At 34.8% G+C, this 288,358-nt stretch overlaps 1 protein-coding gene and 1 pseudogene across 2 annotated transcripts; one reads left to right on the forward strand and one right to left on the reverse strand.

Annotated features, from left to right (window-relative positions):
- Window positions 1-36,179: 36,179 nt before the first annotated feature.
- Window positions 36,180-149,744, forward strand: LOC149529612 (histone acetyltransferase subunit NuA4-domain protein). Of its 2 annotated transcripts, XM_089809097.1 has the most exons (6): window positions 36,180-36,386; window positions 36,469-36,563; window positions 49,828-49,928; window positions 80,718-80,787; window positions 131,397-131,424; window positions 149,426-149,744. In XM_089809097.1, the coding sequence occupies exons 1-6, from the start codon at window positions 36,377-36,379 to the stop codon at window positions 149,473-149,475; spliced, it is 354 nt and encodes a 117-aa protein (XP_089665223.1). In that variant the 5' UTR covers window positions 36,180-36,376; the 3' UTR covers window positions 149,476-149,744. The 2 variants fall into 2 exon arrangements, with proteins under 2 accessions (XP_089665223.1, XP_089665224.1); XM_089809098.1 differs by lacking the exon at window positions 131,397-131,424.
- A 2,083-nt stretch (window positions 149,745-151,827) lies between these two features.
- On the reverse strand, window positions 151,828-208,234 carry LOC149529613 (protein TOPLESS-RELATED PROTEIN 2-like; annotated as a pseudogene).
- Between the last annotated feature and the right edge of the window lie 80,124 nt (window positions 208,235-288,358).

Here is a 288,358-nt window from a genome sequence, read left to right on the forward strand (position 1 = left end):
ATATAGCGGATGAACATGATAAATCTTGGAAAGTGTATCAATCAGTGCCTCAAGCAAAATTGTGTCTATACATCATAGACATCTTATTACATGATCCTCATACTATGCCAATAACATATAAGTGGTTTCTATATATAGAAGACATATTATTACTTTCTTCTCAAAACATACCAAAGATGTATTAGCCTTGGCTTTGACTCTCCCATCACTTCTAACTGTAACTATTTGGCTCCTACACCTTAAGAAGTGGTTTTATTGTTTACATGTTCATAAGCCATTTGATTTATATTATGTATGGTTACATTTAAATAAATTCTACAATTGATCATCTTCAAATTTATGCAGAGTTTGAGATCATTATAGAATAGTTGAATATAACATTATTCTCTTTTGAAATAAAATTCTTATGATTTCTATGTAAGTTTGAATTATGTTTCTCATTATCTATTTGAATTATATGTTAAAGAACTCTTTTATTAGAGTCATCTCTTCCTCAGCCCAAAATGCCCACCAAAAAAGAAGATGAGCAAACTCAATTAAACATCCTAATGGATGAAGCAAAAAATGAAGAGGAGAGCTAAGAAGAAGTTAAGGCTCAATTGAATAGATTGTAGATGATAATGGTGCAAATGCTTCTAGATGGAAACTATTTTTTCAGAGCCCTAGCAGGTCAACTTGAAGGTGACCAAGATCAACACTCAAAGTATTGTGGTCTGGTAGTGGAGTACATTATGGAGCATAGTTTAGACTTTGAGTCTTTTTATTTTCAAAAAGATGAAATAAATTTTGAAGATTACTATGAAAAAATGGTAGAAGATGAAACTTGGGCAAACCATTGTGAGATTTATGCACACTCCATGGTGACTTAGACAAACATTCATGTGCACCACTTGAAGGGACAAGTACCCCAGATCTACAATTTTGATAGCTTAGATACTCCAACACACCATGTCTCATATCATGATGGAGATCACTACAATAGTTTACCAAGTATTTCATTAAGAATAATGCCAATATTCTTGTTGCATCCATTCTATTGGAGGATGATAATAAAATCACAATCCATTATGACCAAGAGCCTATAAAGTTCACAATGGATGAAAAAGGGTGTAAAGATACTAACTAGCTTGTGAAGAAGATAAATTCTCGAAAAGACAAGATGAACCTTGGTGAAGGAGTAGTCTAACAAGGTGTATTCTATGGGTGTGAAGGAAGAGAAAATAATAAAGACAAAAATTATATTACCAATATTTTACTGTGTACACAAAATGTTATGAGTAAACATTCCACATCAGCACTATAGTGACATTATTTGATGTATAGAAAACTATCGGCATAACCCTTGCACCCTTCAAAGGTACAAATGCTAGTGTACAAAAAAAACAAGTAGCATTCAAATGATTGATCTTACAAAATGAAGTAGATTTTTACGTACTTCTAATTACAAAGAAAAATGAAGAATACCAGAAAATAAATAATGACATTCAATATGCATTTAAGTTATTTACAAGAAATTTGAACCTATATTTTAAACTAGCCTCATGACATTATGCTCATATATTTTAACTGTACATAATGCAGTTACAAATTTATCAAATGATTTTCCTTATTTCAGACTTAAAGATTGTTGTGTGTGATTTGGAGAAAAACTGTGTTGGTTGTCGAGGGAAAAAAATTATATCTATGAGTAAATTTGTTTCTGTGTTGAGTACCTTACATATGAGTAAATAATAATTGTCAATAATGCAAGCAGGAGTTCACAAACACATAAGAACAAGTGTCACGTAGTGACTTGTATTTGTCATAAGTATCATTAGTTGTATTAGAGCATACATAAAACTTAGCAATTATAAGAAAACTAATTTATTTGATAGTAATAAAAGTAATTAATATAATTTTATTAATATTTTTCATATGAGTTTTGGGCTCTTTGTAATCACAATATTCTCGATTTGGGAATCACAAGGACAAGATTCATTAGTGTTGTTAGATACTCTCTCTTGATGCAGTCTTTCTTCTTCTGCATCCTTTTTTTTAGGCAATGATCGGAGTTCTTCTTTTCTGGTTCTTTTCTCCAGGAGCTATTTTTGAACCAGCTATTATTGATATAAATATTATGTTTCACCAAAAAAAAATATTATTTTAGATGAAACTTTCACATAGAAAACTATATTATTCAATTTTAGAAAGAGTTAAAAAAATTATCATTCTATTTAAGTAAGATTACAAAAATTATCATTTTATTTTTAAAAATTATTTCATATTTAAAAATTTTTAAAATAAAATATTTTTTATATAAAAATATTTATCAAATATAAATTTTTTTATAGGTAATGGGCCAAAGCCTTGATTTTAGAGGCTCGCAACTTACCATTGTGTTATAGGTTCTTGCCTAATATAAATGTAATGTTAGTATCTTAGCATATTAATATTTTATTTAAATTCAAAAGTTATTAAAATATCTTTTTATCTAATTCATATTTTCATATATACATGCTTCCTAAACTATCGCCTCACAATATGGTATGTTTCCTCAAAATTTGTTCCTGCAAGACCAATCAAATTGAAGCATATATATAACTAATTAGATCTAATTGGTTGAAATCAAAAAGATTAACCATTATTGAAGTGATTGCAATAGTATTAGCCACAATAAATTTAAGTATAGATAACAAATAGAATAGTTTGAAACTTAGAAATTTAGTTAATAAATAAATAAAAATTGATTCAATTTATTTATCAATTTTACAAATAAAAAAATCCTCAAAATAAGATAAAAGATTTGTTCGTTTTTATCAATGCTTGATTGTCCTCTTTACAAAGCATTAGAAGTCAATTAAATAATTAAATCTTAAATTGTGAAAGTATATCAAATCAAATCACAACTTGGAATTGTTAAAAATGACTTTAATGGAGCCTAGTTAAAAATTAATAGTCATTTCAAGTTAAAGAAGGGAAATTAAGAGAAAGAAAATGATTGTGAAGAGATACACAAGGAAAATGAAGAGCCACAGGGTTGTGTTATAAAAGAATATTGGGAAACTCATTTGGATATGCTTGATTTAATTTTTTGTTCTTTCTCTTGGAGAATTCTCAAAGCTTTGGCTTTGAGTAGGTTTGAGAATGAAAAATCTCAAGTTTAGAGATAGTAGATTTATCATCCATATTTGTTGTTAAATATTTGATAAAAATTTAGTATACATATCTCTAGTGGAATATTACACAACTATTGTAGGTTTTAGAACTAGAGTCACCTTTTGTTAAAAAAATTCTATCTGATATTTTTTTTTCTTTTATTAATTTGATAATTTAGATACTTAGCATTTTAATTTTATATATTAGATTATTATTATTATTAGTAAAAGGCCGAAGCCCTATAAATTATATTACTTATTGAAAAGATTACAATGTCTCCATTTAAACGGCCATTGGTAGGAAAGAACAAAGAAGAAAACCTTCGAACTTGCATGGGACCAAAGTCCTATATTATTACAAAAAATAAATGGGGCATACCCTAGTGTGGAAATTTAATTGATATTTAAAATAAATCATTTTTTAAATTTATGACCAAATACCGATGCCCCTATTATACTTTGGGTTCTTAGAAAGACATCCCTTTCTTTACATTTATTTGATTATTGTGAGTCCATCCTCTTATCAAGGCCTCTTGAAGTCTTGGGGAATTTTTCTCTAGAATCCTTTCTTTGCATTGCTTGACACACTTTATGTAAGTTTCTCTTGATAGCTTTCATCACTTTTTGCACCTTACTCAGGCTAATAATTTACTTGAAAGGTTAGTTCAAATCCAAAAAAAATTGCTAATAGACTTATTTACTTTTAATGTTTTCATTCTTGTTAGTATATCTTTCAGTAAGAAAATTCCTTATTTACTTTTTATTTTTTCATTTCTTTAAGTATTTCTTCTAGTTTCAATTTATATATATTGGTTTCTTTAGGAAAAAGTTTGGTTTCAGTTATGATTATTTAATTTCTTACGAGGGATACAGATAACCTCTGAGATTGTTTTATGTGTATTTAATAATTAGATTATAATTTTAGTTCATGCCAATGTTCCTTAGTCTCCATTATTGAATGTGTGATTTCTACCTTCATTGGTTATTAACCAAATATCGACGTGAGTAAGTTCAGAATGGAAGATTTGTAGATCTTGATTAGCAAACAACAGCTAGGAGTATCTTTACTTGAATGCATCAGATTATTCAATGGGGTCTAATATTATGATCTCATATCTAAATCAATTTAGAGCATTATTGAAAGCAAGCCCTTTACATGTAGATATGTCATACTTAAGATTTAGGACTTATTGTGACAAAAATTGAGTTTTTTGTTTATGCAAATTTATGATAAATCTTTGATTATTCACTAAAATCTTCAAACATCATTCTATAACCAAATAAGAACCAATGAACCTTATAAATAGACTTTTATTAATAATAGCTTGTATTTACAAACATTATCGATCTTAGATTATATAGGAATATGATGCCAATCCCCAAGATTCCTAGATACAATAGAGGAACTATAGTAAGCTTATAGAGTTGGCCAAAAGAGAGATATTTTATGTCCATTTGCAAACAAAATTAAGGGTCCTTAGGGCAATCCCTTGAAATAGCCAATTTTTAAAATGGCTATGCATTAACTAACAAAGGTAAAACCAAAAATGCTCTAAACACTATATGCTTTCCAATTTACATTCTGAAGATATAGTAGATTACAATATTACAAAAGGAGTATTGGAAATGTAGAGTAGGTTGGGTGATTGAGAGGGGGGGGGGGGGGGGGGGGGGGGGGGTGAATCAAGAATCGATAAAATGTTTACTTAAATTCACCATATAATCCTTTATAAACTAATCTGATCTAATTGCATGCATGAAAAACTGAAAGCAATAAAACATTCATAACACTTGACACAATATTTGGTAACCCATAAACCTTTGAAATAGAAAGTAAAACTGGGGTGGGGATGATACCCACAAGCTTTAATACTATAATATAAAATTGGCTTGTTAAGGCTTATAATTGATCGCTTATGGTGATCTTCCCTATTAGGAGCAATAAGGACTGTGAGGTCCACCTTGTAAAATGATTTATACAATACAATGAAGTATGTACTCGGTTAGGAGATTCTGCATAAGACTGTTAAGTCCACATTGTTAGAGGATTTGAGTGATGCACCTGTTAGGATGAACAGTAGTTGACCTCTGCTCTACAACTCGATTTGTTGAATGAGATTCCTTTGATGTAAAATGATCACCTTAATGTGATGGATGAGACTCTAATTTTCCTCTTATACTGCTTGTAGCCTTTATTGAATATTCCTCTTCATACTCTCTCTCTCTCTCTCTCTCTCTCTCTCTCTCTCTCTCTCTCTCTCTCTCTCTCTCTCTCTCTCTCTCTCTCACACACACACACACACACTTCTTTTTCATACACTCATTTGGATTAGACAAGATATCTCACATTTATATCAATCCAAATAATTACCTTATGAAGTTGGCTACAATACCACATTAAATAATCTTTACCAAGTCGACTCAGTGCTGACACTCAGGTTTAGAAGACCACTTGAGTGATGTATTGAGACTCGGCAACATAGTGAACTCGGAAATCTCTAGCACTTGGTTGACACTAGTGTTCAATCCACATTGATCACTCAGGAGTTGGCATGGAACTTGGTTAACACTGATGACTCGGTAAGCATTGTCCAAAATGAAGAGTTGGGTTAACACTACAAAACCTTAGTTACTATTGTAGCTTGATCAACACTACTTTCATCTCTACTCAGTTTACATCCCGTGATTGGCTCAGTTTACATTGTCTACAAGGTTTAATCTGTAGTGCTTGGCAATAATGTAACCAACCAAATGGCTAAGTGTTTTGGCACTATTTGACAACTAGTCTAGCCACAGGGTCAACAAGAAGTTAATATTTAATTTTTAAAAATAGAATCAAAGAATACATGATCAATCATGTCAATTATTAAATTTTGATTCTTTACTTTAAATTTTAATATTATTTAAAACAAGTGTCACATAGACTACTCACCTTTATAATTAATTATAGCTCTAATTTATGTAATTAATTGTTTTTTTTATTGATAAATGACAAGAGCCTTATCAATTTTATTAAATTAAAAATAAAATAACAAATTCTTTGTTCAAACGGGCACCGGTAGGAAAGAATGGAGAAGAGAACCTCTAGTCTTTCCCCGGACTATTGTCCTATATATTACAATTCTAAAAGGGGCATACCCCAATAATAGTTTAATACATCTGACTTTCATGTCTTCCTGGAGTATTCATCTTCTCCTTTACTTTAGTACACCAATTTGATTTCCCCTTTAGGTTTCTTCTTTATGTCTTTTCTTATAATAATGTTTGATTATAGTGCTAATATTGTTCCATTCTATCTGTTGTTCTTAATTTAGATCTCCTCTCTCTATTCATGCATCTTAATCCACTTCCAGCTCAAATACCAAATTAGTCTTTTCAAAAAAATAAACACGTTCATAAATGTTAGTCTTCTTCAACCTTTGTTATATGTTTTTCAACTTCATGTTTTAGCATACCTCAATATCATTGTTAATTCCTTTCATCCCAAGTTTAAAATAGTCCGTTACCTCACCTAACTAAGTATACATTGTTCTATTTTTTCTCTAATTTTAAATTCAAATATCATTTTCCTAGAGATATTATAGATTAACTTATAAATTCTAAATACAAAACTACTTATTATGTTTTGCCTCAAGATAATTTTTCTATTTAATATTTACCAAGTACTTAAAAAATGTGGAGTTTTAATCTCCCAAAATTTACACCATCTGTATTATATTAGAAAATAACAAAATTATAAGATATTCATAGTAAAGCAAACACTTCCATAGCGATTAATATATTTCTTAAGATCTTACAGAACTCTTAGCATTGTATTGCAATTTAAATCACCTATCATGCATGATCTAGGGAGAAGTTGAGACCTTATCCTCAATATCTTCATCTTGTTTAGAAATAGGTAGTTCAAGCATACTTGGATCTAATATAGATTTACCATCCCATGCCTCTATTTCTTCTTCTACCATATAGAGTTCCATCCAATTATTACAAGAAGTTGGTCGAATATGAAAAAAATGAAGAATAAGAAAGCTAGATTTCTTCTAACAACTAGGAACTAGCTAAACAATCTATCAGAATTGAGAGATGAAATAAGAGGATATAAAGGGATGAGTTGTCTCTGATCAATAGGAATATCCTAATGACATAGTGTACATATATAAATGCCATTTCTAATGTAATATATCACCTTCTCAATGTTTCAAATATATTCATGTTTGAAAATGTATTTACATAAGGTCAAAATACTTTCTTTATCTTTCTCTAGAAGGCATGTCATAGCCAGAAACATAGCAGGGATATCACTGAGAACTTGTACCAATCTGTGATGTTGACAAATTATTTGCCTAATATTATGTATACAACTCTTCTAATCAAGAAATGTGAGTTATGCAATACTGCCATGAGAAAATTATCCAATATGGGTTCATCGAAGGCAACTTGAGCAGAAGGTCCCTTAAGCTTAATGATCAAATTCATTATGGGAGCCTTGACAAGGAAGGGAAAGAGTGCAAAAATAAGTAAGCACCTCTCAAAGGGTTGGGAAGATTAAAGGAAAAATTCACCAAGAAATATGTAATACCAAAGGCTAATAAGGAGGTCAATCACCTACATCAAGAAGAAAAAAATAAAATGAAAGATTGGGAACCAATGAGATAGGTATATAGAAAAAATGCTTCCAACCAAGATCTACTTAACCCTTATAAACCTCCTTTCAGCCTGCAAATAAAGAATACTATCTGATGATGGAATTAAGATGATAGAGTATCATACATCCATCTTTACTCATATTGTCTTCAATTGAGAAGCAAATAGCATAATCAAAGAAGGGAAAAATCAAGAAAAATAAGTGAATGTAGAAAACAACATATATTCTATTAGATATCCTTAAGATGATTTAAATAAAGATGGGTTGTCTCATAACAAAAGAGCCTTATTACTACAAAAAAGGAAATGAAGTAGGGGGACAACCAAATACAACCATACATCGATCAAACCCCATTTAAAGGGTACCAACAACATAAAGTAGATCTATAAAATATACTACACATATTAATAAGTTGGTCAAAATAAATGTTGGGTGGTTGTTCTGCACGAGGCCAATGGCAGGAATCCTTCGCGCAATTCCTCTCTTGAAAAGCTAATCTTTTGGGATCAACTACAAGGTTTTGTATTTGTCTTGCAACATACCAAAATTCGCTCAGTTGAAGATAAAAGTGATTGTTCACAAGGAGGCTTTCGCTGATTTTTTTTTGATCTTGGAATGAAGTAAAATCAGTTCGCTATCTCAAAATAACACACAAAAGAACAATGTTTTTGTATTTTCTGTTTTTCAATGAATGCAATCTAGCAATGCAACTAAAATGAGTTCCTATTCTAACAATGGGTTAGCAAAGCAAATAACATGAAATTCAAAGCAAATAACATGAAATTGAAATCCTAATAGACATAAGCTACAGAAAACAACACACTGCGAATTAAGCTTTCGAATAAATTGGTAGGAAACCAATGAAAACAAGAGCAGCAATTCCTAGAATCCACTGATGCAATCATCAGTGAGAAACTTTAATAATCGTATGATATTTCACCTTTCATCAAATCGCAAGGCCACAAAAAGTGCACTCATGCAAGATGAAAAGTTATGCAGGCACAATTTGGTGATTTCTTCTCAAGCTAGATACGTCAACAGAATTCATAAATCTATAGCAAACACAGAAACTAAAAGATCGCACAACCAGAAACAATGCAATAAACCTTTGGCTCAATCACAATATGCAAGCCACGAAAAGTGCACTCATGCAAGACAAAAAATTATGCAGGCACAATTTGGTGATTTCTTCTCAAGCTAGATACGTCAACGGAATTCATAAATCTATAGCAAACACCAGAACTAAAAGATCGCACAACCAGAAACAATGCAATAAACCTTTGGCTCAATCACAATTCCATGAATAAAATTCATAAAATGATGACACATTCAAGCAAGAATCACTACACTCCAAATGCGAGCACCAAAAGCATAATTTTATTGCATAATAATGGCGGCCTTTGTTACATATTACAATGGGGTATTTATAAGAAATCATCTCCTCAATTTGTGTTGAGAGTGAGAGATATCTTCATGCAATAAAATGCTTTTAAAATATTAAAACAAACTAAATATATACAATCTAATAGTTAATTTGGTGCTTAGAGGGACTCCATCCATATTTTACTCATTAATTGGATGCATGAGCCCTTTACATGTCAAAAAAAAAAAGAAAATATGAGAGAAGAAATAGGAGGAAGCCTTTAGTCAAAGTAGGAGCATCTAGAGGTGCCAAAAAAACAAGTTGGTCCTTTATTAGGCATGTGTTGAAGTTAAACTGCCGTCAGAATGCATTTTTGATGCATGAAAAGTGTTGTTTTTGGAATAAGCAGTTAACTGTCAGTGCACCTCTGAATTGTGGAGTTGTGGACCTCGAAAAGGTCAAAATCTCAAAATTTTACTGAGTGTCAAAATTGAAATACTGGCATCTGAGTTTTGTTCTTCTTCATCCCAAAGCTACGTTTGGATATTTGCCCTTGAATTTCTCTATCATCTCAATAATCTTAGCCGCATCTGATAGATCTAAAGCCTCATATTTATCTTTTACCTTCTATCTATAATTGTCTACCTCAATTCGGGTGTCAGCAAAATCCTTGATTTTGGTATCCAATTCTAACAATGCTTCTTCAGTCCCAAAGGCTTGTTGGATGTCCTCATCATTAGAAAACTCCACAAAAATCTTCTTGAAATTCTCCACTACTGTCTCTATAGGTAACAACTTTTCTTGTTCCTCATCTTCAAAAATATCCAAGCATGCATCACTGTAGTGTCTCTCTGCTTCCAAAATTCACTCTCAGGCTTGGTCCTTGAGCCGATGAATCTCCTCATGTAATGTTCCCATTACCTTATTGCTATCTGCTATCTTTTCTATCCAGTCATCAATCATGTCTAATTCTTCTCTGGTAGATACATCAATCAAAACCTAGTATCTTTGGCCCTTTATGGCTTGTAGAGTTTGTAAATCCTTACTCTAGGCCCGTACTTCATCCATAATACTAAAGTCCTACTTCAAAATTGTTATGATTTTATTCACATTCTCCTGCGTAGCATGCAATAACTTCAAATTCCCTATGATGATCGTAACACCTTTCTCCTCAAAAATTTCCCGCAACTGCTGACAAGACTTCAAAAATGGATCAAGTTGTACACCTCCCCCTTCTCTAAGTACAGTTTTCAAGGTCTGCTCGGGGTGTTCAGGATCTAGGGGACCAAATACTTTGGCTAGATATCCCTTTAGGATATCAACCTACCTTCGAAGTGCTTGGAGTTTGGTCTCATCCTGTTCCATATGATTAAGGACCTCTTTGACTCCCAAAGTCATCATTAATCAGGCTGAATCTTGTGTAGGTCTTCCCAACATGACATCCTTCAATTCATAATCCTCAAGACCAAGACCCTCTGCATCTGTGCCTTCAAGAGAGAGAGCTACTTGTGCAAACAATTCTTGGTTCTGTGTGCTAGTGACAAATGCCAATGGTGTTGCCTCACGTAATGGAGACTTGAGTTTATTCAAAATCTTTGCAATGTCACAAATGTCTTCTTCTGAAGCACAAATTTGAGGCTTAGTACTCCTCATTATTTCCTTTTGGATCCATCTAGGGATGCGTCTTACTGAGGACCTAGCTCTTGATGACGAAGGAGTATGTTTTGCAACTTCCTTCCCTTTGTCACTCCTGCTAAGAGTTATATCTAATTAGGAGGGCTCTTCTTCAGTAGCCTCAATCTTAATAGACCCAGTAGCCTGAACCTCAGTGTCTTGGGAAGGCGATTGAGAATATTGCACTATTTGTCCCTCCTTTGACACTTCATCGGTCGTCATTTATTTTGGTTCCTCTTCTTGTGATGGTTCCTTCTAAACCTACTCTTCTTTCAAACTCAGAGGTAGAGGAGTCACCGAGCCCTGTTCTACTACTATAACTCATGGTGGAAATGGAGGAGTAAGATCAGGACCCTGTGTATCTACTGGCATTTGCGTCCAGTCTTCTTGTTGAGGTTCACCTGTAGGGGTGTCCTTGATCTTATCCCCAATCAACTCTGTACGTACAGGCATGAAATCAAAATCTGACATTGAGAAAACATCATTTCCCTCTTCACTTTGCTCATCCACCCACTATTGTACTTCATCTTCCAAAGAAGAGAGTTCTAAGGGTTCTACTTGAGTGGATGGCGGGGTACCTGTGGCGCTCTTTCTCCTTTGCAACTCTATGGCTCTAGCTAGCTGAGTTCTTCCCTATAGGGGCACTTTTTCCTCTTCCTCTTATGATTCTTCTTCTTCCTCCTCTACATCTCCCTTTGGAATACTTTTAGGAACAGATGGGGAAGGCACCAATCTTCTGTTGATCCTTTGCCTCTTTTTCATCTGAATCTTAATTCTCTTCTTTTGTTTCTTGGAAGTAGAAGGAGAAGCTGGCTCTTCTTGCATAGGAGGAATGGATGACTATGAAATCTCACCCTCTTTTGGTTGGTTGGACACAACGGGAGGCAACTGAGGTTCATCCTAGACTTGAGTAGCTCCAGTATCCTTGGAACCTTGTGCACTCTGTTCTTGCTGCTGGGGAGGTGCTTATTCTTCAGCTTGTTCTACTTGAATCCTCTGAGGAGAAGTCCTCTTTCTTTTATTCTTTCTCTTCCTTTTAAGAGGGTAATAATATCCAACCAGGCAATAAAGCTAGTACATTGTCTTTGGCCTGATAGGAGACTAGGTTACAAAGGTAGGAATTGTTACTTTCTTCCCTCTACCTCTTTCTGGGCAAGCATGTGCATGAAAGATCATTTTATCAGGAATTGGATCAAGTGGAAAAGGTTTCTTGATCCAATCCTTTGTCATTCTGATGGCATGCCTCGCTCGATGATTAATATCATCGGCCTCCTCCCTGTTAACCTCAACATTCATAATGGGTCTTTCACCAATTTTGTCTACATTGAACAAGGGGTTTAGTAACTCCTTAGAATCTTGTTGCCTTATTTCCTCTGGGATGTTCAACTGGAGAGCCTTTTCTACTAGATACAAAGTCATCCTACAATAGTCCCTAATGCAGACATCATAGTCATTTGTGGCATTCATCTAGTGATTTTCAACAACATCCTCATGATGGAAGTCCTTTCCTACCAGACTCTCCACTCTCCCAACATTGTCGAAATAGGGTTGGGGAGAGTTGTATTCTTCAAGGGGATAGTTCTCCCACTCCCACTCGAAGAACAAAATATCCTGCTTCCTCTTCACCTGATATGGTCCAATGACCAATGGCCATGCCCAGCAAGGTCTCTATTGCCTCTTTATTTTCTCATATGCCGACTCAATCTGTCGAGAAATCTCCAATAGTACCAGTTTGTCACTTGGGTATCTTGGGAGCTTCTCAGGATTGATGGAGGCACCAACTACTAGAAGATATGTGAACGTTTTGAACTGGATAAAGTAGGCTCCGAGAACTGTAATATGTGCTTTGGCTTAATCTGATAACCTCTTCCCATAGTCTCCCTCAATGAATCGAATGATTGCAAAGATGAACGTGTCATTCACAATTCTATATTCCTTACTTTGTGTTGAGAGCTTCTTCTTCACCAGCTAAGGGTAGACTATATATGGTCAGGCATTGGGATCCTGCATACTGCCTCTCCTATACAAACTAGGATAGTTTGTCGCTCTTGCTGCAAGCAGGTATACCATGTAAGAAGTCATGTAAAACTTCTTCTTGTCCTTCATCATCCTCAATTTCTCACACAAGTTTTCACTTAGTGTGGTGGCCCAGTCTAATTGATGCAGGAGCATCTTGCATGGGAAAATTATTGGGAAAAAAAATTGAAAAAAAAAAAAAAAAATTTGTGGAGGAGAGAGAAAGTGACAAAAATTAGAGGAGAAATAATAAAAAAATAAAAAGGGGAAAAAGGAGAAAAGAAAGAAAAAGAGGATTTCTATTTTCGAGGTGCATAGGTGGCATAATAGAAAAAATAAAAAATAAATGATTGTCATTCCATTTATCGAGGTGTGTGGGTAGAATTCTAGAAAGTTATGAATATTGTAGAAAGTTGTGGATATTGTAGAAGGTTGTGGAAGTTGTAGAAGGTTGTGGAGGAATTCTAGAAGCTTGTGGATAAGTCATGCATGGGGTGGTAAGTGCCTATTTAAGCAAGGCATATGAGCATTTCTAATCAAGCTCAAGGAGTAGCTTGAGAAGTGGAAGCTCAAGGAGAAGCTTGAGGAGTGGAAGCTCAAGGAGAAGCTTGAGAAGTGGAAGCTAGAGAAGGAGAAGCTCGGGAAGTAGAAGCTTTGGAAGAAAAGCTTGGAAAGGTGAAAGTTGTGGAAGGTGAAGCTTGGAAAGCTTGGAAAGTTTCAAGGTGTGAAAGAGAAGGAGGAAGTGAAGAGTGAGTTTTCCTGAGTCTATGGACAGAACGCCAAATGTGAGGCAGTTTACAACAGGATTGTGATAGAGTTGTGAGTGTGTAGACAGAGCGTCGAATGTGAGGCAGTTTGCACTTGGATCTTGGATGAAGTTGGAGAAGAGCTAGTGACTGTGATTTAGAAACAAGGAGGTTTCTTGGTGGCTTGCGAGCACAAGTTGAGATCTTAGAGGTTTCTACCAGAGTGTGGATCTAGACTAGCTTGGGTTTGGATTGGATCTTGAGAGATCTTGTAGAAATGTTATTGTAATTGCTAAGGATTTTCAAGTTTAATAAAATTTCTTGGGAAGCATTTATCTCTCTCTGTCTTCATATTGTTGCATTCTTGGTTGTGAGTTGGTAAGGGTGGTGTGGCCCTTCATTAGTAGTATCAGAGCGTACCTTCGTTAGTGGTATCAGAGCCATACCTTCATCACTAATGGTATCTTGGCCTATTTGATGGTCTCAATGAAGTTGACCATAAAAGTGTTGAGGTGGCCTGTTGTAGGTAGACCCATGACTCTACTTAAAAGAATGATAGAGTATCCAATGTCCTCCTTCATGTATCCATGAGTCATGTCTACTTTGCTAGTTATCCTTCCTCGAGGAGGCTTCTCAATGAGGTAAGAAGACTGAATGATGTCAATCGCTTCCTGTTGGTGTTCCCCGTACCATCTCTCAGTTTCTTCATATGAGAGTCTAATGAACTGGTTTGTTCTTGGGAGATGGAAGACCCTCTCAATGTTATCAGGTTAATGATCCAACACAACTTCTCCTATGATGCTTTTGACGACCCTTTCTTCAGGAACAAAATGTTGTGCCAGGGCCATGATTAGTTCTGTTGATTGTACTGACATGGGATGCGATGCTACATTCACCAACCTAGAACAGATCAATGAGGATAATAGTGTAGATCTCTTTGTTGGTTTGTTACAAATTCTAAGGAATTCCCCTAAATCTGTGTGCCCTAAATCAGTATCCCAAATTTTTGGGTGGTTATCATGAAATCTTGATTTTGAAGGAATGCCTTGGAATTTGAAAACAACAGGTTTGGGTGCCATTCTAGATGTGGACACCATTTGGTCACCTGCACGTTGTGAGAAAAATGTTCATTAGTTCAATGATAAAACTTTATATATAAAATGTAAAAACTTTGAATTGAAATAAACAAAATTGAAATGCTCAATTTGGGCATTTTTATTTATTTATCATTTTTTTAAATTATTATTTTTATTATTATTACTTATTTATTTATTTTTAAATGTGGGTGTAGGCACACTGTAGGCACGATGGGTTTGTTGCAGGCGCAAGAGGCGCGTTGTAGGTAGTTAGGGTTTCATGCAACACTGAGGCTAGGCACGCGGCACCCATGTGAGACATGTGCATGACACCCATGTGAAATTTGCGCACGGTGCCAAGGCCAGGCACGCGGTGGCATCACTTTATGGCGTGTGGTGTCGAAGTGGATGAGGGCACATAATGCCGCAGTGGGGTGTGAGCATGCGATGCCAAAGTGAGGCATGCAGTGCCATTAGTAGAGTGACTGAGGGTGCTTTTGTGAAAAAAGTGGGGGTGCACGGCACCATTAGCAGGGGGTCGAGGGTGTGTGGCGCCATGTGAGTAGTGTGCGGCACCATGGAAGTAAGGGGTGCACAACTCCATGTAGATAGTGTGTGGTGCCATGAGTGGTGTAGAAGAAGGCATTGATGCTTATGGTGGTGTGTGCAGTGCCAAAGTGTTGCGGCATCAAAGGGCCCACACGCAAAATAGTAGAGGAGGCAAGGTTTTGATGTGTTACCTTAAGTGTGCAAAGGAAACAAAACTCGGCGAAGGAAATGTGTGAGTAAAAAGAAATGAAGGGAGTGGGGTTTTATAACCCTCTTTGCCGGGCGAGGTGCATAGTGCAGTCGCGCCAGTGCACGATGCACTCTTTGCCCACGTGCATGCACGTTATGTGTGATACAATTTTGTGATTTTTTTTGTCCTTTTCAAATTTTTGATTTTTTTGGTTTTTTCAATTTTCTAATTTTTTTGTGTTTTTCCAATTTTTTTATTTTTTTGTATTTTTTGATTTTGATGCTCTTGACTTCTAATATTTTTCTCTTGACTCTCGAACTATGAGTTCAGGAGTCAGAAAAAAAAAGGTAGGGGGTCCCCATTCCTAGGGAGGAATGGGGCACGTGTTATGAGACCACAACAATAAACATGTAAATTAGTGACCAAAACGCAAAAAGGAACTGAGATCAACCTTGCACAATTAGGGATAGTTTGGAGTCTTCCAGTAGACCATGATTATGTCTTCCGCTTCTTCTAAGTTGAATTTATCTTTCTCTTTCCTAGACTTGTTAAAATTCGGTAAAGAGAAATCCAATTTTCTTAGATCCAAGGATTCTACTCCCAGTTTAATGAAAGATTTGAATGCTCTAAGATAATTGAGAAGCTAGTCCTTAGTTTGGTCTTCCATAATACTTCTCCATCTCAGAAGAAACATTATACATGCTTTCATCTTTGATCATTCTTTGTTGAACATATTGATATCCCTAATATGCAGAATAGGGCACCTAGGCACTATTGCATGGGAAAAACTACCTAAGGGATGAGATAATTATTCCTCAACATATGGTATTTTCAAATTTATGTCAATACTCAAAACTGCATGCTCCAGCCTCTCCAACTAGGTAGGATCAAATAGATTGTAACATAATTGCAGAATGTCCCATTGATCAATTTGGGCTTTGGCCAAACATGCTATACATGACCCCAAGATCGAACTATTGGTGTGCCAGGTGCATTCGTAATTAAAAACCTTTTTCCCCTAAAGCTCTATTGACAACTACTCTAGTCATATCGTCAATGGTATTAAGGAGTCTATTCCAATGCTATGGCTTAACCAGACCCATAAATGCCATGGTTCTAGCCTTACTTGCATGGAACAAATTTATAGTAGCCTCCATACTAAGCTAACAAAGAGTAGAAAATAGAAAATATCTTAAGAAACAACTAAACACCCAACTAAGAAGGTAAATGTTGAATACAGTTAATACAACTCTACTTTGTTAGAGTAATAAGATATTGCCTTATTTATTAAATCATGTTTATTTAATTATTAAGTCACTTATTATCTCTAGTTTACTTAAGCTAAACTTTAGTCATATAATAATTAATTATTATCATGCAACATAGGTTTTACCTATTAGAGTTTTGATCTCCTTTTATTTAAGGATTAATCTCTTTGTAAATTTATTCATTCACTTTTGATAATAGAAAAAAGAGAGATTTCTATTATCAAAAGTGAATGAATAAAATTATGAAGAGATCAATCCTTATAAAAGAATATCAAAACCCTAACAGGTAAAACCTAGGTTACATGATAATAATTAATAAAATAATTAATTATTATATTCTTAAAGTTTAGCTTAAGTAAACTAGAGATAATAAGTGACTTAATAATTAAATCGAAATGAGTTAATTAATAAGGCAATATCTTATTACTCCAACACCTCCCCTTAAGATAAACTTAGGGAGTAGCTAAAAACCTAGAAACTACTACTGAAAGGAAATTGGGTCCCAACAACAAGGTCTGATGAGGTACCCAAGCACAACCAAATCTCTAAAAAGAGGAGAAATAGGAAAAACCACATGGGAAAAACCCTACTCCAAAAAGAGATGGAAAGAATGTTCTAGAAGATTAGAACAAAAGGATGATCATGAAGAACACCACTAAAGCATGAAGCTGCAAACACTACCAAATTGCTGATCTAAAGAACCTCCACTGTATAGAACATGACTAGGTAGAGAAGACTAAGTTTGAAGAGCTGATCAATCAAAGATGGAAGGTATCTTCATGGCCTTTTAAAGGCAGCTAACTAAAAAGCCCTAGAACAATCTAAAAAGGATCAAGAACAAACACAAGGAAGAATCCATAACAACTAATAATGATAACTCAATAGAGATACAGAAAGGAAGGCCTAATGACCCAAACTAATGAAACGTGCTATGAAATAATGATATAGTCCCAAAAGATCCACGCCTCTTTAAGGCATCTCGCAAAATTATAGACATTCCTCCCATTCACAAAGACAATTAGATAGACAAAAATATTTATTCATTTATTTTACTCTATGACTCCCCTTCCTCATTATTTACTTTATGACTCCCCTTCCTCTTTTAGTTTTTTACTAATCAAAATTGTGGTCCTTTACTTATATGCAAGGTTTCTAGTTGATGTATTCATGATTACTCTTGATATAAATTTAGTTCTCGATATCCAAGGGTTGTATTAATGTAATTAATTATAATTTTAATTGTATTATATATCATTTTAAAAAAAAAATTAATTTTTAAATATTTAATATAATTAATAATTAATTTATAGGTAATTAGAAATTCATCTAATATATACTTATAATTAAGTTTATAGTTATTATGTTAAAGTTAGAAATATGTTCAGAATTAGTTTTTTTAAATATTTTTATTTAACATTAATTTTTAATTTAAAGTTGTTGTATGAGATCAAAAAAATTAATACATTTTTATTCACATTCTTAATTAAAATTATTTTTTTGATAGGTAATAGACCGAAGCCTAGATTATTTGTTATTTATTTGTTATTATTGTTAAGATTAATTATTATTTGTTTATCTCAAGTAGATTCAAACGCAAGACCTCCTCAATGATAGTCTCACAATTTACCAATGCAATGTAGGCTCTTGCCTCAAACTCTTAATTAAACTACTTGAATTCAACTTCAACATAATTTTAACAACAAAATTGAATGATAAGAAGACAAAATAAATAGTGCCAAAATAATTATTCTTATTTAAGCGTTGATGTTTGGTTGCTTTAGTTGAATAAACTATGAGACTAAAATGCAGAAATGTGTGTGTGTGTGTGTGTGTGTGTGTGTGTGTGTGTGTGTGTGTGTGTGTGTGTGTGTGTGTGAGAGAGAGAGAGAGAGAGAGAGAGAGAGAGAGAGAGAGAGAGAGAGAGAGAGAGAGAGAGAGAGAGAGAGAGAGAGATCTATATAAATTAAATATATGAGATATTATATAATTACATAATTAGTTGTTATCATATTAATTAGATTATATTGTACAGACATGTCTCATGAGAAGTCATGTCTCTTCCTTAATATAAATAAGAGTGATATCATTGCCATTGGAAAACATATACCATAAGAGGCAATGCAAATACATTTGTAGCGAACATTGAAAACCAACATGGTATGAGAGCCAGATTGCAAATGTAAGACACAAAAGATTTAATTCCCATAGATTACCTTGGATTTAGAAAGAAAATTGAGCGATCAATCTGCAGATGGAAAATATGCATGACTTTCTCTGCCCCACTGGAGTTTGACGATACATGAGAGACTTGGTTTTGGAGTAGTAATTCAGTTTAATGAATCTTAAAGAGAGATGAATAGTTTGAGGTCCAGGAGACAATCGACAACGATCGATGTAAAGACAAACACAACAAGAGTTCTAGTCGAGCACAAGTCCCTACCTTATGCAAGAGCTGGAAAATAAGTGACGAAGGTGCAAGGTTTTGTTGAGAGTATATATTTTGACATTTAAATAATTCAGTTTCCAAAATTTTGTCTTCCTTGTGCTATATTTTGTAGTAATTATAGTGTATATGGGGCTTATTTTACTTTGATTTTTTTTCATGTAGTGGAAATCCTCCTCCTTATTTTAATTGGAGGTAGAGTTGCACTCATTTTATTTGAGTTAAAATCAACCTCCTCCTCTCCCTACATGTTTGCACTTTTCAGTATCATATTTTTCATCTGTAAAATGTATATGTCATGTTGACTATTTAGAATTTGTCACTTTAATGTAGAAATATAATGGTAAACCCAAATTCTCCAAGGTCCATCACCAGTCACAACACTAATTAGCCCTTTTGCACAATGACGCCAAGGTGATACAATTTTAATTAGCTCATTATAATGAATTTTAGATGATATTGAACAATAGAAACAATAAATATGTGAAGCCAAAAATATTTTATTCATTACTTGAACTTTACCATCAAGTGGTAAATACTTGTACATATGGAGATGACACCTAATTAAATTGAAAAATAAAACATTTAATTGGGGAATAAAATGTGTTTAACTCTTTTTCAAGTAAATTATTTTTTATAAATTATATTTTAAACAATCTATTTGATTGATTTAAAGTTATTATTTAATTTATCTTAATTGATTAAGGTTACTTTTCCAATTAATTCATTTGAATTGAATTCGTGAACTTGTAAATTCAAGTAAATAAAATATAAAGAGTTTATTCTCCTCATTAAATTAAATTTGACTAATATATTTCATAATAATTTTGATTTTTTATTTATTAGTCTTCCCTATCTATAGGCAAGGAACTAATGTTCCTAATGGTGGTCATCATTAACTTTTTCAATAGGTCTTAGCTAGTTTCTAAAGTTTAAAAATGAGTTTATTTTAAAATTATTTTTCAAATAGAAATTTCTAATTTTTGATTGGTCAGTTGGAATTTCACTAGGTGTAGAATTCAATTTTTGAAACAAAAATTAGGAAAAAATTCTCTAGAATGTTCTAAAATTGTCAAAAGCAAAAATATAAAAAATCAAACATTTCTCACATCTAAAACCATCCACAACCTTCTAGAGGTTGTCTGGAAGCATCTTGAAACACAAGAATCATGATCCTTATTCCTTAATCTCCCACAATCATACCATGCTTATATAGGCTTGAAAGGAAAACTGTGCAGAAATAGTATGCATACCCCTTGCAACAACATCAATTATGCCCTTAAGAACACTATAACCCTTGTAGCATTTGAGCAACACAATTTCTGACAGCAATCTTGATGGGATGACTTCCTCACAACACTAAGTTGCATTATAACCATAACCCCCTAGCCCATCTATACAACATGTCCATCAAAAACATATAGCATGCCCTAGCCTATTGCCTTGTGCCCTTTCTCTTTAGTGAGATTTTGTTGTCTTTCTCCAAAATTTTCATGGAGAATTTATATTGGAAGGGTTGAACATTATATAGGGGAGACGACCCAGTACTTGAATGCATTCCAATAGTTGTGATAGGAGTTGTTCACTTGATACCTACACTTATTGACTTAATGTCCAATTTTTTTGACAACATTGTACCAATACTTGTGACTTTAATATTGTTATTACAATGCTAACTACCCAAAGTTGAATAAAATGTACCCTTAGTTATAAAAATTAACCAATGATGTGATGCCACATCAGTTGTTCAATTATGGGTACCCTTTGTGCACGACCATTGGTCTCACTTTTTTTTTTGGGTTATTTGGACAACTTGGCAAAAAGCATGTTGATGTGGTATCATAACGGGTGACGTGGACTTGAAACCTTAGTTATAAGTAGATGACTCACCAAGTAAGTTGCTATAAAAAACTAGGAGTGATTTGAAATTTTTACGTAGGGTTTTGATAAGTGCGAAGTTAGGGTGTTCAAGTATTGGGTCCTCTCCCCTACTGATTGAAGACTAATGAAGAAGCTCAGGGTCAGCTCATCCCTTTGCCCATTCTAAGGCTTCCCCTTCTTTCATCGATGCACTCACACAAACATAATGGAGTCATTCTCCTTTCTAGAATACATTTGAAAATCAATCTCCTTGATCATTATAAAAAATAACCAATTCAAAATTCTTAAAATGAAGAGATATAGGACTTTGACTAATAGTTAAATTCTAAAGACCAACGACCTAGTGTAAGCAACAATAATCTTGAGGCAATGATGAAGCAACAGACACAACATGCATTTTTGAGCCCTAAATTTCAATTATTAAGAAGATAGAACCTCTCAACAAGTGTGGGAAGACAAGACTACTGTTAAGCCATAACATAACCAAATTTATGTTGTATTTCAGTTGAACTTGATTCCTGAGGCTAACAAATCCTTGGAAATGTCATGAGATCCATCAAACACTTTGCCTTCTTTAGGGGAACCCTTGAAATTGTTGAGATCTAGCTCAAAAACGTGATCTCTAAGGCTTCTATTCACTAGTCTATGGTTATTCTAATGACCTATATTATAATAGAGGATTTTGAAAAGAGGGTTTGAGCAAAAATAAGCAGCGCGTCACAATTTAGGGGAACCCTTGAAATTGTTAAAATCTAGCTCAAAACCATGATCTCTAGGGCTTGTATTCGCTGGTCTATGGTTATTCTAATGACCAATATTATAGCAGAGGATTTTGAAAAGAGGGTTTGAGCAAAAATAAGCAACGTGTCATAATTTATTGTGCATTTGCCGAAGACAATTGCAATTATAAAATATAAAATTTTAGATACAATTATAGATAGAAAAAGTTATAAACACTGGAAGTTGTATGTATAGTAATTATAATTTTTTATTATTATATTTTTAAAAATATATTAAAAATAATAATAAACAGTATGAAAAAAATTAAAACAACTTTAATAATATGAATATAAGATTATATAAATTCATTTTCTCTTTTAAAGCATATATTTAACTTTTTGAGCTTGATTTTACTCATAGTTTTTTATAAAAGAAAATTAAGATTTAAAATTTATCAATTTTCATAGATTTTATTTCAATTTGAAATTTAAAAAATATGATTGTTTAAAATAAACTTTTTATCATAGAATAGAGGGAAATAATTACTTTGTGAAGATTAGAAAGAGAGGTTCTACAATTTGTTTATTATGAAATACAAATAAGAATGTGTTTCACTATAAAGTGTTTGAGATATTATTAATGATATTAACATCAAAGTGGTAGGTCACTTTAAAAATAGAAAAGATGGAAGAATTTAATATTATAATCGACATGTAGAAAATCACCTTGTAAAAGAAAGTTTAGATGTCTTTAGTTTCTTACTAGTCATACTAATATTTCTATGTTATACAAGTGTAAAGTGTTAGAAATAACAATGCAAAAATAAACTCTGAGGGGGAGGGGGGTGAATTAGTACTTCAAAACTTTAACCATAAAACATTCACCACACATCCATCTCACAATTTGCATGTAAACTGAAATAGCTAACTACACATGTTCATCCATAGCATGAAACAAATATAACATGTGACACAAGATATTTGGTTACCCAGAAACCCTCCAATGAGGAGGTAAAACTCGGGTGGGGATGACACCCATAAATCTTCACTACTACAGTTGTAAAGTGTACCCAATTAAGGTTACAATTGTTTGATCATAAACTATGATCTACCTTGTGAAAGGTCTACCCTATTAAAGGTTTACAAAGCTATTAAATCTTACCCTATTAAAGGATTTCAACATCCTACTAAAAGTGTACTTTGTTAGAGGACTTTAACTCACAATAAAGTAAGTGCCCTGTTAAAGGATTTACAAAAGCCTATTAAGACTACTCTATTAGGAGATTTTCATTGATTCGGGTCTGTTAGAATGTTTCAGCATTGATCCTTTAGTTAGCACTCTGTTGTTAGATGTCAGATCTTCTCTTTCCTGATGTGTACTTGATCCTTTTGATCAAATATGTCTCCTCTGTCCTCTCTCTACTTTCTTATGTTCTCTCTAACTGATCCTATAATTCATAACATAATCACAACCTCCATAGCCACTACGAATGCTCTCTATACTTAACATTCACCTCTCTTGTGTCTCCTTCTCTTTCTTCATGCATTACAAATTTTTAGGGTTTGTCTCCTTAAGTAAACACAAGTTGGCTAGGCTTAGGTTAGAATCAACGAATGAGGTTGATCCATTTTTCCACTTAGAACATCCCTCAATTTGATTGGTTTCATGTACTACATAGGGATTCATAATATACACCTATATACATCTTCTAGAATCATAAAACAATCCCTAAGTCGACCCAAAAATGGTTTACATAGGAGGTTATGTCATTACAAATAACTATGCCAAAAATTGTTCACTCAACAATTGAAGCCTCTGATGCTTGACATCCACTATATTCTTAATGTTATAACTTGGCTCTTGAATGACTTGACATACTCTATTTACTCAACTCATGAGTGAATCGACACTAACTATTTTCTTGACACATACTAGTGCTCGACATTGACTATGTATATTACTCAGCATGTATTGTCTAGCAACTTTATGCTTGGCATGCTTTGATCACTCAGCTCACACTGATTGCTTGGCTTGCACTGTAATACTGATAGAATAATGACTAAATGTTTTTTCACTGCCTTGTCAAAACCAACATGAGATTAACAATCTCCCCCTTTGACATGAGTGGAGAAAACACTTTATCATGCATATACACCTTAACTATGAGCATAACTCAGACAATTTGTATACATTACTCGGTTCCCATACAAAATTTCAAAATTTCAAAAATGTGTTATGCATGTGTATTCCCTTTACTATCCCCTTTTTTATTTGACACTTATATTATGGGTAGTACACTAATAGTGTGTTTGTCCAAAAATGTTTTATGGACCTCCATGATGATCTTCAATGTTGCATGCTACCTCTAGAGAGTGATACTGGATGTCTAGCTCGGCAACAAGGTTAACTAAACCATCATGAATGAAAAGATGAGAATCTTTCTTCATAAATGTTTCAACATAGGCTAGTTCCTTATGCAACACCTCCATGTGTAGGGTAAACATGGATTGGATCCTAATCAAGGTAGCCATTATGTTTGCATCTTGTGTTTGTAACATGGCTAACTGACCTTGAGTAGACAACAATATTTGGAAATGAGATTGGCTTTGAATAGGAGACAACTTAAGAGTATTATCTGTTGTTTGTAGATCTCCTTGCAGTTGGTCAACACGCCTCTGAACTTCTTGTGTGAATAATTTCACATCACAAAGCTTTGTGTAAAGAGAAAATATATTCTCCAACGCCTTCTTCACATCCTCTATCTTGGTTGCTAGCTCAACTTGTCGTAGAGCAATAACACTAGATATCTTTTCAAGAACTTTTGTGTGAAACTTCTTCTTGAACCATTCTAATAGTTTAACGTTTGAGTCTAGGTCTTCATCATTTATCTTATCAACAATATTTACCAGTTGCTCAAGAATAGGTTTATCTTCATTTGGGGCTAGGAGACTAAAAGCACCAGGTAATATGTCTTTTATATCATGAAGCACTTGCTTCTTCTTGTGCTCCCTTCTTAGCAACTCTTGGTGTTTCTTCCTATGTAGAGCTTCTTGTAGAATGCTCATCTACTCGATGGTGATTGTGTTTAGATCAAACTTGGGTAGTTCAATCACCTCATCTAAACTTACGTCTCCATAAGATATTTCTTCTAAGCTCCTTGATGTTTCTACACTTGGCCTGGATATCTACAATTGTGTGGCTTGAGTGCTTGGTCTCTGAAGAACTTGACTACTAGTAGGAGTCATAGAAACTGGTAAGGTAACCAAAATCTGGATGGCAATTTGTTCCACTAGAGAAGTAGTCACCTTCAATTCTTTAGACTTGTCATGTTGTCTTACTTCTATCTATACTTCACCTGCAGTTTGTGGAGTAGGTACAGGACTGGATTCCTGACCTAGTTTTACTTTTGTTCCATCTTTCTCAATCATAACTAAAGCTTGTTTAGTTGAAATGAGTGGTACTAGAGAAAATTCTACTGGTGTTACAATAATAACACTTAATTGTTTAGTGCTTGCACTTTGGTCTTTTGTCATTGTAGTTGTAGGGGGTACACTAGATGTGTCAATTTGTTTCTCCCTTGCTGCTGCCACTTCTACCTTTTCAATCTCATCTATTCTCACCAATATAGGATCTGTGCATAATTGTGCTACCATGGTGGAATTCTTCAATATCTTCTTTAAATCATCCTCATTCAAAGGATTGATGTTCTGAGTAGAATTGTTAGGAACACCCTTGATTTGTATTGAGTCTAGTTGACTCACTTGGTCTACATGTGGAGGACTATTTCTAGGCACTTGTACATTCTATTCATCTTGCTACTCTTCTTCAGCTATAACTTCTTCTATTTTTGCTTCCTTAGTGCCTCCCATACTACCATCCTTTACTGATACCTCTCATGCTTGCTTAGTTGTCTCTTGCTCAACTTTCTTAGGTTCTTGCAATTCTTTCTCACCTTTCTCTTTTATTGCAGGAGTGGGTAACCCATAAACAGATCTCCAAATAGCTGTGCTTTTGGTTACCATGTCCTCAATTTGCTTATTCAGAATGTGGAAAGCTCTATATTTGGGGGCAAATTTTGTTTTGTGCTTTTCCATAGCCTTGACAATCTATCTTTTATCCAATTCAGACATTACTTGGGCTAAAGTTGATTCCCTGATTTGTCTTTCTATTTGTAAACTATATTACCATTTCTGCTCAACTCGATCATTTAGACTCTTAGATAGTGAGTTGGAAATCTAAATAGGAGTTTATTTAAATGTAGCCATCATCATACATATGGCTTCCTCTATAGTATTTTGTTCAACTTTTCCTAGCTTATCAAAATCTATGTGCATAAAACTAGACAAATATGCATTTGATTTTATATTTTCACACAAATTATCTAAGTCAGAGGAGGGACTGTGGCTTACCACCTTGAATTGACTCATTTCATTAGATTTAGTTTTCTCCTCATCTGACTCGGCCACTACAGTGTATTTTCTCCTTTCATATGTCTTCTTTGTTGGTTGGCTTGGTTCTAATGAAGCAATAGTCCTCTTTCCTTTTGGTTTCTCAGCAACCTTGACTTGCTTAGTGATTGCCCTTGAGCTAGATTTGGTAGCAGGTACTACTGGCTTCTGTTGTGAAAGTTTCACAAGCTTCTTCTTGGGTTTCTCTACTTCAGGCTCCTTAGCCTTTCTTTTCTTTTTAGTAGGCTTGGGTGCTTCCTTGACTTCTTCCTCAAAACCTTCTTCATGAACTTCCTCATCTTCCCCTTGTCCTTGAGTGATTACCAAAGGGGTTTGGACTTGTTCTTCCTCTTCATCATCATCATCATCATCATCATCATCTTCTTCTTCTTCTTCTCCCCCTTCGCCAAATCTCCCCTTTAGCTTCTTCATGAGTTTATTCTTTTTCGTTACCACATAAGTTATCTTCAAGTCAATTGTAATTCTAGACTTGGCTTCCTCATAGTTGCCAAATGAGGTGGCACTTTTATCTATTTCTTCTGCCAGTAGAGCTATAATAGCTATATATGCCTCATCATCATTGATCTCATATGGCAAGGGCCTAAGCCACCTGACCCTAGGAATAGTTTCCTGCACATATGTATAATCAACATCAACTAAGAAAAAAACATCATTATAATGCTTCTCAACTAGTGACACTAGAATCCTTAGTCTCTGTTTCATGGATTTCTTAAAATCCTCAAAATAACAAGTCATAATTGACTCAAAGTTATCTCCAAGTTGCTCTATGAATTTTGCAATCTGAACTGTAATAGACCTATTGGTCTTCCAAGAAACTTTTCCAAATGAAGGAAATGTGTTCTGCACATAAAAGAATATACAAACTAGTAAAGAGCAAAATTTGCAAGATGCAGTTTTAGTTTTCCTTATGGCCTCCAAGGTTTTAGATAGTTGTTGAAGTTGCAACTTGGCAAGGTCATAGGTGTGGTCTCTCTTCATGATTTTGTATCCCAAATCCATAGCCATGCAGGACACACTATTCAATCTGCTAGATTGAAATAATTTGTGAGCTATCACTCTCACATCAAAAGCAATTAGGGGGTTTGAGATAGAATTTATAGACATTCCCCTCTTGTTCCATACTGCACTTGTGTTCTTCTCAATTATCTATTTTGAATCACTTTGCATGCTCTTAGGTCTTTCTAGGGTAGGATACCCTATCACTTGGTTGATGATCCTTTTTGTGATCTTAATTGGTCCATTTTCTAACCATATGAAGTTATCATGTATTCTACTAAGCACAATCCTGATCCATTTAGTCTTGAATACATTAGGGAAATCTAGGGCATGTGTCAACCCTTTCCTCTCTATGATTTTGTTCTCTTCCCTTAATACTCCATCATCACAAAGTTGACTGTACAACTCCCTCATTTCCATGCCTCCTAAACTTCTGACTTTGCATGTATAAAAACACCTAACATCCTGAATCATTAAGACTTTTGGTGGTATCATTGATAGTGCACCGGATGGGTCTCCTTTATATGTAATTTTAGGTATTTCTCAGAAAGGTGGTTGTCTTACATCATTACTAATTAATTGCACATTTAAAACTTCCTTTCCCTCTTTCCTAACACTTATAGAAGAGCTAGATGCAATATTTGATACTTAGGGTTTACAAAAATTCAAACAACAAAACTCAACACTAGTAAAATACCTTTCCAATCTTATGAATATGTCAAATTGCAATTGAATTTAGTTCGCAAATGTAGGAATCTCCTATTGCAATTTGCCTTCAAGCTCTTTGTGCTCTCTTTGATTGCTAGTGAATGCAAATGAGTCGAGAAACAACTATATAACCCTTAAAATTTGACAATAAATCCTTAATGCTTATACATCTGTAAGCTTAGTCAATATAGGGTTTCCAACTCACTCGACTTACTCATGATTTCCACTACACTCAATTCACATAGCAAATTGGGCCAATACTACCATACCTTCATTACTCAACAACAACTGAAATATCATTCATACTCGGTAGTAACTGTGAAACCTTTCATGCTCTGCAACAACATGAAAACTAACAAAACTATAGATTTCTTCCAAGTTCTAAGCAATACATTGCATCTTAATTCATGCATATATAATCTTTTTAGAACTTAGATTCTTGGAATTGATGTAAAATATGTCATTGAAATATCAGTCCCACACATACCTTTTGATTGCCTAGTTGGGGGTGATGTGATCATTTGATCCATTAGATGAAGTGACCTCATCTGAACTTGATGTGCTGCAATCTTCCTTCTTCCATGTCTTATTGATCTGCATTTTGACTTTTTTAACATCAACCTTCTCTTTACCTTTATTGAATTCATTGCTTGGTTCTTGTGAACTTGTCAGATAATTTCCATAGATATGACTAGTCTTCAAACAACTAAAGCATGTAGTCTTACTCAACCATCTACTATAATCACTTTTGTAATGTGTTCTAATGCAATTCTTAGGAACATGTCCATACTCTTGACAATAGTGACAACTATACCTTGTGTTGTAATCCCAAATGTAGGAGTTTCCATTTTGTTGTACCTTTGTTTGCTTGTTTGATGTCCAATTGGCATTAGATCTACATTCATATGTTTTATGTCCATACTTCTGACAATTGTGGCAGTATCCTTCAAATCTTTGTGTGCTTGAAGTCTTGGTCCTACATTCATGCGCTTGATGTCCTTGCTTGTCGCACTTATGAAAGTAACCCTTGAATTTTTGCTTAGGGTTTTGATTTGCATTGTTGCTCCTGCAAACATGTGTTGTATGACCTAATTTTCCACAATTATGACAAGTGGGTTTGTAGTTCTTACCTTTGTTGTTTCTTTGTTTACCACTTTTAGATGATTCTCCTTCCTCTGCATTGGTGTACCCCAATCCAAAAGTATCATTGTTGGATCTAGGAGATCTCATCAATTTCTCAAAGTATTTGATGGCTTCACTAGGTTTGTTTTTTATTAGATAAATAGGTTTTACAGGGACCCTGAAACCCAAGAGTTAAAGCAATAACAAGGTTGATAATAAGCGTGAAAAGCCCAGCCAAAAAAGTTCCAGTTCAAAGGCTAAAAATAAGCACAAGGCCCAGCCGACAGACAAAAACCAAAAAAAAGGCTAGGAACAAAAACAACATGAAACGACCAGGGCAAAAGCCCTTACAAAAAGCAAAAAAAAGGCACAGAAAGAAACAAAAGAACAGGCAGAGGCTTCACTAGGTTTGTTGAAACTTTTAGCAAATTCCTTTTATTTTCTCAATTCATTCCTTAGTTGTTCATTTTGTAAGTCTAGGGTTGTGATCTCAACGTCCTTTCCATTTAATTCATGATTGGAAATCATCAATTGATTCATTGTATCTAGTTGCATGTAAGCAATCCTTTGTACCTTTGATGTCTTCTCTTCTAGTCTGTTGGTCAGTGTTCTTTTGTCATCTTCAATCATGACTTTGTCTTCCTCAACATTCTTTTTTCTACTCGGTCGCCTCACATAACAACACTAATTGGGCTTCTTGTTATATCTTAAGATTTTTGAGCTCTTCAATTAGGGCACCATTCTTTTCCATTAGAGCTACAACTACTATCAAACCCACTTGAGTTTCCATTCTCAAAGAATCCAATAGTGTCAACCTCTTTGTATTGTGTGTCATCTTGTTAAATAACCATCTCTTTCCTTCTCTTCAATGAGTGCTTCAACTCATCTCTTACTTCATTCAACTAATGTAGGATAAGTTGTATTTCAATCTTCTAGTTCTCAATAGTCTTTCCTAACTTGTAGACTTCCATCTTCAAGATCTTTCCTCAAAGCTATAAAGATTTCCTTTCCAAAGGACAAGGCTCTGATACCAATTGTTGGAAATAACAATGGGAAAGTAAACTCTAGGAGGGTTGGGGGGGGTGAATGAATACTTCAAAACTAACCATAAAACATTCAGCATACATCCATCTCACAATTTGCATGTAAACTGAAATAGCTAACTACACATGTTCATCCATAGCATGAAACTTATATAACACATGTGACACAAAATATTTGGTTACCTAGAAATCCTCCAATGAGAAGGTAAAACTGAGGTGGGGATGACACACACAAATCTTCACTACTGCAGTTGTAAAGTGTACCCAATTAAGGCTATAATTGTTTGATCATAAACTATGATCTACCCTGTGAAAGGTTTGCCCTATTAAAGGCTTACAAAGACTGTTAAGTTTTACCCTATTAAAGGATTTCAACACCCTACTAAAAGTGTGCCTTGTTAGAGGACTTTAACTCACAATAAAGTAAGTGCCCTATTAAAGGATTTACAAAAGCCTGTTAAGACTTCTTTGTTAGGAGATTTTCACTTATTCACCTGTTATAATGTTTCAACATTGATCCTTCGATTAGCACTCTATTGCTAGATGTCAGATCTTCTCTTTCCTAGTGTGTAATTGATCCTTCTAATCATATATGTCTCCTCTATCCTCTCTCTGCTTTCTCTTTTCTTTCTAATTGATTCTAGAATTCATAACATTATCACAACCTCCATAGCCACTATGAATGCTCTCTACACTTAGCATTCACCTCTCTTGTGTTTCCTTCTCTTTCTTTATACATTACAAATTGTTTAGAGTTTGTCACCTTAAGTACACACAAGTTGGCTAGGGTTAGGTTAGAATCAACGATTGAGGTTGATCCATCTTCTGCTTAGAAAATCCCTCATTTTGATTGGTTGCATGTACTACATAGGGATTCATAATATACACTTGTATACATCTTCTAGAATCATAAAACAATCCTTAAGTCTGCCAAAAAATGGTTTACATAGGAGTTTGTGCCATTACAAATAACTATGCCAAAAAAATTTCACTCAGCAATTGAAGCCTCTGATGCTCAACATCCACTATATTCTTAATGTTGTAACTCGGCTCCTAAATGACTCGGCATACTCCGTTTACTCAACTCACGAGTGACTCTACACTAACTATCTGTTTGACACATATTGGTGCTCAACACTGACTATGTATATTACTCGACATGTATTGTCTGGTAGCTTTATGCTCGACATGCTTTGATCACTTGGCTCACACTGATTGCTTGACTTACACTATAATACTGATAGAATAATGACTAAGTGTTTTATCACTGCCTTGTCAAAACTAATCTAAGATTAACATAAAGATATCTAAATAATGATGCCTCCAATCATATTTATGTTTTGTTTTATAACTAAAAACTAGTCATTAATATTGAATTTACTTTTTAAAATTACACAAATTCATAGTTTCTTTAAGAACATTTTTAACCTTTTGAGTTTGATTTTAGTCATCTTTCCAAAACATTGCAAGTTTAAGACCTTTTTGCTTGCCATAAGTATTTTGTGATCACAATTTCCTATGATGGATATGATTGTATGATTCTTCACTATTTGTTTATTATACTAGACTTTAGACAATACAAATTTTATTGACAACAACTATGACTAAACTAGTACATACAACCTACAAACATGCATATTGTTACATATACCATAGATATGTAAACATCTAACTGCTAGTACATATAATAACCCTTCTTCAAATTCCCCATAGAATGAGGGACTCAAGCTCGAACAAAGTTCTTGTTTATTAATTAGATTTCATAACAAAATACATAACCTGATGTACATCTTTGATTATCTTGAATGTGAATTAAGCTTTTGTTTTTGTTACCATTCACTATTATGGGTTCCTACCTTTGGATGCTAAAATAAAAAAAGATAATGTAACATAATGTCATTCATGCTCAGCCCATTGCATTGTACTAGTTCAATGACATATTAGGCTTGATTCTCCATCAGGTAAAAATGAAGATATGATATGCATTATAGGTAGTCTTAATTACACAAAGCATACTCGTGCCTATTTGTGTTAAACATCATCATTTACATAGTTATAAATATTGACCTAGATGTTTGTTGTTACATGTAGTTGTATTGTTCATTTTATGATTGTTGTTAATGGATCACCTAAACATGGTTTGCACAAGCTATCATAAAATGAGTTTAAGGAAATGCAACACATGCCTTCATTAGAGTGCCTATCAATTTTTTTCAATCAAACAACACTCTAACATGGCTAAAAATACCACATTCCCATTGTAAATCCCTAATTGAACTTTATTAGGGTTCACATAGGGGAAACAACCCAGTCGTTACCCAGGCTAACTTTGCATATGTATAGTTATTAATTCGTATATCAAAATTTACATTTTTTTTAGTGAACCTTCATGGGTGAGTGAAGAGCTTGAAGCTGACCTTTCAACTTTCTTGCATTTACAAAGCTCTTTGTAGAACTCCTAGAGTGTGAGGTGGTCTAAAAGTGTCATTTTAAAAAGTTTGCTTGATGCCCGCCACTATGACCCCCAATAGCCACTATAGTACTTTTTGCACAAATGGACCAATCAACAACCAAGAAAACTAAAAAATGATCAACTATTAGTACAGGTGTGAATGACTATTAGTATTAGTACATATGCAATCATTTTTAAAGCTTTTTATGGTGGTAATTGGGGGGGAAAAGCGACAATTAGAGATGTGGACATGGTAGCAATACGTACATGAGCAGTAACTGGTTTGCTTCCCCTAGTTATCATCCAAATTGTTACAGGGATGTGACTACTTCACGATTAAGAGAAATGGAGTAAATAATTAGCTTTTATGTCTTATTCATAACCATGAGATTTGTTTAATGGAAAATTATTGTTTTCTAGCTCTAGTATAGATGATTGACTTTGCACTTGGGTATCTTGCAATTGTTCCTCTTAAAGAACTTGCTCAAATTCAATGGATTTATTCGGAGCCCATCTTTAAAAACTATCATCAATGTCTACATCTCCTCAAGAAAAACTTCTTCACTTGGCAATAGAATTAGATCATGGAAAGTTTGGGGAGCTCTGCAATGATTCTAGACTTACGAAAAACTCATTTCTAGAACATTTTTGTAGATCGAGAGTCTAGGTGAGAATGTGCCTTTCATTCAACCATACTCTAAATGTACAGTCTGTAGAACCAGTGAAGGGTAACCCACCGAGTCTGACAAGTAGACAATTCATGGTGTTGTGATGAACCTGAATCAACTCAACACATTTCCAATCAAATATCCTCCACAGTTTGACAGTTTTATCCCATGAACTAGAATGCAATACACCCTATTCTTCATTCACAACCAAGGAAGAAATTGCATCAACATTTTTGATCCACAAAGCCTTATGATGCCAACAAATGAGAACAAAATTTTAGGGATTAATAGAATTATGAAGCTGATCCTTTACCTTGGGTAGTGTCCCAATTTTTTTTCCCATTCTCCATATGTTGATCTTGTGGTCATTGTGAGCACTAAAACTTTCATCACCAATGCTCACAATAGCCTTCATGGACCCACTTCCCTATCTCAATCGATCGTGCTCACACAAAATTGGTTGCTTTAACACTATGCTATAAGTGGGGTCGGCTATAGTTGAGCACAAATGTCCTCTCCCACATTCAAAACTACAAGACATCACTCTTATCACTTCTTCTCTTGCCTCAATGACTGATTGGAAATGTGTTAGAGCTTGAAATGTGAGGTCCCTAGTTTTGATGACTATGAGACAGTTATGTTGGATTCCAATTTGAGCAACTGTCTAGATGATGGTTTAGAAAGACCGGTGAGTGTCAAAAGATGGTTGTTCCTCAACAATGAACATCACTTATGTCACCTCTTCCAAAGCAACTTCAAAGATTTCGACTTTGAGGGGAACTTTCCTAAAGTGTTCGAGATAGTTTGAGACATTTTATTTCTAATATTTTTTCATTGAAAATTTATTTAAACCCCTAGAAAAATCAAGATCAACCAATCAACAATAAGAAATTGAAGATTAAAAATTAATTTAAAAATAAAACAAATTTTAACTTTAGAAGTTTCAAAAGTTTTGTTATACAAATTAATTGATAAAGGGACTAAAAATAGCTACTAATCAAAGCAATAATCGAATATAGTAATATATTACAAATGGTGACAACAAAGTAAATACTTTGGGATTTACGACTTGCAACCAGATCTTAGGCACAAGTTTCATAAATACGACTGGGTCTTAATATTATCATTGATAATCATAAAAGGGAGCAATCATGCAGGAGGTGGTCCTGAACCCCTAATCTCAAGTTTGGGATGTAACAAGGTGATGTGGAGTATGAATGATAAATACCATGGAAGGTATAGGGAAGAATAATAGACAATGACATTCATATATGACATTAATGGATAGTTGGACTGAAAGGAATTTAAAAGTAAGATTCATATTAAACGTGGTCACCACTTAACCCCTGTCTCAAATGTGAAAAGAGAATAAGAAAATACATATTAAATGACAACACTTCCTATTGGCACAACCCATGTCCTAACCACCAAATGTTTGAGAGGAAATACCAAATAGATAAGTCATTACGTTATAAAGAGCAATGACAAGTTAATAAATCAAAAATTGGTAAAAGTATAGTTTCCAATGTCAAAATCTTTAGTGGAAAAGGAGAGATTGGTGGTGTTATAGAAAGTGTAGAGATTATTGAAAGATAACCACCCCTAAACAAAGGAACAAATTAGAATGAGATATAACATAATCATAATAAAGGAGATGAGAGAAACTTTACCCAATGGGTAATAAAATCTAAGAAATTTTGATCACTTTGTCATAGAAAACTATAAAGGGAGAATGAATAAGGACATAAGAATATTTAAAAAAAATAAAAAATTTGCAAAGAGAAAGTGAGCTTAGTTGAAGAAGTTGTCAGAATGATGCAATATTTAACAATCCAAGATAGGTATTATTTTAGTACAATTTCTAAGTATTGTATTCCTAAGATAGTAAAACTCTCTTATTTGTATTTCTATACGTACTATAAGAGCTATTTACCTTGATTTTTCCTAAGAATGTTATTGCAGGAAAAGGGAGATTGATTTCAAACTTTGAGGGAGTTTGACACATCTTTATGAAGATTGATATTTAGAGGGAGTAAAAAAGTTCATGTGTGTGACTACATGATTTTAATGGGCCTGCGCTTTGTGTACATCATGAGGAAGTGATGAGTTCCAAATGATTATCACTTGTATTTGCAGAAGTCATTGAAATGTGATGAGATGATGGATATTTTATGATGTCTATGCAAATCATGATAGGTTATATTTTGCATGATGGATGTTCATATGGTAAGTATTATGAGAATGTGCGTGCACATACCTTATGAACATTTTGAGTACATGGTGGATGTTATGCAAATTGATGTTCATGAGGCCATTACACATAGTACTTGTTGAATATCAAATGAGTTGACATTCAAGAGGCCATTACTCACAGTACTTAGTGAATATCTTCCAACTCAACATTCAGAAGGCCATTGCTCAAAGAGTACGTGGTGAATGTCAAATGAGTTGACATTTATGAGGCCATTACTCCCAATATCTTTATATTACTTTGAGATAATATATGGTCATGTATTTATCCTCCCTAGCTAAGAGGGAGTGTTGATGTTTGGTAGCTTTAGTTGAATAAACTATGAGACTAAAATGAAATATATATTGAGAGAGAGAGAGAGAGAGAGAGAGAGAGAGAGAGAGAGAGAGAGAGAGATTGATTTTGTTTTGTTATTATATTAATTATATAATATTGGATATACATGTCTCATTAGGAGACATGTCTCTCTATGTCTTTTCCTTAATATAAATAAGAGTGATATCGCTGCTATTGGAAAACACATACCATAAGAGGTAATGCAAATACATTTGCATATCACCGAAAATCAATGATAAGACTTAAATAGCCATATAATAAGTGAATTATAATGATCCATATTACTTGTTTTAATCCCAAGTTAAAAAAATAAATTAAAAAACATATAACTTTAAATTAAAATTATAATGTCTTTTGATTTCTTTCTTTTGACATCTCATTTTCTACATAAATTTCATTTATAAGATATAGTTATGATAGTATATATATACCTTTTAGGAGAATTAACTTTAAATTTTCTCCATATATGCGGTTAAGGAATTTCGAAAAAATATTGTCAGTCGATCGTGACTGTTAGCCTTCGGAACTAATCATCACTGGTTAACTCTTCAGAGCTGATTATAGCCCGTGTTTGCAACTGAAATTTGCGGGAATTGAATTGTAATTGTGGCAGTGAAGAAGGTGAAATGGAAGACGGTAAGTAGAATTGGAAATAATAAAAATTAAGCTCGCAGATGAGCTCAGTTTCTTTTACTGACGAGAGCGTGAAAAATGACAGGGCAAAGAGTGACGACAAATCCCCAGGCGGTTCTCACTGCGCTCTACAACAAGCGAGAAAAGTTGCACGAAGAGCTCCGAATGGTTGAGAAACAGGTGAACATAATTACAACTCCTTGCACTGCTTGAGTTAGGGTTTTCTATAGACGTGAAAATGGTAGATGTTGTTGTTTGTTATTTACGGCATTTAAAGCTCCAAATGAAAGTTTCTTAGTCGTTATCTATTCTGTTCCACAAAATATGTTTCATTAGGCCACCTTAAACTTGCTATTGACGCCCTTAAACCCAGTGAAGAAACCCAATTTCAGAGAAATGAAGAATATATAAATTGAATTTTAGAAACATTTAAGGACGGGACTTGTAAGTGAAGGAATTGAAGCGCTCTCTTGAACTTTGGTTTGTGGGAGAGTTTCATCGATGTAGATGAAAAATTACAGGTTGCGTGTCTATAGATACGTTGCTGTTCAATTGCATGAATTGCATTGAGAGATTTTGGTATATTTTGATAGACCATCCATCACGACCTTTCATCTTTTCTTTTTCAAGGTCAGTTTCTCTTATTTTTTTCGCTTTAATACAGGTGGGGTTACCTCATTAGGTACATGCCTACGCACATTTTATTAATCACCCCTAAAAGTATAAAACTTTTCCATTTTACTCTACGTAGGGTCATATGCCCCAACATACCCCTTGTGATATGAAGTGTCGTTTTTATCACGTTCTTGGAAGAGCCCCAAACTCCGCGAACTTAATCTTGTCAAAGTGATAAGTGAAAACATTTGCTATGCGTTCTTTTCTATGTTAATGATAGTTTAAACTTTTTTGTCTTAAAAGGAAGTAAACTGTTCTAAATACAATTCCTATATTAATGTTTGACAGGACGTGTGTGTAAACAATTAATTTTACAACTTCAAGATATAATACACAAGAAAATTATATTGCAACACACATGTTTACTTTGGGAAAATCTTTTTGGATGAACTGACTCTCCAAAACATTAACCAAATGTATTCATAGTGACAAAAGTTACAATCATAGTTCCATGTAGTTTCTTGATAGGGGGACGGGCTTGAGTAAGGGGGGATGAGGGGCCTAAGTTTTTGGACAGAGGGAGAAGGTTGGGACGTTTTGCGAGCCAACCTCTATAGAATCTTTGAGCATCTAGAACTGAAATTTGGCATCTTTGTGTGACGCCCTAAACAATCTACAAACCTAAGGAAATAAGTGTCCTCGGTACATGTAATTATGATATTGATGAGTGGATGATGCCTAATGTCAGTCCACTTATCTATGATTATGCTGCATCTACTTGTGACCTAGGTACTCTTCATTTTCTGACAAAATATTAATCTTGGAACAGTTCTTATATGAGATTGTTGCCCTCAATTTAGTCTCCCCTGGTGGCACATATGATGGTCTCACCCCTATTATCTTTTCCATAGGTTCCTTATAATAAGAAGAGCTAGCCACGTGGTTGGCAAAGAAGAATTTGCAAGCACGCTCATCTACCTCATCCTTGGCTTGCATGCTGAATAAACAAGACTTGTCATCTTATGTTTCCCCTTAGGCTCTGCTTCCCTTGAATTTAGTGGACTACCCCCTGCTGCCCTGGGCTTTGCTGGTAAGATTACTTTATATCAAAGGGGCTCTTGGCTCATTTTTTTAGGATTTCAGATGGGCAACAATAATATCTCCCAATATAACTTTTATGAGTTTCAGTGTCACCCCTACCTGCTTCTATACTAGAATTATCAAATGATTCATTTTCACTTTCAATTTCTATGTCAACCCCTTGCCTCTGGTTTGCATCCTCACTTATGCTCTGAGAACCCATAATGGTAATGATGCTACACGTAACGATGATTAAAAAATAAATTAGAAAACCTATATGCTGCTCTCATAATTTGTCAATTACAAAGTATGCAAGTCTAAATGCTTAAGGTGTCTAATGTATTGCTAGTTAATCATGATTAATTAATTTTTCTACTGAATTGTACTGATTAAGCAATATGCAATTACTTAAAGAAAAGCGTAAAGCTGCTGCTAAAGTGGTACTGCTTGGGCAATGAAGGGGACAGTCAAACAAGAGCCAAGCAAAGTTGCAATAAATAAGCTATGAACCCGCCTGCATTTAAGTTCCTTACATAGCTCTAGTCCAAAAAGTGCCACACGAAATTCAGCCTCAATGCTTGTGGCAGTTCCAATATGCTTGGATCTTCTTGTAGTCATCTTTCCTTACTGATCTCACGTGATACAACCATTGCCACTAGGGCCTGATTGAGGCGCCATAAAAAATTATTTTGATGCACTGTATCTCAGTTGGGATCCACTTTACTTCCGCATGATTAACTTTGGAGAGAATAGTCTTAACAGTGAAGGTCAGTCCTGGGAATGCTTTCATCATTTCATTGTCCCAGCTAGTAAAGACTTCGTTTTTCCGACTTCTTGTCTTGATAGAAGTGTTTGTCAGTTTTGTGATGTGTTGCCAAGTTTTCCTCACAAGGATTTTATTTCTCCCAACTGGAGTGCATTTAATGTCTCCAGTGAACGAATTTTCTCATTGGTCTATCAAAGCAATGTAATTTTTTCATTGGCCCACAAATTGATGCCTTATTGAAATTGGATAGCGTTTATGTTTGTAGCTGCAAGTTGTATTGGGGTTATGTTGGAATGATTTTCTCCATTTATCTCAAATATCCTTGGTGGTTCATTTATAAGAGAAGAGACTTGGAGAAATTGTTGCTATAATATTGCAAAAATAATTCCTAATACATTTTTGTTATCATGGTGAATACTTGTGAAGTTTTGTAGTTTTGCATTGTGAGAGTTACCTTAGCTTTCTAAACCCTTATCTTTTTGCATTTTTTTTTGATAGAAGTGGTTGAAGAGCCATATCATTTATTATTTGCATAGATGATATTCCATTGAATGAATAACACAAGTCCTTGTGTGGTTACCAACAAACCACATCATAAAATTGAGTTGTGTCCAACAAGAATAGGAACTTTGGAGTTGCCTTTGTGATCTTCTCACAATCTTAGCATATGCCGAGTCTTTGTTCTCGATAGGACTTGATATTTGGTGTTTCATGTTGGAATACTATGTGATTTATCCTATATGTTGGAGTGGTCACAAAACTCGCATCAACAATACCCATTTGAGGTGGAGAAACAATGTGTTGCAGTTTGTAGGGTTTGTATTATTGTGACCATTGGTGATGAGTTGTGTTCGGCATTGCACCTGTATTTAAAGAACCATAGACTCACTTTAGGCATTTCTTTTGCTGCAACTTCTTGGGTTACTTCTCTTCTTGAAAATACATACCTTCAATCCTTTACAAACATGTATGCTTCTTCTTCAAACAAGTGTATGTGAGGCGATGCTGTTCATAAGGGATCAATAGATGGTCCATACCTTATATGGTGTCTTTGAGGCCTACCTTTATCACCAAATGGATTAGTACTATCACCAGTCTCAAGATTTTGATACTTGGCTAGGTCATTATCGGTAACGCCCCGCCAGGGAACCCAAAAGAAATTAACCTAAAGTTTCACTAAGTTTGCCAAACATATTTTTAAAGATAATAACTTAACAACAACAAATATAAAATAGTGGAAGCAATAACATACACATAAACACATACCATAAAACAGACTACAATTCTTAAGGTTCCCATGACGTTGAATCACATTTAAGTTTAATTAATACTAAAATCAATATATAACACATCCACATTAAAGAATAACTACAAGTACAAATCCATTTAAATAATATACAATTATCTCGAATGCCACTTGGCAATAATCAGAATGCACAATCATCCACTGTACAGGTCACAGGGTATGAAGGCTGAAAGAATATACATCATAAAATAGATTACATCATCTCTTTAAGATCCATGAAATAAAAAACAATACAATAGGTATAACCATCCATCATAGTACACAAGAATAGAATAAAAGGAAAAGTAGAGCATAGAACTCCAGCCACAATATCAAATTGATGGATCTCAATGGTAAAAGTAAAAAGCACTACCACCCAACCTCGTGGTAACCCAAAAAGGTCCACTCCCACTGTGTTGAGGAGATAATCTCCAGTCCCAAACAGGATAACAACCCCAAAAGTCAAATTCAACATCTAAGTCAAGGAAAATCTAAAAGCAATGTAATTCAAATGTACCAAGATACAAAAGACATCTAAACCCAGAGGCAATAATGACATGTAGGGAATCTACTATACAAGTGGGCAAGTGTCATTGCATGAGTCAACTCTAAGGTTACCTGGCTAGTCTTTTAATACTCCGGCCCCCTAGTGACTCTATGCGGAACTAGTATCATTTCGTACTGACAAGACATGCTAACGAAACAAGGTCGCAACTAAGCGTCCTCTCTACTCCCATCCTGGTCTGTATTAGCACTTGAGGCATGGGTGAGGAAAGACGAGACTCTTATTAATTCATTTTACTCTCATTTAATGTAATTTTATCACTTATTAAACAACTTACAATGGGTTACCCGCACAACCACTTTAGGGCTCCGGCCTCCATTGCAAGCCACTTCTCGACATCACATACAGATTACCTACCCTAGGCTCATAAAAATACAATCAAAGAATCACAGTTTTCACCTTAGCCCTAAACAAGTGATTGGAAAGCATCAAAAGACAATTTACAATAACACCTCAGTCCTTTACAAGTAACTGGAAAGCATCCAAAAATAACTAATCGAAGACTCAAAGGTGATATTAGAAGAGATACATCGTTCACCTCAGTTCCACATAAGAACACTAGAAAACAATAACCACCAATAGATCAAACTCCTCATAGAAACACACGACACATTACCAAGGTTGGGTATAAAAGATCAGATTCAAAAACATCATCATGACATCACAGAACAAACCCCCAAGCCTTTGGTAACATCCTGATTTGGTCAAAGCTAAGTCAACCCGAAACCCAACATAGAAGTAAACATACAACATATAGTGTAGTTTCGTAGTTCTATTTGGTTTTGAAAACACGCAGTTTGAATTTACAGTAAGGTTCAAGTTTTCGTTTCAATGTAAGTTTTCGATTCGATACAGTTTATAAAATCCCCATATAATTGAACCCATTTTCACTTTTTAATAACTAATTACACAATTACCATTAACTCACAAAATAACATCTTAATTAAATATCATAAAGTAATTTAAATAATTATTACTAGATTATTAAATAATAATAATTGATTAATTTAAATAAAATAATCATAAGATTATTTATAATCAAAATCATTAAATACTAACATTTTAATTTAAACGCATAAAATCATTTTTACTTATTAATAAAACTTAATTAAACTAAATTAACTAAATTAATTAATAAATACTAAACTAAAATAAACAAAATATTAATTATTAATAAATTTAATAATTAATAAAACTATTGTAAAAAAATTAATATAATTTAAATTTAATAAAATTTTAATAAAATATATTAAAATAAAGTCTGGTGTGTTTAAAGGCCCGCTGACTTGCAGTTGTACGTTATCGCAACTCTCTTTCGATCACAGCAGGTCCTACGTCAGCAGTACTTGTTGTTGCAACAGAACTGTTGTGATCTCGTACGCCATGGGGGTAGGGAGAAGGGAGTGGGTGGAGGGTTGGTGGCCCCATCCACCAAAATTTATTCTTTTTTTTTTTTAATAAAAAAACAAAACAAAACGCGCCCCCCCTCCCCCCCCCCCCCAATTTTTATTTTTATTTATTTATAAAAACGTGATCAAATACTTTGATAGGGAAACCTAGAAAAAGCATTCGAATTTACATTATAGAATTCGATTTTTAATCAAAAACCCATTTGTTTAAAATTTAAACGAACGAGGGTTTCAAAAACTCCATTCCTCAAACACAGATAACTTCGATACGAATATAAATTAAGATTCACAATAGGGTTTCATCAATGATATGTAAATTAATCACAAGATTCTACTTGAATATGATGCTAACATGCAAACATGTAATCCTTGCAAAATGAGTTCCAGAGCTTTGATAAAGAGTTCTCCCCTAATTTTGGGGCTTTGATTGTGCAATCACGCTAGGGAACTCGCTGATCAATTTCTTTTAATATTTTATTATCTTTTACATTTTCATGCACACTTTTTGCAATTTAAAATATCTTTATTAAATTAATTTTCTTTCTTTCTTTAATTTAATTTTCGAGGCGTTTTTGATAGAAATATTTATTAACTTAAGTAATAATAATATTTAGCATTTATTTAAAAATGATCCCCTAAATATATTATTATTAAATTAAGTAAATATTATTATGCTCCAAAATTAGAGCTATAACTTTATCTTTAAATTTAATTCTTTTATTTAATTAATTTTTCTCAATTAATTAAATATTGAATTTTCTTTATAAAATTCCCATTAAATTAAATCATTTATAATTCTTTTAATTTGATTAAATTATAACAGAAAATAATCACAAAGCTACAAGACTGAAAATTAAGATTCATAATAAAGTACAGACAACTAGACCACACTCAAGGGTTAAAATCAAGAATTTACATCACTTGACGAATTCGGAAGGGTAAACAACTCGGGTACTTGTCCTACTTTTTTGGGACAAATGGTTTAGGGATATGATTCGGACTCAAGAGTTATCTCCCCTCTTACCATTGAGATATTGCGATAGGGTACGCTCATCCTGGCAATTAGAATCCATGCATGTACAAACACATATTCTAATCTAAATAGGCAATGGCAAAAAGTGGTACATCGTGTAAATCCCGACTAGCAGGTGACTAAGACTCTCTTCCTCAACCACATCAGGAATGTCAATTATAAAGTAAAACAGACATATACACCATATACATGCAAGTATGGGGTAAGTATTCATAGAAACTGCATATAAATCATTCATCTAACTAATCATCATGAGATAACTGAAATCACTAATTGAACATACATATATCATCATCGAAATAATCATAAACATATTAAATAACTAGTAACTCATCACATATAATCAACTGAGTATGAAATGACATTTAATCTAATCCGGTAACCAAGATCATAAAACACAATAAGAAAACTGGCCTAAAAGAATCCGACAATACAATAGAAAAGTCAAGTAGGGGTATGCATTACATAATCTTCTCTTCTTCCACTACCGTCCAACAAGGCTCTTCTTGGCTTGCATTGCCCCTTTGAGATTGTTTGCTAACTTCTTGATTGTTTGGGGTTCCAATTTCTCTCATTGCTAATCTACATGACTTGATAAATCTCTTCAACCTCTATTTTCTCTATTGACTCTCCTTTAGTTGATGTCCTACCTTCCATACAAATTTGGCGATTCCACCTCATTTGCTCTTTGTATGACACCAGAAAACCCCAAACAGAAAGAACCATCCTGGGAAATATTATCTCGGTGCAAGAATCTGCATTGAACGAGTCCATTGTATCGGTTGATACTTCCATAACAACACCTGATTGATTCAATTTTCTTTACTTTATTTCACATGTTGCTAGCATGTGTGACCTCTTGTATTTACGCTACTATCTGACTACTCGGCATAGGAAACTCTATGAATATTTCTCAATATAGATTATAAAACTATGCTCTCCCAATCATTTCATAACATCCGTAATAGAATATTTTTCAACAAATTAAACCCACATACTATTATAGTATTTGTGGAAAATGAAAATAAGAGAGAGAGAGAGACTACAATAATACTCAAGGATAATAAATAGTTTTACATAATTGTATAAGATCATTTCAAAGCAATATAGATAAAGATCTAATTTAAATATTTACCTTAAACACACACACACACACATATATTCAATCTTCTAACTATATATCTTTAATCTATGTTTTCACATATTATTACTTTATATACATATATAATCACCATACATGTACATTTATATCTATCAATATAAATGAATTAATAATTAATTGTAAACATTTTATAGTGAGGATCACACTCCTAGTACAATATTAATATGTTATTGAAATAACATATTATACCTTCTTGACCTTTTAAACCCCTATAAAGGATCTCTTTATATTTAACAAACATTGTATCAAGTAATTAAATAGCATTATGAATGAAATATATAGTTACATGTATACAAATATACATCTATATATAAATATCATATTCTTATTATTGTCATATAATAATGTTAAGGAATAGAACTTAATATATACCTCCTATACTTACCTTAATGAGATCAGTGGGATTGATGCATTCATCACCTTAGGACTGCCTTGAGTCTCACATCAGCCAAGAGGTAGGTAAAGAGTATGTGCCTCTTCTTTAATCTTACTTGACAATGAAGTTATTGCATCACTTATTTCTTTGATTGGTTGTGGCAATTCTGATTTATCGATATTTATTAATAACCATAGACAGTTCGGTCATTAGCAACCTCTAGTTCGCTAATTCTTAACTTTCTTCAATTTCCTTCACATTACGTCTAGAGTCGCCGACAATTGATCTTCACTAATTGACTAAATAACTGACCGAATTGCTCATTGTCCGCAGCCATAATCCCAGGCTATCAAATTTCACAGAGGCCGACAGAATGCGATGGGAAGAAGAAGAGCTCAAATCATATGAAACTGTGTGAGACTCATTATTCGTTGGTCAAAGTCAATGCCTTTTCACAATCATTAGATATTTTTGAATCACATGATCCCACAAAGTCCGTTGATTGTGCACACCCTGATAGTTAATCCCAGAGAAACTCCCATAGATATTGATCAAAATAGTTCTAAGATGCCTAATGTAATCATGCCAACGTGTTTGTTCTTAATGGCTATGGTGATGCAAACAAGACTAGTTTTATTCCTATGGAGCCTCTATGCAATATAGTACTGCATGTCACCTTTTGTATATACATATGTGTTGATGCGAGTTCTGTATCACTTACATAACATATTAGCAATTGAACATTTGATATGGAGTATCAAACATACAATTCCTCTCTTGAAAAGTTATTGCTCATGGGATATGAGAATAACTCCAATGTTCCTTACTCTTGTGGATACTGGCTTAGTTTTATCGATGTGATTTGCTGATAATCATGTAGGCGGCCTTACGCTATTCTTTCGAGGATGACTTGGACTTTGGTGGGATGAAGGTGATGGTGGCTTGGTTTGTGAAATGTGCGGGTGGCAGATAATGTTGATGGTAGTGATGATGGAAGGTGTGTCTACCAGTGATGATGTTGATGGGAAAGCGATGGTTATGGAAGGTGAATGGATGTGCTCTGATACTTAACTTACTTCTTTAAGCTTTGACTACCCAGCTACTCACTATTCTACTCCTACTCCTATGGATGAAAGGTTAGCAAATGGACGGGGATCGAACCTAATGAGAGCTGACCAACGGCCTCACTTCCACAAGTGCAATGATTCAAAGGAATAATAGACTAGTTTACCACACAAAGCTTCCCAACCAGCCGCTAGGATGCTAGTGGTCTAGTATTGATCCCTATCAAAAATTTACCAATGCTACCATACAACTATCCATCTACTTCACTCCTACTTAGCAACTTGAAATGAAACCAACTTTAACAACTTGAAAGGAAATCTAACTAAGTGGAAGTAGAAGACATGCAATAACACCCAATGTTCTTAATCAACATGCCAATCGCAACAATGAAAAAAAGAGCAATTTTGGTATTATCTTCGCAACAATTTCTCCAACACTTTACAAATGAGAGCAAATGGCCTTTTATAGGGGCCAGAAATACAACGGACGGTGGAGATCAAAACAAGATCAACGATCCAGATTGGATCTTCAAAACCCTAATTAGGGTTGCCACCCCATCGGCCAATGAGAAGCTGCCACCTCATCAATGGACCAATGAAAAAAGTGCAAAAAGTGGCAACCAATGAGAAAGCACCAAAATGGCGGCTAATCAGAAATAGACACTTGTCCTATTCTAGAAGAAAGGGGAAATTTGCCACTTGGGCTTACATCAGAGGATCTTCTAATATAACTCTTCCCTTTTCTTTCATTTTCTTAGCTAAGGCAATGAACTTAGCTAGTCTTTCGTTAACTTCTTCCATAGGAGGACAAGGTGTGTGCTTCGCCCTGAGTTCCGTTGACTTCGCCATGCTACTCGCTTCTTGTAGTATCCTTTCGTGATCCTTCTCATATTCCTTCGCAAATCCAATAAAAGCACTGAGAGAGGAAAGGGTGCCCAAATGTTTTTTCTTGATAGCAACCTTTCCTAACTCATCCAACTTCGATCCAAAATTTGTCTCGTTGACATCCTCTTTGCCAAGGGGGATTGTCCTTCCTTTAGTCTGTCCTTCATCCGTATCATGTCCACTGTACCGATATTGGTGTCGGTTATTCTCTTCATTTTCGAGAAGAAGGGCGTTTTGGGCATCATATCCTCTTTGTCTTTCTTAGTCTTGTCCGCTTGGGATTCTTACTTGCACTAACATCCTCCATACTCGTCGCCCTATTACGGGATGGTAGAGTGGTGGACCAGAAGGCAAGTAGAACCAAGGAAAGCAATCCTAAGACTAGAATGAAAGAAGGATGTTAGCTTAAGGACCCCTTGCAACTCTAGATGATGAAAATTCGCCTTAACCAATAATCTTACAGCGACTTTTCGGAATTAGGACTTGACCTTAAGAACTTCAAATCCTTTGCATATCAGAAATTTATCATGCAATTCACCTCCAAATAAAATTACCCAACCTAGGGCAAAAATTGCAGCCTCTTGCAAAAATCAGAATTTTATCTCTCACAAATTTCGGCTCCCACAAATTTCGCCAAGCAAGAAGAGTGCAGATCTGCTCTTGCAAAATCACCAAAGCCTTGAGAAGGAGAAGTGAGAAGTGAGGAAGAAATGGGAGAGAGGCCTCCTCTTATACCCAACTTTCTTACTCCCCCCAAGCTAGCTGACTTGGACCTTGGGAGCAAGAAAAAACAATAATTAATTCAAAAATTATGGCCCACAATTAAATACTTAGCTAAAATTAATTTTTCCATGATGAAAATTAACTTTTTAAATTGCCATTTGGACCAAAATTGCAAAAGGAAAATAAATAATGCCTTAGAGGTGTTAAATATTTCCATTTAATGAAGATTTAGTAATTAATACGTCATTAAAATTGGATTTTGGCTAACCAAAGGTCATTTTTCAATATTAAATTACCAATTTCATTAAAGGCAAAAAGGTTTTCAAGGCAATTTAATCCATTTAAAGCCAAATTTTGCAATTTAAATCCCAATCGATTTAGCTAAGCAATTTTAGCATTTTAACACAAATAGAATTATTTCTCTAGAGCCTAAAAATCGATTTTGCAATTTGATTTCACCATCACAAAAATTAATTTTCTTCACCAAAAAATAATTAAGATTTTCCAAAAGACCAAATTTAACAAAAATTTCATTTTTTGAAAATTATCCAAATTTATACAATTATGTCCAAATTTTCAAAAGAAAATGTCTAAGTACAAAATTCACAATTTTATCCTGCCAAGTTGGAATTAACTTTGAAATTTGTTCGGCCTAAGGATAGAATTGGTGGCTCTAGAAAATCAAGTTAAAAAAAAATCGGGTGAAAATAAGCTAAGTCTCTCCCATTGGCTTGAAAGTGTCCAAGGCTCAAAATTCTCAAAAAATCAAAATTGTTGGACAATCCAAAAATTTGCCGAGGCGATAAAAAAAAAAGGGGGTTCCCCAAAATTTTGGGGCGATGGTGTGAAAACCTCACAACAATATGGAATTCAATGCATATAATATATATTACCCTTTATTCCTTTGTCGGTTGTTTCTTTATCTTTCGTGTTGTTCACGGGAGTCAGGGTCATTGATGTTTCATTCGCCCAATATTTCAACTTAAAGCTAAGAAATCATAGAACAGGCGATAGACAACCCCTGCGTGTTAAGACCAGATGGTAATTTCTTTGGCACAATGGACATCAAGATGACAAGCAATGGCTGTGGAAGGGGTTTCTCTGTCACAAAGAATACCTTGAGGTGATGTAATATTGATTAGCAAGGCTTTGTTCGTTTCTCCTGAGCCTACCACGAATCACAATCTCGTGCTTCACAGTGAAAGATGCTTTAAGTTTTTGTAGAGAAAAGACTTGCCAGATTTTTCTTTCTAACTGCTCTTTCCTTCTCAGTTAGAGTCTTGCTCAAAATTTGGTTTCACCCGTCTTGGCATACGATGCGATTTGTTGTTCCTCCTCTTTGTTCAATTTTGTGCACAATGATTGTTTTGTACAATATGTATTGCCACATGGAAGTCACAATATTATAATATCATAATTATGAATCCGTCATTGCTTAAGACTTTCACGATAGTCACTGTTTCTTTTCAAATAAAATCTCCATTTCTCATTTCTTATTCTTTTAGATTTGCACCTTGCTCGTTATTTTCTATCTTCCTACTTACGTTTGCAGTTTGGCTCTGATATCATGTTTTTTTTCTGAGGATTGCTGCAAATATACTAAGCATTGCCATATTGGTGTGTGTGTTTCAAGTGCAGCAATCTCTCTTTATATTGTGGATGAGATATGGATAGACATGTCCCTTCATGTGGCATGTCTATTCATTAATATTTAATCAATATAATAGTTTATTATTTAACTACGCATACACATACATATTATTATATACATCACATAATGTATATAATGTATGTAACTTTGTTTAATCTCACAAGTTTATCCAACTGAAGCTACCAAACATTAACATGCATTAATATATCTTATCTTGCCTATGCCTTTAGGCTTACATATTAGTGCCAATTGGTAGCGTATCCCATGTTTAGCCTATTAATGCTTAGATTCCATCAACAAGAAGTCAATTTTGGAAGAGTTTTTGGGCAAATATTTGCTTGACACTTGACAATCATTCCCCATGTGTCACCTGTGTATCCATCATATGCATCTGGCTCAACTTCTGGCTCAACTTCTATGATCTTTGGCAAATAGGTCTAAAGTGGTTTGCAATTGTTATTTACTTTTGTATTGGAACTTGCAATACCCACAATTTAGGCCTTGTTCTGCTTATGTGGTGACCTTCTTCCCCAGATGTAGCTGCTGATTTGCAACGGGCTACTGCTGGTGGAGAAATGCACATTCACACCTTAGTGTATTTTTGGTCCCAACAGTTTAACCTTTACAAAATTGTATTTCCATAGGAGGATGATGTAGATTTCTGCCTGATTTTGTTGGAATTTTTGTGATCTAATCAATATATACCCTGTTTAATATGACATTGTGACATATCTTGTGAGTATTAGCTGTTTAACTCATTTGGTGGTAGCTTATGGATGACTTTCTTCAAGTCCTTAATTCTTCTAATAGTCATATGTATTTTTAACCAGGTTTATGATTTGGAGACTACTTATTTGCAAGATTCAAGTCAATGTGGAAATGTTTTAAAGGGCTTTGAAGGGTTTCTTTCATCTACTAAAAATACTGCAAAGTAAGTATCTGTTCTATACCAGTTTTTTCTTATAAAAGGTTCCATATTCTTTTAATGTTTCAGTAATGGCATGCTGTATATTGGATCCACAAGATATTCTTATTTATTATGTATTTAACAACAATGGACTGCTTTTGTTTGGGGACTTTTGATTGAGATACGTTTTGAGTCTTTGACAGACTGTGAAAGTTGTTGCTGAACGAACCATGCATGTGCCTCCTGCCAGCTTGATGGATCCTCTCATCCTATCTTTTAACAGCTTTCAGTTCAATTTTTGTGAATTGATTTCAAAAAGTTGTGGAAATTTTTGAAGCTTTGTAACATAGGAATAGTATGAGAAAATATACACTAAAGGTGTTTTAATGTCTAATGTTCATGGTATTGATAATTTAACACCTTACACTATACTATGATTTCTAAAAAGTGGCACTCACACTCAACTATGCACACTCTGGCTGCAAATTTTAGGACACTTGAATCTTATTTTTGAAAATAAAAATACCTTGCTAGATTATATGATTCGTAATTAGAAAACTGTCACATCTTCCTCCCAAGCTTAGTTAAAAAATTGGCCTTAGCCTATTCTCGCATTCCGATATACTAGTGGCAGTCCAACTACGAATGCTGTGGGGCCCATTTGCCATGTAACGTCCACCTTTCCCACTTGCAGAGTTCTTTCAACACCGACAAGGCTCTATTTGTTTTACTCAGCCTAATGCACATTGACGTGGCACTGGCGTGGTTTCTAGTTAGTTTGTGGCCTATGTGACATTCAAATTCTGTGGGTGGAACATTGGCAATCTATTCATTATGCCAACCTTCCTGGAGCAGTAATGCCTTGCCTATGCTGTGCATGATGAAGTGCTTTGTAATGCCTGGGAATCTCACAGCAAGGGGGGAAGCCTTTATGTTCGTATGAGAAGGAAGGAATGGATACACAGAGAAAGAGGAAAACCTATATCACTGCAGTTTATCGTTCTTGTATTTGCATTTTCTCGAGGACGAGATCCCAACATGAAAGAGGAAGACTGGATGTAGCCCCAGTCTTATGAAAGTATTCAAACCAGATTCAATTTTGCTATAATGCGGGACTGAGATATTGAAGAACCAATCGTGGTAGTCTTGTGCGGGTTGGTAAGTGCTGTAATGATTGGTGTCAAGAGGAGAGATTCACAGGTTGAGGAGGTTTCTTGAGTACAGTTGCAACCCTGTAGGCGGGTGTTGAAGTTGAGGGAGATGATGCCTATTCACTTGCCACAGGGAGCGGAACGATCAGACCTGGGAACCAACTACAAGAAGATAAGTTGCTTGGCATCAGCATTTATTGTTATGATTATATGAATGGTGGGGAGTAACGTTGTCCAAGACAAGGATAGCAGGAGTTCTGAGATCTTCATTGTCTGCTCGCATCTACTATAGTCAAAGTGGAAAAGGCTACACAATCACAGGTTCTTATATCTAGACAGGGCCATTCTTCTTTAATAATATTTCAGGTATACAGTTGTGAGTTTGAAGCTTAAGATTAGACGAGAATGAGCCTTTCTAACGAATGTAATGTCACAAAGGATTATTGTTTGCAGAATTTTCGCTTCTTGCTAATTACTGTTGAATAATTGGTTGTCTTATTCTTTAAAAGTTAGCAATAGTTCTGGTTATTCGATATATTGAGTGACACAAAGCATTACAGCATACACCTGAATACTCAACCCTCAGATTCCTTTTGTAGCAGTCAGATATAAGATTAAATATTTGCAGTGAACACTTCATTAGAAATCTTATAGTGGTATCAGAGCAACGAACTTGCTGCTTAGAGGACGACTGTTTTGAATGCATCAGTATAATAGAGAACCACAAAGAGTTTTGAGGCCCCTACAATTTCTTGAGGGTAGGTCAATATCTGAGATTGTAGAAGTTCATTCGATGGCTGAGAGAGTTGCAAACTGGGCTGAGGAAGCAGATAGAGAAGCAAGGGAAACATTGAGAGCTTTCAGAGAAGGACAAAATTATGTTGCTGATGTCTTGCAGTAGCTTAAAAAAGAAATACAACAAATGAATACCAGGCCAAGAAGACCCCAAAGCCATCATGTGGGGGTGGTAGTGCAGATAGACACCACATCACTCATACCACAGATAGGCCCTTCATGCCCATGTTTGTGGAGCATAATGAGGAAGTTGAGATTGCTAATTCAAGAGCAACAATAGCTATTCCGGAAGATGTCATGACAATGCATGTCTAATGGGATTTGTTTCTGGATAATGTTAAGGCAGATTTAAGCTTTGTCCAGTATATGTGACAGTGAAGGGAGATGGTAAGAGCAAAGGCATGATAGAAGGCCAAGGTGTCTGAACAGGGATTTGAAGCATGCTATGAACAAGCTTACCTTACCAGTATTTGATGGTAGTGGGAAAACTACAGCTATGGAAATGATACATAAGGTGGATACATTTTTTACACTAAAACCCATGACTAAGACTGAGGCAATCAAGTTTGCTACTATGCATTTGGACGAACCAGCTTATGATTGGTGGCATAACAACCTTGTTACTCAAGATTATGGCATGATTAACTCATATGGGGAGTTTAGCAGCAAGCTGATAACTATATTTGACAAGAAGGATATAGAAATTTTCTACAGTTTGTTAGCCCAATTGAAGTACAGTGGTGCTGTGAGGCCTTACCCCGACCCATCATAGCTCAGCTAATGCATTGTGATTTGATATTTCAAGACATTATTTGATTGACTAGACATTGATCTGTATTATTTACGCCATGTGATGATTACTCTAGTATGCTTTGCTTATGATGATTGATGATGTTTTATATAGATGCATGCATTGTGATGGTTTATTTTGGTAATTTAATTTGAATTGATGAATACGTTATGGTATTTCAATTATGCAAATCAGATATATTTAATCAATGTGCAGAAAAAGGAAAAGGTTACTGAAATGAAAATTTGAATGTTTTGGTTAAATTTGATTATGCAAGTTAAGTATATATGTGTGTGTGCGTGTGATTTTTCTCAAACTATTGATATTCGAATGGAGTGTGTAGGAAAATTAACCATGGAATTAATCGGAGAACCAAGAACCAAATCTATGTGCAAACTGTGAGGCCAAGGTTGAATTTAATGAAAAGATTTGAACTTAGTTGTAATGTAATTTGATTCGTAATCGTAATTTGAATTATGTATTAGGTTATTTCATACGGTTATTAGTGACATGTAAATTGTATTATGTAATGTGACTTTATGGCGTCACTTGACACTTGTCATGTATATGTGTAAAATGACATGTCAATTAGGGTTTGGCAATGTGACCCTTAACCTAAAACTGAATTTTATTAGGATCCTAAGTTAATTCCCTTTGTTTAGAGATATCTTGTGAAGCCCCACCAAATAGGAATTCAAATTCAAAATTTTAAGTCACTTATAGAGGCCAAAAAGTGGTTCTAGGAACCAAATTTAGTGGAATTTAAGTACCCAAGTTGTAGGGGTATGAGTTGGGGACCTAATTAGCACCACTAGAAGGCCCAGGTAACTTCAGGGACCCTCCAAATTTCCCAATTTCCAAAAGTTATGAAAATGGAGAAGTCTTGTGTCCCTGCCCTTACCCACACTCTTGCCCAAACATGCATAAATGGTAGGAGACAAGTATGATAGCCTAATGACTTAGGGTCAATTGAAGAAGTCATTGCTTGTAGGTGGGTGGGATTTGGAGACCTTATTAGAGGCCCTTGCAGAACTTAGTGGGTGTTCACCCACTCTCTATCTTAAGAGACACTAAGGTTTGGAATTGGAGTAACAAATGATAGGGCTCTTCTCAACTTTCTATTCCATAACACATTTGAGTAAGGTTGGTGACTTCTTTGCCATAAATGTTCTTCATTTTTTGCAATAAAGTAGTTTGTTTTGAAGTTCTTGTTCTTGCACTCTTGTATTTGTATGTATCGTGGTATTGTGTTTGTGAGGGTTGCAAAAATGGTGATTTCAATCTGTCTTGTTTTTTTCTTGTATTTTCTTGAAGGATTGTTCATGGGTGTGAAGGCATTACTCACCCTTGGGTAAGGAAGAAGTGGTCTTGTGGGGTGAAGGGGTTTGTTGTGACTCTATGGAAGTGTAGAGTCTCTTTTCATGGAAAAGAGGGAAAAAGGAAAGGTCTATGGACCCTTGTTTGTCAATGTATGTTGATGTTATTTGGGGGAGATAAGGAGAGTATGTTTATTGAAGATGTGTGTGATTTTGAGCCTAGTGAAGACATGATATTGTAAGTTGTCATTGCATCTCCTTCATGGACGTTCCACCTTCACCCTTTGTCATGGGTTCATAGGTGTAACCCATTGTGAAAGACTTGGTTGGGTGTTTCTTATGATGTTAATGTTTTGTAGTTTGAGTTTGAATGTGACTTGGTTGGTATTGGTTTTCCTAGCTCATTGGGTGGCCTCCCTGAGGCCTAGGTTGGGAGGTGAGCTCTCCATGGTATTGTTCATCCTTATTTGCAAGTTTTTGTGGATTCAAATATGGGAGCAAACTTGGAATTTTGATCTCTTGATGGTGTCATTGTGAAGGAGGAGAGTTGATGTCTTGTTATGTTACATTTTGTTTGGAGAACTCTCCACTTATATCTCCCTTTTTTGGTTGCATGGTAGCATATATTGTAATGAAAAGAATGATTAAAAGTTCATTTGCAATGTATTTGGTATGGAAATAAGATGCACATGCATATCAATTGATAGGAAATGTTAGTTCCATCATGTGACAAAAGTAGTGATGAATTGATTTAATACTTCTATAATTACCTTCATTGTAATCCTTGATCTCAAGTTGAAATAAAAGATATATTTTTTTGAATCTTTGATTTAAATCACTGTGAGATTTTATTCCTTTGCATTTTGTAATAATGGTGAAAGAATGAAAGTTTGCTTTATTAAGTAGCTTCATAATTTTGTATTGTACATTTAAGCTTCAAATTTAAATGAAATATAAAGTTCATCGAATGAACAACACTTTAATTAGATATGTTGCATACTTTCAATAATATTGGATCCAATAGATTAAATGGATTGAATATTAGTTTAATAAAGTCCATATAAAACATTATGATTGTAGCACTTAGGTGACAAAACCTAGCTAAACTAGTAATTCATTGCATTAACAGAATTGAAATGAATAGAGGCATAAACCGTTTTGAAAGCAAAAGAAACTAGGATATTTTTCCTCCTAATTGAGACCTACAGGTCTTTGGAATTTGTATGGGACGAAAAAAAAAATTCCTCCCTTTCAAATTTCACACACAGTCAATTAATAATTGTATTTTAAAGCCCACTTGTGCATTTAAATATCACTTAACTAAGTATTCATTATGAAAAGAAAATCAATTCAAAAAATTAAGGAGGCAATTTCATTTAAATCATAAACATATAAAGCCATTTAAAAAATGAGCAAGTGGATGGAGTGGGATGTGACCCATGTGGGGTCCACACCCCACCCACCACATTTGCTTCCAAATCCACACTGACTTGTATGAATTAATGTTTTGGCAATCATTTAAACCTTGGCAACATTGTTTAGAAGGTCCTTGAGTTGGTGGGGCCCACAACTCCCCCCAACTCCTTTCCTTACTCTTCCCAAGCATGCCCTCACTTGGTACGCCCACTTGGGCTGACATGGGCCTGCACTCTTTGGGAAGTGCATAGAGCCTCATGGGGGAGCGCTCTCCTAGGATTAGGAGCCACTTGGCAAGTGACATGTGTAGGTGATTGGTAGGTTGGGTGGCGGGGGGGGTAAGTTAGTTGAAGTCCTTTTTAAATTGTAATTAGTTCTATTATGGTATGTGTAGTTGGTAACAGATTAATATGTTAATTGTTCTATATGTTAGATAGTATGAAAATTTAGTAAGTAATCTGGTTTAGTATTTGGTAATAGGTTTTATGAGTTGAGTAGTAAAATTATGTTGGTAAGTTAGAGTTTGTTAGTGGTTATTTTATATTAGTTAGTGATTATTATTTAATTTAGTAATGTTAGATGTTAAGAAACATGTTTTTAGATAGTTAATAAGGGAGGTTTAGTTAGTAGAAGTGGGTTTTATACTTGTAAATAGGTAGTATTTAATTAGTATGTGTGGATATATAGGATTGTGAGTATTTAGTGAAAGATATTTGGAGATAGATTTTATTGTAATATTTAAGTTTAGTTCCTTTATGGGTTTTATTGGAATATTAGTAAACTATTTTTATTCATGATCTTATACTATTTGGTTTAGTTACTTAGTAGCTAGTAGATAGAATTAAAGTAAATCGTTTATTTTTTTGAATAATTGAGGTTAGTGAATAAGGCATATTAATGTAGTGAAATCATGTATTGTTTATAGCACTTAAATGTAATGTATATAGGCATATGGATAGCCTAATTGGATTTAAGTAAACTTATTAGGACTTCATTTCATAATAGTTTTATATGTTGATTTTGTAGTAAGGTTGTTTTAGTGTTAGGAAAATGAATTCATAAGTTGTTGCAATGCACGCATGTACTTAATCTTTTAAAATGTTAACCTAGTAGATCAAACTTTGTATAATGAAATTGAAACCTAATTATTTCCTTGTCTTAAATGGTTTACCTATAATTCATGATTCAATAGTTTAACAACTTGAACCTTATCAACCCGTTATCAAGTGTTTTTGTAGCAACACATTATGACTCATCAATCTTAATCATGAATGTCTTCATTATCAACATAGAAATCATTGTGAATGTGTATTTGAATTAAATAGTATGTTAAACCTTGAAATGAGAATGAGACTCTTTAAACGTACCTTAATTTCACCTTACAACTATCACCTTGATCGATGATGTAAATTTGCATCTTAAACCCTAAACACTTTGTGACCTAAACGTACAACCTTGAAACTTGAAAACTTATATGCTTTAACATACTGTTAACCTATCTGCAACACTTTCCATGCTAGTGTGCGATCAACTTAGTTATAACCGTCTTTTAAAAAAAAGAAAAGATTTGGTGTGTTTTTGCCCTAATCTTTGGGCATGCGAGGTGCCTTGGGCACTTACATTGATGAGTTTCAATGGATATCTATTATGGTCCCTAACATGTCTGAAAGCAAGAAAGTGATGTTTGTGGAGGGTTTGTGTAATGTTCCCTTTAGGGACATTAGAAATATTGAAGTCTTATTCTATATAATATTAAAATTGACTTTGAGAAATAGACGCAAAATATTAAAAGGGTCAATTTAATGTTATACAAAGGACAAAGGGTCAAGGTGGAACAAGACGAAATACCTTACGGAAGTTGAAGAGCCACAAGGGAATAGGACGAAAACCAAAGAGGAGCTGAAGAGTCTTGGTTTGTGTATTAAAAGGGGAAAGAGGGTCATTGCTGGTTATGCTTGATTTTATTATTCAGTTCAATTTTCTCTCTTGCGAGAGTTTTCAGAAAGCTTCAACTTTCAACTAGTTTGAGGATGTAGCCCCTCGTGTTGGCAAACAGTGGACGCAAACCCATTGTCCTAGGAAACATCATTTCAGGTGTTTCATTCGCACTTACAGGTTCTTATTCTAGCATTCCAATCTGACTGTTAAATTTATATTTAGGATTGGGTTTTTGTACTGGTTATTGTATTGCTGTTGTAAAATGCAATAATGTATTTTAAGGAGTTCTAAGAGTTTGCTGGTTTAATCTTTTTGGTTTTTAACACATGGTTATATGTTCGAATCTTGAGTGTTATTTTGAAATTTATGGAATATTATCTGTGGAAAAGCTTTTGGTTTAATTGAATGTCTTGTATTACATTTGTTTATATTTGAGTCTAATATTATATTCAAGAAGGGGCTGGATAAGTGCCGGTGGTATTTCTACTGTTTACAATTGTGCTGGAAATTACTTGCAAAGTTTTATTGCTGATTATATCGGGAAAAGAAAAGAATCAGTAAATATCCGGTTCAGGATATTACAGTTTGAGTGAGATATGCTAAGGGTTTGTTAAAGTGTTGAAACCCAATACTCTCCAAGATGCAATTAAGTTGGCACTTGATTTAAATAGTTCATCATCAGTGGTTCAGCCTCTTAAAAAGTCTTTCAAGGGGTCAAAGACCAATCTGAAATCTTAAAAATTGAGATAGCTTCAGATGATGAAAACGAAGACAACAAATCTGATGACAGCGATGAATATGGCAATCTCAAGCAGTCCCATGTGGAGAAGGTTGAGGGACAGGTTTCAGGTCAAGCACCTAGGATTGCCACCCTCCTAGAGTACCTACAAGCAGTCTTATCCACTTGAAGGGAGTAGTAAAAGGGAAGCAAATAGTTTGCTTAATGGATATGAGAGCTACACAACTTCATCAGTGCCTCCATGGTAGTGAAAAGGAAGTTACATTTGAATGCGGTTCTACATTTTGATGTTAAGATTGCTGGAGGAACGTACTTAATTGCTCTGAGATGATCTTGCAGCTTGAGATTCAGCTGAGTAGTTGCACACTGCCTACAGATTTCTATGTGATTTAGTTAGGAGGGACGGATGGCATTTTGGGTCTACAGTAGCTCCAAACTCTTGGCAGGTACACCATCAATCGTGATCAGAAGCAGATTGAGTTTATGAGGGGAGATCAACAGATCGTACTTAGAGCTATGATTGATAGAGGCCCTAGGGTTCAATATTATTGTTTAGAGAATGCCATGTATTAATGGTTAAACATGTGCAGACTCAAAGGAGTATTCATTTTATTGTTTAGTTTGTGGGCATTCTAAATTTTTCTTATTATTATTCAATGAAGTGATCTTTTGGTGTGGTTGTGTTTTTCCCCTTGAGTAGGAGGGTTTTCTCAGGATAAACTTTGTGTTCTTTATCTTATATGTTGCTTTATTTGATCGCTTACATTTCTGATCGTAAAATTTGACATGGTATCAGAGTGGATTTTGAAAAGATCTGATCAGTTTTGGTTAAGCAGTGAAAGCCTTGAAGTTGTGAAGATTTATTATAGTCTTTGCCTTGTATATTTTTCTCCATGCTCTTTGTATTGACTGCATCGAAATCACTTGTTGAAGGTGCAAAATTCTGTATACTTGTCTCCGCCACTTTCTTGGTCACAATTTAGGCTATCAAGACATTTTTTAACATGTGAGTTGACCTAAAGGTGTTCAATACAATTTGGAGAATTCATGGGAATGCCTCATGTTCAGCATATTTGTATCTCTTGGTACCAAATGACCTAGTTTACCGGAGATTATTCCAATATTCAAAGCAGCTATAGTTTATACAATATGAAGGAGATGAGTCATAAAATCAGATTCGAAGTTTCTTCGAGCATCATTCATGAGTTGTTTCATGTGAGATTTACCATTAAGTGAATATATGAGCATAAAGTATTCAGAGTTAAGGATATTAATATATCGTTGCCTTGATGGATCTAATTCAAAGAGAATACAAGCATAGCATGGGGTGTCATATTGAAGCTTGGGTGAATATTGATGAAGATATGAATTTCTGAATCAAATTGCCTTTTTGACTTCCAATGTCAGATTAGTCTCTTGACTGCCTATCTTACAATTTATGACAACAAACCTGCCACAAATATTGCTTCTGATTTTAGACCAAAAAATTGCATCTTTTATACACCAATGCTGAGTTGATATTGGGTTGATTTGCAACTTTGGTGGTGGTCCTTGAGCAAGGTTCTGATGCACGCTCAATGATCAACAACTAGCATATAGTGTCTCACTCCCAACAGGTTGTGGAGATCATCTTGGAGGGGATCATTATAGTATTGATTTGGACCATGGTTTTTGATATCAGAGAAAGATATGAAGATTGAAATCTGAGAGGGCATTGCTAAATTGATCACCAATAAAGAGATAAGTTGGATTGAGGAGCAAATGGATGACTGATTAATTATCCAAAATTGCATAAGGAATTCAAATGAGGAAGAGCTTAAGACATCCAATGAGGAAGCTATGCCAGCCAGAGAAATGAACACACATGAAGACTTAGATTGTGGTCATGAGTCTAAGTTGATGTCACATAACTAGGCTGGGTCAACCTTGGATGGAGAGTTTGCAACAAGAAGGTGGTTAAAAGAAAAAAAAAGAGACGAGGACACTAAACAACGAAGAACCTATCATTGTGATCAGTTTCTTCCAGAGGAGGAAACAACATTCAGAGGGAGTTAAATTCTGAGAATTCCTAGGCACAAGTTGAGAGTTTCAGATTTAGTCCTTTCCAAACTACGTAGAACTGACATGCGGGTGCAGGAATACCATTCTTAAGTATGTTTGCACATGTTTTGTGCATATTTGTGTATGTTTAGACATTTGTTGGGTGCAATTAAGAGGCACTGTAGCATGAATTTGGAGATTGTTTACAGTTGCACTGAGATACTTAACGCTGCAATGTACTCAACTAACTTTGAGGAGCTTTAGTTATTTAAGTGTCACTGAAGAGGGTAGACAGGTTTCATTATCAAAGGCACTGCATATTCATCGTGCGTGAGTTCTGGGCAAGAATTTACAAACAGTTCGCTTGTATCTGGATGTGACTTCAATCTGTGGGTTCTTTCATTGTATTGTCACAACATATCTAATATATTACCTAGTTTGAGTGTTTTAATACTCTTTAGTGACTCGTAATTTATATCAGGTCAGAGATTCAGAGGGAGCTTGAGTGGTAGATTCAGAGTGCCAAGTCCTTTGTAGAGGACCAACAAGCTCATGAAACAATGTAGCTTCAAAAGCTCCTTGTTTGATCAAACATTAGAGTCAACTATAACATTTTGTGATAATCAAAACTGTGTGAAGCTCTATATCATTACACTGTGAGAATGCTTTCCTTACTAAGAGGGTATCTTCTTAGGAGTCTCAACATTCAATTGTTCCTATTATGAGCTTAATGCATTTTTCTTCAAGAGGGATAAATTTGAGGTAAAAGCCCTTGTAATACATTTTACTCTGAGACAAGAGAATTTCAGGTGAAAGCACTTGTAATGCTTTTGCTCTGAGAGGGAATAATTTGAGGTGAAAGCCCTTGTAATGCATTTTCTTTGAGATAGAGAAATTTGAGGTGAAAGCTCTTGTAATGCAATTTTTCTTTGAGAGGAGCAATTTGAGGTAAATGCCCTTGTTATGCATTATTTTCCCTAATGGAGAAATTTGAGGCAAAAGCACTTGTTGCTCTTTCCACTCATGCGAGTAGCCATAGTGGATGTCGAGTGACTCCGTGATGAGAGCTTGTGTTTATTCCATAGTAACATGAATTGGAATCGTATTGGAATTGGCACGGCCGAATCGAATTGAATCGTGAATCGGGGGTGAATCGGCGATGAATCGACAAATTTGAAAAAACCCTTTAAATGTAAAGATTTTCACAATTTAAGACTTATTTCATGCACCCTTTATTGAATATAACTTAAAAACACTATAACATCATCAGATAGAATCTAACATACATAAACATGAAACATAAAATCCATCACATACGTAACTATGTTATCATTATGTACTAAAATGTAAATTGTAGGCTAGCTGAAGTAAATAAAAATCAAATGATCATAATGATTCAAATCATAGAATCAGTAAGATGAAATCATGAAGATCTGTAAGACATCAAATCATAAATGTATGTATAAATCTAAGATGAAGATCTATGAAAGTTTGAAACATATGTCTATCAGTGATTCAGTATCACTATCAATATCTATACAGTGTAAACAAAATATAAAAACAAGGCTCCAGCTCAAGCCTCATCATCCTCATCATCATCCTCTAGCTCTGTTGCAGCCTCAACCTTAGCCTCTGAGTATCCAGTTTGCCTATGAGAAAGGCGTGTAAGATAGGTCCTAGAGGACTGCCGAGTGATGTCCCCTGCATGGGCAATGGGCTCACGAATAACGTCGCTAGGGCCTGCGTCTGTGCGTGCGCGTGTGCGTCTACCAATGCCTGAACGTGCTCTAGCTACCTCCTCTGCCTTGGCCACAACCTCAACCTCTACATCCACCTGGTCAACCCACGCGCGGTCTTCCTCAGTGAAGACTGGGTCCACGGTCTCTGTGATCCACTCTGATTTTGGATCAATCTCCTCCAGAATGATCGGAGAGGAGTTAGCGCCCAAAATCTGTCTGATCCTAAGGCGAAGGTTGTAATGAACAAAGACAAAATCATTCAACCTCTGCACTGTCAACGTGTTTCTCCTCTTCGAGTGGATGTGCTCGAACATGGACCAACTGCGCTCACATCTAGAAGCGCTGCTCGGCTAACTCAGAATGCGGATGGCAATTTTTTGAAGGTTTGGGGTTGTGGCCCCAAACATTTGCCACCATCTATTTGAAATAAGGAAAAAACAAAAACAATTAGTCTCATTTACAAATTACAACTCTAAAATTAATGCATTATATAATCCACTTTAAGTTTAGAATCTAGATTCATGAACATTGAATATATTATTTAATTTTTACCTGGCTGTAGTGTTGTCTGAGCATTTATGACCATCTTGCCAGAGAAAAGTGGCCCCTCCTTATTGTTGAACAAGTCTAGCTCAACAATTGCAGCAGCGCTATTTTCATCGCTACTCAATCTCTGAATCACTGTGTATAAGCCAGTGAGAACCTCCGCATCCGCCTTGAACTCAGGACGGAAACGAAATGCCGGATTCAGATAATAAGCTGCTGCGTGGATGGGTCGATGGAGCTGATTCTGCCAACTCCTATCGATGATGTCCCAAATAGGGCCGTACCTCTCCTGCACTCCTGCATATTGGGCTCTGATGGCCTCCTTGGCCCTATCCATGCCCTCATAAATGTAGCCCATAGAGGGCTTCTCCCCATCAGCAGTTCGTAGCAAAGCTACAAGGCGCTTAGTGACCCATATATAAAGTAAAACGAAAAATTTGAGTCAAAACTTAAATATAAAATAATATAACTTAAAGTAAAAGCAAAATACTAAATGTTAAATTGCAATAAATTTACCTTAAGGATTTCTCTAGCGGGTTTCCAAAAACCATCCTCATCAAATATGCAATCTGCCACATCTAACCCTATAGTGGTCGTAGCATAGGAAGAGCAAATCCACTCCTGCCCAACAAACATGCTCCTCAATCCATCCCTTGATGTCAACAAGGACTGCAAGGTGATGAAATTCGAGGCAAACCTCGTGATACTTGGGCAAACTAACTCCTTGCCTCCTGTGTACTTCCTCATTGTGCTAAGGACAAATGCATGATTATAAATGAATTTGCATATGTTTTTTGCCCTTTCCACACATGACTTGACAAACTCAAGTTTGCCAATTTCCTCCAACATGAGGCCAATGTAGTGTGTCGCACAAGGGGACCAAAATATGGTGGGGTGCCTCTCCATCAAAAGTTTACCTACAACAATTTTAAGTCAATTAGAAACTCCAATTTCAAAATTCAAATAAATTTATTTTCAAAACTTGAAAAGTTAAAAGTTTACCTACTGCAACATAATTTGCTGCATTATCCGTCACCACCTGGATCACATTTTGTTCCCCCACCTCTGCTATAACTTCCTCAATAACCTCACATAAAAATGTGGCATTTTTCACATGTGCGGAAGCATCAATGGATTTTATGAACATGGTATATCCTACAAGTAACAAAACAACGAATTATAATATTAAATGGAGCATTAACGAATTAGCATTCAACAAATCAAAATTTACAATTATGTATGTAGGAAAGTAGAATGATCAATCACCTCCACAGGATACAAGAAAATTGAGGAGTGTTCTATTCCTCCTATCGGTCCAACCATCAGTCATGATGGTGCAACCTTTTGCAATCCATTCCTTTCGGTTCTCTTCGAGGTCAGCCCTCATGTCCTCTACCATCTCATCCAGGAGGTGTCCGCTCAACTCAGCCTCAGTTGGGGCTTTAAACCTCGGACCACAAATAGCAACCGCATCTATCATATTCTGCCAATAAGGAGCCCTGTCACAAATAAAAGTTTAGATGTCAAAGACTCAAATTATAAAACAAGTAGATATAATTAAAGTTTTACTTTTCCTTTTAATTTTAACTTTAAAGAAAACAAAGAAAAAAGAATCAATTACCTGGCTGCAATAAATGAAATATTGCAAAAGTACCAAAATTTGCATATCTCCTTTCTGGCAGCATCGTGAATCTCCTTGTTCAAACCCATGCCCTCAAGCGTGGGTTGGTAACCAGGAGTAGTGCGGGGCACAAAGTAACTATCCATTCTGTTTTTCCGCACTCTAGGCTGTAATAGGTTGGTGTGGGACTCTGTCTCAGTATGTGACCGACTAGCACTAGCACTAGCACTAGCACTAGCACTAGCACTAGCACTAGCATTAGCACGAGCATAAGAACTAGGATAAAAAGGAGGCCTAGAAGAACCCTCTCCAACACAACCTACGGATGCGGAAGCTGATGCAGATGCAGATGTGGATGCGGCTGTGGATGCAGGAACATGGGAGCCAATACCCCTTAACCCTTCAACTTGCATTTTCCTATTTGCTTTGTCTTTTTCAATTTTTTCTAATGCCATTAAGCAAGTGCATTTTGCCTCGGGAGTTTGGTGAGTGCAAACTGTAACATTGTGTCCAAGTATAGCAGCAATGTGGAATTTCAATCTATAAATACCCCCGGAAGTTATTTTTTCTTTACAAAACATGCATTTTGTTTGATATTTGGTTCTTCTAGGAAACTCTTCATTATATTTCCAACATTCATCTTTTTTACCCATTGGAATTTGCGAAAAATGAGAGCAAAGGCTGCTGCAATAATTTTTTTAATGTAAAATATCAAAGTTTGAAGCTAATAAAAGTTAGAAAACAACAAACCTTAGCTTGCAACTTAGTAAAAATAAAGAATTCAAGATTTACACTAAAATTCTTGAAAACTATAGAAATTTAACAAAAACTGAATAATACACTAAAAATTTAACAAAAAATGCATAATACACTAACATGCAAGAAAAAAAAAAGCACTTACCTCTTGCAAATGAGTTGAGGAGTGTTGATATTGGCTGCTTAATGCTCCCAAAGCAATTGATGGGCTCCCCAAATGGCCTGCTGATCTCTTTGGTGCTCTACCTTGTTGCCGGTTGGAAACCTATGACTTTTCTTTTCTCTTCTTCTCTCTCACTTTTTCTCTCTTCTACTCATGCTTAACAAATATAAGGCCCTTTAGGGTTATAACAAAGAGAATAGGTCAAAAACAAAGTAAAAAAAACAAGTGATTTAAAAAAAATTTTCAATTTCCCTTTTTACATGCCGCGGGTGATTCATACCCGATTTTTAAAGGCGATTTTGGCGATTTTTCCATGAATCGCCTAAATCAGCGATTCATAGCCCAGAAATCAGTGATACCGATACACGATGCAAAAAAAATCGCACAACATGAATCTGGTCGTGGAATCGCCGATTCAGGCGATTTTTGGGTGGTTCTGGTTACTATGGTTTATTCAGATGGGAGTAGCTATGGTGAACATCATGTTGCATGACTCCATGATGCTATCACATTGAGAGACTCGTGCTAAATTTTGTTTTCTTCACAATGGGCGTAACCATTATGATTGTCATGTTGAGACACTTCATGACATGAGAACTAGAAAAAAATCTCCTTTGCCAAGAAGGAAAGTTGAAGATTATAGCTGCAAGAGGTATTCTCCTTACCTGAGATGAATGCATCAATATTTTGTTTGAGTTGATGAAATGCTGTTTCTCTACTGCAGTTATTCTTATTTTTCTATTTTGGTCAGAGTACAAAAAGTCTTCTTTTTTGTTCATTTCATCTATTTGGACCAAAGTAACAAGAATTGGAATCAGATCAGAATCAGCAAGGCCGAATTGAATCATGAATCGCCATAAATTGGAAAATTAAAAAAACCCTTGAAATTTAGTGAGCAACTTATTTCATAAGCCCTTTATCGCTGATTTGATTCACTGATTCACAAAAAATCGTTTGGCTTGAATTGAATCGTCGAATTGCGTGAATCGCATGAATCGTTGTGATTCTTGGAACTATGATTTGGACTAGTGTCACATGTTAGTGACAACCTCTGAAGATATAAAGAGCCTTAAAAGGTCACAATAGAGCATGCAAAAAGCTAAGTTGTCGGTTCGGGTTTGGTTCCAAGTTCGGAGTTCGAGAACCGATTCGCAATTTCGTCAAAATTTTGGAAAGGGGTTTGGGTTTGTTTGGGTTCGTTAGTACAAAAACATGTAAAAATTATAAAAATTAATACATATATATATATATATATATATATATATATATATATATATATATATATATATATATATATCTATATATATACATATATATAAACATTTTTATGAAGCATGAGTTAAAATTAGAATGTAGCATAGTAGCATAAACACATTTAAACAACAAAAAATTTAAAACACCATAAACAATTAAACTTGTAATCATAGTGATCATACCATCATATAGTAACATAGTTGAATCTACTTCAACATCATAGATTCAAAACATTTAAAATATCAAGTTCAAGTATCGTTGTTTCACGTTCATTGTTTAACTAATGGAAGGAATATCTATTAATATTCATAGTTCTAAGTTCTTCAATCTTCATCTTCTTCTTCTCCGGTATTACTTGCGCTAAGGCCAATGGGATCAGCAACAAAATCAACAATGGTATTGACATCTAAGTCATCAAAATCATCAATTGTAAGCCGAGTAGTGGAAGCATCCAAGTCCGCAATCTCTGCACCTATATCCCACTTCTTTGTCTCCTCTTTTTGTATTCATGACTTTTGTGCAAAAGAAGGCGCAAGTTGTTATGCACAAATACTGGGTTCTCTGCTTTTTTTTGATTGCAACCTATTGCGCTTCACCGAGTGGATGAAAGAATAGGTGCTCCAATTTCTTTTTGATGCAGAAGAACTAGCAACCTATGAAGACAACATAGGGTAAGCAATTAAAAAATAATTAATTCAATCTTATAAAAAATTTAAAATCACTTTCTAGTCATGATTCTTTTGAAGATAAAGGGAGCTAATTTATTTTAAATAAAACTAATTTGTGATATAATTTTGATTGCAAGGGGCTGCACTGTTTGGCCATGGAGGTACCACCAACCATGAGCATCCTTCTTGAACCGATGACGAAGAACATCATTACTTAGACCTCTAGCATTGACAAACTCTATGAACTCATCCATGATTACCTCTCTCATATCATTATTAGGAAATATTCTTCTAAATGCTGCCTGGTACTCGTCAACCACTTCCATATCTCTATATGGTGGCAACCTTATTGGTAGACTACAATATTGTGAGCTTTAGTTTTGAGGGTTAAGGCATAGGCAAGCAAATGTAATGGAGTGGTCATTTTGTTCCATCATTCAAAAATATTTTTTTTGCACTTGTTAGAAAAAGGTCTCTTGCGGATCTTGCTCCTTCTCATTTATAACTTGCTTGATCTTCTCGAGCGTTGAGTCTATGCCATCGTAGATCTCTCCAAGGCAAGGCCTATCCATGTCAGTGTACCTAAGCATGCTCATAATGGGCTCGGTGATCTTAAGGAGATATTCCACACGTTCCCACCATGACTCTGCCAATAGCCTATACTTTATTTTGTTTGCCCTTTCAGTGTTCTTTTGCTTCCATACACCCCAATTGTGGCTGATTACCATACCTTGAAGTGCATCTTTCACTGCGCAAGTCATCTTAAAACGATTACATATGATGCAAAACGGGTCTCAGCAACCTATGACATAAATTAGAGCAAAAAACAATTATCAGATACATATTTTAGAAAAGTATACACATTGCACAAATAGAATATGAAAAATAAAAAATTGTCAAATATTAAAAATTAAATTACTAACTTGAGTTCAAGTTCATTTACATTCAATAGCTCCAATTTTGAGTGGTTTTTGAAAAGAGATTGAGTGATGCGGTGGTTTCTGACAAACATTTGGATGTTCTTAGCCTCTTCAAACCCTGTTTTGATCCACTCAATTTGGTTCCCGATCTTTTGTAGCATAAGATTGAGTGGATGGATTGCACAAGGTGTCCAAAAGATATGTTGATATCGTGATTCAACCAACAAACTAGTTGCTCTACAATTCTTTGCGTTGTCCATTATGACTTGGACAACGTTTCTTGCATCCACTTGTTCAATGGCCTCAATTAGGATATTAGCAATAAATGGCCCATCTTTTACTTTGCCCTCACAATCAACCACGTTAAGAAACATTGCCCCTTTAGGACATTGATCAAGGGACGGTTCCTAGAATCCTTCCAGCCATCTGAAACAATTGTCACCCCTGTCTCAACCTACGAGTCCCTTATGGGCTTGAATTTATCTTCAATCCGTTCAACCTCTTCATCCAACAAGGTGGTGCACACTTTCTCATACCCAGGGCCACAAAACCCTCTTGGAGCTTCATTGGAACCCCTCAACATGTCCTTCCAAAATGGAGAGCGGAGAACATTAAAGGACAACCCATTTGCATACAGGCATCTTCCCACCTTAATGTCAGCAATTTCCCGGCTCTTATTTTGAAAAGCAATTTCTAGTGCCCCCTTTCTTTTGTGTACAAGGGGACAGATTCAATGTTAGTTTCTGCTGTGGTACTAAAGAAGGGGTGGTCTTGTACTATAACATTTGGGGGGGGGGGGGGGGGGGGGGGGCGCTGCATTCCCTTTGCTCTTTTACTTTTACTTTTATTGCTACTGAGTTCTGTTGCCTTGTGTCCTCTCTCTTCAGCTGCCTCATGCTCTTCAATATATTAACACTATTTCATTTGGTATAGGGGCACCTTTTTTGCTAGGGCATTTCTTGACTCCTCTTCCAGTGTAACCACATAAATGACCTACTACACGATAATAAGAACTATTTCTTCTACACCACATCCCCGACATCTCCAATGGAATGCACCACCTCTTGGAAGGGGTTTTATAATGACTACATACTTCCATAGAGGAGAATCAGAGTTGGGTTCCATTCTTTGTTTGGTGTTGCCTATTGATGAAGAGGTAGATGCCATTCCTTTCCCTATGACAAGAAATTAGATACATGTTCATAATTTATATGCAAGAAAATGACATTTTGGAAAAATGGAAAATGAAAAAACTAGAACAAAAACAATAGCAAATGGAATAAGATCTTACCTTTTCCAGCCATTGCAAGCTTGCAAATGTGTATGAATGATGCACAAGCACTTGAAGAACACCAACAAATCAATCTTCAAACTCCTTGCACAACTAGATGCTTGCTCAAAAACTTATGTGCTCTTCCTTAAGACAAAATAACCTGTTTAGAAACATAAAATGACAACGAGAGGCCACAAAAGCAATTCATAACAACTTTTAGGGTTTATGTACACCAAAAAACAATAAAATGTTGCCCAAAAAACACTTTTCCAGCCGTCTGCAGGGGCCCAGTTCGCTATGGGTTTGAAAATTTGGAGTTGGTTTGCCCTGGTTCGATCCCAGTTTGAACCCGATCGAACCAGCAGTGCAAAAATTGTACCCTGGTTGAACCAAATTTGAATCGGACCCGAACTTCGAATTGGTTCGAACTTTCTTGGGTGCGGAGGGGGGGAGGTACCCGTGCAACCTTGGCAAAATGTTGGACAGTGGAAGCTTTACCGCCTATTGTAATGCCAGTCTTTGAAGAGACACGTGTGTATTTTTTTAATTATCAAATAGCCTCATTGTGCGTGGTTTGTAGCAAGAGAAGGGCCTAAGGCTTGCATAACTGGTTGAATTATAAGAGACACATATGCTGCGTCAGTTAGAAGACAAATAGCCTTGCCATCTTGTGTTATGGCAATCTGAGTTTTGTTTTTGGCTATTCGAGTTAGTGTTAGGGTCAATTAAAAAAGGGTGTGTTCATTCTTTTGAAGTTAGGGATTATTGTTTATTATTGGAGCGTGTTGTTATCAATGGGAGAGCAAGGCAGAGATGCTGATCAATATTGTGTATTCTTTATTTTAGTATCATGTTGTTTTCTGTAAATGTTCATCAAGTATTTATTAGTATAGCATAGATGAAGAGTTAGTATTCTGTAAATTATTATTGTGTTGTATACTGTGAACATCTATTCCAGCAAGTTTCGGTGATTTGTCAAAGGCATGGTTGTAATAGTTGAAAGTATTCTCTTTGTATTCCATGAGTAGTATGGGTAATCATTTGACATCTATCGTGCACGCTTATTCAGTGTCTATCAGGGATGCTATAATCATGAGTGTTGATTATCATGGATTCTTATTTTGAGATTGGCTAGGTGTTTGTTGTTATTAGTACAGTTTGTGCAACATCCATTACTATTCAGGAGTATTATTTTTGAAAGTATATCTATGGAAGGGTTCAATGTTATCGTCTAGAGAATGCCATGTATTGATGGTTAAGCATTTGCAGACACAAAGGAGTATTCATTTTATTGTTCCGTTTGAGAGCATTGTAAATTTCTCTTATTATTATTCAATAAAGTGATCTTTTGGCATGGTTGGATTTTCCCTGTAGGAGGGTTTCCATGGGATAAATTTAAGTTTGTTGTCTTATATATTGTTTATTTGACTGCTTACATTTATGGTTGTTAAATTCAACACAAAGGACGAGTGTCCAAAGATGCAAAAATGGACATAGTTATGTATAGTTGTGAAGACAGTTGGAATAATCAGTTTGAGAACCTTATGAATAGGGAGCATGAATGTTGTTATTGTGACCACTCTCAATGTTTCCTTTAATCATAGAAAATGATACTTGCTTTTGTTTATTTTAACTCTCTGTCTCTTTATAGAATCAAGATGGCTTTGATTGTTAAACACATCAGCCATTTCTCACTTCTTCAACTGCAATTTTTGGTCCGCTGATATTTTCCCGGATTTATCATGACAATATCTTAATAAATTGAAATGTCTTTTATTTTTTAGCATGCCAAGAAATTCCTGAGTAAGATATTTGCTTTTGTGGTCTAACACTAAGTTACAAGGTTCGCTGAATTTTTGGCATCAGGTTCGAAATTTGGCAAACTGTAATGTCCCCATTGGTTGCCAGGATCAGAATTTCAAGGATTAGCCTAATATTGGATCCTCGTAGGCTAATGAGGATTGTTAGAAGGTCTTCTAAGAATTGATTCATCTCCAACATTCAACAATTTATGGATTTGACCTTCGTTTGATGTCATTTGGAGTCCATTTGCCATACTTACTATGTATAGTAAGTCAGGGGTAATAGAGATGAACCCTTTCTATTTTTAGGAAGTGTATTTGGTCACATGGGGAATTATGAGGAGAGATTCCTATTTTAGACGGCATGGTAATCAAACAAGTATTTCAAGAAATATTAAAGTTCAAGTGACTTAAGTGATTTATTTAAATATTTTAATGTTATAAAGTTACTTAAGTGACTAAAAGATGACATAGTCTTTTATTCCACATTGCTAAGTTGTTCGAGCTTCTCCTCATTTCGAAGTTATAAAGGAAAGCATTTGCATTGGGATTGTTACCACGAATATATGATATTTCTACAAAATCTTAAAGGTTGCTTAAATGTGACTGGATATTTCCTAAGGACGAAACCCCTTGAGGAAAGTAGTGAGGCTAGATGAAACCCTAGTAACTCGTATTTTCATTTCAGAACTGAAGTTCCAGATTGATCCATTAAAGATTTGCAAGGAGTGGAAGTTCAACAGTAAAGTGAGTCGGGTATCGATAGTCATTTCAAGGAATTGGTACGTACAGTCTAGTATTGGTATTCTGGTTTTTACTTGGCAGTAGAAATAGCAGATAATAAATTCAGAGCTAAGGGAGTAGCCAAAGTATTTGCAGAGGCATAGCTCCAGGTGTTGAGCAATTCATGTAAAGTCTGAACCATGACTGGTCTCAACTCTTTTGCCACAAAGAGATACTAAAGAGTATACTAGAAGTGAGCTGGAATAGAGCAGCATATTAGTATATAATCCATGTGAGGGCAGCATATAGTAAGAGAAGTTGGCTGCAGTCAAGGGAAGAAAATAGAACTCACGTGAGCAGGTTCCAGCAGACAATCTCACGTTTGAGATAACAGTTACCAGGTATCGGGTAGGCAACAGGAGTGTAAGTTGGAGGACCACATCAGTTTCAGATCTTGGTCGAGCTTCCCCAGCTGTAACACCTATTGAGAAGTGGGGAGAGTAGAATTAGGTTGGCATATAATATAGAACAGGAGTCTGAGAACACTCACAGTGGTTTCCAATTACTTCACATGGCCATTTACCTTCTAGCAACATTGTTACTTCGCCAGTTGCATAGGCTTACGTCTCCTAGCCAACGGGTATTTCATTGCTATATCATTTGTACTGTTTATTTATTATAATTCATTCTAAGGTTGTATCTCTGTAAACTCCTAAAAGTCTGAGTTGCTTTTGTACGATTTTCAATAGCATAAAGGGAATCGATTGGATAGCAGACAACATTAAGTTTGTTGCATTATTACCTTGCTGTAACTCTATATTGCAATTTTATGTATTTAATATATCAATACTATGAGTCTTTGCAAATATTAAATCAATGAAGCGGACATTTGAAAGTGAGAGTGAATCATGGTCATAATCAAGCTACAGGGAGTCATTGACCAACAGTAGTATTGTGTATGCCAACTGTTTGATTAAATTCTGTGGGTAGAAATTCAACATCTACTCAATATCTTCCAGGAAGATTATTACAGTGGTATCAGAGTTGTGCATCCTACCAGCCTGTGAAACAAACTTTGAGCCTGTGAAACATATTTTCAGGGAAATTTAATGAGAGCGCCAAACCTGCCACCCTGTTGGGTTTGTTTTGCATTTGTGAACAAATCAGAAATCGCATAGTTTCTAGGAGTATGTTATTGCTATTATTGCAAAGGTGTTTTGGCAAAGTTGTGGACGACATTCAAATGAGACAATTATAATAGCTAGTGAGTTATGTGGTTATTGGTGGTAGCATAGACACTCGTTTCGATTCAGTTGGTGGCCAATCTATTATTTATCAAAGCAGAGTATTTTGCCAGCCTGTGTGGTTATCGGAAATTGTTTATCAGAAATTCTAATCAGAGATTTCATCAGAAACATTTTACAAAAGGTTTAATCTGAATGGTTTAAATTTTTTGATAAATGTTTTGAAAATCGTATTCTATTGAAAGTTTGGAAGAGTACTTCTATGTGAGAAATAAAGTGATGCTATTGCCAGAGCTATAAGTCCTGCTATCTCGTGGAGTAGGAAAATTATTTTATGTTCAGATTTGCTATTGCGTTTGGAGTGACCAGCACTCTAGCTTTCTTTTTCTATGGACAAACATAGAAGGATTGGTAGTTCTAGAAGCCGGTGGAGTAATGCGAAATTTAGCATGAAAATGAATGCTTTGTAGGAGAGTATCGAAAGACTTAAGCTTCATCATCAGAGTTTGGCAGAGAGCTTGTTGGATCCAGAGATAGTTGAGAGGACAACGAAGTATATAGTTTCTGCCTTTAGAAAGTTGACTTTGAGATTGCAGGGAAGGAAGCTTCAGTTTTCCCCGACAGGTGTCCATGATGCAGATGTACCTGTATTTAGTACAAGACCTGTTAGTCCTATCTGCAATGTTGATGGTGGACTCATTTTACAAAGATCAGTAGATGTGTTAGTACCCTTGGTGGATAGGGGCACTAAGCTTTAGCATGTTGAGGCCCATAGAGTTGTTGTAGTCAATGCAGAGACAATTGATGCAATTATTACTACTGATACTTCAAGCTCTCTTGAGGAGGGAATAATTATTGGAGATTTGTATGGGAGTTGTCATAGTGTTGCTCTAGTGCAGGAGGCATTGGCTTTCTCAAGTGGGACCGATGCATGTATGGAGTCACCCAACTGTGATGCCGGTGATTTGGGTGTTACAGTGGAGTCAGTAGATGTGGGTTCATGCTCTAGCGTTATTGATTCATAGCCCGGAATAGGGTCGTGTGCAAAGTGAGGTGACGACAGTTGAGACTCTATTAGGTGATGGGGATGTAGATAGTGTGGACACCTCTAGTGATTTGTTGGATGATGCTATGATTTGCACTGGGTATGATACCCCTTGTTAGATATTGGGTGATGACTCTTATGAGATTTTGGATGAGTCTTAGGATCAATGTTTACAGGATCTTACTATTAAGGTGGAAGCTGAGACATGTGGGGAGATTGAGATTGCGAGGGCTTCTATTTCTTCGGAGGAGTTGTTTGAGGTACATAGTAGTTGTATCTCGGATGCAGAGTTGTGCAAGGACGATAGCACACGTATAAGTGATCTTGTGGTGGATAGTTTTGATTTAGTTTCCTATTATGGTAAAGTTAGTGAGATACAGAGCTTGCATAGGAGTTAGGGGTTACAAAGACATCATGTGACTTATCAACTGAAGGTGAGTGATAGTGACATTTATTCATCTCTTAATCATTATGATGCTATTCAACATATGCTAGCTACATCTGGTTGGGGTGCCCCAGTGTCAGATGAGCACAGTAATAGTATTCTTTTTCTAGCAGAGGTTTATGCACTTCGAGAGGCTGTTAGGATCTTGAAGCATAGTTACTCTCAGTTAGTTGATGACAGAGATTACCTTTTGGAGTGGGGTAGCACTTGCTATGAGGCATTGTTAAGGAAGGAGGAGGAGGTGGTTGAGCTCACTCGAGAGCTTGAGGTGATGGTGGACTCTCTTTAGTATACTTAGTTGGCTCTTCAGGAGTCATAGTCACAGTTGGGTGAGGTTACCGTGGAGTTAGAACGGGTATAGTCAACACCAACCCCAGACCCTATTCAGTTACATATTGTGGTTGGTGGTGAGTTTGTTTCTACGGTTGAGGATGAGGGACATGATGATGTGGCGAACATATTCGTCCAGGATATGAGTGTAGTATGTATAGAGGAGGCGAAAGCATCAGTGGAGACAGGCTCTCATGGTAATTTGCTTCCTTCTTCTGGAAGTGAATCTATTTCTTCTTTTCATACAGTTGGTAGCATTGGACAGTTGGCACTGTCACATTTTTAGAGATATCAGCTATGGATTGCAGGGGAGCAGATTGATGCTTCCACATATAATTTCTATTGTATTGAGTCAATCATGGAGTATTTTCTTGATGGCTCGGATTTGCGGGAGGTCTCATACAGTATATTTGAGGGTGCTTTCTTTCGAGGCTCTCATGCTATTCGACGATTGGTGAGGAAGATTGTAGAGACCTTGGCTACAATACCTCCCAATAGGGATTTTCTGGTTGGGCTTGTTGAGAGGGTTTCCCAAGATCTTGCCCGACCAATAGTTCAGAGTCAGAGATTGGAGCCATCTTCTGATCTCTAGTTTGATGACGATGAGCCCTTGATAGAGATTGAGAGTTTTTATTGGCATTACACTGTGAGGAGTGCTTATCACTTTTCTTTTGACCCACAAGTGGACTTGGTTTTCAGTATTATGGATGGTGATTGAAGGTTTGGTATTCATGAGACCTGCAGGGGGCGTACTTCTCCACTAATGGAGGGAGATTCTGAGATACAGGGTATTGTGAAACAATTGGATGTGCTAGTGAATGAGATGAATCAAAATTACAAATGAATGACCCAACTGATTTCAAAGCCAAGATTTGAGCAAACTCGTGATTTTCGGAGGTCCAACGTCTGTTGTTTCATGCTGTTTTTTTTGGGTGTGGAAACCTGTCTCTGTGCATCCAATCTTAATATTTCCTGCCGCCTCAAATAGACGCCTCTCTGCTACGAAAACCATCTAGTTTTTTGCCTTCAAAATTGCCATTTTTCTGCTACTATTGACCTCCATAGTCACTGACTAAGGTTTTCTTCGAAACAATAGGTGGGGCAGAGGGGAACTTTTTCGTTGGAGAAGATGAGGCTACTGGTGAGGCTTTAGTTTGGCTATAGATAGTAAGGGAAAATCCAACATCATATGAATAAGCAAGCAAGTATACATACATTTGATCCTAGTGAAAGGAAGGTCCAAAGAAGGTTGGTTAAAATACTCGCTTCGTACTTAGGCCAAAACTCCTCTTTGACCTCAAAATATTTTTTGGTTATTGATTCTTTGTGTGTTTTTCGAGAGCTCAACTCGATTGTCGTCCTTTTTTTTGGGTGCCTCGATTTTTGAGCCATCAGATCTAGAAACCGACAACATATTCCTTCTGGGTTTTTCAAGCTCTCTTTTAGGTCAATCTTCGAATTTTTCGGGTCTTCCATTTTTTTGCCTCAAAGAACATGCCTTAACATTTTTTCATTGAAAAACGTGCCATGACATCTCTAACAAACATTTTGCTCAAGCACAACTCCAAATTCAATGGTCGAAATTATGATACTTGGAAGGAGCGGATCATCACAATTTTTGAATATTAGAACATCGATGAACTTGTTCTGGATGTTACGAAGCGTCTGACTGCTCCCGGTCCTGATCAGGATACATGGGATCTGAATAATCAAGAGGCAGTGATGCTTCTCAAGTTATCCGTCGCTGATGATCAACTCCCTCAGATTTCATCTGGCAAGACAACTGCCAAGATTTGGACACATCTCAAAGGTCTTCATGAGACTTCTGACAAAAGCAGAGCTTTTTTCTTGAAGAATACTTTGTTTTCTATTATCATGGATGAACGCACCTTGCTCCAGGCAACACTTGAATAGGATTCAAGAAATCGATGACCAGTTACTTGCCATCTGTCGCAAGATGGAGAAAGAGGATATTGTGGTTATCACTCTTTGGAGTTTACCAATGTCCTATGAGCATTTTATCGAGACTCTCAACATCACGTCTTCTAGTGTTGATTTGAAGTTCACTGATCTTTGCAAACTTTTGATTTAACAAGATCGATGGAAACAATAGTTCGGTAGCACCTCCACCTCCACCTCCACAAAGCAAGCCTTTGCTGCTAAATCCTTTCAGAAGGATAAAGGCAAGTTTTAGTAGCCATCTCAATAGAAGTCTTCTGCTCCAGCATCAGATGGTTCCCAAAAGAACATTCAATGCAACTACTGACACAAGTTTGGACACATGAAGGTTGAATGTCGAAAATGCTTAGCTGCACAATCTAAGCAATCGGGTTCGCAACCCAAAGCGAACAGTGCAGAGCACACTGAGTAGACGAAAACTGTCTTTTACGTCTTTATGTCTAAAAGACCTATAGATTATGTGAAGTTGTCTACCTGGTACATTGATTTAGGTGCCTCTTGTCACTTTACCCACTGCAGAGACTAGTTTACTGACTACCACCCTTATTCCAATTCGGTTATTTTGGTGGAGGAGAAGAGTACACAGTTGTCGACAAAGGCAACATTCAGATTTAGTCTACTGGGAGGAATCTTATATGTACTACGTTCTAGGGATGGAACTAAATCTACTCTTAGTCAGTCAGTTGCTATGACATTCTCCACACTTGGATGTCACCTTTAGTTCACATTAGTGCACCATCACTGATTGAGCGACTCAGTCTACTGTTGCAGTAGGTCTTGAGAATCATGGTCTTTTTAGACTTACCGATTTTGGTGATTCTCGGGACTTAGCTATGGCTGCTCAACGGTCTTCTGTTACTTTGGCATCAGCGATACATGCACTTAAATGTGCATTATCTCTCATAGCTTGCTTGAGATGAGCTTGTTCTTGGATTGCCAGAGATTCAGACTCAACAAGAGTTTGTGATGCATGCTAGGCTGGGAAGCAACATCGCACACCTTTCACTAGTAGTGATTCATGGCGCGCTTCTCATAAAAGTGTAGTTGAATGTCGGAACATAACAATCATCAAGATGGCTCGATCCATGCTCGAACATAGACATGTTCCAAAGAAGTTTTGGGCAGAAGCAGTTAACACTATAGTTTATCTGTTTAACCAGTCACCCACAATGGCAATCAAAGGTAAAACTCTGGAAGAGGCCTGGTTAGGTCGCAAGCCCAAAATCAGTGACCTGAAGGTTTTTGGCTCCCTTGCTTTTGTTTGGATCTCTGATGTGTCACACACTGAGTTGGATACCAAGAGTCAGAAACTCATGCTTGCTGGATATAATAGTCTTCACAAAGCCTACTGCTTGATCGATGTTGAGACATCTTGTCCCATCTATAGTCGTGATGTAGTCTTTGATGACTAGCGAGGACCTTTCATGCCTATTTCTCCTGTTCCTGATCCAACAGACTAGCCTATGAAGGTTCATGATTCGGGAGTTCGGCTTCCATTAGGTCCACTTGATGGGAGGGCTCCAATAGCTCCTGTAGCTCTAGTTATACCTGTGATCCCTATACAGACACCCCTAGTTTCTCCTGTAGGATCACATTGCTTTGTAGATGCTTCACCTAAGTTTGATCCAGATTCTTCTGATGAGGAACTTGATCATCACACATCTCTTGATACTAATGTTGGTCATTCTCCTATCCGGCCTAAGTGGTGGGTTAAGACACTTGCTGATCTTCGTGATGATGAGCTCATTGATGGATAACTGCTTGAAAAAAGAGCAAACCTAGAGAGTCAACTTTGCTCTCATGGCCAACATTCACAGCGCATTTGAACCTCAAACATATTCCGAGGCTAAAGGAATTCCAGAGTGAGAATGGGCCATGACATTTGAACACCAAAGCCTGTTGAAGAACAACACTTGGGTCCTTTCTGATCTTCCACCAGGGAAGAAACCCATTGGTTGCAAATGGGTTTACAAAATCAAATACAAATCGGATGGTACTTTGGATAAGTACAAAGCTCGTTTAGTTGCGAAGGGCTTTTTGCAGCGTCAGGGCATTGATTATGAGGAGACCTTTGCTCCTATTGCAAAGATGAGCACCATTAGATTAGTCTTAGCCATGGGAGCACAATTTGGCTGGAAAGTCTATCAGATGGATGTCAAGAGCGCTTTGCTGAATGGTGATCTCCATGAAGAGGTCTACATGATGCAGCTTCCTGGTTTCAAGGTTGCTGGTGAAGACCATCAGGTTCTCAGATTGGTAAAAGCTTTCTATGGCTTGAAGCAGGCCCCTCAGGCATGGTACATAAAAATTGATAAGTACCTTAGTGATCAAGGCTTCAAGAGGAGTTCTTCAGACTCAAATCTGTACATCAAGACTACTGATAGTGACATCATCCTTCTGGTTATTTATGTGGATGATTTGATCATCATTGGCAGTTTGACATCTTTGATTCAGGGAATCAAACAGAGTTTATGCCAGTGTTTTGATATGATTGACCTTGGGCTCATGCACTATTGCCTAGGTGTTGAGGTTTGGCAACAATCTTCTGGTATATTCATCTCTCAGTCCAAATATGCCAAGGCTCTATTGGACAAATTCCGTTTGTAGGATTGCAAGCCTGCATCTACACCTATGGAGAAAGGTCTCAAGTTATCCGCAAAGTTCGATTCTCCTTCCGTTGATGATACTACATACAGGCAACTAGTAGGTAGCCTCATCTACCTCTCTGCTACTAGGCTTGATATCAGCTTCGCAGTTAGCTATATCTGGCATTTTATGATAGCTCCTAAGGCCGATCATTGGATGGCAGCAAAGCACATGCTTCGTTATGTGAAAGGCACTTCCGATTATAGACTTCTGTACTCTCAAAGTTCTAATCCTAAACTCAGTGGGTTCACAGATTCAGATTGGGCAAGCTCTGTTGATGATATAAAGTCAACTTCTCGATATGTGTTTAGTTTGGGATACAGTGCAGTCACATGGACCAGTAAGGAGCAGCAATTAGTTTCTTTGTCCTTTACAAAGGCTGAATACAAAGGGACTGTTAAGGCAGGATGTGAAGTTGTTTGGCTTCGTTGGATGCTTGGGGATATGCAGATGTCACCAGCATGACCGACTACTCTGTTTGTTGATAACGAAAGCGTTATCAAGTTAGCACGAAATCCAGTCTTCCATGAATGAACCAAGCATGCAGATGTTCACTGTCACTACATACGCCAACTGGTTGAAGACATGACAATAGATCTGCAGTATGTTCCTACCGCAGATCAGACTAGTGACATCCTCACCAAGCCTCTTCGTCCTGATAAGTTTGTCAAATTCAGAGGACACCTTGGTGTTCTAGATAGATTAACCATTAAGGGAGGGTATTATGATAATAGATAATCGTCTATTATTATTTAATGGTAATCTATTGTAAATATTTAGTTAGCTTTAGTGAGCTGTAGCTTTTTTAGCTTTTTCAGCTAGAATAGAATGTTTCTATTACGATCGTTTCCTAAGGAAACATCGTTCCATTCTTTTGTATATAAGGACCTCTCGGTCTCTGTTAATAACAAGCAAGTATTTTACCAATTACTTCGTAATAAATAGTTAGTATATAATTTATTTATTATATTAATGTGTCAACAAATTTAAAACTTTACTATTTTTAATATTTTTCGTTGTTTTGTAAAGTTGAAATAAAAAACTAATGTATTTCTATTTTATGTTTTAGTTAATATGATGGGTGATTTTATTTTGTTTTTAAAGTTTAATGTTTTATAAATAAAATATAGTATAATTTTAATTTGTAAGAGTCAATAGAAGAAAATGAAAATATTGGATATACTATTATATATAATTTATTTTTTATATCAGGCGAATTTAATATCATTTTTTTTCTTAATTTTTATCCTTATTGAACTTCATCCGAATTTCATAGTTGCCGAACTCGAACCCAAACTTGAACCTTGTGACTTAGGTCTTACATATTCATAGATTTGTATGTATAAAGATATTTTCTTTGGTATTTGTATCCCATTTTCATGATTAATTATTTCAAAGGAAAAAGTTATTTTGGGAGTGGAGCATGTATTGTGGTACCCAATTTTTTCTTTTGACATGATTAAATGCAGAAAATGACCCTCTCAATTTTTTCAGCTTAAAGCGGTCGCGGAAGTTTCAACCTGAAGACAGACTGTTCTCGTTGTCATCAGTCACATCACCTGCAGTATGTCATTATCCTTTCTATTCTGAAGATTTACTACTTGTGTGCCTGATTGATCACTTCTTTTTTTTGTTGGAGTTTATATTCTATTTTTGGTCTTATAGATAAAGAATAATCTGAGCATGTGTGAGTTTTAGTGTAGAATTTCTAATATTTGTATCATCACTATCTTGGAATTTTCTAACCTCCATGATTCCAATATGTTTTTCTTTCTGATTGGAAATGCATTGGATTATGTTTTGTTTTCTGATTGGAAATGCATTGGGATTCATGCATGTTTCTTTCATATGGTAGCAATACATATTTGTTGTCATCTTCGTTTGATATTTCTCCAATATTTGGCAATGGTTGGAGTGATCGTCATATTTATATTGCTTTTAATCTCTAAATTTAATTGAGCTGTGTCGTAAACCTTATTTTGGGATAAGGTAATATTGAGGGCAACCACACCTTCAGTTTTGTGTGTGTCCTAACATTAATTTAGTACTTTATGGTTGAGGATGAGAATTGGAGAGGAGATACTGTTATTGTTGTATATTTTTATTTTTGAAGAAGAGAAGAAATATAGTATAGTTTTGAGTGTACATATTTGAATATATGGAATTTTAAGCAATGGCACTTGAAAACAAATAAAATGTGAAGAAAAAGTGCCATGTTGGAGCTAATTCCTTGAGCAAAATAAATATTCATTACTGTAACCCTGTGAAAAGATGATGTTATCTTTTGTTGGTTTGAATCAAATTTGCTGTAATAGAGGGGGTGGATGTTTTCTTGTGATGACGAGGTTTACAAGAATGGTTTTGTTTCATCTAAACATAGTGGTCGGATATTGGATGATAACAAAAGTGGCTAGGATAGGGGATTTTTGGCTGGCTCTTGCATAAGTTTGAAAAAGTTAAGGATGTGTCACTACAGTTTGCATGACAGTTTTTCTCTTTCCAAACATGGTGATGGGATATTGGATGATAGCAAACTGTAACATCCCCTTTTTAGCCAGTGTCAGAGGATGAGTTGTTAGGCCATCATTGTGACCCTTGTGGGCTAATGTTATGGATAGGGGGTCTTGGTTGAGCCAGTGGCTAGTTTTCCCACTCCAGTGGTTGGGTTTGTTCAGGTTTGCTCTTTCTTTGAGTCAGATTGACATACTTACTATTTATAGTAAGTTACTATTTTGGGAAAGATAGGGTTACTATTTCTGAGCAGGTCATTTGAACAGTTGGTAGTAGCATTGACTTGTAGGGCCATCGACAAAGCTTCCAGTTTGGGACTTACTGGTTTTAGTAAGTCAATTTTTGGTCAATGCTTTTTTTGGTAGGGCACCTTGGCATTTGAGTCAGTCAGTGAGTAGACAGTTTTGGAGCGGGTCCTTCATGGATTTAAATGAGCTATTTAAGTTATTAATAATCTTTAATTAAATCCCTTTTTTTTAATTATAAATATAAGTATTATATAATAAGGTGCTCTCATGTGCATTTAATGCTTATTTTTAATTATTAAGTGACTTTGTACTTATATTTGTAGGGAAATATAATAAATTATTATATTTTAAACATGGCCACAAAAGTAAATATTTTTCAAATGCCTAAATTTGTTTAAGTTATGCAAAGTGTCAAAGTGTGAACTGCATGCTATAAACCAATTTATATTGAAAGTTATAAATGCATCAAAATGCAAGCATTGATGGATTCTATTCTGCATTTGATAATTGTGAAATAGTGAGAAATTTTGCGATAAGTGTTTTGTAGAAGGAAGGACTCATGAAATTGGGAATTCCTCACTTTGGATCTGCCCGCTTTGTGACTTGGGGGAGGCTGAGACAGAGACTCACTTCATTTTCCGATGCCCCATCTGCCGCAAGATCAAAGGGAGATTCTACTGCTTGTTTAGGGAGACTTGGTCTCTCCCAACCTGTTTTAGATATACGGAGCAGAGGTGCCATGTGATCTATCTTCAAGAGACATGGAGGCTTCGGGATCTCACTCTGCAGTGGCTATTCCCCTTGAAGCCACACTCAAACCAGCTCATTACTTCATTCTTTATAATGGTTACCCCCACATGGGGTATGAAACAAGCATTGGATCCTTCATTTGTGTCTTCTAGGGATGTGAGACCTCGCAGATCCTTCACTCAGCATCAGTCTTCCTCTAGAGCTTCCAGAGATCCTCGGAGATGGTATGGGATTTCTAGTCCCACTGCTTACCAGCCGGTTCTGGATTTTTTCCCGGTTGCTTGGAGTAACTAGTTGGGCTGTCTGGTTTGGTGGTTTCATCTTGGCTCTTTTTTGTTCTGTTATGTCTTTTCCCTGGACACCGTTTGGTGTTCCTCCTTTACGATGTATTGCTTCCTTGTTTCTAATTAGTCCCTTGGAGCCTCTTGTTGGTCTTTTGTTGGACTTTAATAAGTTTATCTTATCAACTATTGTGCTATTGAATGGTTCATTCAGATCCATTAACATGTTTTCAATTGAGGTTGAATAGTGAACTATACATTGCAGAATCTAAACAAAGATTGTTTCAGATTGCATGTGGAGAATCTAGCATTCAGGAAATAGTGAAATCACAGCTTCTATATGGTTTGCGTTTGGCATATTTACAAGTGATAGTTGGGGTGCCGTTTGAAAACCAGTGCATTTTGAATGAGCTTTTGGCTTTATCTTACCCAACATTGGACATCTAGGGGTTGCAATGCAACGTTGTAGACCATTCAAAGAATGGCTACAAATTTGATGTGCTGTGTTGATTTCCAGGTTTTTGAATTTGCAAAATATTTATATTTTACTATGTGGAATGATCTTGTATTTCAATTGCAGTGTTGGAACGAAGAGCTGTTAGTCAAGCATTGTTCACAAGTACATTTTCAAAATTGGATTGTGATTGTCTCGTTTGCAATTACTTTTAAATTTCATGCATTGTGATTGTTTCATTTAAAAAATCCTTAGAAGCATATATCTGAAAAAACGTTCAGAGTTAGACATATAAAAAATTCAAGAAGAATTAGAGCCTGCATGCAAAGTGTTTGACAAAATGTCAAACATCTAAAGTTGAACCAATCCAGTGTTTTTCAAAGTTAGAACCAATTGGGGCTCTTACATAGAGGGAGAGAGAGAGAGAGAGAGAGAGGAAACATTAGTACTTCTCAGATTAATGAGAAATCTGATCTTATAAGAGGAGTTGTATAAGCATAAGAGAGGCTAGAAAGAGAGGAATGAGCAACATCAAATATTCCACTGTATTTCCAGAGAGAGAAATAGAGACTGCTTTCTTATTTTCTTTTTCATCTCCATGTTTAAGGAAAAATAAGGAATGCGAATTCAAGATTCAAGCAAGGAGCATTTCAACTTCTGCGAGGAAAATATTTCTGCTCTGTAACTCTTGAATTTTTTACAATATTTTTGGTGTGTGGGAGTGAGATAAATTTATTGCAATATAGTATCCACTTTTGACTCTTGCATGCTCTGTGTTGTTCTGAAATGGATTCTGATTGGCCAATGTTTCAGCACTGGTATGGAGACTAGAAAACTGGGAGAGATAAATGTAAAGTGTTTGTGAACAGAGACTGGTGCACTACCTTTTACAGCATGAGTAAAATTAAATATGTACCCACATCTTTTTATTAACGTCTTCTACAAGTGGGTAGGGAGAATTTTGATAATCAGAGTTCTCAGTTCCATCTCATTCCTTTAAATGAGGCAGGTTTTTCAAGGCTAAGGATGGGAAGTTTTTATGTTAATGGTAAGAGTTGTTGGCCAAGCTCGTAATGGAGTGATGAAAAGCTGTGTGTCAACACTAAGAGACTTCATTTGTGTGTGAAATTTTCAAGATCGAGCCGTTAGGACTTGTAAACTGGATTGGACTTGGTTTTGGATCTTGGAGCTTAATTAAGATTTTCTTTAACCCACAAAGGCTCAATGAGATTTCTTGCTTTTGGTGACTGATATATTCAATATATTTTTCTGTATGCTTTAGAGTCTCCAACCCAAGGTTTATTTAGCCCAAAAAAGTGTTTACTTTTCTAGTATCACATAAACCCAACTTCAATAAAAATTGCTGAAAAGAGAAACTAACAAAGATATAATTTATTCTAGGAGGCTCTCTCAGAAAATTTTCAATATATTCTTAGAATGCTCAGTAGATGCTAAGGTGGAAATTTAGAATGATCAGTCATCAAACATATCTTTAATATAAAATAAGATATGAAATATAAAATAAATTATGAACTTTAGTCGATCCAATTCCAACTTTCTTAAATTAAAATTTGATTTTCTTTAGGAGGAAATTAATAAGCTAAGGTTGACAGGGATTATTCTACAATGCTTTTTTGTGATTTGTATATGATTATATGGTCAGTAGTCTTCTTTCAAACATGGAAAGTCTACAGCATTTTTGGTAGCATCTTTTTGCATTTAATATGCCAATTGGCTCTAACTATAAAAAAACCACAACTTTTTCTTCTGAAAAATAGGTGAAAAGTTCAATATTAAGATATCAAAAAAGACATCACCTAAATTCTTCCCTTCTGATGTAACACAAAATGAGATGTGTACAGTAAATTGTTCTATAAATTATGGGAACAATTGGGGATTTAATATGCAGAACAAACTTAAACTAATATCTTGCCCTTTTCTTCTTAGCCTAGGTTCAAGGAAATTTAACACTTCTGCACTAAATGGGAGATTTAATATTTTGTTATCTAGTGTACAAGAAAATCTGAATACCATGGATGCTTGTAATTTTCCATAACACAGAGATTGGAAAAAAACCAGTAAAACAAGATCAAATTGGCACAAACACAAGACGAGAATCAAGCATGAAAATTCATAGTTCAAATTCTTGCCGATATGTTGGTGATAAATCATTTTCTCGCGAGAAGTTCCACTTGGTGAGAAAAGTTGAGATGTTATCACTGTTTTTTGTGGACAAGATTTTGAACTTCTCCCAGCGAGAAGTTGATGATAACTTGGCCATTTCTTGCGATAACTTACTGACTTCTCACGGGCAGCGTGCCAGTAAATACCTGTGCATGAAAAACATCATTTTATTTTTTTGTTTTCTGTGTTTAGCTTCTTGGGTGGAGAAGGGTTTTGGAGCAGCACCTAAGGGTTTTGGCAGTGATTTGTAGCAATTTCCACTAGATTAGGAGAGGGCTCAAAGCTCTTTCCAAGCAAATCCGGATCCAAAAGTAAGTTTCTCAATAATTTTTTTTTTTGACTTAAAGTTCTTTTTGTCTTTTCACACTTGCATATCTTGCATCTAACTTAATTAAGACTCTAGGAATATCATTTGTAATGTTCTCTAATACTTGACATAGGTCTAACACCATCTTTTTGCAATTTTTCCAAAAACCATCAAGTTTTTCTCAATAATTTCAAAACCTAAAGGGCAATACATTTTTGTTTTATTCTCTGATTTTCCAGCAAAAATGGCTTCCTCTACATCTGGGTCAGCTGCAGCATCTCCCAATGGTCTCGTAGCATATCCATTTGGATTGATAGGCATGCGCCCTAAAGGGGCTAGAGACTTTGCATGGAAATATGCCTTAGAAGGAATAGAGTATAATAGTGTCATATGCATGAAATGTGAAAAACAAATCCGCGGAGGCATATCTCGTTTGAAGTACCACCTTGCTGGTATAGAAAAGGGTGACACAAGCATTTGTGATAAGACTACAAAGGAAATAAAAAAGGAGATGATTGCTTTGCTTAGTGCCCAAGAAGAGAAGAAGTTGAAAGGGGAAAGGGAAAAATTGGCCATGAGGGCATCCATTTACGAATTGCAAGGTATGTTTCCGTTTAAGAATCATTTATTATTTTCTAATCACGGCTAATGATTGTGCTAAAACAATTATCATGATTCATAATGAAATGATGTGGGTTGTGACTAGGTATCGTGGGTTGTGACTAGGTATCCCAGTCACCTTTAATGAAGAAGAAGAAGCACTTGAGGGGATAGTGGGCTCTTTTCATGGCCCACGGATCCGCGCATGGAACACACCTACCCGTGCCAGGTCCTTGGGATCAACTTCCACATCTATTGGTTCTAGTAGACCACAAAACTCTTCTATTGATAGTTATTTTGTGCATAGAAACACGCTTGGAGCACAACCATCATTGGAGGGTATTGGATGGAACTGTGATGTGCATGAGTAACTTGACATTCAATGTGCTGATTTTTGGTTTTTTAACAAGCTCTTCTTCAATGTTGGAGCAAGTTCATATTTTTTGAATTTTGTGACTGGTTGTACGGTAGCGAGAAAGGGCTACAAGCCACCTACTCCAACAGCCTTGAGTGGGAGGTAGTTCACTTGTTTCAAATTTTAATACTTTTACAGTTTTACAATTTACTTGTTTTTGTTGAAAGTAATTTATCTTAATCAAAGTTCTGTACTTAAAGTTAGTCTCATTTTTTATTTTGTGCTCGTAGATTGTTGAAAGATGCTTGTTTCTAGGGGTAAAGATGTGGTTGAAGAGCAAAAGTTACAGTGGAAATAGTATGGCTGCACCATACTTTCAGATGGATGGACGGATGGAAAAAATCGTACCATCATCAACTTTTTAGTTTCTTGCATGGATCAAGTAGTCTTTCTTAAATCCTTGGATGCCTCGGACAAGATAAAGACGACTATGTAATGTTCTGTTGTCCAACTAACCCTCAGGAATAGATTTGTCCATGTTTAGACCTGACGAATGCCAGAATCACATTCGACCTAATGTGCACGGGTCACAGTGGCCATACAGGGAAGCATAAAAAAAAGGCTGTATGGTATCCACTTGGAGATGCTGGGAGGTAGGTAAAATTGAAGGCCGTATGGTAAAGTTGATGGTCGTATGGTATGGAGGATTGGCTAACAAATAGGCCTTATGGCAGCTTGTACAGGGAGCAGCAAATGGTAAGTCTGTAGGATATTACAGGAGGCCATACAGTAGGCTTGGGAAGGCCGTACAATATGGGAAAAGCAGGCCGTACTGTGTGGTGAGGTAGGGCCGTACGGATGGAGGAAACAGGGCCGTACAAATGGGGAAACAGGGTCGTATGGATGGGTAATGCTGTAGTGTGTTGCGGGTAGCGGATGGTGTACAGATGGAAGGTGGATTCAGTTATGCAACCATAAACTTATAGTCCCGAATTTATTAGATAAAAGCTAGACAGGATTGGAGATTGAACACAAATAACCTTCAATTAATATTTGCAACAAGATGGTGCTCCGATTTGCTAGATCCGAGGAAAGTATTACGGGCGATGGAATAGGGTGAGGGTTGAATCCCACCGAAATTGGAATAGCCAAGTAGGGAAGATCTTTCACTTCCGAAATGACGAACAAAGAAATAATCCAAAATGCATACCAACAACTACCTACAAGTCGTGCTTAAATACTCGTTAGGGAAACCTTTCTGAGGGTGTACAAAGATAGCTGACGGCTACACCTCCCTACGGAAACAAAAATAAAAAAAAGGTCCGAGATATACTAAATCAATCGGCCCGTTAACAAAGGTTGGATCAAATATTTATTTAACGACAGGAACATTACAGTCCTTCCATCCCAAAGTTTGCTTGTCCTCAAGCAAATGCAAATTCAATTCTTGGAAACCATCTATAATCAACTTCTTTAGTTTCGAATCAGGTACCAAGTAGATCTTATCCCTGTAGTAAATGATATCATCAATAACTTTGTATCTTTCATCATGTATATAGCCATCCATCAACTAACATGCAAAATAGTTCTTTAAGTACTTGACCAATAGATGGGTCCGCCAGTTATGCAAGGAATGGGGCAAGGTGTTGATTGTTATGTTTTTAGTTGCAGCAGTTGGGATCTTATCATGTTTACAAATGGCTTCCATCTTCTTGATTGTGACTTCCCTTGATCCTTTATTTGACATTCCTCTTAGCAACACCTTCTTGCCATCCGTCTCGAATGAAAAGTCCATCCTCTTGAAACATTGGGTGTATTGGTCAAGGGTCTCCATCCATTGGATGCCCAATATGATATCAATATCAACCAAATCTATGACAAAGAAATTAGATGTCAAGTTATAGTTTCTCATGGAAATTTGTAGCCGTGGGATCACATGAGTGAAGGGTAACAAGGTTCCTCTGGCAACCTTAACCTCAAATCCTCCATGCTCTACTGCATGTAATCCCTTACTAGTGACCAAAGATGATTTGATGAAATTGAGTGTGATGCATGATTGTGACACAGTTCTTGTGAATTGTGCCATGAACCCTGAAGATACTACTTCCAGCCATTGTAGTGAAGGTAGCAATGGAACCTCCTTTTTGTATTAGGGCACTTATTCTCTCTTGCTGGTTACTTTCTTTACTAGTCACTATAGGTACTTGTCCTTCGTCGTCATCAGGAAGCACCTCAATGTAATGAATCTTTCATTTCCCAAGGCAGTGATGACCTGGTCCCCATGATTCTTTGGACGTGAAACAGAGTTTTTTCCTCTAGAGTTCTTGTCGAGAGTCTTCATCCAATGGAGGTTTTTCTGAATTGGCTCCTTGTCTTTGAATTCTTGTGGGGACGGTGTTGGTGTAGCTATGTGAGTTTTGGAGGAAGATGCGGCCATGTCTCGCACCTTCTTAATGGCCTCATTGAGTTGAACCCTTTGATCTAGCCTCTCAAAGGCTTTTTCAGCCCATCCATGAATAACACGATTCAACGTCTTTCAGATATGTTTGTGACTAATACTGACAAGCTTTGGAACTCTGTGATGTAATTGTCTACCGTACCTATTTGCTTTAGCTGAGCTAGATTTTTGAAGCTTAGTTCAGGTTCCTTCCCATCAAAACGGTCAATGAGTCTCTTAGTGAACTCGATATAAGAGGTTACTTGGTTGTGGCCAAGAGTAAACAATCCATGGTGCCACCATTCTTCCACCAGTCCTTCCAGATGGAGTGCTGTGAACTTGATTGCTTCCTCTTTGGGCATCGGGTTGAGTTGGAAATAGGTGTTTGCCTTCAGAACCCGTGCCTATGCAGTGATGGCTCTAGATCCATCAAATGGTGATAAGTAGACTTTCCCGATCTTTCTCTTGAGATCATCATTAAAATAACCACGATTTCCTCCACTTGAATATCTCATTCTTAGATCAACATAGTCTTTGTAAGATATATCACCTTCCATATTCACGTTCTTCCAATCTTCCCGAAGTTTTTCTTGCATTTCCTGAAAAGTGGGCTCTCTTTCTTTGCATGGTGCTTCCGTTCTTGAAAGGAAGATGGGTATTGAGGGTCGAGAGCGAGAGGGTTGAAAGTTTGTCCTTTCCGAAACAAAGTCGTCGCTATGCCCATTTTGTTCTCCTGTTGTCTTTCCTTTGGCCAATTTTTATAGTGTTTCCTGCATAAGCCTTTGGGTTTCGTTGATTTGCATTTGGTTTCTGTTGAGCACTCTTAAAAGATTCACGAGTTCTATCATAGGATCTTGATGATCTGCCATTCTACCAATAAGGTTATTTCGCCTTCTCCTTCGAGTATAAATTGGCATTGACTCCCACAAGTTGGCAGAATCACTGGCTTTGATACCACTGTAATGTTCCATTGTCCAACTAACCTTTAGGAATAGATCTGTCCATGTGTGAACCTGGCGAATGCTAGAATCACACTCGACCTAACATGCATGGGTCACAGTGGCCGTACAGGGAAGCCTAAAAAAAAGGCCATACATATCCACTTAGAGATGTTGGGAGACCGAAAAATTGAAGGCCGTACTGTAAAGTTGATGGTTGTATGGGGATTGGTTAACTGATAGGCCGTACGACAGGCTGTACGGGCAATAGCAAATGGCAAGTCTGTAGGATATAATAGGGGGCCGTACGATAGCTGGGTGGTCGTATAGTATGCTTGGGAAGGTCGTACCATATGGGAAAAGCAAGCCATATGGTGTGGGGAGGCAGGGCCATACAAATGGAGAAAATAGGGCCATAGGGATGGAGAAATAGGGTTGTACGAATGGGTAATGCCGTCGCGGGTTGCGGGTAGCAGATGTAGAGATGGAAGGTGGGTTCAGTCATGCAACCATAAACTTATATTCTCGAATTTATCAAATAAAAGCTAGAGAAGAATGAAGATTGAACACAAATAACCTTTGATTAATATTTGCAATGAGATGGTGCTCCGATTTGCTAGATCTATGCGAAGTATTACAGGCGACAAAATAGGGTGAGGGTTGAACCCCATCGAAACCGGAATAGCCAAGTAAGGAAGATCTTTCACTTCTGAAATGGAAAACAACTGAGAATCCCCACGGGAATTTGCAGTACAAAGAAATAATCCAAAACACATACCAACAACTACATACAAGTCATGCTTAAATACCCTTTGGGGAAACTTCTCCGAGGGTGTACAAAGATAACCCATGGCTACACCTATCTACGAAAACAAAAATAAAAAAGGGTCCGAGATATACCAAACCAATCGGCCTATTAACAAAGGTTGGATTAAATATTTATTTAATGATGGGGACATTACAGGCTGAGAGTTTGTGTAATAATCCAAGCTTGTTTTGGTCAAAGAAAATCAAACTGGGACTAGAGACGTTTTGTCAAATGGTTTGCATGTCTCCCGGGTCTTTAAGTCTTGATACTGCTTTAAGAAATCACTCTAGGAAATACAACAATATGACAAAGACTTTGCAAAACAATGTGAAATTTAGGAAACAATAGTGCTGGATTATACTATTCTCTACTATAGCAAACTTATGCAATAATATAGCTATCCAGAATCATAGAGACAAAGACTAATTGTATTACAATGTGCTAGCTCATGTTTATACCACTAACACAAGTTTCAAACCCAATGGAGTGAATAAGTGGAACCTGGTCTAAAACGCATAGAGTTGGAAGTCTGCACTACTGCTCACAACATGCTTTTAATGGCTACAGTTCTGGAGCTGTCAACTCCCAAGCGCTTCAACACTCATCTTGATTTACTGGTATCAGACTTAGCGTCATGTTTATAGCCCGTGACCCCTTTGTAAGTGTAGATGTAGATGCCGTAACCAATATACTGACCGCTAACCCTGCCGTCCCTTATGCTCCTTGCGGATTATGGTGTATACTCGCTGACTGTAATATCCATTGCTGAAGGTGATCCGACTTCCATGTAGGCTCGGTATGCAGGTTTCTCAACCACGTTAAACTCTCCACCCTCAGCTATGGATATCTTCTAACCTTGAATGTTGTCCAAGTATGAACTGTCTTCTGATGTGCTACACTCACTGATTACTATAACTGACTTTCTACTGCCATACTTCTTCTTGCCGTCAAGTTTCAATCTCTCATAAACCTTCAAAATATCAATTTTGACTTGTACATGCTAGTTACTTGGAAATATCTTCAATCACCTGTATTTCTACCCCTGAACTTCCGCTTCTCATAAGTCTTCAATGTATCAATTTGGAAACTCGGTTCTAAAGTGCAATGTGAGATGCTAGGTTTGCGTTTAGCCTCAATATTCCTCCTTAAGGGGTTTCGTCCTTAGGAAGTATCCAGTCACAATAAGCAACCTTTCGGATTTGTATAATAGCATATATTCATTGTGTCCATCCCAATGTAGCTCCACACTTTTATAACCTTGATATGAGGGAAGACACAAACAACTAGGCAATGTGGGATTAAAAGCCAATTTCGTCTTTTAGTCACTTAAGTAACTTTATAAGTTTATAACATTAAAATATTTAAATAAATCACTTAAGTCACATGAACTTTAATATCTCTTGAAATACTTGTTTGATTGCCATGCCGTCTGAAATAGGAATCTCTCCTCATAATTCCCCATGTGACCAAATACACTTTCTAAAAATAGAAAGGGTCCATCTTTATTACCCCCGACTTACTATACATAGTAAGTATGGCAATGGAGTCCAAATGACATCGAATGAAGGCCAAATCCATAAATTGCTGAAAGTTGGAGATGATTTCAATCCTCAAAAGACCCTCTAACCATCCTCATTAGCCTATGAGGGTCCAATATTAGGCTAATCCTCGAAATTTTGATGCTGGCAACTAATGGGGACATTACACTTTGGCTCTAATGCTAGAGAATGTTGTGATGGAGGTTGGGGCTGAAAATGTGGTGCAAATCATAACCGACAATACAACGACATATGTGGCAGTGGGTAGGATCTTACAAAAAAAGCATAACACACTCTTTTGGTCTCCTTGTGTAGCACATGTTATTGACCTTCTTTTGGAGGATATAGGGCAATTGGATTGGGTGAAACGGGTTGTAGAGGAAGCAAGGAAGATAACAAAATACATCTACAATCACCCTTGGGTTCTTTGCTTGATGAGAGATTACACTGAAGACAAGGAGTTGGTTAGACCCGCAGTTACAAGAGTTGCAATGATTTTTGTAACATTGCAAAGTGTTCTTCATCGTATGAATCCTTTGAGGCATATGTTTGTGTGTCCAAAATGGCTATAGTCAAGTTATTCAAAGAAGGTCGATGGATAGAGTGTTGCACGCATTGTGTTTGACATCCAATTTTTTGATCGAGCTACATAAATTGTGGAGGTAACTTGGAAACTTCAAAATTTGATTTTTTTTGTACTTATTAATCATGTCTTTCATTATTAATTTATAACCCTACTCTTTGATTAATAATTGTTTTCTACTTTTCAAGAAGGTCGATGGATAGAGTGTTGCATGTATTGTGTTTGACATCGAGTTTTTTGATTAAGCTACAGAAATTGTGGAGGTAACTTGGAAAGTTCAAAATTTGATTTTTTTTGTACTTATTAATCATGTCTTTTATTACCCTACTCTCTGATTAATAATAGGCGGTGAAGCCCTTGGTTAGAGTTCTCCGCTTGGTAGATGGGGAACAAACCCCAATGGGGTCCCTTTATGAGGCCATGGATAGGGCGAAAGAAGCTGTAAGAAATAAGTATAGAGGAGAGAGCCTAAAATTTCAGCCCATATGGGATATTATTGATAGGAGATGGAGCAATCAGCTCCACCAACCCATTCATGCAGTGAGGTATTTCCTCAACCCTTGTTATCGCTTCTCTCCATCATATGCGGATCCCGATGGAGAGGTCATGGAGGGCTTTAGTGAATGTATGTAGAGGATGGTACATGACAATGCGGTGAGAGACCTCATTGTGGCCGAGATGGAAGTGTATGAAAATGCAATGGGAAAACTATTCTCCTTAGCCTTGGCAAAGAGAGGCAGACACACTCAGACCCTAGGTACAATATTTGGAATTTGGAGTCTCTCACATGCATGATGAGTAGATAAATACTAAGCTACACAAATTTGTCCTCATCTTGCTTTCTAACTCTTTAATATTTATCTTGTAGATGCTCGGTGGCGAAATTGGGGTGGCAATGCCCCAAATCAACAAAAGCTTGCTCTTCGCATCTTATGTCAGCCTTGTAGCTCATCCAGTTGTGAGTGTAATTGAAGTTTGTTCAAATCTATTCACACAAAGAGGAGGAACAAGTTGGGACAAAAATGCCTAAATGACCTTGTCTTTGTGCATTGTAACCTCAAGTTGCACATAAGAAAGGTAATGTCAGCAGCAACTGAGCCACTTGATCTAGATGACATAGATCCTTTTGGCGATTGGACAGCACAGGAGCAACCTTCACTGTTTACTGAGGATGAAATATATGAGTTGGAGAGGGAGGCTATGGAGGAGGGTGGTTTTGTAGTGGGATTAGGTGACATTCAGGAGGAGGGCAGTGAGAGTGAGGACAATGATAGTGAGCACATTGATAGTGAGGATGAGGAGGATGATGAGTCATTGCCAAGGCCAACACCAGCACCACCACAGACGACTGCTATGGCTAGAGTTGCTAGACCCCCTCCCTCTCCCATAGTTTTTACTAGAACTACTGGGAAGGGGAAGAGGAAGATGTAGACTAGTTTCATATTGAAGTTTACATTTGTATTTGCTTATATTTTGACAAAGACAATTCAATATTTGTAGCTTGCTTTAGAGTTTAGAGTCTGTGACTACATCGACATTCCACACAAGGATGCGATTTTGTTACTAATTGTATTTATATATATCTAGATCAGCTTGTTTGGTTTGTTTACTCATTTACTGATTCAATACATGCATCTACTTGTTGAATTTTGTGAAAAAAATGCATTTTTAATTAAACCAAAGTCATTTTTAAAATTCCTGATATTTTCCTAAGAAGTTGCTGATTTCTCTCCAATATTTGCGGAGAATTTTTTTTGAGAAGTGGCCAAGAATGAGATTTTTAACTATGCACGTAATAGTTGCATACAAAGCTACAAAACTTTGTCGTTGGCAAGTAATAAAAAAAGAAAAAAAGAAAAGAGTCAAAATTTGTGTTTGTGTGGTGGTTTATTGGCCGCTACCAACAATTGGTGTTTTCAATTAGTGTTGGCATACTTATAATATATTTCATGTTGGATTGTTCATGTGATATCTAGTAAACATTGCATATCTGATGAATGAGAATAAAGGTTTATTGTTCGAGAATATGCTTGTAATTAATTTAAAATAAAAAAACATTCTACAAGGACAAAGACGCAAGTGGAGGGATGAAAAATAAGATGTAAAAGAAAAATTATTTTAAGGTGACAGTTTTAAATTTAAATTATTCTAGGGGAAAAGCATTGAAAAATCAAGGTAAAAGATAGGAGTATTTGGTGGATGGATATAATAAATTTAAAGCCCTGAAAAATAGAAATAAGGACTATTAAAATATGAAGAATGGTTTGTGTTGAAATTTTTCATTGATGCCGAGTTATGCGTTGGTTGTTCCATTTTTGTTAATATCTAAAGTCAACAGTTTCAGAGAATTGCATTGAGTTTGTTGCTAATACTGTATGTTGTGATTGCATCCTTGATATATGCCACCACAGATTGATTTGAGGAGTTTGTATTGGTCGTTAAGGTATTTCTGCCAGCTCCAGCAGGTTAGATTGAAAAACAATAATCATCTGCAGCCAACAGTAGCTCTGATAATGTTTCTTGTCATTTTCCTTTGCTTAGCTTGACACATACTTTCCTCTGTTATGTACAAGTGGCTTCAAAACAACAGTTTCTATTGTATATGTGGCATTCCTATTCACCAGTCTGATGGTTTGGATTGAACATCGACGTTTTTTCTATCTTTTGGAAGATCATATCAGATGGGGCAGTTATATTATCTGCAGTTGGCAGTGTAATTGTTTTCTACCAAGAATCTTTGTAGCTGTTACAAGTCCACTTCGAGCCGTTATCAGTTTTTGAAAAAAGAATGATGAAGGCTTGTCTTGTTGTATGGTGTTATGGTTCGAATGATGCTGCATATCATTGTATGTGATAAAGATATCAGTCCCAGGTAACCATCTGTTAGATGTGATTGAGGTGAGTGCAAACAGTTTTTTCCTGTGTGCAGACAGCGAGTTGGGAACCAATTATGCGTTCCAGAATTTTAAAATTTGTAGAGTAAACAATTCTATCGGGCTGCGATGTGATGTCTTTGAGATAAACACAAAAAACAGTATTGAGTGTGCTGTAACAAAATAAGATTGGAGGGTTTGTGGACTGCATTCCTTTATGGAGTGTGTGTGGACTGCATTCCTTTATTGTGTGCTATTTCTTGTCTTGTTATCGGATGCATGTGGGTGTCAAAGATTTTGCAGAATAACAAGCGTTGTAAAAATTCTGTGCAGAAGTTTGAAAGGGAGGCTAGCTGAAAATATTGGGAGGCAAGTAAGATTTTTGGGTAGTATTGTGACCCGTGCATTTCATTTTGAATACCTGGTTTGTTGTCAAACAAGTTGGAGAAAAAGACAGAATAAGATGAAGCATAGCTGGAGTATTCTAAGTTGAGCAATAGAAGGTTGTTTTGAAAAAGCTCCTTTTCATTCATTAACGTGAGAGCATGCTTTGTGCAGTTGGAACAATCTGAAATGTTCTAAGAAAAAGGGGATCTGTGCTGAATGAATTAGCAGAGTGTTGTTTTGCAAGAATTAATGCAGCAGTAGCAATATATCTTCAAGGGAGTGTAATATACTTGTGTTGCTGGACTAATGACAGATTGTTTTCCTTGTTGAAGTTCTTGCTAGTTACATGCAAATGGTTGTAGCCATATGGTTGATTGTATGAGTTGTTGCTGTTAGTGGGAGAGGCTGAAGCCTGAACTTTGATAGTGCTGAGATAAGAGTTGTAGCTCTTCTTGTAGCCTATTTCTGATCATTAGTGGACTGTGGTTTTTATCCAGAAGGGTTTTCGATGTGAGAAAATGTTTGTGTTGTCTTCGTCCTATGTGATCTTGTTTCCGTCTTCCCTTGTGATAAAATTTTAAAATCCTGACTCACCCCCTCCCCCTCTTAGTATTTTCGTTTGTTTTTCAATTGGTATCAGAGAAGGTTCTCTCTTTAAAAGATTAAAAACCTGTGAATTAGTCTATCCTGTGTCGCTATGAGTGCCCTAGAAGGTCTAACCACAAACTGTGCTCAGCTTTTTGATGGAACAAGTTATGCCTTTTGGAGTATTCGTATGAAACCTACATTATGTCTCTTGGTTTGGATGTTTATATGAGTGTGGTCAATGGATATACTATTCTAGCTTGGCCCCTGTAATGTTCCCTTCTCCGCGCTAGGCTTTCTTGGTGCCTTGTTGGTCTATCTTTCCATCCAAATAGGCAAATGACATTAATATAGAGGATGCGAGCCAGTCACAGGAATTTATTTGGTTTCGTTTGGGGAAATATTTAAGTTGAGGAGCTTTTTTATAGTTAAGTCACTTTATTTTATAAAGTGGATTTGTAAAGCTGCTTTATGACTTAAAGTTATTTTATAACAAAAGTAACTTAAGTGACTAAAAGACGAAAATGACTTTTATCCCACATTGCCTAGTTGTTTGTACTTCCCCTCATATCGAGTTTATAAAAGCAATGAGCTTCCTTGGGATTGACACCATGAAATATATCAATATGTTGAAAGACAAAATTGGTTGCTTAAATGTGACTGGTTGCTTTGAGGATGAAACCCCTTAAGGCAGTATTGAGGAGTTGGCTGTAGCCCCAACCATTGTTTGGAGACTACATTCAGTTGACATGGAGATTGGAGGAGTGACACTTTGTTCTTATCGAGTTTGCCCCCAAGAATCAGACTATCTCACATATACATAGAGTTGGGAGTTCATGGTGATAGTCGGAGTTTGAGGGACAAGTCTGTGGTAGGTGGGGAGATATCACAACAGTTCACAGCTGTAGGGAAGGTCATCTGGGCAGCGTATTACCAGGTCTGTAGGACATTAGTGAAGAGGAATCCAGGTTGCCAGATAACCTCTGTTCTCATGCGGTTAGGAAGGAGCATGGGTTTATGATTTATGGTTGAAGTCTGAGGTGCCGTGGGTGATCTGCCGGGAGTTGGGTGTGTTGAATTAAGGTAGCAGTTGCAGCTACAGTGCTGGAGTCAGCGAGGAGTCTCACCATTCCATTCCTGCATGAGGAGTAAGCAAGCCATGGGTGCTTAGTCACTCTGCCTCCACGGCAACTTCATGTTTCAATACTATCCACTTGGTACTTGTTTGCAATTAGTTAATATGTCTGTAGTTCAGGATTGAACACAAGAGTATGGTGTTGCCAGTTTGTTGTGTATCACAAGCTATCTAATAGATAAATCGAGGACCTGTTTTAAAGCAATTTTGAGGGTGATATGAGTTTCTTTCTTCCAAGCATTCACATTTTATAAAGTTGTTAGTCATTGTTTTGCTCTACGGGTTCAGATTCTTAAAGCCCCTACTACTGTTGATGGGAAAAAGGACATCGAAAATAATGCAAAAGTCATGAATGCACTTTTATGTGGTCTCTCTGAATCAGAATTTGTCAAAATAATGCACCGTGATTGAGCGAAAGACATATGGGACAAGCTGCTCAATGCTTATCACGGTGATGGTAAAGTTAGGTAGGCAAAAGTTAAGACCGAGAGAATGATTTTTGAAGGCATTCGTATGAAAGAAAAATAGACTGTTGCTGCCTATTTTCCAAGAGTTGATGAAGTTGTAAATGCTATGAAAGGACCTGGTGAGACAATTGATAAAAATACCATTGTTCAAAAGATTCTACACACTTCCTTTGAAATTTAATGCTAAACTCTATGTAATTGAAGAATTGTTATCTTTGGATATTCTCACTGTTGATAAGCTACATGGTAACTTGAGTGCATATGAAATACGAACAAATGTTGACGGGTCTTCAAATGGAGAAACCGCATTCAAGGTTACTAAAGTTGGAAAGGAGCAAAAGCCAAGTGAAAGCGCAAAAGAAGATTCAAACGGTGAAATTGTTTATCTTGTAAGTAAGTTAAAGAAAGCACTTGCCAAACACAAAGGTATGCTAGCCGTAAAATGTTTTAACTGTGGTAAAACCAGTCACTTTGCTTCAAAATGTCCTAATGAGAAAGAATATGACATCAGTGATGAAACAAGTTCAAAGCTTAGAAGGTCAAAGCAATTTGTAAAAGGAAATAGAAAGTCTGATAAGTTTAAGAAGAGACTTTATTCAAAGGAAGACAACGATATTTTTTCTAGCAGTGAGGAGGATGATCAGAATGATGAAATTTTATTTATGGCTATAGATATATTAATTTGAAAGGGCATGCAAAATGTGGAGTTCCTAAGTTTGATGTTACTAACTTCACTCTTTGGAGTTATAGAATGCTGACTTATATAAAATCGCTTGATATTGATGTTTGGAATTGTCTTAAAGATGATTGATGCCAAAGAGAAGAAAGCTTTTGACAACAGTGCAAAGGCGATGAGTGCAATTTTAAGTTATTTAACTGATTCTGAGCATGAGAAATATTCACTTTTTTTTGCAACTAAGGAGATTTGGGAGCAACTTCAGGCAACATATGCCAAAAAATCTTGAGGGATGTGTGTATGGCTAAGGAAGACGCTCAAAATTGATAACCAAGATGATGCAGATTTAACCATTCAAGGACATGATGATGTGGCAGCTGATGAAGTTGATTTATAACTTGAATTAGTTGCAGCACTTGCTGAAATTAAGAGATTTAAGAAGAAAAATCAGCTACTTCCTGAACTAATTCAAGTTGAAAGTCAAGAAAAGATGAAAAAAACCATGGTCCTTTGTGAAGTTGAGAAACTTCTCATTGATTCAAAACTGCAGAATGAGGAAGCCAAGAAGATTCAAGAGGATTTGGAGAATCAAATTAAGATGAAAGAAGATAATTTTTGCTAGTTAGAAGCTGAAGCTGCCTCACTTAGGAATATTGGCAAATTCTCAACCTCGTTAGGTAAAGAAGTAACAAATCTAAGGAGCTGCATGCCTTTGGATAATCTTCTTGCTTCTCAAAAACATCCACTAGACAAAAGCGGAATTGGACTAGAAGCTGGTCAATGTTCTATGTCACAAGGGATAGTTCCACAGATTGCAAATGGAGAGCAACCTGCTACCTCTAAGCAAGATTACTTGAATAAGTCTAATAAAACCTTCTTTCATGGACATTGTTTTGCTTGCAATTACTTTGGTCATAAAGCTACTACTGACTGCATATATTTTGCTAGAAGAAAATTCCATCTCTAATAGGAGCACCTTTAGATCTTTTGGAAACTATAATGTTATTTGTTGTAGATGCAATAACTTTGGTCATGCTGCAAAATTTTGTTAGAGCAACTTTGCAGGACACTCTAACAATGCTAGAACTAAGAGCAAACCAAAGATTGTTGAAGTCCAACTAAGAAAAGATCAAGAGGTATCTCTTAAATCTTTAGTTGTGCAAATTGCTTTTCTAGAAAGAAATGAAAAGGATATTCGGTATGTTGATAGTGGAAGCACTAGGCACATGACTGGTGGCTTAAGTCAAATTTTTATACTTTAGAAAATGAATGGTGGAAAGGTTAGATTTGGAGGTTGTTCATCTGCTGAAGTTGCTGGTATAGGTACTCGTATGTTGAATAATGGTGAAACTAAAGTTGACAATGTGTTACATGTCAAAGGTGTGGAAAACAATTTACCAAGTGTGAGTCAGCTTTGTGATCAAGGATATGATCTTTCTTTTAATTCAAATTGTTGCACCATTAGCAAGGGAGAACTTATAGCTAATGCCGCAAGAGCATAAAATAACCTTTATGTTCTTGATGGTACTAACTGTTGGAATACAAACACCACTGAGAGGGGGGGTGAATTAGTGGTTTAAAATACTTTTAAAAACGTGAAACAATTACAAGTTATAAAAATTTAACACATGAGCAAGATAGTTAATGAATAACATAGTGACACAATATTTTAATGTGGAAAACCCCTTGGGGTAAAAAACCACTTTGAATCTGAAACATTATTGGCCTCTTGGACAAATCTTTTAGAGCTACAACTCTGGGAAGCAGCAACACCCTATTTTAGAAATGCCAATTTCAAAGAACACCAATCACTTACACCTGAAGCACCAACTTCATGAATACAAGAAGCACCAACTTCAAAAATGAACAAGTGAGATATAAAATTAGAGGATCATCTCTATTACAACACAAACCACGACTCACTAGTTTCAACTTCTTGTTGAAAACACAATGCTGGATATAAACATCCAATATCCAAATATATTTTCTTTTTCCATTAAAATATCTGATCAATTACTAATATGAATGAATGAAGCAGCAATATATAACCCTTCTTCTACCTCTGATAAACTTCTTCAATAAAAATCAAATCACACATATGAAAATAAAAACATAAAGCATTACCCTCTTCTTTGCTGTTAAAAATCTGCTTGCAAACTGTTCGGTCTACAAGGAATTCCACACCAATTCTGCAACTTATATCAAAGCCACCTATTGGATGTTTTAGAGGAATGTATCCTCTACTTATAAACCAAGAAAGTCGAAATTTTGGAGGCAGTTACATACCCCAAACTTCCATTAGACCAAAACCGCTCAAAATTGCCAAAACTGTCATAACAATTTGGTACCTTTTTCTGATAAACAAACTTTTCTCTTTCCACATGTGTTATGCAAAAACTATCAAAGACCCATTTTAGCTGATTCTGAGACCTTTCCAAAAAGGTATGATAGTTGGGGTCTATCTGATAAAAAAGCTTGTCGAATTTCTAATAGACCAAAACTGTTTTTTTAATATCCGTTTTAAAAAACAATGTGAACATTAAGTGTTAATTGTATAACACTTAAGTATTTGTCTTCAATATGTTTTGAACAATATTGAAGGACATCAAATAAAATAATTACATGATGTTAGCCATACCATATGCTCATTATGTTAGCCATATCATATGCTCATTATTGACATCAGTGACAACAATCAAAGACCAAATACCAAGGGTTCAACATACTTTCCCTTTGGCATTGATGTCAATACCAACTTCCACTTGTATATCCATGTGTACCTATATATCCTGTATTTGTACCTGTATACCTCTATATCCATGTGTACCTATACCTGTATATCCATCATGTAGACATCTTCATTTTTCTCTCCCCTTGACATCAATAACAAAGGAGATATACCAAGGTTTCAGTGAAACAAAAAGATAAGCAAAATATGCTCCCCTTGAAACCTATCACTCATTTATGAACTTATGCAAGAGAAGAGAGGGATAAAAGCCCCAATCTTGTTCTTAACCCTTCAAATGTGGCTTTTGAGAGAGTGTTTGTAAATATGTCAGCAAGCTGATCTGAAGAAGAGGAACAAATTCTAATTCAACATTACCATTCAAGACATGTTCCCTTATGAAATGATAACGAACATCAATGTGCTTGGTGCTTGAATGCATAATTGAATTCTTAGAAATATTGATTGCACTCTGATTATCACAATAGATAGGAACTGGTTTAGATAGGAATTGGTTTAGACACTATTACTTTCATATTTGATAAAGTTTGAACCATCCAAAGAACCTATTGACAACAAGAACATGCGGCTATATATTCAGCCTCTGCAGTAGAAAGTGTAGTAGATTCTTGCATTTTACTATGCCAACACACTAGCCTGTTACCCAAGAAAAATGTTGCTCTTGAAGTACTTTTTATTTCATCTAGACAACCTGCCCAATCTGAGTTAGTATAAACAACAAATCTGAAGTCATCATGTTTAGGATACCAAATTCCATAATCCAAAGTACCCTGAATATATCTGAAAATTCTTTTAACTGCTATAACATGAGATTCTTTAGGTGAAGATTGAAATCTTGCAACCAAACATACAACATGCATGATATCAGGCCTTGAAGCTGTGAGATATAGTAAACTACCAATCATAGATCTATAAGTAGTTTGATCAACACTAGGAGAGCCATCATTTTTAGTAAGTTTACATCCTATTATCATTGGTGTTCCCATAGGCTTACAATCTTCCATATGAAATTTCTTTAACATTTCTTTTGCATACTTAGTTTGGGATAAGAATATACCATTTTCCAACTGAGAAATTTGCAACCCAAGAAAATAGGATAGTTCCCCAAGCATGGACATTTGAAATTCAGATTGCATAAGCTTTGAAAAACTTTGACTTAAAGCATCATCATTGGATCCAAATACTATATCATCAACATAAACAAGAACAATGAGAACATCATCACATGTACCATATATGTACAAATTGCTATCAACACCACATCTTCTGAAGCCATTTTTGATAAGATAGTGATCCAACCTAGAATACCAAGCCCTTGGAGCTTGTTTCAAACCATAAAGAGCCTTTTTTAACTTGCAGACATGGTTAGGATAGTCTTTGTTCTCAAATCCTTCAGGTTGATTCATATAAACCTCTTCATCAAGATAACCATTAAGAAATGTCGTTTTAACATCCATTTGGTACATTTTAAAGCCCTTGAACGCTGAATATGCAAGAAAGATTCTTATTGCTTCAATTCTAGCCACTGGTGCAAAAGTTTCATCAAAGTCCACACCTATTTGTGCATAACCCTTACAAACCAATCTAGCCTTGTTTCTTGATATCTTTCCATTTTCATCAAGTTTATTTCTAAAGATCCATTTAGCACCTATTACATTTTTATCTTTAGGTCTAGGCACTAATTCCCAAGTTTTATTTTTTTCAATTTGACTTAGTTCCTCTTTCATAGCATTAACCCAAAACTCATCCATACTAGCTTCTTTATATGATTTAGGTTCAATTTGAGATAACAAACAAAGATTAGCACATTCACTAGATGTAGTTCTTGTTCTCGTTTAAATATCTGCATGTTTATCCCCTTTAATCTGTTCTTGAGGATTATACTTCTTCAATCTTGTTCCTATAGCCTTTGTACCTGTGGGTTTTGATGTTTCTATTTGATCTTTTATCTCTTCTTCAGCTTCAACAACTTTATTATTTGCTTCTTTCAAGTCTTTATCATTGTCTTGTAGGAAAGTATTATCCATTCTTATTTCCTTTTTATCCTGCACAACTACGTCCACTTTCACATGTATAGTTTCAACAAGTTTATTCAACCTTTTATTAAAACATTTGTAAGCTTTACTTTGGGAAGAATATCCTTAAAAGATTCCTTCATCACATCTTGAATCAAAGCTTCCTATTTTATCATCAGAATTCTTAATGAAGCATCTACTTCCAAAAATTCTAAAATGCTTAACAGATGCAGCATGTCCATACCATAACTCATAAGGAGTGTACTTAGTTTTTACCCTTAGTTGTGCCTTGTTTAAAATATATACTGCTGTTTGAACTGCTTCTTTCCAATACCTGTTTGGTACTTTAAGTTTAGATTCATCTAACATAGTCCTTGCCATTTCTTTCACTGTTCGGTTCTATCTCTCAACAACTTCATTTTGTTGAAGTGTCTTGGATGCTGCATATTCTCTTTTGATGCCATGTTTTTCACAATAATCAACAAATTCATCTGAAGTAAACTCACTATCTTTATCTGATCATAAGCATTTAATCTTCATGTTTGACTCATTTTCAACCATTTTCCTAAAAATCTTAAACTTGTTAAATGCCTCTGATTTATGCTTTAAGAATGTTACCCATAAATCAATATGTACTAATTGCAATGGTTTAGATACAAAATATTCTTTTGAAGGAAAAGATGCCTTTGTTTGTTTACCATATTGACACCCTTCACAAATAACATTCTTTGGCTTACTTATACATGGCATACCTCTTACTTTCTGATGCTTACTAACTTTTACCAAGTTGTCAAAATTCAAGTGCCCAAGCCTTTTGTGCCATAACCAACTTCCATTCACCTGTCCCATAAGACAAACATCTTCATGATTGTTAGTATTTATGATATCTTTTAAATTGTATACATTCCCTTTAGATCTTTTACCTAATGCAACCAACTGTCCAGATTTTAATTTGATTTGGCAACCATGGTCATCAAAAACAACTTCATATCCATGATCACAAATTTGACTAACACTTAGAAGATTGTGCTTTAATCCATCAACATAATACACATCATGAATGGACATTTTGTCACTAAGCATCAAAGAACCTAAACCTTTAATTTGCCTTGAAGAATCATCACCAAAACTAACATTGCCACCTTTATAGTTAATCAATTTGTCAAACTTCGTTCTATCTCCTGTCATGTGTCTAGAACAACCACTATCTATTATCCAAAAGCCTTTTTCTTCAGAATGTAGAGCCATTTGAACAAACATAGACTTATTAATCTTAGGCCTCCATATCTTAGTCATTTTAGTATTAACTTCTTTATCAACTTTTAGACTAGCATAAGATTGATCATTCTGAATTCGCTTAGTTTTGCAATTACTCATAACATGACCAAAGAGATTGCATTTGTAACATCTTAGACTATTCATTTTAGGAAAGGAATAACGAAAATGAAACTTTGAATACCTCCTTGACATGTATCTGCAATTACTTATTCTATGTCCATATTGATGACACATGAAGCAATACCCATCAAAGAAAGAAGTGAACCTGTTTGAGTATCTTTTACCCATGAATGAAGTGCTTGATGTAACTTGATTTTTATCATTAGAAATGTGATTACTTGCTGATGTAACTTGATGTAAGCTGCATTTTTACCTGCATTTGATGTGGTAGCATTCTGATTTGTATCCTTATTTTCAGATTTAAATATCTCGAATAAAGATTCATCTTTCTTGTTACTAGAACATTGTCCAAGTTCAAAACCAATTCCCATTAGATCATCAGTTCCTTGTTTACTTAACATATCATCCAAAGTAGTGTTCTCATATTTTTCCAACTTTCTTCTATATGATACTACTTCATTCATTAATCTTGTACATTCCCAATCTTTAGAACTTAACTCTTCCTTAATGATAAAGACAATTCTCTTTTGTTCCTCAACTTGTAATTTCAATTCTACAACTTGTTTATTTAAGTCCTTAGTTTCTTTTTCAAAGTTCTTTTTTTTTGAAGAATTGATTTTCTTGAACACTTAAATTCCTTTTTAATTCCTTGATATTCTTAAGTGCATAAAGAAATTCACATTTTAAATCAGCCTTAACAAGTTCAACATCATCATCACTATTTGATTCTTAACAAGTAGTTTCTATAGCCATGAATGAAACTTCATTTTCATCACATTCAAAACTACTAGAGTCACTATTTGATACATCAACAATCAAACTCTTCTTCTTCTTAAAGAACTTCTTTTTGTTATAGAATTTCTTTTTACTTGATTTCTCTTTCTCATCATCTACTTCATCATGACTATTATAAGGACATTTAGATGCAAAGTGTCCTATTTTACCACAATTAAAGCATTTGGAAGGAAGTTTACCTTTCTATTTACCTGCTCCTTTATTTAATTTCCTTGATAAATGCGCTTCAAGAATATCAAGATCTTTTGATTCTAAAGAGACTTGCTTCACTTTCTTTTCCACCTTGAATGCTGCTTCTTTGCTTGTGGATTCCTATTTGCCAAAATTTCTCATTTCATAAGCTACAAGTGCTCCATGAATATCTTCCATTGTATACTTGTTAATATCTCTAGTTTCTTCTATAGAACATATCTTAGAATCAAATTTATCATTAAGAGATCTCAAAACTTTCTTTACAACATCAATATCATCAATTTTTTCACCAAGTCCTCTTATGCCATTTACAGTTTCATCTATCTTAAGGAGATAGTCTTCTACCTTTTCATCATTACCCATCTTAAGGTCTTCAAATCTTGATTTCAAATGTTGTATCTTGGCTTCTTTAACTCTATCATTACCATGATATGTGTTTTTCAATTTGTCCCATACTTCTTTAGAAGAATTGCAATGCATTACCTTAACAAAAACATCTTTAGATAAACTGTTAAGTATAGCAAATTAAGCTTTCATATCAGTTTCATACTTCCTCTTTTCATCGGGATCTATAGGCAAAGTATTAAGAACTTTATAACCATTAACAACTGAAGGCCAAACATCAACATTAATAGATAACAAATATGTTTGCATCATTACTTCTCAAAAAGCATAATCTGATCCATCAAATATAGGAACCTTTGAAGAACTATCTTGAGCCATAAAAGATAAGTATTCCACTCAACCAAAATCTACCCAAAGTTGTTAAACTTGATATAGGGAACCTTGCTCTGATACCACTTGTTGGAATACAAACACCAAGCGGGGGGGTTGAATCAGTGGTTTAAAATACTTTTGAAAACTTGAAACAATTACAAGTTATAAAAAATTAACTCGAGCAAGATAGTTAATGAATAACAAAGTGACACAATATTTTAACATGGAAAACCCCTTAGGGTAAAAAACCACTTTCAATCTGAAACTTTATTGGCCTCTTGGGCAAATCTTTTAGAGCTACAACTCTGGGAAACAGCAACACCCTGTTTTAGAAACACCAATTTCAAGGAACACCAATCCCTTACACTTGAAGCACCAACTTCATGAATACAAGAAGCACCAACTTCAAAAATGAACAAGTGAGATATAAAATTAGAGGATCATCTCTATTACAACACAAACCACGAATCACTAGTTTCAACTTCTTGTTGAAAACACAATGCTAGATATACTTCTATCCTCCTCAAAACATCCAATATCCAAATATATTTTCTTTTCCATTAAAAGATCTGATCAAATATTGATATGAATGAATAAAGCAGCAATATATAACCCTTCTTCTACCTTTGATAAACTTCTTCAATAAAAATCAAATCATAAATATGAAAATAGAAACATAAAGCATTTCCCTCTTCTTTGCTGTTAAAAATCTGCTTGCAAATTGTTCGGTCTACGAGGAATTCCACACCAATTCTGCAACTTCTATCAAAACCACCTGTTGGATGTTTTAGAGGAATGTATCCTTTACTTATAAACCAAGAAAGTCGAAATTTTGGAGATAGTTATATACCCCAAACTTCCATTAGACCAAAACTGCTCAAAATTGCCAAAACTGTCATAACAATTTGGTACTTGTTTATGATAAACAAACTTTTTCTCTTTCCACACATGTTATGCAAAAGCTAACAAAGACCCATTTTAGCTAACTCCGAGACCTTTCCAAAAAAGTATGATAGTTGGGGTCTATCTGATAAAAAAACTTGTTGAGTTTCTAATAGACCAAAATTGTTTTTTTATATCCGTTTTCAAAACCAATGTGAACATTAAGTGTTAATTGTATAACACATAAGTATTTGTCTTCAATATGTTTTGAACAATATTGAAGGACATCAAATAAGATAATTACATGATGTTAGCCATACCATATGCTCATTATGTTAGCCATATCATATGCTCATTATTGACATCAATGACAACAATCAAAGACCAAATACCAAGGGTTCAACAACTAACAAGGAAACTTATTATTTAAGTAAAGTTAATGAAGCATGGCTTTGGCCCAAAAGACTTGGGCACATTAATTATGAAAATATGGTCAAGACCAGCAAGAAGGAAGCTGTTTGAGATCTTTGTTTATTGAAAAAGCTAACATACATTACCTGCAAAACTTGTCAAATGGGAAAGCAAACATGAACATCGATTAAACCAAAGGAACTCTCCAGCTCCAAGCCTCTCGAGCTTGTTCATACGGATCTATGTAGACCAACTAGAAGAACAAGTCTACAAGGTGAAAGGTATTTAATGTTGTTGATTGATGATTTCTCATGAATGACTTGGGTTTCTTTTTTAAAGAAAAATCAAAAGATTTTGATAAGTATAAAGCTTTTAAAGCATTGGATGAAAATAAAAAGAACTCAAAGATTAAATATTTACGCTCTAGATAATGGTGGTGAATTTACTCCTAATGAGTTTTTAAGTTTTTGTAAACAAGATGGAATCCAAAGGCAAGTTTAAGCTCCTAGAACACCACAACAAATTGGTGTTGTGCAAAGAAAGAACAGAATAGTCCAAGAGATGGCTCATTGCATGATGAATGAAGGTAAAGTTAGTGATGCTTTTTGGAGAGAAGCTGTCCATACAACTATATACACTCAAACAAAAGTTTATTAAGAACTTGGTAAAACAAGACACGTTATGAACTTTGAAATGGTAAACCAGCAATATTAAATACTTTAAAATTATTGGTAGTCCTTGTTATATTAGAAAAGATGATGATAATTTGGGCAAGATTGATTCTAGTTTCTTAACTACTCTTCAAAAAGAAAACCTTTTAAATTCTACAACAAAAGGCTACAAAAAATTGTTGAAAGTATGACTATGAAAGTTCATGAAGTCACTAATGAGTCTTGTGAGAATGTGAATGATAGAAATAATGGGAGAAAGGAAGAGACCAATACTATTGTTCATTTGTCTCCTCCATCATCACAAGCTAGGACAATATAAGAAATCAAACCCGTATGGCAATGGCAAATACTAATCAAACTTAGTTAATGGGTAGAAGTGGTGACCAACGGTTTGACATCAGCATTTTTAACTCTTCTGCAATATGGTAGAGCAGCAATGCAATAACGTGAATAACCAAAAAGAGTCTCAGAAATTGTAGTATGTTTTCAAACACATTCAATCGGATATTCAGTTACCCTGAGTTACATTCCATAGTGGACGTTTAGCAGCAATTTTCAGAAATATACCGGTCTGAACTTATAGACTTGACGTTTTACATAAATAAACATAAGGCAAGTATCAATGGCACCTGATGTTGCTGTGAATGGCTTGCCTCTTCACTCGATCTTGACTTCGGTAGAGTTCCGTTTGCCAATCCGCTTAGTTCAGACTCTTGACGGTCTGTATTAAAATCCCCAATGCTCCCACTATTGTTGCTAGTGTCACTTGGACTTGCAACTCCAGTTATGCTACCCGCAGCCTATCCGAGCTTTCCTACGTGAAAGTTGGGTCTCTTTACCTCTCCCTCTCCACCGGTGAGAATGTAGGATAACTGACACCTCCAAACCTCCATGTTATGAGCCAGACTACTTGTTTGAATGTACGCAATTGTTAGTACAACCTCCCTACTATGCTAATATCAGTAATGGCCACTAAATTACACCTTGTCGGTTGACTCTACTACCTCTAGTTAATCTCGGAAAATCTCTTCTTGTATATGTTCGATCGATCACTTACTTTTGAATGTCGTTCCACAGCTACGATGAATCACCATGCAAGCTCTATGTTTGGTTATGAGTGAAGCCTTCGATGAGATGTTGGGGCTATGTCCAGCTTCTCCATTGTCTCAATGGGTATCGTCCTCAAGAGCAACCAGTCACATTTAAGCAACCAATGATATTCTGGATAGTTGTACTATCCCCACTTTAATAGTCGACCAAGTGTGTGTGCATTAGCCTAGTTCTACATGGTCCCGAGGGCTAATGAAGGGTTTAAAGGGATCTTAGAGTGTTTTGGCCTAGTCATCTCCAATTTGGGTCAAAACGGAGTTGATTTACTTAGTTTCAGGCATACTTACTATTTTTAGTAAGTCAACAGGACACAGGGAAAGTTAGTTTTGGTGATTGAATTTGATACTCTGTGGCGAGAGCTTTCCGACGAGCTATCACTTGTGCTATTCAGAGTCCGATAGCTAAGATATTTTTATGCTTGAAGTATTATTAAAGTAACAATTAATTTAGTAGTAAAATACTAAAGTGTTACTTTAATATTAAATTTTATGGGAATATGTGCAAATCAAAAGGGGTGCCTAAGGGAGACATAAGTGATTATTTTAATATGTTTTATATCGCACATCTTTTATCCCACATTGCTCATGTGAGTGGAATGGACCCTTGGAGAAAGAATAAAAGGGAGCGTTAGTGGCTTCATTCAACAGGTTGAATATGAGAAGAAAATGAATGTGTGAGTTGTAGATCTGTTCTTAGCATTAGAGGACGTCTATCCTCTCGTGTGACATTCTAGATGTCATTCCCTTTCCCTTGGGGTTTGGCCTTTGGAATTCATTGCTATCAGCTTTATATCCGGCAGATTGGGTGCATTTGCAACTACAACCAAGTTCCAGTAGCGAGTTACTGTAGCAGCCGAGTTACTGTAGCAGTGCATCATTATAGCAATCGTATCACTGTAGCAGCCACACCATTGTAGCAACACATCACTGTAGCAGTGCGTGACTGTAGCAGCTATCATTATAGTAGCCATGCCACTGTAGTAGTTGAGTTACTGTAGCAAGTTACTCTAGCAGTTTCACTGTAGCAGTTGCAGTGTTTGATAAAATTACCATATAGTTTTGAATACTTGTAAGTATATTTTGGGGATATCGGTTACGATGGTATTAGAGCTTTAAGTCTTGCCATCCTGTGTAAGCCTTACAGGGAATTTGGAACAGCCAGATAAAGGAAAAAGTGTTTGACGAAATGTCAAAACACTAAAGTTTGAAATATAACAGGTTTAGAATGTATGTTTGAGCATGTGACAGAGACCATTAACTTCCGCCATACCAGAGCAAGACAACAAATAGTCAGACTCATAGAGTGAGTAGTCAAGTTCATCGTGTAGGTGGACATAGAATCCAATCATATAGACACAGAGGAGATATTCTTTGCACAGGACATTAGTATGGGTGACCGAGATGATAGGAATACAGGACTAGGCAGAGGCAGGAATGTTGGTCCAGATCAGGAGGAGGTAATGTTTAGACGGTTACTGGGTACGTTAGAGGAGGGGCAACGTATGCAACAGGAGCAGAATAGGCGAATGGATATGATGTTGCAGCTTATGGCTAGACAGATGGGCATCAATATTAATCTAGGTGATGCAAACAATGGAAATGAGGGCAATGATAATAATGGAGGCTGAGGCAACAACAATGGTCCCGAGAATAACATTAATGGTAATAATAACAGACATGGCAACAATGGGAATGAGGCTAATAACTTTAGACATGTTGCACGCCTAGCTCGGACAGCGAGCTCGAGACCTCTTCAACCCACCTTCCCACCCAGAGATCTGGTTCAACCAGTAAATGAACTGTAGATTACCGAGTTACAAGGTTAGTTTAGGAGGGATTGGGAGGCTAGTGGACCAGAGTTTCTGGCGGATATTTCCCTCAGAGATTATATGGACTTAAGGATGAGACACATGCCTAGAGCAGGAGGGAGAAATCAAAACTTTCAGCTTAGAAAGAATATTGGAAAAATTTCTTTACCCTATTATGATGCGTCAAGGAAGATGACTGCACGAGCTTGGGTGCAAAAGGTGGATACATACTTCTAGCTGAATCCTATGCCTGAGGAGGAGGCTATCAAGTATGCGGCTATTCATTTGGATGGTCCAACGCATGAGTGGTGGCACCATGGCATGGTAACCTTGGGGCATAATCAAATCACATCTTACGAGGAGTTCACTGAGAGACTCATAGAGAGATTTGATACCAAAGATATTGAGTTACAATTTAAAGATTTGGCAACTCAAGTAGTGGGGATCATTTGAGACATACATCAGTGAATTTCAGAGGTTAGTTGTGTTGGTTACAGATATTTTAGAGAGGAGATTAGTAGTGCTATTTATGGATGGACTCTTAGATCCCTTGAGGGGTTGGGTCAAGGGGCATGACCCGGCTACATTATAGGAGGCTAGTAAGAAGGCTCGTGACTTAGCACCTTCTTCTTTTAATAGCATATTTCAGCCTAGGGATTCACATATGAAGAAGGATGAGGATAAGCACAAAAACCCTTTTTACCAAGATGCACAACCAAAAGGGGATAATAGGAAGTTGGATAATGACACCCTGAATGAGTTGAGGAGGAAGAAGTTGTGTTTTCATTGTAGAGAGCCTTGGGACTTATCTCATAAGTGCCCTCTCAAGGCTAAGGCAAATCAAATGTAGTATTTTTCAGCTTAGGAGTCACAGTCAGAGGGGGAGGATCAACACTCTGATTCGGATGAGAGTAGCACTCTAGAGGAGAACATCATTCCTAGGGATGATAGGTCAAAAGCCGATCACATTTAGGGTCAAGGGTACTATCCAGGGGCAGAAAGTGATCTCTCTCGTTGACACTGGGGCTACACATAACTTCATAGATGCACGGTTAGTAGCCACGAGAGGATTACAGATTGAGGAGCATGCTGGGTTTAGAGTCATGGTAGCTAATGGTGACAAATTATTATGCACTCAGAAGATATTTAATCTTCACATCAGGTTTGGAGATGGCTATGAGTTGGAGGATGAGCTCTATGTAGTAGAGATGGGAGACTATGATGTCACCCTCGGCATGACATGGATGGCCTCGCTAGTTGAGTTCACACTCAACCTAGCAAAACTAGAGATGAGATTCTAGCATGAGGGAAGAATTGTTGTACTTAGAGGACTTTTGGATGGGAGTTGCAAAGTAGTCTCCATAAGGAGAATGCAAAGACTTTTTCGGCATAATGACATAGAGTGGGCAGCAAAGTGTTTCATTATTCCAGCCCCATTGGAGCCACAGGTAAAGAGTCATCCACCGAATATCCAAAAGATACTTAACAGGCATGCCAAAGTATTTGGCGATATTCCACACGGGGTTCCTCCTGACAGGGAAATAGAGCATGTTATTGAGCTCGAGGAGGGAGCCAAACCGGTCATGATTACCCCCTATCGCCATCCTAAGAAACATAAGGATGAGATAGAGAAGGCAATTAAGGAGCTATTGGAGATGGGGCATATCAAGTCTAGCAAAAGCCCTTTTGCTTCAGTAGTAGTTCTAGTGAAGCAGAAGGATGGGATGATGTGCATGTGCATCAATTATAGGGCACTAAATAAAAAAAATTAAAAAAAGGTATCCCATTATGAGGATTGATGAGTTGCATGGTGCACGCTTCTTCACCATAATTGATTTAGTATCCAGATACCACTAGAGCAGGATGAGAGCAGAGGACATCGAGAAGATAGCCTTCCGATGTCACTATGGCCACTTCGAGTTTATGGTTATGCCATTTGGGCTAACCAATGCACCTGCCACATTTCAAAGTTGTATGAACTAGGTGTTCAAGGGGCAATTGAGGAGATTCGTCTTGGTCTTCTTTGATGACATCTTGGTCTTCAGTAAGACTTGGGAGGAGCACTTGCAGCATTTGGAGGAGGTGTTATCTATTCTAGATGGAGAGTCATTGTATGCCAAGTAATCAAAATGCGAGTTTGGCATGACCGAGCTCCTTTACCTTGGCCATATCATTAGTGCCTATGGTGTTTGGGTTGATCTTGAAAAGATTAGAGCTATTTTGGATTGGTCTACTCCCACAAACCTCACACAGATTAAGGGTTTCTTTGGTTTATGTGGTTTTTACAAGAGGTTTATTAGGGGATTCTCACAGATTGCCGCACCTTTGACAAATCTTACCAAGAAAGGAGCCTTCACATGGACAGAGGCAGCGCAGAGATGTTTTGACCACTTCAAATAGGTGATGTCATCTTGTCCAGTTCTAGCTCTACCTGAATTCATGAGGCCATTTGAGCTTCAATGTGATGTTTTAGGAGATGGAATATGAGCAGTATTGATATAGGAGAGACATCCCAGTGCATTTGAGAGTAGGAAGCTCCGAGGAGTTGAGAGGAGTTATTCTATCTACGACAGGGAAATGTTGGCCATAATGCATGCATTGGCCAAATTCCGATCATATTTGGTAGGTGGGTGTTTTGTGATCAAAATTGATCACAATAGTATTAAATACTTCATGAGCCAGCGTGAGCTTAATGATCAGCAACAAAAATGTGTTACTAAATTGTAGGCTTATGACTTTGATATAGAGTTTGTCAAAGGTAAAAAAAATGTGGTGGCTAATGCTTTATCTCAGAGACCTCACTTATGTGCTTTGGTAGAGGTTTCAGGAGATTGGAGACATCGAATTGCAGCAGAGTATGTAGGAGATGATTGGGCTTCTGGGATAGTTACGGGCATCATTCAAGATGACAGGTATGTGGTGTTGGATGGGTTGATCAGATTTCAGGACAGGGTTTATTTGATCCCTACATCACAGTTTAGAGAGGAGATTCTGAGGGCATTTCATGATGCACCTACAACTGGGCATCCAGGGGTCTTCAAGATCTATAGGCAGATCCGAGAGCTGTTCTCATGGAGAGGGCTCAAGGATGATGTTTAGAAGTATGTCAGTGAGCGTGCAGTTTGTCAGCAGAATAAGGGAGAGCACACATTTCCTGCAGGTTTAGTACAACCCTTGCCAATTCTGGACAGGAAATAAGAAAGTATTTCTATGGACTTCATCATTGGTTTGTCACAAGTGCAGGGAAGAGATTGGATTTATGTGGTGGTAGACAAATTAACAAAGTTCGCTCACTTCTTTGCTATCCCTTCTACTTATACAGCATCACAGGTTGTAGATTTATTCTTCAGAGAGGTCTTTAGGTTGCATGGGATACCAAGATTTATTGTTAGTGACAGGGATAGCAAGTTCATGAGCACCTTTTGGTAGGAGTTGTTCAGGTTGTGCGGTAGAGATCTTACACCTAGTATGATTTACCACCCTCAGATAGATGGGCAGACGGAAATAGTAAATAAATGGGTGGAAGGTTATTTGCGGAACTATGTGACTGCACAACAGAGAGCGTGGGTCAAGTGGTTATAAATGGGGGAGTATTGTTACAATACCACATATCACATGACCATTAGGATGACTCCATTTATGGCATTGTATGGGTATGAAGCACCTAGCTTCATGAATTTAGTTTTGGGGAGCAACCGAGTGCCCAAAGCCAAAAACCTGTTGCAAGATGGTCAGGATATCCTGAGAGCACTCAAGGAGAACATACAACAGGCTCAAAATCAGCAGAAGTTGTATGCTGATCAGCATAGGGTAGAGCGTAGTTTTGAGGTAGGGGATATGGTGTATTTGAGGCTACAACCATATAGACAGTCATCACTCAAAAGGAGTGAAGCAGAGAAGCTGAAACCTAGATTTTATGGTCTCTACAAGGTGATTCGCAAAGTGGGAGAAGTCGCCTATGAGCTTGAGCTTCCAGAGGGCAGTGAGGTGCACAATGTATTTCATGTGTCGAGGCTTAAGAAAACCATTGGTCAGAGTGTAGTTTTGTCTACAAATTTACCCCCTTTGGATGAGGAGGGGAAGTTCGTGTTAGTAGCTGAGGCTATTTTGGACACCTGAGAAAGGAAACTCAGAACCAAGATAGTGAAGGAGTATTTGGTCATGTTAGAAATGGAAAAAGAAATATGAAAATAAGCAATACCAGGAAAGAATCTAAGCGAGTTAATGCATGAATAGATATTACCATAAGGTAGGAGAGAGAAAGCTTCAAGATCCAACACCATGAGACAAGATATTTGGAAAGGGGAAAACAAAGAAAACCCCTTGTGACATTATGAATGAGGCATGAAAAGCCTAAGGAGAGAGAGAGAGAGAGAGAGAGAGAGAGAGAGAGAGAGAGAGAGAGAGAGCAATCACTCATACAATAATTGAGAAGAGGAAGAAACCTCATTAAAATGAGAGAGGAGGGTCATCTCTTAAATAGAGATGAGAGAGAGGAGTTAGAATGTAACTCCCATGTCTATGAATGCCACCATTCATAAGTGTGTGAGGCCAAGTGTGAGATTCCTCTTAAGGAGGAATAATCTAAATTACAAATTACAATAAATATTTGTTCTCACATATTCCACGAGAGGACAAAATAAGATGTAGTGGAAAAAGGAAAAAAATGAAATATATTAGGATACCTTGGCTTATATCCTAATATATTATAACAATAAAGAAATGAGGTCTAACCTTGCTTTATAAACACACCAAGGAAAGATTACAACTTCTAACACCCCCCTTTAATCTTTACTTGGGGTAATTATATCAAGGGGTATGAACTTAATCTTCAATATGAAGTAATTTGATTGTCTTCAAGCCATATGGTACATTTGTAGATCCAAGAGAAGTACATGAGTCCTTTGAATGTGATAAAGTGGAAGCATAGACACATCTTCATATGTGAAAAATTGAGAAGGTTCCTTGATAGATCACCTGGAAAATAAGCATAGAACAAAAAACAAGACAACTATCCACAAGTAGAATTACATTGAATGGAGAAGCTAGTAAAAAAAATGAAGTTATAATAATTTAATCAAGGGGGAACTAAGAGAGATGAGGATAAACAAGAAAACAATCACAGATATCATCAGCCAAGAACAACATTGCAACAATATGATTAGTTTTCAATCATAATTTTTTGGTTTATCTTATATATCTTAATTTCCATTAAAGTATTTAAAAAAATAAAATTGTAACTTGAATTTTTTGGTGCTTGAGGCACATGTTCTACTTATTTATTATTGTCTCTCTTATATTTCTTTGATAAATATTCAATGTGATAATGTTCTGCATACTTTATTGCCTAGATCGTGGGTCATGTAGGTGATGGAGTCGTGACCCATTCACTTGTAGTGGGATGACTCATTAGTGGACTGTCTATATCCATGTGATTGACACAATGTTGATGCAGGTTTCATTAGTTGGCCTTGTCTGTGGTCATTTGTGAATTCGTATGTTCCTTTCATCAGAGACTTATTGCATCTATTATGATCATTTTGAGCTTATGACTTATTTTAGATATCATGTTAACTCCACTGCATGTTGGTGAACACATTCATTTATTCTCATCTCTCTTAGTTCCTCCTTGATTAAATTATTATAACTTCATTTTAAATTTTTTTTTACTAACTTGACCATTCAATGTAATTCTACTTGTGGGTAGTTGTCTTGTTTTTTGTTCTCTGCCTTTTTTTTCAGGTGATCCATCAAGGAACCTTCTTGATTTTTCACATATGAAGATGTCTCTATGTTTCCACTTGATCACATTGAAAGGACTCATGTACTTATCTTGGATCTGCAAATGTACCATATGACTTGAAGACAATCAAATTACTTCATATTGAAGATTAAGTTGCAGATTGTTGTAAATTATGGGTTTAATACCCCTTGATATAATTACCCCAAGTAAAGATTAAAGGGGGGTGTTAGAAGTTGTAATCTTTCCTTGGTGTTTTTATAAAGCAAGGTTAGACCTCATTTCTTTATTGTTATAATATATTAAGATATAAGCCAAGGTATCCTAATATATTTCATTTTTGTCCTTTTTCCACTACATCTTATTTTGGCCTCTAGTGGAATATGTGAGAACAAATATTTATTGTAATTTTTAATTTAGATTATTCCTCCTTAAGAGGAATCTCACACTTGGCCTCACACACTTATGAATGGTGGCATTCATAGACATGGGAGTTACATTCTAACTCCTCTCTCTCATCTCTATTTAAGAGATGACCCTCCTCTCTCATTTCTAATGAGGTTTTCTTCCTCTTCTCAATTATTGTATGAGCGATTGCTCTCTCTCTCTCTCTCTCTTCTTAGGCTTTTCATGCCTCATTCATAATGTCACAAGGGGTTTTTTTTGCTTTCCCCTTTCCAAATGTCTTGTCTCATGGTGTTGGATCTTGAAGCTTTCTCTCTCCTATCTTATGGTAATATCTTTTCATGCATTAACTCGCTTAGATTCTTTCCTGGTATTGCTTTTTTTACATATTTCTTTTTCCATTTCTAACAGGTCAGATGGAAAGACCTGCTGGAGGAGGATGCTACATGGGAGAGTGAGCAGGTTATTCAGCAGATTGGATTGAGATTGCTTGAGGACAAGCAATTTCAAGGGGGGCGGACTGTAATGTCCCCACTTTAGTAGTCGACCAAGTGTGTGTGCATTGGCCTAGTGTTACATGGTTCCGAGGGCTAACAAAAGGTTTAAAGGGATCTTAGCGTGTTTTGGCCTAGTCATCTCTAGTTTGGGCCAAAATGGAGTTGATTTACTCAGTTTCAGGCATACTTACTATTTTTAGTAAGTCAGTAGGACACAGGGGAGGCTAGTTTTGGTGATTGAATTTGATACTCCGCGGCGAGAGCTTTCTGACGAGCTATCACTTGTGCTATTCGGAGTCTGATAGCTAAGATATTTTTATGCCTGAAGTATTATTAAAGTAACAATTAATTTAGTTGTAAAATATTAAAGTGTTACTTTAATATTAAATTTTATGGGAATATGTGGAAATCAAGAGGGGCGCCTAAGGGAGACATAAGTGATTTTTTTAATATGTTTTATATCGCACATCTCTTATCCCACATTGCTCATGTGAGTGGAATGTACCCTTGGAGAAAGAATAAAAGGGAGCATTAGTGGCTTCATTCGGTAGGTTGAATATGAGAAGAAAATTGATGTGTGAGTTGCAGATCTATTCTTGGCATTAGAGGACGTCTATCCTCTCGTGTGACATTCTAGATGTCATTCCCTTGGGATTTGGCCTTTGGAATTCATTGCTAGCAGCTTTATATCCGGTAGATTGGGTGTATTTCTAGCTACAACCAAGTTCTTGTAGCTGCCGAGATACTGTAGTACTGCGTATCACTGTAGCAGCCGCGTCATTGTAGCAGTGCGTGACTGTAGCAGCCGTCACTATAGCAGCTATGCCACTGTAGTAGTCGAGTTACTGTAACAAGTTACTATAGCAGTTGCATATTGTTTGTAGCAGGTCAATCCAAGGGCCACACCCTCAACTATTTGATGTAAACAATGTTTGTTCCAATTTATTGCTGGAGTATTCAGTGAATTAGCTTTGCACTTGTTATTAAATTTTGTAAATTAATATAAATATAGTGTGCTGGTTATTTCTGCAATCTATTTTATGCTTCATAAATTCCTATATTTATGTTACATGCCAAACACAACACGATACAGACAACCTTTTAGAGCCACAAGGGTTGTAGCATATAACGGAGACTGCAAGCTAAGTGTTTGATAAAACTACCATATAGTTGTGAATACTTGTAAGCAGATTTTGGGGTAATCCATTACAATAATATTACTTCTCATGGTCTCAATCCCAAGGAAGTTCATTGCTTTTATAACTTCGATATGAGGGGAAGTACAAACAACTATGCAATGTGGGATAGAAGCCATTTTCGTCTTTTAGTCACTTAAGTTACTTTTTTTATAAAAATGACTATAAGTCATGAAGTAAATTTATAAATCCACTTTATAAAATAAAGTGACCTAACTACGGGAAAGCTCCTCAACTTTAATATCCCCCCAAATGAGACCAAATAAATTCCTGTGACTGGCTGGCATCCTCTAGATTAATGCCATTAGCCTATCCGGATGGAAAGATAGACCAACAAGGTGCCAGAAAGGCCTAACGTGGAGAAGGGGACATTACGGAGAACAGACACAAACAAGCAAAATATTGAAAAAGAGGTACTCGCACAAAATGACAATAGTTCCTCCTCCAATGATGCAGCTGAAACTACAAACAAATTATCCGAGTATGGGTTACAAAATGAAATTGGTACAACTTCTTCCAATACTCCTAAATTTGTGCAAATAGGCCATTCTATTGAATAAGTATCACCTGAAAATAGAAGTAGATTTACTAGAAAGGTTGTCAATTATTATGAAGATGATGATGTTTCTTTACTTTCTTTGCTTGAGCATAAATGTTTTGAAAAGGCAGCAAAAGATAAGCATTGCATCGCTGCTATGGAAGAAGAATTAGAGCAAATTCAAAAGAGTAACACATGAGAATTTGTGCCAAGACCCAAGGATAAAAATGTCATTGGCACTAAATGGGTCTCTACCAAGAAGGGCAAGTGGTGAGAAATGAGGCACACTTAGTGTGTAAAAGTTATGCTTAGATTGATGGTGTGGATTGTGATGAAACACTTGGACCGGTAGCAAGTTTAGAAGCTAGTAAAACTTCCTTTCCTTTGCCTCATTTAAAGGATTCAAAGTTTATCAAATGAACATTAATTTAACATTTTTGAATGGTGATTTAAATGAAGTAGTATACGCTGAACAACGTAAAGGTTCTACCTTGACTAACAATTTTGACTATGCGTGCACATTAAAGAAGATTCTATATGGCCTTAAATAAGCTCCAAGAGCTTGGTATGACAGGCTAGATAAATGCCTACAGCAACAAGGTTTCGAAAAGGGATATGTTGATAGCAATCTATATGTCAAAGAAAAAGGTAACATCATTCTCATTGTTGCTTATGTGGATGACTTAATTTTTGGAAATGATTGCCTTAAATTGACAAAGGAGTTTGCTGCAAACATGAAACAAGAATTCAAAATGTCTATGTTGGGTGAATTATCCTACTTTCTTGGGCTGCAGATTCACCAATCAGCAGAAAGAACGTTCTTGTCTCAATCAAAATATATTAGAGAGTTGTAAAAAATTCCAGAATGGAGGATTGTAATCTAGTTAGCACTCCAATGGAAAATGGTTTTAAACTAAGTAAAGAAGATGAATATCCATGTGTTAATCAATCTTTTCACAGGTCAGTGGTTGACAGTTTATTGTTTGTTACAACCACTAGACATGACATTATGCAGGCTGTTGGTTATGTTGCAAGTTTTCAAGCAACACCAAAAGAGACTCATTTGCAAGCAGTGAAAAGAATTTTCAAGTATCTAAAAGGGACTGTTAACTTTGGTTTTATGATATCCTAAATGGTCTGATTTTATTCGACAGACTACACTGATTCAGATTGGGGAGGATTGTTGGATGATAAGAAAAGTACAAGTGGTGGCACATTTTTCTTTAGTGACTGTCTTGTTTTGTGGTTAATCAAAAAATAATCTTGCACCTCACTATCTACAACTGAAGCTGTATACATTGTAGTTGTATCATGTTGCACGCAGGTAATTTGGATGAAACATACATTCCTTGACTTTAAATTTGAGTTTGTAGATCCTATCTCTATCTATTGTGACAATACCCATGCTATAGATATTTCCAAGAATCCTGTTATACACTCACACACTAAACATATTCTAATCATATTTCACTTTTGAAGGAGTAGGTTGCTAATCATGTTGTCAAGCTAGAATATGTGTGGACTAAAGAGTTGGTGGCTGATAAGTTTTACTAAACCATTACCCCGGGAATGCTTTGAATATCTCAGGATCAAACTTGGTGTACTCTTACCTCACTGAATGGCTTGCTTCTAGGGGAAGTGCTTAAATAATTTATCTTTCACTGCAATTTTTCGCTGTGTATACATTTGTTAATACCCCAGGAACGCTTTGAATATCTCAGGAGCAAACTTGGTGTTCTATTACCTCACTGAATGGCTTGCTTCTTGGGGAAGTGCTTAAACGATTTATCTTTCACCCCAATGTTTCAGCTGTGTATACATTTGTTAAATGACTATTGATGTCAAAGCGGGAGTAGTTACCATTCAGGGGGAGCAGAAGGGATTGCTATAAATAAAAAATAGGGGGAGGTTATTGGTATTTTTATTTTTCTTTGATGCCGAGTTATGTGTTGGTTATTCCATTGTTGTTAATATACAAAGTTGACAGTTTCAGACAATTGCATTGAGTTTTTTGTTAATATTGTATGTTGTTATCACACCCTTGATATATGTCACCACAATTAGGTTTGAGGAATTTGTATTGGTCGTTAAGGTATTTCTGCCAACTTGAGCAGGTTAGAGTGGAAAGCAATAATCATCTGAAACCAAAACAGAAGCTCTGACAATGTTTCTTGTCCGTTTCCTTTGCTTAGCTCAACACATCCTTTCCTGTTGTTCTGTACAAGTGGCTTCAAAATGACAGTTTCTATTGTATATGTGGCATTCCTACTCAACAGTCTGACAGTTAGGATTGAACAGAGACGTTTTTTCTGCATTTTGGAGAGTATGTCAGATGGGGCAGTTACATTATTCGCTGTTGGCAGTGGAATCGTTTGCTACCAAAAATCCTTATAGCTGTTACAAGTCCACTTCCAGCTGTGCATCAGTTTTTATTAAAAAAAAATGATGAAGGCTTGTCTTGTTCTATGGTGTTATGGTTTGAATGACATTGCTTATCATTATATGTGAGAAGTATATCAGTCCCCGATAACCATCTGTTAGATGTGATTGATGTGAATGCGAACTATTTCTTTCTCATGTGCAGATAGTGAATTGGAAAATGATTTTGTGTTCCATATTTTAAAAATTAGTAAGGTAAATGATTCTATTGGGCTGCGATATGATATCTTTGAGACAAGGAAAAAAAAAGTATCGAGTGTACTGTAACCAAATAAGATTGAAGGGTATGTGGACTGCATTCCTTTTATTGTGTGCGATTTCTTCTCTTGTTATCAGATGCATGCTAGTGTCAAAGCTTTTGCAGAATAACAAGTGTTGTAAAAAATACTGTGCGGATACAGTTCCAAAGGGAGGCTACTTGAAAAATTGGGAGCCAAGTAAGACGTTGGGGTAATATCATGACCCATGCATTTCATTTTGAATACTTGGTCTGTTGTCGAACAGGTTGGAAAAATAGATAGAATAAGATCGAGCATAGCTGTAGTATTCTAAGTTGAGAAATAGAAGGTGGTTTTGAAAAAGTTCCTTTTCATTCATTTACATAAGAACATGTTTTGAACTTTTGTGCAGTTGGAGCAATCTCCAATTTTATAAAGAAAAATGGGATCTGTGCTTAATAAATTATCATAGTGAATTATTTGTAAGAATTAATGCAGCAGTAGCAATATATCTTCAAGGGAGTCTAATAAACTCGTGCTGCTGGACTAATGAAAGATTACTTTCCTTGTTGAAGTTCTTGCGAGTTATATGCAAATGGTTGTAGCCATATAGTTGATTTTATGAGTTGTTGCTCTTAGTAGGAGAGGTTGAAGCCTGAACTTTGATATTGTTGAGATAAAGAGTCATAGCTATCTTTGTATTGGGTTGTAGCCCATTTCTGATCATTAGTGGACCGTAGTTTTTTTACCCAAAAGGGTTTTCCAAGTGAGAGAATCTTTGTGTTGTCTTCATCTTGTGTGATCTTGTTTTGGTCTTCCCTTGTTGTAAAATTTTAAAATACTGATACAACCTCTCCCCTTTTCAGTATTTTCTTTTGTTTTTTAGTTTGTTATTAAAATAAAAATACATAAAGCATGGTTAAAGTTTTATAAAACATGTCAAATACAGACAAAGAAATAGAAAAATGCAAATTCTTAAAGGAAAAGAAGTCACCAATGCACAAGGCTGAAATTTGTACTGTATATAGCTTGTACGACATCCTTACGTGGAAATTTGTACTGTATATGGCTTGCAGAATCTTGGTTCGATTCTTTGCTATAGTGTGGACATTCATTGAAGGTACGACCTTTATTTTATTTCATTACATGGTCTCGTCACATATGACCTTCTAGCATATGACTCACATTTGATTTCTATGAATTTCTTAACCCTTTCCTGCATTCGTTGTACAACATCTTATCATTGCTTGCATCGAACAACACTTTTTTCTTGGTTTATAGTTTTATAGGTTAGTAGTCTTTATCGCACAACCTCATCCCTTCATCATACAACACTCTCTTTCTAGGAAATATCCACCTGGGATACATGCTTCAAGAGGCTTGGCAAAACTTTGTGGACAACTAGCACACTCCACTTAAGGTTTTTGACATTTAAGGGAGGGTTGCCCAAATAGCTTCATTTGTAAAAGAAGAAGAAGCTGCTGATAAATTGATGAAAAGGCCGAAACAAAGTTTTTATCAACATCCATCCTCAAAGAAAACAATGCAATTACCCAAGGAGCCAATTGTATCCTCCAAACACCCATTCTTGCAAGTACCTATACTGGAAGTTGAAAAGGAAGAAGTATAAACTATTTCCTGCAAAAGAGGTCCATTGGACAAAGCATTTAAAATGGAGTCTAGAGCGCTTGCTGATCAAGCCATTGCACGATGTCTCTATGCCAATGGTCTTGCTTTCAATATGGTAATATCACCATATTGGAAGGAAATGGTGGCAGCCATACTTAAAGCGCCAGATGATTACAGAAGTCCCGAATATGAGAAGGTGTGTACTACCATGTTGACAAAAGAGAGGATTTGGGTAGATAGAGCTCTTCAACCAGTTATAAATTCATGGAATAATTCATGTGTTTCTATTGTTTCGGATGGGTGGAAAGATACTAGAAACCGACTATTGATTAATGTGATTGTAGTGTCACCCAAGGGGGCAATGTTCTTGAAAGCAGTTGATTGTGAAGGGGAAGTGAAAGATTCACAATTCATTTCCAAAATTCTAATTGAGGCCATAGAGATGGTGGGTAGTGAGAATGTAGTTCAAGTGATTACAGATAATGCAAAAACTTGTAGGGGTGCAGGTGCTTTGGTTGAGGGCCAGTATGACCATATTTTTTGGGCACCATGCACCATACACACCCTAAACTTGGTCATGAAACAAATTGGCCCCCAAATAGATTGCATGAAGCAAATTTACCAGGAGGGAGAGGAGATACAAATGTTTGTGACGAACCACCATATGTCACAATCCATATTTAGATCATTCTCCAATTTGGAGTTGCTAAAGGTAAATTCAAATTGTAAATTTATAATTAGTAAATACTAAGTCTCAAGTTTTTTTTATTTAATTAAATTATTTGTATATATTTTATGTCATTCAATATTTATTTACATATTGTTACAATTTACTTAGGTGGTTGAGACCTAGTTTGCATCTCGTATTATTGTTATGAGACAAGTTGTCAAGGTGCAAGAGGCATTAAGCCAAATGGTTATTTCAACCCAATGGGGTATATGGAAAGCTTCAAATTCAGAGAGGGCATAAAAGGTCAAAGCATTGATCTTGGATGATAGTTGGTGGGATCATGTGTGATCTATATTAGATTTCACAGACCCTATCATGACTAAAAGTACAACATCGAGTCAAGTGCAACATTGATGTCTAAAAGTCACATTATGTACAAAGTTTGGCAATCTTCTCATGATAAGGTGCTAGAGTACGAGGATGTAGAGTTGAATTTCTTCATGACAACGTGACAACGATTCCCTTGTAGGATAATTTTAAGAAGGAATATGGGTTTGAATTGGTTGATTTTGAGGATATTTCTTGTAGCGTAAAGCAAGATATAGATTTTTTCTCAAAGAATAAAAATATAACTATTTCGGTATAGAATGATCAAGATACACAACGTGTGATTAAACAAGAATAGAATATTTTATTTATTTATGAGGAAAGATTAAAGGCACAGGCCCAATCACGGAGGAGATTCTTAGATGGAAGCATGTCCTGGAACTTACTGTTGGTTATGTTGTGGCTAGAATGTAGAGGACTACTCAAGGGTATTCTACAGTCAAAACACATCTTGATTTTTCTGAGTGGGTGTTGACTTATCTCATCACTTAACTTGGTGTTCATATTCTAGACATATATGAAGATCAAAATCTAGAAGGAAATTGCTAAATTGAACAACAATTAAAAGGTTAAAGAAGTCCGAGGACGCATAAATTTTCAAATTTATTGGGGAAGACTAATATATTGGATGGTATTCTTCTTGCTACCACATAGAACATGGGTATAGAACCAGAGATGGAACACAAGGATCATCCTGAGAGGACTGAATAGGAATATAATTATGGATATTCATCTACAAGTGAAAGTGATGTTCTTTTCAAAGCTATTGAACTGGACCAATTGATGGTTCATATTAATTGAAAACTCTATAATAATCAAAACATGCGGGAATTTTATATTGTGGAGGTGGGGGGGGGGGGGGGGGGCGGGTGTATAATTACCTTAACCAATGTTTCATTCTCATTTGAGGCATTTTCTGATTTGATTAGATGTTGGTGTCCAGGGATACTCTTGCAAGAAGAGAAGAATGGTGCATTAAGTATGCTGCCAAGGCATTAGTTTTTGGAGGAAAAATATCCTTGATGATTGGGACTATGTGAGATGAGTATCATTTTAAATTAAGAGGGAGTCTGACACTTATTCAATGCATCACAGGAGCTTAGAAGATTGATACTCAAAGGGAGTATAAAAATACGTGTGTGACTGCACAATTTTGATGGGCCTACTCTTGTGTATACACGAGGAAGTAACGACTTCGGAAGAAGAGGGCTTCTAAGGGAGTAGCTAGAGGTTTTGACTTCTCAGGATAATTTGTTTAGAGGGAGAATTTCAAGGTGCAATTCCTTGTTAATTAGTTCTCTACGAAAGAAAAATTTGAAGTGGAATTCCTTGTAATGCATTCTTCTCTGTGAGTGAGAAGTTTGGGATGAAAACCCTTGTTTCACCCTCAAGGAGCAGCTATGATGGATCGACCCTCTGACTTGGTTCATGGTGGATATCATGTGAGTTATATATGATTCAGTTGGAGAACATCATGAGAGGTGACAATCTTTCATTGATATTTGTGAGGTTGCTATTGTAAGGTGACGATCTTAACAATGGCTTGACCTGTTATCATGATTGACTACATTAAGTTGCTGTCCCGGAATGTGCTAGATATCTTGATACTGAATTTGTTGTGTTTATTTGTTATCACTAAGTGTTGTCCCAAATTGTGTCGGTGATTGTGATAACAAACATATCATGATTAACTCCTTTACATTGTGTCCTAGATTGTGTGGGATATCATGATATTGAGATAGTTATTCCTGAGTTCTTGATCCATTATCATAACAGACTACATCCATTTTTTGTCCCAAAATGTGTCGGAGGTTATGATAAATAAGGAATCAAGATGGACAATATCTAGTACATTGGAGAACAAAATGACAACATTATTGAGATTAAATGTTGTTATCTGATAGATTTCATTCAATGTTGTCCGGGAGTGTTGGAGATTACACGACTCATTTCTTCTTGAGATGTAATGTATTCTATTGGTAGGCATTTATGAGTTAATGTAAGTGCACCTATCAAAGGATTATATATAGGCTGTTGTTCTCTAACCTCACTATGAGTTTCAATCCTCTTTTGCTAAGAGGGAGTGTTAAGGGATAGCTTCATTCGGATTGAAGCAAGTAATATATTATAAGTAAATTGAATGCTAGAATGGAAATATATATATATATATATATATATAAACATACCATTGAATGAATTTATTATTAATATATAACTTTCAGACTGATAGCAGATCGTTGACTGTTATTACATATTATACTCTGTTTGGGTATTGAGAAACCCAATAGTATTGAGACATGAATTCAAGTCATGTTCGATATTATATAACGTTGCAATGTTATGGATGTTGATCAAGCACATTATGTATATTGAAAGAGCGCGATAAGTGCTAATCACCATGGCTGTTAACATAAACTAATGATGATGATGATTACATAGGGTCATGACCCTACGTGGCATAAGTCATGTAGGGGTCATGCCTCTATGTAATCAGATTCTCTTCTCAATCTTATATATATTGAATGATATCGGTGTTTGCTGGATAATAATCAATAACAGAGGCAATTATATATCTACAACAAGCACCCGATATCATATGCAATAGCAGTCATATTCTGTCAAACAGCAAGCATTCGATTCTCAGTCTAAAGCAGTAATCTTCATCAGCATATATATATAATACTGATTCAGTATATATACATATAAGTTTATATTTATAATCAAACATAACAGATTTGGTTCTGAATGTATTTCAGTTCATTATTATTATTGTATACTCAACTGAGATCATTCAAATAAGCAGAAAATATACAAGTCTGTGACATAAAGGACAGTAGACACTGAAATAAAAAAGAGGTCATTTTCTCTATCACTGATCCATATTCCTTAAAATGCTTAGTAATTGGAATTCAAAGGCTTTCTTGTTTTGTAACTGCTGGTCATTGAAGAGTCACCGCTGTATACCTGAAGAGACTTTCGTGAATGTTGAGACAGTCGAGAGAATGAAAAGTCACCCGAGTTACTGGCATGACATTCTGCAGCATCGGGACTTTTGTTTTGCTCAGTGGCTTGTAATCTTCATGTCACATTTTTGAGTACTGATTGTTTTACGTTGAGGCTGGAGCTGATGACGTTTATCTTTTGTGAATACTATCTGCAGAGTGTCATTTTGCTTGGGCAATTTATTGCTGGAGTCTGTTGTCTAGTTTGATGTGTCTCTGGTACAGATTGTTATTTGCGTGTGATTATCATGAGTATTGTTAAGTGTATCGTATGTTTTGTATGCAGACACTTTATCAGTCTGTGAGAAGTATTTTAGTCTATATTATTCTAAAGCAGAAATAGTGTAGTGTTGTATTAACCCCTGCTGGTTCTAACTCTGACAAACACCGATTTTTTTACTATTCAGATGTTTGACATTTTGTTGAACACTTTGTATGCAAGCTTTATCTCGCTGTACTTTATTTTCAGATTGTATTTGGGTTCAAATGTGAAGTTTTTGCAATATGAAAGTTATACAAATCAAGCAAACTGCAAGTACAACAAAATATAACTAATTAATGACAATTATGTCATTGCTGTTACAAATTTAATGGACTGAACTTTTTTTCTTTTTTCCCAGCAGTTCAAAATATACAACCAAATGACAAGTACAACAATACTTTGCAAAGATTCATATCCAAAATGAAATATAAACCATTTATTTCTAAATCTGGACTTGAATGATGACTGCTGTAGCTTCTTCCAGATTATTGAATGTTTATTCAGATCAGAAAATGTATAATTTCTGCCCAGAGTTAGTGAACAGTGATAAAAAATGTCAAATACCTTTAAAACAAGTACCAAACAGCCTTCTAAAGTGATCGATTCTTCCCACAATGAGCAATTCCTAGCTAAAAGTAGAAGGATATAAAATCTTGAAATGACTGCTCACAAAACTCTTTCAATCTGCAATTAAATATCTTCAAATTGATCCCTGAATGATCAGATAAGACCTTTGAAAGGCTGATGTAGAACAACGGCAAGCACAATCAGCAATCTCAGTACAATTTTTCAGCATCTCAAAGCTGAGTATTTATGGCTTCCAAACTTGCAATGGCTCCTTGAAAACCTTGCTGGAGAAACTCATAAAATTTACCATGTATGAACCACAAAAATGATCAATTCCATGTATGAGAATGAGTTCTTAAGTCCCTTTTTGTTCTTTTTTGTGAGAGCTCAAACACTTTCTTTACCAATGTGGGATAAAATGTATATTCCCACATATTTGTTTTTGTTTCATTTAAAATTATATAACCTATATAACTCGTATAACTTTTGTGTGCTTTTCCATAGTTTTGACTTAGACACCATTTAAAATAAAATAAAGTCACTTGAAGAACTAATTGATGGGCCATGACCCCATTGTCCTTCTGAAAGATCATTTTAGTGGCATTTTAAAATAAAATTATTATAATTTATTTAATATTATTAATTATACTTCTTTTTAATAATTCCTAAGTCAACCTTTAATTGCCAATGCAATTGGGGGAAGTGCCCTGCTAAATTTAGCAACCCTCTGAACTGACTTACTATAAATTGTAAGTCCTAAGAAACACTCTAAATGAAGGTAGTAGGAAACTGCAACTGATGACACTTTGTACTATACCCTGACTGCCTCCAGTAGCCACTGCCACATATAGTAACTACCAGGCTAACTGACTTACTATAAATAGTAAGCCTCTCAAACTGAACCAAGTGAAAAGCTAATGCACCTGGACCTGGTCAGCAATGGTTCTGCCCTTTGGAGGTATCCAAAATTAGCAGGCATCGATGTTCAAAAATGCCCTCCATCTAAAGCAAAAATCCACGAGGGTTGCAATAATTGACTAATCTCAATAACTCAGAGTCAACTGAAAAAAGGGAGATTAAAAGTGTTCATTAAGGTGAGAATTCTTAAGTATTTTTGTCTGAATTGTATTCGAACTCAGTCATTACTAAATAAAGTGATTTTTGCTGTGGCTGGTTCTTTCCCTGGAGGAGGGTTTTTCCACGGTGTGTCTGATGTTCTTTTGTTTGTAATATATGTGACATTTGTTTTATGCTATTCTGGTTCTAATTCTAACATAGTGAAATGCATTAGGTTGGTGTTTTCATTTTCAAATGTTATCTTTTGGCCACTAGCAATAGAAGTGATAATTATCGCTATAATGAATTTTTGAAAGGTGGATTAGACTACACATGTTTTATGGAGTTGCATGCTGAAAAACTAGAAAGTGTTCCATTTGAAATTATGATGGTGAGAGGGTAGATATTGTATCAACGAAACTAGTTAGTAACATTTTACTTTGCCTCTTTATTGGCATGTGACTTGAGTATTGAGCTATGAAGAATATTGTTGCTCAAGGGATTTTTCTCTTTCTTTTTGTTTTGTTTGGGAATACTAGTTTGATTCTAGTCAATTTTGAACTTTTGCATACTAGAATTTGGGCTGATTGATTCTTTTACAAATTATTTTTTTGTGTTCCCATCGTTCACTGCGATATGTTTAGAGTGGCCCTCATTTGATTCCCACATGTAGATTAGATCTAAAAGGATATTATTTGTTATGCAGGTTGAAGAACATGCAGTAGCTCGAGATGGTGAGTCATTAATTCATAACTTATAAATTAAGAATTTTATTTTAAGTAAGCACAGAAATTCTCTATTTATTGTGAGGAGTAATTGAACATTTACAAGTGGCCAAATTATTTCACTTATAAGCTAGTGTATAATAAGACAGTGCATGTAAAGTATTTGTCCAAATCGGTACTTTAAAATGCCATGTTTTAAATTTTTTTTATCAAAAAGCTTGATAACTGGATTGCTAGCCTTCAAGGTCAGTAAAAAGTGAGGAGACTGTGCTATAGATTTGGTCATCTTAAAGAAAGTGTTTCAGAACTGCTATTCCTAAAACCTCTCCAGCGATCTACTTTTTGTTGGCATAATCATTGATAGAAAGAGAGATATACAATTATTAATGAGCTAATATAATTTGAATGATAGCTTTGCCATATAAGCAGTATGCTGACAGGACTCATGCTTTTTTGGCAAGAATTTTGAACCATATATCGTCCAGGAAAAATTAGTAGAATACTGATAGTAAGAAAACTCCGCTTTCTTAGGTAATGAAACATACACATCTGATAAGTGCCTAAATTAGTAGTTCTGGTATCCTGATGATGGGTTTTAGTGCACACTTGAGTTGCTTCATTGTCTGTAAATTAAAATATTCTCGCACATAGAATAGATCTCCTCTAACCTTGCTTTTATGAGAATGAAAAGGATGCAAACTTAAGCATGGTTACCATTGTCACTATCCCTTCTTCATGAGTTTTATTAGAGTATTCAGGTTAATACTAGAGTTACTGGACAATGACTTGGATATATACTTAAGCCGATCCTCGTTATAGTAAACATCCTTGGAATAATATTTTCCTGAGTTATAACTTTTTTGGTATTCAATATGCCTGAATAATTCAATCGTGTGTAGTGTTTTGTGATGTGCATGACCATTGCAGGACAATTCTAATAACAAACAAAAAACTTCCTGCAATTTATAAAACCACCTTCTCATAAGGTAGTTGTTTACCATAAGTACACTAGCAAGCAAAATTACCTAATCACTCAAATATTCTATTTCATAGCTATGTAACAGGTTTGCGATCATAAAAAGAATTGGTTTTATACCTTTCTTTTTTGTCAGAATGAGAAGTGGGATTGTTAGTATCCTTTTGCAAATCTATACTTTCTGACAAACACCTGGTATGGATTCGACTAACCAAGAATGAACTATCTTTTGCCAATTTACCTAAGAAACAAGGAATTTGTTTAGGACAACTTTAAGCAATATTTCTTATGCGGTTTGATCTGGAAACACAGGACCTTGTTTTTAAAGATTTCTAACAAAAATTATATATATATTTTAAGCTCAAGGATTGAACTATAACATGCCACCAAATGCGGACTCAGAAACTTCCAGGAAATAGTATTTTTGCCATTCATATTTGTCCAGGCAGAATTGCTCTTACAAACACTCAAAAATTCAATGATACGCATGCAGTTGATGCTGGTAAAGAGATCGCAGCACCTTGAAGACTTCAAACCCAGGCAATATACACCAGATCCTCAATATACAGCAGTCTGATTATTTGCCATTGAAGCTGATAATTGCTGTCGTTCTGATGGTTGTTCTCAGGCTGGGGAAGTGTGTTATCTGGTCGGAGAAAAGGATGCCAAAAAGCACTTTAAAATCTTCTTATTTTCTCCAATGCTAGCCATATATCATGAATTGCAGCCTTCTTAGCTCAATTTCGTCATGTGTATGCCTCCACTGGGCTGGGGTTTCGTTCAGACCAGACAATGCAGGGGTTTCGTCCTGTAATCAGAATTTGCAGAACTCCACACACTGTTGATAAGATAAAAAAAAAAGCAATGAATACTATCCTTCAATAAAAACTCCAGTCAAGAAATGTAGTCTATATCTCTATATGTCTCCTAGGTGACTTAGAAGAATAAATACAACTACTTTAAATATGCCAGGGTAGAATTTGATTCCCTGTTGCCTGTCATTCGAGAAGGGACATTGTAAAGAACTGTTTGATGGAGAGGCACTACATTGTTCAAGCTTTCATTTCAATTAAGTTTGTGAATCACTGCGATAAATGGCTTTGTTGCTAGTTTCCACTATAGTATGTCTTGAAAATTTTGGCCCCTTGTCCAGTTATACATGTCATGTCATTGTGATCAATTGCTTTACCATCATGCCGTAGTCTAATAAATTACAATTAAAAATTCTTTTCTCAAATAGCTATTAACCAAATAAAAACAAGTGTTGCATTTTCTATTGGAACAAAGTGGGAGATATTATCTGTGTACATAAATTGATATTTAGAGGTGCTATGTCCAAACTAGTGATAAATTTATGGTACCAAAAAATTTCTCATCAACAAATGTTCAAACATACCTGTCAATTGATGGGTAATAAAAGACAAATGCAGATAATCAACTGTGGAACTGTAGCAATGACAACAGCATGTTGTTCACCAGAGCCGTCTTTTTGCTGTCTGATGATGGTGGGCATTTATATTTTTTTGTGAGATAGAGAAAGTAATTGCTCCACTTATGTTTTTTCTTCGGACATGCTTCTTAACACTATTTAGCGTAATTAGATTTGAGTAGTTTAAGATTGTGTTGTGTTATCGCATGGTTTATCATATAACGTAAATGAGCTACTTTCTTATAAATCTCACATTTAATGTTATATTGTTAGTTATGCATGTGATGTTAATTACGTAAGTAATCAATAAGAAGTAGATGATAAATTGTGCAAAAAGATACATATTTTCTTAGAAATAAACTACCCCTTTGTAATGTACCCATTTTTACACCTTCCTTAGTGTCAGTCCCAACTAACAGGATGGACATATTAGCGGCGTTCCGTAGGCCAATGAGATGGATAGTTAACAATCCAGGGGTTGTAGATTTACATAGGGGATCTTCATACTGCATCTCGGTAGTTTATCTAACTTTTTCAAGGAGTAGAGGTAAAAAGGGCTCCTGCTTTTTAGGAAGGGAGCTAATTTTGTGGAGGAGACTACCATAGGTGTCCGCATGCCTTTTGAGATGTTAGGAGATAGTTTCCTAAATTTTGGTGGGATACCTGAATTTTAAGGTTTCATTGGCTGTTCGCCTGTTAACAGCCTGGAGATTGTGGAGCATTGCAGGAGGCTTGTTGACCTGTTTCAGATATTTAGGGCCAGTTTCCTACTTATGAGGAGAGCTCATACATTTTATTGATGGACTGGCAATTGGACTGCCACTTCTAGATATCACCGTATAAACCATGTGCTGCATCAATTTCTAGCTGGAGAGGTCAGATGGCAAGTTTCAAGAATAAAAATAAAATATTAAAGTGTTAACCTTTAATATTTTAAATAAAATAAAATAAAGGTACTTTAATTATAAAGTGACTTAAGAATATTCAAATAAAATATACTACTATTTTATTGATTAAGTACTTTATTAAAGTTAGTTACTAATCAATAATTAAAGTACTGCATTATAAAAGTACTTTATAGTAATACTATAAAATAAAATGTTTATTATAAGTACTTTACATAAACAGAATAAAAATGAAGTGCTTAAGTTACTTTATTTTATTTTAATAAGTAACTAAATAAGAGAGTCATGAACGGTACAACAGCCAAGGAGAAATAAAGTTAATAAAACTCATTTTAAAAATGAATTGGAGGGAAAGAGTAGTTGGATGGCTTGGTTATGAGCAAGAAATAAAAGTTTTGGAGGGGATTCACTTTGAATATCTAGACATCCATATTTTTGACACCAACATTCTTGTGTTTGAGCTCTGAAGGGGTTTCAAACAGCAGACCTATATCTGAGAACAAAAACTCTCAGGAAACCGGTCGACTAGAGGTGTGTAAGATCACCTAAGGGTTTCTGCGGGAAGAACTGGATCATAAGTTGTTGTGGAGAAAATTGTAGATCAGTCATTGAAGGGTTTCTATATCAATCAAGAAAATTCATATTGGCATCATGTTATACCCTGCATACCCATCCCAACTTTTTGTGAGTTAAAAGTTGGGTCCACTCTTTTTGCTTTGCTCGTGTCTCGTTTGAGACAAGTCGTTTGTGTTTGTATTGGTTCTTGGTGTTCGAGTTCCTGCATCCCTGTCTAGGAATTGGGTCCTTTTTGAGTGGTTAGCGGCAAAGAGTCCCCATCTTTGCCCGTGTGGGGGCAGATTGTGAAAGAGTAAATTAAAGGGCAGACTTTGGGATCTGTGAGTTTCTCTCTCCTTGTGTTTTTTCAACATGATGGGAGGATATTCTATGGTTCCATAGGACGACACGTGGTGAAACCTCACGTATAAGGTAAGGGGTAATTAATATGCCCTAAATGGAATAATTACTAGGCTTTTTAAGACAGTAAAACAACTCATTTTTCTTTTACCTTGTGATTAATTGTGCCCTGCGAATGGCTCTTGGCAGATTTTGTGTTCTCAAGACGTCGTGATACCCTTAATTAGGCTGGAGTGGTTGCTTTTGGAGAATGTGAGCATTTTGGGCAATGTGTGTTAAGAATATAGCTTCATTAGGATTAAAGCATGTTATATATTATTATTAAATTGATATATATATATATAAATAAAATATTGAGTGAGTAATTTAATAGTAATATATACTTGTTTGCTTAACAACAAAACGATTAATATTCTTGTGAGATGACCCATTATCATGTTTCATAAGTATTTCATATATGATATCGTACCATGTAATATGCCCGATAATAGTGATATAGTAATCAAGCATGATAAGTGCTGATTCTGGATCAGTGCATTATGATACTCATTAATTAAGGAGACTAATAGTTATGGCCATGTAGGGCCATGACTCCCTATGGCATAAGCCATGGAGGAGTCATGTCCCTATGTGGACATAACTCATTAGTATATATATAATGGATATTGGTGTTTACTGAGGTAACATATCAATAAAGGAGGCAATACTATTGACTACAACAAGCATACGATATACAATATATTATTATCATTAAAAGGCAATTCACAGTGATCATTCGAATCAGATATTAAGAGAAGATTCTTACAGTTCTGAATATATATATTTACAGTCACAATATTATTGTAATGTCAATCGAGGCTGAGATAAGTTGATCATTAATATATATTATTCTTCAAGGAAGAAGATAGATATACAAATTGTTTACCGTACAGGTAAAGAAAATGAACGCATACAAACAATGAACACGAACAGCAGAATTATATTCGCATACGCCAGACATACATTATGCTTCATAATATTCGCAATAGTAGATCAATGATGCTTTACAAAGATCCTAGACGGGATATAAATACTACCGCCGAACCTTCCCGAAGGACGCATACAAACAATGAACACGAACAGCAGAATTATATTCGCATATGCCAGACATACATTATTCTTCATAATATTCGCAATAGTAGATCAATGATGCTTTACAAAGATCCCAGACGGGATATAAATACTACCGCCGAACCTTCTCGAAGGGGTCCGTCGGCCACAATTATTCTATCCGCTACAAATTATTTACCGACGACGTCGGCTTACAGAATACAGAAACACCGTTGGACCGTCGGCTACAGAATACCGAAACACCGCCGGACCGTCGGCTACGGAATACAGAAACACTGCCGGACCGTCGGCTACAGAATACAGAAACACCGCCGGACCGTCGGCTACAGAATACAAAATACCGCCGGACCGTCAGCTACAGAATACAAAATACCGCCGGAACCATCCAGTCGGCTAACACCATCCCCCCCAAAAAGAAAAGTCGTCTCCGAACGACAATTACAAAATATCTGAGACAAATTAACAAACAAAATATATCATCAGAGTGACTACAAGAAAAATCTGCTTCTGTCACATCGCTTCACTTCGTCCCGTGCCTATAGCCTCTGCTAACACAATACTGTCTCCTGAAGCTGACCCTGATAGCCACCTGTGTTGCTTTCTCTGCTTCCAACACTGGATCCACTAAGCTAAGTGTCGCTGTATTGCCTCCAACTTGATGATTAGCTCCTCCCGAGCTCTCTACGCATCCACCAAGACAGTCTCCCGGCCAACACCTATTCCCAGTGCCTCGGTACACAAACGGTCCATGCCTGCAGCAACTGCAACTCTTTTCAATTGGTCAGACTCCCACGACTGATATCCGCAACGACTGGGGGTCCAGGGGGCAACGCCCCCGGCGGGGTCGAGGGGCAGTGCCCCCGCGGGGTCCTGGGGCAGTGCCCCGGGTGCGCTTCCTGTCACAGTACAGGGCGGGGTCGAGGGGCAGCGCCCCTCGCCGCCAAGACCAAATTAACACTTCGCAACCCACACAGAAATGCACGAAACACACCATTTCTGTCATTATTTGCTGATTCTGCACTCTTTTTGGCAACCACGGATGCGTCCCCTTCCCTTTGGCATCATCTGTCACTCATTCTGAACAACTTGATTCTGTAGTTTTTTTTTTTTTTTTTTTACTGCTTCCTCTACAATCCACCACAAATCCCTCTGCACACAGAAATTCTTCTCCTTCTGGCAGAACAAGCACTCTTCTTTATGTCTCTGTTTCCCCGCGGAAGTCTGGCTGGAGGAGGGAATGGAGTCTGGCGGGAATGTTTTTTACCCACGGCCTTTTTTTTACCGGCGAAGACTGCCCGCGGACCTTCCCTTGTTACCGGCGGAGAAAGACAAGTTTTATGCCCGCGGTCTTTTCCCTTACTGTCTGAGATTGTTATAAATTCTGGTGGAAATGATTTTAAGCCCGCAGGCTTGCTTGGCAAAGGACTTAAAAAAAAAAAATTTTGTGCCCACGGACAGCTGCCTACGGGGCTTATAACAACTCGTGGACAGGTTGTTCGCGGGGACCTTCCGCTCCACTCCCGCGGACAGGCTGCTGCCTGCGGACAGGCAGTTGTCCACGGGCCTTTCTGTCCGCGGGGCCCGCTTTTTTTTTCTTTTTTTTTTTTTCAATTTTTTTTTTTTTCAAAAAGAAATCAAATAACAGAGGTACCTCCATTTTGCCTCCAGGCGTCATCATTATGCAATGACGACGGAGTCAGCTGGCCATCCTGTGACAGCGACGGAGTCTTCTTGGCACCATATATTTTGAATTTGGATCTGTTGACTGCCGGAGGTATCTTCTGCCCGTCCAAAGTTGATAATCTGATCGCTCCATTGTCGCCGACCTTCCGAATCTGATATGGTCCAACCCATCTGCCCTTAAACTTTTCCACTTTGATTTCATTCTGACCGTCGTACGCCTTACGTTTGTTCTGTGCCACCCCCGTCGCCCACTGTGCCTGCGATCGTCGCGCAACTGGATTATTTCCTTGCTGTCGGTGCCCTTCCACTAATTTTATGTTGCAGTGTGACCTTTTCTTTCCGTGTGGTCTATTCACCATGTACCGGATAGTGGGATCTTTCTTTTTTCTGTGTTCAAACTGTATGTTCTTCCTCTCATCTTCAGCCATGGCAGCTTTTCCTTCTTCTGCTTCCCTGCATTCCTCCGGACATTCATTTTCCTCCTTTTTCTCATCTTTGTCGACCCTTAGCATATTGCAACTCGGAAAGAGTTTGTAGTCTTCTATCTGCCAGTGGTAAAGGCCATTCACCGAGTCTAGGTCATCGTCATTCGATCCTCCGTCAAGTCTCAATACTCCTTCATCCGGTTCCATTCTCCTCTTTCCTTCGTCATCACTCTCGCCTTCACTGTCAGAATCTGACAATGCTTCCTCCTCGCCAACCATTTGCGTGTGCAGGTTAATTATGAATCTTTTGCCTCCGCGCTCCACTGATAGGGTATTGCGTTTCCAATCATGTTTTACTTTTGCTTGCACCAACCAATCCCGTCCCAAAATAGCATCATAGCCTTTTCTTTTTAATGGAATGACCACAAAATCCAATAAAAATGGTTGCGTACCAATTGTTACTGGTTGCGCTTTCAGAATTCCCAACGGTTTGATTCCATGTTGGTTTGCCGTGAGCAACTGAAATGCAGGTGGCCACAGCGTCGGCTTCCCAACTTCTTCCAAGTATCCTCCGGCAACACATTCATGCCGGACCCTCCGTCAACAATTGTCTCTGTCAAAACATTTCCCAAAATCCCCATCTTGACGACCGCCGGATGCCATCTGGATGTGAGTGCCAGCAGCATTGGGTCTGTTGCCGTCGCTTCCCTACTGTCCCTTCTTGTGTCCTCCGTTGCTTTCGGAAACGGTGTATGATTCAGAATGGCCGTCTGTAACTGGGGCATTGTGAGAAGGAGGTCACTTATCTTGACCGGTATCTCCGTTTGTAAGATCTTCCGTACAATGTTTTGTTCTGCGAAGTTCCTTGCCAAGGTGCCGGTGATGTCCTTCAACTGAGATGTCCCCGCCGACGATGCCTTTGCAATTTCCGCTTGCGCTTCCCCCACTTTTCTCTTTTCCTCCGCTTGCCTCTGTATAATTGCCAGAACCTCCTCTACATCTGTGCCGACAGTGATCAAGTTTACTCCAGACTTTGGACACTTGGAATCTTCGTGATCGCTGGGTTCGCGCCATCTGCATAATAATTTCGGTGTGTTTGCCGCTGTACAATCCCGCGCAAAATGACCCCACAAATTACATGCTCGGCATTGAACGATCGGCCGTCCATTTGCATCATACTGAATTCGACTTCGGCTCCCATTATTATTGTTATTATTTGTATTGTTGTTATTTTGCCCTCTGCTATTATTCCTGTATCCTTCGGATGTAGCACCGACGATATTCGTGTTTTCGCTACTACCCGACAGGGAAGTCTCCTGTGTGAGAAACACCTGCGGAGATCCTCTTGTCTTCATGTTAAAGGGGCACTCCTTTGTCGAATGGCCCATGATCTGACAAATGTCACAGAATTGGTTCTTGGGACACGATCCTTTAGTATGCCCGTCTGTCTTACACTCCGTGCACCACAGCTCACTGCCTTTTGGCTCCTTCTGCATGTTTTTAAACTCCTTCATCATGCGAACCATATCCTTCTGTAGGGCACAAACCTTTTTGCTGCTGCCTTCGTCATCGCTGCTATCATCTCCGGCAAGCTCGTCGTCATCAGAATCAGAGGAGCTAGTTTTCTTCTTCTTTGTCTTCTATTCACTTTCAAGGTCCAGTGCTCTGTTATACGCATCCACATATGATGACGGTGGGACAATTTTCATTTTCCTCCGCAATTTCGATCGTAGGCCGTCCACGAACCATCTTTTTTGCAATCCGTCCGCCGGCTTGCTTTCCATTTTGTTTATTAAGTCTTTTAATCTCCTGGCATAGACACAGACAGTTTCGTGCTTCCCCTGCTTGGTATTGAAAATTTCTGCTACGATGTCATTATCATCCCGCAAGAGTTTAAACTCCGCCAAGAACTCCTTTTTAATCTTATCCCATGTATCCAGCTTTTGAGATCCATATCCGAAAACCAATCAATCGCGACACCCCGTAGGGTTGCTGGAAATTGCCTGACCCATTCGTCGGCATTTGTGATTCCATTTGCCCGCCAGATTGTCTCACATGTCTTACAATGTCGGATGGGGTCGGCTGTAACATCACCTTCAAATTTCGGCAGCTTTTCTTTGGGTCCCGCCATCACAACACTAGAGGTCTGCACTGTCACACCGGAGGTCTGCACTCCTACACCGGCAATTGGCACTCCCACATTGGCGGTCTGAACTCCCGCACCGACAGTCTGAACTCCCGCACCGGCGGTCTGCAATTCTGCACCGGCAGTCGGCACTTCCACACTGGAGGTGTCGACAGCTACGAACCTTGGTGAAGACGAAGGATCCTCCGAAATTGTTTCCCGTGGAAGTCTATCCTAGACGAAGAGGTCACTCCACGCTCGTGCTCCGTCGGCACTGCGAGCCGTGCGAGTTGATGCTCTTCCGTCGGAATTTTCTTCCCTCGGCGAACACAAATTCAAGAATTCCTCCCGTGCTTCTTCCACCAATTCCACCTGCTGCCGAGTCTCCTCCAACAATTCCTTCGCACTTCGGTTTCCGTCGGCAATCTTCTGAAATCTTCATCGGCGTTCAGCTTGCTGTGCCAGAATTAAATTCTCCTGCGCAGTACGGATTCCATCTTTTCCCTTCGCCTTATTTCGATCTTTGTTAAGCTGATTTGGCATTAATCTTCATTCCTCCCACCTTCCAAATTCATAAGGCAACGACGCCAAATGTTTACCGTACAGGTAAAGAAAATGAACGCATACAAACAATAAACACGAACAGCAAAATTATATTCGCATACGCCGGACATACATTATGCTTCATAATATTCGCAATAGTAGATCAATGATGCTTTACAAAGATCCCAGACGGGATATAAATACTACCGCCGAACCTTCCCGAAGGGGTCCGTTGGCCACAATTATTCTATCCGCTACAAATTATTTACCGACGACGTCGGCTTACAGAATACAGAAACACCGTTGGACCGTCGGCTACAGAATACCGAAACACCGCCGGACCGTCGACTACAGAATACAGAAACACCGCTGGACCGTCAGCTACAGAATACAGAAACACCGCCGGACCGTCGGCTACAGAATACAGAAACACTGCCGGACCGTCGGCTACAGAATACAAAATACCGCCGAAACCATCCAGTCGGCTAACACAAATCTATGATAAAGTTTAAAGCTATCATCTGATATAAAAGAGTGATAAATTTCTCTATCACTGATCCTTACTTCCTTAACAATTTGAGCGTTTTGGCGCTGCAACTTGGTGTTGGTGTTCACCTCTTTCAGGTTGGTGGCCATTTTCTTGTCTTGTTGTGTCTTTTTGTCTTTTGTTTTGCCTAGTTTGTTTGGTGTGGTTGTTTTTGTGTTCTTTTTCTTTGAGGGTGTCATTCGGGTTGTCGTCTTGCCAAAGCTTGGTTTTCTTTTCTTTTTGCCTTGCTTTCGTTTCGCAGGGAGGTGTTTAAAAATGCCTTCTCCGAGGCATTAATTAGGGTATTGCTTTGTGGCTCTCTGTAGTCAAATGCATGCTTGTGGTTTTATGTTTGAAAAGGATAATATTTCTCGCTTGTTGGGTTTCTAGTTGTCTTTGCGGAGTGTCTTTCAAGTCCAAAGGACTTGCGCCACATTGGTGTCCTTTTGCATGTTTTCCTTTTTGTTGCAGGGTGTGTTTTTGTGCACTCGTACTAGTCTTTCCAATTTTTCGGCTTTTCTCTGGATGTACTCTGGGTAATTAAGGGTTACACCCTTGTTATAATGTTTGAAATCATAAACATTTTCTCCTTGTCATTTTGTGGGTGTGGTTTTATCTTCTTAAGGGTTAAATTTCGTCAGTTTTGGGGATAATTGTTCAAAATTCCCTACGAGTGGGCCTTTGCTTTGGCAGAGAAGTGGTTGTCTAGTGGCTGTGCAGTGGTGATACCTCCAAATGGCTCTTTTTTTAATTGGCAAGTGATGGGTTTCTTTTTCCATTCTACTAGTACAAGAAATTGCTTCGCCTCCGACCTTCGGCAGAGCATCTCACGACACCACTTCGAATATCTTGCTCGTTTGAATTTAAATGATTGTCATGTCACGTCCTTTCGAACAACCCACGCACATCATGTCGTGGTCTTACATGTCACACATGGGTATTTAGTGCTTATCTTTCCATGGTGATTTTACATATTGACATTGTGATCTGCACTGTTAGGTTTTCTTTCTGACGGTGCAATGTTGGTTTTCCAGCATGGAGAGTTTTTATGAGGTAGGATTTGTCTTTTCCTAATGATTGTTAAAAGTAACAGGTTCTTTGATTTATGCAATTGCTTCTTTCCTGCCCATTTGGTAGATGTAATTTTCCTACAAGGTACGACTTTCCGAATCCCATGTTCTGCCGAGTTTTGAAAATGTCATTTTTGGTCTCAGGTTTTTAGGGCCTTCCTCATGATTATCAACGAAGGAATGGAAAAGGTGGCCTTGGGACCCAAAGGAAGGAAACCCTTGCTTAATTGGTTAATTTTTGTTTTAACTACATTGTTTAAAGGTGAGTTTATTGATTCACATCTGGTGTTCGTAGGAAACAATGACTCCATCATCAAGTGAGTTTGTGGGTATTCAGGACTTGGGTTCTACCTCCAAAACAACCAAGGCGGACAACGAATTTGAGCTCTAAGTATGGATTGCTATGAGCTGTCAAGAATATAAGTTGAGAAATAAAATCACCTTGGATGTTGTCAAGAAGTCTCCTGTATATTAAAGCCCGATGTCTATGTTGAAGAAAAGCATTACAGCAGTATGAAAGAAATGGCTGCGGTAATATTTATTGGACACGTGCAATTTGAAGAAACAATTGAAGACAAATCATTTTCGGCAGTATAGACAAATGAGTCCATGTCAGAACATATGCAATAGCTATGCCGTTTGATGCATGCCTTGTTGCCAGCAAACAATGAAAGTCTTGCCCTGTAGTCATTTCAGATTTTTATTAAGTTTTTAAGAAGGTGATGTGCCCTAGGTTCAGTGTCGAACCCAGCGCTTTGATACCATATGTAACATAGCAATTTTCCTAATCAAGTTTCAATCTAGAAATAAACTGATTTCGTAATTCGCATGACTAAGATTTCCAATGGCTGTTATAACTGAATTAAAATCTATTTACAATGCTGAATTTACCAAGAATACATAATGAGAAGATAACAATTAACTAACTTAATCAGCTGAAAGTAAATATCAGATGTAATCATTTAACTACTTCTAATTATTCAATTGAAATTAAGTAACAGATGTTCTTGAAAAGAAATATCTAATTTAAGTAAAGTTATTTGTAAAAGCTAATTAAAAAGTAAATAACTTCCAATTTGAAATGAAATAATTAAACATTTAGAGGTGAAATGAACATACAGTGAATATTGTGTAACTTCCTTTACTTGTTGTCCAAGCCTTGGCTTTGGTGAGAGGAGAAGCATTGACATAGGCTTAACCTCCCAACCGCGGACCATTACTTATCTCCACTTATTCTAATTTAATAGAACGACCCTCCTTATCCCGAGGTCGGGCTTGGGATGTTCATAGATCCAGTCATTAGAGTATCCAGGTGGGTTGAAGTCCCAACAGTTATTCGACAAAATAACTAAAGTGTCTGGACAATCAACATAGATCACTTGTTTTGGCAAATCTGCCTAATTCCACCCTGGCCAAGGATTTCAAAATGTGGGTCATCAAACGCGATCTCCACCACTCGGCTTGACAACATCCTTCATGAGTGGAACATGCATGAGCTAATGCATTATTTGTTTAATTAATTATTTAATTTTGATATCATTCTTGTTTTGCAGATATCTCTTCACCTCCTCACCATTTTTAGGCCAACAAGCCGGTGATTCCTTGGTGCCTTCAGATTATCTTCACATAGATACTTTACACCTTCTGCACCATATACTAGCATTTTTGCCTAGTGAATTCCTTGGTGTATTGGTTTCATTATCTCACTTTCAGTTATTTGTATTATATCAGGATGCATTTGATTACCAAATGAGATAATAACATTCTTGCCATTGATCTTACATGATTCAGAGAAATTCTATATGTTTGGATGTTTATATGAATAAAGAAAACGTCAAACTTATGCATAAATCAGAGTAACAATATTACCCAAGGGAATTGACTGACTTACAAGGTATTTGACAGACTTGTGCATTAACTATTGTTAGATTATCACAAATGAAAAACGACAACTTTGCAAGGGTCACGATAGACTTGAAGAATAGTTCGGTGGTTATTTCCACATGCTATTATTGACGGCTTAAAGATTAACTTTTGCATTCATATTTTAAAAATAAAAGCAAAGGAACACACGGATTGTATTTAAGAGCTTATGTGACTCTGTCACCAAACCTTGCGAAGAGTTCTGTGCTTAGAGGAAATTGCCTAGCTTGCTATGTGACCCGCAGAAGTTGGTATTGAATTGGTTTAAGGTAGAATAGAATCGGTACAGGGTTGATCAGTTATGTTGTCGAGCTAAGATCAGTCTCTTCGATGGTATCTTTTGGTAACTCGATTGCCATAGAATAGTAAAAGCCGAGGGAGTGTGTCTATGAATGAATGCCGATAGACCTTAATAAAGAATAAACCTGACTCTACGGCTACCTACAGTTACAAGACCCAATTCGAAAGTCTTTCAAAACGGCTAAAAAGAAAAGAAAGAAAGGAGGGAAAGAAAGAAGATGAAAGGTTTTTAAGAATTAATATTATTTTATTATTGTTTTTAGTTTCTCAACTATGCTTATATGTACGTAATGATAAGGTGGCATCATTGGATTAATATTTTTAATGTAATGGTGTCATTTTATTATTATTTACATATGACCATATTTAAGAATGTAAGATAATAATTAAATAATATTAATATTTGGTAATTCTTAAAGGTAAGAATTTAGGTTTATTGTACATTGTTTTATTATAATATTCCACATTATAGCTCATGCGGTTCCACCATGATGTTGCCAAGTCCTAGTAACCTTGCCAAGATAGTTTTAGGTCAAACCTGCCGATTTTGATGACTGAACCATTTGACCATCCCCTTCCGATGACCTCGTTTTGCAATGCTTCCCCTCTCTCATCAATCTTCATCCTGTAATCATTCAAAACAACATTCTCGCCAGGACATCAATTCAAGATTTATAAATTGCTAATTTAAAATCATCAAGTGACCGTTAGGGATTTCATCAATGTCAAAATAACTAACTTTACATGCTCATCATATATGTTCAATGGCTATAATTAACTAACTCAATTTCACATGATCCTGAATAGATTGATACAACGACTATAATTAACTGACTTACTTTCATATGATAATTAAATCAATACAACAGCTATAATTAACTAACTCAATTTCACATGATAATGAAGATATAAACAACAACTATAATTAACTAACTCAATTTCACATTGTTATGAAGAAATAAACAACGGCTATATTAACTAACTCATTTTCACACGATCATGAAGAAATAATTGATTCAACGGCTATAATCAGTTAAAAATTTTAGGGCAAAATTTGGGATGTAACAAGATGCAATAAAGAATGGAAGAAAGGAGAGCGTGTGTGGAGAAAATCAATAGTCTCAGAATGATAGAAGAATATATTCAGATTCATTAAATCTGATACCTATTCAAAACTGGCATTTGTAAGTAATTATAATCCAATACTTTATTAGATTATGAATTACTAAATGGTATATGCTTCATAAAATAATAAGCATAATACTTTACAACTTTATATTATAATAATATATTGTTATAAGGGTATACATGCATTATTGTAGATCTTCTCTAAAAGGATTTGTTTTTGAAACCTATAGAAACTAGAAATGGATCATGCTTCATTCTCTTGGAGATGATGTATGAGTTACAAGAGGCATAGTCATGACATGAGTGGCATTTGTGGTCCAAGTCTAAGTTAGAGCGTTGGAAGACAGTGCAAGAAGTGGTGAAAAGTGCTTAGGCTGCTGTCGAATACATCAATCATATCTCCAGTTCCCAATAATAAACAAATATGGAGACACTAATGCTACAAACATCAGAAAGGAGTATGAGTATACTGAAACATACTCAGCAAAATTATGGCTTCCATATGGGTGAAAGACATACCTTGCATTTCTATAATAAATAAATTCAGCCTATCATTTAGTAGAGTGAGGGAAGGTCAACACACCTTTATGCATGTTTGCATATTCATTGAACCGAAAGTGTTATGTGCAAAATCTTGACAGTTTCTCATTTGGAAAATCTTTGGGTGAATGCATGGTTCATTTAAGCTATTAAAAAAAAGTATAGTATTGAGGATATTGCCACCATTCACCCAAGTGGACCAAATTCACTACATTTATGAGATATATCTAGAAGAGGCCGATGTGACTTGGTAGATTGGCACATGAAAACCCAATTCTATGATCGGCTATGCATGGGACTCGTTCATTGACAACCATGCCAGCCATTCACCTTGTCCTAGGTTTGTAGATCTCTAGTTGTTGAATGGAATTGATTTTCACAAAACTTCATCTAATCTATCAAGAGGAAAAAATTGACCTGTAGGAGGCCAAGAAGCTTGCAGCTATGCATAGTGAATGACAATGATTGACCACTACATTTCATGTGAAAGGAGAGTCCAGCAACATAATGTGATATAGGGCTAGAGGATCTAGCTCAAATAGATGAGAGAGACAGAAACAAGGTGGATAGTATTTGTTTGAAGAAGCTCGAGCTAGATGGGTCTAGCAGTTCCATTGATGAGGAACTTCACACAACTTTGGGGATGATGATTGTAGGCATTGGCCATTTCTATTGTAATTTTAAATGTTATCTTTATATTGACATTTTGAATATAATAATATATTGATATTCAATGTTTTCATTACTAAACACATTGTGTTTACTATTAGGTGGTTTCCAATTTCAATTCTTATTTTCAATACATTTAATTTTTCAAAAACTGTGTTATATTTGCACCGTTGTACCCAAATATAGGCTTTCGGTCATGGTCTCTAGAATTAGACCTCCTTTTTTGAAGCCTTGTACAACTCTTATATTTTTTCCACTTTTCCTCTAACGTTAAATCTAGCTCTAATTTAAACTATATTTTTTTCACTATTAATTGTTTGATTATATTTTAAAATCTTTGTGTTTGGTATGCCAAATTATTTATGATAGATTTTTGTGTTTATGGTTCATGTAATGGTTAATTGTCCATTTTTAAAAAAAAATTGGGCTTGATCGGTTTTTACACTTTCAAAGGTGCTGACATGGCTTTCTTTCCATTTTCTTATCTTCATCATCTTGATCATTAACAATTCTGTGCTCTCTAGTATGGTATTTTGCCTATGTTGCCAGTAAGGGTTCAATGCTTGCTACTTTTTCTCCATGTTCAGTATTGCTGGATTCAGCCATGTTCTGTATATAATTATACTTCGCATGAGAGATCATACAAAATTGGGAACACAAGTGAGTGGTACAATTTAGGGTTAAGCTGGTATTAGTTTTTTATGCACCTTTTTGGCTGTTTTCAGATCTACTTTCTAATAAGAAGATCAATTTTCCATGAAGTTCGAAAACAGGGAGCACATGAATGGATTTTTGGGCCAATTATTTTGCAGAATTTGAGAACGATAAGGGATGGCAATGCAAATAATTTATGATATTTGAATATTAAACGTTTAAAGAAAGTAGTAAAAGAAATTGCAATTTACCATTAACAATATATATGAATATAACTATATCAAAAATAAGTTTGCTAAATTTGTCAATACATAACAACTCTATTATTGGTATTAAAAAGAAATTATTATTTTAAGCTAGAGATTTTAAATAAAGATTGTGTGAAGAGGCAGTGTAAACGTTACTAACTAAGGCAGGTCAAAGGTAAATGTTGCATAGCTGAAGAAGTGGAATAGCATCATTCTTTTACTTATTTTCTTCTTTGTGTTTGCTTAGCTAATTTCCTAGGAATTGTAATGAGGATTCAAAACTCACAAGCATTTGTGGAGAATAAATTTATAGAGAGCTTAATTGTGATTTAAAAAAAACATTATCTCTGTGTTCTGGGAGAGGGGGCAGTACGGAGAGGGACTTAATACATTTTAAAAATGCATTTGTCTTCAAATGCTTGGATTCACTTCGGTATGCCTAGGGCATGTTCAAGACTTGTGCATTTGTCCTAGGCATGCCAAATATACTGGAACTGAATGTTAAGGCTTAGGATGTGCCTTAGTGTACCCAGGTTTGGTCTTGGATGCAAAATGCAAACTCAGACCAGTTCAATTGAGCTATTACTAGGATGCAATCATACTTGTAACATAGTCATTTGCTTTTGGGTATTTATTGTTAAATTAAGCTCTTCATTTCTTAGACCTGCTTCAATAGAAATCTAGGTTTTCTCATTCTAGAAAAATGGGGTTGTAACTTAAGACTCTAAGAGTACTCTATACTGTCTAGCAAGCATGTTCTTAAGAATTTAGTGTAACTTAATTTATATAGAAGTTCGAAGAAAAGTTCATTGCATAATTGTTTGTTTTTCCTTAATGCCAGGGGCAACCAAAAGAAAAGACGGACTGTTCCAAGGGAGGGAAAGAGAATAAAACAATCAAATGAACAGGATCTTGATCATGATGATACGGACTTAATTTAAGATAGTCAAAGGTGTCTTACTAGATGTCAACTCTCTTGGAAATATTTTCGGGCATTCAAGAGACTTAGCAGCTGATTGTATTAGTAATATTTTTAGAGTCCTGTGGTGAGTACTGTAAATGTGGTTCTAGTAAATATCATTCATTTAGTTATACATGTAACTTCATTGGGATTTAACATACTTTGTACAATGCAATATATAAAGTTCACATATTATAAATTGTGCCTTTCATGTTTGTGTTGAGTACTTGCATTTCGGAATGAATTTGTATCCTGTCAGAAAATGGTTGCAAAAATCTTGGTTCTTTTTGCTTTAGAGAATGGTATTGTAAATACAGACCAATGCTGCTCAGAGTGCAAGGATTATGATCCATCAGTGATGTGAGTTTTGGAGGCAGTGATCCAGGATATTAAGATGCTGGAACCAATAACCCTTGAGAGGGAATCTACCTGAATAACTGATGCCATCATACCTACTTTCATTCTAGTCATTGTGCATCTGATTTGATCTTCCATTACAATAAATATGCCATTTATTTTTCGTAGTGGGTTTGCAAAATAAACAGAGCTTATGGTTTCTGAAATATAGATTTGACAACCATTTTATCAAACTAGTTGCGTGGCTATTTCAGGTACTATCCAGAACATCAAGGCTATGCTGTATTTGGGGGTTAGAGTATTAATTCGTAGCATGGCTTGCATTGTGGCAGTATAGACACAAAACTTGATAGGGTTTAGCAACTGACTGGGGAGGATCTTCTGTGGATAAACTTCATTTCCCGGGTGATGCTTACTGAGAAAACTATGGCATTGTGCTTTGCACATGAAATCTTTTGTTTCTTGCTACATCAATGCTAACACTTGTTTCCTGGTTAGAGTACCGTGGGGTTACTCTTCAAAAGGTGAGATGTGCTCTTTAGATGCTCATTAATATAATGGCTTTTGTGAATTAGGTACTTGCATAAACTTTCACGTTTTCAAGATTCAGTCTATTTAAACCCCAAGAGTTTATTGTTGAATGTAGTTTGTATTCAAATTTGATGAACAATTACCTGAACATTTGAGGTGAGGGTCCAAGTGCATGTTGATTGCTGGGTTGATGCAACTGTGATATATTAATGCTTTTAGTGCTACATAGGCATTAAATGACCTTGTGGATTGGCGATTCAGTTGGAATAGCACCGAGGAGGGCGGGCGAACAAACACCCTAGAAGGGGAAGTTTATATGCTGCCCATCCAAATGTCGTGGAATTTCCTAAGATGTACTAACTCTATGCCTGAGTTAATTTCAAGGAACCTATTTAGCAAATTAATAACAAACACCAATTTCACAAATCTTAATCAGCATTCCTCTCTGTTACAATTGGTAATCAGATTGATGATATATATATATATGTTTATTTAATTTATGTATGATGCTGATACACTTACCAACTTTGAATATAATGCTTATCAACTTTGAACCAGTCTGATTGAGACTTTAGTAATATTGCAGACAGTGATTGAATAGTAATTATTTAAGATTTTTTAACTGCATGCAAGAAGCACCAAAGACTGTTATCTGTATATGTTCCTTCAATATTGTACTGTTAATCTTGATAGTATTCAATCACAATTTGCTGTGCAGTAACCTGCAATGATAATGGTAAAAGATAATATGTATTTATGTGTTTGATGATCTTCCGTTTGCAAATTCTTACCCACATATGTATGTGGGTGTGGAGTCACGTCCCATCGTGGGTGTGCCTACCACAATTAAATCCCATTTGTTAACAGTTAATGAGAGATATAACCCGGTTGGATAGATGGTCAATTAACACAATTGTTTATTCAACTTCAATGTTTGAATAGGATATTATTATACAATGATAATGTTGATGATGATACACACACACACACACACACACACACATACATTCAATTGAGTGTTTATTGGACCGAAACTACCATATCATTAACACTCACTCTTAGTTAAGAAGGATAAATACACGAGTAGATATCACCTCCACGTAATGTTAGGAATGACAAACTTGAAGGATATCTTTGATCATAACATATCCACCATGTAGATATCATCTCATGATATCAAGAGTAATGGCCTTAGAATCTCAAGTCACATGATATTCACTAAGTACTCTGAGTAATGGCCTCTTGATATATATATATATATATATATATATATATATATATATATATATATATAACGTAATGTCAGGATTGACAAATTTGAAGGATATTTTTGATTAGAATATATCCACCATGTAAATATCATCTCATGATATACGAGTAATGGCCTCAGAATATCAAGTCACAGGATATTCATCGAGTGATGCAACGAGAATCCAAAGAGTACCCCCGTTGGAGGTAATCCGGATCCCTGCAAATAACCACACAATGGAAACACAACAACAAAGCAAGGTCTGATACCAAATCACAATACTTTATTCATAGATATAATTGTTTACATGCAACATGTCCAACTATAAGGCCTTCTGGGTTAGGGCCAAATACAACAACAATTACAAAACAATTCTACAAGATCCCACAAGATCCAACTCACAATCATAATCTCAACTAGTCCAGATCTACACTCTGGAAGAAAACCCCAAGGAAATCTCAACTTGTCCTCGCAAGCTCACAAGACAATCTCCTAGCTTTCCAACCACAGCTACTAACCCTTCTCAAAGTTTGCTCCTACACTTCATCCTCTTCTCCAAGCTGGATGATCCTCTTCTCACTTAAGACTCCACTAAACCCCATTACCCAACTAAGCCACATGTTGGCCTAGTCCATTACAAATTAAAACAAACCTTTATATTAAATATTTGCATAAACCACAAGTCAACTACAACACAAATTAAATACCCATACAAAAATTATATGCCAAAAGTCAGCTCACTAACAACTCAACACCACAGGAACCAAGACCAAACCGATTGTTAGAGAAATCAAGCCGAGCATCAGCCTTCCACTCCAAGCATAACCAAGTTCTCAGTGCATATCGAGCTCCCAGTCCATGCCAAGCAACCAACATACGTCGAACACTACAGTAAATGTCAAAACAGTATTTGCCTTCAATGATCAAGCCCCTTCAATGACCGAGCTCCTCGGCCAAAACTATTCCCAATAATGACCGAGCACCACTCATTTGGTTACTGAGTCCACAACTCCAAGCTAAAATCCCCCCAATGATGCAGGATTGCTAACAAGCCTAGGATGCTCCTGCATCACCAAGTACTCTAAGTAATGGCCTCCTGAATGTCAAATTGCAAGATATTCACTAACTACTCTGAGTAATGGCTTCCTGAACATCAAATCACATGATATTCACCAAGTACTATGAGTAATGGCCTCTTGAACATCAAGTTGTATGACATTCACCAAGTATTCAAAAAATGTTCATAGGCTATGTGCACATGTATCGTCCATGATATTTACTGTATGAACATTATATTCATGTTCTATTTAAAGAAATTAATCAACCATGCAAGATATAGTTATCATGATCTGCTTAGACATCATAAGATATACATCATAATAGAAAATTAAGTTAGTGTAAGATTGTCACCTTTCAATAACTTTTGCAAATACAAGTGATAATCCCTTCCTCGTGATGTACACGTCTAATATAGTCATGAAATAACACTCATTAATAAAGTAATTCATTAGTATAATAAATAAATATCTTAGGGCTCTTCTCAGTAATTACAACATACCAAGTTAACCTCTTGAAGTGTTGCATCTTTGTTTTTGTAGGAGGTTTGGTGAGGATGGTAAAGAACAATGAACATCCTCTTAATCTAGTACTTCACAAATTTTGAGATATTTTGAAGTTCTTTAGAATACAAGCTTCTCTGAATCCAAATTTGAATTTTTGACTTTATGAAAGGAAGCTTGATGTTTGCGTCTATTAGGACATTTTGTTGCAATGTGTCCATAATTGTCACATGTACAACATTGTATTTTAGAGTAGACTTCTGTTTCTTCAACAACTTGTCACCATTTGAATCCTTGCCCTTTTTCCTTTTCAAATTTGTGGTGAGAATCTGAATATCTTCATTTTTGAATTGCATACTGATTCATCTAGATAGTAGATTACACTCTTTTTGAATTCAATCAACTTTTAGTTGATCAAATTTGGGGAGTTTAGAATGAGCACTAATTCCTTGTCTAAAGTTTTCCCATGAGATAGGGAGTCCATTTGAAGTTAGATAACTTTTTACTATCATAGATATGCCATATTGTTGAGAGTTAGTTCTTTAATTTTGTTATCCTCATGAAGTATAAGGTGATGGTTTCTCTTTTAATCATTTTAATATTAGAGATGATTTTTAAGAGTGAGAATCCTGCTAGTGTTGTTGATCTCAAACATGTTTTGCATAGCTTTGAACATATCATATGTAGAGTCTAACTTTGTGAAAATAGGTAGTAGATGATCTTTTACACTATGTATTAATAATTCCATTGTTCTGGTATTGTCCTTTTTCCATTGATTTTTCTTGTCATTCTCATCAGATTTAGGAGGATTTTCTATGTTTGTTTTTAACTCATGCTTTCTTAGTATTAACATCATTCACAATTTTCAAGCTTCAAAATTTGAAGCACCATCAAGTCGGTCTTCAAGTTTGATTCCATTCACCATTTTGTAGGCACAAGATTTCCAAGAAAATATATATATATATATATATATAATTTGATATTGATCATTTCCCAAACCTGTTTCGATACCATGTTAAGATTGATGATAGATATATGTGTATTTATTTTATGTATGATGTTGATACACTTATCAACTTTGAATATAATGCTTGCAACTTTGAATATAATGCTTGCAACTTTGAACCATTATGATTGTTGACTTCAGTAAGATTAGAGACTTTGATTGTATACTATTGATTTAATATTTGTTTATTGCATACAAGAAGCATTGGGGACTGTTATTTGTGTATTTTCCTTCAATATTATATTGTTAATCTTGATAGTATTCAAATCACAATTTGTTGTACAATAACTTGCGATGATAATGGTAGAAGATAATATGTATGTGTGTTTGAGGGTCTTTGCTTTGCAAATTCTTAACCACATATGTACACGGGTGTGGAGTCATGCCCACACATGATTCCACCATTGAGTGACGTGACTACCATGATTAAATCACATTTGTTAATATTTAATGAGAAATATGACTTGGTTGGACAGTAGAGCCATGTCCCATCATGGATGTGACCACCATGAATAAACCCCATTTGTTAACAAGTAATGAGAAATATGAATGAATCAGTTGGCAATAAATTGATAAAATTAACACATTATTACACATTAGGCAACCATGGTCCATGCATGCCTAGGTACCCTGGGGATTGAAAAGCAAGTGTGTGATGTATACAATTGTAATAATAAATGTTATTCTTAATTGCTTGTCTTGCAGAGGGCCAAAATTCAATTGTATTGTTAACCTTTTTTAAGAGTATGGGAATTGGGTATAATAATCCCTATAGATTCCATTGTGTTGGGTAAAGCTTTTATGCACAAAACGTCATCTAGTAACATGTAGTCTGGGAGAAGACTAGACTAATATTACCATTTGGTTTTTAGCTAATATCCATATTATGACGTGGCTAAGATTTAAGGACTTTGTATTTTGGAAATCTTGATTATATTCCATGCTTGTATACAAAAAAAATTCCTTGAAGTGATCTCTTCAATAGAATATTTTTGTAGAAGATTTTTTAAAAATAAATTAAAAAATATATGTAGAGTACCTCACTTTTAAAACCATTAAAACTTAGATACAAAATTTCACCAAAGTCAAAATGAATAAATTATTCCATTATAAATAATGAAAAATATTATATATTAAAGAAAAAACACACAACCAGCATCAATAGAATAAACTCAACCCAAATATGCAACACCTCAATCATACACCCAATATAATAAGTGTTGGTCCTAGCAATAACCATCATGCTTACACACCTGGTTTGAAACATCTATATCATCACAAGTCACACTAATAAAATTGATGCCGTTGATGGTTGTTTACCTATATACAACTTGACACAAACTACCATCCAAAGAAGGAAACATTATGTTGCTAGTAACTTTAGGGTTGTCTTGGACTAGGTAACCAAAAGTTTCTTTTTTTTAAAAATCATTTTGAGACTTTCGATATGAAAGGACATCCTTATGTTGATGTAAAATTTTAAGAAGTTCAATATACAAAATATCAACAATTGTAATCTATTGTTTCACATTATCATAGGAGACAAGAATGAGAAAATAAGAAGAAAGTATCCCATTTCCTAGCAACCTAATTGGAAAACTTAGAAACAACTTTTTTGAAAAGAATCTAAATGATTAAAGATAGTGTTATATCACATGCTGTCAAGTTGCAATTTATCTTTTTGTAATTGTGAAGTGTTTAACTTTTACACAAGACAAATTATTATGAATATTCAATTTTAAGGTATTTATATTAAATGTTATATAGTAATATATCATTTAAAACTATTATAAACTTTCACAAATATCAATTTTTTAGAATTTAGATAAAAGAGAGAAACATTATAAATGCATTAATCATTTTGATTCTTAATCAAGAAGTTTAATTTTAGATATTTTAGTTAAGATTCAATTTCTCGACTTTTATTTAAAGAATTATTTTACTTGTGAACAAAAGTATTGTTTAAATGTATTAAAATGTAAATAGATGCAAAAAATTATAAATTAATGAAATGAAAAAAATGGCATTTTAAATTTAAAAAAAAAAAAAAAAATTTTAGTATAATTTATTTACTTATTATTTGGTTATACTATTTAGCAGTTGATTGAAGTATTTTATTACGATCTTTTTGGGCTCATGAGGTACAACTATTTATTCAGTCGATCAAAATAATTCACATAAGGCCTATAAAAGGACTTTTTAATGAGATGAATCAAAAAATAACTCAATTTTGAAGTCTTGAGTTTTGTGTTTTTTTGATACATTTTTCAAAGTAGAAAAGGAAAAGACAAGAAAAATAATTATTGGAAATGAAAGGTGTCATTTTATAAAAATAAACTAAATAATAGACACGTAAAATATTTTTTAGCTAAATGTGTTCATGTATGTCTTTGTGTGACTGTGTATGCTAAAACTAACTATCTTAGAAAAATGAATGTAAAGGCATCTCCATGTGTCCATGTTGTGACTTTTTATATGTTTCTCTGCAAGTATAAGACACAAGATTGTGATCCCCATGTTCTTGTTCAGATTTGTCATCTTTCTTCTTGTGGCCTATTATACTGCCTCAGGGGTTGGTCATTGTCTTTTTATCTCATCCTTTTAAAAGCCTCAAAGTTTTGTTCAGGTGAAATTTTGAGCATTGTTTTGAGTTAGGCATAATAATGTTCATTTGACTCCTTGCAGTGGTGTTTACCTAACACATTTCAACTCTTAGGATTGCAAACTCTTTTGATATCACATGTGATTGTTTGGATGAATCTCTAGATGTTAGTGCTAAAGTGTCTTTTAAGTCTAAGGATGATGAATTTTGGTAGACCATTTTCTATATCCTAAAATAGCGTTGATGAATCTCATGATGGAGTAGTTAATCAGCCTTCATTTACACCTTTCTACAAAAAAGTCACTTTCCCTAAGTGACTTTGCATTGTCAGGAAATAATTTGTGGCATCCCGGTGCTAGGAAAAGGTGTCTCAAGCTCTAGGAAGTATTGATATTGATTCGATTTCTGGTTCTCTAGGTGACATTTGATCCGTCTAGAAAGGGTTACAAAGAAAATGTGAAAGAGTTTGAACTATATTTATATTATGTACTATTTAAGATGATTATGATTCAATGAACATGTTCTACACTAGCAAGACATATTTGAGAAGACAAGAGGAAGATCCTTGATTTCTTCTTTAGTCTGGCACTAGTTGCAGTCAAGTTTAATTAGCTCTTCTTAGTGTTGGTGTCCTCTCTCATTTTTTGATTTGTTATGTCTTTGGTCTTTGGTTAGCATCAAGCTCCTCTTTGTAGGCTATAGTTTGTAGCAACATTTTGTCAGGAATGTTTTGATTACATAAAAACAGGTTTTGAAGGACCCGAAACCTTTAACAAAGTATTAGAGAAACAAAAATAGAAAAGTTCAGAGAACAGAAGGCCTTAGAGCCAAAAGAGAACAAATAGAAAAAGCCAAAAAATAGGAGGCCGGAGTACAACTATGCAGTAAAAGACAACAAAAGAAAAATAAAAAGACAGCTTTCAGATAGCTACAAAGTCTTCAACAGATCCGCAGCTTGGTCTACCAATATGTTCATATTTTCCGTAGAAGCTTTCATGTCATCTAGCTTTTTTGCTTCCACTCCTTTAGTCTTCTTAGAATTAGCTCTTGTGTGCTTGCTTGGGTCTTGGTCCTCATTCACAACAGGGGAGTCTTGGCTTTTACTTTGTTCCATCTTGTTCAACAGGGTGTTGAAGTTGTCAGCCACAGTCTTCAAAATAATGTAGTTTTGATTTGCCAACTTCTTGACTATTTTCTTCGAGTTACTCACTCTAGCATCCAAACCATCCATCCTTTTTTGAAGATCTTTGCCTAATTGATCTAGGTTGCTATTCTTGGTTTCAATTGTTGGCACATGCTTCATCAAGTTTTTTACCTCTTCCACATTGCCAAGAACCTCAGAGAGCCTATCAATGTGTTGACCCAATGTTCTCTCCCCCCTTGCCGTCTTTCTGAGCTGATCAAAGTCCCTTGAAATATCCTACATTTTCTGTTTTAGGACACTAATATCCTTCATCATTGACCCTGGGTTATCCATAATTCCCTTTAGGAACCCCTAGTCATCCTCTTCCCTCTTATGCTCAAAGTAGTCCTCCTTCTTCCCCTACTTGTTTCTATCTAGGTCCACCTCCTTGATGTCATTGTTGTCACCCGCATCCTACACAAGATCCTTTTTTCTTTTTCTTTCCACCCTCTTAATTAAGAGTTCATTGTCAGAGGGGACATAATCCCTTTCAACATTCTTTCCCCTATTTCTCGAGACCTTTCCCAAAGTTCTTCTCTTCTCAAAACCCTTTCTCTGCTCCTCATAATCACTATCTTGTTTAGAATCACTCTCCTTTTCCTTTCTTTTCTTCTTGGAAGAGCTTCCCAGATCACCTTTCTTTCTCTTCTTAATATCAACCTCATGCACCTCATCCTCTGTTTCCTTATCAAAATACTCTTTATAATCACTACCCTCAGTGTTATAATCAAGCAATTTCTTACTCTGCCTGGGCCTATCCACCTTTTTTGATTTCATGAGGTTCATTATTAAAACCATTAACCCCTCATGGTAGGCGTGATCTCCCTTAGGATCATTTTGAAAGGCAAGAATAGAATTACCCAGAGATTGTCTGAGGCAAAAAGGAAATTTTATCCTAACCCTATGCCTAAAATGGTTAACTAGCATGAAATGGTGACCGTATATCTTAGTGAACTGACCATCTAAGGTAAGATACTCAATAACCACAAACATTACAAATCTCTAGGGGGGCGAAATGGAATCGGGGCTAAAGTAGGAATTACCTATTTTCACTAATATGTTGTGTTCCTTAGTTGAGTCCGCAAACTCATTGACCGCCCGATTAGAGATGTAGTGCCTCTCCCATTTGACTTTTGTTAGTCATCCTGATGGATGCAACCTTGCTGATCTTTTGTTGTGATGGATCATGATTGTGACCCTGAGTGGTCTGCACTGTTGAGGTGTTTGGATTTATGTTTCTATATTAGTTGCTTTGATTATGCTTTTGACTGATCTTTGAGATTATGATGTGACTTTTGGTTCACTGAGGTTTGTGCCAGTGGTTACCAGGATCGATGTGGTATCATGAGGTTGTTCCGTGATTACCCTGAGATGTGTGCAGAGATTGCACTATGTTCTATTACCATGCTACACTGGACTAGGTTCCTGTAGCAGTGGTTAGTCATGTTTATGACTGTGTTTGCTTATGTGTTTTAAGTGCCTTTTTAATGTAGAGTAATCAATCATTATTAAATGCATAAGTAATTAAATGGATTGTTCATGTGAGATTATTTGGTTATGTGTTGCAGACATTACCTTGTTATATTTCTGATTAGAGAGATAATTGTTACTCATGTTATGTTTACATTTGAGATGACCTGAGGCTCAGATGTTACACTTTGATTCCAGTATCATGGATTTTAGACTACTAAGTTGTTCAGTTAATCATATTGCATGATGATGCCATTTTGAGATGATAGTGTGTTTTATGATGATATCTGGTTATTTGGTTATCTGGTATTTGGACATACCTCTAATTTCATTATATGATGGATTTAATGCTATGGTTATTTACTTCATTCTTGCATTGTTATGCTTTATACGAACGTGAGTGATGTAAATAGATTATTTTAATATAATAAAATAAATGGTTAAATTAAGCGATTTAACACATTATTGCTTCGGCTATGTTATTATATGCAATTGCACTTGATCATGTTGTTTAGTGTGCAGGATTTATATCCCTAGCAGTGGCACATGGAGTTAGTGATTCAACTTTTCATATTTTACCGATGTCATCCTTATATGGTCGACGTATCCTTAATTAAATGTTTAATTTAAGCCTTTCGGTGATTATTGAATCCGAACTCATTTGCATTATGTGATTAGACCAATAAGCGTGTTTGTGCATTTTAGAGGTTCGCATTGTCGCGAAAGTTGTTAAGGAGATTTATGTGTTTTTGGATTTTTAGGCTTTTTAATTGATTTATTTTAATTTCTGGCAGCTTTGCCATAGATGAATTCCTATTTATAGGAATAGCCTATTTTCGTTTGGGTTGATTCGAGGTTTAACTAGATTGGCTGGTTAAATGCCCTAATCGATTATTCACCCGAAAAGTGAATAAGTATCCAAAGAAGAATTTAATTCCTCACTTCTCACTTTTGAATTGGAAAGTTGGAGAGTAAAATCCAAAATCCTCTTCATGAGGATTTACTGTTTTGTTCGTTGTGGGAGCTACGGGCGTGGGATCGTTGCGAGGTTGAGCTCGTTGGATCCAGCTCGGGAAAATCTTGGATTGTCGCAATTTTTAGCCACTTTTGCAGGCATTTTATTTTCTGATTCAGATTCCCGTTTTGCCCTTTTGGTTGTGAGGTAGGGCTTTCCTGTTTTATTGTTTTTGTTCTGTTTCTGCTTCTATTTTTGGTAGCCATTTGTTTGGAGGCTGAGAACTAGTGTTCCCCTTCGTTTCTGTATGTTAGTTCTACCCGGTTGGGCAGGTATGAACATTTCCCTATTTTTCGGGATGCGGGTTTGGGATTTTATGCTGTTATGCTGGTCGTTTTTGCATACGGTGTCCGATTCCATTTATTTTTGGATTTTTGAGGTTTTTGAACCCAAAGGCCAAATGGGTTTTAATTTTTAAGTTTTCCAAAATTTGAGGTTTTTATCTTGTTTTACGTGCTGCCTTGTTTTCTCGAATTTTCTTGGCACAATGTGGATCGTGGACCTTGATGATCTGTTTGGATATCAGTTAGACCACTTTTGCACTTTTATGTTGCATTGGGATGCGTGTTGCATCTATACTCCCGACGTGTTCAGTTGAGTGATTTTATACTTGTTATGGTTTCTTTTGGACCTTTGCTTTGTTTCATGGACATTGGGATTCATGTAGAATCCATACTCTCGAATTGAGGCCAGTGGAGTGAGTTCATGACCCTTAGTCTTGTTGCATCATTGGGATTTGTGTAGAATCCACACTCTCGGATTGAGGCCGGTTGAGTGATTTTATGATGTATGGTTTTATTGGCTTTGGGATTCATGTAGAATCTGTCCTCTTGAGTTGCTTTCGGTTGGGTGTTTGTTTTGCATTGTGTTCTCATCCTGTCCTTGTGTTATGATCTTCGTGATGGTGGTGCGCCACACACGAGTACGTGTGTGTACGTTTGTCGGAGGACTTGCGGGTCTTGACCTTCCATGTCTTTTCTGGAAGTTTTGATCATTGGGGTTGGGATGGGAGTATGCATGCCCACAAGCACTTGTTGTAGGATGAGCATGGGTAGGGTAGGGTAGCATATGGAGGGGGCTTCTATCTTGCAGCTCGGTGTTTATGGTGCCGGAGGTTGACGAAGGATATGAAGTTTTAAGTAAGTGATAACTAAATTTAAATGTGTGTGTTAATAAAATTTAAGATAATGAAAAGATCCTCATTCGTGTGATGGTTCCAAGGGAGTCCCTTGAGAGTGTTGCCACACGTGATCCGAGCTTGGGCTTTTGGATGCCAAGCGACTCTCCATGATGTCAGCCCCTACTTAGTAGCCTTTTGAGTGTCTGACTAGGACATGAACTCCTTGCATTGTCTTAGGTCCTTGGTTGTAGCCAACATACTCTCTAGCATGAGTGTTAGCCATGGATGTTGTGTTTTACGTGTGTTTGTGGTTGGATCATTATCTCCATCAGCACGGTGGGTGTGGACCTATGGGTGCCATGTGGTTGGGAGGCATAGCTACCTTCACCATTGCTAGGGATCGGTGTACAGAGACGATCTTTTGTCCTAGTGCGACCGTTGCTGAATGTTTTCACTTGGTACTTTGGGTTTCGAAGTATGCTTTCTTGTGATTTATGCTTTCATTGGAATGCTTGGATATCATGTTTAGATGATGTTAGTTTATTTGATGCATTCCCTTATCATGATGTTTAGCATATGATTCGATGATGTTATTTGATTTAGTAGCATATCTGTTGCTTATTGCTGTTTAGCATGTAATAGGAGATGTTATCTACTATAGGATTATCTTATGCTTTACTACTAGCATGTTAGATTTTCTTATGCTTATACTTGTGCATGTTTTAGTAGTGACGTCCCTATTACGACAGTACCGACGATCTGGTCGGTGGCTTGGGATGTTATGCGTGGGGGATGGCTAGGATCCACAATGGTCTTATGATGCTATTGACGGTTGGGAGGAACCGCACACTTATTTAGTTGTTTAGTTCTGAAATGTATTTTGTTCATTGCGATGTTTATTTCAATATGTGCTTTTCTATTATGTTTTAGATGGTTAGATGTTCCTCTTTCCTTGCTGTTAGTGCTCTCGAGTGTTCGTTCCTCGATTTAGGTGGATCTGGTACTCCCTGGTGTGGAGGTTTCCTTGTTTGTTTAGCTTTTTGTTTGCATTTTGTGTCGCGCTGATTTGTTTCCTCGCGTGAGATTGTATTTTCCTCGTGCGAGACTGTTTCTTCCTCGCGCGAAAGAATACACTTCCTGCGTGAGAATGTAAATCTTCGTGCGGCGCGTAGGGAATCCTCGCGCGAGAATGTGAATCCTCGAGCGAAGCTCAGTAGTCCTTGCACGAAGCGCGCACTTTCTCGCGCGAAACTCGAGACTAGTTTTATTTCTCGTGCGAGAAACAGGGGCTATCTAGGCTTGTCGGATGAAAGTTTGAAAGTTGGTTTTGGACACCCTTTTGGTTTTTACACCTTCTTGGTTCAAAACAGATTTCTTAGGGGTTTTAAATATATTGTTTAAGTATAAGTTGACATATATTTAATTTCTTATACTTAAGATATATTTTAATATATGCGAAAAATCGTTTGAGATAGGTTTCAAACCTCTCGGAGATAAGTTATGGATTCTAGGAAATTTCAGGGCTTCAAAAATCCAGACTTAGCCAATTTTCAGGGCTTTAGGATTTCAGGCTTAGCCAAATTTCAGGATTCTGCATTTTACCCCAGCTTGGTGTTTTGTTGATGAGTGGTCGTTTCTTGTGCCCTCATCTTGTTTGTGGTGGTTGTTGGCTTTGTTTGGGTGTGTTAGTTTGGTAATGGTGTTTGGAGATTCGTTGGTTGCCGGGATTGTGGGGATGTCTTTCGTTGCGATCGTTGTGATCCCTGTATGATGTTGTCATGTGCATTCATACTTGTAAAAAAAATAAATCTTGGCTTGATTTGAATCCTTGTTTCCAAGGATCTCCGGGTGAGGCATTACAAGAGAGCTTCCTGTCCTGGTAGAAGTTTATACCCTTCGTATCAAGCCCCGTTGCTTTAGCTATGATATCTTTAAGAAACCTCCATCTTTTGATTCCCCACCAAAACAATCTTATCTTTCCATGTTTTTATAAAATGTCGAGTAATAACAAGGTTGCTTCCTTTCAATTTTTCCATGTAATAAGTAAAATTCCCTTGCTCCAGTATGTCCCAAATCTCCCTCTTCTTCCTTCACTCTTTGCAGCTTTTCGGTTCAATTCTTTTTCTCTTTCCTCCCATCTTCTTGCCTCTAAAACAAAGTTTCTCTCTTCTCAAATAAACCCTTTGCAACAAAAAATCGGAGTCGATATTGCAACCTAGGAAATTTGTGGGAAAAAAGACTTGCAATCTATGTGGTATTGAATGGTAATACATTGCCCTTCTCATAATAACCCACCGCTTCCCAATACTTCCCATACAATAATTACTCCTCACTGGCATATTCATCATTAATGAAACATTTTTTCTTACTACTAGCTTTGTCATGCTTGATTATTAAACACCCCTCAATAGGATGATATTATTGTGATTCCAAATTAATTTTTCATCCCTCTTGCATGCCACATTAGCCGCCTAGTCAACAACTTGGTTCAATTTTCTATAGTTGTGAGTGACAACACAAATTTCAAAGGAGTTGATAAGATCAATGGCCTTACCTATAATATTTTTAATAGTCCAAGAAGGATTAGTAACTTTATTAAGACAATTAATTATATTAAAGCAATTCCCCTCAAGCCATATCTTATTCAAATTCAAGCTTTTTGCATGGCTAAGACCATAGAGGGCTACACTAGCTTCTGCCACATGGTTAGTTTGACTCCAATAGGAATGGCCATTCCACCCACTCCATCCCCATTCATATTCCTAATGATGATACCACAACCAGCAATTCCTCAGTTGCCCTTCAAGGCCCCATCACAATTTATCTTATACTAGTCCATCAGAGGACAATCCCATCTAGCTAGATCCCTAAGGTTAGGACCGTTTTGCACCAGACTAAGACCATTCAAATTCCAATTCTAAAACATTGATTCTTCCCAATCATTCTAAGGTTGGTGTCCTTTTCCACAGGATTTGATATTCCTAGTCACCATATTTTTAATCTTATAGAATAACTAACTTGAATTAGATTCTACACCCCTAAACACCCTATCATTAAGTTCCTTTCAAATGCCCCAACAAAGGAACAGGAGAATAAAATCCCACAATCTCATAACCAAGGTGTTAGAAGAGGGTAACTTCCAATCATTGAAAAAATCTTGAATAGTAGCAGGGAAAACCCAAGTAATATTTAGCAAGCCACAAACCTTTTCCCATAATCTTCTAGTATAAGAACAATGAATAGTCAACTAATTAACTGATTCAACATCATTCTTACAGAGATAACATCTATTAACTATGTTGAACCCTCTCTTCAATAAGTTATCCGTTGTTAAAATTTTATCCTGTAGAAGAATCCAAAAAAATATGTTAACTTTGGGAGTCATACCTTTAAACCAAGCTTTAGCCCAGCAAGGCTCATGATGCTCTTCAAAAGCATTAGCATATACTAAGGACATTGAAAATTATCCGTTATGATTATATTTCCATATCAGAGCATCCTTCTCATGGCTTAAGAAGACAACATTCAGAATCTTGTTGAGATCATTCAAGTTTCTATCCACTCTATCGAGGTCCAACCAATTATTCTCCTTTTAATAGTCTTCTACAAAAATCCCAAAGTGATTCTTACACTGCTCCATAAAACTATTCCACCTTTGATCAGCATTGAGGGGGTCATCGAGAATTCAAATGTCATCCAAAAAAGGAAGAGTTCTCCCGTTTCTCACTTTCCATCTGACCCCTTTCTTAGTTATTTTTTTATTTTTTTGAGCATGTTTCCAAATCATTGACCCCCTTTGAAAAGTCTTATTGTTAAGGAAGTGTTTAAGATCTTGATTCTCCCTATTGTACTTATCATTCCAAATATCTCGCCATTCCCCTTCTTCTTTGTGCCATCTCCATAACAACTTGGCCAACAAAGAATTATTTTTAGTGGCAACACTTCTAAGGCTAATACCACCTTTATTGAAAGGCATGCAGACTTTCTCCCAAGAAACTAGGGCCAATCTTTTCCTTTTTTCCATACCCGTCCATAAGAAAAGCTTTTGAATTTTTTCAATTACCAAAACAAACTTTCTAGAGATCTTAAAAACACTCAATGCATATAGTGAAACATTTTGTAATATGGATCCCAACATTAGTGGGACAAATGGAGGATCCTGAAGGGGGGGGGGGGGGGGGGTCTTGGGTCGGTTGTTGTTTCGACAAAAAAAATGGTCTAGTCTGTTCGACATCAAATTGGTAGGCAAGTCCTGATTCCTGCTGGTAAAGAATATTTCTTCGATTGATCAAGGTATGTTTACTCTAAAAATCCCAAATCAAATCATTGATACAAATATTTCTCGGATAGACTCAAATTTTGTAGGGAGGTTCTTAGGTGCCAGGCCCAACATTGAGGTCATTCGAGCTTTTGTTCGAAGGAAATGGACTTTAAAAGGCCATGTGGACATTGTTGCTATGGCGAAAGGTTGCCTTTCCTTTGGTTTTTCTTGTGAAGAAGATAAATGAGATATTCTTTGCAATGGTCCTTGGGTTGTGGGTAAACAGACTTTGATTCTATAGAAATAGGCACCAAACTTGTACTCTCTTGATGAATCTAGGATTCAAGCTCCTATATGGATTAGATTGACAGGGCTACCGCTAGAGTTTTGGGTGGATGATGTGTTTCAAGGTATTGCTAATACCTTTGGTGAACTCCTTTCTATGGACCCAGTCATAGTGTCAAGAAGAAGAATGACCTATGCTAGAATTTGTGTGGGAGTTCATGATACGGATATGCCAGAGGCTATTTCTCTCAAATCTAAACTAGGTATCTAGAAGTAGAAAATAGAGTATGAGTCAATTCCCTTTTATTTTTTTCATTGTAAAAAATCTAGACATTGGGCTAAAAAATGCCCATCATTGAAGGAGAATCCCAAAAAGGTCAAAAAATGGGTTTGCAAAGGGCTGAATAATCAGAATGGAGCCGAGAAAAGCAATTGCAAGGAAGGGAATACCCAAGAGGTAAGTGAGTTGATAAAGGGAACTTTGGTGGTTAATGAATCTAAACAAGTGGAAGTATCTCAGTCAAAGGTGATTGTTGGAGGGGGGAATCAGATTTGGGTTCCTCTAGATCACAGTAGTGAGGCTACAATACTGGCTCAAGAAGGTGGTGTGATTAGTCCCAATAAAGGGGATGAAGAAGAAAGTGAGGAGATTCAGATTGATAATACTAATGAAGATGATCTTGAATCATTTGAGGAACCTAATTGTATCATTACGAGTAAGGAAACTCAATGTTTGATTAAACCTCTTGCAGATGTTACAACCATAGAGAGTAATAAAAAATGGGGGGATGTTGACAAAATCTCTAAAGCTTTACAAGGGGTAGAGGAGGACTCTGGTGCAAAGTGGACACAAGTTGGGGGTAAAAGAATCACTAAATCAAAAAATAATAAGGAGGTTGTATCCTCTAAAAAGAATATAGAGAATTCTTTGTTAAAAACTAGGAGTTATAAGAAAGGAGATATCCCTAGCACACCTTTGGGAAAATGCATCAAAAAAAGAGATTTTAAGAGCAACAAGGCCACGAACTGCTATCTACCTGCAACACCATTGGGTAAAGGTATCAGGGCTGGAGATGTTGGTCTATCTCCTTCCTCAGCAAGTAGACCATCCAATGTGCAAAGAAGAATTGTTGAGACTAATAGAAGTATAGCAGATGATAGTTAGAGGACTATCTTAGACTCAAAATCTTTTTATAAGAAAGGAAGTTCATATCATGGAATATCAGAGGATTAAATAATCCTCATAAGCAAGATATAATGAAAAATATGATTAGGGATAACAAATCAGATATTGTACTAATTCAAGAAACAAAAATGTTAAAGGATAAAGTGGAAGGTCTCTTGGTTTTTCGGGGAGGTAAGATTATTGGGAATGATTTTGATGGGGCCTCAGGTGGTATGGCGATATACTAGAATGACAAATGTATTAAAGGGGAACTTATCTTTTAGAATAGAAATATGATGAACATTAGATTTACTAACTCTAAGGATGGCTTTGTATGGGTGCTTACTAATGTTTACGCTCCCAATTCTAAATGGGGTAGAAAGGCACTATGGGAAGATATCACCACTCAGAGAAAAGATTTTGTCGATGAGAATTGGATCATTATGGGGGATTTTAATACTCCTTTGAAAGAAAATGAAAAGATGGGAGGAAGTCAAACTAACTTGGATAATGGATTGGATTTAATGGATTTTATTGACAATCATCTCTTGCATGATATGGATTTGCACGAGATTGATTATACTTGGACCAATAGAAGAGTTGGGAAGGAGCTCATTCAAGTCATGTTGGATAGAGCTCTTATTAATAGTGACTGGTTTTTAAAATATAAATTTTCTCTTTCTACTCAGGTTCATGTTGGCTCAGATCACTACCCCAATTTTCTTGTAACTGATTTGTTAACCTTTAAGAAGAATTAACCCTTTAGGTTTGCAAAAATGTGGACTCACCATCCGGGATCGAAAAACCTTGTTAAAGAATGGTGGAGCATTTGAGTGGAGGGTACTGCCATGTTCAAAATTGAAAGTTGAAAAATGTTAAAAGGAATATCAAAAGATGGAATAAGGATACTTTTGGGAACATTTTTTATTAAAAAAAGAAGGTTCTGGAGGAGCTTAAAGAGATTTAGAAAAATATTCAGGTTGATGGATATGGGATTGTCTCCAGGGAAGAGGAGAGTGTGAAATTAACTGAGGTGCATGATATTATTACTAAGGAGGAGATGTTCTAGAGGCAGCGATCTAGAAATTTTTTTGAAGGAAGGGGATTAGAATACTAAGTATATCCACATGACTACTTTGAAGCATAGAATGACTAATATAATATCTAGACTCAATGCTAATGGGGGTACTACGGAGGATGAGGAGATTATAAAAAGGGAAGCCATGGATTTTTTAAGTAATTTCTTGCAAGGTGATCCCAATTTGTACAAGAAGAAGCATAATATGTTTCTGGACTATATTCCAAACTGTATATCTTAGGATCAAAATAAATTCCTCACCACTATTTTATCTAATGAAGAAATTAACAAGGCTATTTTCTCCTTTGATGGAGACAAGGCACCAGGGCCAGATGGGTTTCCTTTCCTGTCTTCCCATAAGTATTGGTTTATCATCCATGAAGATGTTTGTAATGGGGTGAAGGAGTTCTTTGGTTCTAGGAAAATACTCAAAGAGCTGAATGGAACCTTCCTTGCTTTGATTCCAAAAAAACCTAGTACTGATAGTATGAACCGGTTTAAACCAATCAGTCTTTGTAATTCTTTTTATAAAGTTATATCTAAAGTGCTAACTCTCATAATTTTTTCTCTTCTTCCTACTTTGATATCTAGATGGAAAAATGATTTTTTTCTTGGTAGGCAGATCTTGGATTCTATCATACCGGTGCATGAGAATATTCATTCCCTTACCTTATCCAAGAAAGAAGGGTTCCTCCTTAAACTGGATCTATCTAAAGCTTATGACATGGTGGATTGGGATTTTTTACAAAGAGGGCTGGAAGCTTTTGGTTTTAATAAGAGATTTAGGGAGATGGTTCTTATGCTGGTTTCTTCTGCCACTTTCTTGGTGCTGGTGAATGGATCTCCAACTCCTTTTTCTGAGCTTCTCATGGTTTAAGGAAAGGGGATCCGCTTTCACCTATCCTCTTCATTCTATTGGTTGAATGTTTGGGAAGATTTGTGGGAAAAATGGTGGCTGCTGGGGATTTTGTTGGTCTCAAACCCTCGTCTAAAGAGCTGATTTGTTCTCATCAGCAATTTGTGGATGATTCTATAGTGATGGGAGAAGCTTTAGTTAGAAATGCTAGAAATATAAAGAATGCTTTGGAGGATTATGGGAAAGCTTTGGTTCAAATTATTAATTGGAACAAAAGTGTGATATATTTCATCAATGTTAATGATAATAGGCAGAATTAGATTAAAAGAATTATTTGTTGTAAAATTGGCACCTTACCACGTTCCTATCTAGGATTGCCCCTTTGTATGGACCCACCTAAGAGTTTTTGGAGTTCATTGATTTTGTCAGGAATGTTAGTTGTTGGAGATTTTTGGATTATTGCATTATATGTGCTAAAATTGATGTTTTTTTTATTGATGCCTACATATTTCTTTATTCTTGATAATGTTCTTAGTGTGTTTGGTTAAGAGATTGGATTATTATGTTCACTATATTGAGAATTTGATGTTGTGTAGTTACGAATAGTTAATGAGATGTATGTAGTTGATCTATGTCAATTTATAGAGGTTTGAGTTATGATTTGAGTGAGTTATAGACTATTTACCAATTACTTACTTTTTTAGTTATTTTTGAGATTACAATGTGCAATATTTGGATTGATGTGGATCACTTATGCAATATTTTTGGTTGCTAACATCATAGTGAGTTTAGGAGATAGATGTGTATTCTCAGTTCTAATGGTTAATGATTTGGATAGTAGCAAGATTTTTTTCTTTAATAATAGAGATTGTTGTTTAATTTTCATGATGAAAAGTGTAGAGATACTTGTGGATTATGAGACTAAGTTATTTGTGTTGTTGATTTTTTATTTCACATTGCTTGATGTTCCTGGATCATGTCCTATTCTTGTTAGATCACATTGGGTTATGAGGTTGGATTCAATGGCTTTCTTGAGGCATGTGTTGACAATTGGCTAATTGTGATATGTAATTGTTGTCATTATTTGCAACACATGATGTGCATGTTGACAGGAAACCTCAGAAATAAAGATACTTAGTGTTTGGTTATCAAAAAATTGTCTAAGTATAGAATTTGGTTTACAACAATGTATTGTTTTGTTTATAACATGTTGCAGACGTCATATTATGGTAAGAGAAGTTACATGGAGATAACATACATGTCAATGATGATGTGTATAACGTCAAAAGTTTGTACGAATTGTATGGAACAAAGTTAATCATGTTTTGATGAAGCAGGACAACAAATCAACAGGAAAGAATTGTTTTGGTTGCGAAACAATTACTTGTCCAATTAGGGCCAACATCCTAGATGTTTACTCTAACTTGGAAAAGTGAATTGTGGTCTTAGTTGACCCAACAATATTTTGTGTAAAGGCATGGTATTTATGCAAAGGACTTCTTGCGATAAGAAGTGTGCAAACTTCTGAGTTTATGTTATTGCGAAGTAAGTGAACTTTTGTGAAAGCGATATATGCGAAGTTTTATATGAACTATTTGGTGATCTAGATCAAGCTAAATATTAGAGATCAAACAAGGAAGGAAAATAAAAGTAGATTACTTGATTGAGTAGTGAGCTCTTCATGTAGTTGAAATTACATGTTTGGGTAGTGGGCTCATCTTGCATACATTTCACTTCAACTCCTAACAGGGTTGGAATCTCCTAACAGGGATTCAAAGTCTCCTAACAGGGACTATTATACTGAATTTTCTCATTGAATCCTAACAAGGTCCATCCTCTAACAAGGAACATATATATCAGTATATTATCTAGTGGGTATCAACCCCACCAAGATTTTCCCTTGGCCAGGGTTTCCCTAGTTAACAAAATATGGTGTTATGAGTTATTTTTGTGCATTGTTACCGTTACTAGTCAACATTAATTTATTGCTTTGTTATGCATAGTTTAAAGTAAGTAATAATATCATGTTGGTGACTAAATTTTGTAGATTACTGATTCACACCCCCCACCCCCCTCTTAGTAATCCCTATTTCTAACAGGATGTGGATATCATGTTCTTGGCTGAATTGGTGAGATAGCATGTTGCAATGGATCATAGTATAATTAGTGGATTATGACATGTTCGAGATTGATTGTTTGGGTCCTAGCTATGTCTTATCCAATATGTCTTGGATCACATTAATAATTGTAATATATTGTGTAAGGTTGATCTCAACCTTGTTTATGTTTTCATGTAATGTATAAAAAGAAGAAATCATTTGTGCAAAGACAAAACAATGGGAGGAGGGGAGTATATGGATGGAAGAGAAGATGTATGAAAGTGAGAAAGCATGTTGTATCAGAGATTAAGTGAATATGTATGAGTAGACTCTATTATTGAGACATATTTTTAAACTTTATTTGAGCTATATTGGCATATTAGAGATGCTATGAATAGTTCATAATTAAGTGGATTGTATTCCACCTTAGGGGTGGTTTCCTTGCTATAATGTCAAAGTTGATGTCCTCAGGGTCATTTACCTTTCATATATTTGAGATTGAGCTCTAGGCAGTGTGCCTTAATATATGTGCATTACCTTTGTGCCTTTGATAGGATATTTGTGCTAGTGCATCATTTAGTGGATTTGATCTCCACCATTTTTTCCCCCCTTAACTAGGTTTCCATACAAAAAATGATGTGATGTTTGTGGTGTTGCTATCTTTTATGCTTTATTGAATATGTTTTTTTATTTGAGATCTAATAGTGATGAATTGGCGAAGGTATTGAGTTTTGGGACACAACTGATTTGAGTGAGTTATAAACTATTTACCAATTACTTACTTTTTAAGTTATTTTTGAGATTACAATGTGCAATATTTGGATTGATGTGGATCACTTATGCAATATTTTTGGTTGCTAACATCGCAGTGAGTTTAGAAGATAGATGTGTATTCTCAATTCTAATGGTTAATGATTTGGATAGTAGCAAGATTTTTTTCTTTAATAATAGAGATTATTGTTTAATGTTCATGATGAACAGTGCAAAGATACTTGTGGATTATGAGACTAAGTTCTTTGTGTCGCTGATTTTTTATTTCACATTGCTTGATGTTCCTGGACCATGTCCTATTCTTGTTGGATCACATTGGGTTATGAGGTTGGATTCAATGGCTTTCTTGAGGCATGTGTTGACAATTGGCTAATTGTGATATTTAATTGTTGTCATTATTTGCAACACATGATGTACATGTTGATAGGAAACCTCAGAAATAAAGATACTTAGTGTTTGGTTATCAAAAAATTGTCTAAGTATAGAATTTGGTTTACAACAATGTATTTTTTTGTTTATAACATGTTGCAGGTGTCATACTATGGTAAGAGAAGTTACATGGAGATAACATACATGCCAGTGATGATGTGTATAACCTTGAAAGTTTGTACAAATTGTATGGAACAAAGTTAATCGTATTTTGATGAAGCAGGACAATGAATCAACATGAAAGAATTGTTTTGGTTGCGAAACAATTACTTGTCCAATTAAGGCTGACATCCTAGATGTTTACTCTAAATTGGAAAAGTGAATTGTGGTCTTAGCCAACCCAATAGTATTTTGTGTAAAGACATGGTATTTATGCAAAGGACTTCTTGTGATAAGAAGTGTACAAACTTTTGTGTTTATGTTATTGCGAAGTGAGTGAACTTTTGTGAAAGTGATATATGTGAAGTTTTGTATGAACTATCTAGTGATCTAGATCAAGCTAAAGATCATAGATCAAACAAGGAAGGAAAATAAAAGTAGATTATTTGATTGAGTAGTGAGTTCTTCATGTAGTTGAAATTGGATGTTTGGGCAATGGGTTCATCTTGCATACATTTCACTTCAACTCCTAACAGGGTTGGAATCTCCTAACAGGGATTCAAAGTCTCCTAATAGGGACTATTATACTGAATTTTCTCATTGAATCCTAATAGGGTCCATCCTCTAACAAGGAACATATATATCAGTATATTATCTAGTGGGTATCAACCCCACCAGGATTTTTCCTTGGCCAGGGTTTCCCTAGTTAACAAAATATGGTGTTATGAGTTATTTTTGTGCATTGTTACTATTACTGTTCAACATTAGTTTATTTCTTTGTTATGCATGGTTTAAAGTAAGTAATAATATGTAGTTGATGACTAAAGTTTGTAGATTATTGATTCACACCCCCCCGCCCCCCTCTCAGTAATCCCTATTTCTAACAGCATGTGGATATCATGTTCTTGGCTTAATTGGTGAGATAACATGTTGCAATGGATCATAGCATAATTAGTGGATTATGACATGTTCAAGATTGATTTTTTGGGTCCTAGCTATGTCTTATCTAATATGTCTTGGATCACATTAATAATTGTAATATATTGTGTAAGGTTGATCTCAACCTTGTTTATGTTTTCATGTAATGTATAAAAAGAAGAAATCATTTGTGCGAAGACAAAGCAATGAGAGGAGGGGAGTGTATGGATGGAAGAGAAGATGTATGAAAGTGAGCAAGCATGTTGTATCAGAGATTAAGTGAATATGTATGAGTAGAATCTATTATTGAGACATATATTTTTTAACTTTATTTGAGCTATATTGGCATATTAGAGATGCTCTGAATAGTTCATAATTAAGTGGATTGTATTCCACCTTAGGGGTGGTTTCCTTGCTGTAATATCAAAGTTGATGTCCTCAGGGTCATTTACCTTTCATATCTTTGAGCATTGAGCTCTAAGCAATGTGCCTTAATATATGTGCATTACCTTTGTGCCTTTGATAGGATATTTGTGCTAGTACATCATTTAGTGGATTTGATCCCCACCATGTTTTTCCCCCTTAACTAGGTTTCCATACAAAAAATGATGTGATGTTTGTGGTGTTGCTATCTTTTATGCTTTATTGAATATGTTTTTTTTATCTGAGATCTAATAGCGATGAATTGGTGAAGGTATTGAGTTTTGGGACACAACTAATTCACCCTGCCCACCCACCACCCCCCCCCCCCCCCCCCCCCCCCCCCCCCCCCCCCCCAAAGTTGTGTGTTGTATTTATGATGACTATGCTTCAATAAATATGTTCTACGCCCAAAAGGACATATTTTTAGAGGAAAAGAGGAAAATCCTTGAAATCTTCTTTAGTCTGGTAGTAGTTGTGTCAAGTTTAATTAATTTTCCTTAGTGTTATTGTCCTCTCTCATTTCTTGATGTTATGTCTTAATGCCTTGTACTCTTATCTTATCTAGTCTCTTTGGCCTATTTGGTTAACACCAAGCTCCTCTTTGTGGGATGTAGTTTGTAGGAACATTTTTTTAGGAGTGTTTGTTTGGATGGTTTCATGGCTTGCATGTGATTGATGTGGTCATGGTTGAGCACTCCTCCCCCATTTAAACCTACTTATTAGTATGTGTGTTTTCTTATTGTACTCTACTATTATATCAATATATCTCATCCTCTAAACCTTTTACCCCCCCAAAAAAATGTAAAGGGTACAAATAGATACAATAATTAGTTCATTTTAATTAATAATATATTATGTCAATTAAATTTTAAAATCACAACAATTTTTATTTGGAAAATTGAACTTCGACTAGGCTTATAAAAATCTATTGAATTTGAAATCAATCAATCTATATATGTTCTTTATTAAATAATTATTATCTCCTAAATATCTTTAAAATCCTTTTAATGATCAAACTCAACTTTCATACTTGTAAAATGATTGCATTCTAAGTGAAAACAACTTAGAAAATAAGAGTAACGTTTGCTCCATCAACTTTGAGTTTTGAAATGTTTCATCCTAATTGTCCTACTAGCCTAATGACTTCACCTCCCACTCATTCTTTTCGAATGGTTTCTCTTGCATCATCTTTAATTAGTGTTGTTGATGGGGCAACCTTTCGGGGGCTTCTTGGTAAATCTACTATGGACGATATTTTGCTATAGGGGATTTTCACTTCTATTTACCTATCTAAGTGACAAGGAGATAAGTTTCAAGGATGACCTTTCACCTTACAATAGGCCTAATTGCCTATTCTTCACCAAAATGTCAATCACAAGCCCTAGTATTCTCACCTTTCCAAACTATTGCCTTAGTATGTCAAGGTGTACTCAGAACCCATTTAGTGAGTAAGTCCACTAAACTCACTTTCTAACCCTTTTTGGATATTAGAATACAAAGGTGTAAACAAAGACATATAGGGGTTTGACCACCTAAACCCATTCTTTGGCAAAATTATCATTAGGTTTATCATCCAATGGCCAAAAAGTCACAAAATTGACAACTTTTAGGGCCCCAACTTATCCCAAACACTCGATATCATCAATTTTTCTATTAGGTGTATGAGCCCCCAATTAGTCCCCCTAATTCAATTTTTGATCCACAACTCTGACACAACTTGGGATCTCTCAAAACTAACACTAGATTGTGATAATTAGCTTCTCCATCAAACTTCCTAGTTTTATGTTAGGATAACATGATTTTATTAGGTTTTCTTTTATATGGTAACTATTAGGCTAATTAGGCTTATTACATAGGTTTTTTGACCAACCTTTGTTCTTGACCATTCAACACATTAATCTAACATTGCTAAATAATCTTCTCAATATGTTCAACCCCTTGATCTCATTCTCCAAGTCAATCACCTTTCTTTTCTATGCATTTATGTTCACATAGAGATGCTAGGCAGCTAGGCTTGATCTCAAAATTCATCATGAGAAGTGGCAACAAAAATAGCTTTAGGATATTATAGTACATACATGAGGCTTACCCTAGGAATGAGGGTTTTACAACAAGTGATAGAAAAAATAAGTTTTTTTTCCTATCCTATCACTTCAAACCTTCAAAGTTGATGCAAATGAAAGATGGAAAAAAAGTCTTAGTTAGATCTACACATAATTTTAACTTACCAATCCAATTGCATAAATAACACATACAAAGAGCATAAAGTTGTTGCAAATCCTCATTGATTCATTCCACAACTTGCCAAAATCATCAAATCTACCCATGTACGGGTCGTAATAGAGGTTATATAGTGTGTTCTGAAATGTTGACAACTAATTTTTGAATGATCCGACTATTGGGTAACTTCTATCACTATTTCGCAAGGACAAGTTTAAGGGAGAATAAAACAATGAAATAGATAGAATAGTTATTTCTATTTCACAGAGATAGATTAAAGCATTGGAAAAATCCTCTGCATTGGTGTTCTAAACCATATCCAATCACGCTAAATGGACTCTAGACCCATGTTAGGCAAGTTTGGTGGTTTTTTGACCAAGTTTGACTTGGGGACTTGTAGTTTTGTTGCCCAAGCTAATGGGCCTTACAATTTAACCTTATTACAATAGTTTGATTTCTTAGTCCTCCTAGAAATTATGCCAACTTTGACTTGCAATAAAATTTTCCTATTACAAAATTGGTCCAACCTTATTACACCCAATCGACTCTACTAGGGACCCAAATTGGTTTTGGCCTTCAATGCAAATAGGGACAATAGGGGGCTCTTACCTTTGTCTTGTTGACCTCTTTATTGCTTGGGCTAGATTTGAGCTAATTATGTCATTCTTGGCACTAGAAATGGAGGGGTCTTTGCCTCTAGGGCTATAATGGATGGGGTTCCCGCCAATTTTTTTGTAGCTACTAGTTGATGGAGCTATGCCTATGCCACCAATTTTTTGCTAATTTTCCTCCCAAGGTGAAAGGTTCACCCATTTCTTGTGCCAAGACCTCCCATATGATGAGGTGTGGCTGAGATGTGGTAGATAATGTGGATTTCTACCAACATTGTTGGTTGGTTTGTAGATTCACTATTCTTTTTCCTTCTCATCTACATATGCATTTTTGGTTAACAAGTTCCTGACAACCCTTAGTATCTGGAAATATTAAGCTTTTCCCCCATGAAATTGGTTCTTTTATTACTACATTTTCTTCCTTTCAAGATCTTGATTTGATGTTAAGAAATTTGGGGGTTTGGAGAAATCACTTTCTTTTGACCAAACACTTTACAATCTCCTTCTACTCTCTTTTTGAAATGCTCAATGTGCGCCAAGTGTGGATATGCCTTCCCAATGTCCCACCCCATTTTTTTTGGATATGTCTTCTTTTAAGGCCATCAAACTATAATGGCTATTTTTTGAAGGTGGATGGAGCTATGACTTAACTAGGCCACTCTCTTTTTACTTGCATTTTGGTTGGCATGGATATCTCCACACTACTATTGGAGGATGTGGTGCTCATGGCTGAGGACAACCCTTAGACTCAATCATTGTATTATGAGGGCCTCCCCTTTTAGTGTTGATGACGCTTCTCTAGTATTGGTCATCTAGCTAAGGACTATTCTCTATTTATTGTGAAGGTGCTACAACTTGGTGGAAGGATGCAAATGATAACATTTAAGAATTTGAGATTTTTATTCTCCCTTTGATTTTGTCTTTGTGGAATTATCACCAATTTCTAATGAACTCCATGAGATTCTCTTATTGTTTTAGCACCCTCTAATTTGGTGGATCCGACTCCACCTTTCGTTGCTAGTATAGTCCCTTTGGGCCACAAAAATCCTTCTCAAATTATTCGTCATGCTTTACTCTAGCCTCTCAACTTGATGTACAATGTTGCCAACACTATGTTCCTAGTGCTACTAGTCCCACAATGGAATTTCCACTATTGTGTGGTGGGGCCCCTAGTGAAATTATCACTTCGTTGTTTGTGATGAAGGAAGAAATATTCTTTCTCAAATTTTATCCACCCACTCAATGTGTATTGGCTTCCCACTCTTGATGTGGATCAACAATTGTGCTGCTAGTGTGTTATAAATGATTTTCTCTAGATCTTATTTTAAATTTAATTATATTTTCCAACACCTTTATTTTTGTGTTGTGGCTGTGCAAAGATCAACGTCCTTGTTAGGTTGTTGATTCATCAAAAAAAATCTATGCTAATAGTTATAATTGTGGCTAGCATAATTTTTTTGGGGAGAAGTTTAATCCTAAACTATAATATTCATTGACATGATAAAATTATGATAAATTTTATTTCCAATAATTTTTCCATTCAAATTGTTATTTATCCTATCTAAATTACACACTCCCAACTATGCTACAATTGTTTGCTAAATAATGTAGAGTCTTATACTTATCTTCATAATAATAATAAGTACTAATTAATTTTAAGGGAAAAAGAAGAATTAAATAATAAAAAATTTGAATATTAGTTCACTTTGAAATATTCAATTATCTAACATGAAAAGAATCATCAAGATTAGATTAATGCCTAACTCTCTCCAAATCTCCTATGTCCACGTCTTTATCTTATTTTCATTATTTACATACTTTAACTCTTACTAAAATGTCCATTCATAATATTGTTGGGGCTCATCACAAGCCTCAATTTTTAGTTTTCATTTTCCTATATGGTATCCCTACTACCTAGTACAACATCTAGTAGCTCGTATCTTAGGTACATGTGCAAGCCAAGAAATCCTAATCCCTCCACAAGTATGATCCTCGACCTAAAAGCCTCAGTTTATCACACTGAAGGGTTTCTTATTCAAAATGAGCCAAGATGACTTGAACCTTCAACGTGTAATGGCATAAGGAATGCAAGCCAATTGGATCATCACATCTATTTATCCTCACCTACCAATAATTACCAAATTTTCCTTATTTTTTCCACTGTCATTTCGTTTTATCCTACATTGTTACTTGAGTATGACACGAATTGTTGAAATTAATTTTCTTTTTCTTTTTCATTTTCATTTTACAGAGAGGCATCATTCTTTTCTAAGTTGTTAATCACTTTTTACTACTAAATAAATTGAAACATGATGATTCCTAAACTAGATTCATTACCACACAAGAGAAAGGGAAAACCATTACATATGTAGTTATATACAATTTAGATTTTATTTTTACATTAAAAATTTAAGAAGCAAAAAATTCCAAAATCCTTAGTATTTTTTAATGAAACTAAACTTTTTAGATATTCTTGAAGTTCGCAAGCAAGTATTCAAGTTATTATTTTTTACATTATTTCTATTACTTTTTAGATATTCTTGAAGTTTGCAATCAAATATTCAAGTTATTATTAACATTACTTTTTGTATATGTTTGTTTTTATTTTCTTTTATGAAAATATATTAGTATTTTCATCATTATTATACTTTATATTTAAATTATACAAATTTAGCTTCAATCATAATTATAATTATATAATAAATTATATTACCATATTTTATAATAGAAATTATTAAATATAAATATAATATAATATAATAAATAATTAAAAATTAATTTATAATTTTTTTGGTTAGTAATAAGATATATGTTTTATTAATAATAACTGGAGATAAAATGTTTGCATGGAAAAAGCTCCAATTAACCTCTAGTCCAGGACCATCAAAACATCCATACACCACCTACACTACTGATTCAGAAAGGCCTCTTTAATAGGCCTTTACAAATATAACACTTAAAAATTTCTAATATCATTTTAGAAAACATATCTCATCTCCCAATTACCTTAAAAATGTAGAAGTTAGTTTCTCAATCAAAGAAAACTTTGTCATTACACCAAAATGCCCTAGTTTGCAGTCCATGAATTCACATCGAACCGATGAGCAAAGAAAATACCACATTCATTCTTTCATCTTACTCTTAACAAATGGGGGAGAAAAACAACTTAGATTCTATCCTTTGTTGTACACCATTGGCATAAAAAACTATTACATTCACAATTAATTGATCCTTTAACTCTCTTGCCAAAACTCCACTCCAAGGCGTCATTTTTTTTTTTTTTTTTTCCTAATAATTTAATTTTCCCATGCAAGATGCTCCTGCATCAGACTCCCTTGGTAGATAGAAAAGTGTGTCCCACACTTTGATGTCAAAAGAAAGATATAGAACCATTTTCATCTTCACCACAAGCTTCCACCTCAATAGGGACAAGAAAACCAACATGCAAATCTTCCACATTTTTTTTTTCTGCTGATGCATGATGCTCCTGCATCCGATTCCCATGGTAGAAATTTTTTTGTGAATATGGAGTCACAAAATGAAGTAGCCATTGTTGACATAATTTTTTCCTCTTCCTCCAACACATAGCTGGAACAAGTATCTGATGCTGAAATTTCTCCTTTGCAATGAAATCTATCCAAGCATAAATCTCATCCTCATTCAATCTTGTTGAATTAATCACACCTGTAATAAATCCAGCAACACCATACCAATCTTCCTTTGCATACCACACATGACTAACAAGATCCTCATGCAAAAAATCATCAATATCTTTTAAACTCATATCAAAGACAACATCCCATGATTCATAAGAATTTACTTGTTTGACATCTTCATCTTTGCTTGCCTCTTTTATGTCATCAACAATGTACGTAACTACTCCACTTGCTTGATCTCCAACTAAGGCACTATACTTCTCCTCCATTGCTGCAATCTTCAAATCATCTTGATCTACTTCAGGTTCGTAAGTCTTGTCATCTTTATGCTCTTCCTCTTCTCGTTCATCTTCTTCAACTTTAGGTTCGCAAATGATTTCCTCTTCATCCGCTTGCTCTTCCACTAGATCATCTTTCTTTTCCACATCCAAGGAATTATCAACATCTCTTTTATGGTGACATGCTCTTTGTTTCCGCAACTCATCTTCTAATTCATTCACTTGCTTCTGCAAATCAATTAGCAATGATTGTTGATTTCTTGCTCTAGATTTCTCAAGTCGAGGAATCCTCAGAATCCATCCAATCACAAAAGTCATCTTCTTCTTTCTCTTCTCCATAATCAAGTCTTTAGAAGACAAATCTCATGCAACACAAGAACCTTGTGCAAACTGCCTCACAGTCGGGGATCTATCTACACAATCAAGAACTTCTTGACAAACTTCAACCAACTCAAGGTCCTGGTGCAAACTGCCTCACGTTCGACGATCTGTCTGCACTCTCAGGAACTCCTGCTCTGATACCACTGATGGGAACAGGGGCACACCACAATATAAAAGAGATTGCTCGCTAGAGCTTCTACAAGAAATTACATCTGAAGAGCTTCTACTTGAAGAGCTTGTCTTGAAGAGCTTCTATTTATCCAACTTCCATTAGAAGAGCTTCCATTTCTTGAACTTCATTACAAATGATAATAGGCCTTTCTTAAATAGGCACTTACCACCCAAGGCATGATTTATCCACAACATTCTAGAATCTCCACAACCTTCTACAATATCTACAACCTTTTAGAATTTCCACCTAAATACAACTAAGAACCACTATGTGGCCCAATTAGAAAATTACATTTCTTTTGTGGATCACAACAAATATTAAATGCATGATGCCACCTACACACCTCAATTAATGGAATAACAACTATTTTTATTATTTTTCTATTTACGCCACCTATGCATCTTGAAAATAGAAATTCCTCTTTTCTCCTTTTTCCCTTATTTTATTTTTAAATTATTTTTCCTTCTATTTTTGTCACTTTCTCTCTCCTCCACAATTTTTTTTTTTTTTTCTAATAATTTAATTTTCCCATGCAAGATGCTCCTGCATCAGATCGGATGTAGGAGCATCATGCATCATTTATCATTCATTATATTCAGCTGCGTAGATCTTCACTCTGGTTCTAAAGAAACCCATTTCCTCTTCATCCTATTCATTCTACCCCATAGCTCATCATCAAAAAAGGAAAATTTCAAAAAAAATTGCTAATCATCTCACTCCACCATATCAAATTCAACTTGCACCATCATGCTTCACCGACAAAGTCTGAAAGACTGACGCCTACTAGGATGCGCAACATTAAATTGACACACTCTTCTCCCCTATCATTCCTTGAAAGACCTTGCTTCAGCAATCAACTTTCTCCACTATACCATAATTTTTTCTGTATAGGCTTCTCTATCCACACCTCGAGGGCACCACAAAAAAGAAACTTCCCAATTGCTTCCCCTTCCTTCTCATCTTCAAAACATTCACTATAATAGAACCCAAGCCCCAAACAAGCCCATTACAACAAAGAATCTAAAGCAACTATCAAATCTTTTGGAAATAGGGATTCTATTACCCACTTCACTTCAGCTTCTGATACTTCAAGCTATAAACCCCAAGGCATTATCATTGCCATGATGCCCATATTATTTTTCCAATGGTGAGTTGCATTCTAAAACATTTCCCCCAAAGTCCCATTAACTGCATCAATTACTTCCTTTGAAGGGCATCACACCAAATGTATCAGGCAGTGATTTTGGACCAAGCCAAAGATCACCTTTTGTTATTTCTTCATTTTGAACGTAAAGGCAACCTCCACCACAACCAGCTTCAATTCACTTGCCCTAGATTATCTTTCAATATGTTATTTTTCACTGTGAAATTTAGTTCTTTTATTTATGAGCTTCACACATATAAACTTGGCTTCCAACTGATACAACCAAACACCTTGATGAGCAATAATGAAGCATAACATCATCCTTACAAAACCCCATCAACCATCATTCAAGACATTCTCCCACACAAACTAGATCGACTCATTAATTAATGAGAAACCAATATAATTATTACTTTTGTAGCCAATTTATTTAATTATTTGCCTCAAATATCTGTCAACATCCTAACAAATCTTTGTACACCTACCTTTTTAATAACACACTCTATGTCAAGCTCTTAAACAATGGTTATTTAAAGGTAATTTAAAAATCTCTTCCCCCCAATGGCTACATAATTCAAATTGACAATCTCCATCACCTTAAAAATTTTCCACCCATTTAAAAATCATATCTACCTCACCATTACTGTCCCAATAGACATCACTAACTTTAAAGTCACCCAAACTGTCCAACTCCTTTCTTATAAAAACCACATAGTTTTCTAGATTCCATGTATGTTGATTGATGTAAGTATAAATAGGATAACAAGATATTAAGAGGGAGGGGGAGGTGGGTGAATCAGAATCTTAAGCACTTTTACTTTTCACCAATTCATTCACACATTCACCAGTTAACTTGTGCATGTAAAAATTGTAATAATAAACTTGTTGTAACATGTAAATCTGATCTATCACATGCATGAAAATAAACACATAACACAATATTTGTTACCAAGAAACCCTCCAAGGTGAAGGTAAAACTGGGGTGGGGATGACACCCACAAATCTTCACTACTACAGTAATAAAGTTAACTTGTTAGGGTTACAATGTTTGAACATAATATATGATCTACCTTGTGAGGGGTCTACCCTATTAAAAGCATTTGAGATTGCTAGGTCTCACCTTGTTAGAGGATTTAACACTTACAATAAAGTAAGGACTCTGTTAGGAGATTTACAAAGATCTCTTAAGACCACTTTGTTTAAAGATTTACCCTAATTCAAGTTGGTTAGAATTGATTCAATACCTGACTCTTAGTATGCCCTGTAAGCTGATTTTGAGTCTTCTTGTAAACTAATCCTCTCTTCTGATTTGATAAAACTTTTCTTCTCCTTCATTGCTTTGATTAGGTCACTTTCTCTATTAAGAGATAATAGAACACTTCCACTAACTCTTGATCTGATCTTGATCTTTCACTCACTATTATCATATTAATCCTTGTTTTTATACTCACTCTTCTCTTTTCATCTCATCGTCATACGATCTAGATTAAGATCTTCTCTATTTAAAGAGTTCCATAAAGAGTTTTCTAGATACTTCCATATTTTCCCCTTCATCTAAATCGATGGTCACAAAACATAGGGATCTGTGATCAATGTCATAAATGTGTAAAAATATTTGTAACTACCTCTACATTTATTAAATGTTCCTTCCATGTCAGCTCAAAAATGATTTACCTCAAAATTTTTACTTTTCTTGACTTTTATGTATATTTTGCATTGCTCCGCGTATACTATTTTCTGATAATCGACATTACTATTTCTCTGTTTGTATTATGCTTGACACATACTATGGAACTCGACACTTGTCTACTTTAAACTATTTAGTTAATGTTGAGCTTGACTAGTATATAAAATTATTAGTGACCACACACTTAATTGGCTGCTATAGAGCTTGGTACATACATAGTTATGTACATGACTTGGCCTATATAGAGTAACTCAGTCACAATGATAACTGGCTAACTCTACTTTATAAATGACTAAGTTTTGAACACTAATAGACAACAATAGTTAGAGATACCAACAATTTCCCCCTTTGTTATTAGTGGAAAAAATACTTTGTCATATTTACATCATTACAAATACAATATGATAATGAGCTCTTCCCCTAAGTCTTATGACTTATGCCAAAAATGAATAATGAATAAACAATATAAAATGCATACTTATTAGTTCCCCCTTTTTTTTGAACATGTATGTCATAGCTACTTGGATCGAATAGGTGGAAGAAAACCATATTTATGAATGAATGTATGATGAACTTGGGTGATCATGGATAGTGCATGATCCCATGTGGTTCTTGTTTCCTCCAAAATGTGATTCTACAACTGTACTCTTGCAACTAAGTCAATTAAGTTGCCAACCATTGAAAGATTGTGATATTATTTGATAAGATCCTAGGTTGATTGCATCTTCATTTGTATGACCTCTATGTGAGGTATTAACATTGTTTGAATATAGATCAATTTAGATCTCATATTGTTGTCAGTTGTCTGAAGCTTGACCAATGTGCCTTGAGCATTCAATAAATTATTGTAATGATCAATGCTAGATCCCATTGACTATGAAATAATGTCATTGGATCTCTTCATCTCATCTTGTGTTTGGTGTATTTGTGCTTGAATATTATTTTTCAATCTTGGCACATATGACATAATGTTGTACAATTTTTTTACTTTTTGTATAAGTTCTTTCATAACCTATACAAGCTCTTGCAATTGAAATTTTTGCTCGATAATTGTTATGGGGACTTTATTCACAACCTTATTCTCAAAATTTCTTGCATACCAATTCATCAAATTCTCATTGGATTCCATATTACCAACATTTACTTGTTCAACAATATTTATAAGTTGGGTAATAATTGGGGCTTCTTCATCAAAATTTTGAATATCAAAAGCATCAACAAAAATGTTTTTCACATCATAAGTACCTATTTTTGTTTATTCTCTCTTCTTAATTCTTCTTGCCATTTCTTTTTTGTCAAAATATCTTGTAACAAATTTTTTTATTCCAAGGTCAGATTTTCCAAATCTAATTGTGGTATCTCAATTATTTTTTTCTAGACTAACTTCAATATTTGGTGAAGTGTCCTTTATTGCTTTTCCTCTTCTACTTGGTGAAGGAGTGTTGTTGCTCGGCACTAATTTGGGAGTTGGTGAGGGAGTTTCACCACTTAGTTGTGCTATTACTTCAGTGCTTGAGACAACAATAGTCTCACTTGGTTCAGATCTACTTATCTTTTTATTTTCCTCAACATGAGGTGCTGAAATAGTCTGACTAACTACATTTGTGTCTTTTACCTCTATTCCTACCTCTGTACTTATGAGCCTTGATTGCTCTGACTCTAGAGTGTCAGGGGTGTTAGCATATATTGGGGACATGCTATCTTGCAGACTTGGCACACCTAAACTTTCTCCACTACTGTGATCACCTTCGATGGTCATAGTTTTAGTTCCTTTCTTTGTATTTCATCCCTTGGTTGATAAGCCAAAAATTATTTTCCAAAGAAATTCATCCTGGTATGCTATAGCTTCCATTTTATTTTGTAAAATAAAAAAATTCTATACTTAGGAACTAATTTATTCTTGTACGTTGCCAAAAATGTTTCCTGTTGATCCTAGGACAAATTAGGCATAACTCTAACTAAGGTGTCTGTCCTTATCTTTTCCTCTTCCTCTTCTACCTATTGCCATCTTCTTTTTAGTCTATCATATAATTCCTTGGGTATCTTCTTCTAAATTTCACTAGGAGCTAGCTTATGATTAGAAATCATATCTACCATAGCCTCCTCAATTTTGTTTCTATTAGTATTATCCAATGTATCATATTTTACTAATTTAAAGCTAGATAATCCTAAAGGTCTTCTTAGATCTGCACATACCTCATCAATAGACTTTGATTGCCCTTTGTGTGATCCTCTAACTAATCTCCTTCTATTAGGTTTAGGTGCATTGGGCTCAGTAGTCTCTACTACTATTTGTTTTGAGGTCTACTCAACACTAGCAGTTGCCTTGGTTCTTGGATTAGTTGGTGGTAGAGGAGAGAGGGGTGTCACTACTAGCTTCTTCCTTGAGCCTTCTTACTTAGTAGAGTGACAACTAGGGATTTACCCTTGTCACCATCTTCTTCTTCCTCTTCCTCATCACCACTGTCTTTTTCTTCATCCTCTCCAAGACCTTGTGTAATCTACAATAGTTCCTTTCCCTTGCCTAGGGTGCCCAATTTTTCTTCTAGGTCTTCAATCATTCTTTTCCTTAGATGCTATCTTGATATTTATAGTTATTGTGGCCTTATCTTCCTCATATCTTTCAAAAGATTCTACCTTAGTGTCTATTTATTCTTTCAATAGTGCAACAATGTTTGCACTCACTAAATCATTATCAATTTCATAATCAAAACTTTGTAGCTAAGCCTTCCTCAACTTTACTCCTTGTACAAATGTATTTTCTATATCTACAAGAAAATATATGTCATTATAATACCTTGTAACCAGTTCTTCAAGTATCCTCATCCTCATCTTCATTCTTTGCTTGAATTCCTCAATATAAGCATCCATTACATTCTCAAAATTTTCTCCTAATTGAGTAATGTATTTTTTTAATCTATCTAGTCATTGGTTTTTTTTGTTCCCAAAAAACATCACCAACACCAGGAAAATATTTTTGGATATAAAGAAAATACATACAATGAGAGATCCAAACTTACACATTGAATTCTTTCCTTTTCTGATAGATGATAGATTCTCTGCTAGTTGTAGACTTTAGAGCTCAACAAGATCATATTTAGGATCTTCCATCACTATCTTCCATGATTGATCCACTGCCATATACTAGTAAATTTAGCCCTAAATTTTGACAAGAAAAGGTCACAATTTCGACCAGAGTTGGTTGAATAGACGACTAAACCTGTCATCAATATTTTTTCATCAACTTTTCATTACAGTCATTATGCATCAAAATTTTGACTTAAAAAAGGTCGACTTACCAATGAGAGGTTCATCAATTTCCTTAGTCCAACCTGAACTCTTATTTCCTCATTTGTGTCCATTGCTGGTTAAAATTTTGACAAACAACCCTTGAATTTTTCAACGGTGAAGCCAAACCGTCGACAACAAAAATGACCAGTTGGCATCGAAATTGCGACCAAGATCCCTTCAATCCTCTACGGTGGTGCCATACCATGGATGACAGAATCAACCAACTGTTGTCAAAATTGTGACCAAGACCCCTTAATTTTCTATGGTGGTACCATACATTTGATGGCAAAGAGAAGACATGTTCATCTAAATTGAGACCAACGCTTGGTAGAAATTTAGATGGGCTGTGCCAATTATTGAAAAAGATTTGCTCTCATAGGAACCTTCTAAACTACACAAAATTTGATTCTAAAGCATAATTACTCGGTGCATGAGACTCAAGGCATCGCACACATTTATACCTCCACACCATTGTTTCATTCATCACATGATTTATTTCATACAAAATAATGGGAAGGAGGAAGAAATGTGCATGATATCCTAAGTCACCACTGAGCAATTATGCTTTAGAATCAAATTTTGTGTAGTTTAGAAGGCTCCTATGAGAGCAAAGCCTTTGCGATAATTGGCACATCCCATCTAAATTTTGGTTCTTGAGACACCATTGCTTGTGAAGACTGTAGGGAAAAATAAAATTAGGAAAGAATTATTTATCAGGAATGAAAGCCAATAACACTAACTAGTCTCTATTTTTCAAACAAATAAATGTGACAAAAAAATTTATAGTCCCAATCACATGATCATAAGAGTGCATATATAACTATAACCCCTTATTTGGCTGCTTGTTGATCAATTCCTTGGTAAGAGCATCTAGGAAATAATATTAAAACACAATCAATCATTGAGCCTATTAGCTCTTTCCTACCACCAAGTTTGGAACATAGTAACTTAGGATCTAACTATGTCTAAAACCAACATAATTTACAAATATCCACAATCCAAATATTATCCCTTGATATTTTCTTTCATGCAAAGTTTTAACTCAACTATGTTATCACCCTAGATGTAATACAAAACTGTCATTAGGCTAAAGATTGTAGCAAGATTTACAAATACAAGGAGAACTACCCAACCAAAGTAGAAAATGACATGAAAAGTTAACAATCTATCAATTGACACCTCTAGATGAAACATTTCTAGCAATTCAACTATACTATAGAAACAAAAATTGCCTTAAAATTGACACCTCACCAGTTGTTCATTTGCATCCGTAATGGCTTCACAAAAGTTGAAAGCTTACCATTTGTCAAGAACACAAAAGGCACTCATAGTTTAGCTGCATCAATAAAAGTAAAGTTATTTGAATGTTCAAAAAATATGAAACTTCCACTTAATAGCTAGAAAAGCCATATCCTTAGTATAAATCATCTTTGATGGAATGTTCATAAGTGAATGATTTTTCTCTAAAAGCTCAAACTTATGCATAAAGAAGCACCATATATATATATATATATATATATATATATATATATATAGGTTACAAGACTGATATATCGAAAGGAGCAAAGTGAGGGCAAGAGACTATCAATATCAATTGTGGAGTTGCACATAGGTAAGTGATAAACATAAAAAGGTAGTACAAGGCACAATTTTCCATGTTCTAATATGATGAACTACCTTGGAGCTGGTTTTGAACCTTGATTGCTTAATGTTGGATTTAATGCAATGGTACCATTATCTGGAGGAGGTCCCACACCCCACTTTACTTCTGATTCTAAAGGCTCAATGACATAAACTCCTCTATCAGTCATTCCAAGAGTGAACTAATTTGAGTTAGATGGATGTGATGCAATTACTAGAGGATAGACACTACATGAATAATCAAAGGATACATTTTGAGTTAAATCATAAAATTCTTGGGGATCCATTTATCCATACATAACATAACTTTTTCCTTCCTAGGCCAACTTACCTATTCATGCCTGAAGCTAAATATGAAAAAGGTGCAATACAACAATGTGGCCTCAAGCTCTCTGCATCAAATTCTCCAATGACACCATCATAGTAGCCTGCAATTACAAGAAGGCTATCACATGAATATACCACACTTGAAATGGGAGCAGATAGAGAATCATGAGGTGTCCACTACAGTACAAACAAATGTGATATCAGTTTACACTCATATAGATAAGGTAGCTTATATCATTATCACTTACTAAATTTGAATTCTAAATTGCTGACAAAGACTTACATAATGCAAATGGTCAAACTTAGAAGCAGCATAAATAGCAAGTTGGCTCTCGTGAACAACCAACAAGTGAACTTGATCATTATGGAATTGTTCTCTTGTATCCCCAACCGGTGGTGATGATCTTCCTATCTGCACTTGTAAAAATTTTGACTTTTGCTTCTCCCATCTATCAATGCTCCAAAAATAGAGCTGCCAAAACATTGGCCAAACATTTACTAATTTGAATCTATAAACATGTGAATGTACAAAATGAGATGGCAATGGATATACAAAAATAAGACAAACCTAGGTATCGGCCCTAGAAGATAACAATACATTCAAAGTGTGTGAAAATGCCAAGCCTGCAATTTTGTTTTGGTGGCCTTTAAGCTTCATTTTTACTTGGTTAGTTTAAACAAGTTTTGAAAAGACACAAGTTAGAAGTCACCATTTTTAGTGATGCACTAAATGAGTGAGCAAGAAAGAGACTCATTGACCACACTTCATCTACTTTGACATTGTATATTTGGATTGTTGAATCTTCCATCCCAATTGCAATGATGTTATTATCCTGAGGGTGAAATGCTAGAAAAGTAGCTGTAGGAGGAGGTGCCATGAAGGTAGTCATAACCTACTATAAATACTCATTAGCAAGCATGCCACATAATATTTTCTCAAAACTTTGGTTGAAAAAAGGAAACAAAAAACTTGATAAGGAACCCAAGTAAGAATATAACTTCTAAATTGACTAGCTCAGCAGTCATGTTGAAGAGGAACATATTTTCAAAAGATACACCTTGAATACCATCATATTGAACAAGGAGACCTTTCCACAAGAGGAAAACATTACATAGGAATCGTTCTTAGACAAAGCTATGCAAGCATCAACTTCTTCTAGATTTGTAGCACCGATATCATTAGTCATCACAATCCGACTAGCTAGCTACCACATTTGTGGTTGAAGATTGGTAGTAGACTATAGAGAAGATCATTGTCTTAGTCACTTAAAAGACAATTTTGTAAGAAGTACACAAAAATTCTTTCCAAATTAAGAGCATCACCTTTTTTAGATAGATTCTACTCCTTTTGTTGCCATTTCCACAGTTTGTGGAGTACATTTGATGCCAATGCTAAAAGAGCAACACCAGAATTGGTATATATCAGTCTTGTAACCTATACAAAAAAATAGGTGCTATCCTTGTAAATTTTGTTATAACAATAAATGTGATTCTAAAGGAGACCTTGAATGATACAAACTAGCTTCTCAAACTCAGGAGGTAAGAAAAAGAATTGTTGAGGAAAAAAAGTCTAATTGATGACGTGGTGAAGATTATTCATGATGCCTTACATTCATATTGATGCATCTTTTGCCCTGGAACAACAAATGAAACTACTAATAGACTCATTCAAATATCACTCTGCACACCTTGAACAAAAAGCATAAGAGGTCACAATGAAGATGAATGATAAAAGGAAAGTTAAGAGATGTAACAAGTGCACTAATGCTCATACCATGCTACAAGAAAATCTAAAGAAGGTTAGAGTGTGTGTCAAGAATACTACAAATCTATTCAAGTATAGTTTGAAATGGCAAGACTCTACCAAGCACATCAAAGCACAAATGGACTCAATTGAAGCCCATATTTTGCTAATGGACACATGATTTAGAGGAAGACAATGACATATCTCCTATTGCAGATTAGTCAACTTCATTCTCTGCTAGATATATTGCAAGAGAAAACAAATCAAATTAAGAAAGAATTTCTTCTATTAAGGGAAGCAATTGATCAAATGATGGTGACTTTATCTTAGGTCTCAAGGGCACATAATAGATTGAGAAGAAAATGTAGAAAATAGATAATGTTGATATTTCAAAAGATCTTTTCTTGCAATTTAATGTCAGAACAAGATTCTATCTTTAACCATTTCCTCATGGGAATCTACTTTTGGATTGTTGAAGATACAATATAATGGCATATTACCTGACATATAAGACCCAAATTTGGTGGTAAGACATTTTTGGATTTGTATATACATTGGAAAATGAGGAATACAATTTTGATGTCTATTGCAATCATTTTTGGTGCATTTCCTAAGGGAGAATTGATAGGGATAGGGGAAGCTAATGTAAATAGTGAAATCATGAATTGCAAAGAAGGATATGTGGGTCTAGTTATAGATATGACTTTTTCGTATTACAAGGAGTAATGTATGGTAACGCAAAGTCCATACAATGTTTTAGAGAACACCCTTTGTCCTTGACATCAAGGGGGGGAATATATGACATTGTGAAGAGTCCACAAATGTTTTCATAAATGACGAAGGGGGTTATTGATGCAAATATGTATTTGGGTTGCCATTAATATCAAACGTGTCATTGATGTCAACTATGGTCCAAATGGTGTGTCAACAATATTTCTACCTATTCCAGAGTGGTACAGTGACAACAGTGCCTGCACCAAGGAGTATTGGTTGTCACAATATCATAGCCAAATATCTACTTCAAATTGGCATTGGTTTAGAGTATAGCTCTTCTAAATCCTTCTTCAAATTTTGTATGTCTACGCACATGAGGTCCACATGGAGAAAGTAAGCTCTAGAAGTTCATGAACCTTGATCTTACTTATCTCCATACTCTCAATAGAAGATGGCAGAAAATTTGATAGCAAAGATGCAAAAAACAAAGGGATAATTTGGAGAAACATTATGAATGGATATAGGGTATAAGCATGAATCTAGATTAGAATGTCACATAATATCATATAAACAACAAAAACACCATAAACTTGTAATCACAACATCATGATCATACCATCGTATCATCATATGCTTCAAGTTCAACATCAAAATAATAAAATGTCAAATGATAAATCATAACATCAAGTTCAAGTAAAGGAAACAGAGCTTATATAACCATATTTTTTTGTCATACCCTTTTTGCAAGGAACTCAAAAATTATTCAAATTAAACAAGTATGAACTGTAAGAGACTAAGAAAGAAGGCAACAATGTTACCTCACCAGGATGATAATAATAATGAGACAAAGAACCATGAAGACTAAATACAAGGAGACCAGATCTAAACATCTAGGTTCATTCAAATTCAAAAATTGGTTTGCCTTCATAGCACTATCAAGTCAACAACATGAGCATTATTTTGTGTCTAGAGTGTCATCAATGTTTTTAAATGTAGAATGAAATGGTTGTAAGTATTCTACCACATGAAAATGATTTTGAGATATAGACTTGTGCAATTCGATCTCTCAAGGAATAGACAACACCACTTATTGCCATCTTTGCCAAAACAAGATTTGTCATAAAGTGATGTTAGAATAATTACTAAAATAGTCATAAATTATGTTCTTATAGTAAAATAATACTTTGACTTAAGAAAAAAAACTACACAATATTAAAGCATGATATTCTGCTTTAAAAACTAAAAAGGTACCTTTAACAAAGAACTTCATTTGGACTTGCTAATTGGTTGTCACCATTAACTATAAGATTATCTTTAAAGTTTGAGCTTCACTTGGTTTCGAGAATAGTTTAATATTCTCTACTAAACAAGGCCAACCACGTGAAGGTGGAAGCTCATTTGGCCCCTCCCCCCCTAACATCACTCTAAATTTCTCATTAACATTTAATAACATTCATTCACTCATCCATTTTTGAAATATAACATTCAATCATTATAATCACATGATAACATTCATTAACACATAAAATTCATTAACACGCAACATTCATGAATAAGTCATTAACACACAATAATCATTTCTTTTTGGTTTTCTTGCTATTTTTTTTTTCATGAAATTTCTAAGAGGAATATCAATGTCCTCATCATCCCCCTCCTCTACTGGTTCTAATTGCAACGCATGTCTCCTCCTCATCTCTTGAGGAACATGAGGCCATTGCACCAAAGGGGGATTTGCTGCAATAACAAGTACTTCATGAGTTAAATTCACACCATTTTATATTAGTGAATTATGAGTTTTTATTTAAGTAATATAACTATAAATCAAAAAATTAATTTAAAAGAACAAAACATAGATTTTCTTTACCTGAATGTGTGACATGATCTACCTATTGATCAATCTGAACATCCTCTAGCACTCTTTCATCATGACATGATTCTATATCCTCTAAAATATACACAAAAATGTTACACCAAGTTCAATTAAAGATGTTAAATTGTATTAATAATTACATAATTAATTTTAAATAAAAAATGAGCACCTCCGTGGATAGTATGATGCACGTCAAGGGGTTCATGATGCGGCGTATGATCTGTGTCATGATTAATAAGCTACATTGCAATGTCATGCACATTATTATCAAATAGATTGTTTCATAAGTATTCAATTTCTAATATATATTTTTTCATATTTACCTGTGCACAATATGCAGGAGATTGTTTAGTTGGGGCAATGGAAGCTTACCATAGGTGTTCAACCATGGCTGCATAGCCTTGCTTGAAGGCAATTCTTTTGTGTTCTTCTGTGGCCTCCACATTAAAATCAATGCCTTGTTATTTTTTATTAATTAAAAAAAATATTTTCATTTTATAAATAATTTTTCTCTGCAATTCATTTACTGCTACTTACAACTTGTGCTTTGATTTTAGAATATCCCCCAGAGCCAAGTCTGTGCTACCCAACCTTTTCCAGCCTAGCCTTTGTTGCCTTTGATGTGTCTTGCAACCTATGAAAAGTTTGAAATATGTTAGATGATATAGATATAAAGATCAATACTAATTAGTGCATTATTACATAATGTACTAGTAGTTAATACTATATTTGCATACCTTCTCACATTTGCTAGTGTAATTTCTCTTCGACCATCCCCTTTCTCCTTTGCATCCAAAATGAACTCATTCCATTCCCTCACTATAATAAAGGGAGGATGCTCGTACTTCGGTTTAGGATGAGACTCTTTCTATATGAGTCCCTCACAACCTTAAGATGTTTGCAAGCTTTTTGTAACATTTTCTTATGATCAAAAATATTAATACCAAACTCATGCTCTAAATCTTTGATGAGCTAATCTTTTAATTTTTTATCTTGAAAGTTCCACCTTTTAAGAAAAAACACAAATTGTTAGATATAGCTAGTAAAAGGAAAGACCTGAATGAAAGGAAAAATGTTGCATCAATTAATGATATGAACAAAAAATAGTGGGATAAAATTAGTTCACTTATGATGTTCCATGTTGTACGTATGGTGGGCCTGAATATTTGCAGTGTGAGGTGATAAAGCTTCTTATAAAATGTATCATTTCCTGCAAAAAATGTCATGGGATAATCAATCCAAAGCTTCTTATGAATAGGTAAATGCATATTACAATATAAAAAATAATTATTTAAAGTACTTGGAATCTTAGGAAATTTTAAAGACATCGATTCATCATTGTCAATCAACAACGATGTCTGCATAGCTCCCGTGCTAGAAACATAGGTACCTCTAGGAAATGATAGTGAATTATCACCAATACATGCACTATGATATGTATCTAGCATAGCAAGCGATGCATCTCCTACCAGTAAAAAAAAATCCACTATGTGATGCATCCAAGATAAAAGTACAAATTATCAACTCATAATTAACACAAAGCCAAATACAAAAAAACAAGGATTTACCAGCTGGACATCCCCTTGTTGCCAACATTGTAGTCGAAAATCTCATATGGACATCTGTCAACCTCGTAGGAGTCTCCTGCACTTGATGACCTGAACAATACATTGTTAGCAAAGACATTTTAAAATAATAAAAGTAAGAGTTAACTTAAGAAGTTTTTGAATGTTTGAAATAAAAAATTCCTTGTAACTTGTCAACTAAAAGACTATTTTACTAGTGGCAGTCGGAGCTCTGCTAGTATTGGCCTCATTGTGTTATCCTTGACTAGGTTCTGGATCAGTTGCCAAAAAATCCTATAACAAGAACACATATTACACATTTTACTTCACAACATAAAAGATTATAAAATATAAATCTTTATTGAACTTTTTTTATAACTAAAGATTCATTACTGCTTACTTCATAATGACGAGCTTGCACTCTCAAATTAGATAGCCTCTTCATCATCTCCTCGGATGGAATATTTGCTTCATCCAAAATTCTCATTATTTCTAAATTAATATTTTTTATTTTTTTCTTCAACATAATTGTTACATTAGGTGTTTCTATAATATCATCATTAGAAGGGGTAGCTATTGGCTTTGTACTTACTGCAGGTGCTTTTCTCTTATCTCGAACATCAAATTGTGAGAGGAATATCAGTAAAATTATCATAAAAACTAAAAAATCATAAATAAAATAACGTAATAATATAAATTTTTTCAAATATCTATTTTGTACAATTTCAATAAGGTTTACCCTTGCTGAAAAATGGGTGAGAGTAGCATCCTCGTGGCCTCTATCATGTGTTGGATCCATATTGTCCTGTCACAAAGATTAAACATAAAAACTTCAGCTAACTAAAAGCAATAGATAACAAAAAAATTATTAACAAAATGGTATATAGTACTTACAACCCTCATGATAGTAACTTTGTTTGTTTGTGATATTTCTATTAGGATTTGACTATGTGATTTTTGAGTCAAACTCATTGACCCATCTTTCATGAGTAGTGATTCAACATGAATCCATCTCTCATGAGAATAAACAGAACACTTAACACTCATTGGATCTATCTATGTAATTTAAATGGTAATATATTAGCAGTTCTTCACCTGAACTTATTGATGTTATTGCACAAACAAAAACTTCATTCCCCTCATGTACCTCAAATATGCAATTGGGTTGCTTACTAATTGAGGAAGGTTGCGTGCTATTTATAAAACCTGCAATATTACATGTTGCTTTTGGTCTCCCATCAATGTACATAGAAAATATTTTATTTTGATCATTTTATTTCCATTGTATATAATTAGTTGATAGTGCATACCTACACATACTTTTTTTATATCGAACAATCTGCATCCAATCATTGTAATTGTAACATGGACTGACATACTTGAACAATTTGAAAACTTTTTTGTAACATAGCTTTATCCCATCCATGGAAAATATGCCCAAACCATGTAATGAGGATGGAGCAATGCGATATATCCTCTCATTAACACAAAAATTGTTGTTAATTGGAGGTAGCTCATTGGGTACCCATTCTTTCTCAATGTGTGTGTACCAAAAGGGCACCTTGATATCTCCTTTGGTCTCATCATCATATGAACATGACCCCCCATTAGCAAGAAAAAATTGCATGCGTTTATCAAATTTTTTTCTAATCTTTTGACCTCTAGTTGGTCTCCCTATTTTAGTCATACTACATGTAGAGCTTTCATCTACCATTTCCTCATTTCTCTCATTCGATGTAGATAGATCTGACAAGTACCTATTTGGTGGGTCCTACAATCCATTAAATGTAAATTTGATAATATTTAAATAACATATATAGAATAATCAAGTCGTGACTCATACGTGCAGTTCTTCTTTGTCTATATGTGAGAGATATAAAATGTAGTAAGTTGAAAGTGATTATACAATTATATTTCTATACGGACCTTCTTTGTCTATATATACATGATATGATTATATAATATATCTATTTATAACATACGTGCTCAATGATAAACAAGAAGAATATAAGAAAATTATGTCTATTTATTGACTTATACCTGCTGATCCATGTCACTGTGCACAATCCATGCCAAAGGGGTCAATTTTCCTGCATATGTTAATCATTTATTTTAAGTTAGCTAAAAATTACATGATACATGTATGCTACAAATAAATTAGAAGACAACATGAACAATATGCAACATTGTAAACATGAACAAATTTACCTTATATATGGAATGCAAGATTGTCAATAGAAGGGGTGACGATGTCTGTAGTCAATTGTCTATTTGCAAAAAGGGTGATAATCAGAAACAATATAAACATTGGTAATTATAAATAACATATGTTGTAATCATTAGAATTGAACAAAATAAGTATGTAATCAAATTTTCTGCATATGTTAATCATTTATCTTAATTAGTTAGCTAAAATTTACATGATACGTGTATGCTACAAATAACTTAGAAGACAACATGAACAATATGCAACATCATAAACATGAACAAATTTACCTTATATATGGAATGCAAGATCATCAAAAAAAGTTGTGATGATGTCTATAGTCAATTGCCTGTTTGCAAAAAGGGTGATAATTAGACACAATATAAACATTCATGGTAATTATAAATAACATATGTTGTAATCATTAGAATTGAACACAATAAATATGTAATCATTACAATTGAAAGCAATAAATCATGTCAATCGTTTCATTGATCATTTCAATTATGTCATTGATTATCTTCTTCTTCATCATCCTCATCCCCATCATCATCATCATCATCATCATCATCATCATCTCCATCATCACCATCATCATTACCACCATCACCATCATCATCGCCATCATCATCTCCATCATCACCATCATCATCACCATCATCACCATCACCACCACCATCATCATCACCATCATCATCATCATCATCATCATCATCATCACCATCATCGTCATCACCATCATCTTGATCTTCATCATCTGTTTCTTCATCATCTTCAATATCTTCTTCTTCCATAACATTATACTTTATTGGCCTTCCTCTTGGATCATGTCTAACAACAAATGACCAACCCTGTTTATGTGGAACCTCTGAGTAAAACACTTGTTCATATTGGCTTGGAAGAACATAGGGCTCATCTCCAATTGGCTCAAATGACCTTGTATTAATCATTGTAAATCCATTATCATGTTGAATAACCATTCTATCTGGATCATTTTGATTTAGTCGTAACCTATACCATTTGATGATGAATAGAACTACTATGAAGGAGTTAAAGTTGCACTCAATTATATCATCCAAGATTCCATAGTTTTGATTTTGAGATTGTTGAGGATGTATGTCATTTCTAGATGATATATTGGTGACCTCAAAAATTGCAATTATCCCAGAATCACAAGTTTTCTTTGTGTCATTCAACTTTTTTATGTGAAATTTGTAGCCATGATAGTACATAGCTTTGTGGTGCTTGACTTGCAATTTTTGAAGCATGTGTAAATTATTTGCATCGTGAGTTGATATGAAACATACATTGAGTTATGATCATTAATAAATTTCTACGTACCTCTCCACCTGTTAAACCCTTTACTAGATCAACTACCATTGGTGTAACATTGGAATCTCCATTACAATGAGCTTATATAACCAATGAAGCAACACCTTTCCAAGTTAATGAGAAACCATTTTGTTGACATCATTCAATCCATATCGTCATCCAATCAAGATTTTTCACAATATATAAATGTATTGCATCCCACTCTCAACCACCTGTATCAAAAAAAATACACCAATCAGAAATAACTTATATTGAAGATTTATAAGAATTAATTGACTACAATAACATCTTAGATTTACCTCTCATTTTCCTTGATCCACCTTTTCCCATCAAGTACTCCTCTTCGAATTTATTAATTGAGTTGGGATCTCAAATACGATCTACATGGATCTTTGCTGCAAACTTAAGAAGATATTCACTAATGTACACCATGGTCTGGTATACCATATATCCCTCCACCATAGAACCCTCAAGATGTGCTCTCTATTGAACCAAGCCTTTCAAAAATTTTAAGTGCCTCTCAACCATCCACATTGACCTGGTTGGTATAGGTCCACACAATTCAATCTCCTCAACTTGATGTATGAGGTAGTGTTCTTGTGCATTGAAAAAACTTGGAGGTAGACACTTTTGCATTTCACACATAAGAAGAGGAATTTTTATCTTCGAATATTTTATATCTTCTTTATTGGTTTCTTTAGATGACAATCACCTCATGTATTTTCCAAGATCATATATAACTTGTTTGACATTGTTGGCGAAGTGGTGTGGGAGAGATAGAGGTAGAACATACTGCAATATTTGTAAAATGATCTAGTCAATATTTTATAAAAGAATGCAATTAAAACTACATGTAGTATACAAATATATAGTGAATAAAAAATAACATGAATTACCTTAATAAATGTATGCCAATCATGTGTTTTCAACCCTGGCCCAAATTCACTTTTCTTTATACGAGATTGTTTATGTTCACAGCAAATCCTGTCGAAAATCCTATTTTTTTATGACTTCTTTTATAGCATTGCTCTGTTGCTCTGACAATAACCAACTAAGGGCACTTGTATCAATCTAGTCTCCATTGTTATTTGATCAAATGCCATTTTTCATTGCATGGTTGGATTCTTCAATGTCACTACAAGTTTTGACAATTTGGTATTTCTCACACCTTCCATCCAAGATTTTTAATAATGTCTATATTACATTCTTTCCAATATGCATAGGATAAAAAAAATGCACATTTGGGAGTTGCTAATAGTACGATAGCCTAGTAAATTGCGTAGGATACATTTTTAGTCCTTTTGGAAGTTGGTCATTGATGCCTTGATGACCTTCACATGCATCAATAACATCATTAGTAAAAAAAACACAATATCGAACTATAAATTTGAAACAAAAACCATTAGATGGAATGACATTACCTGGACAATTTATTTTATTGTATGCCAACTTCCATAGGCGAGGTGTCATTCTTTGTGGCTTTGATGTAGTCTCTTCTTTCCCATTAACAAGATATTTTTTTGGTAATTCGATACTTATGATTTTTGTGCACAAAGTGCCTATTCTCATCGAACACCTACTTTCTTAAACTTTTTGAATGATGAGATTTCATCTTTGGACCACAAACTGGACATGCAAATTTTCCCTTTGTCTAAAGACCTACAATATTGTGTATAATTGGATTAAATGTGTTAAATTTGTGTTGTCACTATAACATACCAAAAAAGAGGTGTTAAGAAGAGAACATATCACAAAAATGTGTTAGCCTAGGGGCATCATGTATTGTCCATACAAGAATTGCATGAAATTGAAATTTTCTTTGTCCTATTGGTCTATAGATGTCATACATAGTAACCCCATTCTATAACACCATCAACTTGTCGATAAGGGGTTCAATATATACATTGATATCTTTAACTTGGTACTTACCTAGTTGAATGAACAAAAACATTACATAATTATTATGACCATTTTGATAGATTAGTAATAACAAATTAATTTAGATGAACATTAAATCAAACAATACCTGGAACAATCAGTGTCAACATTATGTGCTCTCTCTTTATGGACAAAAAAGGAGGAATGTTATTGTTGATAATAAAAATAGGCCACATTGAGTAAGTAGATCCAAAAGGATTGACACCATCTGCTGCCAATGAAAGTTTGAGATTATGAGGTTCTTCTTTAAAGTGTGGTCATTTTTCCTCTTTTTCTTTAAATGCCAAACCATCTGCAGACATTCGCATAATGTCATCTTGACTTCTATTGTAAGCATGGTATTCCATAAATTGTGCCAAGCTATTGCAGCTAAATAATCGTTGTAGATGTGGAATAATAGGAATATGCCAAAGAACCTTGCGAGACACCTTTTTTTTTAATCGATCTAATTGATATCTACTAGTATAACACATAGGGCATTATGTTGCAAATTCATGTTGTTTATGATATATAATATGATTGTTTAGACATGCATGTATTGTTTGATACACCATTCCAATATCTCTCATGATGGCAGATAATTCTTGGTACGAGTGAGGTAGAATATTTGATGATGGTAACAAAATCTCACCTATCAACCTATGACCAAAAATATAATTTTTTAATTTCAAGAATTTTAATTGCTAAATGAACCCAATGTTAATTTTAAGGGAAGTACGAGTAAAATAATGAAAGAAGATGACATACCTTAACATACATGTCATTGCTATGTTGGATAAACCATTCATAACCTTCAAGTTCACCAACACCAATACAACAACAAGAAGAGTTGTTTTAGAGCCTTCATATAGGGACTCGTGTGCTATCTCAAGTATAGGTACATCAAGCTCTACATCAACATCATCATCATCTTGATCATCATGATCTTCATCATTGTGGTCTTCTTCCATGGTATCATTACCTTCTAATTCAATATTCACACCTCCATGTTTCCTCATTTGGAAATCCACATTCTCTAAATTGTCATGGTCCATAACATGAAACTCAGGGATGTTGACCTATATGAAAATGATGACCTTATATTAGCCATGACCATGATGTCATCATCAAATCATGTCTTATGTAATTTATAAATTATTAAAATACATACCAATGGACGATATTCGTTTCCCCCTTCAATGTGACCATGTTGCCTACAATGTTCCTCAGCTATTTTGATTAGATATCTTTGAGTCTTTAAGTCCTTACAAATTTTGCAAGGACAATAACATTTTCCATCACCTTTTCTTTTTTAGTTAGACCATAGTCTAGAAATTGTCTCCCTATTTTTTTGTGCATTGATATTGTCAGACATGGTCTTTCTTGAATGGAATGACTCATTTGTGGAAGAAGGATGATTTGTTTGAAACCTATAGATGGAGTAGTAAGAGGAAGACACATATATAAATGAATACTAAAGTGAGATAGATAGCAAGAGGTATAGATAGAGAGATAGATTGATAAAGAGATAAAGAAATATAAAAAATGAAAAGAAACAAATACTTAGTTAACCTTCCATAACTCTACCTCTACATATTGCACTTGCTACATACAAGAACTTCCAAAGAAAATGGGCAACAATAGCCAAGAAGGGAATAGGAAAGTCCATTTGGCTCAAGAGGAGGATGCACAAAGTGACCAATAGGAAAGAGGAAATGCTGATCCAGAGAGAGGAGAGTCTCTAATGTTCAATAGAACCCTACTAAAGACTATCATAGAGCAAGAACCTTCCCAAAGAAAGACATTATTTAGAACTCTCTGCAAGGTAAGAGGTAAGGTCTGCAAAGTTATTGTAGATTCTGGTTAGACTGATAAAATAGCCTTAGTAGAAATGGTAGAGAAGCTTGGATTGAAGAAGTTGCCTCATCCTAATTCCCTTATAAGGTTTCATGGCTAAATAAGGAGCAACAGGTCATAGTAAATGAACAAGTTCATGTTCAATTTCAAATAAGGGAGTACAAAGACAAGATTGTCTATGATGTTGCAAAAATGTATGCTTGTCACCTATTGTTAGGCAGGCCCTCACAATTTGATGTCAATTCTATAAAGAAAATGCAATTGGTAGGCATAAGGCAAGATTATATAACCTATACTGACATCCCCTTACTTGTGCCAAAATGGGAGCTGTAGAGGTCACTGGGTTGCTACTTTTCATTTCAAAAAAGGATGACACTTCCTAAGTGAGCAATGTGATAGTGTTGATAGTAAATTCTAAGGAACAAATTAGAATAAATATTGATAAGTTAGAATGAGAAAAAGATAAATAAAATAATAGTTATAAATTCAAAAAAATTGAATATTAATGGTTATATGAAAATTGGAGGGAAAATGAGTTTTAAGGCATAAAACAAATTGTAAACACTTATAACCACTTGGGGTCAGTTATGGAAGTTGGGAAAAATATTATAAACAACCTTTAATTCTTGGAAAATGGGGATGGTATGGACTGGTGAAGTATTTTGTATAGACTATGAGGAAGAAGGCAATAAAAGAAGAAGAAGGTTTTCTTGCATTCTTGGTATCCATTTGATGTGTTGTTGATTCCAAATCATTTCTATGGCTCAAGAATATTGAATTTGATCATTTTGAATCACATTTATCTTCCTTATATCAAATTTTGGCAAATTGTATTGACTGGTTTGTTACAGGTGTTGGGGTTTGCATTGATTTGGAAACATGAATTAAGGATTCATCCCTAAAATGTGATTATTGTGACTTGGGATGAATCCATGACTTGTATTATGATAAAATAACCTTATAAATGCAATAATGAGGGAAATATTATAGGTAATCACCTTGAGAAGTTGATTTTTATGTTGAAGGACTGAATTTGTGGAAGGATTCCTTAAGGAAATGCTTGGTTGAGAGCAACAACCATTAATCTACCTGAAAGAGATATAGTTTTAATGAATTTTATCATTGTTTATTGTCCTATGTATGGTGAATCAATCATTGGTTAAGCCTAGAAGTTCTTGGAGAGGGTACATTGAGGAGGCCCTAGCCTTAAGCGCTTGTTGAAGACCAAATTGGGGCTTTGATAGTTGCAGAGACCTTAGGGTAATTTTGAGTTGATTTTATTTGTTTGGAGTCATATTAGAAGACTGCTAAAAGTTTCATAGTTGGGGGATAAATATAAGTTATAGTTGCTTTGTTAAATGACCATCTTTTTTGAATTGTTGTCACCTATTCACCACCTCTGTTGTCCTCTCTCTTTGCATCAACTAACTTCAGTAGGAGTTTGTGGCATCACTCTTTCCACAAACAAATATGAGTTAGATACAAAAATAATGGCTAGTTAGGAAATAAAATTGGGATTCTTGATATGAGTTATGCCCTCTAAGTGAATTTCTTAAATAACTATTGACGTCGAGGGTATGATAGAATCAAACTCATTTATTTCCTCAACATTTTTAGGTGGAAGGATTTCCAGTTGAGTATCCAACAAGATACCTTTTGATTTTTTTATCTTCTCCTATATCTTCTTCTTTGCCTTTTTAGAGCTCCTTTCTCTTTCATGCAAAACTGAGGATTTTTCTCTCCTACTACTAGCTTCTCCTTGTGCCAATTCTGCCTCTTTTGATTCATCTATAGTCCTTAATATTGGACATTGATGAAGGAGCCAAGAAACATGTTTTGATTGTAAAAAAAAATAGAGTTACTATTATTTCCTGTTTATGCTTCGACACCACTTCTTGTTTCTTCTAAATTGTTGATGACTCTTGAACTCTTTTAACTTTGAACTACTTTTGGAACTATCACTATTCCCATGGAAAAGAGGAAGGCACAATTCTTGTGTAACTAAGGTGAAAATTAGTATGAAATATAATGGTTGAGTGGTAATAGAAGATATAAATTCAGGGATAGTTTCTATAGTCACTCCTATAGCACCATATTCGTCACACATTCACATATCAAATATATATACTGGGATCTTATGTGTCAACAATGCATAAGCACTTGAATATGTCTCCTAGTTAGTTCAAATTTACTTTGCATTATTATCCATGACTTACTTTCTATTTTCATTTCTTAATTTTTTTATTTAGTTATGCCACAACCTATTTTGAGTTATGAAATATGCCCACACTATTAGGTGCAAATGTTTTATTTAGAGTTCAAAACTTATAGGAATTGACATGCTCATTCAAAACCATGTAGCGTATTCAACAATATCCTATTGTAAAGAAAAAATGTATCAAGATTAACATCAACACTAGAATATAAATTCACATCTTTTCTAAATTTGACAAATATAATTCTCAGTATACCATTATCAAGCATAAGATAACCATAATAACATCATCTACTCAAAAATAGAGAAATAACAAAAGGCAACCATAATATTTACTCATAATTTGAAAAACAAGATCACAAGTGCATATCTATCAATGAAACTTCCAAATAAGATATAGTTTGCTAAAAACATAAAGTTAGCAAAAAATTTGAGATTTAAAATTTGCTAAGATAATTAATTTGTATAGTCAAATAGTTCAAGTAAAGTATATGTTGTAGTCTTCCACCAGTCAATAGTGCTATTATGGTCCATGAAAAACTTATGAAGTCTAAACTGTCAATAGTTAAATAGTTCATCAAGCAGTAGTACAATTATGACAAACACTACATTTATTTTAGTGCAAGACTTCCAAAATGATAGTACTGAATATAAGATGCAATTAATGATATAGATAGCTCACTTGTAAGAGTACCCTATTCCTTTATAGTTACTCTCTTTCTAATGTTTAATGTGAATATTGCAAGAAGTTTTAGGGCTAGTGTTATTCCTATCAATTGCCACAACTTTTGCAAGTTCATCTAAGGAGTTGGAGTGCTCTATGGAAACACAAGCTGATAATTTGAAAGCTTTAGATTTAGTTAGTACAAAGCAAATAGACTTTAGTGAAAGGTTGGATGTTACTCTCAATCTAAAGTACATGATAAAGTTTGTTTCAAATGAGTTCATTGATTAGGTTTAGATGTGTTAGGAATATGGCAAGAAATAATAGCATTCCAATTATAGATTTTGACCTATAGAAGATAGACAATTTGCTACACAAAATTCAATGTAGTAGTACAACCCATTTTACATATCACACTATTAGTATGGTACCTCACCTTTAGAGCTATGATTTTTTCCCCCTATTTTAAATATCACACTATTAGTATGGTACCTCAACTTAAAAACCCTCCTATTTAGGCCCTCATAACTAGAGCTTCCTCAAACAACGCCTTCCTCCAATCAATGATTGTTTAAACAAGAAGGTATCATCAGAGAAGTCTTCCCCCCAATCAAAGATGAAAAGAATAATGTAAACAATCAAATTATTTTTCAAATTTCATTTCTTAGAAAAATACCCATTCCCATCCTTGCAAAATAGAAAAAGTTTTGCTATTTTTCAACTCACCTATTCACCTATTTTTCAACTCTTTATCAAATCTTCAAACAAGGGTTTAAATTTTGCTTAAACAAAGGTAATTTTGTTTTGTTCAGGACCAAATTTCATTTATACGTTAGAAAGTATTAAATTAGGGCTTCCCCAATGATTGAATACCTTTAATAGTGGGAGTGTTGCAATGTATGCTCAAAATGCTACAATGTATGCTCAAAATACTCTCGACAGTTCGAGTTTAGGGCTACACTAGAAATCCAAAATGCTCCAAAATGCTGCACTAGAAATCTGAAATGCAACTTATCAATGTAATTAATAATGTCTTCATAACAACATGTGGGTTAAAATGGAAAGACAAATCAAATTCGATAGTATTTTAAAACCTAGGGAATGAAAATTAAACTCATAAACATGTTTAAACCTCATCCTCAACTATCACCTTGATAAGAAATATAAATTAGACCCTTAACAATTGTAACTTAAATGTGCTCATACCAACCATAAGTAGAACACTAACTACTTCCACAATTCCACTTTCATATAATACCCTTTGGCCTCAATACCTGAAATAACATAGAAAGGTTTTGAATCACTAGTGCAACAATGAAGCCACTTCATAAATCCCACATCAAACTATAGTCTTGTTGTATGAAACGTAGAAGCAAATGACACCATTAGTACATGCAACCTTAGAACTTGAAAACATATAAACATTCTCTTACTGTTAACCTAACTCCATCTCATTCAATGGTAGTGTGATTGTAACTCGGTTATACCCACTAGAAATTCCTTAGTGAGAGAGAGAGAGAGAAAGAGAGAGAGAGAGAGAGAGAGAGAGAGAGAGAGAGAGAGAGAGAGAGAGAGAGAGAGAGAGAGAGAGAGAGAGAGAGAGAGAGAGAGAGAAATCCTCATGCACTTATCTCCTTGGACATGCAGAGTGGCTCATTCCCTACCAACCCTGCCCCCAATTCAAGTAGTAGGGGTATGCACCTCTCTCCCTGGTCGATTAGTAGATATCTATCTCCAACCCCAATGACCCTTTACTCTATAGGGCTATATGTGGGAAGAAACTCACTAGGTGAAGATTGGATGTCTGTACCCAGTAAACAAGAGGATGTAAATGCTCAACTAACCGTGTTTGCCAAAATGCTCAAAAGTGAAATGTAGCTCAACTTACGTTCAACACTTTTTTTATTATATCTTTATGTTGCCATGTTGGTCACAATTGAGACCAACACATAATAGAAAGCATTGGTCACAATTGTGACCAACATGGGAATGCTATTAAAAAAAACAAAAGGTTCCTTTATAATGATGACCAACCAAGCAATTTATATTTGTGGTTGAAATTTAAGGTCAAAATTTAGGGTTAAATGTACTAGTGATACATGACACGCTATTCAGTCTGCTTGACTAGTAAAATTTGGAAGCTATAACCCTTACAACAAATTTAATCAGTGGATAAAAAATATTTGTAATTGATAGACCTCGTACATTCCACTCAACACCTATGTTTGCCTCAATTTCCTCTCGACTTTGACATCACATGGTTTTCTTCTTATCAAAGGTTGGATAGCCCATAACTCTGTGAATCATTTTCTTCATGATCTCAATGGGTCCATTCTGTAACCAATACTTCATATCATGGATTCTGCTCAAAACAATTTTAATCCATTCAATCTTGAAATTTCTCAAAAATTCTAGGGCACAAGTTAACCCTTTCCTTTCAACAACTTCAAATTTATCCTTCAATATTCCTTTATTACATAACTTCTTGTATGCTTCTCTTATCTCATAGTCTCCTACTTCTCTGATCTTACACATAAAACAACTCCTAACATCATGGATCATAATAAGTTTGGGTGGTATTGAGGATAACACACCCATTGGATCTTCTTTCATTGCAATTTCTGGAATAACATGAAACTTTGGTGGAGGACAAGTGTCACTCTTCACCAATTGGATTTTACTAACCTCTTGGCTCATTCCAGCAATAGATGAAGCTGCCATATCCTTTGTTAGGGTTTGAAGTCTTTTCTTTCAGTCCAAATCTTCAGTTGTTCAAGCTTCTCATCCAAATTGTTTTTAAAATCTTTTGCTAGTCACTTAAATTTCAAAATCACTCTATGCTCTTGAAATCTGCATGTAAGGTATGATATAATGTCTTCAAAATTTGATATGTACCTTCTTTTGATCAATTTTGGGTCTCCATTAATGTTATGTACTCAGGTAGGTGGAAGCCAGATGTCTCAGTTGATATTGGTTCCTTTGAATTGGTTCTTTACTTTACAACTCAATCTCTTCCATATCACTTAGTCTCTACCATTTTACTTCTGAAGTGCTCAGTCCATGTTACAATTCTTGGTCAACATAGACAATTTTTATTGATGTTTGACAACCCTTCATAAATCTATTCTTATGCATCTTCATATATGCAAATATGAACTTTGGTACATTTCATGTAAGGAATTGATGTATAATATATCAATTGAATATATAGTTCCATACATACCTTTCTTGCTTATTTTGAGATGACATGATCACCTTTTCCATTGGATTGGGTGACCTCAACTCCATTTGCTCTACTATTTCTATCTTCTACTTTATTTTCCATTTTTGATTCATTTCCTTCTTTATTCACTCAATGTCTACTTTTCCTTTGCCTTTGTCTTTTTTTGATTTTATAAATGTACTTGAGTCCTACAATTCTTTCATATATGTCCAAATTGATGGAATTTGGAACATGCATTGTTAGGTGCATAATTCTACCTCTAATTTGTCCAATAGCATTTTATCTTAGATCTACATTCATATGCTCTATGCCCATAGTTTTGAAAATTATAGCAATATCCTTCAAATCTAGGTGTAGTAGATGCATTCCTCATTTTTGACCTGCACTCATGTATTTGGTGTCCTTGTTTCTTGCAGTAAAAATAGTAACTAGTAAACTTAGGTTTAGGATTTTGAATACTATATTTGCTTCGACAAATGTTTGTAGTATGACCAAGTTTTCCACAATGATAGCATGTTCATTTGTCCTTTGATTTTGCATTTCTCAACACTCCATTCTTGGACAATTCTCCTCATTGAGTATATAAATGTCCTAAGCCATCGGTACTGTTAGATGACTTCACAAGTTCTTGAAAGTATGTCATGCCTGATCACTACTTTGGGTTTTTCTGCAAATTAGGACCTTGTGTTATAAGTTTCTTTCTGATGTTATGTTTGTAATTCTGAAGAACTTGGTTATATTACTGCCTTAGAATCACGAATCTGATGCTGAACGTATTTTCTGTTTTGAACTATGTTATTAGAAGTGAATGAGATTTAGGATTTTATGATTTGGAACTGGCATATTAATGATTTCATGTTGATTGGGTATCAATTATGTTTATTATGTTTCAAACTCATTGTAAACAGCATTCTGTTTTATATTGTATGTTAACTTGACATTGCAATGGTAATATGTCGTATGCATTCAGAACTCATCCTTGTACTTTCATATACGTGACTATAAAGGGATTAAATACTTATATTTGAAAAAGGGTCTAAACACCCTAAGTTGAGATTGGCATTAATATTTTCTATTATGTTTTTAAAAAGGGGGTTTTATATTTCTTAAATGGCATAGAACCCTAAAAGGGTATCGAATGCCATGAATGAGGAAAAAATGCTCATTGTGTTGAAAGCCAAATTCATGGTGGTGGACTTGGTACTACTGAATACATGGCACTGTGATTCATGTGGTGTATTGTATGCTTGTTATGGGGATTTATGGCACCAAAGGTTTAGTTGGCCATTTCGTGTTGTGAGTTGGGTTTTTTGAAGATTATGGGCTGGATACTGGGTTGCATTGCTCTATTTAGTTTACATCTATGTTCTTGTTGCGGAGGTATCAGCATTATTAACGGTGTTGGTTGGAAGGGAAACTTGCTTATGTGGTTAAGCTCGATGGAGATTCTCATCAGAGGTTGTCTGTTATTTTGTTGGGTTCTTTAGTTTCACCCCATTATGAACTCATTTGTGAGTTATGTGTGTTGGCATTGTAGAGATTGCTTACCAGTTTTGACTTGGCTTTTGGGGCTTTGGCATCGAGTTGGATTGCAGAGCACTTTTCATCTTTAGTTTTCATGTAGGGGCAATTTCTTACCCTACTCTCTCTTTGTTTGAAATTGCAATGTTATTTCATTTACCATAACGTAAATGGTTATCTGTTTTACATATTGTGAATGTACATTCAAGGATGGGTATATACAGAGCATGGCACTATGTGCGATGCTTAGCTCTGTATATATCCACCTTTGAATGTGGATTTAGGGAGAAATTAAATTGGGTGTTGCTATATGTATATAATTGTTTGGGCTTTGCCCTAACCATACATTCTATCACCAAGTTGAACCCAGTTAGAGTTTCATGTATGCGACAATATATGTATGCAAGTGTTTAAGTTATGTTTATGGGTATTGGGCATTGACAGGGCCGAGCTCTATGGAACCCATATTTTAGAATACTTGGATATAAGTGGTTTGGCCTCCGTCACAAGCTTACATTAGGTTGCTATCTAATGACTGAATAATGGCACAATCACTCTGTTTTATGATAAAAATGATAAAAATGAGGGTTATGTCATTGTTTTAAAAGAAAATAGAATGTTTGAATCCTATAGCTCAATTATTATATCTCTCTCTCTCTCTCTCTCTCTCTATATATATATATATATATATATATATATATATATATATATATATATATATATATATATATATATATATATATATATATATATATATTAAAAAAAATAGTAACGTAGCAAACAGTATGTGACATTTATTGGTAATTTACATTTTGTCAAATAGTTAAAAGGAAGCTCGATTCAAATAGGAAATTCTTTGTGACAGCATAAAATAACCCATAAATTATAATGAAAATTGAGTTATAAATAACTATTGGTTTTGGAATTGTTCGCAAATGAATAAGGCATTATATTCATAAGCATAGACATAGATAGATGCTGATATATCGACAAGATCATTATGTGAACATTTTGTGTGCTTCTTATAGCTTAGGGATTTACATCCTTATTACTTCTGGTTATTGGCATGATGTAGGTTACTTTGCATATTTGTGAAGTGTATTTTGATTTAATCTCAGATATTATATTTTTATATGCTGATTGTAGTTAAAACTGGGTGGTATCTTGTTGTTGAACACTGGTTAAACTTCAATAGACACTTGGATATTCAGTAACATTGTAGATAATCTTTTGTTAGGCATTGGCTGCACTTGGATTTAGTAATGTTTGATTTTACTATGAAGTGTCTTAATAAGCATTTACAGATTGTTTTGAAATAAGATGTTTGAAACAGAATCTTGTTTTATAAAGATGTATTTCTCTTCATAAATGAAATGGAAAGTTGTTTTAAGTTATGAGACAAATTATGATATATGTTGGTGATATGTCATTTAAAAACAAGAATATCATATGTACATTGTATTATTATCTTGGCCAATTTGAAGGATAAGCTTAGTTTTTTATAATAGTAGAGATAAGTAGTACATTACTACGACTGGTAAATATCATTAAACTGATTTAACAGTTTAGTTATATTTACGAGATCGTAATATTGTAGTATTTATTTTCATTGTTAAAATAACCTAAGTTTACTTTCAAGATTGGTAGTAGAAGATGAGATTTTAAAAGATGAAGAATGTAATGTCATGTGAAATCTGACTGTTATTCGTTGCATGTGCATTCTTAGAATATCTGATTGATGTGTATTTTAAGGATAGTTGTAATGAACATATATCGAGGTGGCTGAATATTAATTTATCCTATTCAGTTAATTTAATTTAGTGATAATTTTAAGATGAATTGAGAGGGTTAATTATAAATAAAAGATAATTGGCCTTACCTATGACTTAAACTAGTAAGGTTTAGTACGGAGAACAAGGCAAGTCTCTATTGCGTCTTTTCACAAATACCATAGAGAATTCCACTATGTGTTGTCTATGAGCTCACCATATACAGATGCAGTATCTTAGCACCATAGTGATGACACCTTAGTATATATATGATTCATTTACTAGCTATTCTTAGTGAGAGTTTAATTTTGCATTGTTAAGAAGATGGTTACTTCTTGCATATTAGTTTTAGAATTGCACTATGTTATGAGGTTCAGATATCTGCTTTATGGTTTTATATATGTTTATTCTAACATGTATGCAGGTGGACTACACTTTTCAACTCAGTGTGTACTGAGCCCTCTTTGTGTTGTGTTGCATTTTTTGTGTATGTTTTAGGTGTTCAAGTTGAATAACTAGTGATAAGGAAGACTGTTGAAGTTACTTCTTGAAACTGAATTTGTTACTTGTAGAGTCCATATGTTGGGACCTAGGCATCTAAGAATAACATTGTACTTCATTATTGTACTGAACTCCTTATGTATTAATATCATTATGGAATTTTTTTTTGATGACGTCTTCTTCTATTATGAGGTTTATGAATTAAGAATGACTCAATCATTGTTCATATTCTTGTAAAAGATGATTAATTAAAAAAAAAGTATTTATGGTTCTTTATGCTTGTTCATGGTTTTATATTTATTTATTTTTGTTTTAGTTTAGCGTTACAATTTGGTATCAGAGCGAGGTTAGAATAACTAGGACTCTTGGGTTATAGGGTTTTTCTTGTCTTCAATGCATTAATTAATAGTTAATTGTTTTTAGGTTGTTATCATGCCTCCTGTCACTAGAGGAGCTCGTGGTCGTGAAATTCTTGATGATAATATTGTTAGTAGAGGTAGAGGTAGGGGTAGGGGCCGTGGTAGAGGTCCTAGGCACTAGAGAATTGTTGGGGATGATCAGTTTGATCAAAATGCTGGGGCTGAAAACAACCAGGATAACCAGGTAGATCAAGCTATGGTACTCCAACAGATACTGGAACATCTCGATAATATTGAGACTAACAACCAGATTCTTGGTGGGGGAGAAAATGTGAGGGTACCTCTTGTGCAGGGTATTAACCTTCTTGTAGAGGATGATCCAATGGCAAGAGCTTAGCTCAAGGATCTTTCCAAGGTAAAAGGGCCATTATTTTATGGTACAGAATAGGGTACAACAGTAGAGGCTTGGCTGCTGAATATTGAGTGGTGTTTTATCTTACACCGTTACTTGAGTAACATGAAAGTAAGATGGACAGTTATGCATTTGAGGGGATTTGGTTCCTTGTGGTAGGAACAGGAGTTGGAGAAGCTTGGCATTGATATCTCTTTAGTTACTTGGGAGCTCTTTGTAGAGTGTTTCAAGGAGAAGTTCATGTCAGAATATTGGCGTTAGGCCCGTGCAGAGGAGTTCTTTCAGATTATGCAGTCTGGCTCTACAGTGGAAGCTTATGAACATAGGTTCTACGAGCTTAAATTTTTTTTTTGGGTGGGCAAAAAATGATAAGGCTATGATACAACATTTCATTAGGGGGCTTATGCCCAAGATCGGGGAGGAAGTGAGAACTTTCAGACCTGTGTCTATGCAAGAAGCTTTGGAGTGAGCAAAGCTGATTGAGATGAAGTCTGGCTATCATGGGACATCATACAAGACCAGCATGGATCTACCTACCCCAAATGTCAGTAAGAATCAAAAGCCTCCTTAGAATAGTTCGAAATCAGGATTTTTAGTTGGGAAATTCAAGAAGAGGAAGTTTGATAAGAACTCCAAGGGTTTGAAATGGCCTAGACCATCTCAACCACCTCAGAGTGTGTAGAGTAATAATCCATCTCCTAGTCTTTCTAGTCAAAACATGGGATTCAGGAAATCTGTTGAGTGCTATCATTGTGGTCAAATAGGTCATTACCAGTCTCAGTGCCCTAACTGGGACAAGCCGAAGGTTGGACCTAAGCCAGCAAGGTCTGAAGTGATAGTTGGTGATTCTTCCAGGTTCCACCATGTTTTTGCTACCCTAGATCAGAAGCAGGCCAAACACCAGAACACAGTTATTGAAGCTCAAGGTAATACTCAAGGTATGAAAGTATCTATCTTATTTGACTCTGGAGCTATAGACTCATTTATTTCTTCTACTTTAGTTGTATATAGTGGAATTCCTATGGTTAAGGAAAGGAATAGATGGCATGTGGAGTTAGCATTAGGTTCTAGGGTGAACGCTGATATTGTTGCTCCTGACTGTAAGATTCAAATGAAACCTTTTACTACTTCAGTGAACCTTAGGGTTATACCTTTAGGATCGTATTACATAGTTTTGGGAATGGATTGGTTAGAACAACATCAAGTGGTTATGGATTGCAAGGATAAGACAATCACTTGTTTGGATGATGTTGGATTAGCTAGGGTTATTGTTGGTATCAAGAGACCAATCTCTTTGTGAGCTATTTCTGCCAAGCAATTGGCAAGATGTGCTCGAAAAGGTTGTAGTTTGTTTTCAATATCGATAAATGACTTAGAAGATTCCATGGTTAAAGGTTCTTCTCTTGATCATCCAGTCTTGCAGAGTTTTTCAGATGTTTTTGTTGAAGAGATTCTTGGAATACCTCTGAAAAGAGAAATTGATTTTTGGATCGATTTAGTGCTAGGAACGGAACCAATTTCCAAGACTCCATACAGAATGACAGCTCAAGAGCTGGTTGAACTTAAATTTCAGTTGGAGGAGCTTTTGGAGAAAGGTTTGATTCGTCCTAGTGTATCACCTCGGGGTGCTTCGCTAATCTTTGTCAAAAAGAAAGATGGCTCCTTGAGACTTTGTATAGACTATAGATAGTTAAACAAGGTCACTGTTAAGAACAGGTATCCTTTTCCTAGAATTGATGATTTGTTTGATCAAGTCAAGGGTTCCCATGTCTTTACAAAGATTGATTTGAAATCCAAGTATCATCAATTTAGAATCCAGGAAGCTGATATTCATAATACAGCTTTTTGCACCAGGTATGGGCACTACGAATTCACAGTAGTACCTTTTGGGTTAACAAATGCACCTTCTATTTTTATGAGCCTAATGAATGTTGTACTTAGAAATTTCCTAGATAAGTTTGTTGTGGTTTTTCTGGATGATATTTTGGTATATTCTAACACTGCTGAGGAGGATGACCAACATTTAGAGAAAGTTTTGGAATGCCTTCGTAGGAAAAAACTGTATGCCAATCCTTTGAAGTGCAAATTTTTCAAATCAGAGATTTGTTACTTAGGTCATATCATTTATAGGGATGGAATTTTTGTAGATCCATCCAAAATTCGAGCTATTGTAGATTGGCCAGCACCTACGAATGTGTCTGAGGTCCAAAGTTTCATGGGCTTAGCAAGCTATTACCGCAGATTTGTGTCAAACTTTTCTAGAATAGCGCATCCTATCATGTCTCTTCAGAGAAAAGGGAAGAAGTTTGTGTGGATAGAGGAGTGCGAGGTAGCATTTCAAAAACTTAAGGAATGTTTGACGAGTGCACCAGTTCTAGCAGTTCCTGATTTAGCTAAGGAGTTCATGGTTTTCACTAATGCATCTTTGGATGGCATAGGGGCAGTGTTGATGCAAGAAGGATGTGTTATAGCTTATGAGTCCAAAAAGATAAAGAGTCATGAGGTGAATTACCCTACTCATGATCTCGAACATGCAACGATCATGCATGCTTTGACCAAGTGGTGGCATTTTCTTTTGGGTCAACAATTTGAGTTGCATACTGATCATCAAAGCCTTCAATATCTTTTCACACAACCAGACCTAAATGCTAGATAGCGAAGATGGATGGAGTTCCTATGTGAATATGACTTTGAGATTAGTTATGTGCAAGGGAAGGAGAACATTGTTGCTGAAGCACTTAGCAGAAGGCGACATGAATTATCTTATTTGATCTTAACAGTGGATCTTAAGGATAAGATTTTACAGAACCTTTCCGCAAATCTTTGGTTTTAGGATGTTAAAGCTATTATTGACAGTGGCAGTGTCTTGGAAGGGCATTTTGAGGGATATTCAATAAATTCTAAAGGTTTACTGCTGTTTAGAGGGAGTGTGTATGTTCTTGAGTTAGGTGATTTGAGAAATCTGGTTTTGTTTGAAACCCACGAAGCACCATATTCGGCTAACCCAGGTGTCAAGAAAATGCATGCTGACCTTAAGCAACATTATTATTGGCCTAAAATGAAGAGAGACATAGTAGATTTTGTGGCTCATTGCTTGGAATGTCAGCATGTTAAGGCAAAACATCAGCACCCTGCGGGATTATTGCAGCCACATAATATTCCAGAATGGAAATGGAACACCATTTCTATAGATTTTATTACTGGATTCCCTATTATAGCTTGTAGGCATGACACTATTATGGTGGTAGTGGACCATTTTTCTAAGGTTGCCCACTTTATTCCTGTTAGATCGTCCTATAATGCAGCATCGATTGCTAAGGTTTTTATGGAGCAGGTAGTTAAGTTACATGGTATTCCTAAAAAGATTATTTCTGATAGGGATCCAGTGTTTACTTATTCTCTATGGAGATTCATGCAGTGAGAGTTAGGTACTTAGCTAAATTTTAGTTCAGCTTATCACCTAGAGATAGACAAACAAACTAAACGTGTCAACTAGATTCTGGAAGACATGCTTAGAATGTACGTAATGGATACACAGAATAAATGGGAGGAGTATCTACACTTGGTAGAATTCTCTTATAATAATGGTTATCACAATTCCATAGGTATGGCACCCTTTCAAGTATTGTATGGTAGACCTTGTAGGACACCTCTCAGTTGGGATAATTTGGAGGACAGGACTCTTTTAGGACCTGATATGTTGCAAGAGTTGGAGCAGCAAGTTAAAAGGATCAAAGAGCACCTTATTACTGCTCAGGATAGATAGAAGAAATATGCTAATAAGCATAGAATTGACCATCAATTCTTGGTGGGTGATAAAGTGTTTCTCTGGGTTAGACCACGTAAGAGTCCAATTCATTATGGAAAGGGATCCAAGTTAGCACCTCGATTCATGGGTCCATTTGAAATCCTAGAACGGATTAGACTTGTTTCCTATACACTTGCCTTACCATCAAGTCTTTCATGCATTCATAATGTATTTCATGTTTCAGTTTTGCGTAAGTATATACTTGATATTGCTCACATACTTGATTGGAAAAATTTGCAGATTATGGATGGTCAAATCATGCTAGAACCAATGCAAATCATACAAAATAGAACTATGAGTTTAAGAGGGAGAGAAATAAGGCAGGTAAAGGTCCTATGGGACCCCATGATGAAACATCTGCTACCTGGGAGGATGCAAAAATGATGAGAGTAGCTCATCCATTCTTGTTTACTGACTTCCAGGAGAAAGTCGAATCCTAGTGGGCGAGGATGTCATGCCTGACCACTACTTCGGGTTTTTTTGCAAATTAGGACCTTGTGTTATAAGTTTCTTTCTGATGTTATGTTTGTAATTCTAAAGAACTTGGTTATATTACTGTCTTGGAATCACGAATCTGATGTTGAACTTATTTTCTATTTTGAACTATGTTATTAGCAGTGAATGAGATTTAGGATTTTATGATTTGGAACTGGCATATTAATGATTTCATGTTGATTGGGTATCAATTATGTTTATTATGTTTCAAACTCATTTTAAACTGCATTCTATTTTATATTGTATGTTAACTTGACATTGCAATGGTAATATGCTGTATGCATTTAGAACTCATCCTTGTACTTTCATATACGTGATTGTAAAGGGATTAAATACTTATATTTCATATAACCTTGAGATGGTTTTAATTACAAAAATTATATTCATTTTGTTTTAAAAAGGTTTAATAAATCGCAGTTGCATTTCATATATATATATATTTAAAAAAAAAAAAAAAAAGGCTCTAAACACCCTAAGTTGAGGTTGGCATTAATATTTTCTATTATGTTTTTAAAAAGGGGGTTTTATATTTCTTAAATGGCATAGAACCCTAAAAGGGTATCAAATGCCATGAATGAGGAAAATATGCTCATTGTGTTGAAAGCCAAATTCATGGCGGTGGACTTGGTACTATTGAATACATGACACTATGATTCATGTGGTGTATTATATGCTTGTTATGGGGATTTATGGCACCAAAGGTTTAGTCAACCATTTCATGTTGTGAGTTGGGTTTTCTACAGATTATGGGCCGGATACTGGGCCACATTGTTTGGTTTGGTTTACATCTATGTTCTTGTTGCTGAGGTATCAACATTATTAAGGGTGTTGGTTGGAAGGGAAACTTGCTTATGTGGTTAAGCTCAATGGAGATTCTCATCAGAGGTTGTCTATTGTTTTGTTGGGTTCTTCGGCTTCACCCCATTGTGAAGTCATTTGCGAGTTATGTGTGTTGACATTGTAGAGATTGCTTACTAGTTTTGACATGGCTTTTGGGGCTTTGGCATCGAGTTGGATTGCAGAGGACTTTTCATCTTCAGTTTTCACGTAGGGGCAATTTCTTACCCTACTCTCTCTCTATTTGAAATTGCAATGTTATTTCATTTACCATAATGTAAATGGTTATTTGTTTTAAATATTGTGAATGTACATTCAAGGATGGGTACATACAGAGCATGGCACTATGTGCAATGCTTAGCTCTGTATATATCCACCTTTGAGTGTGGATTTAGGGAGAAATTAAATCGGGTGTTGCTATATGTATATAATTGTTTGGGCTTTTCCCTAACCATACATTCTATCACCGAGTTGAACCCGGTCAGAGTTTCATGTATGCGACAATATATGTATGCAAGTGTTTAAGTTATGTTTATGGGTATTTGGCATTGACAGGGTTAAGCTCTATGGAACCCATATTTTAGAATACTTGGATATAAGTGGTTTGGCCTCAGTCACAAGCTTACATTAGGTTGATGTCTAACAACTGAATAATGGCACAGTCACTCTGTTTTATGATAAAAATGATAAAAATGATAAAAATGAGGGTTATGTCATTGTTTTAAAAGAAAATAGAATGTTTGAATCCTATAGCTTGTTTATTTTATATATATATATTAAAAAAATAGTAACGTAGCAAATAGTATGTGACATTTTGTCAAATAGTTAAAAGGAAGCTCGATTCAAACAGGAAATTCTTTGTGATAGCATAAAATAACCCATAAATTATAATGGAAATTGAGTTATAAATAACTGTTGGTTGTGGAATTGTTCACAAATGAATAAGGCATTATATTCATAAGCATAGACATAGATAGATGCTGATATATTGACAATATCATTATGTGAATAGTTTGTGTGCTTCTTATAGCTTAGGGGTTTACATCCTTATTACTTCTGGTTATTGGCATGATGTAGGTTACTTTGCATATTTGTGAAGTGTATTTTGATTTAATCTCAGATATTATATTTTTATATGCTGATTGTAGTTAAAATTGGGTGGTATCTTTTTGTTGAACAGTGGTTAAACTTCAATAGACACTTGGATATTCAATAACATTGTAGATAATCTTTTGTTAAGCATTGGCTGCACTTGGATTCAGTAATGTTTGATTTTACTATGAAGTCTCTTAATAAGCATTTATAGATTGTTTTGAAATAAGATATTTGAAACAGAATCTTGTTTTATAAAGATGTATTTCTCTTCATAAATGAAATGGAAAGTTGTTTTAAGTTATGAGACAGATTATGATATATGTTGGTGATATGTCATTTAAAAACAAGAATATCATATGTACATTGTATTATTATCTTGGCCAATTCGAAGGATAAGCTTAGTTTGTTATAACAGTAGAGATAAGTAGTACAGTACTACGACTGGTAAATATCATTAAACTGATGTAACAGTTTAGTTATATTTACGAGATCGTAATATTGTAGTATTTATTTCTATTGTTAAAATAACCTAAGTTTACTTTCAAGATTGGTAGTAGAAGATGATATTTTAAAAGATGAAGAATGTAATGTCATGTGAAATATGATTGTTATTTGTTGCATGTGCATTCTTAGAATACTTGATTGATGTGTATTTTAAGGATAGCTGTAATGAACGTATATCAAGGTGGCTGAATATCGATTTATCCTATTCAGTTAATTTAATTTAGTGATAATTTTAAGATGAATTGGGAGGGTTAATTATAAATAAAAGATAATTGGCCTTACCTATGACTTAAACCAGTAAAGTTTAGTACAGAGAACAATGCAAGTCTCTATTTCGTCTTTTCACGAATACCATAGAGAATTCCACTATGTGTTGTCTATGAGCTTACCATATACAGATGTAGTATCTTAGCACCATAGTGATGACACCTCAGTATATATATGATTCATTTACTAGCTATTCTTAGTGCGAGTTTAATTTTTCCTTGTTAAGAAGATGGTTACTTCTTGCATATTAATTTTAGTTGCACTATGTTATGAGGTTCAGATATTTGCTTTATGGTTTTATATATGTTTATTCTAACATGTATGCAGGTGGACTACGCTTTTCAACTCAGTGTGTACTGAGCCCTCTTTGTATTGTGTTGCATTTTTTGTGTATGTTTCAGGTGTTCAAGTTGAATAACTAGTGATAAGGAAGACTGTTGAAGTTACTTCTTGAAACTAAATTTGTTACTTGTAGAGTCCATATGTTGGGACCTAGGCGTCTAAGAATGACATTGTACTTCATTATGGTACTAAACTCCTTATTTATTAATATCATTATGGAAATTCATTTTGACAATGTCTTCTTCTATTATGAGGTTTATGAATTAAGAATGACTCAATCATTGTTCATATTCTTGTAAAAGATGATTAATTAAAAAAAAAGTATTTATGGTTCTTTATGCTTGTTCATGGTTTTATATTTATTTATTTTTATTTTAGTTTAGCGTTACAAAGTATTTCATTACTTCTTTTGGTTTGTTAAATCTCTCCATGGATTCTTTCTAAATTTTCAATTTATTTTTCAGTATGTCCTTCTGTGATTTGATATTTGCAAGCATTAGTTAGTTCATCAAGTTTGGTTTAGTGTTTGTGAACTTCTGCACATCTAATATCCTTTCTTCAAGTCTAGTAGCCATTACCATTTTGTCTTCTTCAGCCATAGTCCCATCTTCTTCAACTTTATTCTTTTGTTCAGTCACTTCACATAATCTTACTGATTGGATTTCTCTTATTTCTTCATGTAGGAGTTTGTTCTTTTCAAGAAGATCTATAAATACTTTTCCATTTGGATTGATTGATTCAAACAGTCCTTTAGTCTCAACTTCTTCATAAGAAAATTGATTATCCTAGATAACCAATTCCTTTCTTCTTTTTAAGGGATTTCTTCAAATCTTGTCTTGCTTTGTCAAGTTTTTGCAATATGAGTTGGATGTCAATCACCTAATTTTCAATGACTTTGTACAGTTTAAAAGCCTTCATCTCCAAGATCTAATCTCCAAGTGATTAATCTTCTCTCAAAGAACCAATGCTCTAATACCAATTGTTGATTGATGAAAGTATAAATAGGATAACAAGATAGCTAGAGGGGGAATGAGTAAGAATCTTAAGAACTTTTACTTTTCACCAATTCATTCACATATTCTCTAGTTAACTTATCCATATAAAACTTGTAATAATAAACTTTTTGTAACATGTAAATTTGATCTATCACATGCATGAAAATAAAACACATAACACAATATTTGTTACGTAGAAACCCTCCAAGGTGAGGGTAAAATTGGGGTTGGGATGACACCAACAAATCTTCACTACTACAGTAATAAAGTTAACTTGCTAGAGTAATAATGTTTGATCATAATATAAGATCTACCCTTTTAATAGTGTTTGAGACTACTAGGTCTCACCTTGTTAGAGGATTTAACAATTACAATAAAGTAAGGACTCTATTAGGAAATTTACAAAGATTTGTTAAGACCGCTCTGTTAAGAGATTTATCCTAATTCAAGTTGGTTAGAATTGATTTAGTACTTGACTCTCGATATTCTCTGTAAGATGATTTTGAGTCTTCTCCTTGTAAACTAATCCTCTCTTCTAATTTGATAAAACTTTTCTTCCCCTTCACTACTTTGATTAGGTCACTTTCTCGATTAAGAGATAACATAACACTTCCACTAAATTTTGATCTAATCTTGATCTTTCACTCACTATTAGCATATTACTCCTTGTTCACATACTCACTCTTCTCTTCCCATCTCATCGTCATGTGATCTAGGTTAAGATCTCCTCTATTTAAAGAGTCCCATAAAGAGTTTTCTAGATACTTCCATATTTTCCCCCTTTATATGAATCATTGATCACAAAACATAGGGATCTTTGGTCCATGTCATAAATGCATAAAAATATCTATAAAAACCTCTACATATATTAAATGTTCCTTCCATTTTGGCTGAAAAATGATTTACCTCAAAGTTTGTACCATTCCTGAATTTTATATATATTTTGCATTGCTCAACCTATACTATTTTTTGATACTTGACATTGTTGTTTCTCGGTCTGTATTGTTCTCGGCACATACTATGCAACTCAACACTTGTATGCTTTGAACTACTCAATCAATGTTGAGCTCAGCTTGTATAGAAAATACTTGGTGATTGATATAATTGGCCTCTATTTTATATGAATTTTAATACTTTTCTTTTAATACTGCCAAGACATTTGTGAACTCATAACCAATTGAACTTATGATAAAGTCCATATAAAATTATTAAACCATGGGTAGATAGTTATGTCATATTTTGCCAATATTATACATATAATGTATTATTTCATATAACCATAAAAATGTGTGTTCTAATATCTAGATTTAGTTTGATTATGCTTATTTGCATAAATATTTCTGTATTGCAACTAACTTGCTAGGAAAGGAAGAAGCCAAAGAGTGGTCAACAACATTCAAGGAGGAGCATCAAGGCCTAGCTACAATAGAGGAATCATTATGGAACTAGAAGACATGACTACTATACAAGAGGAGCCATTATTCTAGGAATCTAGGGATGGAGTGTTGCTATATTCCCTCTGCATTTACTATTGTGCTGAATTGGTCGCCCAAACTTTATTGCTTATTTTGTGGGCTATTATATTTCCTTCTTCTTCTCTAGTGGATATTCAGTCAATTTGTTTTCTTTTAAATTTTAGAATAAGTGCCAATCCTCTATTTATAGGGATTGGATTGATAGTTTAAAAAGATTGGAAAACATTTATGGAAAAATGTTGTTGTATCTTGTAGCATGTTATTTGCAATTTTATGTATTGTTCTTATGTAAGGAGTTTTTGAAATATAATGAAGTAATTCTTGGTTTACATTCTATGTTAGTAGATTAGTAGAAGCCAACAAAGGTGGCCCACTTGGGAGGTGGATTAGATTAGAGTAGTCTAGATTTACTTCCAATATTTCCAATATTTTATATAGAAGTTATAGTTTCTTCATGTAGCATCGTACTTTGTGAATGTTCCTGCAACATTTGCAAGAGCAGTTATAGTGGATGGTCTAGATTGAAATATAGGTTAGCATAGAGTTTCATTTCCAACATTCATTTCAGTAAGGAGTTAGGTGTGTTACTTTCCTACAACACTAGTGTAGGTTCTTTGTATGCATTTTACTTTCCTACAACATAGGCATAATGACTGCACATGTTGTGCCGACCATTTCAAGTATGTATCCCTAGGTTGACAAATTAAATGCACCTTATGCTGGGAGATGCAATCCTTAGATTGAATAAACTCTTCCTAAGTAAGGCTTTGGGCATGATTATCACACATCTATTGTGAGGCAGACAATTTTTGGCACCGTTGTCAGGGATGGTGTCAAGCTAGGAACATCTTTTTGAGTCATAGTTTTTTTATATAGCTAGTTTTTTTAATAGAGATTTGCAGTCCTAAAAATATCTTCAAAAGCATGAAAAATTTAGTTGCATGCATCAAGGAGGAAGATGAAAAGATGAATATGATAGATTTCTTCCATGAGGGTCTATTAATTTGAATGGTGAAGTTGAAGAGGTTGCATTTTCTTTTGAGGATGCAAGTCTTGATTTTCCTGTATCATCTTCCTCTAGAGAAGAATCATTGGATATAAGTGGTCCTCAGCCTTTTGCTACAATGTTCACCAGCTTTCTTGATAGTTTTGGGCTAAATCCACTCGTTGTTAACAATCTCGTAGCTAATGCTCCTTTTCAGCAGCAACCCCATAATCAAATACCTTTAGTAATGACACACCCTACTTTTCCATTTCCTCTCCCAAGCCTTATAAAATATGCTAATCTCAAAAATATACCTACAATTGCTCTTCCAAAGTTATATGGCCTTCTAACTAAGGATCCTAATAATTTCTTATTTGAGTTTGACATACTCTGTCATAGCTTTGACTATAACACTGATGCCTAGAAGCTCAAATTATTTCCAACAACACTAAAAGAATCAGCTTTACGATGGTTCATGGGCTTAGGAGCCAATGTAGTAGGTACTTAGGATGAGATGCAGACTCTATTTCTAGAGAAATACAAATATTACTACAACGGGAGTGATCTAAGGGGAGATGAAATTTTTAGAATGTCACAAAAGAAGTACAAAACATTGGAAGACTATGTTTCACATTTTTCGTATACATTGCAGAAGAATCCACATCATGTACTGGTAGAAGATTCATAGAAACTAGTCTTCTTGAAAGGGATAAATGATAATTGTCTGGAAGCATTTGACCTGATGGCTGGTGGTGATATATACCAATCTTCTTGGGATGACATCAAGAAAATTTGTCTTAACTACGTAAGGTCAAATATGAAGAAAAGCATAGGGTACTAGTCCATAGTCACTAAAGGGATGAATCTGGGTATTTCAAAGCTCAAGATATTTGATTTACTCTCAAATTTCAAGTAGGACATCATAAATGATGTCAACACATATCTTGACACCATGACTACAAAGAAGAAGGATGCAAAGACTAAATCATGATTGGTAAAGTACTGTCCTCACTATTGTAAACAAAAACAAGATTGCACATGAAAGATGGTAGCCAACTCAGAGAATCAACATTTTCCAACTAAATAAATGAAGATAGATGGGGACAATGATCAAGTTTTCTTCATTGCTCAACATCAACTATGGGCTCCAAGACAAGGTATACATCAAGATCCTCTATAATTTTCAAATCCTTACAATAATCAGTGACAAAAAAAAAGTTATCAAAATCCTTCTTAGTGCTCCCAATCTCCTTGGCAAAACCAACAAAACAACCAGTGGCCTAATTAGCAAAATAACCAATGGAAAAATCAATAGAATTAATGGCAACCATTGCAAGGAAATTGGCAAAAAAATAACCAATGGAGGGGGCCTCCATAGTGGCCTAATGAAAATTTTGGTAACCCACAACTACTACCTCTAGTGAAACCATCTACAATAATTCCACTTCCTACACCAAATAATGCTAATCCTAAGCCAACCCAATTTCTTGCTCAATCTTAGCCAAATCCAAACAACAAGTAACAACAACAACAAGTGTACACTATTTATACTCAACAGTGCCCTACTTATTCACTAGAGATATCTGATATCCATTTGAGATTTGGTACAACTTTGCCTACACTAGAATATCCTATTATCACAGAAGTTGCAGATACTCCTGCAACACCACTTCCAGAAGCTACACTGCCAAATACTAACTTGCCAATTGATGTACCTAGTAGGACTACCGAACACACCTCAGTGAATCCTCCCTTTCCACATAGACTAAATAAAGAGAAATCTATATCCCAAGAGGAGGAGACATTTGATATTGTTGAGCAGTTAAAAAATATACACATCCAAATCCCTCTGTTCCAAGATATCAAGGACATCCCTCTTTATGGAAAGGCTATTAAGGAAGCATGCCTTAAGAAGCTAGGGTGAAAGAAGAAAGATCCTCAAATAGTCCATGTCAGGAAATTAGTAGATATCATGTTAGGGAAGGTAGTGATACCAAAGTATTTAAATCTTGGTAGTCCAGTAGTTAACCTGATCATAAATGAATAGGCTATGAAAAATGCTTTAGTTGATTTGGGAGAAACAATAAATGTGATGAGTAAAGATACAATGCATATGCTATACATAGAAGGCTTAAGTACAACTCTCACAGTGTTATAACTTGTTGATAGCTCAACTGTCACTCTAGATGGTTTCATAGAAGCTATGATAGCAACTTTAGAATCATGAGAATACCTTGCTGATTTTCTTATCCTATCGCCTAAAGTAAAACGTGTTGGCTATCTTGTCATATTAGGGAGACCCTGGTTAGCCACCACTAATGCTAAAATTAATTGAAGATCAGGTAGTATGATAATTTTAAATGGTCAAGCCATAAGGAAGCTAGCACTATATCCACTTGCCCAACCCTAGCTAGACTTGGGAGAACCTATTTGGTTCGATTTAGGGGACAAAGAGGAAGAGATAAATTCTATAGCCCAGTTCATGATGTTGCATAGGAACTCTTTTCTAAAAATGCAAGAGGAAGATGATGTGATATAGAGCATTCTTACCAATGAATGTATAGTGGCCAGAGATATTGCCAAGAGTTCAATCTTAAAGCTATGTACCTATGAAGACTATGTCTATTGAGTAGGCCCTAAGATAATTGATCAATTAATACCAAGTGAAGTAGCTACAATTCTAGTACTAGAAGTGTCAATGGTAGAGTTAACAACTACTGTGGAACTTTCTCCTAGTCATAATCTCCATGTAAACAACAAGTTGTCTCAATCACAATTGGGATTGTTAACCAAGCTCCTCAATCAGCATGAAAAAAGCTTTTCTTGGGATTATGGGGATATGGTAGGACTGAGCCCTAAACTCTACACCTATAGGATCTACATCAATTATGGAAGCTTACCACTTTGTCAGCCTTAGAGGAGAATAAATCCAACATTGCGCGAGATAGTTAAGACTGAGTTGCAGAAGTTGTTGGATGCTAGATTCATCTATCCAATCTCTAATAGCAAATGGGTATCACCATTAGTTATTGTACCTAAGAAGGGAGGTAAGTGGAAAATATGTGTAGAGTATAGAGAGTTAAATAATGCCACAAAGAAGGATCACTTTCCTTTGCCCTTTATTGACCACGTTTTGGATACTTTGGTTGGAAAGACATACTTCTCATTTTTGGATGGGTACAGTGGTTAAAATCAGATAAGTATTGCTCAGGAAGATCAAGAAAAGACCACATTTACATGTCCTTGGGGTACCTATTCTTATTCTATATTACCATTTGGCTTATGCAATGCACCTACTACTTTTAAGAGAGCTATAATCATCATCTTTGCTAGCATATCACATGATTGCATGGAGATATACATGGATGAATTCACTACATTTGGTGTCACATTTGAGAAAGCCCTGAAGAACTTGGAGAAAGTACTAATCTGATGTAAATAACACAACCTATCTCTCAACAGTGAGAAGTGCTTTCTAATGATGCATGAAGGTGTGGTCTTGGGACATTTTATCTTTGAAGCTAGAATCTAGGTAGACCCTACAAAAATAGAGGTCATTCTCACCCTCCCTATTTCCACAAAGAAAAAAAAAGTTAGATCTTTCCTAGGACATGCTGGCTATTATATGAGGTTTATCCAAAATTTTAGTCAGATAGCTAGTCCTCTATATACTTTGCTTACCAAAGAGGCTGAATTTTCCTGGACAAAGGAATGTGACAACTCCTTTAGGCAGCTTAAGTCACTATTGACAACTACACCAATACTTAGGGGTCCTGATTGGACTTTTCCTTTTCAAATACATATAGATGCTTTTGACTATGCCATTGGTGCAGTCCTAGGACAAAAGTCTCAAAACCTTGAAAATACAATCTACTATATTAGTAAGAGCCTTCATGGACCATAGTTAAACTATATAGTGACTGAAAAAGAACTATTAGCAATAGTTTATGCTCTGAAAAAATTATAGCATTATGTAACTGGTTATCCCATATTTTTTCATACTGAACATGCAACAATTAAGTATCTCATGAACAAACCTACCATCATAGACAGGTTAGCAAGATTGGTACTTCTTTTGCAGGAATTTGATATCACAATCATTGAAAAACTTGGGAAAGTGAATGTGGTAGCTGATTATCTATCTAGAATCCACCATGATGAAGAACATACAACTTTGATAGATGATACATTTCTAGACGAGCATTTATTTCATATTTCTATCCAAACCCCATGGTATGTAGACATAACTAATTACATTACAGCTAACAAAATGCCTGCACATTTCTCTTACAAGGATAGGAGGATGCTTGTATAGAAAAGCTTCCATTTTTCTTGGCTTGATAACACCCTATTTTACACTGGACCTGATCAAGTTATATGGAGATGTGTATGAGAAGATGAGACATACAACATTCTACATGCATGTCATAATGAACCATGTGGGGTGCACTTTGCAACAAAAAGAACAATGTGGAAGATTTTAACAACTGGTTACTATTGGCTTACACTTCACAAAGATGCTACTAGTTATACACGAAAGTGTGATAAATGTCAAAGGATGGGTCGACCAACAAGATCAGATGAAATGCCTCTCAATCCATAGGTGGTGGTAATACCATTCGACAAATGGGGCATGGACTGCATCGGTCCAATAGATCCTCCATCCAATGGGAAATAATACATCCTTGTATTCATTGACTACCTGAAAAAATGGCTTGAAGTCAAAGCCATGAAGCATGCCCATGACCATAAAGTTGCCAAATTTCTATATGAAGAAATCTTTACTCGATATGGTGTACCCACGATTCATTTGCACCATAAAGATTGGAGCAGTAGACTACTAGAAGCTGTCTAGGCATATCGAACAACATGGAAGACCACCACAGGGTTCACACCATTCGAACTATTGTATGGAAAAGAAGCAATGCTACCCATTGAATTTGAACACAAAACTTTAAGAACAAAACTGGAGTTAAACATTGATCTTCCTACAACACAGAGAGAGCACTTACTGCATCTTAATTCTTTGGATGAGATGTGCAAATCTATCCTGGAATGCACATAAATCATACAAAAGAAAACAAAACAATGGCACAACTCCCACATTAAGAGTAAGCAATTTCAAGTTGGAGATTGGGCATTACTTTATGATTCTAGATTCAAAGAAATACTAGGCAAGCTACAAACATGATGGTTGGGTCCCTATGAAATAAGCCATGTATTTACAAATGGAGCAGTCTAGTTAACCACAATTTATCTGGTACATTTCAAGTTATTAGTCAATGGACATCACCTAAAGTTGTATCACTAGCCCCAAATGAAAGAAGAATTCCTGAAGCAATTTCAATAACTAGTTTCAAATGAACAACAAGTAACACTTCCTGTAGCAGAGGGTGCCAACCTTCTTCCTGCAGCTCTTTAATAACAATTCCTTTGAGCATGTCCATAATAAAAACTTTATGTTTACACAAAGTTCAATTCTCCATTCAATTTCTAAATTCTTCTTTTTCAACTCACATTTCATTTCTTTTTCTACCACCCACCCATCCACCTTCCATATCATCATTTTTCTATGCATTCAATAATATGGTGAGTCCGTTGATGTATGTTGTCACTATCGTTCTTCCACTCTCACCACCTTTATCTAGAATGTGCAATGATCAAATTGATAGGTATAAGATTTTCAAATTTTATTCATTTTTAGTGCATAGATTTAGTTGGTTATATCTACTAAAACATTAAATATATCATTGCAACATTATGCTAGTTTTGTACCTCGTGCCAAGTATGACAAGTGAGGACACTTGTACATGTTTCTTAGGGGGCAAGGAAGGTTACTATTTCCAAATGAAATTTCTATTTACTCATTAAAGATCCTCAAATTTGGACTTTCCCTTTGTTTGATTAAAATCTAGTTGCCATCATACACAAGTGTCAAGTGTCATACCTTTATTCCCAAATTATCCCTTATTAGCAGACCAAGATGTGACTTGAATTAAGCTAGATGTATCTCAAATTTAATTTTGAAGTGATTCTCACATATCTATGATTCATTCTATTAAAAACACATTATTATTGTTCATGATGGAAACACCAAAAGAATGTTAAAAAGGGTCCATAGTTTTATAAAGAAGAAGCCTAAAATTGACAGAAGGGAAGAGGGTAATGTTGAAAACAGAGCAGAGATTGAGATTAGTAAGGACAAATGGGAGGTCAGTTACAAATATGCGAACCAATAGATCATAGTGTTTTACTTTCTGATGTAGAAGTAGTAAGAAGATTCAATGCATGTGGTTGGCTTGGATATTTCTTGAAATTAATGGAGTTTGATGAAGAGGCAACTACTAAATTTATAAATACATTTGAGGAAGGTGAAGCAATAGTATGGGGATTGATAGTCATTGCCATAGAGGAACAAATAGAAAAAGTAACTGGGATGCCAGCAGAAGGGGGACACTACCCCAATGAGCACGATGCCAAATCAGGGCCCAGTTTACCCTACCAGGTGACCCTCCATTGAAGATTACTAAGTAGGGGTGCAAAAGAATGTCTATTCCTCTACCATACAATGAGTTAGAAATGCATGTTATCAAGTATTTTACCTATGAAGGAAGATTTTCTAATTTTCATGCACATCATTTTAAGTTACTTAATCATGTAAGACATAATCTTCTAGTAAATATCCCCAATTTCTTGTTCAATATGTTATTCATTCATGTTGAGAAAACCTAGAAAGGAAAGGAAAATTCTGTTGCTCACCATGACCTAATTAAATTGCTCATAGAAAGATCTCTTAGAGACATCTCTCATATGGCATGGGAAAAATTTGTCTAGCATAAAACCCTGTAGCCTCAGATTGCCCCTAATGTGCAGCTTAGCCAAGATAATGCAGTCCCCATTGACACAACTATTGAGCAAGGCACCCAAGGCACTAAAATAAAAAATGTGCCTTTACCCATTCAAATGATCAATGTACCTACTTCTACCTAAGAAAAAAAAATTTGAAAGTTACAAGAAGAAACTCCAATTTTTTCAGCAGAAAAATTAAACCCTACAGTCTTAAAATGGAAGAAAACAAAGTTTGTTCCTACAATAACTACTCCTGCAACAAAGACACAAAAGAGGGTTAGCAAGAAAAGGTTGTGGTGCTCGAAGAAGCCCTAGAATGAGAGGAAAAATTCCTAAAGTGCCCTTAGGAACCCATTCCACTTTATCTAAACAATCTAATGAAGAATCTCTAGTACAAGTTATCCCAATGATTTCCCCAGTCAACTTGAAATTCCATACATTTCTCAGAATCTTGATGAGAAATGTAAAGTTGAGATGAATGAATGCAAAAATAATTCCCAAGTAATCCAATAGGATACCCCAAGCTGTGAAGCAGAAGAAGACCCAATATCGAACTAGCTAGGTTGTTCAAAAATTGCCCTAGTTTCCTATAAGCAAACATGATTTACAAGCTTCTTAGAATGATCATGGGGGAAATAGAGGAATAAAAATAATTGGGATGAAGAAAGTGGCCTAATTACCTTACAAATGCTTCTTTTTCAGTTATATAATACACATGTGTTAACAACAACCCTATGGGAAGAAGAGAAAAATAAAATGAAGAAGGTAATAACATACCAAGGTGAAGAAATTGTAGAATTAAAAGAACAATTGACATGATAGAAGAAAAAGATGGATCATGCCCTTAAGTTGGCTGACCAAATAATTACTTGTAGGCCACCACCTAGGATCTATGCCATCCGTTTAAAAGAGTAATTCCTCTTATTCTAGTTGATGATGACCCTCAAAGATATAGATACAAAATTTAGGCCAGTTCAGGAATTTTATGTTTTGTGCTAGGCTCTTCCATCATGATAGAAAAATTTACTCTATGAATTGTACATACATAATTTCATTATCCCTACAGAAACTCAATGAAACCCTCTACTTTATATAGGGGATATACACCTTAGGGCCCTAATGTCTTGATGCATAATGAGGCCAACTATGATAGAGAACTGAACAATTATAGAGAACATGAGAGAAAATAACCCCTACCATTAAGAGCAGAAAGAAATACACTAGAATAAATAATTAGGGATTGGTTTAGGCTAACCTACGAAAAAGTTCACAAGGAAATAAGAAAACAAATCTTCGAGGCTAGAACAAAAGTGTATGCAAAGTATGACAACATGCCTTACTTTTCTTTCAAAGAGTCATGGCTGATGCCAGAAGTAGATGGAGTAGACTACCTGAGGGATTCAGAAGGTTAGAACCACACAACCCTATCAACATTGAGGTAACCCTTCACCATGCACCAAAATACATGTAGCTAGGAAGGCAAATTAGACAAGAACTTTGGTGTCCATTAATAATGTAGCCACCCATGCTCCTTTGGCCCCTATATGACATCAACTCTAAATGACTTGATAGGTTGCAAGAGGATCACAAGAGGGAAGTCTGGGAAAGAACAAGAGGTTTCTACTACACTTTCAAGAGTAACAAGCAAGGGAGGATTGAGGTTGGAGACTTTTGATCAATTTCTAGAAGATGCAATGCTTGAGGACAAGCATTAAACTTAGCAAGGGGTAGATGATAAGGCCAATTATTGCCTCTATTTTATATTAATTTTAATACTCTATTTTTAATATTTCCAAGAAATTTGTGAACTCATAACCAGTTGAACTTATGATAAAGTCCAGATAGAACTATTAAACCATGGGTAGATAGTTATGTCATATTTTTCCAATATTATACATATAATTCAGTATTTCATATAACCATTAGACAATGTGTTCTAATATCTAGATTTAGTTTTATTATGCTTATTTGCATAAGTATTTTTGTATCACAACTAACTTGCTAGGAAAGGAAGAAGTTGAAGAGTGGTCAAAAACATTCAAGAAGGAGCGTCAAGGGCCAGCTATGAAAAAGGAATTCTTATGGTACTAGAAGACACAACTACTACAAAGGAGGAACCATTATTCTAGGAATGTAGGGATGAAGTGTTTCTATATTCCCTCTGTGTTTACTATTGTGATGAATTGGTCACCCAAACTTTATTACTTATTCTACAGGCTGTTATATTTCCTTCTTCTTCTCTAGTAGATCTTTAGTCAGTTTTTTTTCTTTTCTATTTTAGAATAAGTGTTAATCATCTATTTATAGGGATTGGATCGATAGTTTAAAAAGGTTGGAAAAAGTTTATGGAAAAATATTGTTGTATCTTGTAGCAAGTTATCTATAGTTTTATGTATTGTTCTTATATAAGGATTTTTTCAAATATAATGAAGTAATTCTTGGTTTACATTCTGTGTTAATAAATTAGCAGAAGCCAACCAAGGGGGCCCACTTGGGAGGTGGATTAGATTAGAGTAATGTATATTTACTTCCAACATTTCCAGTATTTCAAATAGAAGTTATAGTTTCTTCCTACAACATCTGCAAGAGCAATTATAGTGGATGGTCTGGGTTGAAATATCGGTTAGCATAGAGTTGTATTTCTAGTATTCATTTCAATAAGGAGTTAAGTGTGTTACTTTCCTACAACACTAGTGTAGGTTCTTTGTATGCATTTTACTTTCCTACAACATAAGCATAATGACTCTTCAAGGAACCTAGTGCACATACCATACTGACCATTTCAAGTATACGTCCCTAGTTTGACAAATTAGATGAACCTCATGGTGGGAGAAGTAATCCTTAGTTTGAATAAACTATTCCTAAGTAAGGCTTTGGGCATGATTATCACACACCTATTATGAGGTAGACCAATGACTACACACTTACTCAACTCCTATAGAGCTTAGTACATACATAGTTATGTACATGACTCGACCTATATAGAAGAGCTTGGTCATAGTGATAACCATCTAACTCTTCCTTGTAAATGACTAAGTGTTGAACACTAATAGAAAACAATAGTTAGAGATACCAACAATGCAGATTTCTTATTTCTTTTGATTTCCTCAATCATAATTAAATATTTAACAATAAATCCTTTCCCCAACGACTGTAGGTTTCCTATTACCACCCCATCAAAATTTTCTTTAATCCAAACTTCTTTTGGTACTTTCCATTGAGTCCTTTTTCTTGCCAATACTTTTGATATATCTATATTCCTACTAACTAGCATCATGACTTTAATCTATGGCCACTTTTTCTGAATTACTTCATTTTCTTTCAAAAATCCACAATTCATCAAATCTCTTCTAAAAACCACAACACTTAGAACCTCTTCTATGGCATGATAAATTTGCTAAAATAACCTCTCCAAAACCTCAAACTTATCATGAAAGACATGCCTATTATATTCCTTCCAAATATCCCAAGCCATAATTGAGTGGAAAACCATCCACGCACTCCCTAACATATCACCCTATCTAACTCGAGGCCAAGAGATGCAGAAATCATGTAAGATAGCCATCCACAGACCCTGTCATCCAAGCTTACTCTACACATAACTCTAACAAGCTAATGCCACCTCACAATTTAGTAACAAATGATCAACAAATTCTTCTCCATTGTTACACATTAAACATGTTGGTGGACCATGAAAGCCTAACTTTTTCCTTCTTTCTCCTATTAAAATCCTACCTTGAACAACAAACCATGCAAAGGAACCTAATTTTTGAAGAAAATATTTATGTCAACACAAATCCCCTACATCAAAGGATAACAACCTTATTTATGACAATAAATCATAACCAAGTTTTACTGAATACTCACCTAAAGAAGAAGCACAACATCTCACTTTGTGCTCCTGATCAATTACACAAACTTTCCTTGTTAAGAAAAAGGCCTTCAAAGAGGCTTTCTATTGAACATACAACCCTTCTACTCTCCAATCTCTCTACTTCCATTCCATTCACACATGTAGTCTCACTCCTTACCTTCACATAAAATCTTATTCACACATGTAGTCTCACTCCTTACCTTCACATAAAATCTTGTTCATATATTCATCCTAACACTCCTCTAAACACCAAATAACCATTCCAAGAATCATCCCAAAAGTTTCCTTTCCTTCCATCATCAATCCTCCATGAAAAATCAATGAAGATCACATGCCTACATGAGACAATAAAATTCTAAATAGAAGCACTCTTAATTGCATTACAAATTTTAAGAATTCTTTCCCCTTTGCTAGAATCCAAATATTTAGCTCTAAAAATTTTGATCCACAATTGTTCTAGGTTCCTATAGACCTACCATACTAACTTTGTACCTAAAGCTAAATTCATCAAATTCCAATATCGTAACCCAACACCACCACACTTCTTTGATTGACATATTTTCTCCCAACTAAGCAAAGGAATCTTGTCACTATCCCCTACACCATTCCAAAAGAATTTCCTCACTTTTTCTTAACTATGTTTATAACTTTTTTTGGGATATTTAAACACATGATTGAAAAAATGTAAATTATAGACATAGTAGATTCTAACATCAAAAGATGCCCTACTGAGGTTAATAATCTCCCCCTCCACCCTTCCATCATTTTCACACATTTCTTTTGTAGTTGATAATTCCAAAGGTTGTTTCCCCTTATCCAAATCTAAGTTAATCATAGGTTGTATGTTTTGAAATGTAGGGTTGTCTTGATTTTTAGAATTAGGTCCTTCTAAGTTGGAGTTAAACTTGACTATTTCATGGGGCATAAATATTTTTAAGTTCTTTCAAAAGGCGTTTCCTTGAAATGCTCTAGTCATTTCTTCATTAGGGATACCATAGTCTATGTCTGAATCATCACTTAAGTGCAAGGTAACTTGTGTGTTTGAAGGATTATGGGTACTTGTGTTTGGTTTGCTAAATTTAGATGAATGGGTATGTTCATCTTTAGGTGTCATAGGCACACTTTCACATCCAGGTGGTATAGGTACAAATATAGGTTTGAAATTGGGACTCCATTGAAACATTCCATGTGTAGGGGAAATGTTAAGAGGAAATTTCATGGTGGACATGTTTTTGATGTTTTTTTGTCTTGTGTCTTGAGGGTCACTATTTGGAGGATACATGTGATGCAGGAGCCGCCTGGGTTTCCTTGTAATCTTGCAATTTTGTTCTCTCTGCTAGTTGTTGCTGAGTTCCAATTACTGCTAAGCGTTTATTTGATGCCGAGTGATTCCTTTGGTTGTCAACTGATTATTTGATTATTGAGTGATTCCTTTGGTTTCCAAGTGATCCTTTGGTTTTCAAGTCCTCTATGGTTGTCAAGCATTGGAGGATGTCAAGTTTGTAATTGCTGCCAAGTGACTCTTCTGATACTGAGCTTGTTTGGATGCCAAGTGCTAGTAATTTGTAGAGCCTTCATTTGCTGAGTTATCTGTGTCTGGTTCTAGTTTGGGCTGACCTTGCTCATATTTAATTTTGTTATAGGTAGTTAATATTTGATATGAGCCAACTTGTGGTTGCGCATGAATTTAATGCAAGATTTAATTTTGTGATAGGATGACCTATGGCCACACTAGTATTTAAAGAGGTCTAGGATTGAGATGAGTAGGTAGTTATAGGAGGGAATAAAGGATATATGTCTGGAAGTGTGATCTGAAGCTTATGTTTCATAATTGGCCATAACCTAGAAGGCCTTATAGCTGGGTATGTATGCTAATTTTTTGATGAATCAATAAGATATATTTTATTCTCTCCCTCTTTGGTGCTATTCTTGTGTTATATTTTCTGCTATGTTAACTCTTGTAGGGTTGTTTGGATAGCTGGGTGTGCCTTTGGCCCTAGTTGTTCATTTTGCTTGCGTCAACATGCTTAGTGGGTCCACAAGTAATGGTTGTAAAACATTAGTTTGCTCCATGTCAAAAGTTTTTTGACTTTATTCGGTCTTATTTTGTCTTGGATAAGGTTTTGGTTGTGTTTGTACTTGAGAAAACAAGGGTTGATATAAGTCTTCTAGTCTTTAAGTTGATTGTGTCCTTGTGAGAGCTGGCATGATACTTAAGTATGCAGATGCAATGGGAAATTTTGAAATGGATTTTATGTCTCCCAAGTGCATGCCTAAACTGTCAAATATGCCCAAATAGTACCAAGTGCACCCCTAAGGTGTGCACTTGGAACCTAGAAGGGTATAGTTGGTAAATGAGGTGTTTGGGTGGAAAAAATGTAGAGTATATATGTCCTATGTATTGTAAAAGGTTTTTTAGGGTTTAGGCTTGTTATGCAAGTTGTTAAAATCTAGTTTTGGACTCTAGAACCTAAAATAGACTCCCTAGTTACCAAGTGTGCCCTGAAACTACCTGGTGTACCTTGAAACTACCAAGTGCACCCTTGAGGTTTGCACTTGGTAAAAACAAGGGCGCAGTTGGTAAAATACATTGAAACCATATAATTTGAAAGGGAGTTATCCAAGATATATATATTGGAATTTTAGGGGTTTAGGTGTGTTATGCAAGCTATGGAAGGACAAAATGACCTAAGGGGATGATGCACAAGTGTAAATGCAAGTGATGTTTTTGACTTTGACTAAGGGATATGAAGATGATTCTAAGGTATGCAAAGTGTAGATTGTATTGGACCTTAGACTTGGAAATGATGTTGAAGGTTGATGTATTCAACTTAAGATTGAATTATGCAAGGGGGTGTGTGCTAAGGTTTATAATGACATTTAGGACATGAAAGATAGGGATGTGGGATTACGTAAAGAATTAGGTTTTCCAAATAATTTGGATGAGTTTAGTGTTGGAGATATTTGTGGGATTTTCATACCTAGAGGAAATGCTAGGGTTTTAGACTATGCAAGGTGAAGTGATTATGCAACTAGGGTTAAGAAAAATGATGTTTAGGGAGACTAAAGATGTGCTAATGGTTATGACAATTGTATGCAAGGTTTGAACTCAGGAGAAAATATTTGGAAAGTATCAATCTAAGAAGCTAACCTTATGAAGATGGATTTTGGATCTTGACCAAAAGAGATAACAATAGAAAATATGAATTTGATAAAATGGAAAAGGTCAACTCCATCAAGACATAGAAAAATCTTGACCCAAGAAAAATGACAAAAAAGATGACAAAAAGACTAAGGTCAAGATCCTTAATCCATCAACATAAGGAGATACTCTAAGAATCATACTTTGTTTGAATTTTTGACTAAGTTCAAAGGGGTCTTATGTTCAAAATGAGGGCTATGTGAATTGGGTATGCAAGATAAAATAATCCTAGAGTGCAAAATGATGTTTAGGACATGATCAAAATGAGGTCATATGTAGGAATCTAGCGGCAATTCTAGGGCCTCAAAATGAAATCTAAAGGTAAAAATTGACTACTTTGGCAACCAAGTGTGCCTCAAAAACACTTAGTGTACTTTGAAAAAGCTAAATATGCCTACAGTGTAGTTGGGGCCCAAAAGGGTGCAATTGGTAAAGGGGAATTGAAACTTGGTGATCTTGGACTTGAAAACTTTCAGGTTGTTATGCCAAAGAGTTGGTTGATTGGGGATGATGTTATGATCAGAATGGGGATGAAAAATAAGGGTTAGAACATGAAAAATGAGGACTAGAGTGTGCTAAATGAGGGTTAAGATATGCAAGAATACAAATTGGGGGATGCAAGATGTAGACTAAGGGCTGAAAGGTGAAGATTGGGATATGCAAAATGAAGACTAAGGAACACAATATGGAGGCTAAGGGATGTTCCATGAGGACTAAAATATGAAAAATGAGGGCTAAAAGATGCAAGTGTGAGGGTCAAAAGATAGAAGATGCAAGTGTATGCTATCCAAAGATGAAGTCTAAATCATGTCAGGGACTCCTAAGCCTACAAGTCTTCATGTTTACAAAGTTCTCAAGGGTTTAACAAAAGGTTTGCAATCATTTTGACAAGAGGGTTGTAATGTTTTGGCAATGTAATTGTTTGGAAGTGTCAAAGGTTCAAAATGTGTTTGATGCAAGTTTATAAATTGTCAATTATCTTGATTAATGTTATGCACATAGACGAGACATAATAGACATGGATAGTTGTTGTTTAACTTAAATGACACATTACAACCTAGGATTTAAGAGTGTATCCACTAAATTCCCACTTGAACTAAAGTTAAACTATGCTTATGTAGAGAAGAAAACCTAAGATCTTGGCACCACATGCTCCCCCTTATAGTGCACTTACTTCTCGGGGCTACTAAGATACACTTCTCAAGGGTCATCACTTCTAGAGGGACTACTATGTCTACTAAGGATCATGAGATTATGTGATGTCTTCACAAGCATGGGTGACCCCTGAGCTAGTGGATAGAAAGGATTTTGGCCACTAAGACATGGTGTTTAGTTCAAGCACTCCATTCAACAAATGAATGATAAACTTCCTCAAAAGGTCTCTCAACCCTGAGAACTGAGGTTTGATGCTCCATAAGGGTACTGTAGGAGAGCTATCACTCTATAATATCACTGATGGGGCATTAACCATATTGAGTCTATTATAGTGGCTAGAGTGTAGACCTGGAATTGACCTATTACCACTTTGAGCTTGACCCCTAGGACTACCCAAGTGGTGAGTCCTTGTTCCAAGATAGACCTCTCTAAAAGAAATCACATGAATTTCTCTTACACCTAAGATCAATGAATGGAAAAAGGAGAGGATAAACCCATGCAGCTCTTTGGGTTATAAAAAATGTAGAGACACCAATCAAAAAAGAAATTTAATTTTAAAGAACCAAACTAAGTGTCAAATAATCTAAAGAAAACCAACCACACAGTTTGGACAAACACACAAGTCTTCATCAATGTCTTGCACCAAACACATTAATAGTTTTCAAGTAATTGGTCTTCTCCCAACGAGTGTCACATACTATAAATAGATCATCAATAACACAAAAAATGTATACTCTAGGTTCTAGAATCAAAATGAAACCCTAGATGCAGATTATGACTAAAACTTGACCTTTCTATGAACCAACTGCACAGTCACAATATCAATTGTGCTAGAGAGGGCCATAAACACTTAGCAAGCTCCCAAGTGCACTTAGATAGTGCCAACTATGCTTATGGTGTAGTTGGGGATCAGAAGGGTGTAGTTGGTAGTTTAGGGGTGTAGTTTGGAAGCTAGGAACCAAATAGGGTGGTATAGGATCAAAATAACACCTATAACATGCAGAACTCAAAGTAGGGCTACCAAGTGTACTTTGATAGTGCCAAGTGCACCCTAGTGCACTTTGAGCCTCAAAGGGAATTGTTTCTAGTTTAGGGGTGCATTTGGTTAGAGTCAAACAACATAAAAAGATGTTATTAGGTCCTCAGAACCTAAAATAGCTTCCTAAGGCACCCAAGTGTGCTCTGACAGTACCAAGTGCACACTTGGGATAGAGAGCTACAAAAATGAATTAACAAAGTATAAAATATTTTTACTAGACCTCCTAATTGGACTAGGTGTGATCAAAATAAACAAAAAAATATTAGACTTCCTCAAATGAGCTCTCTCCTTGCACCTACAAGCATAAACAAAGAAAACCCCCAAGTTAGTAAGCATGTTTCAAGTCAAGTTCACCAATTATAGGACTAAAAAATACGTTAAAACCTAGCATAATATGAGCAACCACAAACTAAATCAACATATGATAAAAAATAAAAATCTAATCTACCATGAAAAATAATAGAAATAAAGGAATTAAGACAAGAAAAACCCCCTTTTCAATTGTAGTTCCCATGTCCTTCTTTCTTCTCCATTGTTGATGTAGCTCCAATTGCCTATAGTGCAGACACAATTGAAAAAAAATGGCAAATTGATGTGATGATGGGAATAATGCTAATGAGATTACTAGAAGCATGGTTTGGATGTAATTCAAGAGAATATGGATGTTAAGGATAATGGGTTGAAGACCAAAAATGAGTGCAAGATGGCTCAATTCATAGCCAAAATGTAAGAGGCCAGACATGAATGAGGAGATGGATATTTGTCAATTTGAATGTGCAACTTGGCACAATGTTCCTTAGAATATCTATGAAAAATATGATGCAATATGCCACATATAGGATTCTATGATACATACTAGTCAATATAGATCAAAGTTGAAGATAATCTATGACATGCATATCACACATCAAAGCCACTTGTAGACAAGAATCTATGATGAATATGGCTTGTTATAGTCATGCGTAAGGAATAATATATGTCAAATATGACACATATTAACCAAGTGTAGAGAGAGGATTTTTGATACATTATTTCCATGTGTCAAGATTAGGTGGAATATTTGAATTAAAATTTCATAATTCCTCACAAATAGAAATTAGTAAATTAGAAATTAGAAATAGGAAAATAGGACATAGGAAATTAAGAATTCTCATAGTTCCCAAAGATGAACCAATTAATTAATAAATATTAATTAATTGAGAATGTTGGTTACTAGGAATAATTAGTAAAGCGGGATGAAAATGATTTGAACTGACATAGGAATAGATTATGGGTTAACTAATCCTCTAGGAAAAATTAGTAAATGATTGGCCAATTTGATGAAATGCAATAATTATGTAGATTGAATGGGATGATGGTGGGTAGATCAAAGCCATGATCAAATTTATCAATTGATTAGGATTGATAATATGCCAAGGACATATGACATGGATTACGAACATGTGACATTTAACAGACATTATGGATGCCATAGGATTGAAGTCAATTGATAAGATTGATCATAATAACATCAACGAATATCATCAATGTTATTAAATTGATTGGATAACACCATGATCCAACACTAATGGACTCAATAATGTCGATGATTGAATGATGAAAATGGTATTTTGACCTAGCATTGAAGGACATGGTAGTGCTAAGGTTAGATTTGATAGGTTTGATAGATTATCAAGGCACTGAGGGAAATGACAATACTTGGGGTTGGATAAGTGATGATTGATTTGAGATATTTGATAGGTCTTAGATTGATTAGGGTTCATTTGATATAGTTTTGGGCTAATTAGGGATTATTTTGGGTTGATTAGAAAGAATTGTGATGATTTTGAAATGGTTTAGGGTTGATTGGATGAGATTCTAATGATGTTGAAATGATTTAGAGCCGACTCTGAAAAGTTTAGATAAAATAAGAATTGATTCTGAAATGATTTGCAGTTGATTTAAAAGGGGGTGTGAGTGATGAACAATATTGTCACAATATGCTCGAATGAAAATCAAATTGGCCAAAAAATTAGAATTATTAAAATGAGAAATTGGGACTTGTTAGTATGAAAATGTTATAAATAGTAGATGCAAACCATTTTTGAGCATCTACAAGTATAAATATGTGTATTAATGATTATAAAAGTATTCGTTATAGTTATATTTACATACTAAATAGTTGTACTTTTATAATTATATTGAGTTATTTAATTATTTCCTTGAGTGTCATATCCTCATTTTAAGATAGAATTTGAATAATAATTAGATAATACAATGTTATTAAATAAATAATAAAGTTATATTAAAACTAATACTAAAATATAAAACAAGGAAATAATAATAATTTAATCTATATTATTAATAAAATATTTTTTTTTAGATCAGTATTAATAAAATAATATTTAGCGTGATATTTTAAATAATTAAAAAATAATAAAATTTCAATGAGTAAAGAAAGAAAGAAAATTAAATACAAGAGACAATATTGTAGAAAGTATGTTAACTTTATAAATAGAACTTAATAATAAATAAAATAAACACAAATAAGTAAATAAATAATATAACATAGAATAATATAAATAAACTAAATCTAACGAAAAGATAAGAGATGTTTAACAAATAGACATGACTTCTTAAAATTAAGATATAAAATGGAGGAGAGTTTATTTTAGAGAGTAGAAAAAATGAAGAGAAGAGGGGAGGAGTTCAAAAAGAGAAAATGGAAGAGGAAAGTAACATGAAGAAAATGAGGAAGTGACTTTTTGAAAAGGTATCAATGATATTGAAAGGATGTGAACCTTTGAAAGGGTCATAATTATGAACAGTTGTGACTCTCCAAAAAATATTTTGATTATAAAGTATTGGTAATTTTTCAAAGGATTTTAGTTATGAAGTGTTGTGACTTTTCAAAAGGTTTATAACTATGGAGTGTTGTGACTTTTCAAAGGATTTGTATTATGAAAGGTTGTGACTCTTGGAAAAGAAGAAATGAAAAAGTATATTTTTTCCTTTCCTTATAATTAGAAAATGAAGAATTTTGGAAAGTAAATATAGAGTTGAGATAATCTAGAAGGAATAATTCATTGAAGGGCCGACTAAGGATAGAGTCACATGGATCAAGAAAAGAAGAAGGTAAGAAAGGTATGTTTATGGATTATATTTATTTAAATATGTTTATGACTTTATTTATATTAATGAATCTATTGAAGAGAATTATAGTACATGTGTTAAGATAGTCTTGTAGGTATTTTAAGGATAATGACTAACTAATCAAGGATTGTTCAGAGGAATCTAGAGGGTCTTCCCAGAGGATTATGAAGCTCGACTTGAAAAATAGTTTTAGGAAAGAAGGCCAAATAATTGAAGGTCATTCCTCATGAACACAAGGGATCCTCTGAGAGGGTTAGGAAGCCAAATTAAGGGATCCTCAAAGATTTGTAGAAATGGTAACATTCCTAGATATCAATCATTAGAATTGAAATTAATAGATTATGTTGCTAATAATTTCTATAGGTAAACATGTCCTAAGGAGTGGGGACATTAAACTGAGCTATGAGTTAGTTGGAGGTTGGTTACCTTCTGAAAATCTATTTATATGGGGAAATTGTCCTTTTGGGGGGATGGGGTTGAAACCTTTAGGAGAGCTTGGTTTACTTTCCATTGAGATTTTTGAAAGAGAAAAGGGCTTGAATAATGCATCTCAAGTTGGATTTGTCTTTCTCTCTTTATCTCCTTCCTCATTTGGTTAAATCTTAGTAAGACATGAGGTATGTATGAAATTTAGTGATTGAATTATTTATCTAATAAAAATAGATCTATTTATATGTTATTATGGTCCATAATATTTCTACTTTCCATTCCTATAGTTATTTAAAGTTTTGAGTTATATTTAATGAAAATTGACATGTGTTTTCCAAGGGTCTTTAGCAACCTATTTTTGGAGATCATATTTGAACAATCTAAATTGAGTCTAGGGTTCTTCTTGATTTTCTTTATAGAGGGTAAATTTATAGATACCAAATGGGTATCTCTTAGAGTTTTCTTTTAGGGACAAATTCATGTCCTATTGTGTATATTTTGTAAAACTAGATCTATCCATTTTGGCTTTTGATTTCTAGTCAAGTTTATCTGAATGGTATAGATTTTAAATATATTTCACAGACCTAAATTTGATAGCATAGATGGTCCTCTATATTATTTTTTATTCAACACTATTTTTTCATATTTTTTTTTTACGTTTTGTGAAAGTTACAACCACTTTAGTTAAGGTGGGTCTAAACCATAACTAGAGTTTTTTGTTTTACAATAGAAGCCATAAGTTTATTTCCCACCATTGGTTCTTCATATAAATTTCAAGAATCATACATACATTTTTTTCCCTTCATTATCTCTATATTTATTGTATTAATTATGTGATTTATGAAAAATATGAGGTTTTGTTCATTTATAGGCTTTCCCAGAAATTACTCATTATTTGAATTTTTTTTTTGAAAGTTGTTGAGTGCTAGAGGGTTTTAGATTACCACAAGATTTTAGGATCATTTGGTGATTCATTTAAAAGTTAAATATACTAAATATTATTTTCATAGAGTGTATGAAATATTTTGATTCATTTCTATGAGTGTTGAAGGCTGGATTAGGGTTTAGGGTTGTCTAGTGAAATAGGGACAACTAGAGGTTTTCTAAACCCAATCAAGTAGTGTTATGATATTAATATGGATTGTGTATTCAATTTCATGTGTTTTGATATGCTTACTATTTTTCCTTTAAGGGTAGGGTAAACTAGGTAACCTAGGTGAGTGGCTCACTATAGTTGTTGGGGCCTAGAAGTGGCTACCAGAGGATGTTATGCATTAGAGACTAGAGTCTTGCACAAGATAGATCTATATGTGAGTTGGTTAATATGTGATAAAGTTAATTAAGCTCATGTGTTTTGGGGTTTTGTGATTTTAAATCCATAAATAAGATAGCAGGGTTGTAATGTTGGAGTACTCGGGGAAAGGACACTTGTGCAGTTAATGGTCCTTAGCCCAAGGGGTTGATCCTAACATTACATGACTATACATATCCTATAAGAGTACTTAGGGAAAATACATCATATGTAGTAGGATGGTATTTATCCCAGGGGTTGGATCAAAAAACCTAGGAATGTATGATGACACTCACCTTGTCAATACCCTAGAATCCCTCACTCTTGATGTTGTTGCCTCTGGTACTCCTTTTTTATAAATTTTTTTAATACACTTTTGTGCCTTATTTTGGGAAGGGATCTACCACCTTAGAAATATCCTAGTTTTCATCTCTTGTGTGGACCTTGGTTTCTATCTCCTATCTTGGGGAAGAGTGCTTTTTTGATTGGACATGGTTGGGTGGTTAAAATTTATCAAGATACTATTTTTGGTCTCATGGATGATCCTTGTTCATGCTTCCTTCCAGATTGGTCATTTAAGACTTTATATTCAAGTATGTCATTTTAAGTTGAGATGTTATCATGTATATGTATTCATGTCAAAGTATTTTACATAATGATGTATATTAATATGATTTCAATTTCAAAGCAATGTAAAAGGGAAAGGGTATTTCTAAGATAAAGGAAAGGGGAAAAGTGAACATATTGTAGTAGAATATTTAAAAGTTGTCATTTCAATAATAGTATTTGTCTAAGTATCTCTATAAGCTAATGGATAATAGGTAAACAAAACTAGATATATCTATGTTTGTATGTATCTAATTGAATGATAGAAAGGATAGAAAATATTACCTTTTAATCTAATATTTAAATGATGTATTAATAATAATAATGTATGGTAAGAATACTACTAAGTAATGGGCAATTATGCTACATTAACTTGATTTTATTGACCAGTAAATTTTTATGTTTATTTAATTAATCTAAAATAAATATAAATTAATAAGAAAATAAATATCTTAATGAACATTTATCTTCACCTTAGTGTCTAAATTGAATTAATTTAAAGCTTAGAATAGTAGAGGTTATGAATTCATTGATTTATTTTGAAGTATTAATCTTAATTGATTAACATAAATTTAACTAGGATATGGACATTAAAATGATCGTAGACTAATAAATATCATAATTATAGGTATATCTTACATATTTAATTATGTTGGATGATGTTTCTTTAGCAACAACATTAGGGAACTTGAGAGGACTTAGGCTAGCTAGTAACCTCACATTTGATTTTTGTATATAAGAATTTGTTTATTTATAGAAACAGTGCATATCTCATCAAGAAAAAAAATACTTGCACTTTTAGTAGCTAGATTGCTTTTTCCTTTGGGTTCCCTAATAGGGGTGTTACATCTGGTATTATAGCCCTAGTTTTCCACACTAGGAACTCTAAGGACTCATAGATGACCCATGAATAACCCTCAATATTTTTGTAGATATTTTAAAATGTTTTTTGGAGTGTGTAAAAATATGAAACCTAGAAAATAAAACTACATTGTCCTATATTATTTTTGTCTTGGAACAGACTTATCTTTCATCAAAAACTTATGTTTTAAAGTGGCATTTATTATGCATCATAGTGTTTACACTCTTAATCTTTGGAAAAACTCTAGGATTGTTATATGTTTCCTTATATCTAGAACTAGTAACCTTTATCCTACATGTTCTTATTTTACCAAAACTAACTTAACTTCGGAAGATTATGAAGTATATCTCCATGTTTAGTTTAGACTAATAGTGTATTTATTTATTTTAATTTGATTATGCTTACATTGAAAGATTAGCAATAATAACAATACTATTTGGTAATAAATGTGTTGGGATGGGTGTGTTTCATCCTTTGTATTTTAATAGCGAATTTATGGAAAATATATTTTTATAAGGTAATATCTTAACTTGTTTTTATCTTGGAAAAGGATTTTGTAAAAATTGTATCCTAATTTTCTTTAGAATATGTAATTGATAAATGAATTACTATTGATTAGATCAATTAAAGACATTATTTCTCTCTTCTCTCTTGAAAATCTAGAAAAGACAAAATTATTTTATTAAGTCAGGGTAATCTCATCTTGCATTATGTTTGAATATGAGTAGATTATAAGGAAGTGTGTATAAGATTATATGAATTAGAATTAGGCTATACATATTCATAAATTTATTCAAAAAATTCCCTTTACTTTGAAGTAAATTGAAGGCAATTTATTGTTGTCTTGTAGATGGGTAGCTATAATAGTTATAAGAAAATAAAGCACTATCAATGAAAAGGAAAATATGCAATTCATTAAACCGTATTAGGAACATGTGAGTCCTAATTTTCTAGTGTGCTACAAAATTTGTATAGTAAGTTAAGTGTTTCAGTTGGATTAATTTGAGACAACTAGAATAAATTAGTAAGTTCAAGATTTTCATATGAAACTAGGTGAAGTAAGACATTCTTTTCTTAACAAGTTTATAGTCATATTGTTAATTTGCAAGTTCGAGTGAATTTTGAAAAAATGCATAAAGTAAACGTATGATGAATAGAATCTTGGGAGTGGTGTCTTGATATTAGATGTGGTAACTATAATTATTTTTCCTAGGTAGGAATATAGTACAAACAAATCTTACAAAATATGTCTTCTTATTATAAAGTATAAATAATAATTGACCTTGAAAGTAGAAAATAAATCTTCTTTTGTATTTTCCCAAAATATAATTGTACATCTTTGTTATGTTTTAGTGCAAATGGTATACTAATTATTTACAAGACTTTGATTTAGCCTCTAAGAACTAAGAAATAGTGTCCATAAGTATTATACCTTTTATCTTCATTAGAATAAAGTTAGAAGTTAGTAATAATAACAATAATATTAGCTTAGCTCAAGGATTTATAATCTCATATGTAATTTAGGGTTATCAACTTAAAAAAATTAAAATTATTTAATTGTGACATGAATGTTAATAGAAATGAAGGCATTTTATACCTAGATTCAAATATTATAGAAATGAATATGAAGTGTTAACAATAGTGTTTGACTATAAATATCTTGATGATTAACACAATGTATCATGAGAGATTTTCCATATATTAGATAACCTCTTTTAAAGTTACCATTTTTAACCCATAAGAGAAATTTATGACATATTGTGATAGGGATTTTCTTGTGTTAGTAATAAATAAGTAAAGGTGATTATAGAAAATGTTGAAATATGATTGAAAAGATCATTATTGAGAATGGATTATTCAAAGAAGGAGATTGTTGAAAAAGACTATGTGTTTCAATCATTGTTTTGTCATTGATGTCAAACTTGCTTATTGCTGGTAAGACTACTACTTACATGATTTAAGTACTATCACTTATTTGATTGATGAAGAGGATTTGATCAATGCGAGGTAACAATAGCACCTAGAGGAAATATTAAGTTATGATTATGTAATGAAGTACAAGGATCAGTTAAGATAGTGATGACATGATGTATTGATAATCTACTTAAGGTTACAAAAGTTGGCTACACTAAGAAAGTTTAGAAGAACAAGTTACACAAGGTCTGTCTACCAAGCTTGACCGAGCGAAGTCAGTGCAAGCCGAGTAGAAAATTAGTTGGAGCCGAGTAAAAGAAAAATCTAGTGGATGCCAAGCAAGAAAGTTGATTTTGAGTAAAGTTTAGTTGATGTCGAGCACTAGTAAACTTTAGCTAATGCTGAGTGATTTCATAGAGGATGTCGAGTAACACAGTATGTGTCAAGCATTAGAAACAAGATAGTGCCAAGCTATTGCATTATTTTAAAGATTGTAGATTCGATGAATTTGTGCCGACAAGTTTTTTTTCTTGGATTGTGTGAACCAGGTGGAAGATAAGAATGATGAGCTGGTGGCACAAAATTCAAGGTAAACCATTTTTAGGAAAATCTAAAGAGGATCAAAAGAGAAGTTTCTAGAAGAGATATGGAATATAGAGTAGATACATTGTATCCTACCTAATACTAAAATGGATGATGGAGAATGAGTGACAAAGATATTAATTTGCTATTTATAGGGATGGTTGGTCATGAAGCAAAGGTTGTCATATGCAAGAACCTAAGGAAGAGAAGGAGTTAAAGGTTTTGCTTCATCAAGTGACCTAGAGAAGAGTCTGCATTGGCATGTTAAGCAAGAAGGCTTAAAAGTATGGATGTTTGAAGGGTGAACAAGCTAACAGAGCTACAATGAGTAAAGGCCAAGAAGAATGGAGGACTAAAATAGTGAAGGTCAAGAAGAATGAAGAATGAAGGTCACATTTAATAGTGTGCATTGTAACCTTTAATAGGGTTGGCCTTTCACAGGGCATCACTTCAAAAGAGTGAACAGGGTAGCATGTTACTGGTGGTTTTTTCCAAATTGGGTTTCCACATAAATCATTGTGTTATGTGTTTTGATGAATCTATTATGTTTCCTATTTACATTTTTGCAAGTTGATTTGATAGTAACCTACAAGTTTATAAGTGATTGCATAATCTTATGGATGCATGCATGATGATAAAATTTTTATGGATTCACTAAGCTGTGAAAAGTTTTATTTATACATCTAGACCTTGGATATCTAATTCACCCCCCCCCCCCCCCCCCCCCCCAGTTATTCTAAAGAATTCCAACAATTGGTATCTGAGCCATCTGCTTAAGATGACTAGTTTGAAGGTACTAGAAGCACAAAGATCAAGATGTCAAAAAGAGAAGTACTAAAGCTAAATAGAGATAAATTTCCTACATTGAAAATTTTGATGAAGCTACACCTTGGAGGACTTGGAGATCATGCACAATCTAGCATTACTATTGACCATGTTGATCCTGCTAGAACCCTAATTGCTAAAGATCTAAAAAAGAGGAAAGAACACAACCATGCAATGTTGGAGATTTTCTTTGCCCTAAGCTATGCTAAATTTGATGATATCAAAGGCTATGACATTGCAAAGAAAATGTGGGATGCTTTGCATGTCATCTATGGAGGAGATAAAAATATTCAAAGAGCCAAATCTGAGAGTCTTAGAGGTAAGTTTGATGATATGAAAATGGAAGTAGGTGAAAATATTGCTCAATATGTTGCTAGGATAAAAGAAGGTGTTAGTGCAATAAAGGGAGCCACTATTTAGATAGAAGATGATACTGTGCTAAGAAAAGTTTTGAAAACACTATTGCCTATTTATGTCATTAGAGTTTTTGCAATTCAAGAACTAAGATGTATACCAAGGAATAATCTAATCCTTGAAGGTCTGGTAGGTAGGCTCACTACTTTTGAGCTATCTAACTTTGATAATTACAAACCTGAGAGTCTTGAATTTGCTTTCAAAGCTAAGCTATTATTGAAAGATTCTAAAGAGCCCAAGTAGAAGAAGAGAAGAAAGATAAAATATGTGTCTAGTGACAATAATACAAATGAGGAAGATGTTGAGCAACTTGAGGCATTTCTATCAAGAATATTCCATAGAGGTAAAGGAAAGTTCAAAGGTAATCTACCTATCATTTGTTTCAATTGTGATGAGGTTGGTCATATTGTTGCTAGATGTACATGTAAGAAGAACTGTAAAGGCGGTGATAAGTACAAGAGCATAAGAGATGATGATAGGTAGGATTATAAAGACAAAGGCAAGAATCATGAGACATTGCTAAGGAAGACATTAAAGATTATTTTGATGAATAGGATGATGAAGTGGTGTATGTTGTAATGAAGGATGAATCTGATGAAGATGAGACAACTGCACTCATGACTTCTGTGAACAAAAATGATAGATGGATCATTGATAGTGGATGTCCACATCACATGATTGAAGACAAAAGTAAGTTCATTACCCTAAATTTTTATAAAGAAAATACTGTAAGATTTGGTAATGATGCACCAAGTTCATTACCCTATATTGTTATAAAGGAAATGGTATAAGATTTGGTAATGATGCACCATGTCTAATAAAAGGAAAAGGTTCTATTAAACTCATAGATAAGATTTCATGTGACAATGCTTACTATGTTGAAGGATTGAACTATAATCTTTTGAGTGTGTCACAATTGAAAAATTCAGGATGTAAAGTTGAGTTTGAAAACAAGACTGCTAAGATATATGATACTGATGGGAAAATGATTGGAAAGGGTGACCAAACTAGGAGTAATCTATTCTACCTTGATATAGAGGATGTTAATTGTCTAGTTGTAAGATTTGATGATGTGTGGCTATGACACAAGAGGTTATGTCATGTTAACTTTGACAACTTGGTTAGTATCAGTAACATGAAGAAAGTTAGAGGTCTATCTAAGTTGAAGAAACCTGACAATACAATATGAAAACAATGTCAATTAGGAAAAATGACAAAGTCAAGCTTTAAGAGTAAAACTTATACCTCTAAAAAAATACTATAGATTATTCATACTAACTTGTGTGGACCAATTGATGTGCAAAGCTACAAAGGAGATAAGTACATTATGTTTTTTTGTTGATGATTATTCTAGAATGATGATAGTTATGTTTTTGAAATAGAAATATGATGCTTTCCAAATTTTTAAGTGGTACTTAGCAAGAGTTGAGAAGGAAATAGGTTAAAGTCTAAAATGTTTGAGATCAGATAGAGAAGAATTCACATCACATGAGTTTGAGATATTCTGTAATGACAAAGGAATCAAAAGACATACATATGCTCCTAGAACACCTCCACAAAATGGAATAGCTAAAAGGAGGAATAGGTCTATAATGGACTATGCTAGGACACTTATGATGGAGAAGAATGTTGCTTTGAAATACTGGAGAGAAGCTGTAAGTACAACTATCTATACCTTGAACCATGTGCAAGTCAAGAAAGGTAATCATACAACACCTTTTGAACTATGGTATGGATACTCACAAAATGTGAAATATTTTAAGGTATTTGGAAGCAAATGTTAAATTATTAAAGATTTTAGGAATGGTAAACTTGATGAAAAAAGTGAAGAAGGTATATTCCTAGGATATTCTGAAAGAAGTAAAGCTTATAAGTGTTTGAATACTAATACTTAAAAAGTTGTGGAAAGTGCAAATGTAAATTTTGATGAATATACATATGAAGGAACTAGAGGAATACAAATCATTTGTATAATTTTATAAAGGTATGCTTGCTAAAGAGAATGCTGCAAATCAAGCTGGAAACCAACAACAAGTTTCAGTGACTACCAAGTCACATCTTGTGAATGTTGAGTTGCATTCAGGAACTGAGCAACATTCAGATGCTGAGTTATAGAATGAAGTGAATGCACATTCTAATTCTAAGATTAACACACATGAAAGAGATGTTGAGATACCTAACAGAGATGCACATAGTGATTCTAAAGCTGAAAGACAAAGTGAAGAAATAAGAGCTTATCCAAGATTATCTAAATATGTCAAAAGACATCATCTTGCTACTCAAATCATTGGAGACAAAGACGCTAGACCAATGACAAGAAATAGATTGGGAAGTGACACATTCTTTCTAAGTATGAAATAAGAGATGCATTAGAAGATGTGGACTAGAGTAAAGCCATGGAAGAAGAGATTGAACAAATGCAGAAGAACAAAACATTGAGTCTAGTTCCTAGACCAAAAGACGAGAATGTGATTGGCACCAAGTGGGTATTTAGAAAGAAGCTAGATGAAAATGGTGAAGTCATAAGAAACAAAGAAAGATTAGTTTGCAAGGGATATGAACAAGAAGAAGGAATTGACTATGGAGAGACATTTGCTCCTATTGCAAGAATGAAAGGAGTAAGAACTTTGCTTGCTTATTATGCATACAAAGGTTTCAAAGTTTATCAAATGGATGTTAAATCTGCATTTCTGAATGCATATCAGAGGAAGAAGTCTACATAGAATAACCAAAAGGATTTGTTGATTTTAACAATAAAAATATGTTATGTAGATTACACAAAGCTTTATATGGTTTGAAACAAGCACCAAGAGCATGGTATGAGAGACTTCATAATTATCTTGTAAAGATTGGATTTGAAAGGACCAATGATAACAACAATCTATACATGAAGAAAGATAAAGAAAAAGGTATTTTTTTATCTCAAATATTTATTGATGATATAATATTTGGAGGTGAAGATGCTTTATATAAGACTTTTGCAAATGAAATGAGGCAAGAATTTGAGATGTCTATGTTTGGAGAGATAATTTTTTTTGTGGATTTCTGAGTATATCAGATGAAGTATGGTATATACATCACTCAGTCAAAATATATCAAGGAAATATTGAAGAATTTTGGATTGGAGAATTCCAAACTAGTAAGTACACTTATGGTGATAGGAGTTAAATTGTCAAAGAATGATGATTTAGTTGAGGCAAATCAAACATTATACAGGTCTATGATTGGAAAATTGTAATATGTAGTACATAGTAGACTTGATATTGCATTATCTATAGGGATAGTTGCAAGATTCTCTACTAATTCTAGGGAGAATCATTTAATGGCTATGAAGAGAATAATGGCATATCTAAAAGGAACAAAAGAGTTTGGTCTATACTATAATACGAATGAGAAATTTGAATTGAGGGCCCACACTAATGTTGGTTGGGCTGAAAATGTTGATGATAGAAAGAGCACTAGTGGAGAAGCATTTTTCTTAGGCAAGAGACTAGTTACATGGACTAGTAAGAAACAAAATTGTACCTCACAATCTACTACTAAAGTTGAATATGTTGCTACTACTGTAAATTATACAAACATTGTATGGATCAAACAACTACTCAAAGGAATGAAGGAAGAGATCATAGAACCTATGACACTTTATTGTGATAATACAAGTGCTATCAATATGTCAAAGAATCCAATGATGCACACAAAGACAAATCACATTGCAATCAAGTATCATTACTTGAGAGAGTTAGTTCAAGATAAAGAGGCGAAGATGGAATATGTCAACACAAAGGAGCAAATTGTTGATATCTTCACAAAGGCATTACCTAATGATTCTCATGAGTATCTAAGAGGTAAATTAGGGGTGATACCCCTATCAAAGGCTATCTAAGTAACAAGAGGAGTGCCCTACATCAAACAAGATGATGTTCATATAATAAAAATTGATGCAGTGGATCTTACTTTAGGAGCTGCCTAAAGTAATCACAGAGCTGAAACTTCAAATTAGTCATAAATAATGTGATGGAAGGAGAAACAAAAGAAACTCCAAAAGCCTATATCTGCATGTTTTAAGATTACAAGTTTTTGGTCTATGTCATTGGCCTTGTTGTCAAAGAGGGAGAGATTTACTGATCAAGAGTGATGAAGAGCCAAAACAAAAAGAGAGAAAGTATATTAAAGGGAGAAAGTGTAATTAGAGAAAGATATCAAGAGTCAAATTAGAATAGAGAAAAGATAAAAACAAGAATATATACTCATAGAGAGAGATTTACTTATAAGAAAGGGAGAAAGAGATTATTGTCAAAGAGCTAAAGAGTGCTACTGATGTATGATGAGGGAGATAGAGAAGAATGCAAGTAAGTGTTAGTTTGTGGTGACTGATTAAGGAAGTATTGTACATGTTGTAACCCTAAAGTAGCATAAAAATATTTGTATAAAATGGCTTAGGGTTAAGGATTGTTTCAGTGTGATGATGCAAAATTGGTTCTTGTAGTGGTATTGAGCTATAAGAGATTACAAATTGTAATTAGGTTATAATCACTAGATTGTAATAATATCAAACTTTTTGTTTGGTGGACATAGCCTAGGGATTGGGTGAACCACATTAAATGTTTATGTCTTCTGTTCTTTTTTGTGTGATCTATTATTTTCTATTATTGGTTATATTTGCATGTAATTGTTATTTTTGTCCATGGTTTAATTCTATCAGTAAGAGGGAGAAATCCTAATCTACCTAGTAAGAGGGAGATACAAGAAGGAACTTAGAGGGAGTTATAAGAAAGATGTTTGTGACCTAATCAGAAGATGGCAGTTGCTAATAGAGGGAGAAATTTTGATACAAGTTTTCTTTTTGGTATTGTATTACTATTCTAAACTATTTAGTTTGATTGAACAAGGTGTTCATCATTTGATTGACTTAGTTGATCAGTTTGGTTTGCCCTCAATGCCAAAGAGGGAGATTGTTGAAATCTAATTGAAAAGATCATTATTAAGAATGGATTATTCAAAGAAGGAGATTTTTGAAAAAGATTATGTGTTTCAATCATTGTTTTTTCATTGATGTCAAACCTAATTATTTCTAGTAAGATAATTTCTTATATGATTTAAATACTATCATTTATTTGATTGATGAAGAGGATTTGATCAATGAGAGGTAACAATAGTACCTAGAAGAAAGATTGAGTTATGATTATGTAATGAAATAGAAGGATCAGTTAAGACAGTGATGACATGATGTATTGATAATCTACTTAAGGTTACAAAGGCTGGCTACACTAAGAAAGTTTAGAAGAACAAGTTACACAAAGTTTTTCTGCCAAGCTTGACCAAGTGGATAGTAGGTGTTGAGTGAAGTCAGTGCAAGCTAAGCAAAAAATTAGTTGGAGCTGAGTAAAAGAAAAATATAGTGGATGCCGAGCAAGAAGTTAATGTTGAGTAAAGTTTAGTTAATGCCAAGCACCAGTAAGCTTTAGTTGATGCCGAGTGATTTCATAGAGGATGTCGAGTAACATAGTATGTGTTGAGCATCAGAAACAAGATAGTGTCAAGTTGCTACATTATTTTAAAGATCATAGATTTGATGAATTTGAGCTGACAAGTTTGTTTTCTTAGATTGTGTGAACTAGGTGGAAGATAAGAATGATGAGCTGGTAGAACAGAATTCAAGGTAAACCATTTTTTTGCAAATCTAAAGAGGATCAAAGGAAAGTTTCTAGAAGAGATATGGAATACAGAGTAGATACATTGTATCCTACCTAACTCTAAAATGGATGATGAAGAATGAGTGACAAAGATCTTAATTTCCTATTTATAGGGATGGTTGGTCATGGAGCAAAGGTTGTCATATGCGAGAACCTAAGGAAGAGAAGGAATTAAGGGTCTTGCTTCATCAAGTGACCTAGAGAAGAGTCAGTATTGGCATGTTAAGCAAGAAGGCTTAAGAATATGGATGCTTGACGGGTGAACAAGCTAACAGAGCTATAATGAGTGAAGGCCAAGAAGAATGGAGGACTAAAATAGTGATCTATAATCTACAAGTGAAATTGTAAGTTTGTATATGATCAAGCCTTACTATTACTCTCTAATAATTGTATCAGTCTAGGGTAAAATCCTTATTGATTAAGGTTGACCTAATGGTCATTTATAAATCCTTTAACTGGGTGACATTCCAAGTGAATGGTCTAAAGTCCTCTAACAAGGCTCACTCCTAATAGGGTGATTGAAATCCTATAATAGGGTCACATTTAATAGTGTGCATTGTAACCTATAACATGGTTAGCCTTTCATAGGGTATCACTTTAGAAGAGTGAAAAAGGGTAGCATGTTATTGGTGGTTTTTCCCAAATTGGGTTTCCATGTAAATCATTTTGTTATGTGTGTTGATGAATCTATTATGTTTCATGTTTACATTTTTGCAAGTAAATAGTAACCTACAAGTTTATAAGTGATTGCATAATCTTATGGATGCATGCATGATGATAAATTTTTTATGGGTTCACTAAGCTATGAAAATTTTTATTTATACATCTGGACCTTGGATAACTGATTTACCCCCACCCCACACTCAGCTATTCTAAAGAATTCCAATAGGAAAGTGGTGACTTCTAGGAGTAAGTCAAATTCTAGGGGGAACAATGTAATGTCTCTCTAACAATAACATGTAATTTGGAGTACTAAGAAATGTAAATAGAGCACTAGGGCTATCTTGAAGGTATATTTCCATCTATAGTTATTGGTTCTACATATTTTGTCTTGCAATTTATCTTGACAATGGTATGTGTATACTTGTAAAATACATAACCAAGTAGATGTGATACTATAAGATTGTGTTTGATAATATATTTTTGAATTAGGATAATATTACTTGGCACACAACATTTTTGATGATCCATGATGATCCCATGTCTACATGATGATCTTATTGGAAAATCTCTCCTAGTAATACTATCTATTTTGTTTGGATTTGGGATGGGTATATTTGTTGGAGATAGAATCTTGTGACTTGCTTATCATCTATTAAATGAATATTAGGTAGGTAATATCCTTTTGTTATTTTTAATAACATCTTAATCCTTATATGTATATGTGCATCTTTGTATTGATAATGATAATTTCCTTTGATTAGTGCATCTATTTGATTATAATTATGATCTAACCCTTATAAACCATCATATATTTTATATATATAGTCACTTCTACAAGAGATCAACATGATGTAGCACTCCTTCTTTTCCTATTATTGTTTGTATATACACCAAAATTCTTGTTATTGTTGTTCAGTAATGTAGGGACGTGCAAGTACCAAACATCAACTTCACCTAGATAAAGAGGTCTAAGTGTGCCTCAAAATTCTCAACAGTTTTGTTGTTGAGGTAGTTCCAAGGTCTACACAAGTAACTCCTTTGGGTATGGGTTTTATTTTAGGTGGACCAACTAACTTACTATGACTTTCTAGGACTTGGTGATTTTACAGTTGCATTATTTTTAGTTTCATGATTTGTTTGATCATTTCATTTATTTCTCCACCTTGGGATAATTTTAAATGATCTTTTCTATGTTATATTCTAGGGTTTCATGTTTGTTAGGAGTTTACCTTTACTTGTCTTATTGATTATGGTTGACCTTGCTTGATCTTGTGTCTTTGTCTATGTGATTTATAATTGAGTTTTAGAGCCTCTTTGGATGATTATATTTACTTCAATGCATGTGATTGTATTCTATCAAAGTGTTATATATTATAGTAAGTATAAATATGTAATAAGATTAATATTGTGATCTATCACTTCCTAATCACATAGATTATAATGTTCAACATTATACACACACACACATATATACATACATACATTCATATATACATAGACACACACACACACACACACACACACACACACACACACACACACACACACACACACACACACACACACACACACACACACACGCACACACACACATATGGGTGCACACATAATGTATATGTATATATGTAAGTTATATGTGAATATATTTGAAAGTTTGTGAATATTATTTATAGTATATATCGAGGGACTGAGGTGAAGTATAGTGTTGTTAATAATTAAATAGTACTTAATGTGAGACATACTATTCTTAATTGCTAATTTTTAATAATATGAATAGGTTACATATTATCTTATATGCTATATTATAAATATGTGTATTAATGATTATAAAATAATTTATTATAGTTATATTTATGTACTATATAGTTGTGAGTTTATAATTATATTGAGTTACCTAATTATGTCCTTAAGTTAAGAATTAGTTGGAGGTTGGTTACCTTTGGAAATCTATTTATAAGGGGTCTCTTTGTCCTTTTTGGGGGGATGGGGTTGAAACTTTTAAGAGATATTGGCTTACTTTTCATGGAGATTTTTGAAAAAGGTGAGGGTTTTAATGATGCATCTCAAGTTGGATTTGCCTTCCTCTCTTTGTCTCCTTCTTCCTTCTGTTAAATCTTCATGGGACATGAGGTATGGATGAAATCTATTGATTAAATTATTTATCTAATGAAAAATAGATCTATTTATATGCTATTATGATTTATGATATTTGAACTTTTGATGCAGAGCCAAGATTGAAAAGACAACTAATGCTCTGACAATCTTATTAAACTTCATAAAAGTCCCAAACTCCTTTCAAGGTTCCAAAGGAAACTAATGGCTTGCATATGAAAAAACAAGGACTCAAATTCTGAAGGGTCCTGCTAGGGTCTCCAAAGAATTAAAATACCTAACCCAATCCAAAATTCCACTCACGAAGATTCAAAAACCCATCCCATAGGCAAACACATTGATCCACTAGGCGTAGTAGCAATTAGGCCTCCAGAGGCTAAAAATACAACTTTACTCCAAAAAATTTCAAAAAAAAAAAAAAAAAACTATTGGAGTACTCATTTGGGTCTACCTCAAAATAAAAAAAGGTCACTATCAGGTGTTTTTGACAAAATCTCCCCAATGGCTGATTATGATGAGTTTAAGGCCTAAATAAGGTCACTTTTAGAAAGCAACCATGCACAAATACTATAAAACAACCCTATAAATTTGAATAGAATATTATTTTGTCCCCAATTAGAGATATCTAAACTCATTTTAATCCTATAGGCTTCCAAAAATTAAAATCCCCAAATTGCCCTTCAAACCCTCACCAAAACTAGTGTTTCTTCAGTGTTGCTCATCCCAAAATTTTTGAAACCTAAAAAAGGTTGAATCACCTTCTCCTAGGTCTATTTTAATTGATTCAATTATAATATATAGCACTCCAATGGCTATATCCTTTACTGTTATAGCTTTGCCACACAAATTGTGTTCCTTCAAACACTCATCCTCATGGTGATCACCAAAACCTTTTCACTCTCTTCCAATTTCATGTTAGCATCATATTATAAATGTTGAGACATGATCATTCCATGGGAGTCAGATTAAATCATCCATGGGATGATCATTTTCTGAAGAAAAATCTCAAAATTGGTTAGAAAATGAAGCAAATTTCTTAACCTTGTCAGTAATTTGGCCAATAAATGCAATTTAATAAGTACTCTAAATCATCCACAAAACTTTTATAGAGGCCCATTGATTTATTTGGATAATTTACATTAAAAAAATGAAAAATAAATAAAAAATGAACAAGGCATTTGCAAAATAAATAACTTTTATGGAAATTTCATGAACCTATCTGTATATTTTTTGTTCAATTTGTATCATACTAATGTCCCTATGCCTTGAATTGGAAATGTACGGTGGATTTAAACATCCTTAAACAATAAAGTAGGTTCTAATGAGTTATAAACTTGTTTAATGGCTTAGACACACTTTCCTTCTAAATTCTAACTAACAATTATAATTTGAAAATTCAAATTTTGAACTCTCGTTTCTTTTCTTTATTTGATTGAAAACTAAATTTCTTCCAATTTTAGTTTTAGACCTAATTATCTTATCACAAATCCTTCTAGCCAACTAAACCTCAATTAGGCACTATTATCCTCTACAAAAATGGTTTGGTCATAAGGTCCTTATCATGACCTTAAGGACTTAGGATTCCCATATGAAATTCCTTATTACACATGGCCATAATTCACCTCAAAATCTCCCAATTGACCTTCATTAATGCCTTAAGGTCTTAGTTTCCATGTCTTATGCTTCCAAATGGCCTTCGAATCTTCTAGGTTCTCTTGCACCAACTTTCCATTTTTATAGTAATTTAAAAGCTTTGAGTCATGTTTTATGAAAATTGCCATGTATTTTCCAAGGGTTTTTAGTAGCCTATCTTGGAGATCTATTATTTGAATAGTTTAAATTGAGTCTAGGATTCTTGATATGTTTTCTCAAAGATGAATTTATATATCTCAAATGATTATCTCTCATAGGTTTCTCTTGGGCTTGAATTGATGTCCTATTGTGTAGATTTTGTCAAACTAAATCTGTTTAATTTAGGTTTTGATTTTCAATCAAGTTCATCTGAATGGTACAGATTGTAAATATATTGCGAGAACAAGGATTTTAGATCACATATGTTCCTCTATCAAATATTTTATTTGGCACTAGTTTGGTGTATTTTCGTTATGTTTTGTGAAAGTTACAACTATTTTGTGAATGCAGGTTTGAACCATAACTACACATTTCCATTTTACAACTATAAGCCATAACTTTATTTCCCACAATTGGATCTTCATATAAATTTCATAAATCATAAATAGATATATTTTATTCATTCTCACTAAATTGATTGGATTAATGATTTGATTTGTGAAAGATGTGGGGTTTTTTTCATTGATGGGCTTTCTTGGAATTTAGTTAGTATTTTAAAAAATATATAAATTTGAAAGTTGTTAAGTGCTAGAGCATTGTAGGTTACTAGAGTATTTTAGGATCATATTTGTAATGTCTTGCATGAAGATTCTTGGAACAAGGATAAATATAAGCCAAGATAAAAAAATATTTAAAAAAATTATGGATACACATGACATACCACATACAAGGATCACAAAGATCACAACAGAAGACTAAACAAACATCCAAACACCAACGGATCTCTAAATGCCACTACTGACCAAAATGACTAACCACAAAAGGATACAAATTTTTTTGAACTGAAAACCGATCTGAATTTGAAATAAAATGCCAAGGTATTTGAGAACACCAAAAATGGTATCGAAAACACCTCCAAAAAACTTTCAGACAAAACGAAAATTGTTCGCTATCCGTCCAGACAAGTTTTTCCAAAACCTAGGCAATACTTTAAATCAACACAGTACGATACTTTCTAGTATCATACAACCTTTCTAATGATGGTGTGTGATACAATCAGGGTTTGGGCAACACTTCTCAAGTAGGCATGTGATACTATACAAGTATTGTACAACCTTTCTCCAAGAGGTGTGTGATACAACAAAGTGTTGTATGATAGAGTTTACATGGGTGTGCGATACTTTCTAGTATCACATGATTCTTATCCTTTGAGCATTCGATACTTTAATGCATCTCCCAATGTTGATGCATGGTTGCCCAATGAAAGCAAGAATTACTTTATGGACCAAAAAAAGGGATAAAACAAGAAATCAAACCTCCACACTATGGAGTACTGGATCCACAATCAAGGTGTAGATACTCAGAACAATAACTACTAGATGGAACTGCATCTAACCATCTAACATAGAAATGAAGGGAAAAAACTAAAATTAACATCACAATGTACTAAAACAACATCATAGTGAACTGAACAACCAAACTAAGTACATAGTTCCTCCCAACCATAATAGCATCATGAGACCTTGAAGGTCCTAGCCATCCCCCTCTTATAACATCCCAAACTACTGACTAGATCGTCAGAGCTATCTTATGAGGACATCACTAATAAGACATGCTACAACATAGGAATAAGGAAATCTAACATGCTAAAAGTAAAGCATAAGATAATCCTACAAATCAATTCATCATCTAACATATGCTAAATATCATAATAAAGGAATGCATCAAATAAATAACATGATATACAAGCATTCCAATGAAAACATAAATCACAAGGAAGCATACTCTGAAACCTGAAGTACTAAGTGAAAAAATCTAACAAAAGTTGCACTAAGATGAAAGACCATCTCTGTACATCGATCCCTAGCAGTAGTCTAGGTAGCTACACCTCCCAACCACCTGGAACTATAGGTCCACTTCCACCATGCTAATGGAGATAATAATCCAACTACAAACACACATGAAGAAAATTTCCATGGCTAACACTCATACCAGATAGTAATGATGACCAAAACCAAGATCATGAAACAATGCAAGTAGTACAGTTCTTGGTTAGACACTCAATGGGCTACTAAGTAGGGGCTGACATCATGGAGAGTCTCTTGGCATCCAAAAGCCCAAGCCAATTTTGGCAGCTACACTCCCCAACAGAAGATACACAATTTGGGTGGAAACTCTTTTGAACTGAACCTGTACTCTATCCAACATTTTAATTATCTTATATTTATTACCACCTAGTATTTTAATTTAGTTATCACTTATATAAAAATTTCTTTTCCAACCAATGAGAAATAGTCACTAGGTTACAATATAGAAGCCCCTTCATATGCTACCCTACCCTACCCATGCTCATCCAACAATGAGGACTCATAGGCATGCATATTCCCAGCCAAACCCTAATGATCATAACTTTTGGAAGTGCCATGGAAGATTGGGCTTCGCAAGTCACCCAACAAATATATGGGTACATACTCGTGTGTGGCGCACCACCATCATGAAGATCATAACATAGTGCAAAAATACACTAACTAAAAATAAACTCAGGAAAATAGATGTGACATGCATCCCAATGCAACATAAAAGTGCAACAATGGTTAGACTAACATCCAAATAGATGATCTAGGTCCATCACCAACATCATGCCAAGAAAACCCAAGAAAATAGGGTGACACACAAAACAAGGTAAAAGCTCAAAAAATAGAAAACTTTTAAATTAAAACCCATTTGATCTTTGGGCACAAAAGCCTCTAAAATACCATAAAATTTGGGTTTGGACACCGTATGCAAAAATGACCAGCATCATGATGTGAAACACTAAACCCCCATCCCAAAAATAGGGAAAATTTTCATACCTGACCAACTGGGCAGAATCAACAAACAAAAATGGAGGGGAACACTAGTTCTCAGCCTCTAGACTAACAACTACCAAAAATAGATACAAAATTTGAGCAGAAATAAGAAAATGAGAGATCCCTACCTGTAGCAAAAGGGGCTGAAATGGGAAACAATACAGTAAAATAAATTGATTCTTGAAGCTACTAGAAATAATGACAAAGCAAGGTATACCCAAGCCAAATCCTACGAGATTGACCTCACAAAGATCTCACTCAGAGCTCTCACAATGAACAGAAACACGATCCTCTAGAAGAGGATTCTCTAAAAAAATCTCTCAAATTTGTCATAGCACCTATGGTATTGAAATCAAAGTATAACATCTGACCCTCAGGTCATCTCAAAGTACATATCATAAGAGTATCAAGTCTCTCTCAAATCAAAATAAAAAAGGTACAGACTGTGAACATGAGAGGCCCTACAATATTGGTGATTTATTTGAAACTTAAATATAATAAATATGGTATTTATATCAGGTATAAAATATTTTGACTCCTTTTCATGAGTAATGCCCACCCCTAGTTTACTTTTCAATTATTATTACCAAACTCTTTTAGGCTAGCTTTATGATTATGCTTGATGATTAGTGACATTTTCTTTCCATATTATGGATATTATTTCATACTTAGTTGATTATATGATGAGTTGCCTTGGTACTAGTTAATTCATGTATAAATGATTATTCTTTTGATGATGATGCTAGTATACAATGTTTTTAGTTATCTCATGATGATAGTTAGATAGATTATTTATATGTGTTTTCTATAGATACTTACCCCATACTTGTATGTGCATGGTGTACCTATATGTTTTACTTTATGTATGATGTTTCTGATATGGTTAAGGGAGAGAGTCATAGTCACTTGCTAGTCAAGATCTACATGGTGCATCACTCACCATCATTGCCTATTTAGTTTAAATTATATGTGTATGTACATGTGTGGATTTTATGTAGATTGCAAGTACCAAGTATCGACTTCCCTGAATTGCCAAGATGAGCATACCCTATCCCAATATCTCAATGGTAAAAGAGGGGAGATAATTATTGAGTCCAAATCCTAAACTTAAACCAATTGTCCTAGAAAGTAGGACAAGTATTTGAGTTGTCTACCCTTTCGAATTTGTCAAGTGATGTAAATTCATGATTTTGACCTTGAGCTTGATCTAGTTTTTTGTACTTTATAATGGGTTGTCATATTTAGTCTTGTGGATCTGTGATGAGTTTCTGTTATAATTAAATCAAATTATAAAAGTATTCAATGATTTAGTTTAATGGAAATTTTATAAAGAAAAATCAATACTTAATTATATTTACTTAATTAAGAAATTAATTAAATAAAAGAATTAAATTTAAAGATATAATTAAATTCCTAATTTTGGTCTAATCATATTTATTTTATTTAATAATAACATATTTAGGAGTTTTATTTTTATAATAAACTCTAAATATTATTATTATTTAAGTTAATAAATATTTTATCATAAAATATCTCGAGAATTAATTAAAGAAAGAAAGAAATTGATTTAATAAAGATATTTTAATTAAATTGTAAAAAGGTTCCACATGAAAATAAAAATATAATAAAGTAATAAAGAAAAAGGGGTTTCACATGATTGCACAATCAAAGCCCTAAATTGGAGGAAAACTCTTTATTAGGAAATTAGAGTTCATTTCTCCATACCGAGATTTGGAGGAGCAATTTCTGAGAAGAAGGTTTTCAAAAGAAGGGAAAATTTCTTGCGAGCTTCGTGCGTTTGTGGTTTTAGTATCAGATCTAGGTAGGATCTTGTGGATTTTGTACAATAGTTTCCATTCTTAGAATTCTCTGACTTCTTCGTGTCTGGATGAATCTATTTTTAGAGTTTTAAATTTGATTGATACCCTTGTGGTCAATTTAATTGTTCTTCATTTTGAGATTATCTGTATATGAATTGATAATTGGAAACCCCCATTATAAAACTTTAGAGAACCATATTTTGATGCGAGTTGGTTTAGAAAAGAAAACAATAATGATTTATATAGATTCGATTGATTTCTCATATTTTTCTTATCAGTTTATTGGCGGAAATTATATATGTGTGTGTGTGTGTGTGTGTGTGTGTGTGTGTGTGTGTGTGTGTGTGTGTGTGTGTGTGTGTGTGTGTGTGTGTGTGTGTGTGTGCGTGTGCGTGTGCGTGTGCGTGTGTGTGCGTGTGTGTGTTAATAAAATTACCACAGTATATGATTTTACTGTGATAATTTTATCACATATTAAAAGTGTGTGTATATATATATATATAATTGAAATTGAAGGGGGGGCATATTTAATTATTTTAATAAATAAAACAAAAAAAAATGAAAAATTGTGAGTGGAAGGCAGGCCACCATAGCCCACCTCCCCTCCTCTCCTTTCTGGCGGCGATCTTTAGGAGTGTTGCGAAGCAGTACTACTGCAACAACCTTTATTGGCAGGCCGACAGACCTTAAAAAATGTTTTTAATTTTTTATTTTAAAATTTAAATTTATTAAATTTATTTTTTTGTTAAATATAACTTTTTATTAATTAATTTCATTAATATGTTTTTAAATTATATTTAATAAATTTTATTTAATATAGTTTTGTTAATTAATTTAATTAATATGTTTTAAATTATATTTAATTAAATTAATTAATATTAGATGTTATTTAGTAATTTTAAATAACTTTTTATTAGATTCTTTTAAGTAATGATTATGATTATTATTAAATTGTATTATTTTATTAATCAATTGATAATTGTTATTTAATAATCTAATAATTTTTATTTAATTTTTTTATAGCTTTAATAAAGGCATTGATTTTCTAAGTTAGTGTCAATCATGTGTTCTGATTTAAAAAGGGAAAGTGGGTTCAATTATTTGGGAAAATTATAAATTTTCTCAAGTCAAAAATTTATAACGAAATGTAAACTTGAACCATATCATTAAATCAAAACTATATGTATTCAAAACCAAACAAAATCTATGAAACTACACTACTAGTTGTATGTTTTCTTGTGTGTTGGGTTTGGGGTTGACTTAGAGTGTTGACCATTTTTAGGATGTCTACTAGAGGCCAAAAGTTATTATTTTTGGTGATGTCATGGTTTTGTATATGTATATTTGATTTTGGATAAATCTTGTTAGGATGATTGTATTGGTGAAATCTATGATTTTCGATCAGTAATATTTTAGTGCTTTCTAGTTGCTTGTTTAAGAAATGGTGTGTGATTGATGGTCGTATGAGACCTTCTACTTTTATTGAGCTTAGGGTAGGTTATCTTTATGTCATGTTGGGAAGTGGCTTGCAATGGAGGCTAGAGCGCTAAAGTGGCTGCCTGGGTAACCCATTATCAACATTTCATTAAATGAGAGTAAAATGAATAAATAAGAGTCAATATTTTTCCAAGCCCATGCCTTGGGTGCTAGTACAAGCTAGGATGAGAGTATAGAGGATGCTGGGTTGCAACCTTACTTCATTAGTATGCCTTGTCAGTACGAAAGGATACTAGTGCCACATAGAATCACTAGGGGGCTAGGGTCTAGTGAGGCCGCTAGGGTAACCTTAGAGTTGGTTCATGTGATGGCACTTTCCCACTTACATTGTAGATTTCCTAAGTGTCATTGTTGCCTCTAGGTTTAGATGTCATTTGTGCCTTGGTACTTTTGAGATAGATTACTTTTAGGTTTTCCTTGACCTAGATGTTGGATTTGACTTTTGGGTTTGTTATCCTATTTGGGACTTTAGACTATCTCCTTAGTGTGATGGGAGTGGACCATTTAAGTTTCACGAGGTCAGGTGGTAGTGATTTTTAATTTTACCATTGAGATTTGATAGTTCAATGTCGTTGTTGGAGTTCTCTATTTTGTATTTCCTTTCATTTTTTTCTTGTGCACTATGATGGATGGTTATACTCTATTGCATTGTATTTGATTTTAGAGATCTTACAAGATGATGTATTTTATTTTATGATGTACTATTCTTTTAGCTTTTCATATCCTATGATTTGTATAGTGGATGATTATGCATTCTGATTATTGCCAAGTGACATTCGAGATAATTGTATATTATTTAAATGGACTCATACTTGTAGTTATTCTTTAATGTGGATTTGTTATATATTGATTTTAGTATTAATTAATCTTAAAAGTGATTCAATGTCATGGGACCCTTAAGATATGTAATCTATTTTATGGATTGTGTTTATGTATGTTTGTTAGACTTAGTGAAAACTTTAGGTTAATTTCTTTTGGGTTTCTTGGTGGGGCATTACAATGAGTGTCAAAGGCTAGATTAGGGTTTAGGGTTGTCCAATGAAATAGGGACAACTAGAGGTTTCCTAAACCCAATAAAAAAATGTATTGATATTAATATGGATTTTGTATTCAATGTCATGTGCTTTTATATGCTTAAATGTTTTTTTCTTGAAGGGTATGGTAAACTAAGTACCCTAGGTGAATGACTCACCATAGGTGTTGGGGCCCAAAAGGGGCTACTAGAGGATCCTATGCATTAGTAACCAAAGTTATATGCAGGTTGGATCTACACATGATTTTATTAATAAGTGATAACATTAATTAAACTTATGAGTTTTGGGGGTTTTGGTTTTCACATCTATAAATAAGATAATAAGGTTGTATTGTTGAAGTACTTGGGGAAAGGACACTTGTGCACTTAATGACCCTTAGTCTAGGGGGTTGATCCTAACATTACATGATCATCCATATCATCCTTATGTACTTGGGGAGAATACATATATGAAAAAGGATGGTCTTTACCCTAGGGCATGGATCCCAACACCTATGAATGTGCAATGACACTCACCTAGTTAGTACCCTAGAATCCCTCACTCTTCATGTGTTTTCCCTTGGTAGTCCTTCTTGCTCTATTTTGTTTTATATACACTTTTGTGCCTTATTTTGGGAAGGGATCTACTACCGTAGGAATATCCTAGCTGTCACATCTTGTGTAGATCATGGTTTCTATCTCCTAGCTCAAGGGAGTGGGATTTTTCAGTTTCATGTGGTTGGGTGGTTAATTTTATCAAAGTAGTCTTCATGGTCTCATGGATGATCCTTGTTCATTCTCCATTCCAAATTAGTCTTTGAAGACTTTATATTCACATATATCATTTTAAGTTGAGATGTTCTCATGTATATGTATGAACATCAAAGTATGTGACATAATGATATATATTGATGTAATTTAAAGTTCAAAACAATGTAAAAGGGAAAGGGTGTCTCTTAGAGAAAGGAAAGGGGACAAGTAAACATATTGTAGTAGATATTTTAAAAGTTATCATTTCAATAATAGTATTTGTCTAAGTATCTCTTTATGTTGATGGGTAAAAGGAAAATAAACCTAGGTATGGCTATGTTGTGATGTATCTAATTCAATATAGAAAGGAAATAAAATATTACCTTTTAACCTAATATTCAAATGATGTGTTATTAATGATAACTTGTGGAAAGTATACTTGTAAGAAATGGGTAGTTATGGTACATTAACTATATTTATCAACTTGTAAATGTTTATGTTTACTTAATGCATATAAATGAATATAAATTAATAAGGCAATGAATATCTTAATGCACATTTATCTTCATCTTAATGTCTAAATTGAACTAATAAGAATAGTAGAGTTTACATGAATTCAATGATTAGTTTTGAGGTAATGGCCTTAGTTGATTAACTTACATTTAAGTAGGATATGAACATTAAATTATCACAAACTATCAAACATCGTAAATATAGATATATATTACATATGCAATTATGTTGGATGATGTTTCTTTAGTAACAACTGTAAGGGAGCCTAAGAGGACTTAGGTTGGGTAATAACCTCATGTTTGATTTTTGTATAATAGAATTTGTTTATGGAAATAATACATATCTCATCAAAAAATTTAATTGCACTTATCTAGTAGTTAGATTTCTTGTTCCCTTGGGTTCCCTAGTGGGGGTGTTACATATGAAAACCACTACCAACCCCTAATTAGCAGTGCCAAGAAGACTAACCTCAATTAGGAACCATTGATTCAAGTAATGACTACACCATCTGATGTCACAGACTTTGTAGAGGGTCCCTTTTCTTTCAAGTTGTAATCTGTATTTTCTATTTGGTGATCTATCAATGACACTTTTGTCTGATCAAATTGTTAATAAATATTTGAAAAATAATTCAAACTTAAGAAAATTATACCTTTCTCTAATTTAATACAACATATACTATGGAAGCTACAAATAAATAGATTGGTGGTTGGTTCATATTGTGAAAGATTAATCGCTAGTTATTGTGCAATACCTCTATAGCTCTTTGTCATGGTAGAAACTAGTAATTTACAAACTAATATTCTTTAATAACTATTTTTTCAATATTTAATATAATTATGAAATAAATTTAATATTATTTAGATATAATAAATAAAAATTCCAAAATAATGGGTAATATGTTCGCATTAAATAATTTTGAGCTTTATATTAATATTTTTACTAAATTTACAATTGTGCAAATAGAAACCACAACAACAATATTATCGAGGGGAAATATTATATCAATATCTATATAGGGAAATGAAGTCCATTGAAAAAAGTGCACAATAAATTACAACATTAAATGTTGGGTCTACTAAAAAAATTATTCACTCTTAAGTCAAATTTAGGTGATGTGTACTATTTTAATCTAGTCAAATAAAAATGGTTGATTGAAAACTTAAAACTTAATAAAAACAACTATAGATTGTAAAAATTTGATACCATTAATAAATCTTATTACTATTTATACAAAGGAAATAAATAGAAATTATAAAAATCTAATACCACTAATAAATCTTCTTATTGCTTATACAAAGATCCTTATATTTCTCAAAGTAACATTATAAAGTTCTTATATTTCTCAAAATTAACTTTGCAGATGTGGGATACTAGATTTTTGTTGAATGGAATGGTTTCATGGAAAATTTGATGACCCTCCTACACTTTAAAAGGACATGTTACAATAGTAGAGAAAATTGGCTACTCTTAAACATCACACACTAATGAAAAAATTAAAAGTTAAACTTGAAAAAAGTAAGCCAACTTTGACTATTTAAAACTTTTAGCCTCATAATCAAGCCTTAGTATGTGATATTCAAATGATCCATAAAATCTTAATAATTATTATTCCAGAGGGCTTGCAATACCATACTTTGAGATGAATAATCAATGCAAAATTCCCTAATTTATGTATAGTCTATGGATAATTATTTGGCTTTTGAAGCAATGTTTTGAAAAAATGTGTTCAAAACAAGGAACACAAGCATCAAAGTTCTTGCTGACAGTATAGTGCTTTATGATGTAAGATATAGTGAATTAAGTATGTTCTTAAAGTGGAGTGAGAAAAATGTTTTATACTTAGTTGTGGGTATGATATAACTATATTAAATAGTCTCATGTTAAAATTTGCATGTAAATTTGAGGGAAGGATTTTATTTTTCATTTTCTCTAAAAGATGCTTTGTTGAAGTATGTTTAGGATGAATATGTTGTGGAGCATAATCATATATAAGAAGACATTTTATAGTTTCATTTAGGGAATTATATACATTACTGGAAAGTTTCTATACAAACAAATTTCAATTCCAGCAAAAACTATGTAATGGATTCACATAGATAGTACATTGACAATATTATTTGTTGGTGTGTCATTGATTTAAGAACTTTTGGCCTGGCCAACATTATTCAAATGAGAAATGTTAATTTTGAATTCTTTTATGATCTCATAACATGCCCAAAGTTTTAATCACAATATAAAAACAATTTCATGTTGCAAGCAACTAATAAAATGTGTGTTGTGCATCTCTATAGTTTGTAGCGATTACTCTAAGTTTGCACTTATATTTTCAAAGTCTCTTAAGTTGATTGGGTGTCCAATGTATTGCACACCCTAAAATATTTCAAGAATGAGAGGCAATGCTAATATAGATAAAAAGTCACGTGAAAGCCCCAAAAAAGTCAATAAATAGTGTTATTAGATATTTTAAAATATGTCAAAATTATGAATTTATAAAAAACCACGTCAACTAAGATTGCAATTGTAATATATATGATTAATTTTTTAAAGATATTTTATAAATATTTTATATTTTAAAAAATAAGTAATTTATGAAAAAATTTGATATATATTGAGTTTTTAAATAAAATAGTTATAAAATAAAATAAAATAAGCTATATAATATCAATTTAATTGTACTTGTAGCTTATTTTAAAAATCGTAAAACTTAAATTAAAGATTTTTTCTAATTTGACAGATGTTTAAAGTACAAATGACTAGCAAACTTTTTATAAAAATATTTTTATAATTATAAATCCCAAAAAGTTATAATGCTGTCTTTTTTTTGGAATATGTTGTCCTCTAATATTATTTGGCAGATTTTGAAATGCAGGAATGAGGAAAAGTACCAAGGTAAGCCAAGGATTCTTACTGAGTTTTTTCGAAAACTCACTTTTTTCAAAATTTTTTTGCAGGTCCAAACCACTATGATTGAGAAGGATAAACTTCAAAAATTTCTTAAAGACGGGCAGGCGACCTTTTTTGTTCATGAGCTCAAGTATGGATACCAGTGGCAGAGGACTATGGATAACTTGCAACTTTTTGAGCGCACCTGCTGGAAGCTGAACCAAGCCAACAAAAAGAACCATAATGCCAAAAAGGAGGAATTATTTATTCTGTCTTAGATCCAAGAAAGGAAAAATATTGTATGGATGGAAGGCCCACTCGGCTGGACCGCCTGGGTTGATCTATATCTTGACATTTTGCAGTAGTTTTGCTCTGTTGGTTCGTTAGAGTTTCAGTTGTTGATGTTTTCTTGGTTGAGGCTATGCCTTTGATGGGTCTCTCGGATACAGTGTAACTTCTTTTTGATCTCGGTATTTCTAATACAAAAAAGAAGAAGTTATAATTTGTAGAAATAATTAGATAGTTAAAACAAGTGCCATATAGTGACATGTACTTGCTTTTATAGTTGAGAGTGTTATATGATTATCATAAGCTATTTGAGATTTTATTAGATTGGATTAAACAAATAGAGACAAATTATTATATTTAGTTTATTAAAAAAATTTAATTTTCTTTTACTGTGAATAAAGAGTTGAATTTTCTTTTAATATGATAAATTGTCTTCTTTATAAAAAGATAATAGAATTTAAGGCAAGAGCTTACCACACAATGGTAACTTGTGAACCTCTCACATGAAAGTCTTAGGTTTGAGTCTACTTTGAGCTTAACACTAATAATTAATTACAACAAATAATAATTAATCTAGGCTTTTTATTATAAATTTATATAATGAATTTTTTAAATTATATATTATAGTTAGTTTGCAATAAGACGGTTAATTAAATTGTTGTTATTAACATTTTATTTTAGATAATGTATTTGAGTGCATAATCATTTATATTTTTTATTTCAATTAAAAAAATTGAAATTCTTTTTTTAGTATTTGCATTTTGAAAATGATAATATGGAGGAAGCTTCCAAAAAAAGAGTTCTTAAACGGAATGATTTGAACCAATCATAATTAGAATAACTAATTTATATCATATAATTATTGTCATGGTTCTTGTACTTATCAAATTGCAAAAATTCTACCTTTTTGAGTCGAATTAAGTTTAAGCATACCAAAATCCAAGCTTGTATTTTTAATGATTTTAGGATCTTGATGTATTAGGTTCATCTCTAGCTCCATCTAAGTCAAGAGTTATTCAAGGTTGACCATGCCCTCCAAAACATGTAATTCCATCCCAATTCTTAACTTTTTTAACCAAAAAGAAGATTAAGAAAAGCACTTCCAAATCTTAACCTCCCTAAGGGCCCATTTGGTTTTTGGAATACAATTAGAATAGGAATAGAAAATTAGAATTCTTTTTTAATTCTCTATTTGGTGCGCCAAATCGAAATTGGGAATAGGAATATGTATTCCCATTTTGCCCCAAAATGAGCATTTGTCCATTCTTCAAAATACTTGTAATTGGAATTGCTATTCCTATTCACATTTTGAATTTTTATTATTTGAAAATGTTTTTAGATCTGTTTCATTATAACTTCCTATTGGAGCTCCCCAAAATGAAAAATAATGGCCATTTTCAAACTAATGATATTGATGATCTGGGTAGAATTTACCGTACTCCATCTTGCTTGTATTCCACCCATTCTTTCTCTACTATTCAAAAATCAAACACTCTTAATGTGATAATATTTGATTGCTGCAACTACCTGATCTAAAAAATAGGGGTCTCGTCTATGTAGCGCAAGAAAAAAGTTTTTAGATGGGGTTGATTTTGGAAGGCAATGTAGTAGATTTTTAATCTCTATCAAATTGTGATATTTTTAATCTTTGTAGTAAATGTCACTGCCAACTATTTAACTAATGAAAACCAACAAAATTCAATAGTAGCAATGACATGAATGGTGGTCAATGTCATTTCCGGCAATCTACACATTGGTGCTAAAATTTAAATTATGTTTTTTCTTTTTCATTCATAAAATTTGATGGGGTTCGAACCTTCAATCTTCAATTCAAGTTTGTGCAACCAAACAAGAGATAAATGGAATTGGATTGTAATTTTCTATTCTCATTCCCCATTTCCATTCCCATTCAAATTTTCTCTTCTATTCCCCATTCCTATGCCTGCAACCAAATGGGTCCTAAAAGAAAATTAAGAAAAAAACTTCCAAATCTTAACCTCCCTATCCAAAAAGAAGGTTAATGATAACTTCCAAAAAAAAATTGTTTTGACCACCCAACATTAACCTCCAAAAGTAAAAAATATTAGATAGGAAATCCAAAATGCCTATTATGAAAATATTCTTAACCTCTACCAAATAGTAGAGGTAAAAAATTGAGGGATTAATGAATCTCATTAAAAGTTAGTTATTTGATTGTTCACACCCAAAATGCTGAAATTTATAGGCACTCTCAATGCTCAACTCTCTATTTACAAGCTTATTGGTTTAATTATGTAGTGATGAAGGTCTGTTATTTCCCTCTGATACTTTGATCTCCATGGTAGAAATGCATGCAAAATATGAGAAGTATCTCAGTTGTTTGAAAATATATCACGATGATTTTACCTCATGAGTTGCAGAATACACTTAAGTTGGATTGGTGCAGGGGCATTGAAAACTCTAAAGAAAAAGTGTTGGTGTGGTATAGTGAACTGCTTGATACAGTGTTGAACTTAAAAAGGGACCTCATTTAGAAGAACAATTGGAACACATCATGGCACTTATTTGATGGGTAGAGGAAACATGATATATGTTTGATTAAATTCCTCAAAAGTGTTCAAATCAACTATCAGGCCAAAGATACAGATTGCCAACTATTTGAAAGAATGCAAAGATCATAGATGACAATGCAATCATTAGATAGAATATCTCAAAATGATATTACCCTAGAAAATGAAATGGAATTGTTATTGGTCATCCCTAAATAGTTTGATAAAACATGATTATATAGGTCATGTGAGAATGAGTAGAATCAATAGAGAATATTTTTAGGCCAATGTCACAACTCGCTCTTCCCATACCCAAACAAAGGGATGCTTGTGTTGCCACCTGGCTCTTTTACTAGATACTGAATTAATTTGGTAAATAGAAATTAAAATAATTAAATAAATAATTCAAGAATTTTAGGGTGTGATAGTTACAAATCAAAATGATGGACAACGGTTATGGAGCTACCATCCTCATCTTGTAGGAGTTCTTCCTAATACTGTCCCAACATGAGTTTTGGGGGGGAGACTTCTTAAAACTATTAAGATACAGGAGGGGATAGCACTAAAAGAAGGGAAGATGATTTCAAGTTGGACGATCGAAGGCATATGTGGAAGAAATAATAGAAATCATTGGAATAACTAGGTGCTTGTTGCATTGAATAGTTTGTACTTTTTGTCTTGTGTTTAGTATAAAATATTATTGTTCATGCTATTCTGATTACTGTGATGATTTTTTTCAAGAAATAGTAACTTCTTGTGTACACAACCATTTGATTGGTTAATCTAGATAGAAATAGACAAATGAAAGTAAATTGAGAAATTGATTTTTAAAACATGTAAATTCCCTTGTCCACTGATAAGAGTTTAATTGTATAGTCTCCCTATCTTTAGGGTGTAATTGACAAGGCAATTTATCAACTCATAGTTGTTGTTGTGTATTTTCCATTTGTTTTTCTTATTATTGGGTATATAGTAAATTGTACATCTGCTGCTACAACTATTATCATTTAAAACTTTATGAGATGATACTAAGAAATGTCAAATTCATGATTGGTATTGAGATTTAAATATCTATGTGGTTGTTACAACAATAAGAATTATTTTACTATCAAGATGATGAAAGGAAGAATGCATGATCTAAGTTTACTAGTTGTTGAAAAAATATATGCTATGTTTGCTCTTAAATTGTGCTTCATAAGACAATATGTTGGTACTTAGAGATTTAATATCTATTATGTAGGCCATACTAAGTGTTATAATGCTAGAAATGGCCAATTTTTCTTCCTATAGCATCTTTCAAATAGGAGGGTTACCTCTTTTGTGTTTCTTTGCTATCACATGCAAAGCTTTATGAAGGCTTTTAGTAGGCCTATTGTTGTTTGACTAACAATAGAGCATTAATTTGGAAAGTTTTCTTATATTGAAATCTGAATGTAAAAACATGCACAATGAATAGGAATTGTTACTCTAAAGGATAGATTGTATTTTCTTATTGAATTAATGTTGAGTCATTTGGGGTCTTGAGATGTAATCCCTTATTGGCCACAACCTCAATCATCTTTCTTTCCAAATCAAACCTTCCTATTGTGATGGAGTAAGCTCAAAATGCTCCATTTTCCTTGTCTATTGTGATCAATAGGGTGGGATCATTTCAACCTTCTTAGACATGGGTGTGCAGTTGAATGTCTTCACCAAATTGTGGATACTAAAGCAAGAATTGAACCATTGAGCAGTTGTAGTCTCAGTTGTGCCAAATAAAGATGGTTTCCATTGGTTAGCAAATTCTATAGATGACATTTAGCAATAGTTTTATTCCATATTAGTTACTAACTTACACTCACCATAAATTACTTAGATCTTGATGGGAAATACTTGAAACTTAGATTTCATTCAAAATTTATTATGATTGATCATAAAAATCTAAACATTATTGAACATGTGATGTCTTGACTACTTGATTGGACTGAATTTAGTTTTGTCTTGAAACGTAATAGCCATTCTTCCAAATTTTCTTTTTCTTGAGTGGTTACCCTACTATTGTATAATCTTGAACCAATACTTTAATTGTTTATTTGTGAATGTTCATACATATACTATACAAAATTAGTGAGATGTCAATAGGATAAAGATGCATTTATCTGATAATCCTATTGTATTAAGTTTAAGTTGATGAATAGTGAATGTCTATGACTATATTTTTGGTTAATGCTTAAATGTTGCATAAGTTTTTACTTTGGAATAATGTTGTTCAAAATGGATGAAAGATCCTAGTGATTAGGAATTTGAAAGTACACTCCTATTTGATAAATTAGGAAAGAATGATATGAATCCTTCTTATTATTGTCTAAGAATTTTATGAGAAGCTTGAGAGTTATGGTGGAATAATACTCAGAAATTGTCAAACAACTCAAATATTTCACATGCTATGAATGTTGTATTATGATAACTGTTACAGAATGCAAATTTTATTGAAATAACTAATGGAAATGCCTATGTGTAGATAGTGCATATTGAGAAAATGTAAATGTGTTCATTTTCTTCTCTGTTGCATGAGTGCATTATGTTACCTTTCAGAATGAATGGAGATTTTATGAATACGTTATAAATAATGTATTGCACAATTTCATTACTTCTCTTAGTTGTACTTGGCTAGTCTTCCTCATTCCCAAGCTGGGTATCTTTCACGTCAAGAAAGATTTTGGGGAAGCTTAACAACTCTGTGGTAGCATGGTAAAGCACTCCTACAATATTCTCACCCTTTTGTTCTTAGACAGGTTTTGGAGCTCATTTCAACATTGGTCATTAGGGTTAGACCATCTGGTATCCGGTATTTGGTAGTGGTAATTTGGTAACAAAATTATGTTTCCTTTAAATTTGAGCATATATGTATATGTATCAGTTTTGTTAAAATTAATGATAGTTAATCAACTAATGTTGACTGGACAATATTCAAAAGACTTTGAATCTCTTTGAATTTTTCACATTTTATGGAGATTACTGATGTGGCATTGGTTTTGCAGGGGTAGTCTTTACATATGGTATCAGAGTTCTTGGTTCCACACTTGGGGCTTAAGTTCACTATGCTAGACACATAAGTATAAGTCAACTAGTTTACTTTATGTTGTATAAGATGATGACATGGGTTGCATATTGTGTCTCTTAGCTATGATTACTTTTGACATAGAAGGATATGATGTTCCTTATGCATGTCATGATTTTGAGTCAAAATTGCATTCCTTAAAAGATTGTCAAAATGGAAAGTTTATGGAATGACTGGTAAATTGCGTACCTCATATGTTTATGATTATATTTACTTTAAACCATGTGATGGTATAATATTTGTCTTGGAGTATTAAAATTGAACTATTGAGATAGTGAAAGGATGGTTGACTTTTGCACTAGGCTATGAGAGCCTACCAAATGAAGATTTGGCTTGTGATAGCAACAAAAAATGTCTTTTTATTATGTAAATGGCATGTGATGCACATGTGGTGCAAGAATTTATTTCTATTTTATGACAGATTCATGAGGTTCATTGAGTAACCTAGTATGATAAGTAGGAAGAACATGGATTTCATTTGCAAAAGTATTACATGTTCCATTATGCATATAGAAATGTATGATTATCAAGATAAATTGCATGTGATGCATGAGAAGTTTGGTTATGTTCTTAGTGACCCTTGGATGCAAGGTGTCGTTAAACATCTACTCCCTCTTTGTGAGTAGTGAGAGCCACTGTGATTTAAGTGAATTGGGTTTTCATTTTATTATGTTTGGTTTCATGAACTTGGATGTGATGAAGGACTAGCTTGAAATTTTATGTTTTTTATGAGCACACATCCACCAATTTCTTATGTGCCCTATTTATTGTGACTCTTGTTCACTTTTATTTTGGTTTTGTATCTCCTTTTTGGACTTTGACTTGAGAATTATGAATCTTGTTTTTAAGATTTCTTTGATCTTGAGGTGGCTAGGGTGTGTACGTATTTTTGATGATGCTAGTCTTGTGCTATGGAAGTGATGTCATCTATGATGTTCATTGTGGAGCATTGATATGATGTATAAGGGAGTAGATTATGAAGAAAATGTCACTCTTATATGTGAAGAACAATCATATATGTGATAAATGAGTTTCAAAAGTAATCAAACAGTCCTTGATATGTTGACTGTACCCTATGAAAGGAATAATCATAAGTGTTCTCTTTAATAAAATTAGAATTTGTTAAACATCTTGGTCTAGAATAGCATTGAGATATGCAATCTCCTTCATGGCTGGGTGCAATGTAGCAATTATGGGAAAGATAGATGGATACTTCACATTTAATTTCTCTATCTACCAGTTCTATATAATGGATACATGTTGTTCTTGTTTCTTCTACTAGTAGATTTGGCTTTATAAGTGCTTGGCCAAGCCATTTATTTTTTAGATAATGCATATATGTATATGGTTATGCTTATTTGGTTTTACTATCTATGTGTAGATGTGTAGTTTATTTTTATTCACTACTACATTCTATGATTAGGCTACTAGGCACATGGTTGCAATGCAGTGTGTTTCACGGCCACACCAGATCCATATGATCCATCTTGTTCTGGGAAGCTAGGCTTCTTGTGTTAGGTTTGGGGTATTCTTTGTGTCAGGAAGAATCCTAGGGGAGGTTTCACTCTATGGTTGGTGAGGTTAAAGCACCTCAAACCATATTTTATGTGATGATTTAATAGCGTGATGATCATACATCACAATGTGTGCTTATTGGTGAGCATACCTAAATGATTTACTTAATGGTACTGATCATATGATAGATGACACTGCACTTGTATGATGTGCTTATTGTTCCATGTCCAACATGTCGGTTGACATTTTCTATGATGCCCATTGAGGTATGATGCTTTAAATTATACTTTGTATATTTATTAAATCATGCATTTTGATGGATGGATTTCTTGGATAATGTCATGTGTTACATTCTCAAAATGGAAAATTATTTTCTAACCTTTGATTATGGTGATTGGAATAGTTGTTGACTATTCAACTCAGGTTTTGTTTTCTTATTTATATGTTCTTGAAATTGATAATGTGGCAATTGCTTAGTAGGACATGGGTTTTACATATGATAAAATAAAGTCAGACATGTAGGTCACCTCTTCTGATATTTTCATTTATAGCATATTCATGTGATGACATGTTGTGTTTGACAAATTTGATCGATAATTGGTTATGAAATGTAATATTTATTGCATCTATCATTTCGACTTGTAAGTTGGAAAATAGAATGAAGTTGCAAGATTAAGTTGAAGATATTGTATCTACTTATTGATTCAACTATTAGTAGTCAACTTTTGACTAACCTGACTTGACTTTTTGGCCTATGTGGCAAGTATATGGAAATGTTGTCTTTCTATGAGAATGCAAAAAGGCTATGTATAGATCCTTATTTTATTTATTTATGGAAATATTTTTAATTGGTGTTATGTATATGTGATGATCCACCATGTATGTGACTTCTACTTTATAGAAAGTTGTTGACTCCTTTTATTTAGTCAATCTAGTCAATGAATACTGATCAATGATGTAGTCCTCTATATTTATCTGTTTGACTCCTAGTCGATATGGTGTTCGACATAGACTTAGCTATTATGCACCCAACTTAGACCCTTTGGTCAACATGTGTGTTTGGGATTTGGTAAAATTATCTATTGATGTAGAACTTGGGTCAATGTTACTTGACACATTTGGTTGTGTGACCTTTTATCATTGATCTTTTTGTTATATTGGTTAAATGTATGGAGCTATATGATGTAATTATGTGGTATGCCAATTTTAGCAAGAAGTTAGATGCATAATGATGATTAAATGTTAATTATTACATTGATGATGTTATATGTGCATGCCATTATATTTCATGATGATTCAAATGAGGATGAGTTAGATGTAATGAGATTGAATTACTTGATTATGTTCTTTGGACAATGGTCTATTGATGTGGGTGAGTACTCACTTAGCAAGCACCACATACTAGATGGTACATATGGTATGTATGGTTGATTATTTATGTTACTCATGGTCAAGATGTGATTAAAAGATGAGTAAGAAATTATAAATTTAAAGGAAAAATGTTGATTCCTAATACTTGATTTGATCTCCTTGAGATATTGATATTGTGAATGAGCTAAAATCACTATGAGCACATGTGTATATTTATAGCAGGAAGTGGATATGAAGTACTTACTAGCAGGCTCAAATCCATGTGTCCCAAGTTATGATAAGTAAGCATAGGTATGTGTGTGATCTCATAAATTTTTTAAGGTAATATGTTACTTGAATTTTGAGAATCACAAAAATAAGGAAGTATTTGAGTAGATATTCCATATGATATTTGATTTAATTAAAAAAAAAAAAATGATAGACTAATACTTTTGTGTTGTTCCTGTAATGCAATAGAGGGAATGCCACATTGCTAATATATGTGCTTATACAAATGTGTGTTATTTTCTCTAAACTTGTTACTTCAAGTATGTGTTAATATTGTCTTTGAAAGGATAGTTCCATGAGACTTAAAGTGTTAATGTGTTAATGAAATATAGGTTTCATTAAGCAAAAAAAATTTGACTTGGATAAGTAGATAGAAGTCAATGCATTTTCTAAAGGAGAGAGGATGTCACAACTCGCTCTTCCCATACCCAAATAAAGGGATTCTTGTGTTGGAATATTCAAATATGGAAAGAGTCCTTATGAGAGGGGGGGGGGGGGGGGGGGGGGGGGCGGGGGGTGAATCATAAGTACCACACTTTAGTCAATAAAAATTCTAACTTAAAGTAAATTGCATGCATGTAAATACATCAAATAAACATGTAACAAAACTCATGCATCAATAACTCATAACACTGGAATTTGGTAACCCAGAAACCCTCCAGGAATAAGAAGATAAAACTGGGGTGGGTATAATATCCACAAAAATTTACTACAGCAATATTGTTCAACCACTTCTGATGGTTTTCCCTATTAAAGGCTTTACACTGTATTAATAGTGATCTGGTTAGAGGATTTACAAACACTTAACATGAAGTGTCACCCTATTAAAGGATTTGAATCACCTAATCAAAAGGATCTTACAAAATAGTTGTAAAGCTAACCTATCACCATAGGATTTTCATTCTAACACAATTGCTAGAGAGTATTAGATACAATAAACCTGATAGATTATGATCCTTGATTGCTGAATGCAGGCTCCTTTTCCACCTTCTCCTAAACTTGATCCTTTGTGATCTGATAACCCTTGCTTCTGAAAATAGATTTTCTTATGCATCCTTGTATATCTTTCCATATATTTACAATGAAATTTCATCTTCCTTATAAAGACTACAAAGACTTAGGGTTTGATTTGGATCTACGATCCATATTGAATCTCAATTTCTCGCTCAATACTTGTTTTTTACTGATTGGTTGCATGCCTTTATCATTTTTCTTATTGGTTGCATGTGAGTTGCATGGGAAAAATAAAAGATTTGATTTTATCATTAAATCCCTCAAAGTTTACCTTCTGTCAACTGCAAAAATTTTTTGCATCATAGTTTGTGCAATTCCAAACTTTTATGTTGATCTACTGAGTTACTCAGCTCCTGAAGTATTTCTGATACTCGACACATGCTGTTTCCTGGATAGCTCGACACCTGAACAAAACTATATCACTCAACACATGTTGTACTCGGTACTTGTTATCAATCAACACTTGTTATCACTCAGCACTTGTTATCACTTGGCACCTGTTATCACTCGGCACCTGTTATAGCTCAGCATTTTATCTTACTCGGCACTTACTCTTGATCTTAATTAAGTGTATTGACACTCAGTTGTCAAATTTATTCTTTAAGCTAACAATCTCCCCCTTTGACATGAGTGGAAAAAACACTTAATTAAGATCCATGTGACTCATGAATTTATCCTACATTCAAAATTTGCTATCTCAAAATTTTGCTCCCAAAATTTTCTATCTCCCTCTTTTATTATACTTATCATTTCATTCCTGTACTTAACTCTTATTACTTATTCTCCCCCTTTTTGACACTTATGTCAAGGGTCTTACAATGAAATGCCATACTTAGCCAAAAATGTGCTATTTACTTCAAGGAGTACCTTCAGAGTTGCATCCCAATTTGCTAATGTGACATCTAATGTCTTATGCTGGATGGCAATATCTACTGCTAGGTGTACAAGTCCATCAGATGTAGAAAGATTGGGGTCTTTCCTGAGGACTGTCTCTGCATTTATCTACTCCTTGTGAAGTAGTTCCAAATGATGAGTAATTGATGATTGAATTTGTATCAATTTAGCTTTTGTGGTTGCCCCCTCTGCTGCTAAGACAAGTAACTCTCTTTGTGTGTGAAGCGATTGGACAAAATGCTTCTCACTCTGAGCTAGATTTGTGGGGAGTTGCATGCTAGAAATTTTCAGATTGTTTTCCAAGCTCAGTATTTTCTGGCTAGTGTCCTGTGTGAATGTGGAAAAATCACACAACTTGTTGTACAGGGAAAAGATGTTTCCTAGTACAATTTTAATTGTTTTAATTTTCTTTGCCAGTTCTTCTTTAGATAGTGCTATATCACTGGATATTTTACTATTTACCTTACCTTGGAACTTCTTTTCTGACCTTTCAAGCAATCTGGCATTTGTTTCCTAGTCTTCATTGGTCACCTGGTCAACTATATCAGATAGTTGCTCTATAATTGGTCTTGACTCATTTGTAGATTGTAAGCAAAAGGGTTCCATGAATATATCTTTAATTTCATTCAAGGTAAGCTTATGCTTGTATTCTTTTCTTAGTGCTTCTTGTCTCCTTCTCTTGTCCAATGCACTCTGAATTTCATTAATCTTTTCTTCAGTAAGAGTGCTAGATTCATAATATGGGATCTTTATTTCTTCATCAAGCTCAGGAACTCCATAGTGAAGTTTCTTGACTGCCTTTGACGAGCTCGAGCCTGGTGTCCTAATTTGCAGTTGTAATCCATCTATGCTCGGCTGCTGAAGAGTCTGTGTTGGAGTACCAAATTTTGGTAATGCAACTAGTGTTTGTATTGTAGTCTCCTCCTTCTTCTTTGTCTCATCCTTTTCTTTAGCTTGAATATCCCTTTTATGATTTCTAGGTGGGGTTGAACTTGTTGGTTGCTCAGATGTTTCTTTTATTTCCCCTGCTGCTGTACTCGGCATTTGGAGTGCATAAGTGACTATACTTGGTGGAGGTGGTGGTGGAAGAAATAGAATACCAGTAGTTTGTATGGTCGAGGATGGCACTAGTGCTTTTACCTTGACTTCTAGATTTTGTAATTCATCAACACTGACCAATACAGGATTTGAGCTTAATTTTGCTACTAGTGATGATTGGTCAAGGATTTCCAAATCCTCTGCAGTTAATGGATTGATGTTTGGATTTGAAGTGTCTGTAGCATCTTTTATTTTTATGTTATCTGCAAGTGTGATGGTGGCATGAGGAGGAATAGGAGGAGATACCTGTATGTCTTGCATACTTTGATCTTGTGGCTTAGTTGTATCTTTCTCTTCCTCTTTCTCCTCATTATGTGCCTCTTCTTCCTTTTCTTCTTTACTCTTTTTCTTTGGTTTCTGATACTTTATTTTCCTTTGTCTTGGCACTTGCTTCTACCTTATATTCTTCATTATATACATCTTCTATTTTCTTATAAACAATTTTCCACAATCTTGTGGATTTGGTAACTACCTCTTCAATTTTATTCTGCAATATACTGAATGCTCTATACTTGGGAGTGAATATGTTATTGTGCCTTTTTATTGCATTTATTACTTGATCTTTAGTCAAATCAGGCAATAGTCTAGCTAATGTTGACTCTCTTATTTCTTTTTCCATTTGTAAACAAAAATGCCATTTATCCTCTACAATTTTATACAATTCTCTTGGCATAGATTCATCTAATTCTAGAGGTGTGTGCTTATATTCAGCCATCATAGCATACACAGATTCCTCTAATTTATTTTGCTCTTCTTTGGTGAGCATAGAAAAATTTAGGTTCTTTAAATCTTTTAAATCACTATTCCTAATTTTCAAACATAATTTATCAACAACAGTCTGGGGTTTGTGTCTTACCACTTGAAATTGACTATTGTCTTCTGACTCTGTTTTCTCCTCATCTGTTTCAGGCTGGGGAATAAATTTCCTTTTCTTTGACTCAGTAGCAGTCTTCTTTGAGTCTTTCTTCTTTCCTTTTGCCTCTTCTTGGGCTTTTTGTGCTCCAGCCCTTGTGGTAGGTCTCTTTGGTGCAGGGGTAGTTACTTTCTTTCTCTTGGATTGAGGAGCAGAAGGAGTTGTGGTCTTTCTCTTAACTGGTGCTTCCTTGGCTTCCTTGGCACCAGTTTGCATCATAGTTTGTGCAATTCCAAACTTTTATGCTGATCTACTGAGTTACTCGGCTCCTGAAGTATTTCTGATACTCGACACATGCTATTTCCTAGATAGCTCAGCACCTAAACAAAACTATATCACTTGGCACATGTTATACTCGGCACTTGTTATCACTCGACACTTGTTATCACTTGGAACTTGTTATCACTCGACACTTGTTATCACTTGGCACCTATTATCACTCAGCACCTGTTATAGCTCAGCACTTTATCTTACTCGACACTTACTCTTGATCTTGGTTAAGTGTATTGACACTCAGTTGTCAAATTTATTCTTTAAGCTAACATCTTGTGTTGCCACTTGGCTCTTTTACTAGATACTAAATTACTTTGGTCAATAAAGATTAGAATAATTAAATGAATAATTTAAGAATTTTAGGCTGTGATGGTTACAAATCAAAATGATGGATGACAGTTACAGAGCTACCATCCTCATCTTGTAGAAGTTCTTCCTAATACCATCCCAACATGAGTTTTTGGAGAGAGACTTCTTAAAATGATTAAGATACAGGAAGGGACAACACTGAAAGAAGGGATGACAATTTCAAGTTGGATGACCGAAGGCATATGTGGAAGAAATAATAGAAATCATTGGAATAACCAGGTGCTTCTTGCATTGAATAGTTTGTAGTTTTTGTCTTGTGTTTCATATAAAATATTATTGTTCATGCTATTCTAATTATTGTTTTTAAGAAATAGTAACTTCTTGTGTACCCATCTATTTGATTGATTAATCTAGATAGAAATAGACAAATGAAAGTAAATTGAGAAATTGATTTTTAAAACATGTAAATTCCCTTGTCTGCTGATAAGAGTTTAATTCTACAGTCTCCCTATCTTTAGGTTGTAATTGACAAGGCAATGTATCAACTCATAGTTGTTGTTGCATATTTTCCATTTGTTGTTTTTATTATTGGGTTTATAGTAAATTGTACATCTGCTGCTACAACTGTTATCATTTAAAACTTTATGAGATGATACCAAGAAATGTCAAATTCATGATTAGTATTGAGATTTAAATTTCTATGTGGTTGTTACAATACTAAGAATTATTTTATTATCAAGATGATAATAGGAAGAATGCATGATCTAAGTTTACTAGTTGCTGAAAACATATATGCTATGTCTACTCTTAAATTGTGCTTCATAAGACAATATGTTGGTACTTAGAGATCTTATATCTGTTATGTAGGTGATACTAAGTGTTATAATGCCAAAAATGGTCTATTTTTCTTCCTATAGCATCTTTCAGTTAGGAGGGTTACCTCTTTTGTTTTTGTTTGCTATCACATGCAAATATTTATGAAGGCTTTTAGTAGGCCTATTGTTGTTCGATTGACAATAGAGTATTAATTTGGAAATTTTTCTTATATTGAAATCTGAATGTTAAAGCATGCACAATGAGTAGAAATTGTTACTCTAAAGAATGGATTGTATTTTCTTATTGAATTAACATTGAGTCATTCAGGGTCTTGAGGTGTAATCCCTTATTGGCCACAACCTCAATCATCTTTCTTTCTAACTCAAAATTAATGAAACCTTCCTACTGTGATGGAATAAACTTGGAAGGCTCCATTTTCCTTGTTTGTTGTGATCAATAGGGTGGGATCATTTCGACCTTCTTAGACATAGGTGTACGGTTGAATGTCTTCACCAAATTGTGGATACTAAAGCAAGAATTGGACCATTGAGCAATTGTAGTCTTCATTGTGCCAGATAAAGATGGTTTCCATTGGTTAGCAAATTCTATAGATGACATTTAGCAATAGTTTTATTCCATATTAGCTACTAACTTACACTCACCATAAATTACTTAGATCTTGATGGGAAATACTTGAAACTTAGATTTCATTCAAAATTTACTATGATTGATCATAAAAATCTGAACATTATTGAACACATGATGTTCTTGACTGCTTGATTGGACTGAATTTAGTTTTGTCTTGAAATGTAATAACCATTCTTCCAAATTTTCTTTTTCTTGAGTGGTTACCCTGCTGTTGTATAATCTTGAACCAATACTTTAATTGTTTATTTGTGAATGTTTAGACATATACTATACCAAATTAGTGAGATTTCATCAGGATAAAGATGCATTTATCTGATAACTTAATTTTGGGCATATCTTATCCTATTGTATTAAGTTTAAGTTGATGAACAATGAATGTCTATGACTATATTTTTGGTTAATGCTTAAATGTTGCATAAGTTTTTACTTTGGAATAATGTTGTTCAAAATGGATGAAAGTTCCTAGTGATTAGGAAATTGAAAGTATGATTCTATCTGATAAATTAGGAAAGAATGATATGAATCATTCCTATTATTGTCCAAGAATTTAATGAGAAGCTTGAGATTTATGGTGGAATAATACTAAAAAATTGTCATACAACTCAAATATATCACATGCTATGAAAGTTGTATTATCATAACTCTTACAACATGCATATATTATTGAAATAACTTATGGAAATGCCTATGTGTAGATAGTGCATATTGAGAAAATGTAAATGTGTTCATTTTCTTTTCTATTGCATGAGTGCATTATGTTACCTTTTAGAATGGATGGAGATTTTATAAATAAGTTATAAATAATGTATTGCACAATTCCATTACTTCTCTTGGTTTTACATGGTTAGTCTTCCTCATTGCCAAGCTAGGTATCTTTCATGTTAGGAAAGATTTTAGGGAAGCTTAACATCTTCATGGTAGGGTGGTAAAGCACTCCTACAATATTCTTGCCCTTCTATTCTTAGAAAAGTTTTGGAGCTCATTTCAACATTGGTCATCAGGGTTAGACCATCTGTTATCTGGTATTTGGTATTGGTAATTTGGTAACGAAATTATGTTTCCTTTAAATTTGAGCATATATGTATATGTATCAGTTTTGTTAAAATTAATGATAGTTAATCAACTAATGTTTATTGGTCAATATTCAAAATACTTTGACTTTGGTTGAATTTTCCACATTTTATGGAGATTATTGATGTGGCATATCCAGCATAGGTAAGGCTATGTATGCTAAATATGGTTTGTTAAAATGGTGTCAAAAATTCAAGGAATTAGTCTTCATTTTTATGAATTGTACATTTATCCTCATTGATGACAAATATTGTACATGTGGTTATAAAAAGTGGAGTTGGTGGGAACATGCATGTGATTTGATGAGATGTGAGGTTCTAATATATTGATCAAATGATAGAGCATCTCACACCAACACACAATGTTGGTGTGTTGGAGCATGAGCCATGAAT

Source organism: Cupressus sempervirens, chromosome 11 (assembly GCF_028749045.1).
Source record: "Cupressus sempervirens isolate cs-2001-9-10 chromosome 11, ASM2874904v1, whole genome shotgun sequence".
Classification (NCBI taxonomy): Eukaryota; Viridiplantae; Streptophyta; class Pinopsida; order Cupressales; family Cupressaceae; genus Cupressus; species Cupressus sempervirens.

Coding starts and splice junctions, on each gene's coding strand:
- LOC149529612 (XM_089809097.1), top strand. Junction 36,564..49,827: donor TCCGAATGGTTGAGAAACAG/GTGAACATAATT, acceptor ATTTTTAACCAG/GTTTATGATTTGGAGACTAC. Junction 131,425..149,425: donor ACATGCAGTAGCTCGAGATG/GTGAGTCATTAA, acceptor CCTTAATGCCAG/GGGCAACCAAAAGAAAAGAC.